General features: G+C 46.0%; 3 protein-coding genes and 2 long non-coding RNA genes across 33 annotated transcripts in view; 2 read left to right on the top strand and 3 right to left on the bottom strand.

The window, feature by feature from the left end:
• CACNA1B (calcium voltage-gated channel subunit alpha1 B) overlaps positions 1 to 20432 on the bottom strand; it is a 388158-nt gene extending 367726 nt beyond the window's left edge. For 5 of the 10 annotated variants that reach the window (XM_077306487.1, XM_077306486.1, XM_077306491.1 and 2 more), the window contains exons 1-3: positions 19544 to 20428; positions 12730 to 12836; positions 1557 to 1696 (exon numbers count right to left, since the gene is read on the bottom strand). In XM_077306487.1, the coding sequence (XP_077162602.1) occupies positions 1557 to 1696; positions 12730 to 12836; positions 19544 to 19847 (551 nt within the window). In that variant the 5' untranslated portion in view covers positions 19848 to 20428. Of the gene's footprint in view, positions 1 to 1556; positions 1697 to 12729; positions 12837 to 19543 lie in introns of all 10 variants that reach the window. The other 5 variants (XM_077306492.1, XM_077306494.1, XR_013225991.1 and 2 more) reach the window with 4 other exon arrangements.
• A 25-nt stretch (positions 20433 to 20457) lies between these two features.
• On the top strand, positions 20458 to 29571 carry LOC143821955 (uncharacterized). Its single transcript, XR_013225992.1, has 4 exons — positions 20458 to 20780; positions 22394 to 22615; positions 23127 to 23235; positions 27161 to 29571. It is a non-coding gene; the product is annotated as an uncharacterized LOC143821955 (long non-coding RNA).
• A 27452-nt stretch (positions 29572 to 57023) lies between these two features.
• Positions 57024 to 203960, bottom strand: EHMT1 (euchromatic histone lysine methyltransferase 1). 18 transcript variants are annotated; one of them, XM_077306598.1, is made up of 30 exons: positions 203859 to 203875; positions 191794 to 191879; positions 189859 to 189932; positions 130292 to 130379; positions 126273 to 126832; positions 118728 to 118887; positions 116118 to 116254; positions 113989 to 114171; positions 108578 to 108658; positions 106654 to 106734; positions 103568 to 103688; positions 102157 to 102288; positions 99333 to 99478; positions 96128 to 96271; positions 91700 to 91926; positions 90709 to 90876; positions 89168 to 89250; positions 85930 to 86036; positions 85014 to 85136; positions 82438 to 82539; positions 81798 to 81926; positions 78501 to 78655; positions 77471 to 77638; positions 76011 to 76155; positions 75248 to 75325; positions 73982 to 74097; positions 72385 to 72471; positions 69201 to 69279; positions 67072 to 67247; positions 57024 to 58779 (listed from the first exon to the last, which is right to left on the bottom strand). In XM_077306598.1, exons 3-30 carry the CDS (start codon positions 189883 to 189885, stop codon positions 58572 to 58574), a joined length of 4011 nt encoding a protein of 1336 aa, XP_077162713.1. In that variant the 5' UTR covers positions 189886 to 189932; positions 191794 to 191879; positions 203859 to 203875; the 3' UTR covers positions 57024 to 58571. The 18 variants fall into 18 exon arrangements, with proteins under 18 accessions (XP_077162713.1, XP_077162720.1, XP_077162722.1 ...); XM_077306605.1 differs by lacking the exons at positions 189859 to 189932; positions 191794 to 191879 and adding an exon at positions 154069 to 154205 and having other exon boundaries at positions 203859 to 203960; XM_077306607.1 differs by lacking the exons at positions 189859 to 189932; positions 203859 to 203875 and adding an exon at positions 154069 to 154205 and having other exon boundaries at positions 191794 to 191811.
• Positions 203560 to 204999, top strand: LOC143822017 (uncharacterized). The gene is made up of 2 exons (XR_013226015.1): positions 203560 to 203743; positions 204525 to 204999. It is a non-coding gene; the product is annotated as an uncharacterized LOC143822017 (long non-coding RNA).
• A 10953-nt stretch (positions 205000 to 215952) lies between these two features.
• ARRDC1 (arrestin domain containing 1) lies at positions 215953 to 273959 on the bottom strand. Of its 3 annotated transcripts, XM_077305672.1 has the most exons (9): positions 273563 to 273959; positions 245982 to 246092; positions 224565 to 224615; positions 223452 to 223606; positions 220932 to 221114; positions 219497 to 219673; positions 218716 to 219127; positions 218405 to 218622; positions 215953 to 217789 (listed from the first exon to the last, which is right to left on the bottom strand). In XM_077305672.1, the coding sequence occupies exons 1-8, from the start codon at positions 273678 to 273680 to the stop codon at positions 218408 to 218410; spliced, it is 1422 nt and encodes a 473-aa protein (XP_077161787.1). In that variant the 5' UTR covers positions 273681 to 273959; the 3' UTR covers positions 215953 to 217789; positions 218405 to 218407. The 3 variants fall into 3 exon arrangements, with proteins under 3 accessions (XP_077161787.1, XP_077161786.1, XP_077161788.1); XM_077305671.1 differs by having other exon boundaries at positions 215953 to 218622; XM_077305673.1 differs by lacking the exon at positions 218405 to 218622 and having other exon boundaries at positions 273563 to 273954.
• Between the last annotated feature and the right edge of the window lie 14399 nt (positions 273960 to 288358).

The raw sequence follows: 288358 nt of genomic DNA, 5'->3' as shown, positions 1-288358 counted from the left end.
ATATGTGCAACTTCCTCCCTGTGGAGGGCCTCTGCAATGAAATGTCACTCTCTGAGTTTATACAAAGTCCTCCCCCTGCTGCTTGCCTCGCAGGAAGTCCATGTACAAGACAATTTCAATACATCCCAGCTAGAATCATCAGTGGAAGCCAGAAGCCCTGACATTAACAGCCTTGTACTTCAAAAGAATGCTTGTGTTTGATGACAGCAACAAGGCTCCTTATTACAGCTGTCTAATCAAATGGCTATTGTGCAATTATATTCAGAGATCAAACAGCACTTCCAGGACATGCAAAAAAACAGCATAGCAATAAAGGGTCCATATTTTACCTGCAGTATAATAATACATCTTCATTTATGACCCCACAGCCAAGACAATATTAATAAATATCAATGCTTCATCTCTGACTAACCAACAAATCGCTTATACACAAAACTAGACAACTCAATGCCTATAAGGAATGGGCGAAAATAACCCTGAAGATGCTATTTCTCCCCCCCCCCCTTTTAAGTGCTTTATCCAAAATAAGGTGTGAAGATCATAGCATTCAGAATTCAGTCACCATTGAGATGACTGGACTATTTCCCCAATAGAGCCAATTCAACCAAGATTATCTGCTAGTTAGGAGCTTTAAGCTATAATTCATCTGTGCCCAGAAATCTTGATTATGAGCTCATGAGCGTAAGTAGTTAATCAGCTTCTATAAATTCAGAGGTGACCCTAGTAACCGGCACCTGCCTCAGGTGGCAGATTTGAGGCATCATCAAAATGAGGCAGATAAGATTATCTGATCACCAGGCAACAAATCACCATGAAATTCTCCAATATAAGCTCTACTGGAATGAATTAGAAAGTGAATGGGATGTGCCATTTAGATATTCCTCCTGAAGCACCAAAATTGTTTGGGATACACTTGCTTTTATTTTTTATTAAGAGGTCCAATCATAGTAAAAACAAACCATGGCCAAAACTCCCCCAAAAGCAAGAGCAAAAAATTAAAAAAAAGAATAGCCTAGGTATTTTAGAACAAATGGAAACAAAGCATAATTTTCCCCTTCCACCGAACCAGACATTGTTACTAACATTGCTGTTCATTGTCTTGTGCAGGATTCTCCATTGTTCAACTGCTTTCAAGTTCCCTTTGCCTAATCCACAGGCCAAGTCCCCCCTTCTCTTCCCTACAGTTACATGCCCCCCCTGAAAAACAAACCCTGATCTTATTTTTTTCATATAGCTGAACTCAATTGTTTTTTAAAATGCTTCCAGCCTTTAAAATCATCCCATTGTTTTCAAAAGACATCCTTGCAAAGCCTTTACAGAGCTCCAATGACAGTTCATAAAAGTATACTCAAACTCTTGAAAAACAAAGCAAGCCGTAGTCACTATCACAACAGCTCTTGTTTAAAAGTAAGCAGAGGTCTTTAAATATGGATTTGCTATAAACCTTAATAGCATCTTGTTCCTCTCCTTCACCTCTCCGACAATAAGCATCAAAGCAACGGATCTCACCAAATAGGCAAGAGCTACAGAGACAAAAAGAAAAGAAAATCACTCACCCAGTGAGGACGACGACAAAATCCATCACATTCCAGCCATTTCGAAGATAAGAGCCTTTGTGAAAAACAAACCCCAGCGCGATGATTTTTATGCCAGCTTCAAAGCAAAATATTCCAATAAAGTATGGCTCGGTATCATCCTAAAAGAAGGGGAAACAGGGTAGAATCAAAGATGTCAGGCAGCGAGCTACCAGATGTGCTGGAATTCAACACACACATTCAACACACCTAATACAGTGTTCTGGCAAAAAGCTTAAAGAACGAATCAGGAAACCTCTAGTTCGAATCTTAAATCCACCACAAACTCACTAGGCAGGCAAGCCACATTCTCCAGCCAAAACCCAAATAACAACAGTGGTATGCCTTAGAGCAGGGGTAGTCAACCTGTGGTCCTCCAGATGTCCATGGACTACAATTCCCATGAGCTCCTGCCAGTGTTTGCTGGGAATTGTAGTCCATGAACATCTGGAGGACCACAGGTTGACTACCCCTGCTTTAGAGTAAGTGGTCTGCCTTATTGTAAGATATACAAACTCAATAATGGGGGGGGGGGATGATAAATAGCTGTACTGGCCAATGGGGGTGGGGATCCAAACACTACAATAGTAGTGTTTTTATAACAACCAACAACCAGAATCCCAACATTTTGAGTGCAAGCTTTCAAGTTCTACAGAATTCTTCATCAAGTTGGATGTTAAGTACAAAAAGGACCAAGCATAAAACAAGAGTAAAAGATCACCCCGCAGCCTTTCATAAAAGGGCTAACTCATTTAGCTTTAAGATATATGTTTGTATTAAGTCCAGTTTTAATTTTAAGTCAGGTAATTTTTTAATGAAACAAAGCTGAAACTTTTTAAAAAATGGAATCCAATTTGAGTTGGATTCCATCTCGCTGGTGTTCTCCACAAGTTTCTTTGTTGGCGTTTTTGTGGTTCTCTGCTTTATCAGATTTCAGTAATGTAGCACACAGGCTAAGTATTTTTAGGTGGCTAGCCAGGTTGGTCTGAAGCAGTAGAACAAAGCTTGACTCCAGGAGCAACTTGAAAGTTTTATTCGAGGTGTAAGCTTTTATGTGCATGCACACTTCCTCAGACACATGCTTCCTCAGTTCCATGCAAACACATGGAAGCTTACGCCTTGTATAAAACTTGGTTGGTCTTCAAGGTACAACTGGAGTCAAGCTCAATATCTGTGTTTGTTCATATTTGTCACCACTTATAAACATGCATGTGTGCATTCATAAATCCACACCCCTCAAATGAACAGTATACTGCTATGAGGAATTTAACATCAGAGCCGACAGCCTGCACAATATCTAGCCTTCCCTTCTGTGGAAAGAAAACTCAGTTCGGCTTCTCTCTGGCCCTTGATAAGGAGCTGCAATCTTGCACACATTTGTAGCTTTAATGTTAGTCCAATGAGCAGACTGCTCATATGAGCAGGTTTTCCTTACTGAAGTCAGCCACCGGTACATTGTTGCTCAGAATTCAGGGACTGCTGCAAGCCTGAAATCCGCAGGTTGGATTCAATGTTGATACACTACAATTGTCACTTTCTGAGCATTTGTACTGGCTTGCCAAAAGCTGAAACCTGTGCAGAGTGCCTACTCTCCAACTGTCTCTATTTATCAGTGACTATTTCCTGGTCTCTTGTTTTTTGCCTTTTAGGATGTCGTCATCTTCTTCTTCTTCCCTGAGAGTTGGTCGAGTTGTGATTCTTTAGTGTTCAGCTTCTTCCACAGAATCTCAAGAAGTAAAATCTCTGAGTGGGGTGGATGGGTGGGTGGATGTATCTTGTTAAGAGCATCAAGCACGCAGCCTGCAATTTTGCATACTGCAGCATTCAAATGTTTCGAACTATTAGGACAATTAGGTTTTTCTAGCGTATCTTGAACCAAAAGAACAACGCCCTCTTGGCTATTAAATCAATGCAAGAAAACTCATTGAAACTAGTAAATGAACACACAACAGGCACAGAACTCTCAGCAATATGCATGTGTGTATGTGATGGGGCTTCTCGGGCATTTCTTCTAACTATGAATGCAAGATCCGTGTCCCTATATTTGCTTCTGAAACCGTACATTTCCCTACCGTTATGGCCTCAGTGGTTTGGAGAATCGGGCCAGACTCTGTTGTCCAAAAGACAGGTATCTACAGAGCACTTGATGATTGACTTTGAAGGAGTACACAAGAGTCCCTTGTGCTTTCAATGCATTTTTTCCAAGTTGGGCAGGTATTGTTTTCAGAATCACCGCGTGAAAGTAATGCTTTATGAGTCATCAAAAAATAGACCTCTGCACCCTGTGGGATCAATATCAGGAGTGCAGTTACATTATTTACTTCAAGGCATAGTTCTCATTGGGACAGAAGCAAGCTTACATGTGGGTTGCACTATCCCAGAAGGCAAATGGGAACCCCATGATTCCATATATCCTTATCTATGGTTCCTCCTCCTTATATTTGTGAAACTGGCCTTGGGGAGGAGCGAGTCCAGCTGTCCGAGTTGGAATAGGGCCCCTGTGGTTCCCACCCTCCCTCACCGAGCACTCACCCCTCGCATCACAGACGTGCCTGGCTGCTAGAACTTATGAACGGGCTTTTGTGAGTAGAATGGCAATCACACATTTGCAGCAGTTTTGGGCATTACCCAATTATAACTTGAACCATATTTGAAAGCCACCACATAGCATTTTATCCTTCCTATAATCTGCATTTGTTTTGAACAATTTTATTGTTATCTGATCTTGCGATGGCCTATGGCCTAGTGCAATAAAGTTTGACTTTGGACTTTATATCCTTCCTAACGTAGAAAACAACACAAAATTAAGCTACACTCGTCATGGTTTTAAACTTCAAAAAAGGAAATCTTGACCACACTCCTAAAGGAAGAGAATCCTAAAGTCAGAGAACCACTCTAGGGAAGAGAAATCCATAAAGATAATGCTATGACCATTAAGAGCATTCTTCCAGCAACTCATGAATGATACCACTTATATATTTTATATTTTATGAAGGAGACAGGTGAAAAGGAAGGGGATAGATACTCATCTACCATCCAAAGAATTATTCTTTTAAAACTGGGCTGCTATCTGCAGGGGCAAACCTTTAACTTACTAGAAAAGCTCCCACAAGCCTGCTACCCAGGTGGGCCTATAGCTGCCAGCCTCCAGGTGGGACCTGGGGATCCCTTGGAATTACATCTCATCTCCAGACTATAGATATCAGTTCCTCTGGGGATAATGCATGCTTTGGGAGGTAGAGTCTATGGCACTGTATCCCACTGAGGTCCCTGTCCTTTCTAGGGTCTATCCCCAAATCTTCCAGCTCAGCCTGGTTCTAGTGATGTTCCCCGCTCATCCCCTGACAGTGGTCAGGGGGGGATTTGGCAATCTTAGGTGGGCCACTGGCAACTAGGAGGGGGCTGAGCCAAGTGCTCTGGGAGATACCTGCTGTCATCCACAGGCCTGAACTGACTGGTCTTTGCAGCACTTGGCTTAGTTGGCTCCAGTGGCTCCATTCTGCCCCCTGCCAATCATAGAATCATAGAGTTGGAAGGGACTTCATGGGTCATCTAGTCCAACCCCCTACATTATGCAGGCAATCACAACCCTATTGCTCATCCACTGTAACCTGCCATCCCCTTGAACCTTCACAGAATCAGCCTCTCCGTCAGATGGCTATCCAGCCTCTGTTTAAAAATTTCCAAAGTTGGAGAACCCACCACCTCCTGAGGAAGCCTGTTCCACTGAGAAACCACTCTGTCAGAAACTTCTTCTGGATGTTTAGACAGAATTTATTTTGCATTAATTTCATCCCATTGGTTCTGCTCCGTCCCTCTTGGGCAACTCTGCTCCATCCTCTATATGGCAGCATTTTAAATACTTGAAGAGTATTTAAAATCTACCCCAACTTTGAAACACCTGACTTATATCTTGTAGTTTTCAAAAACTAATTGTTGAGAACCCTGACTTTGGCAGGCTGCTGGTAGTACATAATATGTTGGAAGAGTTGAGGGAGAAGCATCACAAATGCCTCCTGTCATGTTTCATTTGCAGGAAGAGCTCATGCATTTCATCACAGTGTAAGTCTGCTTCCCTTATTATTCTCATTCCTTCACTCATCCAGTGCACAGACCAGCTCTTGGAGAGGTCCAGGCAGAAAGGGACTGATTTAACTTTGTGCATGGCATACAAGCAAGCCCTTCGAGAGGCCTTCTGCCTTTGTAGAATTACTTCTTTCTTCTATCCAGTCTTCTCAAAATCCACTTTTCCACACAAGTTCTTTGTTTCCTAGCCTTCTTTCCCAGATGGTACACAAAGCAGCAACTTCTGCTGATTTTCATACCTTGTTTCCTTATATTCTCCCACCCTTCCGTTTTATTTATTTATTTTATTTATTTTATTTATATTTATATACCGCCCTCCCCAGAAGGCTCAGGGCGGTTTACAGGGAACAGGAAACAGGTACAGATAACATAAGGAAACACATGTGACAACAGCAATAACAATACAGCAATAATATTATCTGCATTTGAATACAAGCTGCTGGAAGCAGTGGCCACTCTCATGCCATTACTTGAGCAGTAATGGCACCGCCTGACTGACAATTCATAATGTGTTATAAATCCTGCCTGTTGTCAACCCCCTGGCTTAAATCAAGAAAGGGGATTTTCATTTACAGGGTGCAATAATGTAGTTGGTGATGCTTGCTATGCTTATTGCAGTAGTTATTTCTTTATTTTGCCTTTTGGTTTTGTTATATTGGTTCGTATTGTGAGTACCCTGGATTTTCTTCTAAGAAGGCAGGATATAGATATATTACGGAATAAAAATAATAAATTAGTAGCATATAATATAGACCCTCTTCTATTAGGCAGAAATATGGGATCCTTGAAGCTTGTTCGTTTTTTTTTTTCAACTTGTTACATAGAAGTGTTTTGTTGAACTTTGTGAAAACAGAAAGCTATCTGATATCAAAGCAGGGCACTGGTCTATCTAGATCATCACCGTCTTCGTCTAGCAGTGGCTTCCCAGAGTCAGGCAAAGAACACCTGAACCAGGTGCACCAGGGACATTCAGCATGGAAAGACATGCTCTACCTCTGAGCTACAGCTCTAGAAGGCCATCTTTTTAGGCTTAGGTATGCCGTGAACAGAAAAATCTTCCTTTTTAACAGAGGTTAATATGAGCAGCTCATGCACTGCTGCTTTGAGTGCCTGTGGTTAGACTAAAGAATAAGATCCATTAGCTGAGTGAAAGAGCTGTCATGTTAAATAAGGGAGAGACCAGCTATGCCCTGCCGCCATGTCAGAATCATCTGCAAAAGCCAGGCAAATAGAGTCTTTGCATGACAAGCAGCACATCCCTGTAAACGAGCCGGCTGTTGCAGGGATTTTTTCCCCCCCCAGCAAGGCCCATGTGCTCTACTTCCTCCTCGGAGAAGGGCAGGTTGATGGATGATGCACAGAGGCTGGTGAGGTATCCTGGCAAAATGGAAGCAATTCTAGGAGATACAGTCATACGGCTAAAGAACAGTGCCAATGTTTAAGTGTCAGAGTGGGAAGGAGATATTGTATCTGGCACCTGCTGCCCCTCCATATGGCAAGAACAAAGTCAGTCCCTCCATGCTTCAGAGGCCATCTAATTATTTCTCAACAGCAGCAACATTTCTAGCTAAGTCACTGGTTCTAAATATAATTTAAAACGGCCTGGGTATGCATGCCAAAGGCACAAATCCCTTCACGTGGGGGAAGGAGCTCTTTTATATATGCCTCCCTTTAGCCTATTATTGGCCAAGTGGGTTTACGCTGGTTGGGGGTGGTTTTCTCCTTATTTGGGCAGGTCAACCTGCCCCCTGGATTTTATCACAGCAGTGGGTGGAGCAGGCCGCTGGGCAGCTTCTCTACCTGAAAGGGCGAATTAACATTATTTGCTGGAAGCTCAAGACCAGACTACCAAGAGTCACCTGGAGTCTCCAGACAAGGATGCCTTCTGCTCTTCCTTTACAGCAGTGGTCCCCAACCTTTTTATCACTGGGGACCGGTCAACGCTTGACAATTTTACTGAGGTCCAGGGGAGGGGGGGTAGTCTTTTGCCAAGGGATGCCACCACCTGAGCCCCTGCTTGACTTGCTTTCCCACCGGCACCCCTGACTTCCTGCTGCCCACTGGGGGGTGCTGCCAGCAGCAGGTGCGCAGTGCCACGCTGAGGAGGAACCCCAGCTATGGTGGCCACTGGAGAGCACCAAAGGTGAGCCAGCAGCAGAGTGGCAGGGGGGCCCACGAGGCAGCAGCCAGAGAGGACGACGAGGAGGAGCCACAGCCCGGTACCGACTGAACCACGGAACGGTACCAATCCGCAGACTGGGGGTTGGGGACCACTGCTTTACAGCACGCAGACCCAGATTAATAACCATATGAAATCAAAGCAATATTATTACTTGTTCAGTTCCATGGGCTTCCTGAGTGACCAGAAACCACACGGTTTTGTCTCCACCATACAAATGGTAGCAGCTCTACATTTAAGAGCAGAGCTTCAGCACTATGCATAACTTCTTCTTCTCCCTAATTATAATTTGTAATTATACAAAACATGAACCTATGCAATCCACAGTAATTTGTATTGTTTGTTCAGGGGCCAAAATTTGGCTCTTCTGGCCAGAGAAGTTGGTGCTTAATAATAATTGTTTAAAAAACACCTATAGGATTAAATATAAATAGTTCCAATGTTAGTTAAAACCAGCGCTGGCAAAAAAAAAAACCCTTTTCTTTCCCACAACCATTGTCTTCCTCTCTGGGAAAGGCTTTTAATATGTAGTGGCTCTGAAGTTTAAATCACATTTCAGCAATCATACTGGAATCGTAGCTTTTAACTCAGTTATGCTATTTCTGAAAAATCCATTCATTCAGGGAACTCATGATACAGCCCCTACTGGAATGTCAATAGGATAAATTTTCCTTCCCTGCCTGTGGAAAGTTAGTATTTCATGGAGAAAGGATATGAATTAGCTCCCCTCCCCATAATTTTTATCTTGATGCCAAGATAATTTTTTTTAATATGTAGGATCATTCAATCTTGTAATTTTTCTCTTCCATGTGGTACAGTCCCAAGAGAGCTAATTTTCCCAAACAGCTGGATATTGTAACTAACTTCTAGTGCTTTAAAAATATATACATATAGATTCTCAGTATAGAACTAGAATAATATAAACAAATTAAAATATACTAAAGAATTATATTGAATTATATTGAAAAGTTATCTTTAAAGACTCAGATATTCAGGATTAATACTATATTAGTATAATGTTGCAAATAATCTGTTTCTCTGAGATTCCCAACTAGGGGTCTGTAGGAACTTTGGAGCAGGTCCAGGACTTAAAAATATATATATATTTATTACATTTTTATGCCACCCTTCCTTGTGGCTAAGGGCAACTTACAGTGAGGGTGCAATTATCATTATTCATCATCATTATCATTGTATGGTGTTTTCCCTTCCTGCCTTAATGGACTTGGCCAGAAGCTATGGAACCAGCCACTTCCATTGCTCCCCCTCTCCCAAACATGAGTGAGTTCTCTCATGGTTTCTGCTCCTGGGAGGGGGCGGAGCCTGCATATCTACTCCCATCTTAAACAGCCTCCTGTCTCTCCCCTTCCCAGTCCTCCTGGAGCCTGCCTGATAACATGAGTGGTGATGTCACTTCCGGTGACATGTCACTTCCGGGGGTGTGGAAGGGAGGTGTGGCCAGCTGACATCCGTTCTGGAGTTCCTCAAAGCCTGAAAAATTATTTCAGGGGCTCCTCCATGGTCAAAAGGTTGAAAAAGGCTGCTCTAATATAGTGCAAAACTATTATTTGTTCATGGTAAAATCTATATTATCATACCAATAGTGGGGGGAGGCGCTGAACGAATGTAGTTTTCCCAGGATCATCTAATTAATTCACAGGGGAGATTCAACCCAGGAATTCCAGACTTAGTTCAGGATCTTGGTCACTATGTGGCTTTGTCTGCTCTTTACATTTTTGGTCGCTTTTGATAGGGAGCACTGACATTGCACACAAACATTCAGTGCATGTATAAGATAAGATGGCTCGGAAGCATAAAGCCAGGTGTCACCAGAATGATAATACCTCAATGGCTGGTCATCAATAAGGATCAGAAACAATACAGTTAGACAGGTCTGAAAGGATGACAGTTGGCCCAACTGTTGACAAGGAAGACCAGATATTGCTATAAGAAATAGAATCCAACTTCCTTTGTTCTAAATTCTTAAATGTCACAGTTTATGTGAGGAAGATGAGGAAGTAGGCTATGAACAACACATTACATTAGGAATAACATGGCTAGTATACTCAGCAGTTCATGAGTTTAACTAACAAATCAGCAAAAAGTTATTCTTACGTATGCCTTTCTCTTTATGTTTCAAAAAATTTAAACAGTGAGAAGGGACAACAAGGTTGTACAAACAAATGGAGGGCCACAGACGTTTCACATATACAAAATGAGCATGAAACCTTCCCATCTAATTTTTGAAACAATTAGCATAGCTTATTAGATTTCAGCTGTGAACTTTGGGTCACCAAAGTTGGGGTGGGAGAGAGGTGGGAAATTATGCAAAGGTCTCTTTGCATTGCAAGGAAACGCTCAACCAGTAAAGCAAGGTATTATTTTTTTTCATATTGCAGTATATGTGAGCTGCACTTTGCTATACCTGTGCTGTATCTCATGGCCCCAGCTAGCAGGCCAGCTTTTGCAGTCTCAGGACATGGTCCGTAGGTGCATGATGCAGCAACCTTACTGAAGTTATATAGTCATATACTCTTATTTAAGAGACCAGTGCCTTCTGCCATGATGGAAGAAAAGAAGGATATAAGTATAAATGAAGAAACCCAGCTATATGGGGAGTGATACCTGGGCCTACTCTGCACACAATAGATAATGCACTTTCAATGCACTTTAGAAGTAGATTTTCCTGTCCTGCACAGGAAAATCATGCTGCCAAAGCACATTGAAAGTGCATTATCCTATGTGTACAGACTAGGCCCTGCAGTCCCCTCTTTCTGATTTAACAGCTGAGGCAGCATGCACCCATTAAAAGTTAAACACCCAAATAATCAGCAGTTTGGATGGAAAAGCACGGAGTGCATCCAGCAGACTCCATGTTCTTCTTTTCCCTCTAAGTAGTAGTAGGTATGCAGGATTTAAGCCTTTATGAAGCATTCTTCTTATTCAGGCCCATTTGTGAAGCAGCCCCCCAAAGCCAGGCTGGTTTAGGCTCTTCATTGCAGTTCGTGTCTGAAGAACATGCAACAGAATGCTGCCTACGTCTCCCAACTTCGGCATTCATCACCAAGTCCTACTAAGTTTTATAAGATCTGCAGCACCATCCTATGCATGGTTATTCTAGTCTTAGCTCTTTAAAATCAATGGGCTTAAATGGACATAACTCTGTGCAGGACAGTGCTGTTAGATATGCAAAGGAAAACAAGCCATCAGGTTTCTTTTTCCTTCCGTAAAAAAAATACCTGCTCCAATTTGCCTAGGAAGTGTTCTAAAAGCAAGGAAAAATGCATCCATGTTGCTTATTTTTCCTTAGGCTGACAGGGAATGGAGAGATCATCCCAAAAATTATTCTGTTTTGCATTGAAATATTATAATTGCCTCATTACCATAAAGCCTGCTGGTAAATTATTTTCTTTGCGAGTTGATTTCTCTCTTTTTTGAAGGGAATATGGTAAGCCCAAGGAGTTTAGCCTTTAGAAGTGCATTCCTCCCTCCCTCACATGTTGCTTTTATGAACAACATACTGAAGGTATATCAAATACCCAGATATTTTTGAGAAGGCAGAGTGGTACAGCTAGCAGACTGCACAGTAAATTATGTCCAACTTGAAGCACAGTGGTACCACTACCAAGAATGCACCCAGGCACCAGATAATAAAACAACCACTTATGTAAACATACTAAGAAATAAAAAGAAAGACCCTGTGACAACACTACCTATTGATCAGTGGATTCAGTTGTACAGCACTGCTCAGTTAACACGATAACTACATCTTGGCAAAATGGCATCATGAATGCTGCGCAAAGAGCTTTGAGAATCTGGGAACCAAAAACAAGCATCTCCCCAACCAAAAAAATGGGATTTTATTTATTTGTTTTTCCATTTATACCCCACCCCTTGCAGCATATTAGCTGTCGTATGAGATTACCCGTAAAACATTCAAAGCACTGAAGGTGATCTGTCTCTAATGGTTTGTTCATACATGCCGAGGACCTCACCCCAAAAAGAGGACACCCCAAAAAGAGGACAGGACCCCAAAAAGAGTCCCTTGTGTCCCACATGTGTCTACTTTGGACCTGTCAAACAGACATGATCTAGGAGTACCATGCTAGAAACTTAATTCCAAGGTGTATGTGCACCCAATTCAGATGGCACACAGGGAGACGAGGATTAAGCCATCATTCCCCTGCATAATCTTCCAGAACTTAAATGGCCACAGGGAGCTATTTTCCACATTGAGGAAATGTATGTATGCTGATAGATTACATATATGTTTCCCCAGTGATACAAATACCAGCCCTGCAGGGCTGTTGTGGTTCAGGAGAATCATATAGATAGGATGACCTAAGCCTTCTCTCTGTGCACCATCGTGCCAATCTAAATATAGATCACACATGCCTGGGAATTAAGTTCCAAGTATGAAGTTCACACAGTATTCCGAATGACATGAGGTGGGTAGACACACAGGGAACACAAAGACTTAGTTGGATCTTGAGTGATCCAGTTATCTTCAAAGCATAAGCATCCAGTACAAACTGACCCACCCTACTTCCTCCAGTAGGACTGTGGGGTGAGAGATGAAGAGCTCATCCCACAGGGGAAAACTTAGCAGGATGGACTTTGCCTACCTTTAGCACCTGCCTTGCTTCAGAACAATGAAGGAGAAAGAATGTGAGTTGAACTAGAATCATAGAGTTGGAAGGGGCCATACAGGCCATCTAGTCCAACCCCCTGCTCAATGCAGGATTAGCCCAAAGCATCCTAAAGCATCCTAAACTACTGTGATTCCAGTAAACTCCTAACTTCCACAAGAAGATGGGAACTATCTGAGCAGCAGTTTGCAACCCATATGAAATCCCGCGATTCCCAAACAACCTAATAAAGGATACTCACCAGCCTCTCAGACATGGGTGTCTTGTCTCCATCTGGTAAGTGTTGCTCCAGAGCCAGGACAATACAATTAGCTATAATTGTAGCCAAAATCATATATTCAAACGGAGTGCAGGCAATAGTTAAGGAAAGAACTCAACGACATAACTGATTCACATGACTGAATTGATAAAAAACTAATATATAAATGACATTTGCCAAACTTCCTACAAGAGTGTCTATCAACGTTGTCACATACAGAATTTGTTATTACAGAACACTCTGGTAATCTCGTTTGCTGTCCAAATCATATCTGTGCTTTTAAATTATATTTTGTTACAATTTTAGAAGCCCAAGAATATTTAGGCAAAACTATGAATATTTCCCCCCTTCAAGGATCGCTGCCTTGTTGTGGCAAGGGGGCTTGCGTAGTTCAGTGAAGCTATGAGCTATGCCGTGCAGGGCCACCCAAGACGGACAGGTCATAGCTGAGAGCTCTGACAAAAGGTGATCCACTGGAGAAGGCAATGGCAAACCACTCCAGTATCTTTGCCATGAAAACTCTATGGACAGTTCCAATAGGCATAACGATATGACGCTGGAAGATGAGCCCCTCAGGTCGGAAGGTGTCCAATATGCTACTGGGGATGAGCAGACGGCTAGTACGAGTAGCGCCAGAATGAATGAAGCGGCTGGGCCAAAGCCGAAAGGACGCTCAGTTGTGGAAGTAACTGGTGGCGAAAAGACAGTCCGATGCTGTAAAGATTTTTATTCCATAGGAACCTGGAACGTCAGATCCATGAATCAAGGCAAGCTGGACGTGGTCAAACAAGAAATGACAAGACTGAACATCGACATTTTAGGAATCAGTGAACTAAAATGGACAGGAATGGGTGAATTTAATTCAGATGACCATCAGGTATACTACTGTGGACAAGAATCTCGCAGAAGAAATGGAGTAGCCTTCATAATCAATAAGAGAGCAGGAAACGCAGTCTTGGGATACAATCCCCAAAATGACAGAATGATCTCAGTTCGAATCCAAGGCAAACCATTCAACATCACAGTGATCCAGGTCTATGCCCCAACCACTGCTGCTGAAGAGGATGAAGTTGATCAGTTCTATGAAGCCCTACAACACCTTCTAGAAGCAACGCCAAAAAATGATGTGCTTATCATCATGGGAGATTGGAATGCTAAAGTAGGAAGCCAAAAGATAACCGGGATAACAGGCAAGTTTGGCCTTGGAGTACAAAATGAAGCAGGGCACAGGCTGGTAGAATTTTGTCAAGAGAATACAATGGTCATAGCAAACACTCTTTTCCAACAACCCAAGAGACGACTCTACACATGGACATCACCAGACGGTCAACACAGAAATCAGATTGACTATGTGCTCTGCAGCCAAAGATGGAAAAGTTCTATCCAGTCAATAAAAACAAGACCAGGAGCTGATTGTGGTTCAGATCATGAGCTTCTTGTTGCAAAATTTAGGCTTAAATTGAAGAAAATAGGGAAAAGCACTAGGCCACTCAGGTATGAACTAAATCATATCCCCGACGAATACACAGTAGAGGTGACAAATAGATTTAAGGAATTAGATCTGATAGACAGAGTGCCTGAAGAACTGTGGACGGAGGTTCGCAACATTGTACAAGAGGTAGCAACTAAGACCATCCCAAAGAAAAAGAAATGCAAGAAATCAAAATGGCTGTCTGAGGAAGCTTTACAAATAGCTAAGGAGAGAAGGGAAGTGAAAGGCAAGGGAGAAAGAGAAAGATACACCCAATTGAATGCAGAATTCCAGAGAAAAGCTAGAAGAGATAAGAATGCCTTCTTAAATGAACAGTGCAAACAAATAGAAGAAAACAATAGAATGGGGAGGACCAGAGATCTTTTCAAGAAAATTGGAGATATGAAGAGAACGTTTCATGCAAAGTTGGGTATGATAAGGGACCAAAATGGTAGGGACCTCACAGAAGCAGAAGAGATTAAACAAAGGTGGCAAAATTATACAGAACAACTATACAAGAGCGAACTTAACATCACTGATGACCACAGTGGGGTAGTTACTGACCTGGAGCCAGACATCCTGGAATGTGAAGTCAAGTGGGCCTTAGGAAGTCTGAGCAACAATAAAGCTAGTGGTGGTGACAGCATTCCAGTTGAACTATTCAAAATCTTAAAGGACGATGCAGTAAAAGTGCTACACTCAATATGCCAGCAAATTTGGAAAACTCAACAATGGCCACAGGATTGGAAAAGGTCAGTTTACATTCCAATCCCAAAGAAGGGCAATGCCAAAGAATGTTCAAACTACCGCACCATTGCACTAATTTCTCATGCTAGCAAAGTTATGCTCAAAATCCTACAAACTAGGCTCCAGCAATATGTGGACCGAGAACTTCCAGAAGTACAGGCAGGATTTCGAAGAGGCAGAGGAACTAGAGATCAAATTGCCAACATACGCTGGATCATGGAGAAAGCTAGGGAGTACCAGAAGAACGTCTACTTCTGCTTCATTGACTATGCTAAAGCCTTTGATTGTGTGGAGCACAACAAATTGTGGCAAGTTCTTAAAGAGATGGGAATACCAGAGCATCTTATTTGTCTCTTGAGAAATTTATATGCAGGTCAAGAAGCAACAGTGAGAACTGAACATGGAATCACTGACTGGTTCAAAATTGAGAAAGGAGTTCGGCAAGGCTGTATACTGTCGCCTTGCCTATTTAACTTGTATGCAGAGCACATCATGAGAAATGCGGGATTAGAGGAGTCACAAATTGGGATCAAGATTGCAGGGAGAAATATCAACAACCTCAGATATGCAGATGATACCACTCTAATGGCAGAAAGTGAAGAGGAACTAAAGAGCCTGTTGATGCGGGTAAAGGAGGAGAGTGCAAAGGTTGGCTTGAAACTCAACATCAAGAAAACAAAGATCATGGCATCCGGCCCTCTCAATTCCTGGCATATAGATGGGGAAGAAATGGAGATAGTGACAGATTTTATTTTCCTGGGCTCTAAGATCACTGCAGATGGGGACTGCAGCAAAGAAATTAAAAGACGCTTGCTCCTGGGGAGGAAAGCTATGGCAAATCTAGACAGCATCCTAAAAAGCAGAGACATCACCCTGCCAACAAAAGTGCGTTTAGTCAAGGCTATGGTCTTCCCAGTTGCAATGTATGGCTGCGAAAGTTGGACCATAAGGAAGGCCGAGCGTCAAAGAATTGAGGCTTTTGAACTCTGGTGCTGGAGAAGACTCTTGCGAGTCCCTTGGACTGCAAGGCGAACAAACCGGTCAGTCCTAGAGGAGATCAACCCTGACTGCTCTTTAGAAGGCCAGATCCTGAAGATGAAACTCAAATACTTTGGCCACCTCATGAGAAGGAAGGACTCCCTGGAGAAGAGCCTAATGCTGGGAGCGATCGAGGGCAAAAGAAGAAGGGGACGACAGAGAATGAGATGGCTGGATGGAGTCACTGAAGCAGTAGGTGCAAACTTAAATGGACTCCGGGGAATGGTAGAGGACAGGAAGGCCTGGAGGATCATTGTCCATGGGGTCGCGATGGGTCGGACACGACTTCGCACATAACAACAACAACAACAAATGAATATTTCAACAAATTCGATGAATTGGAGGGAAATGTTATGCTTCAGAGAACCATGTTTGGTAACTCTGTTTAGTGCCTGCCCTTTAAGTAATGATTCAGTTAAATATACACTGTCATGTTCAATTGTTGCTGATTGTGTGTAATTTCCCAATTTACTCTCTTGGCCTGAATTCCCCTACCTGTGAAATTGTGATAAACAGCCAACCTCATAGGATGGTTGTTATAAGGAACAAGAAACTGATCAGTTAACAGCTTGTTAAACGCACACAAAAGCTGAAAATCCAGACGAACCCAAATTCCAATTCAAGCAATCATTAGAATGCCCAACAATACTTAGTATTTATCTAAAGTTTTCTCCAAAGGCTCAGAATATCACCATTTGTAGATACACTATGACGTATTGATGGAGCATACAGCTTAAGTAGATGAGAAGCAGCGTAGTGTAGTGCTTAAAGAGCAGTAAACTCTAATCTGGAGAACCGAGTTTGATTCCCCAGTCCTCCACATGCTGCCAGCTGGGTCATCTTGGGCCAGTCACAATTCTCTTAGAACCGTTCTCGTACAGCTCTCTCTGCTCTAGCTACCTCATAGGATATTTGTTATGGGAAGATGAAGGGAAAGATGTTTATATGGTACTTTGGGACTCATTTGGGTAGTGAAAAGCAGGGTATAAAAATCTCTCTCTCTCTCAGTGGCTTGCTGAGAAGGCAACACAATGGAATCCTCTGATATAAAATGGGCATTTCCCAGTTTATTGCTCATGCTCTTTGCCACTATGCTAAGCCAGTGCACTAAGCCACCATGTGCAGTGAAATCACCAGAGCTTCCTAGCTTTGCTTTCCACGGGGAAAAGATGTAATTTCATGTAACGTGGCCTTTATCTTTCATTTTCTGCAGCATGTACGTTCCTGGATCCCTGCCTAACTCCAAGGCTGAGGCCCAGATGGCAGCGAAGTGTTTCAGAACCATGGAGAGCTCCCCTGGGCACCAGGCAGCGTTTGATTTAAATATTGCACCAGCAACCCCCACAGGCACATGGACTTGCTAGCGCACACAGAGATCTCTACCCAGGAACTTCCCCTCACTTACCCCAAACGGAGCACGTCTTTCAAAGAGAGCACGACTGAACAGATTCTGAACTTTGCGATCAGAGCTTTGCCCACCGACACAGCAAAAAGGTTTGCTCTCCTAAGGGCAACGCTTTAATTGCCACAAGGTCTTTGCTCCCTGGCTTATCTGCGGCAGTCTTTAAACACCCAGATACAGATGGCTTCTCCTTCCTATGCACTTGATCATGCTAATGCAGCTCTCAATTGATTCTGTTTGCCCTATCACTGCATTCCCCGCACAACCCTCAAACACACATCATCAGCTGAGGAGGATGGAAGGGGAGTTGCTTGCAGTGTTGCTAAGAGCAGGGCTGGTTGCTGTTCTGTGAGGATTATTAACTCTGTGGCTTCAGATAAAAAGAAAACAGAGCTCCCCTACCCCCACCCCCGGGGATGCTCTGTGCAGCGTATTCCTGGCACTGGTACAGATCATCAGCTACTATACAGTTATTCTTACAGACCCAGAGAATGAGAGACTCCTTAGCAACCTAACCCTAAGCACATTGGGTCTTCATTTGCTCCTTCTGTTCAAAGGATGCTGCACTCAACAGTACATGGGAGGAAGTCTTCCAGAGAGTAGTTAACCATGTGCCCCCTGCTCCTTTACTGAAACAAAGATTTTGATAAGTCCATGTCTACACTGCTACAACACCTAGTAGTTATGACACTGGTTTCTGATATAGCCAGTCCATACCAGAAGCATGAAGCCTCTTCGGGTACAAGCACAATTGTGGGATACACCCTCTCCTGTACTGATGAAGCTCTCTCTTTCCCACCCCACAGACTGATGCTGCTAGGCAAAAGAGAGCCAAGAGACTCTGTCATGACAGCAAACGCTTAGAACTGACCTTAACCAGTTCAAATAGACACGGACAACACCCACATATAAGACGCTGGGAGAGGATTACACCTTCTCTATATATTTTGATCATGTTCTGAAAGGCATACACAGCTATATAACTCTTCCTACACTTCACACTTGATTTTGGAAGAGCACAGCCCCCACTCCTGTCAGCCTTGGTGGCATCTACAGAAATGTGCAATATTGTCAAAAAAGAAAGATGTTGAAGCCGAATAGTTGCTGGAAAGGGGCCAAAACCCAGCATCCATTGACGGGCATCCACCAGCCCAAGCCAAAATATCTCACAACCTGTCTAAACTATCAGAACTAAGGGCTACGCCAACTCTGCATAGGGTGTCCTGATGTTACAGAGGCCTGATGAATGGAATGAACAAGCAGAAATGAATGAGAACATGCAGGAACCCACAGCATGGCTGTACTGCCATATAAAACCCTCGCCAAAAGTGCAGAAGGAAATCCAAATTTCACTGAACCAAACTGGTTGGCACCCTACTGCTATACAAGAGCAACGCAAGACTCTTGCCATTATACTGTCCCCAATGGAGATGGAGTTTCTTTGAGAGAAGATTTCAGGGGAAACTGCCACAAACAGGCAAAATCCTGAGTTGCTAATGGGGGAGGACAACTTGAGGCTCTAGTGCAGAAAGGCAAGTGGCACCAGCATGAGGGGGGAAGAATCCACTGTACAAAGAGCTCCGCAGGGAAGCCAGCCCCGGGATTTCTCTCTCACACGCACTGCTTTGGAAAGGGCAAGGATGAGCCACACACCTTGTGTTCCAAGGGAAGGAGACAGTTCCCTCGCTGCTCCTCCCGAGGGAGGGAAATACTCCAGAGAAGACGGGAGAATCCCTCCTATCAGAGCCACGGCTCCTATCAGAGCCAGGGCACCTCTCCGGGCTCCCCTGGCCCCTGGACGACAGTCCGCCGCCCTCCACACCCCAGGGAAGGAGATCCCAAGAAAAACAAGCAGGACGTGGCAGAAGCAGCGCTTTTCAAACTGCCCTCTCCTCCCGCGCGCTCAGGAGCCTCGGCCTGCAACAGCTCGGAGGCGAGGTGAGGCGACGCGTCGCCGGCCGGCCCTGGCCCCAGCGCCGGTCACACCCAGTTCCGACGCCCAAGGCGCCCGCCGCCGCCCGGAGCCCCCCACGAGCCCTACGCTGGCTCGCCCGCTCGCGCCCCCGAGCCCGCTGCACCATTCCGACGAGCCGCCCTCCCCCGGGGCGCCGGTGCCCTCCCCAGCCCGCAAGGATATGGCCACTCCGTGATCCGCTTGGCGTATTTGCGTATCACGTTGTCCTCGCTGAAGATGAAGAGGGAGCGGTTGACGGTGAGGCAGTTCTGCTTGACCGGGATGGGGTTGTAAAGGGCCATGGTCCTGGCCCGCTGGGCCATCGACTGCTTGTACACGGGCGCTCTCGGGCCGGGCGGCCCCGGCGGCCCTTGGCGGCTGCCGCCGCGGCCCCCGGCGCCGCTACCTCCGCCGCCGCCGCCGCCGCCGCCGCCCGCCGGCCCTCCACCTCCATAGCGGCTGGGCAGGTCGTCTCCGAAGCGAGCCATGGTGCTCCAAGCGCGGCGTCGCACTCCAAGCTGGCAGCCGAGCCGAGGAGAGGAAGACGCATCCCAGCACCAGGGAGGGAGGGAAGCTGGGCGGCTGCTGCTGCTGCTGCTCTCTGCTCTCGCTGCCGCTGCTGCCGCTGCTGCTGCGATTCTGGCGAGGGCTGGCTGCGGCTCTGGCGGCGCCTGGACCTTCAAGGCAGGAGGGCGACAGGAGGAGGAGGAGGGGGAGAAAACGAAGGAGCCGCCGCCACGCAAGGGCGAGGCTCGGCGGCGACCTGTCAAGCGAGCGCGGCGAGGCTCAGCGGGGCAAGAGCTGGCTCAACTTCCCACGAAGGTCCCTTCTTTCCAGCGCCTCGCCATGGTCCAGCCACAGCCCGGCCGGCCCCTGAAACCAGCCCGGGCGCGGAAGGGGAGAAGAGCCAGGCAGGCAGGCAGTTCCTGGGGGGGCTTCTTGCGAGACGAGACGAGACGGGGCGGGGCGAGGACGAGAGGGGCCGCCGATGCCCCCTGCCTCCTGCCTCCTCGGGCCGCTCCTTCTCGCTGCCGCTCCTCCCCGAAGCCCTGCCTGGGAGAAAGCGAAATGGAAGCGTGAAGAGCAACCGGTTTGTGAACCTCGCCCCTTCCAAAAAGAGCAGGACCAGCTGACGTTGGCGCAGCCAATCGCCGCCGCCTGCTCCACCCAGCCCCGCAAGGTTCCTCAACCCAGCCCCACGTCTATAACGGAGGGGGAAAGACCCGCCCCTTCGCGAACGGAGCAGAGAGAGAGAGGGGCGGCTCCGGGCGTGAGAAGCGAGGCCTCGACGACGCCTGGCAGGTGACGCGCGGAGCTGGCTGCTAGGCATCTGGAGCCCGGGGAGGACAGAAAGGCTGGCCCCGGAGAAGGTGATCACAGACGTGGCGCGGGGAGGGCTGGCTCCTCCCCCCCCCCGACAGGTGACATTAAAGTTCGCGGGGAAAGGGGACTCTGAGGGGGGAGGGTGTTGCGCTCAAGGCGGTGCTCTTTAGCTCGTGTTGCCCGAAGTATAAGAAGGGCACTTGGCTGACTCAAAGGGCACAAGATTCCGTTGTGCGCTTTAAGGTGACCCCAGCCAGCAACCTGTTGAAGGGTCACAACCGCGTTGGGCCAGTTACTTGAGGCTGGAAGGAGACACACCCTTTCCCAAGAGTATGATGCATTGGGCACCTCTTTCTAGCAAGTGGTATAAGGTCATTTCTTTCCAAGAAACCTTGGGAAGACAAAGGTCTAGAGCAGTGGTTCTCAACCTGGGGGTCAGGACCCCTTTGGGGGTCGAAAGACCCTTTCACAGGGGTCGCATCAGGTCAGCAGCTTGGTCTGGGTGGATCAAGATAGAGCGTTCGTCTGTCTGGAGCAGCGGAAAAGAGTGAGATTGGCATGGTGGGACAAGAGGCAGAACTGAACTGAGAAACCCCGGGGGAAAAAACAATTTATATACAATCATGAACAATGGATCTTCACGCCATTGGTCAGTTTTGGTTTAATTTCTGTGAAAGAACCCTTGCATAATTTGATGGTTGGGAGTCACCACAACATGAGGAACTGTTAAAGGGTCACAGCATTAGGAAGGTTGAGAACCACTGGTCTAGGACTGCAATACTGCAACTAAAATCAACATCTATTGTCTTCTATCCATAGTTGCCAAGGCAGAAGTTATGCCAGCTGTGCTATTCGGACAAGAACAGAGGATGGGGAGAAGTGTTAGGAGGGGGTCCCTAGACAGCTGCTCATGCCACCTTCAAGATTTTGAAAAGCAGAATGCTTCCAATGCTGGACTCGCTTTCCTTGTTTATCATTTGAAAGTCTTTTAACTTGAAGTATCCATCATACACTCCTTTGAGAGTCTAGCTAGAGAGTCCTGCTGGATCAAACCAGGCTTCATCCTGTTTCTCAGGGCAGCCAACAAGGCAATAGTCTTCTCATAATATTGATTCCATCCCAACAACTGTTACTGAAGGCCCACAGCCTCTGAACACTAAGCTACCATTTAACTCCTGCTGGAACCTGTTAAAGGTATCCATTGAACAGGAAAGTTCCGGCTGTTTCACATAGTCCTGTTTCACATATGGCAATGACACTGAATCATTCAGCAGGGATGGATTAACAAATACCTTTTAAGAGAGCCAGCTTAGTGTAGTAGTTAGGAGCATGGTAGGTTTGATTCCCTGCTCCCCCACATGCAACCAGCAGGGTGGCCTTGGGCTTGCCATAGCACTGATAAAGCTATTCTGACCGAGCAGTAATCTCAGGGCTCTCTCAGCCTCACCCGCCTCACAGGTTGTCTGTTGTGGGGAGAAGAAAGGGAAGGTGATTGTAAGCCGCTTTGAGACTCCTTCGGGTAGAGGAAAGTAGCATATAAGAATCAACTCGTCTTCTTCAGTAATATCAGGGCTCTCTCAGCCTCCCCTACCTCACAGGGTGTCTGTTGTGGGGAGAGGAAAGGGAAGGCAACTGTAAGCCACTTTGAGACTCCTTCAGGTAGAGAAAAGCAGTATATATGAACCAACTCTTCTTCTTCTTAAATCACAAGGGAAATAAAGAGCCTCTAGTTGCCTCTTCATTTGGGAAATCTCCTCAGCCTAAGCCAGCCAATTGAGCAACAGCCAGCCTCCAAAGACAATTGACCCAGCCCAAGAGTATTCTAGGCCAACCTCTCATACAGTGGCCACACTTGAGGGAGCTCACAAGTAAAGCATGCAAGCAGATTGCCCTCTGTCCATCTGTGGAATGGGTCTGAGAGCTGGCTATAAAGGTAGGACATTTTTATTCTTGGATGTGGAACATACAGCTTAATAATTAAGCAAGTAAGCCTTTATGCAAACAACAGTGTAAATATTAATAAAGTCACTTGTTGTCAAGCTAATCCTATGACACGACTTTTAACTCCTTATTTAGCAACATCTTCTCCCAGCTGTGGCTATACATGTCTCTTTATAAATATAAAAGCCAATGTAATGGGAAAAAAGCACTTCTGAGCAGAAACAGAATCCATTGTGATATCGCAGTTTCCCCCATATGGTTAGAAGGAAGGAGAAAAACTAGCTTCCTTCTCTCTATAATAGGCTCCTATGGAGACCTGAACCACAAAACACCTATATGCCTAGAAAGAAGTTTGTGAGTTAATTAATTGATTGTCTGCATTTTAAGAACACAGACAAAACAGGTTCTTTAATTTTTAAAGCTTATGCTGGTGCTTCCTAAACCTATAGATGGAATTCACCACAATAACTCCATATTTATCTTAAATTCCTCTGTTCCATCAGTAATAGTAGGGTGCTAAGAAGCTTTCCAGATTCTATTGCTACAAATGAGAGAAGGCGGAAATCGTTCTGTTCTCTCCTTCGGAAAAGGGACGTTTTCATCTGATACATGGTAATTACGTTTTTACAGGTTTAAATGATTTTAAGTCTACAACATGAAGATTGGCTTGTTCTGAGGTTATTGTTATTTGCTTCTGGTTCATGTTTTAAGATTAGTCATTAACCTCCGTACAGAGATTATTGTTTTTCAGCATACAGCGTATTGTCTTTTGGGCACATCTACATTTTTAAATTATTTTCGCCTACCATTCAATGGCTAATTGCCAGCACTCTAAACAAATTCATTAAACAAGCATCTAACCTTAGGGCAGACATTCTTCACCTGCCAAGCAGCTTGGAACATGCTTGAACAGCACTGAATTAAATCTCTTAACTTTCAGAGCTCGACAGAAGCAGTGGCAACACAGCTGCCACCTCCTCCATTCTGTGGAGAACAAAAGGTGCCACTCGGATCCCTTCTAATCCTTTGGCTCCTGGCTCCACTGGTTCTCACTTCTCCCTGCCAAACTGAAAGTTAAGCCACTCATTAGTTTATGGTGATACCCTAGAGCAGGGGTAGTCAACCTGTGGTCCTCCAGATGTTCATGGACTACAATCCCCATGAGCCCCTGACTATTTGCTGGCAGGGGCTCATGGGAATTGTAGTCCATGAACATCTGGAGGACCACAGGTTGGCTACCCCTGCCCTAAAAAGCAACCTGTTTAAAGAGCTACAATCCCAAAGTTACTTGGGGAGACACATACTTTTCCAAGTGTATGATGCATTTGGCTCCCTCTTTCTAGCAGTGGTGTGAGGTCACTTTTTGCCAACCCTTTAAGAAACTTTCAGAAGGTAGAAAGGTCCTGAAATCCATAATCAATTAAATTGCCAACTTCAGTTTGTTGGATAATCCTTAGGAGTTATATCTCACTCATCATCTGATAAAAAATAAACCGTAAACCAATGCCTACTATTACATAGTCTTGAAAGTTAGTCTATCCAACCCTAGTTTAATTTAATTTCCATTCTTATTACTAATTACCAGCACTCCATATATTTTGGGTATTTTCTTCTATTTAAAAAAAATACCTTGGCAACTCTGAGGTTTGTTAGACTGAGAGAGAGATTTAGTCAAGGCCAGGTAGCAAGTTACATATCTAAGCAGAAATCTGAACTCTGATCATGCTAGCCCAAATTTAGCATGATATTTAGCAATGGTGGCCATCCAGAATAGTTTTGATCCTAATTATGATAATACAGTATCCATCAATCATTTTAAATAGAGCATTTTGTGCAATGGGTATTTGACCTGGGTCACAATTAGCAAACTGTGCCCCAGGTCAAATACCCATTGCACGACAGAGATTGCCCCTCTCTAACATTGTTCTCTACAAGTGTATGGGAATAAAGCAAATGAGACAGCAATCCTGTGGGCTCTTACTAGGGAGCAGGACTTATTTTTGTGTGTGCATGTTGAGAATCATCATAATATAAATAAATCTAGGATGACAGTTTAATAACTTTAAGACATGGTGGGGGAAAATATATTCAACACTGGGATAAAAACCAAAACTGGAGTATGAGTGGTAAGGAAATAAAAGAGCAGAATTAAATAAAAATTGTAATAACTAAGGGACTAAAGAGAATACAGTCTTCTTTTCAACTCTGGACTGTAGCTATGACAGTAGCATTAGCAGGGAAGAGTATGAGGCTGAACAACTACAATCCAACAGAGTGATAGATCTGCAATAGAGCAAATTTGAGCCCTGTGGCAGAATCTAATTCACATTATTTGTAGAAAGAACGTAGACAACACTATGCTTAGGCTATTACTCTGCATGTAACCACTGTCAAGTTGAAGGTGCCATTGAAATATTGTGCTTCTGGAAGTGCCAGTCACAAATTTTACCTTGGAACAGGCACTTCCTTACCTACATGTGGGAGCAATGAGCTGGCTGTGGTTATCCAGAGCCTTTCTAGATGGTCAGTTTATTGATCAACAGATGCACTGTTGCCACAAATACAGACATCTTCCTTCAAAGAAGCAGTTGATCCCGACCCAGGCAATTCATATAACAATTCAGGCACTTACATATTGAGGATGAAAAAGTAGGATGCCTAAAGTACCATGAGACTGATGCCCAAGCACTGATCTTGGGCATATCTGCCTATAATGTGAACCCTATGCAAATGAAATATCCAGCTGAAAATCTGTTAAATCCATCTTGAACAGCAGCAAATTTGGTGCTTCTTTTACTGAAAAGAGCAGGCAGAGGACAAATGTATAAAGAATTTGTCATAAGCACAATTCTCAATGGCATGCATGCATGTAAATAGCCAGACTCCCCTCTCCCCCCCCCCCGCCCACCTCTCCATAAACTATCAGAAGGATCAGGGCACAGCCACCTGCATAGTTATTGCAAAAAGAGACAGCAGACATGTAAATATGCACAGTTGGTACTGCTGCAAATAATATTTTTTGCACCAGAGTTCAAAACATGAAGCGGAAGTATCTTTGTACTGCTCACGTTTGTGCGTGCAGGGCTGACCGTCTCTTTTGACATTTCCGTTAGCAGCAAAAAACAGCTAAGGGGGTGAAGGAAAAAGCAGTGAAGATTATTCAGGGTTGCGGCACTGCAGGAGGAGAGGTGCTTTAACTCTCCATCTGCCCTGGAAGTGCTGGAAATTACTGCATGGAGTGTTCCCATAGATAGCTGGAAGGCACATGATATAGCAACCTTCCTGATGCTAAGCAAATGTGTATACAGACAGTATGGGAATCTCATATATGCCGCATATCCCATATATGCCATATATGGAAGAAATGGGGGACACAGCAAAGATAACAAACTGGCCACGGAATGGCTAGAAAGAGATGTATTATGCTAGTCTTGCCCCCCTCTTGCATCAGACAGTAATAGCTCTGGGGATAACTACTACTGGAGGAGGAAGAGAATTGGTTTTTATAAGGCACTTTTCAGTACCTGAAGGAGTCTCAAAGCAGCATACAATCCCCTTCCCTTTGTCTCCCCAAGACCGTTTATGCACTGGAGGTTTCATGCCAGGCTGCAGGCTCAAGTTTTAGTCGTGGCAGGTTGCCCCACCTCTTCCTGCACCCACATGGGGGAGCATTTGGCCCAGTGCACCTCATCCACCCCCAATTTGTGTTCCTGCATGGAAGCTGGGGCAGTGAAGTTCCCAGTGCATAAACGGTCCACAAGAGGCAACCTGTGAGGTAGGTGGGACTGAGAGAATTCTAACAGAACTGCTCTGTGAGCTCAGACAGGACTTTGACAAGCCCAAGGTCACCCAGCTGGCTGCACATAGAGGAGGAGTGAGGAATCAAACCTGGCTTTCTATATTAGAGACCCCCACTCTTAATAACTATACCAAGTGGAAGGGTTAAAGAGACCCCCCCTCCTCCATGATTGCCTTTAGTATAAAAGAAACGAGGAGACTGGGTAAGACATGCATAATGTAGCTCCAAGAGCCTTCCTTGCTTTGATTATGTTCCCAAGAACAAAGTATTAAGGAATATGGAATGATTTGCACATCTCATTGAGGGATGCCGATAACTAACTTGCAAAAGCCATAATTTCATACAAGTCACTTAGAAGAGCGCTTTGCTGTGCTGAGGCAAAAGTGACTTAGATCAACAAGCATGAGTTCTCAAACCAATGAAAGCAAATGCTGAGTTATAACCTTACAGTGACAAACAGGCTTAAAAAGGGACATTAATCTTGCTCAGGAAACTATAAAGAATGAAACCCAGTAATCACATTTCCAAAGCTTCTAATGAAGACTGACTGTGAAATGCCGCCAGCTTTTAACTTTATGCTACTTGACTTTATTGACTCTTTGTGGTTAATGGAGTATAACCATTGTTGCCTAATGCCTAGTGGTTACGGTTAGATTCAGCAAACAAATACAAATAATGTTTTGATACAAATAGTTTGATTCTTACCTCCTTTATTTGCTTCATGTTCTGTTTTCACAGCTATACTTGAAGGAAGCTATTGACTGATGGGAAATGAGTCAGAGGAGGGTGATGAAGGCCTGGAAAATGATGAAGGCTTTGATCTAGGAGATGGGATTCAAGACCGACACATTGATTGATTGATTGATTGATTGATTGACAGACACATTGACAACTAAGGATCATGAGTCCACAGAGTTAATGGTTAATTTTATAATTAAAAAACAGAAGACAAAGATACCAAGAGTCAGTGTGGTTTAGCGTCAGACTACAATCTGGATGACCCAAACTGAAATCCCAACTCCAATATGGAAGCTTGCTGGTCAGCCTTGGTCACATACACTCAGCCTCCCTCCCTCCCTCCACAGGGTTGTTGTGAGGATAGAACAGAGGAGAGAATTTGGGGTCCCCACTGGGGATAAAGATGAAATAAATAAACATATCACATTGTAATTTCATTCTTCCTCTGAAGGGCTCAAGCAATGGGGGAGTAGCAAAGAGATTAATTACTCTTTGAGATAATTAGGTTGGGAAACCATGACCTTCACAGTGCAATCCTACTCAGTCTGTTTGATGATTCATAAATTATGCAAAACAGATCCACCATTGGAAGACTGAAGCAACTGGAAATCCAGTTGAATAGATCCTTCTTTAGAGACCATTCTCCCTTTTGGATCACCTGAAGGCTAAGCAAATCTGCCAGCACATTCACTGTTCCTTGTATATCTTCCACCCAGATAGAGAGTAGGTTCTCCTCTGCCCACAGCAGAAGTCTGTTTTTTTAATCTGTGAAATGCTGTTGGCTTGGAACCTCCTTGCTTTTTTATATACGGTTTGTCTGTTATACTGAACATATCAGGACATGGTCATGGGTTATCTGATCATTGAAGAAAAGGCTAAGTGAAAAGCTCCAACAGACCGACTGGTAGTGATAGTACTATGAGATTCCACAGACCCTGGGCTAGAGATCCCACCCTGTGTGGCACCTAAACCACAAAGGCACACATCTGAGAAAATCTCTTTCACATTTGTGATCCAATAAGCTTTGCCCTGTTTGATATTGTATATCTTTGTCCACCACACCAATCTGCATTTCTCCTACAGTGGTATGCAGATATAAATATCTTGTTTCCTTGCAATCCAATTTTGGAAGGGTCTGAGTAATTGCTGCAGAAGACCAGACTGGAATCTACCCCATTGTACTGCACCTATGTTTGAGATGTTCCTATGTTCCCCCCCACTGGCAGTCTTCAAGCAAAGGTTGGATACACACTTTTCTTGGATGCTTTAGGATGCTTTGAGCTGATCCTGCGTTGAGCAGGGGGTGGACTAGATGGCCTTTATGGCCCCTTCCAACTCTATGATTCTATGAGATCAGGAGTCCTATGAGACAGGTAAGGGTCATTAAAGGTGAGGATCTACTCTTTATTATAAATGCTGCTAATTCCTTCATCTTTCTTGCTTTTTTGACTGTGAGAAATAGGCATTTTGTTATAGTATCTATTCATATTCCCAGATGTTCCAGCTTCTGAATTGGTTCCGGCTAACTCTTTGTAGATTCACCAGGAACCCATAACTTCTTTGGCATTGTATGGTTTCTTCAGAGGGCCATCCAGATTTGTATGTAGAACCGGCCTGATTATCAAGTTGTTTAAATAGTGGTGAACATGCACATTTTGCTATCTTAATTTCACTACCGAGTTATTCAAGAGTATTAATTCTGGCATGCTTCTGCTTTGTACATCTGTTGGTTTATTTCAGATTGAGTATTGATCTCCAGTCCCGCTTCTCTCTTGGGGTTGCATGAAAAAAGAGTATACCCCACGTCCCTTTTCCGCAGGAGGTACATAGTCAATGACTTGAATTTTTAGAAGATGTCTGTCTCATGGTTGTTAAATGCTTCTGAGAGTTTTGATGAATGGGGGAGGTTATGAATTGTTATAGTGAATAGTGGAAGAACACTATGTTGTAGCCCAGGGGTAGTCAAACTGTGCCCCCCAGATGTCCATGGACTACAATTCCCATGAGTCCCTGTCAGCATTTGCTGGCAGGGGCTCATGGGAATTGTAGTCCATGGACATCTGGAGGGTTGCAGTTTGACTACCCCTGATGTAGCCATTTGAAGCAGTGCTGGTTGTCCAACTGTCTATCTGAAGGTTTTGGACCAAGCATCTTTGAAAGGTTGTCCTTCCACTGGAGAAACAGTTGAGTCCTGCCTTAACAGGCTTTACCCTGTCTGCTCTGTTGTTCTGTTTATTGAATCTAGAATTGAACTGCATGGTTGTCTCAGCTGATTCCAGCTGTTCCTTCTGTTCTCTTGGCTAGAGAGCATGTGTTAGGCAATAAAGGAATGATTTCCAAAGTGCCTTCCATTGTTATGTCTCCATTTAACAATAAAAAGAACACATAGGTGAGAACAGCACCCTTTCATCCCTGCAACCTGTCTGCACCTGCATATGAAAACCCATACATTTTGCAGCCCAGCAAAACTCAACTACTCAACCATCCAGAACCTCTGAAGGAGGTATGTGAAATAGGAAGTGGAGGCAGAGCAGCTTTCTGCATGCCGCAACCATGTACCCCTTTTCATTGCTGAAATCTGACCCCCTCTCCCTCCCACACATCTACCCAATTGAACAGAGATCTTTCTCAAGCACTAAAGCCTTATGAAAAAGGCCAACGTTTTGGGGGCAAGGATCAGGTGCCCAATTATCAAATCAGCCATGGCCTTCCTCTGCTTCAAGTGAGGGTCTGTATAAAAATGCCGAAGAAGAGTTTTGGTGTGAGAGCTGTAGTGCGGTGCATGGCAAGCAGCCCTTCGGTACAGCTGCTGCCTTTTCATTGTACTCTAGTGCCCTCTGTTTCAGCACTGAAAATATTGGCGTACTCTACATCCTTCTTCGAACACTCGCTCATAAAGTAGGCAGCTGTTTCTTCTCTACGTTCCCTCTGAAGAGCTGTCATGAAGCAGGAGGATGATGACTTTTGATGGCTTAATAAGAAGTAAAGAGTCCCAGTCTTAGACTCTGGCTCATGCTCAAGGCACCATTGTGGGCTAGCTGTAGAAATAAAAGCAGGATTGACGAGTTTCTTCTTACAATGCCCAAGAAGTGTCATGGTTACATACCTGTATGTCACTTGCACATTTATGGAAGAACAAGCTTTCTGGGGTGCCAAGAGTCCTTTTCGTACCAGACACAACCCCATGCCAGGGAAAGTATTAGTCAATATCTGGAGAAATTAAAGGAGGATGACCACAGTTGGAGAACAGAAAGGGTTCTGGGAATACTATTCAGTAATCATGGGGGCCAAACATTTATTTTGTCACACAGACAGGCGATAAAGTTGGAATTATCTTGCAATTAGGTCTTCACATATATAGTGTGCAGGTGGTCGGACCATAGTTAAAATATCAGCAGGACCCTTTGGCTAGCACACTTAATGGTGAGTGTAAAGAAACTGGCCTTTTTCTATATATTTCTCATTAGTGCAAAAGTTGCTTGATTATGAGTATGTACTAGCTACAGGAATGTGTGGTCCTGTGTCTTAACAACACCCCTGACTGGCCAGCCAGAATCATGCCAGTTGCTGGCAGTTTGTCATAAAGCAAGATCCTTCATTCTGGTTTGTAACCTTTTTGACCAGCTTGTTTAGACACCTGTTCTTTCCATCATCCTTCTATTTGGGTTGGGCCTTGCATATGGGAATGATGATGAATTAGGAAAATGCAGTTCTGTTCATCATTTGTGGCATGCCCTCTTTGGGAACCACAAATTGTCACAAGTATACAGAATGGATCCTGCAAGCTAGAGTCATCAGGACAACTATACCTGGCTCTCCTCTACCTGTCCTCCAAGTCTGGTGAGGCTTGGATTTACAGGGTCTGAGTTATGACACACACCCCTCAAAGAAGGTGCCCCATCCTCCATTGTTTCCAATGGTGGGGGGAAACAGCAAAAAAAAAAAATCTACAAGGGCAACAAAAGCCTAGTGGAACAGAATCAAAGTCCCTGCAGTAGAAACTCAAGGTGTGTGTGGGGGGCATTTTTGCAAGCCCAGCAGAACAAGTGCGAAATATTAGGGCCCAGTGCAGGGTATGCATTTTGCAAATAAATAAAAGTAAACTTACGATAGAGGTGAGGAAAGGGTTTGAAAAACTTTGCCCATCAGTTTGGTGAGTACTAGAGAGAGACTCCACGGAACGGTAATTGATTCCCCTAGAGAGAAAAGGTTAAGGAAAACTTTTAGAAAATGCCTAGTTTGGCTTAGTAAAAAGTGGACTTCCCTAAACAGTGTTATAAAAATATGAGATAGCAGCCAAGTGTGCTTGTATTGAAGTAAAAACCAGAATTCTTCAGAATCATCAAATAGTCAAAAAAGTGAGAAAAGGAGTTAAGAACTAATGTTCTATGCTGCTAGTACAGTGATGCAAGGTCATGAGAGTATCAGGTCATTCCATGTAGATAGCTGAATGTATTATCTTTCAGCCATAGTCATAAAAGCTGGAAAGCACTCCTGTTTGGGTCAGGAATAAGGTTGCCATCTCTGGATTGTGAAATACCTAGAGATTTTGGGGGTGGAGCCTGGGAGGGGAGGAATTTGTATAGGGGAGGAACCTCAGCAGGGTGACAATCCTAGTCAGAAAGGAGCAAGCAGAATGTGATGCTCCTTTGTAAAACCCAACCAATTAAGGAGACTGGAGGAAAAGTACAGAGCAAGGTACCACTGAATGGGATTTGAAATGCACCTCTTAAGGAGAGGGGATCTCTTGTGCCTAAGAAGCAAAAGAAGCAGCACTTTGGACTGAATAAAATAACAACTAATGCGAAGCCAAATATTCTGCAGAAGGAAATTTAACACCAAAAACTCTTATGAACATAGGAGTGAAACAAGATTGTATCCTTGCGCCACACTTATTTTAACCTCTTTTAAAATGATTTATTCTATTTTGATAAAGTAAATGGTCATGTCCCTTCAGTTGATAAAAGACTGACTCCGCTTCTTTTATATGCGGATGATACAATAATCCTGTCTAGACTTGAGTGGGTTTAACCCAACACCTTCAATCATTTACAGATTACTGTAGAGACAACCAACTAAAAACAAATTGTGATAAAACCAAGATCATGGTATTTCCACCACTACAAATTTCAGTGGAAAATAAATGGCAACTATATAGAACAGGTAAATCATTTCAAGTACCTTGGCATAAATTTCAGTTAAAATCATAGAGAGAAATCATAGCGAGAAAACCATCAACGCTATAAAAGGCCAACTATCTCTTTTAGCTTTTTTACCACCAAAAAGGCAACAAAAATCTTCCAACAGCCCTCAAAATTTGCAGTGCTAAAATAATTCCTCAGATCTTGTACAGAATCCCAATCTGGATGGAAGCATTTAACAGCTGACGAAGAGTGCTTGCACTCGAAAGCTCACACCTTGAATAAATCTTTGTTGGTCTTAAAGGTGCTACTGGACTCTGATTTTATTGTGCTACTTCAGGCCAACACAGCTACTCATTTGAATCTAGCAAATAAGAAAACATCCAACGGTCCTTTTTTTAGAAACCTACTAGTTCTATAAAGGTAACGGTAAAGGTATCCCCTGTGCAAGCACCGGGTCATGTCTGACCCTTGGGGTGACGCCCTCCAGCGTTTTCATGGCAGACTCAATACGGGGTGGTTTGCCATTCCCTTCCCCAGTCATTACTGTTTACCCCCCAGCAAGCTGGGTACTCATTTTACCGACCTCAGAAGGATGGAAGGCTGAGTCAACCTTGAGCCGGCTGCTGGGATCGAACTCCCAGCCTCATGGGCAGAACTTTCAGACTGCATGTCTGCTGCCTTACCACTCTGCACCACAAGAGGTTAAATACTAGTTCTATACTGTGTAGCAAATCACACACTTGTTGCAGAACTTGGCCAACAAAGTTCAAAGCCAGAACTTGGCTTCAGTCCTTCAAATATTGGTTAAAAAAATCATTTCCATGCTCATCCAAGTAGTTTATTGACTAACCTTCTGAGCGATCCTTATTAACTGGTTAAGTAAAATGTCACAGAAACTTCAAACTATGGATTTGGACATCTTAACTCTCAGTATACAAGAAGAAGGGGTTATATTAAAATCAGTTTCACAGAGATTAGAAGACCAGGATGCCCAGTCATTCCTAATAGCATGTGCTCTCCCTGATTCTGGGATATCCCTGTAATATACAAAACTATCTCCAAATTCTGGAGACATATCTGTTAAAAAGAGCATTTCTATTAGCTCACCTAAACAACTTTCCCTCAAATTTGACCCGAGGTAGATTTTTGTAGATTCCCTCTCAGAAGAGAGATTCCTTGCATGGGTGTAATGTCCCTGACATGTTGTACCACATACTTTTGGAATGTCCTAAGTTCTCACTACATCATTGCCCTTTAGCTGAATATTTGAAGAAACTGAGATTTATCTGGGTTGATGAAAAATAGTGGATTAAAACTATACTGTGAAGGACTCAGCAATAATTGTAAGCTTAGTCTTTGTTGAAAATCTTAAATGAAAATCTCTCCACTGTGGATTCTGTAACTAGAATGGTAAAATTTTAGTTTTATGCTTTGCTATTTATGTACTCTGACATCAGAGTGGTTGTTTTATTTAAAATGTTTAAATTGTTGTAAAACGTTTTCTGTAGAAAGGCAAGTGTATACACACTGTGTCTAAGTAAATCCCCTCACAGTACGCGAAAAAAATCAAACAGCCCTTTTCAGAGTCAAATTAAAAATCAGTTAAGAATTTTAAAGGGGTAGAAAATATCCCTTTCCCTCATAGCCAGCCTGAATGGAGTTGAAAATTTAAGTTTAAACAGGACGTGGCAAAAATGAAAGATTAAGAAAAGGTGGGAAGAACTCCCCTCACAGCCCTCTCAGGCTTGAGGTAGTGAAACACATAAAGATGGGAAACTGGTTATTCCCCTCAGAGCTGGGCAGGCTGTAGCTAAAAAGCAAAAACTACAAGGCATTTTTAGACATGCTAAATATATTTTAGAGCTTTTGTGGCATTTACGGGAAGGAGATAGCATAAGTGTGGGGGACGGAGTGAATTCAAGTTCTTCTCATAGGATGACCCCTTGAAAATCAAGGGCAAGGCCTCAGGCCCACTTCCCTCCCCCTTGATGAGGCAGCCTTTGCAGTTGCTGACAGGAAAACCCTGTCACAGATCACATACAGTTCCCAACCTCCAGGTTGGGGCTGGAGTTCTCCCAGAATTACAACTCCAGGCTATAAAGAGCATTTGCCCTGGAGAAAATGGCAGCTCTATAGCAGGGTTAGAGCCTCTTGTGGTGCAGAGTGGTAAGGCAGCAGACATTCTGTCTGAAGCTCTGCCCATGAGGCTGGGAGTTCGATCCCAGCAGCCGGCTCAAGGTTGACTCAGCCTTCCATCCTTCTGAGGTCGGTAAAATGAGTACCCAGCTTGCTGGGGATTAAACGGTAATGACTGGGGAAGGCACTGGCAAACCACCCAGTATTGAGTCTGCCATGAAAATGCTGGAGGGCGTCACCCCAAGGGTCAGACATGACCCGGTGCTTGCACAGGGGATACCTTTACCTTTACCTTTACCTTATAGCAGGGTTAACCAAACTGTCTTTCCAGATGTCCATGGACTACAATTACTGGGAGCCCCACTAGCAGGAATTCATGGTAATTTTAGTCCATGAACATCTGGAGAGCTACTGTTCGGCCACCCCTGCTCTATGGTATCATACCACTGCTATTATTATTGCTAACAACAAGTGTATGTCTTCCTGACATAAAAGGCACATGAAGGGGAATTTCAGGGCAGGGATGCATCTGTTGAGTGCAGAGTTCAGATACTGAGGGAAATCACATTCCATTTAGGAAATAGAATTTTCTTTAAAAAGAGGTTTCTCAGGAAACTAACCTTTCCGTGTAAAGTGCCTCAAGACACCACAGTGAGGGGCAGTATATAAATCAAATGAAGAAATAAATACAACCTGTTTTTGCCATCTTAACATTGTACGTGTCAATTATTATAATTGTCTCTCTTTGATTGTTTTTGTTCACTATTCATATTTTTTCTGGGTGTCTGTTGTGGGGAGAGGAAAGGGAACACGAACGTAAGCCGCTTTGAGACTCTTTCAGGTGGAAGCTGCTGCTTCTTCGCAATTTCATCACCAATTTGGGCTGGATCTTTCACTCTTTTGGCTGAGTCTGCTTTAAGAGGCATTTGCCATTCTCATATGCATTTGTATAAGAGGCATTTGCCATGGAGCTTCCTCTACACTTTCCTTCCCTCAGCCTTCTCCCATAGGTGTCATTTCCCCATATGGCATAGGACTGTTTTATTTTTTTTAAGGAAATTAACACATTGCTAAAAGGCAATTTTGTTGTAATTTTTAAAATCTAAACTCAAAGTCACTAACACCACTTAACAAACATACATACCCTTAGGGGGAAATAAATATGAATACTCTTTAAACAGGTAAAAGGTAAAGGTAAAGGTATCCCCTGTGCAAGCACCGAGTCATGTCTGACCCTTGGGGTGACGCCCTCTAGCGTTTTCATGGCAGACGCAATACGGGGTGGTTTGCCAGTGCCTTCCCCAGTCATTACCGTTTACCCCCCAGCAAGCTGGGTACTCATTTTACCGACCTCGGAAGGATGGAAGGCTGAGTCAACCTTGAGCCAGCTGCTGGGATTGAACTCCCAACCTCATGGGCAAAGTTTTCAGGCGGCTGCCTTACCACTCTGCACCACAAGAGGCTCTTCCTTTAAACAGGTACAATCTACCAAATATCAAAATGCCAAAGCTGTTTAGATGTGCCAGCAAACAACTATACGTAAGCTGAGATACGGTTAATTATGCCAGACCATGCCTCCCCCAGCTGTTGCAGATATTTTCTGCAGCAACCTTATTTTAACTAGAGAAAAAGTGCCCTTTACTTTGTCATGCCACCCTGGAAGTGTGGGACAGTTTTTCATTTCCATTGTCCCACAAAGACTAGCCTGGTTGCAATGACCGTGTGCAATGGAATAACTCAAAACTTACATGGATATCTGTAAACACAGTTTAAAAGAAATAACTCCAAATAACCACCAAGTGAGATAATGCAACCCATACAGCAGGTCAGCTATCTTGACTCAATGCCCCCTTGCACAGTTGAGGGATAATCACATGGGGATCAAGTCTGCAGAGACTTGAGAACAATCCATATATTTTTGCTATTTGCTTGTGAATCCTCTTTCCTACATTTTGTTTTCATTATCAAACTTAATAGTAAAAGAATGGCCTCTAGAGCAGGGGTAGTCAACCTGTGGTCCTCCAGATGTCCATGGACTACAATTCCCATGAGCTCCTGCCAGCAAATGCCAGCCAGAAGATGTCCCCTAGGTGTGGGCATGGTGGTCGCTGTTACTACAGGGTATGGAGGAGTGGGAGGGCAGAGGTCTACAGGTTGGTTTTTGCTGCTAGTATAGTTTTATGGTATTGTTATGTATTTTATGTGGGTGTTAAATTTTATTGTAAACCGTCAGGAGCAGACAGGGACAGGGAGTGGCGAGAGAGAGAGAGAGAGAGAGCTGTTGCTAGTTGCAGTAAGCAAAAATGAGCTGGATATTAGCTCAGTGAGCCAATTTAGGCAGCTTCAGTTACTGTTTTCTCCACAAGGTACAGGTGTCACTTTAGCAATCCTACCACATATAGTACAACTTTAGGTAATATGCATGTTAGCACATCTATTTAAGAAGAAGAAGAGTTGGTTCTTAAATGCTGAAGGAGGCTCAAAGCGGCTTACAGTAGCCTTCCCTTCCCTCTCCCCACAACAGACACCCTGTGAGGTGGGTGAGGCTGAGAGAGCCCTAATATCACTGCTTGATCAGAACAGCTTTATCAGTGCTGTGGTGAGCCCAAGGTCACCCAGCTGGCTGCATGTGGGGGAGTGCAGAATCGAACCTGGCATGCCAGATTATAATTCCCCACTCCTAACCACTACACCAAAAACAACCCACGCAGATCTTTTGGGAGACCGATTTGAGAAGCCACAGAAGGTTCAATTCATACATTTAGAACACCAGTGTAGTCAGCCTCCAAAAGCGCTGGGAGTTCCTTGAGGCTTCTGTAAAACCTATCTAAGGGGTCTGTCGAATTGATTGTGTAGAAAGTTTCACCATTTCCTTGTGCTGCTGTGCCTGGCAGACTTAGGGCTTGCCATCTGGGTTAAGGCCAAGTTACAGCAGTCACATAAAGTCCACTCCCATGAGAGTGCATTTTGCTGGCGACCACCCAGTACCATACAGAATGCCCCTAAATTGAATTCTTTTCATTAGGCAGCATGCACCATTGCTCCACTGAAACATATCCATCAGTTCTAGCTCATCACAACTGGGAAAGGCACCAACGGATGGAGTCATTCTTAATGAGCCTACCTTCCTTTTCCCAGAGCAGGGCTGCAAACTAACCCATCTGTCTGCGCGATAAGACAATTTCATTTCTCTGGGCTGCATTCATGGTCCAGAGACAGACAATGAGATCACACAGACACCGAACGCTACAATTCATGGGGGAGAAGAGCTACAGGAAGAAGGAACTCCCCTTTGGGCCCCAAATTCATCTCAGCTCCTTGTTGACTGCTTCAAATGTTCCCCAGCCAGGAGAAAAACATGAAACTGAAGCTTCAGGAAAATTGGGGGGAAACTGAACAATATAGCAATGCTTCTCCTATTGAACACCTGTTATAAATACAGCAACCATCAGTAGTAATGATCTGAGACTACCCATGTTAAACAATTAATTAAAGATAAAGGTAAAGGTATCCCCTGTGCAAGCACCGGATCATGTCTGACCCTTGGGGTGACGCCCTCTAGCGTTTTCATGGCAGACTCAATACGGGGTAGTTTGCCAGTGCCTTCCCCAGTCATTACTGGGGTACTCATTTTACTGACCTCGGAAGGATGGAAGGCTGCTTCAACCTTGAGCCGGCTGCTGGGATTGAACTCCCAGCCTCATGGACAGAGCTTCAGACACCATGTCTGCTGCCTTACCACTCTGCACCACAAGAGGCTCTTAATTACAGGTTTTTAAAGCAAATGTCATTGGTTCACAATAACAGTTTACTCTTTTTTGTCATTAGTGTAACTTTCAAATCTACTGATGTTTGTTGTTCCAGGGGGAGAAAAAAACATTTTGAAACATTAGCCAGCTTAGTGTAGTGGTTAAGAGTGGTGGCTTCTAAGCTGGGGAACTGGGTTTGGTTTCCTACTCCTCCATGTGCTGTCAGCTGTGTGACCTTGGGCTAGTCACAGTTCTCAGAGATCTCTCAGCCCCACCTACTTCACAGGGTGTCTGTTGTGGGGAGAGGAAAGGGAAGGTGATTGTAAGCCGCTTTGAGACTCCTTCAATTAGTGAAAAGCAGGGGATCTTCACTCAGGACTCTTCACTCAGTGGGTATGAACTTGTTGGAAGTCCCTGGCTTGAAGGAGGCTCGCCTGACCTTGACCAGGGCCAGGGCCTTTTTGGTCCTGGTCCCGACCTGGTGGAATGTGCTCTCACAGTTCTGCAGGGCCTGCAAGACGGAGCTCTTCCACCAGCAGGTCTTTGGTTGAGGCCATGGTGGGTTAGACCTGGGCCCCTGACTGGCTACAGGTCATCAGGCACCCCTGGAATTGCTCCTAAGGCACTGTGCCATCATAGGTTCTGTTATATCGGGGGGGGGGGATCTTTCACTGCCTGGTGGGTGGATTTTCATAGGGATTTTATTATTGTTTGGGGGGAATTTTAGTGTATATTTATTATTACAACCCACCACGAGCCCATTATGGGAGTGGCGAGATATAAATAAAATAATAAATAAATAAACTCTTCTTCATTAACCTAACAATAACATTTAACTGGTCAACAGTCCGATTTGTTGCTAATATGCATAGTTGCCTTATACCAAATGAGGTTGTTGATCCTTCTCGTCTCTGAGAGTCTCTGGAGAATGGCAGCTCCTTAGGGTCTCAGGCAGAGAAAAGCCTTATTTAATTTCTGTGATCCAATATCTGCTATCCCTGAACTGGAAATGCCAAGCACTGAACATTTGACTTCTGTACCATTATACCACAGTACTTCCTTGTGCAGAAGATTTATTTATTCCACTTTTGCCTGGAGGTTTTGTCGTCTTTTTGTTTCAGGTGCTTGAGACCAGAGCTGAACACAGGTATCAAGTATAGTCTGGGGCCAGGCAACTCAGGCTCAGCAATTGTGCTATGAATTATGTAGAAAACGCACACGGTGTTTACACGGTATATTGATCTGACTGCCAGTTCCTTGGGTGTATATTTGAATCTCCACCTCCCCTTTTCTTGCTCAGTCATTCGTATAATATGTGAGGGTTTGGAAATGGTGACCAAGTGGTACCCCATGCTGCAAATTATGGTGTGACATTTAGAAAACACACCTGTAAGAATGCGCAGGAAACCACCACAGACTGTAGAAAATAGGCCATTATTGCTCTGCAATAAGATGACTAAACAGTGCTTGCACAGCCACATAATTTGCATCCAAATTTAAAACCAACAATGTTTTATTCAAGGTGTGAGCTTTCGTGTGCACGCACACTTCCTCAGACAATGGAACAAGAATAATAAGAGTGGTGGAGGTTGTGGGAAAGCTAGAACATTTTGGGTTAAAGTACATGCTGTATCAGAAGAAATGTTTAATATTAAGTTTCCTTTGAGGACTGAATGTATGTTATTAAGCTTCTGTCCCGATATACGACCACACCAAGCAAAAAGCTTTTTTTTTTTATGCTACCATGGCAGAGAGATTGCTAACTACCTTGTGCTGGTTGGTCAAAGTAGATGATTTATCAGAAATGGCAAAACTCACGGGCATAGTTAACAGGAAACCGATGACAGGATTTCAAGAACAATGGCGTTTTTGTTTGTGGCTTATCTTGCCAAATGAAAGCATCCAGGAGATACGCAGGATTCCAGGAGGATGGGGAATGGGAATAGAATGTAGCTTGATTGTGGTGACCAAAGCCTGGTTGCAGACCATTAAGTCCTGGCTAAAATTCACTTCACAGCTTCTCCTGGAAGCCTACTTACAGATATGCTTAATGAGCCATTCATATCCTGTTGGTAAATTCAAATTCTTTTCAATATTAAAACAATCCAAGAGGAAAAATATACATTTAAAATGATTGCTCAAAGATGTGAAGCTCCAGAACACCAACTTTTAAACTCAGTTCCCTATAGCCCTTGCTCCCCCAGTTTTTGGGGCATCCTGATTTCCTACAAAACTTTGCACGACTCCTAGCAAGACTAAATGCCTTCCTCTCAACAGTAACCCATGGCAGGTTTTGCCATATCCCTGATTCTGAGAATCTTTGCCCCCATGGTTGTGGTATCCCCAACACCCTCCCCTACATTATCTTGGTTAGTCCAGCTCTTTGCAGCCAACACATCCTGATTCAAGACTATATAACTAAACTGGGACTGAATTGCAGGAATGAACGGCAAATTCTTAAAGCTCTGCTTAACAAGAAGAATCATGTTCTATTTGCTAAAACTGCAAATGTACTTTATTCTATATTAAAAGTCAATCTTTTGTATTTGCACCAATGCTAGCCTGCACATCAGGTTTAAGTGTGTATCATATATGTCCATCTGTGTGGTGGTTATCTGTATTTATTTGAATATCTATATCTAAGGTAAATTTATCATGCCAATAAACTGCATGAGCAAGTATACTAAGGCACCACACAGATGCTGTCTGACATTCACACCCTCTAGCAGATGAGTCGTGTTTTGAACTATTGATAGCATATCATCATAGGACAAGTATATTTTTGGTATAACTTTACCAAAAATACTATCAACCTCTTAGCTTTTTAATTCAATGGAGCAGAGGAATATCACAGAATCTTGCAGCCAACAGGCTATGATATGGAGGAATCAAGGTTTACAAAGTGATCTTTAATACTAGAATAGGAAAGTTTAAAGAACATCCTTGGTTTTATCTGTAAATTGTTGGTTAGTGTGTCCTTGGAGGCATATCTGATTTAATTAGTTCATAATCATGCCTTATGTCTTAAGATATAACCCATCCTTCTACTCGAAACGCACACACTCACACATATACCAGGCACACATAATTGCAATTCAAACACAAATGATCAAAACAGTAGTAGGGGTATAAGAAAAACTCAAGCATTATGTGCATTCCATGGGAGTCAGCCCCACTGAACACAGGAAGACTACCCCCACAATAAACATGCATAGGATCTGGCTGCATAATTGCTGCATGATGCTAAAAGAGAGGAAAGGGAAGGTGACTGTAAGGCGCTTTGAGACACCTTTGGGTAGAGAAAAGGGCATATAAGAACCAACTTTTCTCCCTCTCCCTCTCCCTCTCCCTCTCCCTCTCCCTCTCCCTCTCCCTCTCCCTCTCCCTCTCCCTCTCCCTCTCCCTCTCCCTCTCCCTCTCCATAACCGCCCTTTTTTACTGCTCAACCACTTCATAGCTTCTCTTCTACAATGATTTAGCAATATGTATGTGTTGATCAAGCTTAAATCCTGCTTTTCCATTGGCATTCTCAAGATGGCCAAGAAAATCAAATTGCATAAAGCAATGACAGCAGAATCGATACTAAAATGGCTATAACATAAACCTTAATATTATTCATACCTCTTTTTCCACTTAAAAAAACTCTGCAAGCCAGCTTAATGACCAGACAGAAAATGGAAGGTAGCCCTTCACCATGCCAGTCAATAGTAGCTAAAGCCTGTTGCAGAGACTAAGAGGTAGTCGAACTGCAGCCCTCCAGATATCCATGGACTACAATTGTAGTCCATGAATATCTGGAGGGCCACAGTTTGATTGCCCCTGGAAACCCTTACAGGTCTTTGACTGACAGTTTTAACTTAAAAGTTGCTGAAATCACTGCAAACTGATAACCCTACCAAGGTCTGCAAGCTATTCTAGCTTGGAGAATAAAAAATGCTTTACTGCATTGAGTAGATCTGGAGAGGCAGAAAACACATGTTCTAAGAAATATGTAATAAATAAATGGCTTCCATGGAAAATGAGCCTCCAATAAGTCCAATGAACTATTCTACACACAGATCAGGGCTTCAGAAGAAGACTGGAGTTACTCAGGCAGGTTCATATGGGAGCAAGCGGTTCTTTAAGTAACCTGCTTCCAGGTGTTAAGGGCTTTAAAAATAATAATCCGCACTTCCAATAGTGCAACTAGGCAGCTGGCGCAGTTCTTTTAAGACTGGGAGTTGAATCCCTATAGTTAATGTCTATCAACAATCTTCTTGTGACATTTCATACCAGTTGAGCAGTCTTCAAAGGCAGCCCCATGTAAAATGCATAGCAATAGCCTAGATCAGATCAGAGTATGAATGCACACAGGCAAACGTTGCTTATCCTATAAAGGCTGTAACTGGCACACCAATCAGAGATGAAACAAAGGTTGCTGTGTGTCATAGAAAAGAAGAAGAATTGGCTTTTATAGCTCACTTTTCACTATCAAAAGAGTCTCATATGACCGTTTACGCACTGGAGGTTTAATGCCAGGCTGCAGGCTGGATTTTTAGTTGTGGCAGGTTGCCCCACCTCTTCCTGCACCCACATGGGGGAGCATTTGGCCTGGTGCACATCATCCGCCCCCCAATTTGTGCTCCTGCACAGGAGCTGGGACAGTGAAGTTCCCAGTGCATAAACGGTCATAGTGGCTTCCTTTCCTCTCCCTACAACAAATACCTGGCGAGGTAGGTGGGGCTGAGAGAAGTGCTCTGTGAGAACAGAGAAGACCTAGACCTGTGTGTGAAATATGTAATCCATCATGAGTTTCCAAAGTCAGGGCAGAATATAAATCCAATAAGAAATAAAAGAGCATCAAGCAGCAATTCTTTCTTTTCAGGGCAAGGACAACACTATGTAGCCCAACCCAGTTTCTCAGTCTCTGGGTATGAGAATTATTAGCCAAGGAAATATATATTATGCATGCTTTTTAACAAGACCCCAGGTTGTCAGGACTCTGGTGGACGGTCTTGAGTAGGAGTCTTGCTTAATTATCAAACACTCAGCATGTACATTTTGCCCCAAGGATTGTGTTGTGATTTCATAGCCCCCAAAGCTGGACACAAGGAGAGCAACTGATGGTCCCATAGCAGGACTTTCACTTCCTAAGGACAGATAACAATCCCTGGATTATATGCACACAGCACAGACAATACCCATGCAGAGCCAACAGAGGAAATTAAAAAGATGACAGTCTCCTCTTTTTGCAGGGAGGGAGGAGATGGAATATCAGAGAAATGAACTAATATTTCTTTCAGAGGCCAGTGAAGCCTGTGGGGTGAGGAAATGGCTCTCATCAGTATACACAGCCTGGACGGCTCTCACCTGACTCTTGCGCAGGCAGCTTGGCTATCACCACCTTCCAATCAACTTCTCATAATGCACCAGGCGCAGAGATAAGGATCCCTCAGCAGCAACTTCTCTTTGCACCCGCTTCAGAGTTCGGCATAACTCAGAAGGAGACCTGGGCTTGAACGCCGTGCAAAACATCACTGTATGAAGCACCGGGATACTCTATGAAAACATTCACACTTCAAATCCTTTGGGATCTCCAGGTCTCCCCAGATATTTCACTTTGTGGATGAGGAAAAGAGGCCAAGAGCTATTTGTTTGGGGCACTAATGCTCAGGACTAAAGCATCACTTAGGCCAGTGGTCCGCAATCCCCGATCCAGAGACCGATACCGGTCCGTGGATCAGTCGGTACTGGGCCATGGCTTCTCCTCATCCTCCTCACCTTTGGTGCTCTCCGGAGACTGCCATGGCTGGGGCTCCCCCTCGGTGTGGCACTGCGCAGCTGCTGCTGGCATCGCCCCCCAGCGGGCAGCAGGAAGTCAGGGGTACCGGTGGGAAGGCAAGTGGAGCAGGGGCTCAGGCAGCAGCGATGTCCCTTGTCAAAATACACCCCCCCCCCCAGGCCTCAGCAAAATTGTCAAGTGATAAAAACGTTGGGGACCACTGCCTTAGGCAATCCCAATATCAATGTGTAGCACTAACCCATCCCATACATGCAATCTCATTATTAATGAAAGAAAAAGATATATGCCCGTTATTTAACAAACAGTTGACATAACAATGGACTTACAGCTCAGACACAGCCCCTCCATATCCCCCAGAGTCAGGTAAAGTATATCCACCCTGTCTCTCATACCTGAGCATTACATTGCTGTCTGTCTTATTAAGACTGGGCATGAGGGTCAACAGTCTGATCCTCCTAATGGTACTTAAACAAGAAGATCAACAGAGTAAGCCAGCAGCAGAGTACAGAAGGGGCAATACCAGCATTGTGTTGGAATATACAAGATCTGCATTGTGCATGATCAAGCAGAATATAAAGAGTGTCCTGCAGGGGGCATTGGAGGAGATGTGCATTTAGCATACATCAGGAACTTCCTGATATTTTTCAAATCATCTCACCAAGTGTCCTGATTGGCTCACCAGGAGACTTCCTTCTCCCTGCTTGCCTCCAGATCAGCAGCTGAACAGACAGCAGAACTGTAGACAACGGTTAGAACAGTTAGTTCAATCTCTTCTCTCCTCTTTCTATACATAGTTGTTTCTCTTCATAATTAGGTAAAGGTAAAGGTATCCCCTGTGCAAGCACCGGGTCCTGTCTGACCCTTGGGGTGACGCCCTCTAGCGTTTTCATGGCAGACTCAATACGGGGTGGTTTGCCAGTGCCTTCCCCAGTCATTACCATTTACCCCCCAGCAAGCTGGGTACTCATTTTACCGACCTCAGAAGAATGGAAGGCTGAGTCAACTTTGAGCCAGCTGCTGGGATTGAACTCCCAGCCTCATGGGCAGAGCTTTCAGACTGCATGACTGCTGCCTTACCACTCTGTGCCACAAGAGGCTCTTCATAATTAAATTGTTTTATTCTTTAATCAGCTTGATGCTTTGCTCCTTTGGATATTCAAACCCTGCAAACACACTGAAAGGCTCCACCACCTCTGTATGAATTACAGATATGCCACTGCCTTGGGTTGCATATATGCTGCACTTAAAATAAGAATTCTGCATCAAGGTAATCTTGAGTGCATCAAGAAATTGTAGTTCTGAAATCTGTAAACATTATACGAATTACACTGTTCACGTTTGGGGGGGGTCATGATTGATCCAACTAGTCATCAGTAGGCATCGATCCTCCAAATAATTGGAAATACAATTCACCCTGGCTTCTGAAGCTTGAGTGGGCATTACTGCAAGCATAAGGGCTACAACCAGAGGTGGGGGGAATGTTTAAGGAAAGTTGTGACTTCCATAGTTATGCACAGTTCTTGCATTGGCTTCTGCATTTTACCACATTGCTGAACAGCAGGAGGAAGAGGCAGGTTTGATTCTCTGCACCTTCACATGCAGCCATCTTGAGCTAGTCCCAGTCCTGTTAGAACTGTTGTCACAGAGCAGTTCTGTCAGAGCTCTCTCAGTCTCACCTATCTCACAAGGTATCTGTTGTGAGGAAGGAAGACAATTGTAAGCGAGTTTGAGACGCCTTCTCTCAGGGAGGGCATTGCTTCAGATTCTCTTGTGAACTGTAATTTTTAAACAGCCCGAGTAGGATTTAGAACTACAACATTGTGATATGTGATGATTTCACTAGTTAGAACAACCAATAATGATCATGGAGAGCTGGGTTCAAATCCAAACATAGCCATGAAGCTCATAGGGAGTTGTTGGACCAGTCACTCTGTCTTAGTTTATCGTGTTTTGTAGGGGTTTCATTGACTCATTTAGAATCTGCCTTTCTGGCTAAGATTCAAGGAGGATTACAAAATATTTTTTGAGGTTGCTTTAAGGATAAAAGTGGACAGCGAAGAAGAAGAAGAAGAAGAAGAAGAAGAAGAAGAAGAAGAAGAAGAAGAAGAACAAGAACAAGAACAAGAACAAGAACAAGAACAAGAACAAGAACAAGAACAAGAACAAGAACAAGAAGAAGAACAAGAAGAAGAACAAGAAGAAGAACAAGAAGAACAAGAAGAGTTGGTTCTTATATGCCGCTTTTCCCTACCCGAAGGAGGCTCAAAGTGGCTTACAGTCATCTTCCCTTTCCCTTCCCCACAACAGACACCCTGTGGGGTGGGTGAGGCTGAGAGAGCGCTGATATTCCTGCTCGGTCAGAGCAGTTTTATCAGCACCATGGTGAGCCCAAGGTCACCCAGCTGGTTGCATGTGGGGGAGTGCAGAATCGAACCCAGCATGCCAGATTAGAAGTCCGCACTCCTAACCACTACACCAGACTGGCTCTTAGGAGTGCGCCCTTTGCTGTGGAGCTGCCTGGTGGGAATCAAAAGAGAGGAAGTGAAATGTCAATCGAGGAGGACTTTGAGGCCGCACATAAGAAACGCTTTTGCTACTGATCTCGAACTATTAAAAATAAAACTTACTTTGTTGATTGCCTCTCCCTCATCCTAGGTCTCTGCATTACAAGCTGTGGCCTAGATCCTACTTTGATCAACCACAAGCAGAAGATCCATGGGGAAACTCCCTTGTCATTACATCTCCATCTAGGAGAAAGATGAACTGCCTGCCTTTCTCTTTCTTACATAACAGATGAATGTGCGTGAGGCCAGCCAGGTGGGAGAAAAACAATCGTACCAGGAGGGAAAGGAGCTGGTGGATTTATCCCTTAGTACAAAGAAAAATGCCCTGTCCTTTTAACAGAAGCTTAATGGGATATTATTTACGAAGGGATGTTATTTACCTCTGTGCTTTCTCTGCCCATTTCCACATATTACGCTAGGCTTTCTCAGCCAGGGTTTCATGAAACCCCGGGGTTTCTTGACGGCTCTGGAAGGGTCTATATTTTTAAAAATTGTTAAACATTTATCAGGTGACATGACCATATGATGGGCCTGGGGTGGGTGGGAAGGGGAGGAGCCCTGAGTAGGCGTATCCACAGCTCTGCTTCCCAAGCATATTCTGCATGATCGTGCCACTTCTGGGGGTCTCAAAGCCTGAAGAATGTCTCAGGGGTTTCTCAATGGTAAAGATGTTGAGAAAGGCTGGGTTACGCCTTTGTTAAAGGGACAGGAAATTCCCCCCCTGGCCTATCAGCAAAAGCGGCATCCCTTTCCCAGACTTCAGATATTCATATAGCAAAAGCATGAACTGAGTTTCTGAAGACAGGGAAGAATATGAATAGGTAAAGGTAAAGGTATCCCCTGTGCAAGCACCGAGTCATGTCTGACGCTTGGGGTGACGCCCTCTAGCGTTTTCTTGGCAGACTCAATGTGGGGTGGTTTGCCATTCCCTTCCCCAGTCATGACCGTTTACCCCCCAGCAAGCTGGGTACTCATTTCACCGATCTCAGAAGGATGGAAGGCTGAGTCAACCTTGAGCCGGCTGCTGGGATCGAACTGCCAGCCCCATGGGCAAAGCTTTCAGACGGCTGCCTTACCACTCTGCGCCACAAGAGGCTCTTAGAATATGAATACCAAAATAATAAATAAAATTGGATTCCTTACATACAGAGACACTGCCCATGTAAACAAGGCTTTATAGAGACCATACAGCATGTTTTTTTTTTTTTTACTGCCCCATATACGATACTATTCGGGCTAAAGCTCAAGATTTACTCTTAGTTAAATGTATTGGCTACTCTGATAAATGCAAGGTACAGTTCCTTCTCTCCAATCAGGATCCCGATACAATTGATAAAGTGGCTAAATTCTTACAAATGGCAATTACGCTGTGTGAACTTAAGAACTAATTGATTGTATTCTGATTTGTCTTATTTTTTATGCCAATGAAGGTTGTTGTTGTTGAATACCAATATAATAAATAATAAATAAATAAGCTTGGAAAAAAGGTCACGGGGCATTTCCAATGCCTCTGAGCAACAGAGACAACCAGCCTTCACCTACTCCAGAGCACCAGCAAGGGTGGTAATGACTATTCTCCCTTGGTTGTTAAATATAAATAAATAAAAACACAACCGGGTCTTCCTCAATAAAGGGCTGATTTTGTAGATTCACCGCAGCCGTCAAGAAAGAGCTGCATGCACAGAATTCACCAAGCCTGCTCTGCTAGCTCCCCAAAGTGCTGGGGAAAAAAGCGATAATTAAGTAGACAAAGGACATAGAGCCTTAATCCAAACCAGGCTATTAGGAAATCAATTAACAAGACACCGATTCAAAAGCTCACGACCAAGCAAGGCTCCAGCCCTCCCAAGGGGACGTGCAAGGCTTGCAGTGTGATCAGCAATTATCAGCTCACACAGGGCTGGGGGGCAGGGAGAAAGCCCCCCTCCTGCCGCATTCGCTTAGCCAGCAACATTGCCTTATCCGGAACAGCCAGTTATTTTTGTGGCGTTCTACCAGCGATCCAGGGTGGTGTAGTGTAGTGGTCCCCAACCCCCGGTCTGGAGACCGGTACTGGTCCGTGGATTAGTTGGTATTGGGCCGCAGCTCCTCCTCTTCCTCCTCCCCAGCTGCTGCCTCGGGGACTGCCCTGCCACTCTGCCGCCGGCTCACTTTTGGTGCTTTCCAGTGGCTCTCCAGTGGCTGCCCCTTGGCGTGGCACTGCGCAACTACTGCTGGCAGCGCCCCCCAGCAGGCAGTGGGAAGTCAGGGGCGCCGGCAGGAAAGCAAGTGAAGCAGGGGCTCAGGCGGCAATGTCCTTCGGCAAAAGACTACACGCCCCCCCCCCCGGGCCTCAGTAAAATTGTCAAGCATTGACCGGTCCCTGGTGATAAAAAGGTTGGGGACCACTGGTGTAGTTGTTAAGAGTGGCAGACTCTAATCTAGATTTGATTTCCTCCTCCTCCTCCACATGGAGCCAGCTGGATGACCTTGGGCCAGACGCAGTTCTCTTAGAACTCTCGCATCCTGACCCACCTCGCAAGGTGTCAGTTGTGGGGAGACTGGAAGCTGCTTTGGGACTCCTTCAGGTAGTGGAAAGCAGGGTATATATATATATTTAAAAAAACATTCTTCTCCTCCTGCACTCCTAAAACAGCAGGGGAAACACCTTTACCAAGGCTAATTATAATAATTAGCATGAAGAGCAAAATCAATCTACAAGAGTGGTTCTCAACCTTCCTAATGCTGGAACCCTTTAATACAGTTCCTCATGTTGTGGTGACCCCCAACCATACAATTATGCAAGTGTTCTTTCACAGAAATTAAACCGAAACTGAGCAATGGCATGAAGATCCATTGTTCAGGATTGTGTATGAATTGGTTCTCCCCCCCCCCGGGGGGGGGGTTCTCAGTTAAGTTCTGCCTCTTGTCTTGCCGAGCTGCACCACCACCTGGAGTGCCTGGCAGGAGACTGCCAAGCTTGGGCACCTGGCAGCGCCCCCCACCCCCAGCCAAGCTTCTTGCCCTGCCGCAACCGCTGTAAAAGGGTCATTCAACCCCCAAAGGGGTCCTGACCCCCAGGTTGAGAACCACTGATCTACAGCCTTGTTCTAGAAGGATGTGATGTTAGGACACGTCCGCAAACCACCAGCTCCCTCACACTGTTATCTAGAAGGGAATGTCTCTGCCAATAGAGAATGTACTCTATCAATACAATAACAAGCCTGCAGGATGAGGTTAGGCAGGGGCTGGCTTTCTAATGGCCAGAAAGCAGGCTCAGATCTAGCTCGCCAAGATCTAGACCCCATGTTGGAAAAAAATATGAAGGGACATTCCTAGCTGAGCAAACACTGTGTTGACAACTGTCATAAAACGCACATTACTCTGTCCTTGTGCCTGCTAGTTCTCAAAAACATTTTGCAACTTGTTTTGTGTGCATAGATGATGACACTGTCATTCTGAGTCAAGTCTCTCTCTTTCCAATCCAGAATTTACCCTGAAATATTTCAAAGGGGTGTGTGTGTGTAAGCAGCAGAATAGAAAACTGTTGCTAAACTATCTGGAATGCAAACAAAATGGCCTGTAAGGGCAGGAAGACACAGAGAGGAGCTCTGTAGGGTTGCTGGGTGACTCCTGGCCATCAGTGCTGGGCAGGGGAAAGGGTTACCAGTTCCACATTAGGAAACTCCTGGAGATTTGGGGATGGAGTCTGGAAAGGACAGGGACCTCTGTGGAGTACCAAGCCACAGAGTCCACCCTGCAAAGCTTCCATGTTCTCCAGGGAAACTAATCTCTGCAGTCTGGAGATGAGCTGTAATTCTGGAGGCCCCACCTGGTGGCTGGCATCCCTAGCCTGTAAGAGGAAAGTGATGTTTCCTGGTTGTCTCATCACATAGTCAAGATCTTGACAAGGGGAGTCGCACCTGAGACCCCCTATGACTTGCAAACACATTAATTCCATTGTAGGAAAGGGCCTTTGGAACTCAGCTATGGAAAGTGCTAAACATGCAAAGTAATTTACACACTGTTCGACCGTCAACGCTCAACTACACCCAGAGCTATGTATATTCTGTACTCACACCCCCAGACGTACTTTTCTTTTACATATGCGTCAAAGAAATTTCTATACCAGGGAAGCTAAATCTTGCGCCCATATTAAGTGACACAAATGTACTCGTGAGTCATATTTGCTTATTGATGTGGAAACATCTTATGCGGCACCCCTATGGGCATCCAGAGCGTCAAGGCTGTCAGGGTGTGCTGTGATAAAATGCGGGTTTGCTGCGTAAGATGTTTTCACATCTTATGCAACAATCTGATTCTCACAATTTAATTTTTTTTCTTCCAGAGGGAACAGCAATGCCCACGGGTTTGGTTACCCAGCACCCAATTGCCTCTTTCTGAAGAGAATCCTTTCCTGGCCTCCTTTTCAGATTCAAGGTTGCACCGGTGACTGCCCCAACATTTTCTCAATGTTCCAGGGGTATTTTATGCGAGATACTAAATTCCATGCTTGTATGGTTCAGTCCCAGACATGAAAAATATACTAATCCTGATTGGGTTGAATGAGAAGCACTGCTGAAGACCCAGGAAGCCAATGACTGATGTTTGTCTCTTGGAAGTGGTCCAGAAGATTGCAAGAAAAGACCATTCAAGGATTCTCAACCCTTCTGCCATGGATACCATGGGTTTGGGACAGGACCCTGAGTGATTATCTTTGCCAGGACTGTGACTGGGGATTGCATTCCTGTTGACCCTCCTGGACCTCTCATCAGCTGATGACACCATTCCATTCATAGATCAAGCTCCCTCATACTGAATCAAACCATCGGTCCCATCAAGGTCAGCATTGTTTACTCAGACTGGTAGCAGCTCTCCAGGATCTCAGCCAGTTCAGTAGAGACACCAAGGATTGAACTTGGGACCTATGGAATGCAAAGCAGAGGCTTTTCCACTGAGCCACAGCCCCATCTCTTGATCTTGGGTGAGATGGCAAGCTTGGGAATGGTGTGGTGGTCCAGTGCAAAAGTGGTTCCATTGTTACATGCTTGGCTGATTCCAGAAGGTACTACTGAGGAAGTGCAGCTTGGCCCCTCAGCATTTCTGCTGTGTGGTGTCCCACAAGGTCCCATTTTGTCCCCCATGCTGTTTAACATCTACAGGAAACCATTGGGAAAGGTCATCTGGGGAATTTGGAGTGGGGTACCATCAATATGAAGATGGCACCCAACTCTACTGCTCCTGAACAGCTGAACCAGGTCCAGAGAAGTCCTGAAGTAGCAATGGGACAAATGAGGACTTGATATATATTGAAACTCAATCTAGTTAAGACTGAAGTGTAGTTGATAAGAAGAGAAAGTGCCCAAAGAGTCAGTCAGTTCTGGAGGAAGTTGCGCCCTTGATAGAGGGTGCTGCTGAATCCTGGTCTACAGTTGAAGGTACAGGACTCTTCCATATCATGTGGCACTTTTAATCAAAATTCAGCCCATACACCAGCTACGGCTGTCCTTTGAGAAGCATGATCAGGCCACAGTGTCCCATTCTCTGATCACATGCAGGTTTTATTACTGTAATGCACTTGCCCCAAAGACTTTTGATGATATTGTTACTAGTGAGCTACCTTGAGTTTGTCACCGGACCATTTTAGATCTCACTGTCCCCTGTTGGATCTGTTATGAACCCAAGGTGATGAGAGGGAGTGTATACATTCCCTTAATCAATACATACTAGACTGAGGTTTATTTTTGTTGCAGTAGATTAACAGGGCTGCATTGAATTATCTGCCAAAGGAGCCATCTTTTCCTCATATTGATTCTACCCCTTCCCTTCATCTTCATAACAACCCTGTGAGGTAGTTTGCCTGGGAGTCAAGGGCAGGGGTAGTCAAACTGCGGCCCTCCAGATGTCCATGAACTACAATTCCCAGAAGCCCCTGCCAGCATTCACTGGCAGGGGCTTCTGGAAATTGTAGTCCATGGACATCTGGAGGGCCGCAGTTTGACTACCCCTGGTCAAGGGCATCCAGTAAACCTCACAGCAGACCCAGGGCCAAAGAGGAACACAATGTTGAATCACCACCAGCTATCCAAGGGGACCTCAAGGCGAGAGGCAAGCAAAAGGTGGTTTGCCATTGTCTTCTTCCATGTGTCCCCTCCAAGTGATCTACTTTCTCCCTAAGGGATCTACTTAGATTGGCAAAGCGAGTTCTCAGGCAAAAAAACAGAAGGTACAAGAAGACAAATGGACACAGCAAGCACTCCAGCCTTTCTCTCATCACTTGTTTTGAGATATACATTAAAACCAGCTGTCTCTCGCTCATCAATTCACAGAAGAGCTTTTATATTCTCGAGATGCTCAGTGGCACTTCCGGAAGGCAGAGACAAATGAATTCCAATGCCAGAGAGACTGTGCATTAAGGGAGGTAGAAATGATTGAGCAGACCTTTTTTTGGTTGCCCTCTCTGTATACTGCTGCTTGCAGCCAGCTAATCTGCCCCCTGTTGGTTAGGAAGCCACACCAAACAGAAGAAGACGAAGACGAATTCATTCTTATATGCCGCTTTTCTCTACCCGAAGGAGGCTCAAAGCAGCTTACAGTCGCCTTCCCTTTCCTCTCCCCACAACAGACACCCTGTGAGGTGGGTGAGGCTGAGAGAGCCCTGATATCACTGCTCGGTCAGAACAGCTTTATCAGGGATGTGGCGAGCCCAAGGTCACCCAGCTGGCTGCATGTTGGGGAGTGCAGAATCAAACCTGGCTCGCCAGATTAGAAGTCCGCACTTCTAACCACGACACCAAACGGACCAAAGAACTGCTTGTTGATGAAAAACCTCAAGGCTCATTACAATTAGCCAAATTTTGCACCCACGTGATTCAAGCCTGCCTACAGGATTTAGAATATTTTGTAACCATTTTAACCTCATGTTGTTTTATTTACCTATACCAAAAAATCTATTTATGCTGAGAAATTTTACTTACTATAATGTTTTACTACGTCTAATTCTGTATCCTGGTCCATGACGGCAATAAACTAAACTCACTGGTCCTCCATCCAAGTACTAATTGTGGCCAACCCTGCTTAGCTTCCAAGCTCTGGCATACTCTAATAAAGGAGGGCTGGCTGTTTAATTTTCTGAGTAAATTCATGGTGAACACCTGGAAAGCCAAAGAGAGACCTGGCAGCAGTGCAAAGAACTGATAACAGGAAAGCCTTGTCCATACCTGTGGCTGCAAGGTTCCAGGTGAGCCATCCCAGCACGGTTGTCAGTGCCCATGAGACTGCAGAGCTTGACTTGTCACTGGGAGCCAGCTTGTAGTAGTGGTTAAGAGCAACAACATCTAATCTGGCAAGCCAGGTTTGATTCCCTGCTCCCTCCCATGCAACCAGCTGGTTGACCTTAGGCTCGTCACAGCTCTGATAAAGCTGTTCTGACTGAGCAGTGTTATCAGGGGTCTCTCTGTCCCACCGCCTTCACAGGGTGTTTGTTGTGGGGAGAGGAAAGGAAAGTGTTTGTAAGCCGCTTTGAGACCCATTCCAGTAGCGAAAGGTGGGGGTATAAAAACGAACTCCTCTTCTTAAATCTCAACCAAAGACCCACCTGCATTCAGTCTCCTGATTTCTACTTTCACAGCGGCTTACACATTCAACAGAGTCATCAAGCATTGGGCCAGGCAGCGGAGAAATCAGAAATGAACCACTCGGAAGGACATTAGGTTTGTACTTCCCCCACCTACAAGCAAAGGTTGGCAATGAAGCTGATTTAAAACAAACAAAAACCTGTCATTTAGCTCACTGATTTCATTGTCTTTCCTTTCCACTCCTTTTCCATAATGGGGGAAACCAATTATAATTGTCAGGAGTCAACAGCTCTAATTGGGACGACGGGGGTGGGGGCAAAAGACTTCACACACCTGCCTCTGAACTGGCTACAATCCATCCACCCAGCTGGGAGCACTGCTTTGCCCCAACAAATTAAAATTTCCCAGTAACTTTAAGCATGCTTTCATCCTGCAGTTATTGATTAGAATATTTTTTTTAAAAAAGAGACTGTTGATATCTCCAAAGAGTTAACATCTAACCAGGCAAAGAAGAAGGGGGAGAAAGCTGAGCGTTTTGGCTGTACCACCCTGTTCCATATACATTTCAGGGTACCAGCTGAATACCACTTTGTGGTGTCGTCTTTCTTCTTTCGCTTTGTTCAGCACAGGAATTGGAAGGAAGAAAGAGCACAAAAGGAAAGATGGTCCTCTGGCTCCTCCAAAAGGCAGCTCTCTTGACCCATCATGTTTTATTAAGTTGCATTCAAGGCCCCAGGAACATGAACTGGCTGGACAACAGAGACAGAGGCCCTGCAATGTAAGGATTCCGATGCAGCAGAGATAAAGCTCAAGCACTTCCGACTGGTGGTTTCATACCGGGGTGAGTCCTGCCTGCTCATGTACGTCCTCTTTGGGTACATCAGCAGCTCAGGCCTCTGCAGAGGCAGACCTTGAGAATGCAAGATGAGCCCTGCTGATTTAGACCGCCTAGTTCAGCATCCTGTTTCCAACTGTAGCCATCAAGTGCCTTCAGGAGACTGTAAGTACCTCATGAGAGCCAAAGAATTCTTTCCTCCCAATTTGGTGAAGTGGTTACAAGCGGTGGCCCTTGAGCGGTGGTCCTTAATATGGAGAATCGGATTCGATTCTCCAACTCCTCCAAGTGCAGCCAGTTGGGTGACCTTGGACTACAGTTCTCTTAAGAGCTGTTCTCACAGAGCAGTTCCCTCAGAGCTCTCAGCCCCACCTACCTCACAGGATGTCTGATTTAGGGAGAGGAAAGGAAGGCGATTGTATGCTGCTTTGAGACTCCTTCAAGAAGTGAAAGTGGAGCATAAAAACTAACTCTTCTTCTTCTATGGCCTCTGAATACAGACCCATCCTCCATAAACAGCCACTTCATCCAAGGCATTTAGGGTAACATACGTGGTTCACACCTCTATTTTATCCTCACTATAACCCCAGTCAGTTGTTGAGAGTGGCAGATCCAAGTTCACCCTGCAGTAAGCTTGATGGGGTGGGGGGCATACCTGAAACAAGCTATCTTGTCAAAGTCCAGTACTTTGACAACTGAGCTATTGAGTACTCTAACTTGAGTCAATTCAGCCCCTGCCATACATTTATATGTTAGGCTGACTAAAAAATCCTGCCAGCTGCACAGCTCTAGGGATGTTCCACCAAAATTCCATCTTCTGACCATGACTGTCGGTGTGTATCTGGAGAAAGAGGCCATAGCTCTTATTGGGGAATTGAAGGACACCACTCAGAGACCTCTGGATTACACCTCTTCTGAATAATTATCAGCTGTCTGTCAAATCTTACATGATCTCTATTTGGTGGCAGGCACCAGTCTAGAAATAAATGCATTCTCTGTTGCCAAATTCTCAGCACTTGTGGTTTCTTTAAGCCGTTACAGAGAAGGGTTTTAATTTACCACGCTGTATTTAAGTGTTTATTGCTCCGTATTTTATTTTGCATCCATATTGACTTTCCTTGAGACTTTCAGTCAGAGAACCATAATAATAAAGGGGGGGGAATTCTATTCAATGGGGGTTACTCCCAGGAAAATCTGAATTGCTACATCACATGGGCTTTCAAAAGCTACCGGGTGCCATTACATTCTCTGGCAGTGAATTCTGCACATTAATTATGCGTTATTGATCAAAATAGGCACAGGGAAGGTTTCCCATTGGCTCCAGCTGTAAAATGTGGCAAACCATGATTGAGTTAGCTTTGTTGAATGCAAAGGAGGACAAGGGACCTGCACCAGTTCTCTCATCTCGCACCTGCTAATAACTCCCTCATAATTGGTTTTATGAATTCTACCCAGGAGGCCAAAAGTGGCTTACATATTAAATATTTATGCTGGAGCTCCTGCTGTCCCCCTCTAACACAGAGAATTGCAGTGGGGTGACTCTCCCAGTCCTGCCCCACTCAGTCCTCATTAAGGCTTGGGAGACATTCCATCCGCCCGCCCCCCCCTTCCCTGAGCACCGCCCGCCCCCCCCTTCCCTGAGCACCGTCAGCCGGCTGCTTAATTGCCTTAGCAGCTACAGCACTCCGCATGCCCAGTTCGCCCCAGATCCTTTAACTCTCCCATGCTTCTAAAGTAATTAGTTAGCATCAAACTGGTATTAGGGAGGAAGGTTCACCTCTTTGGTTTAAGATGCTGTGTTCAAATTACACGTAGACATGGGTTCAAATCCTGACTCAAAGCAATCGTCAGGGGAAGGGACAAAGTTTAATAGCAGAGCACGTGCTTTGCATGCAGAAGGCCCTCCGTTCAGTTCCAGCAAGTCTGTTTAAAGAATCTCAGGTAGCAGGTGTCAGAAACATACCTTTTCCTGCCAGAATAGACAATAGCAATCTCAATGAACAAGAAATCCATCCAGCTGTTAGAAGGCTGCTTCCTATACTTGCGTTCGATTTTCACCACTTTCTTTACTGCTGGAGCAACAGGAAAGGTTAAGAAAACAGATCCACTTTTTTTTTAAAGCACTTTTTATTGATCTCATTGAAAACAGAACAAGGAAATGATGGGAGCCCAAAGAAGCTCCTTTAAAATGGTCAAAAACATTAACAGAAAGGGAGGGGGACCGAAAAAACGAAACCAAAAAACCCCCCAGCAATATGTAGGGTTTAGAAGAGATGCACAAAAGGAAAACAAAAACTTGGTACTGCACTAATTACAGTATTTAAAGATATATGGAAAAAAAATTAAAATGACCTGCTTTGCCACCACACAAAAGGTGATGACAAATGAATTCACACTACAATACTAACAATTTAAAAAAAGATTTGTGGGTCTTTTTTTTTCCTGGATTTTATACTAAAATCACTTTGTTCTTTTTTTTTCCTTTTCTTTATACAATTGATAAATTTATATTCACGTAGTGAGTAAAAATCGCACTAGAATCAGCACCGTTTTAGTTACTCGGGTGAGGGACCGTGGTGGGTTCCGTTTTTGGGTTTTGATGTTCAGTCCTCAAATGGTAAAAAATAAATCGGTTCATTCCAACGTCATTATGTGTAGCTTTAAAACGAACATGGAGGGAGGGGCCGGGGTCGGAAAGAGGGAATGGCACGGGCCATCTTCTTGCAGTGCCACGTCCTCGGAGGGCACCCAGTTTGAGCACCCGCTTGAAAAATGCCCTGAAAAGGGACGCTGTAAATGCCAGTTTCCTTTTGATGTTTTTAATTTTTAAAAGGTTCCTTTCGTTTGAGAAGTTAGTGTCATGTAGAAGTATTTCCCTGTATGCTTCTTCAGCATAATGGAAGAGGGAAAACACACCCAACTGGTGGTGGTGGGGGGGAAACACTGAGAAAAGCAACATGCCCCAAGAGCCAGTCTGTAACGGAGAAGCCCTGGTAGGACTCACGAGAAACTTCTGCCAGGCCTGGAGAAATCAAAGGTGGATTCATGAGAGGAGAGTGCAAACCTGTAATGCACTGGATTGAGTCACTGGCAGGCACCTGTTCAAAAGAGATGATTTCAAATCCCAGGACAATGAGCAAGGGGGAAAGGAAGGAAGGTTCAGTTGCTAGCAAAGCCCACTCCCCCCCCCCCACCCCCAAGCTGTGCCGAAAGAGTAGGCCTTGGCTTTGAGAAAGGATTCCATCAAGTATGCAGAGTTTATTACAAGCAAACTGGAGATACTTGGCATGAGCAGTTCATTCAATTTTCATCATTCCAAGAGGGAGGCAAAGGTGGTGGTGGGGAGGGGGGAGGAAGAGGAGACTCTCTCTTGGCTTGGAGAACACACGTCGTGTTAAAAGAGGCCGTGTGGGTCATTCAGCATGGAACAAACGGGAGCAGCCGCCCCTGGGCGCACACTGTCAAGCCAGCCGCTTCCTGGCACCTCGTCGGCGTGTCAGGCTTTTGTGCGTTCCTCCAGTAACAACCGCGGCAGTGTCAGAATCCAGAGTGTAACGAACTCGTAAGCTTCCTTTCCCCATGTCGCCCTTTCATGATGGAGAAATTCATACAATTTGTGGATCTGGGAAAGGCTCAAAGAGGCCTTCAAAATGGGGCGGCCGCCATGGCAGCTGTGGAGCTGGTGTCAGGGAGTCCGTTCTCTGGCGCCTCCTGGGAGGACGACAACGAGGAAGATGACATGCTTGCTTGCCGGTGAGCCAGGGCGGCGCTGGAGTGCCTGCATTTGGGGGAACCGCACTGACAACTGAAATATTTGCCCTTGATGTCCCAGAATCTCTCCCCATAGTCAAATCTAAAAGGGAAGAAAGGAGAGAGAGACTAAGGTGAGGGGAGGTGCCACAGTCGCACGTTTGCCCTGCTCGAGGGCAGGAACACTATAAAACCAAAGAGATCAAATGGACGTGTGAAAGTGCCTTATGCCAAATCCAAACATCCTACGGCACCGTTCTTTACCATATCTGGCAGCTGCTCTCCAAGGTCTCAGGCAGCAAAGGTCCTTCCCAGGGTGTAAACTGCACGGAGCTTTTATTCCAATCCCAGGTCGATTCAGTCCCTGCCCTCTACACAGAATGCGATTTCCGTTTTGATTTTGGACGATTTCAAATTTTCCTTCTGCAGCAAGAAGGATTGATCTGGAGTGAACCTACCTTTATCGAGTGATATCTTAAGAGTGCTTTTAATGCTCAATATTTTTTAAAAATCGAATTGAGAAAGCAGGCTGTTTTGAATCTGGGCTTTGCTCCGTCGTAGAGAACCCAATTGGCCAAAGCTCCTCATGTGACAAGTTTGCTTTGAAGGAGAAGCCCCTAATTTCTCTCAGCTTTTGTTGGTCTTGGATTTTTTTCTCCCTCCTCTACCTTCTTCAATCCTCTCTCCCCCTCTCCCCTCACACCCTAAGCCAGGAATTTGGGGGTGACCATCGACGCCTCCCTGACTATGGTCAAGAGAGTAGTGGGCCAGGCATTCTTCCACCTTCGGAAGACCCGGCTACTAGCGCCCTACCTGTCCCCTGACCCCCTGGCCACAGTGATCCATGCAACGGTCACCTCCAGATTATATTTCTGTAACTCGCTCTATGCAGGCCTGCCCTTGTCCTTGATCCGGAAACTTCAGCTAGTGCAAAATGCAGCTGCTAGGGTCCTCACTGCCACACCTTGGAGGGCCCACATCCAGCCAGTGCTGAGGCAGCTGCACTGGTTGCCAATTGCTGTCTGGATCCGGTTCAAGGTTTTGGTTTTAACCTTTAAGGCTTTACACGGGTTGGGACCCACATACCTAAGGGACCGCCTGCAGGGTTCTACGCTCTGCGGGAGAAAACCTACTGATTGTTCCCGGCCCCAGAGAAGCGCACCTAGCCTCAACCAGGGCCAGGGCTTTCTCTGTCCTGCCCCTCACCTGGTGGAATGAGCTCCCGGGTGAGCTGCGGGCCCTGCAGGAGCTGTCAGCGTTCCGCAGGGCCTGTAAAATGGAGCTCTTCTGCCAGGTCTATAGTTGAGGCTGGGATTGGCAAGGAAGAACATTGCCCCCCTGGGGGGTTTGAAGTAGTCATCATCACCCTCCATCCCCCAATGCCCTTGTTCGGGTAGGGGAGAGGGGTATTTTCCGCTGTGTTGGGTATTTTTATAGTCTTTTAACGGGGGGTTTAATGGGGGATTTTAAGACTATTGTTACCCGCCACGAGCCTGTACGGAGTGGTGGGAAATAAATTGTACAATAATAATAAAAGAAAGAGGCTCCCTGTTTGGCTCCTCTTCCCCCCCCCCCCCCCCTTCAAGAAAAGAAAGAGGCTTGGCTCCCCCCCCCCCTTCTGAACTACCCTAACCACGTGCAGAACACTTTCCTGTTTTAATGGGGAGGGGGGGAAGAGGAAGACCCGAGTTCAAATCGATCTGAATTCAACAGGATTGACAATGGAATAAACAAAGTAAGTGCAGACTCTGCCCAGGACTTGCTTTCTGATATCCTTTCACCAAACCACTGTTGTATCTGCAGGACTGTCTCTTTCAGTATGTCCCCCCAAAGAGTGCTGAGATCAAGTGACCAGCGTCTGCTTGGGGTCCTTGGCCCTGAAGAGGTAAAACTGGCCTCAACCCTGACCTGGAGGAATGCTTTGCTTAATGCGATCAGGGCCCTGCGGGACCTTCAACCATTCCCTAAGGCTGAGCTTATGGCTGCGGCCAGGAACGTACTGGCCCCCCATCCGATAAGGCCTCTAGCATTGTATATGACTTCCCCCTCAGCTCAGGTCAACTCAGCCAATTCTAACCCTGTGAGAAGGAGGCGGCCTGTAGGTTTTTAAATATTAAGTTTAAGGTTTAATATTATAACGTTGATTTGTAGTTCTTCGATCATTTGTATTGTATTGGATCATTTGTATTTTAATATATGGTCTTAGACCGGAATACAAAAGAACAAAATGCTTGTGGTATGCAAGCATTTGAAACAGTTTATGGCTGTATTAAAATTAAACCAATAGATATCATTATGAAAAATTAGTAGGGAGAAAAAATTAAAAGTTTAAGACATTGGAAAAGAAGACTTGGTTCCTATATGCCACTTTTCTCTACCCGAAGGAGGCTCAAAGCGGCTTACAGTCACCTTCCCTTTCCCCACAACAGACACCCTGTGAGGTGGGTGAGGCTGAGAGAGCCCTGATATTACTGCTCGGTCAGAACAGCTTTATCAGTGCCGTGGCGAGCCCAAGGTCACCCAGCTGGCTGCATGTGGGGAGTGCATAATCGAACCTGGCATGCCAGATTAGAAGTCCGCACTCCTAACCACTACACCCAACTACACCAAAGTTCACAATTTTAGATCTTTCCATATATTTCTTGTCCTTCTGGTGAGTTTGAATCACAAACACACAGAATTTCGCCGTCTGCAGAGAGATCTGAGGCTTTTCATTGAGAAGAAGTTCTGTCATCCGCTCTGCGTGGGTTTGATGTCTATTGGTGGGCGAATAAGTTTGGAGGTTTTTTCCAATATATTGTATTTCTGATGTAAGGGAAAGGCAGAATATAAATATAATAAAATAAAATTTCAGCATGCAAGCAAGTGCTCTCCACCCTAAGCCACCCTCTCTCTCTTAATAGCTTGGTCATTCTTATATAGCCCAGTGTCGTCTATTGGGTTACACAGAAGTGGGTCTTGGGTAAAGAAAGGGCCTTCTCAACCCTTGCTACCTGAGATCCTTCACCTGGAGATGAACTCGGGTATGCCAAGCAGATACTGTACCACTGAGCCACCATCTCTCCTAAGGCCAGTTCATGATAAGGAGAGGGAGAGAAAGGGATGAATGAATGTCACCAAGACATGCTAATGAGGCTGTGTCCCATCCCAGCCCTCTTCGGCTATCTGCCGTCTACTGAAAACAGCCATTCTACATCTCCTAACTCAAAAGTAAGCCCTGCTGAACTCTATGTGGGCTGCTTCTGATATGCACAGGGTCACGCTGCGTATTTATATTTCTGAGCTAGAGCAATATCTGGAGAAGAGCTTCAGCTTCCTCCTCCGTTCCCTTTCTCTCTTCCTCAGATTGTCCTAGATTTCCAAATTCATTCTGGATTCAGGGACTCCCAGAGGTATGAGATGGGACAACAGACCTGATGACAGTCTACTGTGGTGTCATAGCTGTCATAGCTGAAATACTGGCCTAGGGAGATCCCAACTCATTCACACCAGCTTCCTGGGTGGGCCTTGGGCCAGCCACATACACTGCTCTGCCTAACCTCAGGGATTTTGGGAGCAGAAGAAGAAGAGTTGGTTCTTATATGCTGCTTTTCCCTACCCGAAGGAGGTTCAAAGCAGCTTACAGTCGCCTTCCCTTTCCTCTCTCCACAACAGACACCCTGTGGGGTGGGTGAGGCTGAGAGAGCCCTGATATCACTGCTCAGTAAGAACAGCTTTATCAGTATTGTGGTGAGCCCAAGGTCACCCAACTGGTTGCATGTGGGGGAGCGCAGAATCGAACCCGGCATGCCAGATTAGAAGTCCACACTCCTAACCACTACACCAAACTGGCTCTCAAACTGGCATAAGCGAAAGAGGAGACAACCAGATAGCCATCCTGGGATCCTAGGGCAAAAGCAAGTGGGGGAGTGTAATCTGTGAATGCAACATATTTTTTTTCTTGCACAAATTTAGAGCCTGGTTATCAAGCCTTAGAGAGTCCAGGAAGCAGCCTGGGGGCAAATTTCACACTGCTGAACTAGTTACCCGGCGAAGAATCTCACAGCACTGACTGATGTGTGTGTCCTCTGATGGCCAGCCTGCTTGCTTCCCTGGGGACACTGCAGCCATGAGAGCTGCTGTGGCTTGACCCTGTCATTGGTGACTTGCCAAGCCGACCACAGGTCATTAAACAGTTTCTGAGGCCTGCCAGGGGCTTGACAGACCTTGGGCTCCCTGAGCCTGCAAACTCCGAGGGCTTTTCAAGCATTCTTCGTATCACTAAACGTGTTCACTGTTTTCCATTGAGCTTGGTGGTTGCAAAGGCCAAGGGTAAGTTGCAGAGCTACATCAGCCTAGAAACACAGCTGAAGATCGCAAACAGTTCTGTGGTTCTCCCCTGCCAACACCCTCTTTGTCCAGAAACCCAGAGCTCAAAGAGACAGATCGCACAGGAATGCCTTTCCTAAAAACTCTGAGAGGCAGCTGCCCTAGCATTTCACAGAGTAAGCTCTGGGCCAGTTGCACAGCTGACAAATTGAAAGCAGAGGTTTCAGACTTAGGCATGGTGAAACAAGAGGCCTTTTCATTCAATAAGCTCCCAGGCCTTGCAAAGTGGTAGCACAGATAAGGGTGTAGAGTGGGGTAGGAAATGGACAGAGAAGCTCCAAAGAGTGTATTTTGTTGAGTCTCCTTTCCCAACAGCCAGCTTGGTGTAGCAGGTAACAGTGGCAGCTTCTAATCTGACAAGCCAGATTTGATTCCCCACTCCTCCTCCACATGCAGTCAGCTGGGTGTCTTTGGGCTTGTCACAATACTGATAGTGCTGTTCTCTCAGAGTTCTCTCAGCCCCATCTACCACATAGGTGGAGAAGAAGAGAAGGCAATTGTAAGCCGCTTTGAGACTCCTTTGGGAAGTGATAAAGGTAAAGGTATCCCCTGTGCAAGCACCGGGTCATGTCTGACCCTTGGGGTGATGCCCTCTAGCGTTTTCTTGGCAGACTCAATACGGGGTGGTTTGCCAGTGCCTTCTCCAGTCATTACCGTTTACCCCCCAGTAAGCTGGGTACTCATTTTACCGACCTCGGAAGGATGGAAGACTGAGTCAACCTTGAGCCGGCTGCTGGGATTGAACTCCCAGCCTCATGGGCAAAGCTTTCAGACAGCTGCCTTACCACTCTGTGCCACAAGAGGCTCATTGGGAAGTGATAGTGGGATATAAAAACCAACTCTTCTTCTTATCTGGCCTTCCCCAAGAGAGGAGCTCAGCAGAACTGCTGAAACTATAATAAACGCAGGCATTAACAACTTAAAAAAATTATTTATGTCCAAGAAGATGGCAAAATGAGTTAGAAACCTAAATTGTGAAAACAAAAAGATGGCTGTGAAAATTGGGCAAGTTACATACTGAATAGGACTAGGTGGGTTGCTGTGAAGGACCTGCCTCAGTATGAGGCAAGGCTTTTCTTGTTCCTTTAAATTATGTTCCTCTCGAGAGCTAATCCAGATTTTATCTTTCCCTCTTGGCTTGTGCAAATAACCATGCACGCAGCTTTCTGCTAGCACGAAAAACACAACACTGAAAGGTCCCTGCAGGAGAATGGAACGAGCGGGTCTGCGAACATTAACTGACAAAGAATGGCAGTGGCTTCTGCTCTCTTGCATCAAAACCTTGGGCAATGCTGCACGGCTCTCACAAGCAGACCCTTGGTAGTCAAACTGCGGCCCTCCAGATGTCCATGGACTACCATTGCCATGAGCCCCTGCCAGCTGGCAGGGGCTCATGGCAATGGTAGTCCATGGACATCTGGAGGGCCGCAGTTTGACTACTCCTGGTATTGACAGTTATTTAGAGTTATACCATACAAGCTGACTCAAAGCTTCTAGGTGAGCAAGCCATGCTGGAATAGCCTCTCCCTTGCGCTCTTGTTTAGTGAAGCGTGTCCAGTGAGAACAGCTCAAAGACAACCCAACAAGCCACCAATGTTCCTTTGCTTGTTGTTGTTGTTATGTGCGAAGTCGTGTCCGACCCATCGCGACCCCATGGACAATGATCCTCCAGGCCTTCCTGTCCTCTACCATTCCCTGGAGTCCATTTAAGTTTGCACCTACTGCTTCAGTGACTCCATCCAGCCACCTCATTCTCTGTCGTCCCCTTCTTCTTTTGCCCTCGATCGCTCCCAGCATTAGGCTCTTCTCCAGGGAGTCCTTCCTTCTCATGAGGTGGCCAAAATATTTGAGTTTCATCTTCAGGATCTGGCCTTCTAAAGAGCAGTCAGGGCTGATCTCCTCTAGGACTGACCGGTTTGTTCGCCTTGCAGTCCAAGGGACTCGCAAGAGTCTTCTCCAGCACCAGAGTTCAAAAGCCTCAATTCTTTGACGCTCGGCCTTCCTTATGGTCCAACTTTCGCAGCCATACATTGCAACTGGGAAGACCATAGCCTTGACTAAACGCACTTTTGTTGGCAGGGTGATGTCTCTGCTTTTTAGGATGCTGTCTAGATTTGCCATAGCTTTCCTCCCCAGGAGCAAGCGTCTTTTAATTTCTTTGCTGCAGTCCCCATCTGCAGTGATCTTGGAGCCCAGGAAAATAAAATCTGTCACTATCTCCATTTCTTCCCCATCTATTTGCCAGGAATTGAGCGGGCTGGATGCCATGATCTTTGTTTTCTTGATGTTGAGTTTCAAGCCAACTTTTGCACTCTCCTCCTTCACCCGCATCAACAGGCTCTTTAGTTCCTCTTCACTTTCTGCCATTAGAGTGGTATCATCTGCATATCTGAGGTTGTTGATATTTCTCCCTGCAATCTTGATCCCAATTTGTGACTCCTCTAATCCCGCATTTCTCATGATGTGCTCTGCATACAAGTTAAATAGGCAAGGCGACAGTATACAGCCTTGCCGAACTCCTTTCTCAATTTTGAACCAGTCAGTGATTCCATGTTCAGTTCTCACTGTTGCTTCTTGACCTGAATATAAATTTCTCAAGAGACAAATAAGATGCTCTGGTATTCCCATCTCTTTAAGAACTTGCCACAATTTGTTGTGTTCCACACAATCAAAGGCTTTAGCATAGTCAATGAAGCAGAAGTAGACGTTCTTCTGGTACTCCCTAGCTTTCTCCATGATCCAGCGTATGTTGGCAATTTGATCTCTAGTTCCTCTGCCTCTTCGAAATCCTGCCTGTACTTCTGGAAGTTCTCGGTCCACATACTGCTGGAGCCTAGCTTGTAGGATTTTGAGCATAACTTTGCTAGCATGAGAAATTAGTGCAATGGTGCGGTAGTTTGAACATTCTTTGGCATTGCCCTTCTTTGGGATTGGAATGTAAACTGACCTTTTCCAATCCTGTGGCCATTGTTGAGTTTTCCAAATTTGCTGGCATATTGAGTGTAGCACTTTTACTGCATCGTCCTTTAAGATTTTGAATAGTTCAACTGGAATGCTGTCACCACCACTAGCTTTATTGTTACTCAGACTTCCTAAGGCCCATTTGACTTCACATTCCAGGATATCTGGCTCCAGGTCAGTAACTACCCCATTGTGGTCATCAGGGATGTTAAGCTCGCTCTTGTATAGTTCTTCTGTATAATTGTTCCTTTGCTACAAGAGAGCATATATTGTTCTACTGCCCTGCTTATGTAGACATTCGTGGCAACTTGATTGAACCACTCCTTAACAAGTTGCCAGAACATCATGATGTAGATCGAGCAAAGAGGCTGCTAAGTGAGGAGTTCCCCCAGGTGACAACTCTATTGGCTAAGTTTTGTGCCGCCGCCATAAACATCTGATGCTCTAAAGGTAAAGGTATCCCCTGTGCAAGCACCGGATCATGTCTGACCCTTGGGGTGACGCCCTCTAGCGTTTTCATGGCAGACTCAATACAGGGTGGTTTGCCAGTGCCTTCCCCAGTCATTACCGTTTGCTCTAAAGTAGTATAATTTTAAGTTCTATTTTATGATCTGTTTTAAATTGTATTATATTAAATGACCAGAGCCTCTTGTGGCGCAGGATGGTAAGGCAGCAGAAATGCTGTCTGAAACCGTCTGCCCATGAGGCTGGGAGTTCAATCCCAGCAGCCGGCTCAAGGTCAACTCAGCCTTCCATCCTTCCGAGATCGGTAAAATGAGTACCCAGCTTGCTGGGGGGTAAACGGTAATGACTGGGGAAGGCACTGGCAAACCACCCCGTATTGAGTCTGCCATGAAAACGCTAGAGGGTGTCACCCCAAGGGTCAGACATGACCCAGTGCTTGCACAGGGGAGACCTTTACCTTTATCTAAATGACCATATTCTTTTGGTCTTTTATGCATTAACTTCATATAACTTGGTCTGAACGACTGTAATAAAGTTTGAATCTGAATATGACCCCTTGTTCCAACGCTACTCCCTCCTGTTTTCCCAAGCAGGGACATACCCGATCTCTTCTCCCGCCTGGATGTGTCTGCTGCTGAAGAAGGCGATCCGGGGGAACCGCAGGTCCTGGTGGGACATGAACACTCGCACGGGGATGAGGTTTGGCTCGCAGAGATGGTTTATGAAGCGGCTGATGTTGCCGTAGAAGCGGGCGTCTATGCAGTACACTTCTCCATCCTGGCAAAGGAGCGGAGAGAGGATATGATTAAGACAGGCTTCAAGATCTGCATTCTGGCGGTGCCCCTAAGTCAGGTCAGTAATCATAAGGTTGTGTCACAGTTTTCATGCAAAAGGACTAGGGAGACTGGGAATCATGACCAAAATTTTATATGGGAATGCTGGTCAGGTATGTAGGAAGGTGACGCCTCCTCACGCAGCTTTTGCCCCTGGAGTCAGACAAAAATGTCCCTGGGAGCAAAAGCAGACATGCCCTACGTATGCAGAACGATGGCCTTCCTGTTCCTTTTATTTGGGAGAAGGATCACGTTCAGCTTCTTCTTAAACTGAATCAGACAGCGCAATAAGACCGCCCCAGGGGCAGCACAGTACCTGGAACCAGAAGACCCTAGTACAAAAGGGAGACAGATGTCTCCAGCAGCATCCACAGCGATTCTGGGCCTTCCTTGAACTGCCAGAGTCTCTCAAGGCATTTGTCAAAATTATTGTGGCACAAAACAGTGAGAAGCAGTCCTTAATCACAGAGTCGAAGAGAGATCCCTCCAGAGCATGGGGCACCCTTTGGTTCTCAGGGATCTCCCTCTCAGCGTCTTACAAGGGTGCAACTTGCAGACTTTCCTCTCCTCCTCTCGGTTTGCATCAACAGGCTTGACGAGCTCTGCCTCCCACTCCAAACTACAGATCATCTTTCTTTTGCGGATGAGCCACTGGAATAGGTCCTGCACCCAATAGCCCTCTTGCATCGCTGTGAAATGCACAGCCGGTCCAACCCACAGGGACTGTACATCTCATGATGCCACACAAGGATATATAGGTCAGATTTCTAGCCCTCGAAGTTAGGATGACGGATTTGAAAAAGCACAGGCCATTCGCAAAAGCTGGTGTGTTTCCTGTATAGAAAGGCTAGCTAATCCACACAGGGGGAAAAGCGTACGTGTGTACACATACCCCTCTACTGAACGCACAACAATCTAACATTATTACTACCCACCGATCTAACATTTTCCCTGGACTATGCTTTACCCGAGTGGCCTGCCTCCCATGCAAATGTCAAAACAGGAAAACTCTTGCTTATTACAGGAAGGGAAAAAACCTACTCCCTGAACTCCTGCCCTTCAGCAAAACAGGGCAACCCATTCAGAAGCCATGGAAACCTTCCTGACTTGTTTAGAATTCTTAGCAGAGCACAAAACAACTGGATGGGAGGGGGCTGGGTGTGTGTGCATCATGTAGCATCTATTGTAAATGCAAAGATGGGGATCACCTTCAGTCCTAGCCCCCAAATCAAGCCTGGCAATAAGGAATCTCTCTAAAAACCAGAACATTGAGCCACTCTGATCACATCTACCCCCTGAGGCATGGGTTGGGAGGGGAGGGGTGGGCAGGGTACGCATTTTCGCCACCAGGGAGGGACGATATGTTAAGATTGTTTTCTTACGGGGTTTTATTGTGGGGGGTTTAATCTGCAACCCACCATGAGCCAACTAGTCTGGGAGAGGTAGGTAATAAATCTGTAATAATACTGATGATAATAATAATGGGGGGAGACAGGGAGGGGACATGACTGCAGAGCCATTTGTGTAGCATTAATAAAACTAATGGCTAATTTTGCTCTCCTGTTAACTGTGGCTAAGAGCCATGTGCAGCAGCCATCAAACCAGGCAATTTCTGAACTAGTGACATGATAAAAAACACACACAAACACTTCTACCCCTTGCCTCCTCCTCCTCCTCCCCCCCCCTCGTTATCAAGTCCCTTGAGCTCCTCAGCCCACATCCTATGCTCTTGGGATTGCATTTTTCAAAAGGCGCAAAGAGCTTCCCGTCACACCAACGGGCAGATTGCTCTGCCCAGTGAAATGGGAGAGAAAATTCATTTTAAGACCTGCTTTTGTCCCGGGGGGCCTCTTGCAGCCCTCACACACACCCCTTAACCCCCCCCCCCATACACTACCTTGTTATCAAGGTCAAAAAGATAAGAGTCTTCTTCACGTACATCCGCCTCTGCATCAGAAATTAGTTCTCCGACATACCTGCAGAAGAATGGAAGAGCAAGGGGACTGAAAAACTTAAGAGACCCATGATGGGATCGGACCAAATTTCCCTGCAGTTCAGGAGTGCGTTTTTCAGTGGCCAGCTAGAAGCCTCTAGAAAGCCCTCAAAACCCAATGTGGAGTCAATATGCACACTTCTTTGGGCTGATCACCTCAGCAATCAATAGAAATATTGGATGAATACAGGCCAGAGACCTGTGGGGAGGGATGGGGAAGTGTTCTCCCCCCTCCTTATACTGATTCAGATGACGGATCCATCTGGATCATTAATGCCCGCCCTTTAGCACCTCAACAAGGCCTGAGATCCTCTTAAACTGGAGATACTGGGGTTTCAATCTGGCACCTTCGGAATGTGAAGAATAAGCTTTCCAATTGAATAACAGCCCCGCCTCAACTTTATCTCTTTGTTTACATGAAAGCAACACAGCCACAGCTCACAGACTCTTAGTGTCATTTGCAGAAAACAGCCAAACTCGCTCTGTGCTCGCTACGCAGCCACCGGGGCTTGGCTTTGCTGTAGGCACACAAGAGGTTAAGCCAGCTAGGGCACATGTGTATGCACATGGACCTACAGAGGCTGCACAAATCAGTCCTTAGGGTGTGACCTGCATGCTCCTCACTAGACAACTGCAACGTGACAGGCACATGTGAAGCAGATCAAGACCCCAGAGTTTTCCTATCACGTGTTACCACCTGAAAGACTCTCCTTTTTAGCCGAGGTTGAGCTGCTTGCATAGAATGTAGCCACCAAACGGGTAGATAAGACTTCAGCTCCAAGTATAAAACCAGCCATGAGTCTCCTCGTAGATATTTTGAAGGAGGAGGTTCTTCTATGCCACTTTTCTCCACCAGAAGAAATCTCAAAGCGGCTTACAATCACCTTCCTTTTCCTCTCCCCACAACAGACACCCTGTGTAGGTGAGGCCAGGAGAGCCCTGATATTACTGCTCAGTCATAAAAGCTCTTATCAGTGCTGTGGCGAGGCCAAGGTCAACCAGCTGGCTGAATGTGGAGGAAAGGGAATTAAACCCAGCTTGCCAGATTAGAAGTCCGCGCTTCTAACCACTACATCAAGCTGGCTCTTGACATCTTTGCATTATATCCTTCTCGTCTGCAGGCAAGGTTAACCGGGCACTGACGGGTGCAGGGAGAGTCTTTTGCAAAACTCTGAAGAATGCCAGAATGGAGCCCTGCTCTGGATGCCATCAATGGATACTAAGCTATCCTCAATACAAAAGAAGGGCTTTCTCAGTGATGGCCTCAGCTCTTTTAATATCCTTCTCATTGGAGACTGGCAGGCACAGCCTCTCTTCTCTCGTATGACCCCAAAAAACCCATTCTACAAATAAATTTGCATTTGGGAAAATCAATATATTGATAGATCACTCAACAGACAGACAGCCTTAATAATGTTATCATAAACAGGGTTCCACCTTTCTATGCCCAGTGAAAATGAAGGGTGTGACTCTGCTTAGAAGAGCAGTGTAAAGTACTAAAAGTTCTTCACTCTTGCCTGGTTCTCAGAATATATATGTGTGTGCCTATGTATACAGAATCCATCCCTGAGAAACAAGTTGCCTGTAATCTGTAGAACCGGGTTCAATTCTCCACTTCTACACATGCAGCCAGCTGGGTGACTTTAGACCAGTCACAGTTCTCTCAGAGCTCTCTCAGCCTCACATGTTGTCTGTTGTGGGGACGGGAAGGGTAGGTGATCGTAAGCTGCTTTGAGACTACTTTGGGTAATAAAAAAGCGAGGCACAAAACCCCCAACTCTTCTCCTGTTCCTACAAAACATGCCACTATTCCAGAGTCATAGCCTTTCCCGTACAGAAACTGTAATTAACCCTTTTTGCACAATCCTCAATTAAGCTGCTCAATCACTTTCCAATGGACCATGTGGCACAGCTGGCGACCGCCAGGGCTGAGGCCCATCTGTGGACCCCGCAGGCTCCAGCTCTGCCGTCTGCAGTGAAGTTTCCGAAGACATTTCAGAAAGACCGGCTTGACACTGCAGAAGGTGGATTTGCTGCCCCCTCCCCTAACCGGTCGGCCTCCCCAGTCGGCCTCCCCTATAAGCGCTCTTCCAGATTGACTAAGAGAGTGGTTAACGGGCTAATCTTCCCTCGCTCTCATTAATGGGTGAAATGGGGCTTCTACTCAATGCCAATTATTGTGAATATATGGAAACAAGGGGAAGTCATTACTCCAGACTAATTAACAAGCAGAGGAAATTGACACCAAGTTGCTCATCGAGCGCCTGCTGAGAGGATAGAGGCCAGGCTGCGTCCACGGTGTGCCGTCTCCGGAGCTGAGCCTCTGACTCTGCATCACAGAGCGCATTTCCACAACACTGCAGAAAGAGTAGAATCCACCTGGGCTGCTAAGGAGGAGTCACAGCCAGCCAGCCACTGCTTCCAGCCAGAAGCAGAGAAGAGCAGACAGATGGTGTCATGCTTGTCCTGAATGGGTAGTTAGCGTCATTACATGGTAGCTAATAAGTGGAGTGCACTCATCACATGGTAGCTAGGAAGCAGGATGCGTCTATCACTGGCTTGCCTAGGACCAGCTGCAGAATGGCAGTGGTACCCTATTAAACTGGCTTACACATGGGTCAGTGTTAGGGGATCAGGTCATCTGGCTCAGACCCATCTTGTCTGACTGGAAGCACCTCTCTCTGGCAGAGGGAAGCCTTGTCCAACGCCTGCTATCTAAGGTTTGGTTTTTGCCAGTAGAGATTATGGGGACTGAACATGGGACCTTCTACATGCTAAGCATGTGTTCAGCCAGTGAGCCACGCCTCTCCGTAACACTGAAGACCACAAGCAGTACAGACAATGATGCCCCAGCACCCACAGTCTGTTTCCTCTTGGCTCTGATCCTGCCCAAACCTTGATCGCTCACATATGACAGCCAACAACCTGTTCTAGGGACAAGGCGAACCAGGCCTGCATATTTCAGCACTTTGTCTGCCCTTTGTTAAGCAATGGTGGCTTCTCTGCAAAGTCCTGTGAGAGATTTCTCGTCCCTCTCCACGCTGTGCTCCCGCTAGCTGCCCAGCTTTTCAAACCACATGGCACTCACTCGCACACGAAGGTCCCCAATGGAATGTCTTGCATCGTTCGCACGCCCCAGCCCATCTTCTTTGTCCGATAAAGCTGTAAGCGAGCCCTGGAAGACAGGAAAAGACAGAAGCTATGAGCATATGCCCTGTACGCTGTGCCTGCTGGGTCACAGAAGTAGCAAGTGTGAAGTGGTGATTCTGGCTGAAGGGAAATGCAACACTTTTTATGTGCAAGGCCGCACCTTCTAGGACCCACCTGGAATCTGGCAATACTCTCAGCCTGCACCTTGCAATTGAATCCGGCCTCTGATACAAATTCAGATTTGAGTAAATCGTTTAGTCCCTTCTAAGAAACGGCTCACTGATGTTCCCTCTCACATGTCCCCCCCCCCCCCGAACTGCACCTACAGCTTTCCCCCCTCCCTTGAAACGTCAAACACACGCAGACCACAGCAAGATCTGCTTTATGGCTTCACTAGCATGGTGATGTTCAGAATCTACTTCTGTGGAGTCCCCAAGGGCAACTTTTGGGTCTAACGGCAAATGATCACCAAACTGGAACACCCAAATTGGTAGGAGAAGGGGAAGGGCATGCTTGAGAACAACAAGAGAAAGGCCATCCCATTTAAGTCCATTTTGATGACTACAAGTGAGGGCTGCAACGTATAATTGATTACAAGCAACATTTAAAAAATGTGTTTCTCTCTGCAGGAGAACTAGGGCAATGCCTCCGAGATGTCACTGGAAGAGGATTTCCCTTCTGTGGCAGGGTGGTAGTGGGAGGGAATGCCTCTTCTAAGACGGCCCCTGGCACAGCCCAGACACATCTTCTTAAAACAAAGTATGCTTTTCTCTTAACCATCGTTGTCATCTCATATGCAAATCTACTGAGATTTAATCAACCATCTGAAACTCATGTAATTAAATCAACAAAATTTGCCTTGACTGGTGACAGTTTTAGAAGAAAACCAAGAAGGAACAAAAGGAGACGCATCGGACAGCAGTTGAATCACCGGCTCAGCATCTGATTGAATGGTTTCAGATTTATGCTTTAATAAATGCAATGTTGCCACTCCAGAGAAAAAGCGCGGGGATGAAAGAGAAGCTTTGATCAATAAGAATGTTTCTGCCAGAGCTGGAAAATCCTATAGAGCCATGGAAATCCCCTGCAACTTTTCTGAATCCTAACAGGATCTACCCCACCCCCGATTTAAAAAACACACAGTCATGCCAACCCAAAATCTAGTCCAAACATATTTACTCCGATGGGGAATGACTCTCCGGGGTCTCTTTCCCAGTATCTCCTACCACTGGAGAGAGCAAGGATTGAACCTGGGACTTCTGGAAGGCAAATCCAGTACTCTGAGCCACGGCCACATCCCTGGAAATCATTATGCCTCCCACGGCAGAGAAGAGGAACGCGTGAACATAGCGTATTGTACTAATTTGAGTGGCAATCATTTGACATCTTATAAAGTGATTGGTTAGTCCTCTTAATCAAACAATTAGTTTCACATGTTCAATGAAGATCCTAGGCATAGTATTCAAGTCCTTGTTTTTGGAAACCCTCCGTGGGTTTTATGGGCAGGCAAACACTCATTATACAAACAGACTCACCTGAGCCCATTCTGCACAACACGATTCCGACAAGTCCTCCAACACGAGCAGGCGTGGTTACACTCGAAAATCAAAGGTGGCTCGGCCATGTTGAATTCAGGCAGGAGGCGACCATCCTGTAGAAAGGCCAAGCACCAGAAGGATGAATTCACTGAATAGGCATGTGCTCACATGCAGGAAACAAATCAAGGGAGAATCCTTTCCTCAAAAGGATTCATGGATAGTGCCCCACACTTGAGGAAGCTCCCTCCTGGCACCAGTTCACCTAACCTACTTCTTCTCAAAGGGAGCAGCCTCGGGTAGGGATGCTGGTGTGTGGTTTCAGAGATGGGCCTATGCTTATTCAGTGGCTTATGGCTGCCAGATAATCTCTACGTTGATTTAACGAGAGAGAAAACAAGAATCTGTGCCATTTCCCACATTCAAACTAAAGGGTCTAGAGCAGGCGTTGAAATGCCTTGAACATGTCCCAGTAGGCAGCACCTACATTTTATTCTTGAGAAGGCAAAGGATGGCTCTGAAAGATAATAGAGTACTTGTGCTTTCCTCTTTGCACATGAGAAGAAGAGTTGGTTTTTATATGCCACTTTTCTCTACCAGGCAGCTTACAATCACCTTCCCTCTCCTCTCCCCACAACAGACACCCTGTGAGGTAGGTGAGGCTGAGAGATCTCAGAGAGAACTGCTCAGTTAGAACAGCTCTATCAATGCTATGATGAGCCCAAGGTCACCCAGCTGGCTGCATGTGGGGGAGCGAGGAATCAAATCTGGATCGCCAGATTAGAAGCTGCCGCTCTTAACCACTACACCAAGCTGGCTCTCTACTTAACATTCTTTATCCTGCCCTTCCTCCAAGGATATCAGGGCAGTGTGCTTGTTTTTCCCCTTCCTGTTTTTCCACACAGCAGTTCCGCTAGGCTGATCCGAGGTCACCCAGTGCCTTTCATGGCAGATTTCAACTCAGGCCTCCCTGGCTCCAGTCTGACACTCTTAACCAGGGGTAGTCAAACTGCGTTCGCTGGCAGGGGCTCCTGGGAATTGCAGTCCATGGACATCTGGAGGGCCGCAGTTTGACTATCCCTGCTCTTAACTATTATCCCACATTGGCTTCACAGGCTGAAGACAATACAGACGAGTGTTCTCAGCGTAACAAATTCCTGTTATTTAGGGTGGATTTTCTTTAGCCTGCCTCAAGTGGTCAGTCATAGTAGCAGTCACAGATCCAACCCTTCCTGAAGCCACATAACAGAGAGAGAAAGCACTCACCCGGTCGTACCAGCAGCGCATGCTCAACTGGCCGCACATGCATTTGCTGGAGGAGCAGTCGTCTATGCACACACAGTACTGAGAGGGAGAAAACAGCAACAAGTCAGAGTTGTCCATCTGCATGCAGCCAAAGACCAAGCCGGATGCAGTTGTGTAGGCGCTTGAGCTACCACAGTCAGCTGCTCTAGAGAGCCATCGTACATGTAAGACTACACATTGGGGTGGGGGAGTGCTGGAAAGGGGAGAGATTTCCTCATCCCTTGGGCCAAGAAGGAGTTCCAAACCTGGCTGCTTAAGGCAGGCTAGAGGGCTGAAGCCAAAGAAGTTACTGGACTTCCAATCTAAGGCCCTTTGCTGTGGAACTGCCAAGTGAGGCTTCCAGGTAAGGAGATCTATGCAGCGAGAATCACGAGAAAGAGAAGGGACGCTTTTCAACGATCCACCTGAAACAAGTGCCAGGATGGTGGCATGGCCCTGCCACAGACTCCCTTGGTTCCATTTTTCATACAGCCTCCGTATCAAGGAGAATAGGATGGAGGAAAGAAATTCCTCTCTGGTTACATCAGGGCAGAGAAGGGCTGCAGGGAGGAAAGGGAGGGGGAAGGACACTGGCCGATGACCAACCTCCTGGGCTGTGCTCCCTCTTGTCACTTTTGTCCACCCACATGCAGGCAGGTGCCGGGCAGAGAGCCTCCTCTTCCTCCACAGGGAAGGAGAATGGGAAGAAAGACGCAGCCAAGAAGCTGCAAGCAGCCTGCCTCACCTGCAAATGAGTGATGTTTCTGTCAATGTTCATGGGGGAAGTCACGCAGTTCTGAGAAACGTATTTGTAGTTGCTAGGACATGGTTCGCTGTCCACAGAATTGACGCATGGAATTGGGATCCGCTCATATCCCCGGGAGATGTCTCTGTCACAGAGGGGAGGAGAAAATAACCACTTTAAGCCACAGGAACAGACAGGCACCCTGGAGAAATACAGACACTGCCCTCCATCCGGCAAAACAGACCGTTTATAAAATAGCCCACCACCTAAATGTGAAGCAGGCCCATTCTCCCTTTCATCCTAGCATTTCCAGGGCTGAAGCCATTAGACAGACCCTTTTGCTTTCTCTGATTGGTAACTTATTATTTGCTGTTGCAGATTCTCCTTATGAACAGCAGCCTGACACTGCAGCGTCAATGGGACATTCCTTATCCAGAGTGGCAACTTGTGAGACACAGGCTACATTCAGACCTGACAAGAAACTGCTTAGAATCACAGAACCATAGAGTTGGAAGGGGCCATACAGGCCATCTAATCTAACCCCCTGCTCAACGCAGGATCAGCCCTAAGCATCCTAAGGCACCCAAGAAAAGTGTGTATCCAACCTTTGCTTGAAGACTGCCAGTGAGGAGGCGCTCACTACCTCCTTAGGCAGCCTATTCCACTGCTTCGTACAACAGCTTTACTAAGTCTACCCGATGAAAATGAAACAAATCCTGGGGCTGAATTTCTTGCACCCTCTATGCCAGAGTTTCCCCAATCAGTGTACCTGGTTATTGAAAGCCGCTCAGATATGCCATGGTAGGGGGGGATTCCAAGATGGCAACCACAGAGCCAGCAGCCACTGCTGCAAGCAATGCTGCTTCTTCCCCTGCGGCTGCAGTAAGTTGCCCCTGTGTCTTCAGTTGAGCATCAGGGGTGACTTGAATGGGGGGAGGCATGTTTATATTATATTTTATGTGCATGTGGGGCATTGCAGGCAAAGTGCGGTGGGGTGAGGAGATGGGGGGCTGGTTTTTATGTTTCCCTGCATATTTTTATTTGCATATCTTTAATTTTTATTTGTGCATGGGGGCGTAGCAGAGGCATGACTGGCACTATTGTGGTACCCTGAAGCCTGAAAGATATTTCAGTTCTACCTCCACGGATGAAAGGCTGCTCTCTGCCTACCAGAGTGGTCGTCTCTGGAGCCATGGAGCTGTGAGGGACAGTTGTGCATTTAGATGCTAACAGAAAGTACAATTAGTACAAACTGCATTAACGACCCAGCTGCGAGCCTTGATCTGAAATCCCAGTTTGAGATCCTCTGACAAAATCGGGCGTGTTTGACAATCGACATTCAGACATCAAGCCCGCTGGGGGTTGGATCAAGCCATGGATGACAGGTGATGTCTGAACACAGCCACCCAAGTGGCTCTGGCTGCAGCGTATTGAGGAGGGCAAAGCTCTCATGCTCCCACCTGCTCAGTATCTTTTCCATCTGGACAGGCTTCTCCGGAGTGGACTCTTTGAGGGTCTTGTTCATTTGCAGAGCTACCCAAACCTGAGAGTTGAGACTTGAGCACTGCAGGGGAGTCTCGCCCTCCTTGTTCTTCAGAGCGACGTCGGAGCCGCGGGACAGGAAGAGGCTGCGCGACAAGAGACACACAAGTAAAGCGACTGCAGCTCACGCCGCCCAGTCAGTTCTAATTCTGGGAACAGCTCCACGTAATCCGGAGAATCGGGGGCTAAGCACAGACACCAGCACCAGGGTCGCTTCCAACCTCCCTTTCAAAAATGGGTGGCTGAATGATACTGGTGAGCTAACCTATTTCCAATTGAGTGGAGAATCGCCCATCTCTAGTGCAAGGGACCTTTCACATGCGCATCAGTGTTCTTCCTTCAAATTTGCAAAAGACAGAACTTTTATTCAATGATAAAGAACTGACACATCAGTGCTTGCTGAAACCGAACAAGAGTTCACGGACAAATGTGCCTCAGTTGACTTTCTGGATAAGATTATGTACTTTTGTTTTGGACTGGTGCCCCCAGCTAACCCTTGGCAGTGTATCCTATCTGGATGCCACTAACGAGATCTGACAGTTCCATACAAGCAGGTGTCACTCACAGGGAGAGGTGCTCGTCCAGAGACAAAGCCCTAGGTGGGAGCTCCACCTGCATCTGCACAAGAGCACCTGGAAGGGCTTTTAGAGGCGCAGTGAACAGCCACGTGGTGCTCATGTTTCACTGCCTTCCACTGCCAGAAGAGCAGCACAAGAGAGGAAAAAAAGGGGTGTATACAGGTAGTGACCCATTTTTCACTCGGCCATGAAGCTCCACTGGGGTGACCCTGGGCCTTGTAATTCTCTCTACAGCCACAGAGCAAGTGGAGCTAAGAGACTTGGGCTCACCCTTCAGTGGTAAGATGGCTGAGATGTAAGATGTGAAGGAGCCTGAAAATTGCAAACGACAAAGATGAAAAGCCGATGAATTGCTGGTGCCAGAACTTACACGACACACTCGTAGCGGTTCTCTCGGGCCGCAATGTGCAAGGGGGAATCTCCGTGGATGTTCACCGCGTGCAAGTCGCATTTTGCAGCCAGCAAGATCTCTGCTATGTCCACGCATCCCGAAAAAGCAGCCCAGTGTAAACAAATGTTCTCCTCCTGGAAAGGGGAGGGGAAGGAGAGAGAGTGTGAGAGAGAGAGAGAGAAACTGACTGTATTTATTGTGCTTCAGACCTGCTGCTTGGGGACTCCCCTGTCCCTCCTGCTCTCTGTTCCTGCTGCTTCTACGACGTGGGCTCCCTTCTCAGCCTCATTTTTGAGACAGGCATGCAGACAGGGAAGCTCCCAGTAACAGCCACCCCCAGGCTCACTAAACAGGCAGAGGCTGCAAGGAAGGGCTGCCCACCTCGCCTTATAAGGACAGATGAGTCATTTGTTTGCAAGCCACAAAATCATCAGGATCAATCCACAGAGAGAAGCTGCAGGCAAAAGAAGGAGCAGGAGCTGCTGCAGAGCTGTCTGGCCTCGCCTCGTGGGAAGCCACTGGATGTCTTGGCCCAAGGAGCTGAATTCACAGTAGGCGAATTTGGAAGTGGAGGAAGGAAGCAAAGCCTGCCCCCCAGTCCCAAAAGAGGCTGTTATCAGCTGCTGGTGAATGCTGCAGTGCCTCCCTCCAAGGCCAAAAGGATCTGAACTTTAGAAATCTAACAACTCATAGTCCCCATGCCCCTACCCTCCCCAACATCATCCCCGAGCCTGTCAAACCAAATACAGTCTGGGAGTTTCATGCTCAGAACCTGGTTTCCAAGTCTGGATGAGAGGGAGCATGAGTGTGCTTATGTGTACACACACACGCACCATTTTCCTGATCTGATTCAGCCCTACGGAGTCACGATTTGCTGCACTGGGATAATATTTGTGAAGCCAATCGCATGGAACTTCCCCTGCTGGGGGCAAACAGAATCTCCCCGGGGCTGTTTTCGGTCATGTAAAAGGTACAGGGGGAGGGATGTTTAAGACCCATTTCTCCATGTGTCCTAATTGGAATCGGTCCCCCTCGCACCTGGGAATTAAATTCTGAATACAGACCTCCGAGCCCAGGCTGGACCAAGGGGAAGTGTCACAAGGACAATGTATCAAACTGTTAGACCCTGATATTCTTGTTAGAGAGATCCATGCATCTCTCTTCTTCTATTCTACAGGACTGAAAGAAGGGATGTTAGGCCTGGGGATGTGAAGGCCCAAGAAGATTTGGCAAAAAACAGTTTTCTTCCATACAACTCTTTCCCCAAGGACATTTTTACTAATGAAAAATTTTGAAATTGGGAGGGGAGCCCTTAAAAAAACCACTATTAAATAATCGTATTTTAGAAAGAATGAAATATTTTAAGGCAAGATTTTACTCACAGTTTTATGCTATGATCTTACTCTAATGAACAGTTCAGAATTATTAATTGTAACTGGGTTGCTTAATCTTGTGACGGAACAAAACTGCCTTCTGTCCAAACAATATGCATTCTTCTCTTCCCTACACTACGAAATTTGTTTTCAGTATTTTCAGATTTAATTTTCCCTGCCTTACAGATAGCCCCAAAATAGGCTACGTGGGATAAAACAGCACAGAGTGATATGCAGCTGCTCAGTCCTTTCTCTCTTGAGTTGGCATTTGGAAGTTTGTGTATTATTATTATTATTATTTTATTTTTATTTTTTTATTCGATTTATTCCCCGCTACTCCCTTGCGGCTCATGGCGGGTTACAACATCTTAAAACCCCATTAAAAGTCCATTAAAACAATAATTACAATTTTAACATTACTAACTAACTAACTAACATGGCAAGGGTATGGAAAACGGAGGCATTTATGCTTTTACATTTCATAAGTATGCTAGAAAGTACAATTATACATGCTAAGTTACAAATGATACATTTCATTTTAGAAGTAAAATAAGTCCAAAATTTCCGGACATATTTTGTTTTCTCGTTAGGATGACGATGCTTTCTGGGAAGGAAGACCGTCGTTCCCTTTGCTGCGAGGCAGATCAAAAGCTGTCAACAGCTGCCCCTGGAGCAAGCAGGCCATTTCCTTGAGGTTGTACTCCTCCATCTGAATCTTAATACAGCCTGGCAGAAGGGACTTGTTCTGCATTAATGTGTTATGGCCACAGATGCGTTCACAGTCAGGCCCAAACTCCCTTCGATTCTGTCGTGCCCTGGATGGGGATCTGGTAGGGACCAATAGGATTTCTCAAGTAAAGGCATCAGTTTCTGGGCAGTTTTACTGAAAAGTAGCAGCAGCTGGGGGAGAGGAGGGGATGGCCTGTATTAGAATCATAGAGTTGGAAGGGGCCATACAAGCCATCTAGTCCAACCCCCTGCTCAATGCAGGATCAGCCCTAAGCATCCTAAAGCACCCAAGAAAAGTGTGTATCCAACCTTTGCTTGAAGACTGCCAGTGAGGGGGAGCTCACCACCTCCTTAGGCAGCCTATTCCACTGCTGAACTACTCTTGACTGTGAAATTTTTTTTCCTGATATCTAGCCTATATCGTTGTACTTGTAGTTTAAACCCATTACTGCGTGTCCTTTCCTCTGCAGCCAAGGGAAACAGCATCCTGCCATCCTCCAAGTGACAACCTTTCAAATACTTAAAGAGGGCTATCATGTCCCCTCTCAACCTCCTTTTCTCCAGGCTGAACATTCTCAAGTCCCTCAATCTGTCTTCATAGGGCTTGGTCCCTTGCATGCTACTCCGAGTAGACCCAGAAATGTCTTTTGCCCCACAATCAATTTCGCCGGCAGCATGTTTGGATTTTGTAAAGTGAGGTTTGGAATATTTCTGTTTCACCCACAGAATTTTCTTTATGCTAACGATGCCTAACACCCAGCTGCCTACTCACTGACAGCATCTTCCCAATCTCTCCAGGCTCAGCTTTCACTGGGGATCAAACATCAGTCTGAAAATTCAGGTCTTCTACATGCTGACCCCTCCAGCACTTTGCTGGAGTCCTTCCCGTTAGGAAGCTGCCTTTTCCTCAATCCTACTTCCAGTCCACACAGCTCACTGTCTTCCATTCTCTATGACAGAAGGTCTCCACGGGAGTGGCGGGGTGGCACTCAGGCAGAGAAAGGTTGTTCCCAACACTCGCTGCCTGTGATTCCCTAATTCAGGATGCTGGAAATTATCCATGCCTGCATGGAAATTACAAGATCTCCACTACCTTCCTGATACGACAGACCAAGAGTTCGTGTGCAGCAACGCGGCCCACAATATAATACAGCAGAGTGAACCAACAGCTTACGTTATCACGGATGTTGATATCTGATCCTTTGGCAAGCAGCAGCTTCACCAGCTCGACGTGTTTGTACTCTGTTGCCCAGATCATTGGCGTCCAGCCTCCGTCATCCTGGGAACACAAGACAGAGCCCTGCTGGATCAGACCAAAGGTCTGTCCTGCTTAGTATGTGTGTATAACAACATGGTTTTCAATAATGCTTTCCAGCAATCACGAAACACAGGCGTTAAGTCAATAGGTCTGCATTCTCCTACCCTCTGAGTCCCCCCCACCCCGGCCTTTTAAAGACTGATGCTACGTTAGCTACCCAACCTTTTCTTACCCGGGGTCTGTTTACCGGATTTTTAGGCTACGCTTGCTCCCAGGTGTTCCTAAATCCTTATTGCCCTTTTGTCTTTGTAATCACTCAGCAAGTTGTGTCCGTTCAAGAGACGGCAACCTGTCTAGAGTGGAAACCTGAGCCTCCGGTCTCCTCAGCTCAACCCCGGCAGCAATCTAGCCCCTGCAGCCCATTTCCACGGCTGTCTTGCGGATGAGTAACGGATGTCTCCTTCGCTCTGCCACACACCACACTATTCATCAACCAGTCCCCAGGAATCAATCCCAAATGGGTTATGCCCTCGGCCCAAGAATCCAAGTGGCTTACCTGGCAGTTGACATCCATCTGCCCGTTGGACAGGAGATACTGCACCACGTCATAATGCCCCTTCTTGGCTGCCAGATGGAGACACGTAGAGCCTTCGGCATCCTGGAGAAAGCACATACACGGGAGATCAGTTGTGCTGCGTTAAGCCCACGATGAAAATGTCTGCGATGCTGGAAAACAGCCAGCACACCGTAGACCCCACCTATGAATACAATCCTTTAGGATAAATGCAACCCGTAACCTGTGAACTATGGTTGGCTGTATGTTTGACAGGCTGGTTTTTGTGGTCCCTGAAGAAAACAGGAAGAGAAAGAGAGACGACTGGAAGGGCAGCCTTAGGCTTCCATGCAAATCCCCCGTTCTTTTGGCAAGTTAAAACCCAGGAGTTGACATCGATGGGTTGCTTGCTGCTCCCATTGGCAACTGGGCATTTCCAGACTCCCACTCTCTCCACCCTTGTCTTTAACTTTAGATTTGTTAACTAATCAAGACATTCGGGTCCACCTTCTTTGGATTTTTATTACCAGCCTGCTGCTACCCTTCAACAATGATTTAGATTCTACAGAAAAAAGTAATTACGGCAAATGAATCAGCCTACATCTCAGGGTTTTATTATGCAGCAATAATAATCTGATAGGCTGAATATTTGGCCGTAGTCTCCGTTAACGAAACGGAAACAAACAAATGATCAATCAGGCAAAACTCCCTGACCTTTTCCACCCAAACGCAAACAACCGTTCTGTGCGAGGGCCCTCAGTATTCCCAAGTAGGCCACTTCAGCATTATGCCAAAACTCCTTTGCTTCCCCAAGGGGGCTCTTTCCACCCCTATAGACTCTTGGGGTCTACCCAAAGTCCTCTGGCAGACTGGCTGCTAGTGGTTGCTGGCAGGGTAGCTTTTCAGCCACAGCTATTCACTTGTAGATCTGCTGCTCTGCAAGGCAAACAAAGCAAATGGAATGCCTGCACTTTGCACACCTTCCGATTTATCCTACTAATGAGGAATCAATGTACGTCCTGCTGCAGCCCGTGACACCCAGTCCCTGCTACCGAACCTGTCCTAGTCAGCTGGAAAATCATCTCTGTGCTTCTGCATTTGAAGGCCACCTCTGAGCACTGCCTGGTGGGGGTGGGGGCATCAAACATCCATCACTCTCCATCTGATTGTCAGCTGGCAGGCGCCAGACTGAAAGGTAATCTCTGACACGATCAGATTCTGACGTTGCAAATCTGGGAACTACTCTTGGAACAGGCAGGCCTCTGCCATGAGCATGCAACATAGCCTCAGGATGCACTAATGTACACAATCCCGAGACAAGACAGGACCTGTATGCATGGGCACCCTGTGTGGAAGCAGAATACTGCCCCTGCCCAACCACACTGTTGCATTACTACGCTTCCTGTTCCTACATGTATTAGGAAAGGGCCGTGGATCAAAAGAGCAGCACATGTCTTGCACACAGAACATCTTAAGTTCTATCTGTGCCGTCTCCAGGGGCAAATGCAAGGAAAGGCCTTTCTCTGCCTCAGATCCTAAAGAGCTACTGAGCTAAAATCATAGACTCAGAGAGTTGGAAGGCCATCTAGTCCAACCTCCTGCTCAATGCAGGATCAGCCTAAAGCACCCAGAATAAGGATCTGTCCAGCTTCGATGACTGCCAGTAGAATCACCTTAAAAGAGCTGGTGCAGTGTGGTGGTCAGAGTGGGCTACTGGAATTTAGGAAACCTAATATTCCCTCTGCCATGTGGCACACAGGGTGACTTTGGGCCACTCAGCTGTGTGTTCCTAGGAGGAAGGGTGGGACAGATACTAGATCAGGGGTCCTCAGCATTGTTTCTATGGGTGCCATGAGACCACACAACTGTTTTTAGGAAGTGAGTGGGGTCAGGGAGGGCTTTCTTCCAGCAGGGTTTCTGATTGGCTGTGCAGATTTTTAAAAACATGGCTCTGGTAGGGGCCACCACCATAGCAGAAAGATCTACAATTTGTTACTGAAGTGAAGCTGTGGCAATCATTTTATGGCTTTCCAAATTTCCCTGCAGCCTCATAATAGTTGGAGACCCCTGTACTAGATAAATGGCACATTCATATGTTCAGAACTGCACTGAAGAAGGGGTGCAGAAGAGCACTTCCTTAGCATTAAGAAGGTCCCAGGTTCGACCCTTGCCACCTCTAGTTCAGGAATGTCTGGTAGAAGGAGTCTGAGAAGACCTTTCTCTGCCTGACATGCCAAAGAGCTGCTGTCACAGACAGAAAAAGGCAACTCTGGCCTAGATGGACTGCTGAGCTGATTCTGCAAAGGGCAACTTCCATGTACATTATGCTAAGCAAAGGGAGAGAAACTAGCACACAGCCCGAGCTAGGAGGGGCACCAGGTTCAGTAGCATATACCCGAGTGGCTTCCGATCGCTGGATCCTCAAAAGGAAAGTACTGCTTAAAAACAAAGAAAACAAAAACACCCTCAAGCTGCTCTTTCGTGATGAAATCTCCTTAGGAATCTCGTTGCGTTGTCAACTGGCAGCCTACTGGAAACCAAGTCAATCAAAAGACACGGGATCAAAAAGCCATCCGTACCTTAGGGTCTACAAGCGCACCAGCCTTGATGAGGTATTTCACAGCCTCTAGGTGATTGTTCTCCGATGCTTCCATGAGTGGGGTTCTCTGGTCCTCAGAGCAGTTGTCTATATTAGCGCCAGCCTGTGACAAGACCAACACAAAGCAAAATGACAACAGCTGCTGCCTGTTTACTGCAGAGACACATCCTGATGGGCTTTATGACTTGTGTACTTGCTATGAGCAGTGAAGAAATTTGCAGCATCCTATTCGCACCAGCACAGGGACCATGGGAATCTACAGATGAATAGGAAAGCTCAACAGAGGACTTCCCAGCAATGAAATGCTTGCCGGTACTGAAAGAACTTTATTAACTGGTAATTCACGTCCAGCAGAATTTAAAGATTTATTTCTTATCTTTATCTCCTAAGTAGTGTGGGATCAGGGTATTTAAGCGATATTTCCTCCCATACCAACCTCCCTGGTAGCTGACTCTGATTCTGTGCACCCCTACCTTCAGAGGTAATGTGAGTGGTTACCAAAGGCAAATTTCTTTCCTTTAGAGTTTTGCCTCTGAAATTCCTCCCCAGGATTCATTTATCTGCTGTTTTTGAGTGTTAGGTGACAAGTAAAGACTTATTTACCCACACCTTTAGCAGTAAGCTGCTTTTAGTTTTATTTTAGGGTGTTTCTGTTGTGATCTTCTGGTCACCGGTTGCAGTATTGTAAAGGTAAGAGTTGAACTCGGTACCTTTCAAATCCCAACTCTTAGCAACTATGATCTTAGCATGAAGATTTTAATGAAAGAAACAACAACTATTTCTGGTTGGCTGGACAGAGTAGAGAGTCTTAAGATGTTGTTGGCAGAAAGTGCCAAGATACAACCGCCTCCCCGCCCCCCCCCCCCCAATTCTGAACAAAAACAACTGAGACAAACCTGGATCAGCATGTGGCAAATGTCCACGTGCCCAGACTCTGCTGCTGCATGAAGAGGAGTTCTCTTATTTTGGTGCTCCATTTTGAAGTTAGGGTCAATCCCATCCACTGAAAAACACATAGGGAGTAAAAATACAGAGCAAATTCAATAAGTCAAGAAGAACTGATAACACAGGAGACCACTGCATGCACACACAATGTGACATTGGGAAGGAGAGACCTAAAGATTGGATCTACCACCTTGACATGAGTTAGCTCAATAAGAACAAAATAATGTGTGTTGAGATGCAGATTCCATTTTATAACAGGAGAGCAAACAGCCTCACACAAGCTGAGAGAATGCGTGGAATTGCAGGGTGTATTGGTGCAAATGGAAAATCCCTCCCCAATCCCTCCTCCTCCTCCTCCTCCAAGGCACTATAAACTGCTAAGGGCTTGAAAAGGTTAATTTCTCTGTCTGTGTTCTTGTCTTTAACTGAAGGACAGCTCCTCTCAGTTCTCCCATGTCAATCAACATGTTCAGTTTTTCAGTCGAAGGGTGTGTGTGTTTGTGTGTGTGTGGGGGTGTCTTTTTCAAAAACAAGCTACAGACTCATCTTTTTCTTCATACTAATGGCGTTTCCAAAGCACAATGAAACCTGGCCTGTGGGTGGGTCCCTTTCACTGCCTTCATGATTGGAACATTATTATGAAGTCTGCTATTACAGTCAACAAAGCTGGAAGACTACGAGGAATTGCAAAGGGAGGGTAGCCTAAATATTTGTGTCTGTACCCAAATCTCCCTCTCTAGAATTCTGGAGGCCCTCCTGGGCTTGAGCAGGTCATTATCACCGCCCCCCTCCTTGTTATTTTTCTCTTTAATCAGCTCAACTCTTCTCAACATTCTCTGCCTCCAGAACTATGCTCAGTCTGCATAAGATATTGTTTTTTCTATCCCATTCACTTAAATGATAAAAAGTCGTATTTTTCTCTATATCTGTGGAAGAAGAGTTGGTTCTTATATGCCATTTTTCTCTACTTGAAGGAGTCTCAAAGAGGCTTACATTCACCTTCCCTTTCCTCTCCCCACATCAGACATCCTGTGAAGTAGGTGAGGCTGAGAGAGCCCTCATATTACTGCTTGGTCAAAACATCTTTATCAGGACTGTGGTGAGTCCAAGGTTACCCAGTTGACTGCATGTGGGGCAGCGGGGAATCAAACTTGGTTCGCCACATTAGAAGCCACTGCTCCTAATCACTACACCAAGCTGGCTCTCTCCAAGTATGTAGAAGCATGTCTCTTCTCTCTGGGTGGCCTGCGTTTGCTGTTTTTATGATCGGAATAGGCCACTCACTTTATTATTCAATACTATAAGATTATTTCTTTCTAGAAAGACAGTCAGAGGACATCACCTGCCCCCCAAACAAATCACAGCCAGGTCTTTCCTCAGTCATACACTGAGAGGAAGATGCTACACAAGACACAGGCAAGATGGTTGAGGCCAGTTTCAGATAAGGGAATATACCAACTTATGGGCCTCCCTAAGCAGTAACTCTCTCCCCACCTGCCCCCAAAAGGAAAATTGGTAATGATGTCATCAACTATTTGGTTGTTTTAATATTTAACTGTCAAGATATTTAATTGCTTTTATTGATTGTTGTGACCCACCCTAAGATGGCAGGGCTGATAGGGATGGGTTATAGATTGATTGATTGACTAATTGACTAACTGACAGACCGATTTCTATAATGCAACATGGGAAAAGCAGAGAGCCAGCACTTTGCAATCAATCTGCTGTCAGATATGTCCTGATGTGCTGTACAGGTGAGAGAACCTGCCACTATCCATGTGCTCTCTCCCTCCCCCCCCCCTCTCAAACACACACACAAGCCCTTACTAAAGTTACTTGGACTCTTCTGACTGGTACCAGTTTGAGGCCTGAGCCATGAGTTTCACAGAGGGTAAGTGCTAGGAAGGACCAGAAATACTGCCACAAGAGATCAGCTGAAAATTACTCAGAGGCCTAGGGGAGAGAACATTATCTGCTAACAATAGATCTTTTACAAACACGGGGCTTGTCCACAATTCTTTTGTTTTATAACCATCCCGAGATGGCTGAGCTGAGAGAAGTGGTCTTATAAATCTAAATTAAAAAAATAAAGAAATAGGACCTCTCATACTTCTCCCTCTGCCTTCCATATTAAATCACTGTGGACTCAGCTGAGAAAACAAACAAGTTAACAAGAACTAATTCAGAGTGGTAGTAAGTAGGACTATTATTATTATTATTATTATTATTATTTCTATTTATTACTCGCCATTCTCGGCAAGCTGACTCATGATGGGTTACACGACAACCCAGATACAATAAAACCCTGATTAAAACCCATTAAAATTATCCCATACAATTTTACAGAAAAATACAGCAAGTGGTAAAAACATATAAGCCCTCCCTATAACGATGAGGGAGTATAACAACTGGTCATGCCAATGATAGTACAAGCATAGTGGCATGTCTTCCTATGTAAAGTATTTATTTATAACCTGCCTCTCCACTTGAATTGTCCGAGGCAATGTATAACAATTCACACACACACACACACACACACACACACACACACAAATCAAGAGGGTTTCAAACAAACTTCGAAAGAAAGTTAGCACTAAAGAATAAACTAAAAGCATAAAAACATTTAACAGAATCAGAAATCCCTAAGAGCAACAAAAATACCAGCAGGTAAGAAAGAACTCTAAAACCAAGAACGACATCCCAAATTCTCACCAGAACTTAGAAGGGGACAGATCAACAAAATAATTTCACGAAAAACATCCCCACATTCCCAGCCCTGGGAGGAAGTCACAAGCTTGGTCCTTTCCAGCCTGTTGTTAATTCGTGCACTTCTTTGAATTCTGGGGAATTTCAATTAAGGTTGAGCTTGATCAACACTCATTTCTCTGAGCCGTCTTGGTTCAGCCACTCTGTTGAGCACATGTTCATTTCCCATCCTAATGCTTGGGGTAGTCAACCTGTGGTGCTCCAGATTTCATGGATTACAGTTCCCATGAGCCCCTGCCAGCATTTGCTGGCAGGGGCTCATCGGAATTGTAGTCCATGAAATCTGGAGCACCACAGGTTGACTACCCCTTCTTTAATGCCAAGCGCTATAATCAAGGCTAAATCCTAGTACTGAAAAGACCCAGCCCCATCCTCTGTGTGGCGGAGACCTCTCCTCTGACATAAGACAAGGAAGCCGCTTACCCAACATAAGGAGGACCTTCTGCAGCTCCCCTTGCCGTGCCGAGAAATACAACTGCTTTGGGTGAAACCGCAATTTCTTGGGCCTGTCGAGGAGCAGAGAGGCTATTAGCAAACCAAAGGGGTAGGAGAGTCCTTGATGTCTCGCCCTCCCTTCATTATTAGTTGCACATCAAGACACACTCCTTTATTTGCATGCCTGACTTGCTTGTTTCCCTTGAATCACTATCTTTGCCAAAACCCCAGAACCACAAGCAAAAAAAAGAAAAGAAAAAAAGACGTAGAACATCACAGTGAATGGTGCCATAACCTGATTTGGGCAGAGAGCACTGATATGCACAAGAGACTTCAATAAACTATTGGACTTATGAAAATAATACAATTTGCAACGCTGCCTCTCTGTCTTTACAAAACCTCTTCTACAACAGGGGGACATATGGTCACAGTTCCTCCTACCGAAATGAGTAGGGAGTCACCAGCAGTCTTCAAGCATAGGTTGGATGCACACTTTTCTTGGATGCTTTAGGATGTTTAGGGCTGATCCTGCGTTGAGCAGGGGGTTGGACTAGATGGCCTGTATGGCCCCTTCCAACTCTATGATTCTATGAGTGAGGGAGGTTCAGTTCCTCTGTGGGTGGAGAACAAGTGCCACGTGGTGAAAGTCTGAGATTCAGCCTCCAGGACAACCACTTAAAGAATGTCAGGCAGCAGGTGATGGAAAAAGGCTTTCTTCTGTTTGAGACTCAGGTGGGCCACTCAGTTAAGTAGACTATGCTGAGACAGATAAGACTAATGGTCTGAGTCCATGTAGGCCCTTTCTTCTCAATGGAGGATGACCCATCTCTCAATGATAGACCACCTGCTCAGCATGGAAAGTGCTCAGCTGCTACCATTTCCAGGTAAAGTATCCCGGAGAGTAAGCTTTGGGTAGGAAATGGCTGTCTCAGGTAGAGAAAGCCCCTGCCAGTTAGTAAGCAGCAATGAGGCTTGAGGGTTTGACTCAGAATAAGGCAGCTGACATGACAGTACCAGTATGTCATGATCCATCCTGTGCAGTGGTCAGGGATGGACTAAAACTGGGTAGCCTTGGGCCTGTCACTTTCCCTCAGCCTTACCCAACTCAGAAGACCACCGTGAGGAGAAAATGGAAGGGCAGGGGAAGAAGAATAGCCTCCACTGCTCAGTTATTCTTGGAGGAAGGATGGGAGAAAGGAGAACTTAGTTAATGGACACACTGATGGCATTTCACTCGAGTCGGAGACAGTGCGGTTATCAGTTCAGTGGAGTTAGTGTGGGTTTCTCAACAGTTGTGTCTAGTCTAGAGTTCTGAATACTTCATCAGAACATTGCGCTTACGACACCTTGAGACTGCAGCCTAGTTGAACAACAAAAGCGCTAAGGAAGGGCTGGTTGGTAAAAATTAGTAAAATGAATCCAAATGTGCTCCACTGAGTCGAAACTGGAATGATAGCCCAAGATCACACAGCGAGAGGGGAGGCTCCACAGACAATTCAATACAGTCCAGCAACCAGCCCCATTCTTACTTCTCTGAATCCAGGGCAATCAAGGCGCTTTCAAGGGTTTCTTTAACGGGTCCCTGGGGCATTCCAGGTGGGGCTGGCTTGGGAAAGGCAGAGGTTCCAGCCAAATCAAACCCCTCAGCAGGCAAACTCTCCGGCCGGCCTTCCTCGATGGATTGAATGCCGCTATAGCTAAACAGGAAAAGGGGGCGGGGGAGGAAAAGAACACAGCGACCATGAACAGTCAATGCCACACACATATTTTGCATCCAGGGAAGAAAAGAGGCAGCTTCTAAAATGATACTGGACTGGTATTACACTTCAGCAACGTCAAGGACAATGTTGTCAACTTCCATCCCAAGCTTTATGACTTGCACACATGGGTTGTCCTCAAAGCCAATGGAAACGTGTAATGCGATCCTCTCTGGAGTATGTCACTTCAGTCTGCAGATGGGAAACAACTGGATGCTCCCCCTAACCTGAGTTTCATCACCTTCCTGAATGTGTAAAGTTAGGATCCCAGGGAGAAGTGTTCAAGGACAGCCTTCTCCCTGACCTGCTAGATATTGCCTGCAGGGTTCTTCAAAAAAGTAAGGGACATATTCAAGCATCTACTCCCCTTACACTGCAGCTTGTAGTTGTGCAGTCCAGGGAAAAATAGAACTAGCTGCCTAGTTCTCCCAACCACAGAATACAGAAGTTCCTACCAACCCCTCAGTTTGATCCTGTGAAATCTGGCCAGATTTTGCAATCTCTTTTTCCATAGCCAGGAAAAAGCTATGAGCAATAAGCAAGTCTGACCAAATGGTGCAACATGGACTATCTCCAGAAAGGACTGAAATTCCTGTTAACCATCTTTGACAAGACTTCCAGTTGGAAAGGAAGAGCATCCCCCCGGAATCTCGCTTCATCTCTTTGATTCCTCTCAACAGAAAGACGATTCGCCCACTGCAATCCCCCAAATGCATAAACCAAAGCAAATTTCCATTCGTGGTAGCGCCAAAGAGGGACCCACCTCCCGGTTGTTGTGTCTGCCCTTCCCTCCGAAGTCCCTGGTTTCTTCTGCTCATAGGTCAGTGAGAGTGTGGAGGTAGTGTCGGCCTTGGCGACTGTCACTTCTTTGGCCTTGGAGGCCTCCTCCCCACAGTGTGGACAGTAGCTCATGCCTTTGACCTGGGAGGCACAATTCTTGTGGAACCGGTGGGAGATGCTGCTCTCTGGCTGACACTCCATGAAAGTGCCCTGGGAACAGAGGTGCCAAGAAGGAACAGCCAGGCATTATTGATTAACTGATGTCATTTCTAGACCGCCTTTCTTGCTGGGTCTCATGGCGAATTACACAGAATAAGTCAACGCAATCAACAGGACAGGACATCCAACAAACAAACAACGCAATGAGAACTGGATCGTAAAAATGAGTGTTGGTGTTCTGTAGCGCTTAGCATGTTAGATTCGGTTTGGGGACCCAGGAGTTCAAATCTCCAGTCCCACAAAGCCCACGTGGGTGCTGGTTGCTATCTCTCCACCTTATCTATACCACAAGGGGAGCTGATTCTTCAGTTTGTTCTTGATATTTTAACTGGTTTTACTGTTCTATACTTAGTGCATTTATTTGTCTTCGTATCGTAACTCTATTGATTGCATTTTTAAATGTTGTCTCTCACCCCATGGAGAGAGGGCGGGAGGGGTATTGCCGTTTCCCCAGAATTTGATACAGATGTGCAGTGTAGTAAGTAGAGTGACAAACCTACCTCACAGGGCTGCTATGAAGATAAAATGGGGAAGAGTGAATGATGTATACTACCCAGAGTTCTCTGTAGGTGGGGTGGGTGGAGTGAAAGTGGGGTCAAAAAAACCCTGCTCCTTGGCTTGGGAATACAGCCGGCACAAGAAAAAGCCTTTTCTTTTAAGGAGAGATGTCAGAAATCGAACCTGGGCCCTCCAGCACTCTGAAGCACGCTCTCACTCACTCAACTGCTGAGCTATAGGCCTTCCTCATTTCAGACTAGGAAGCGAACAACTCAGCCAAACTCACCAACTATGGAAAGATCCGAAGGAATACACCACACACATGAACTCTTACTGACCAAATTTCTCTCTTGTGTCACTGTAAACACAGGATGTGCTCAACCACCCCCAGCAGTAAATTTATATCCTCCCTTGCTGAACTCGAAAACATTTGCTCCGTCTTTCTGACCGAGGCTGGTCCCCAACTGTTAAACAGGCTACAAAAAGTGTAAGACTGGAACACTGGATACATTTAATGCCCACATTGCAAAATGGGTATCCTGTGAAACAGGGGTAGTCAACCTGTGGTCCTCCAGATGTCCATGGACTACAATTCCCAATGAGCCCCTGCCAGCAAATGCTGGCAGGGGCTCATGGGAATTGTAGTCCATGGACATCTGGAGGACCACAGGTTGACTACCCCTGCTGTAAAACTATGTGCAGTAACACACATTACTGTTGCTTAGGAGAAGGGCTTCAACTCAGTGACAGAAGGCCTGCTCTGCATGCCGAAGGTCCCAGGTTAAATCTCTAGCATTCCCAGTTGAAGTAAACAAACAAAAAAAACCCTCAAGTAGCAGGTGCTCAGCAATCTCTCCCTCTTCCTGAGGTCCTGAAAAACTGCTACCAGCAAGGGAAGAAAATACTGAGCTCGAAGGACCAACACCTTATACCAAGGACCAACTTCATATGTTCACGGCGTAGCTTGAGTTCCAAGCGCACATAAGTATCAGCAGCCTCATTACCCAACTAACGACATGGCGCAGAACCCTTTGGACACCTCCACCACCTTTTAACATTAGCTTCTGCTGACCAAAATGTGCTCCAGATGCAACCTTGAAGGTCACAGTGGGAAGAATCGCCTCCTTTCACGCAGACTTTCCAATATATATATTAAAATACACTGCGCCTTCAATCTTTTGAAGGAAGGCCGATGAACGTCTGAGGCTGGGCCTTCTTTGCTGTGGCACCTTAACTGGGGAACTGCCTCCCCAGAGCAACTAAGGTTGGTCTGATTGTTTGAAGGGGAGGGGGCATGGCTGAGATTCTCTGTCCCCTTCTCTCGTCTGTCCTCTTTAAGTCTGTTTAAAGAGCCTACTCCCAGGGAGTCTGTGCATGTTTAAGTTAAGCGCCTGTTCTATTGGATCTTGGTTCTACTGCAGATATCTGGAATATTAAATGTCATTTTGGCTGTTCCATCTATTTCTTTTTTTAAAAACGCCATTAATTAAAAGAGGCTTCAACTGCTCAGCTCTCAGGAATGTGGGGTGTCAATGGCTTAAATAAATAAAGCTGGGTGTCAAAGCTCCTCGAAGACCATAAGGCACAATGCAGCGAGCAACACAAGGCTGCTTGGAACCAAGACTGAGCGATACGGGGACTGTGGACAGTGTATCCGAAAGTAGCATCTGTGAAGCTGGTAATGCCAGCCACAGAGTAAAACATGTGTAGCTCATTACAGCTCGTTCGCTCCCTCTCCCGCATTTGCTCTTTCTTCTTTGGCTGAAGGCACGTTCCTGCCCTTAATGAGCCAAAACCATCTCTGGTTCTCTCCTAGTTCCACGATCTGTCCACAGAGATTCCTAAGTACCTAGAGGTTTGCGACTTGGCAACTTAGTGTAGCGACTGTGACAATTTGTGTTTGCGGTGGTCGTCCACCCCAAGACGTGGGGGAAATGCTTTAAATGCACAGCAGCCCCCCCCCCTTTTAATACTCCTGGCAGGGAGTAAAATCTCATCCCAGACTTTCCAGGGTGCCAAGAGGCTTGATCAAAGTATTCTCAGACATGACATTTAGGAAGCCTTTGAACCTCTCCGTGAGCTATTCATGTGCGCGAACAAATGTCGTTAATGCCAATTGACAGAAAACAGAAGAAGAGCCCCCTTGCTGAAAACCAAGTGTGATTTCTAGCCAACAGGTTTCAGTCAAACGCAAAACACATCTTAGCCACAGGTGTGAAAACAGACTGGGAGGGACTAAGAAGCTGAGTTTCTCTGTCTTGAGAACCAAAAAGGGACCCGAGTGGCTGCTTGAGCTCTGCCCTGCCATGGGAGGCAAGCAAGAGGAGCCTGAGTGCCTTCAATGACGATTAAGAGGGCTCTACAAAAGCAGGAGGATGAAGAAGCATAAAGCAAGTGAAGAGAGAAACTAAACTTTTAGCTATGGAGAGCACAAGGTGCCGTGCAAATCTGTTTTTGTATTGGCTGCGTTTGTAGCCCATCATTCCTGCACCCAAGAACTCAAGGCAGGATTCTCAAGAGGTTTGTCCTCCAGGCACTGACCAGAGCCAGACTTAGTTGCAGCAAGGATACCCTCCAGAGTCATCCAGTACCACATTTGTAAATAACTTTCGAGACTCAAGGCTTCAAAACCAAGCCCCAAATCAGAGAAGACTAGAATGGCAGCAGCAGAAAAGTTGGGTTTTTGTTCTCCACTTTTCACTACTCAAAGGCATCTCAAAGAGGCTTACAATTGCCTTCCCTTCCTCTCCCCACAACAGAGAGCCTGTGTAGGTGGGGCTGAGAGCTCTGAGAGAACTGTGACGGTCCCCAGGTCACCCAGCTGACTGCATATGGAAGAGTAAGTAGGGAATCAAGCCCAGTTCTCCAGATTAGAGGTTGCCACTCTTAACCTCTACAGCAGGGGTAGTCAACCTGGGGTCCTCCAGATGTTACTGGACTACAATTCCCATGAGCCCCTGCCAGCGTTTGCAGGCAGGGGATCATGGGAACTGTAGTCCATGAACATCTGGAGGACCCCAGGAACTGTAGTCCATGAACATCTGGAGGACCCCAGGTTGACTACCCCTGCTGTACATCAAGCTGGCTCTCTGTGAAGGAAGTTAAAGATTACTGTAATTTGCTCCCAGAGTAAGTTACTTTACTTTAGATTATCTCCAGAGCACCAGTTCTCATAAATACGATGTTGGCCTCCTTTGAGGAAAGGCAAAGGGTTGACAGGAGAGGCTAAAGGTTTCTTTCAAGCCCTCTTCTACAAATATATTTATTGGGCCAGGCAACAGTATGGCAACACAGAGCTACCCTCCCCACCCCCTGACAGCTAATCAGAGCAGGAGAAAGGACCAGGCACCCCCCCCCCCCATTCTGTGGGTTGATTTATCAGTTCGTCTACTCTTCATCCTCTGCAATTTTCCGGAAATCACTCGCCTGTCATTCTGCCCACCTCTCCAGCTAAACCCCCACATCTCAACCTCTGACTACCAGGGCTAGGAATTAGTATCAGGGCCCCGACTGTCACTCCTCCAGGGCAGCTGGCTGGGCCCTCCATGAAACAGGATGTGGACTGGATGGACCACCGGCCTCATCCATCAGGGCACTCTGTGCATTCCCGGCAAGCTCCAGTCCCAAATAGCAGCCTTCACTCTTTTCCTGGCCGTGCCTGGAGGCCTGCCCCACCATTCAGCAGGAGACTTACCGCTGCACAGAAGAAGCCGCATCCCGGGCAGCACTGGTGTTTCACCATTCTCCCTCTGTGGTCCTCACAGAGCACTAAGAGCTGGACTTTGTTAGATGGGCGCATCAGCTCGTATTTCAGCACGCGATTTGTGCATCGGCTCAGCTGGAAGAGGGGGAGAGCCACGCTTGAGAAGCCCATTAGACACACAGAAAGCCCCCGTCTCGACCACACTTCGCACACCGAGAGACATTTCGCACATGGCATTAGGTGAACTGTGGCCTCTTTGCGGCAATTCATATGCACGCCAAGCAGCTTCGGCTACGCTCAACAGCAAAGGGACGCATCGTTTCCTTCTTAAACACAGGTCTCCACCAAAAGCGCAAACACACACCTCATAGACCGTTTATGCACTGGGAACTTCACTGCCCCAGCTCCCGTGCAGGAGCACAAATCGGGGGCAGATGAGGCACACCGGGCCAAACGCTCCCCCGTGTGGGTGCAGGAAGAGGTGGGGCAACCTGCCACGACTAAAACTCCAGCCTGCAGCCTGGCATGAAACCTCCAGTGCATACATGGTCATAGTCACACATAGAAACAGTGGGAGTTGCGTCCTGCACTCTTGGCTGGTGACTTGAAATAAGGGTGGCCTGATGCACCACACCTGGGTCCATTGCAATGATAAATACCTGGATGATACATAGTTTGGACCAAGATGGGGAATGGCTGCTTATTCTTAATAAGAATTGCTACCTAAACAGACCAGGGCTGCAAAGAGTTTCCCCAAATAAAGGCCCAACGTTGTGTGCAATCTCCTAGCCCTCTGACAGCAGCACGAAATCTGTCTTGAGAGAAACTGCTGTCCTCGCTGATCTCACATTCAGATCTCCTTTGACTTTCTTTACAATCCAGTCCCTGAAAGTCCACCAAAGCCATCTGCTTTGCCAAGCCCAGAAAACCAGAGATTAATCCAGGCACATTCCTTCATTTCTTTATATCTGGGGTAGTCCGGCACTACTGGAAAAGGGGCTCTGCTGGGGGGGGGGGCAGTCTTATCTCTGGTACTCCAGGCCAGTCACTCAGGCAAGTCACCCACTTGACGGGGCCATCATCGAGTGATCAATGTGCAGGCACAAGCCATTCCCTGGCATAGCTCCTCGATACAAACTCCAACCCAGCTCCTCGATCCAAACTCCAATACACTATTAGCAACAAAAATTGTAATGGCCTATGGCTGGAAACAATAAAGTCTTATGTATGTATATATATTAGCAACAGTGCCAGACTGTGCTTGCATTGGGGGTTCCAAAACCAGGGAGGGTTTCTCCTCCCAGCCTCAACTTTGCTCAAGCAAGGCACTCTCAAACAGATTCTCCTTTAAAAATCAGAGACGAGGAACAAAATAAGCAAAAAGAAGAAAAGAAAGAAAGCCTTAATTCAGCCTTCTTCAAAAATGCTAGATGTTTTTTTTTTTTCGGTTTTGGCCGACTTATCTTACCGGAATTGAGACACTACCTAGGTTTTGTTTTTTAAAAAATTGGAGCACTTCCTTTTCAAAATGCACATGAAGAACCAAAAAGCCCCCGGCCTGACTTTTTGACCCTATTTATCAACTGGGTGGGGGGAGACACCATCCAAACCCCTGCAGGAAAAGAATCTGCCAGTTATCTCCTGACCACAGGCAGTCATTAGAGCTTGGCTATCCCAGCAGCGGCTAATTGAAAAACTACAGGGGTGGTGGCGGCAGCTGGCTGGCAGAATCCGCAGCAGCAGCAGCAGCAGAGAGCTTCTGGGCTCCAGCGCAGCCTGTGGCGCTGACCTGATGGAGGGCAATCAGCAGAGCCGTCCAGGGAAGGATGAGTGTGGGAGGTGCTGGAGGGGTCAGGGTCCACGTGGAGCACAGGGACTTGCTCCTCTTTATTCAAGGCTGGGGATTTACACACCTCCTTGGGCAATAACATCTTTAGCAGAAGGAACGGCTATGCCTACTTTCCTGACCACCTGGCCGCATGCTACCAATTTAATTTGTTGTGATCTATTTGCTTACTTGTGCGTGCACAAAGGTGGTTGTTTGCCCCCCAAGATGACACGGCGGCAGCATTCAGGAAGGTGGCTTTGAGGGTTGTCCTGGCGAGCGCATCCGCTGCTCTGTGTTGCCACCAGCTCATCCACCTGAAGCCAACTTTGAAAGCTCCTTCCTGTTCCCGCCTCTGTGCAACTTGTGCAGTCTCTCTTCACTGGTCACCTCGCCTGCCCATCCCATCCCATTCCACCCCCGCCCCCAATCCTATTCTTCCTCCAAGGAGGTCAGCATAGCATGGGGGTTAGGCCAAGAGCAGGAGTAACTGGCTCAAAACCATCCGGTGACTTTCATGAAGCCAGGTCTCCCGGTCCTGATCTGAGACGCCAACCAACACATCCCTGCTTTGCTGTAAGGGCTCGCTACCTCCCACCCTTCCTGCTGGAATAAAACTGGCACTCCCTCTGTGCCTGGAGCCTCCATTCTTTGCAGTCGAGCTCCCTGTGTCAAAATTCAAGGGAGGGAAATCACCCCATGGCTACATCTGAGAGCCAAGCTGGATGCGGCACTTGACTCGTGGCCGTCAGAGAGCGGCTGCCAGTTCCCCCGTGGGAACTCCTGCCCACGGTGCCCGGATTCAGTCAGGACTGTGGCATGGGGGAAAAGGGGCTTCAGCCTCCCCCAGGTTGGGAAAAACAGGCTCAAGCTCTTCTTCCCTCCATGCGCTGCAGGCCCCCCCTCCAAATCAGGCCCCTGCTGTGTTGGAGAAGTGAGTCCCCACAGGGAACTCGCAGTTACTGTCTGGCTGTCAGTTCCCATGGCGGCCACACAGTAAACGCAGTGTCTAGTTCAGCTCTGAGGCGTCCCAATTGCCACAGCTATTACGAAGCAGAAAGGAGCAAAGGCAGAAGCAGCTTGTCAAATCCGTCCCTTGCCATTCAAGTGGCAGAAAATCCAAACAGAGCATCCAATTGACGTCAATGCCCTTCTGCTGAGAACCAGGCAGGGCCCAGGGTCTGCAATATTAAGCAGCACTGTCATCCGCTGGCTGCACGAATGACTTCCGGCCACCGTAGCCCCATGTTGGGCATGGAAGCCTGCGGCATGCCAGCCTGCCTTCTCAATGTTCTCTCCCGAAGCAGAGAAGGCACACGGCCAAAGGCGCCAACTCCTACTTGCAGAAAGCCGCAGCAAAAGCTCAACTACCTCCTTGTCCACGCACTCCGTTGCCATGCACTGGTTGTTGGCTAGCGTGGTGATCTCTCGACTTTTGGGGGTTTCCATTCGGCAGCTACAGAGAGGCACTTCCTGAAGACTGTCTGCTTCCATTGCTTCAGGGCCATTCGAAAGACCTTCAAGACACACAGAATAGCCGGTCAATCAGCACAAAGCACCACATATCCCTAACAGGGTGAACTCCGATGGCGGCCCAGGACGGCCTGCTTAAAGTTGGCTGGTAAACAGCCCCTTGCCTGTGGCTATGATGAGCCACATTTTGGTCACTCAGGCAGGGAAACTTTACAAAGCAGGTTTCTTTGTTACACACAAATGACCAATGTATTATCCATAAATGCACACTTATTTGTGTTGCTGTGTTAGAAGGCCTGACAGCATCATCCAAAGTGCTTTGTGAAACATTTGCTCTGCTGTTTAGCATCGGCAGGAGAATGTCCCTTCCCTGGCTTTATAGGAGGGAGAGGATATAAGGATGAAGTAAAGGGTTTTTTAAAGATGTATAAGTGGAAAAGCCAGGTGCATCCACAGGAAACCCATGCAAATCTAAACATTGTGCAACTCTGATTCTCAATAAAACAGAAAATAAAGACTACTTGCAGATCAAAATGAGACTTTGTAAAGCATTTTCAGGGATCAAAGCACTTCACCTACATACACTGTTTCAGAAGTTTCTACAACCACCCTGTGGGGCAGGCCAGTATGACTCACACACTGCAAATACAGGCAGAATGCATTTAATCAAAACAATTTAGTGAATCCATGGCAGAGATGAGATCTAAATCAGCAACCTACCAGACTGTGGATCACGGTTCCTGACAAGAACTACAATCGGTTCAACCTAATACTAGCTCACCTTTTAAGAATGAACTGAATCTGGTCCTGAAACTAGCTCACCTTTTAATAATGAACTGAATGAAGGAACGGGAGGAATCCTTACATATTAGCCGATGACGCAGCTAACGCCTTAGGGCAGTGATCTTCCCCCTTTGGGGGGAAGCATGGTATAGTCATTAAAGAATGGCAGACTCTAAGATGGAGAGCGAGGTTAGATTCCCCACATGCAGCTAGCTGGATGCCCTGTTCTCACAGAGCTGTTTTTTCAGAGCTCTCTCAGCCCCACCTACTTCACAGGGTGCCTGTTGTGGGATGGGAAGGGAAGGCAATTGTGAGCCTCTTTGAGACACATAGACCTGCTGGATGACCTTGGGCCAGTCATTTCTCTCAGAGCTCTCTCAGCCCACCAGAAAGCCAGCTTGGTGTAGTGGTTAGGAGTGTGGACTTCTAATCTGGCATGCCGGGTTTGTCCACTCCCCCACATGCAGCCAGCAGGGTGACCTTGGGCTTGCCACGGCACTGATAAAGCTGTTCTGACTGAGCAGGAATATCAAGGTTCTCTCAGTCTCACCCACCTCACAGGGTGTCTGCTGTGGGGAGAGGAAAGGGAAGGCAACTGTAAACCGCTTTGAGCCTCCTTCGGGTGGAGAAAAGCAGCATATAAGAACCAACTTTTCTTCTCCTACCTACCTCACAAGGTGTTTGTTGTTGTTGTTGGGGGGGGAGATGGAAAGGCAATCGTAAGCCTCTTTGAGAATCCTTTAGGTAGTAAAAAACAGGGTACAAACCCCCATCCCCCGTTTCTTCTTTTAATTACTTCATTTATGTTTTAAACCAAGTTCAGGCAGGAACTGCGCTCTCGTCTAGATTCAACCTTTGAACTCTTGTGGTCGCCCTTGCAATGATCCAGACCCCACTTTAAAAGGGTTACGCTGATCTAGCGCTTCCTGGAGCAGATGCCTAGGGGCTGCCCCTTGAAGTCAATGTCAGTGCCAAAGTATTCCTTGAAATCAATGCTCTTTGTCTCACTGGGCTTCCCTCCAGAGGTGAAAGCTGTGTGTGGGGGTGGGTGGCGGGGATGGGACTGGGAGGAGTGAGAGACGATCCTGTGAATCACTTCCAATCAGTGCTGAAGCAGCCACAGACCATGCATCATTAAACAAAGAGTTTGCTCAGCCTACTGCAGCCTGGCTGAACGGATTACTGGAGAGCGCCAACACCAATGAGGAGGAGGTGGGGAGTTCTCCAGGTGAAGGGCCATGTGCTGATCATGTGCATCAGTCCCTGAGTACTTAGCGGGAGGCCAAGGCCAAGCGGTGGGGAAAGGCTTCCAGCCCACTTTAGGATTAGTGGCTGGATGGCACACGGCCTCCAGCAGCGGGCCCGTTCCCGTTCAAAGCAGAAGGCGCTCCTACCAAGCAAAGCTGCCAGAAATCCCCGTCTGCTCCACAGAATAGCCTTCCTATCAAGGGCACACGCATGCTTTGCGGCTACCCTCTCCTCTTATGGAATTAGATCACGTGCCTCAGGCCTGGGAAATGGCACATGACACCACTAGGGGACGGACTGCAAAGTGGGGAACCTCTGTAGATGAGGCTTAGAAAATGATGACCACTATAGGGAGATGCATCAGGCCAGGGTCTCACGCTCAGAAACTCTCCAAGCCACCAGGGATATTCCCACAGGGATAATATAAGGAAAGTTACATTCCTTGCATCACCTTCCCCACTCCCATCCACCCAACTGCTCGTGTTGCTGGGCCAAATGAGCCATTAGTCCCCTCCCACCCCCCCACCCTTTCTGTTGGTTGCTATTTGATCCATTCGTGGTTTATTTAGTGATGCTGGCCTCTTCTCCTATTAGCAGCCACCAGGGGGCATCATCTTAATACAGAGAAATGAAGCTAAGGAAACAAAGAACCAACATGGTACATGGCCATATTTAGAAAGCTGACACTCACCTTCTGATTGCGAAGATAGAATTCCCTTTACCCGGAGATCCAAGGAATCCAGAGACACCTCCATGTATTCCATATTATTCTCCTGCCCAGCTCCTTCTGCACTCCCCAAAGGTGGCTTATACATTTCGGAACCTGGGTTAAAATATAGACATATTTATATAGCAAGAAAAAGAACTATGCATGTTATGTCTCTCCAAAGGCCACATTCATCTCCCACAGACAGCATTGCTGGCTACACGCTGAAGGATCTGCAAATACAGATGCAGATAGAATAATTAAAATGCAACAGCTGGGCCAATTGATCTTTTATCCCTACTTCGTTCTCTGCCCGATCCAGGCAGATTTCCTCCCTTACAGTTTTAAGGAAAGGGGAGGGTGGGGGAGAAAGGTGCTAAGAGACCACGAACATAAGCAAAAGAAGTCTTCCTTTTTCAGACACATCTGTCTGCTGCTGAACTGCAGTAACAGCAGAAGCATACATGGTGAAAGGGAGGAAAGAAGACCTGGCTCGCCTTGGGTTTAAGCCTACTCAGGTACAACAGAAATCCAGATCCGAGCAAATGCTAAAAAAGACCAGTGATGCAGAATGAGATGAAGGGGGGCAGGAAGACACCTGGACTCATCCAAAGGGGAACACAAGCAAGCATTAACAGCAGGCTCTCAAACAGCAAGGCAGGATCTGCTGAAGAAAAGTAGGGAACCTCTAACGGTGATTAGTCTTTGCCTCCCCCTCCATGGCTCCACTCTGGTTCTCCCTTCCTGAATCTGCCTTGCGATGCCAGCAAGGTGGCCTGCCTAAGCCTAGAGCTGGTAATTCACCCTGCAATCCCCCTCAGCCACTCCCTTCTGTAAAATTAAGCCACCCTCAGCCAATCAGAGAGAAGGAATGTTCTGAATGACTTCCAGTCAAACCAGTCAAGAGTCACAATGAGCCCCACCCATGGGCCAAAATGCATTTCTTGAGCTCTAGAGCAGCTAAGAGGAGACTAACCAAGACTACCTTGATAAGGACAAGGAGATAAAGGTTTTTACTACACTTTACCCCAAGATCTGTCACCTCTGAAGGCAACCTTGCTCTTTGAACCATAAAGGTAGCACAACTCAGTCTGCTGAACTGAGAGATGAGCAGTCCTGCCCAGCTTTCAGGGAGGTCAAGCCTGTTTGTCCAGAGCACTGCTAACCCTGGCTCAGCAGCTCGCTTTACTGAACAACCACAACGAAGGAGGGATTGAGTGCGGCCATGCCACGCTTTACTTCCTTTCTTCCCAGACTGGACCCGTTAACTGTCATTCTGTCTTCTATATATTGCACTTGTTTGTGGAGCTGGAAACCCGAGAGCTATTCAACATCTCTGCAGGGAGCAGAGACGTTGTGGTCTCTCCTGAAACAAAGGCAAGGCTGAGCAGGTTACCTAAAATGCTGCTTTGTTTCTTTTTACTCCTTCGCCTCCTCTTCCGGGTGGGTTTCAACCATGGGCTGTCCATCTTCCCTTTCCTCTTCATCAGTTTCTTCTTGAGGCTGGACTCTGAGCTCTGTAAAAACCAGAGGAGCCATCTGCTTCAGGAAAGAGCGACCTGATCCTCAGGCATATCTAGGTGGGAATGGCTGTGACCCTTCCTCGGGATAGCCACAGTTGGTGGCACGCCCCTGCATTTTGTCAAACGGCAGTTCTACAGAACACCACAAAGCCTACCCTGCAGTCTGAGGCTTTAAGATCAAGAAGGTCTGTAGCTTGGAAAGAAAGAGAAAAAACCCTTCACATCATATTAACAGTATTTCCCCTCCAGAAGCAGAGAATTGGGGATGGTAGTAGGGGAAAGAACAAGAATAAAAATTCCTGCACCCAGCTGATCCACGGTCTGAGCCAAGACAGGCCCAGTTCTGCCCATATTGTGTGAAATAAGCAATTCAGCAAAGATTTTACCTACTTTGCATCTTACTTTATACGATTTTTACAATTAAGTACAGGGACTTAGTGCAAAAAATATTTCGCTACTAGTCGCCAGCTGCACAAGCAGCTGCTAGCTGGAAGTGAAATAGTTTGACCCCACCTGGTGCTACGCTTCTCACACATTCATTCTAGTCTGTCACACAAGAAGAAGGGCAGGGAGCTGTAAGGGGTGGGGGGAACAGAGCCTCAGAGGTGGATCTACCCGGGGGGGGGGGGGCTTAACAAGGTGAGCCCCTTCTCTGCCTAGAACAGGATTTGCCTAGAGCAGGGTTTTTTGACCTTCCGGTACGAGTCAAAAATATTTTTTGGTATGGATTTGAATTGGTTTCTAGGCTCTTTAGGGTGACTTCCTCCCCCACCCTCCCCCTTTTACGCCTGCCATGGCCAATCTATTTTGTGGGTTCCTCCCACGACCCTGTGCTGGGTTTTGACTGCTGACTGGCCTGGAGGAATCAGGCTTCAGCACAGACTGTATGGCTGGTTTAATGCCTTAGGTATGAAACACATGTACTATTGGCAGTCCTGTTAGTTCATTCCCTCTCCCTCTAGTTTTACTGATTGCCTGAGGAGCATGTGCAGTAAATGTGTGGACATAAACATTTGAAATAAATAAATGGGCAGCTGTAGGCCCAACCACTGGAAATTTAATTTGGCATCACCACCACCTTCTAAGGTTCCAGCAAACGGAGGACAGATGTATTTAAGCAAATCCCCACCACCATGAAGACTAGAAACTTGCTTTTTTCAAAAATGATTCTCGAGCTTAACATTTCTAGCCGTGATACTACATTCTGTTCTTTGTCTGCATTCACAGAGGATATCTGGGTATTAAAACCTTGAGCTACAATGAGCACAGGCTAGGGATTTTTTGTTTTGTTTTCTTCCTCTCTTGCCCCAGAGGGACAGACCAGAACGAATGGGATGAAATTAATTCAACAGAAATTCCATCTAAACATCCGGAAGAAGTTTCTGATAGTTAGAGCGGTTTCTCAGTGGAACAGGCTTCCTCGGGAGGTGGTGGGTTCTCCATCTTGGGAAATTTTTAAACAGAGGCTAGATAGCCATCTGACGGAGAGGCTGATTCTGTGAATGCTTAAGGGGGTGGCAGGTTGCAGTAGATGAGTGATTGGGATGTGGGTGTCCTGCATAGTGCAGGGGATTGGACGATGACCCATGAGGTCCCTTCCAACTCTATTATTCTATGATTCTATGGTGGCTGTCAGACCATCAACAAAGCAGGGATCCAAAACCTTGATGGACAAACTCAACGTGCCGTAAGGTGAAATTCGTTCTCTCCAGAGATCCAAGCTATCAAGGATACTCAGGGACGCAAAGTTTCTTCTTGACCACCACAGAGAGAGACATGGGCCCTTCCAAAAGCCTTAGTCCTTTTTTTCTTTATTATCAAATTCAATCAGTTACAATCAAACTAAAATGGCACAACTGCAGATCTTAAACTACACAGATAATCACAACTGATAGGTGATTGCTAGGGATTAAAACGAAAAGGAAAAAATAAAAGTTAAGCCAGAATCTGGGAATGAGAAAGGTGGGATCTCATCTGCAGGCGTGACCAATTCAGTCCCGTTCAAATCAACGGCATTTAAGACGCTCGGTTCTGTATTGTGCTTCCCCCAACCCCTCAAAACACTTTAAAAAAAATGGCAGACTTCTTTTTAAACTTTCAGGCATGATAACAAAAGTAATATGAACACAAACACCCCAGGGCAAAAATATTTGCCTTTTGGAACTGCCCCAATGTAACAGTTTAGGATACCGAGGGTCGGTCTCCACGTGGCCCGTGCAGGTTCAAAATCAACGCTCAGCCATGAAGTTTACTTTGAAGCCATAGGCTGGCTTAATAGAAAGAGACTGTGTAAGCTAACCTGTGATACCCAACTGGCAATCAACAACCAGAAGAAAAAGCCGGACAGACAACTGCAAGGAACGCTTTAGGTCAGATGGGCACAGCTTCTAACTCCCAATGCCAATGGAGCTGGGCGCAAAGCTTGTACGGTGGCCTGCCAGGGACCTGATAAACCTCCTGTTTGAGTTGCCAGCCTGGAGGCCATAGAGTGCATGTTTTGCAGCATGTTTTTTCAGCCTCTGCTATCCCCATTTAAAAGGCTCTTAAGTAGCCAAGTGCTGAGAAAGGCTTCCCGTGGCCACTGAGACCCTGAAGAGCAGTTGCCAGTCATGGCACTGAATCAGGCTGATTCAACATAGCATAAGATCACAGGAGACTCCATGTTGGGCATCCACTGGATAGGGAGGGAAAAGTGTGCTGAGTGACCCAACAGAAGAGATGATGGGAGTCACGCTGTCTGTGTTTGAGCAAAGACCCTTTTCCTCCCATCTTCCCCTCCACCCACCCCCAAGTCACAATTTCTCCTCTGTGGCCATCCATCATTTCAGCCAAGGTAGAAAGCAGCACTTAGGACAGAGAAGAGGAAAAGTTGCATAGGCCACTGGCAGAAAGACAAGCCACATGCCCTCAGCCTTGAGCAGAGCCACCTGGGCTGCCATCCCCTCCAATCAAACCTTGCCTGAATTGCACCCATAAGTGCAGTAGGGTTCCTCGGTTTACAGCCAGTCTCGGTGACCGTCAGCTCCGTTTTCCCTCCTTCCTGCTCGGGCAGAAGAGGAACGATGTCCCGTTTACTATTTATTCATTCATTCATTCACATCTGCTTCCCACCATGTCCCCAAGAATTCAGACATCTTTCTCTATCACTTGATGTTGCTGGGACAGCAAACTGTGCAGAGGTTAAATCAGTAACATGAAAGGCTATGAATAATCAGTAGAATCAGAGTCCAGTAGCACCTTTAAGAGCAGCACTCGAAAGCTCACGCCCTGAATAAATCTTTGTTGGTCTTAAAGGTGTTACTGGACTCTGATTCTATTGTGCTACTTCAGACCAACGCAGCTACCCATTTGAATCTATGAAATCAGTGTAACTAATGTTTTAATAACAGATTAAAATCTGCCTCCCTTTGCTGAGACTGACAAATAAAAACTGGTGGGCCACTTCAAGAAACTGCTGCTATTTAAGCAAAACAGCCTTTCTCAACTGAAACCCCTGAAACATTCTTCAGGATTTGAGGAACCCCAGAAGTGGCATGATGGTGCAGAATATGGTTGGGAAGCCTAGTTGTGTACATGTTGACTTGGGGCCCTTCCCCTTCCCACCCCCTCCAGGCCCATCTTTGGACATTTTGCAAGGGGGTGGGTGGGTCCACATGACAATATTTCGCCCAATGAATGTTTAACAAATATAAATATATAAAAATTAACTAACTCCTACCCATTCAGGAAACCCTTCTAGGGTCGTCAAGAAACCCCAGGGTTTCACAAAACCCTGGTTGAGAAAGCCTGATCTAAAATGTTAAAAGTGTACTTTTAGACTTGGTATCAAAATGTTAGTTTGAGGATAGGGCAACATTATAGGTCAGGCTTATATACAAACCAAAGACTGATTATAAATGAAAGGGCATTTATAGCAAAAATTACTTCTAAGTTTCTAGATGGTAGCCAAGACTAGGAATAACAAACAGAAGAAATTCTTTTTTTTTTAATGGAAAACCCAACATATTTTGAAGAGGGGATCAAGGGCACCTTACAGACTAACGGGATTTATTCCCGCATAAACTTTCAGAAGTCCGTGCATGAAGTTAGTTTGAAGGGAGCTCTGACTCTTGAAAACGAACGTGGGAATGAATTTTGATAGTCTTTAAGGTGCCACAGGATTCTTGTTTTATTTTTCTATGTATCTACCCACCTGACATCTTCCTTTTCAAGGAAAGTGTTGATTTCAGAGACTACACATTCAATACACACTTACTTAGATGTAATTCTCATTATGCTGGAAGGGACTCACTTCCAAGTTGACCTGCATAGGGATGGACTGGCCAGCTCTTATTAAGGAGTCTCTTGTTCAGGTTATGTGTGTGCACTTGCATGCCATTTTTTGGGTAACAAATTTACTTACGCACCTCCCTATCAATTATTCCCTCCCTATCAATTATTATATAATCAATTATCAATTTGCTACTCGCAAAGCGAGCTAATGAGCTTCATGGCAGAGCACAGATTTCAACCTGGGTTTCCTGCATCCAAACCCATCTATGGCTGTGGGCTCTGAAACTCAAAAAAAATCAGCAAAAGAAGAAGAAAAGAAAGAGGTCGTGAATGCTGGAGGAATGACAAGGCCAAAGGCCAAGGCACAAGTTTGCAACTGCAATAAAATTCCTGGAAATATTTAAAAAAAACACTAAGATAAGAGATTCAAGGCAGTGGGTTGGAAACAAGTATACAAATAAGTAATTAGCTTTTAAAAAATCAGCAAAACACGGCAGTTCTGCCTGAGGTTTACTCAAGACAGGCATGGAGATGTGGTGGTTTGCACTGTCCTGCCTGCTGTGTGTGCAGATTGGGTCTCTTTTATCTGTCTTCCCTAAGAAACAACTCACCAAGTCAGACTCATCGCCATCTTCCTCATCTTCTCCTGATTCTCCAGAATCTTGATCCTCTTCAGACTCCCCATCGATCATCTGCAATACCGAAAAGAATCATAGAGTCATAGAATTGGAAGGGACCTCCAGGGTCATCTAGTCCAACCCCTCTGCAGAATGCAGGACATTTGCAACTACCTGCCCACCCACAGTGACCCCAGTTCCATGCCCGGATGATGCACCCACTCCCCCCAAAAAACACACCAGAATCCTTGGCCAGACTGGCTTGGAAGGAATTTGCCTTCTGATCCCAAAGTGGCGATTAGCATTTCGCTGGGCATGCAAGAAAGGACCACCAGAGCCAAGCTCAGACACAATCCCTTCTGCCCACCCACTTACAATCTGCCTAAATTCACAGAATCAGAAACCTTCTGGCAGCTGAAAATGCACATGTGCATGAATACGTATACCACCAGATTCCCCACTCCCCTCCCATCATGCATCAGGCCCCTTTGCAGCAAAGTTTCAGAGCTCTTTAACCCCACCCCACCTATGAATTCACTACTTGGTTTCATACTGCTGCTACAGCCTCAGCCCACTTCTCACTTCCTGGCAAAACAGGAACAATGACACTGGCCTAACTTAAAGGAATGCAAGAGGTTTACTTATGCTGGAGATGTCATTCAAGTTGGGCAAATTTGTTACATGCTCTCTGGAGTTGTTCCAAAAACCGTCTGGGCAAAAGATCTTTTTGTGTATTTTAGAACCAACAAGCTACGATTTGCCATTTGAGCCTACAGTTGGTTCATTATGTTACATTGCAGGTTGGGTACCTGCTGCAGACAATGAGCTTGTAATGGACCTGTTAACTAGGGCAAGATGTGTAATGTTCCATTGGGAAGCCTCAATATTGGCCCCTCAGTGTTAACAACTGGATTTTGATATGGAAAACTGCCTTCCTGTCTAAATGGACACATCTAAATAGAACTATAAGTCAGAAAGATTAACTTTGTTTATAACGTCATGGAATTATAACCATATTTTTTTCTCTCCTTTATGTTTTTGAAACTTGGTAATGGGTGGTCTTTTTGTATTCTTTTTTACATTTTCTCCCCTTTTCTAAAAAAAAAGGAAAAGTTTATTAAGGTCATATAAGCAAAGTGCTTAGTGGCTGCTCAGGATATGAAGTTGTCATATTCAGAGTGACACCACATTTGGCCATCTAATCCATAGCTGTCTACTCCGGTGGCAACTCTCCAGGTTTTCAGATGAAGGAGGGGGGAAGGGGAGCTTCCCAACTTTGCTACCAGAGTTTCTTTAACTGGGGATGGAACCTGGGATCCTCTGCATAGGAAACATGTGACCTCTAACCCCAAGTACAGCCTCCTTATCCTTCCTGGCAGAAACTGTCCAGGAACAGAACCCAAAACAACAATCATTCCTAGGAACCTACAAGCGAGATGCTGTTGCTTAGACCAGGGGTAGTCAACCTGTGGTCCTCCAGATGTTCATGGACTACAGTTCCCATGAGCCCCTGCCAGCATTTGCTGGCAGGGGCTCATGGGAATTGTAGTTCATGCACATCGGGAGGACCACAGGTTGACTACCCCTGGCTTAGACCAATATCAATTATCTTGCTTTTGAGCGGGGCAACAGATTAAGATTGTTTCTCTCACTTTTGTTGTTAATGTTGTGCATGCACATCTAAGAAGACACAGCAAGAGCACACAGTGAGTATGCAGAGCTGAGAACAGGCACGGGCTTCTGGTCCCAGCTGTGTATTATTGTATTTCTTTTCTTTTTGCACTGGCAAGAATTTATAACCTAGCACATGGTTTTTTAAAAAGCCCTCCGGGTGGTATCCATGTGGTGCTAAATGTGTATTTGCCACTGTGCAGTGTGTGAATCACCCCAAAGGGAATTTCTTTCCTCTCCCACTCGGTAATTCACATGGCAAGTCTAACTGCAGGGAGAGACCTACAAGGCAAAATTCCATTCCTGGGAAGAAGATTTGCAATCCTAGAAGGAAGTGCCAAGCCTCAAGGCTACCTCACGCTGGCGGTTTGGGTCTAAGCAAAAGATTGGTAATTGATGGTAATTGATCTCTAGCAATTTGCATTCTGGTTAATAGGTGCAAATGAGCCTTGCTGTGCTTTACAAAGAATTGGATGCTTGCAGTCCCTTTCCAGGTTCTCTAGAAGGGAGGCTAAAAGGGCTGTTTCTGATGTGTCATGAAACACATTTTCTACATAGCTGGAAAGTAGAAGCGTGAAGCTCTGTTCAGAAAAGATAGGGAGTGTGCATCTTGCAATGGAAGACAGGTAAAAACAAAATAACCTGGCAGCAAGACTAGTTCTGGCCAAGAAATGGAAAACGCAAGAACTACCTTCGATAGACTGGTTGAACAAACTAGCGGCCTTGCTGGATCACATCAAGGCTGCATATCTTGCAATAAACCACAGTTTATAAACCACTGCTTGATCACTTACATAAGCTGTAACATAAAAATGGAGACAGGCCAGCCAGCTGGGGGTTGTTGAATGGCACCAAGCTGACAGGATGGATCCAGACTAAATTTTCCACTGCCAGTTCCTCTTTCCTGCAGTAGACCTCTGGACTTATCTCTCATTCTGTTCCTGAGGGTCACCTGTTCTGCACAAACTGTATTTTGGGGAGATCAACAGGCTACATTGGGAGGGGGGAGGCAGAAAAGTTTGGTTCTGCTCTATTGGACGTTCCTTCCAATAGAGGAACATTTAGTCTGGATCCAAAGCGATATTGCACACCAGCAGCTTGTTTGTTACAGTATACACTAACTTGGGTTTGTGAATTGAGGCATCAGTTTGTTGAGCAGCACGACACCTCACCTGGCCGAAGAGAGTATAGGGAAGAAAGAGAGCTGCGAAGGAGGCAAGAAGCACACAAATGCACTTTGTCCACTAACAGGTGATCTGTTATTTGCACTGGGAAGATTAACTAAAGTTTGGCCCTTCTGGTACCCTTTATGTCAGCATGGTCACAGCTAGGACACAGGTTTTTCTTGTGGTGACCTCTGGAATGGCATCCCACAGTGCCTGCAAAGAGTCATTTCACCAGCTGCATTTAGGAAGGGATATCAAATTGTTTTAATTTAGAAGAGTTCGTTTTTATACCCCACTTTTCACTGCCCAACGGAGTCTCAAAGCAGCTTACAATCGCTTTCCCTTTCTCTGCCCACAACAGATGCACTGTGAGATAGGGAAGCTGAAAAAGCTATGAGAGAAACTGCCGTGAGAACAGCTCTAACAGGACTGTGACTAGCCCAAAGTTACCCAGCTGGCTACATGTGGAGGAGTGGCGGATGAAACCCAACTCTCCAGATTAGAAGCTGTCACTCTTAACCACAACACCATGCTGGCATTAATCTCAATGCAAGCCCAAAGATGTCCTTTTTCTCCTGTTTCCATCAGCAGCCAATCAGGTTCTTCCCCACTGTTTGCTCCCTAGCAACTGGTACTCAGACATATACTACCTTTGAAATGAAGGTTGTATACATTAAAGTCCCAGAACAGGTAGCCAAGGCAGCTATATTAAGTTATTTAATGGACATCTTCCCACAACAATCTAACTGGATATGAATACAGAGATATGAATTAACTCAATAAGAACTATGAAATAGAATAATCATTTTATCATAAGTGGTGGACTTGTAAGAGAGTTTGGAAAAACTGGATGATTTTTCATGATGAAATGTGACAGTTACTGAAAAATAGATTTGCAGTGGATCGAAAATGTATGTTACTAAATATAGTACCCAGCAATATCAAAATGTAGAACGAACATTGAAAATATATGGTTAAGGATCTTATGTATATCAAGGCAACATGTAAAAAGGAATCCTTACCAGATCTTGCAGAGTGGTTAAATAAATTGATGGAATATGTTTCAATGGCAAAACTTACATATTTGATACAAAACAGATTTATATCAGATTTTAATAGAAAGTGGAGTCCAATATTAGACTATAAAAAGGTAAAGGTATCCCCTGTGCAAGCACCGAGTCATGTTTGACCCTTGGGGTGATGCCCTCCAGCGTTTTCATGGCAGACTCAATATGGGGTGGTTTGCCACTGCCTTCCCCAGTCATTACCGTTTACCCCCCAGCAAGCTGGGTACTCATTTTACCGACCTCGGAAGGATGGAAGGCTGAGTCAACCTTGAGCCGGCTGCTGGGTTTGAACTCCCAGCCTCACGGGCAGAGCTTTCAGACTGCATGACTGCTGCCTTACCACTCTGCGCCACAAGAGGCTCATAATATTAGACTATATTGACCGATATAATGAGATGGAAAAATTGGTTTATATGAGGTGTATGTAAATGATGGAAATATGAACTCAGGTACAATGGAAAAATTTATATAAGACACATCGTGATATATCAGCTTAATATTCATAGTTCACAATATTCATAATATTTTAAAAGTCCCTATGGTAACTGTTAGGGGGAGGGGACATAAGCTTCTCTGTTGAGCGGTCAATGTTGCACTGAGATGAAAACTCTGGCGGCTGGGCCAGAAGCAAGGCCAGCTCACCAACCTGACCAAAAGTGGATCAGGACAAACAAGAAGTGACATCAGTGAACATATGACAAGCTAACATTGGCCTTCCTTGAAGTCCCACTGGCTCAGGTGGGACAAAAACTGGAAATGCGAAGACACTCATGCTGGTTGGGGAAGCGGGTTCAATGCAAAAAAGCTGCACTGTTGATTTCCTATTGTTACAGATAATCCAAAAATGAAAGCAGAAGGCCAAGATAATGAATCTCTCATCCACTCTTATTAGGTATATTAATCATTCAACTTCTTGGCAATCAGAATGGGGTCCTAGGGTAGGGAGGAAGTGGGAGCATGCTCTATTGCCACGCAGAACGAACTCCTTCCCTCTGGACAGGGGAAACGGTGGAATTGTCCTCTCAGTGGACTGTCTCCTTCCTTCTGCCTGGCCTAGGATCTGCTGAGCACTGAGACCTTATCACAATCTTCCCCCTTTGTGAAGGGAACAAACACACCAGGTGAATGTGAAAACAGTAAAGATATCCCAAGCATGCCCTGAGACAGAAGAGAAGGCAGTGGGCTTCCAACTGGCCTGAAGGAAGGCCAAGTATGGAAGTGACTCCTTCCTCCTCTGGGGAAAGCCTAGGTGCCCAAGCAGGCTTCAGTTCAGGGTTGGAGCAATACTCTCCGAGGTTCCTCAAGTAGGTGGGGCCTCCACCTCTGGCAGTTACTTTGCCAAAAGCAGCTCCATCCTCCAAAGATCTGATTTTGACGACTCTGAGCCACATCATCTGTCTTGGAAAAGATTTTGTTCCACACCATCAACTCTTGCCTATCTCTTCACTATTCATTTTCATGGATCAAAACTAAAACTTGCCCCAGTAGCAATTTCAATCACCTTTCTGACTTTGCTGGCATCCGCAGCTCCTTCCTTAGCAGTATGGTTGTCCTCTGCAGGAAAGGCAGATGGATGTTCTGTCCCACGCTCGTCTTCCTCCTCTAGCTCGTCCGAATCGTCCTCTTCGGAATCCACCTCTAAGCTTTCCCCGTTCACGTGAGGGCTAGCATCACCCTTTTCACCCTGAATGTGCCCGGACAGACAAATTACAAGGCGACAAAATCAACCCTGGTGCGCATTTATGTGCACACACTCAAGCCACCAATGCACAATCTGGAAAAGATCTACTGTTAGAGATCATACGAGGAAGAATGATGACAACTGAGGCCTGGTTTAATGTTTTTAATTTGTCATTAATTCTAACCTAAAATTGTACTGTCTTAGGATGTACGCTGCCCTGAGCCAGCTTGCCAGGAGGGAGATATAGTAATTGAAATAATAAATAGAAATATACTATTTGCCACATACTTCTTGGGACAGAAATCTGTTGCCATTGAGAACCTACCATAATCAAGTTGTGCAAACCCACCCCTCCATAATTTCTTCTTTATCATGAGCACCACTTTGCATGTTTTACAACAGAATAGCAGAATGATATTTTATTTATAAATGAATGCAAAGAAATATGGTATACACGGGAGCATCCTGGGGAAAAGGAAATTGGTTTTACTTCTGATTTGTGGTGCCTCTAAATGTGCTTTATATTACATTTTGTGTGTGACCCAAGGTATGTATGGAGGGCAAAGAATGCAACTACACTGCTGAAATTAAGGGCAGGGACAGGGCGGCACAGAAATGTAAAAATAAATAAATAAATAAGCAGGTCAGGATCTGAAGGTGAAAGGGAGCCTTATGGACTTTTGCCTTGAATTCCTTGAAGGAAAAAAGGTTACAAAAGTAGTACAATGAAAGGACATAAATGAAATTCTATGTACCGGAAGTTGCTTTGAATATCAGCTATGAACGAAATTAATCACATTTGAACAATGAGCAATATCTCTGTGTGTGCTTGCCGTATACACAGCAGTTATCATTGTCAAATGCTGTCTTGTGCAAAAATCTTCATGGGACACACGGAGCAAGCTAGCAAGCATCTCTCTTAAAAAGCATATCAATTACTCCAAAACAACAACAATCACCAGAAAAACAAACAAACCAACCCAAAGAGGTTTGTTTTTTCAACAGCTTTCCATCAGGGAAAAACATTCTTCTCCCAAAATCCCCAGTTTTATCCCCTCTGGCTTTCACATCCCAAGTTACCATTTATACACAAGACTGCTGTGCTGTGAAACAATTCAATCATAGTGGAATTCAGGGGCTTTGGTAGCTGCCAGGTTGCTGCAAAGGTTGAACTTTAGAGGAAATGAGATGAGCACACAAACACGTTAAGAGTGTTTGTGTGTGACCCAATGAGCTTCATGAGGACTAGACAATTTACAATCTGACACAAGTGTTAAGGGACTCTTTGTTAACCGTAAGGTTGAAAGGAAAGTATCTCTAAGAAAAGGTCTAAGATGGGTGGGGCCAAACTGTGGCTCTCCAGATGCTCATGGACTACAATTATCATAATCAGGCAAGCAGGGGCTCATGGTAATTGTAGTCCATGGACACCTGGAGAGCCACAGTTTGGCTACCAGTCTAAGACTAAGCTACCTGAAATGGCTAATGTTTGAAGGCAGAACATGGATCTCCACAAAGGTCAGCTGGGAAAAGGGAATCAGGGCTACAAAGGAGTTATCCCATTTTGTGACAAAGGGCGTACTTCTCGGAAAGCAGAAACTACACTTTGGAAGCTACTGTTACATCATGTAGAGACTGATTTAGCCATGTAGTGCAAGCTACAGGCCTTGCACTTCCAGGGGCCCCATGTGGTGCCTTCTCCTCCGTGGATCAGGGCTGTGGCCTCTCTCCTCCCCCCTTTTCTCACTTTAATATTCAGAGTAACACCCCGTGGGGGGTCCCTCTGCCCCTATTCTGACTGTTCCTGCCGCAACTGTACTCTGCTAGGTGCCCCGCAAATCCTTAAACTGGCTCAGGTGCTACAGGCCCCGCAAATCCTTAACCCACTCCTGGGTACAGTGCTATATCACAGCCTTCCTCCACCGCCAAAGCCCATCTCTGGCCCTCACCTTGCCACCTGCAGAAGCATGGGTTATGCTCTTAAACATCTCAATCACAGTCCGCTGTTTTAAAACTTTGGTCTTTTTCTTGGGAACCAGGCTGTACGTTCCCATTCTTCGTTTTTTCTTCCGAGACACTGAAGCAGCTGGATGGGAGGACAGAGAGAAGAACATCAGGGGAGAGGGGGGGGGCATCCTATGCAAAAATATGCAGGTGTCCCATGTCCACCTCCTGGAGTGGAACCAGATGCATCCACCAGTTAATGAATAAATCATACAGCAATGCCACCCAAACTGAATACTGGATCTTGCTCTCATTCCTCCGGGAGGCTGCTTTAGATGCAGAAGTGATAAAGGTGCTAACAAGGGACAATAGTCAGGAATCACTGTCCTGAGCAATGGAGAGGTCTGCTCAGCAAATATGGTCTTCTTTCCCAGGCCCAGCTTGTCATCCTTCCCAACTTGTCATCCACTACAGCCAGTTTGGTGTAGTGGTTAGGAGTGCAGACTTCTAATCTGGCATGCCAGGTTCAATTCTGCGCTCTCCCATATGCAGCCAGCTGGGTGACCTTGGGCTCACCACGGCACTGATAAAACTGTTCTGACTGAGCAGTAATACCAGGGCTCTCTCAGCCTCACCCACCCCACAGGTTGTCTGTTGTGGGGAGAGGAAAGGGAAGGCAACTGTAAGCCGCTTTGATCCTTCTTCAAGTACGGAAAAGCAGCATATAAGAACCAACTCTTCTTCTTCTTCCTTCCCTCCTGTTGCACCTGAGATCACAGTTCAGTGCCTGAGAAAACAAGCCAACCGTCCAGGTATTACAGGATATCTGTCAGACTAACACAGGGTAGAATCCAACTGGGGAGTCTCCATTAGCACCCTTTAATTTCAGAATGTTTCTGCACTGGAGACAGAGACTGCCTTTGACAGCAGTCTTGGTTTCCAGCTACAGAAGGCAGGAATAAAAGGAGAAACAGCTACAATGGGCTGTGAGGTTTTAACTGTTATGTTATTTACTTTTACTTATTGTAAAGACTTCCACTTTAGTTCACTGTGGATTTTTTTTTTCTTTCTTGGTTTTCTGGGAACACGCTGCCATTTTCTAAACGCCAGCTAAGCCCAATTCCGACATCATGAATAGGGAGATGGAAAAGGAGAGATACTCTGCTAGAAGTCTTAACAGGATTAAGCTGTAGTTAAGAATTGTTTTGATCAGAAAAGAAGCTAATCTCAATTTGTTGAAGACACCCATGTTCAAATGTCAGAACAAATGGGTTAGCTAAATACTTCCATTTCCCATCTTCGTCAGCCATGTGATAAGAAGTAGAGGAGTAGCGTGCAAGCCCAGCAATATCTGAACTGCATGTAAGAGATCTCTGGAGAGCTCTTTCAGAACATCTGTGGAGAATGGCCACATTCAATAGCCACACACTGTACATGTTACAACAATATTGCTTTAGGATGCTCTGGGCTGATCTTGCATTGAGCAGGGGGTTGGACTAGATGGCCTGTATGGCCCCTTCCAACTCTATGATTCTATGATTCTAATATGCCAGCGAACCAAGCAGGTTTCAGGGATGTTTGCTTTATATTCACCTCTGTAAGAGCAAGGAGACAGTGAACCTGCCTCATCAATTGAAAATCTTGTACCTTGAACTGGCTAAAATCCTAAGAATCCAGTCCTACACATGTTGACTCAAAGGTAAGTCCCACTAAACTTAATGAAGTTACTCCCAAGGAAAGACATAAGCAGATGTTGCAGGGAAGGCAGGTCCCAGCTAACATCTAATGAAGGAAACACACATAATCTAACGTATTTTCAATTTCATTTTTATTCTGCTCTTTCTCCAATGAACTCAAGCACATGTTTCTCCCTCCTTTGCCATTTCATCCAGCAATCCTATACAGTAGGTCAGGCTGAGAAAGAGAAAGTGGTTGACCAAAGATCAACACAGAAATCTGACTGTGGTTCCCCTCAGCCTAGACCCAATTTGCCAGGTGTCCATGGACTACAATTACGATGAAACCCTGGCAGCATGGCATGGCTCATGGTAACTGTGGTCCATGGATATCTGGAGAGCCACAGTTTGGCCAACCTAGAATACTAGACAGGCTCTCAAATGACACCGAGTAATTCTGGATGTCCCTGCCTCCTGAAAGCAGCAACCGAGCAAACTGGGTAAGGAAGAAGAGCTGTGTCCCTCTGAAGGGTCCCAAGCATGCATAGCAATGCAGTCTTCGTGTCAGGATTTTATACATGGAGATTTTCACCATGTTGGCTACCACTGGGCCTTGACTTAAATGGGCAAGAACATACTGGTGTGACATTACTCATGCCTAGAATTTTGTTTAAACTGGACTCTGCACCAAGACTTGCACAATGTTTATATTCACCTCTGTTATAAGAGCAGAGACACTAACGGTGCAGAAAGAGCAGGATCACACATGCAGAGGACCAGTTTGAATGAGATGTCAGGAGTGCCTGACATGACACAGAGAAATCCTTCTTGACCACCAGTGTCACACTGAGATTGGAGCCAGGTGTATACATTGGGGGGGAGATTTCTACTGCTCTTTTGCCCCACTAGTGTTGGGACCCATCCAACCCAACTTTTTACCTGTCTGTGATTTTGAGGCGGCCACATAGCTCTGGTTCTGAGGTAGAGATGAATGAAGGCCAAGGACAGAGGGCAAAGGTGGGGGCTTCCCAAATTCCAAAACATGTTTGTTACCATCTTCCTTAGGTGCTTTTGCTTCTTTGGGGTCTTTACTTGCATTCTGAGAAACAGAAATTAAAAGACCCTTTTATATTCTTGTATAAAGCTACTGCTATACTACTGAAGGATAACACACACACACACAAGCAAGCAAGCAAGCAGACACTGAAGCCCTTCCCCAAACACACAATCCATATATTCTCCTTGCCACTCCCAGTTCCCAGTCTCTTTGCTCTCTCGTCCACAGATTAGGACAGAAGCGCTCAATCCAAGCCAAGTATTCTGTCTGGTCCATTTGGCTAATCTGGAGCCCAGCCCTCCTCTTCCAGCCACTTATGACCTTGCACGGCCAGTGTCAAGAAATCAGAAAAGAGCAAGCCACCATGATCCACAGTCTGGTCGAAAGCTGTTTCTGACCAGGCACTACAGAGATTGCTTCTGAAGCTTCTGCAATATCATAGGGATCTCTAGGATAATATCCCAGTTTACAGTGGGAGAGGCACTTGGAAGGAGCCAAGTGCAGCTTTGTGTCACTTCCTGGAGCCTTGTTGGTGCCAGAAAGGCTTCTGCCACCTTCAGGTGTGTGCACATGTATGCACACACACAACATGGGATACCATGCTTACTGCACCAGAGGGGTCCACTGGGACTTCTCAGATTCTGCATGAATGTGTCCAGCATCCGCACATGAATCAGTCCCTGCCTTTCCTTCTTATAAATGAAGCCTGAAAGCCCTAGAGTAAGAAGCAAAGAGATCTACGCATCTTCTTCTGTAAATAATAAAATAGAACTATGCAAAATTTTCACCAGCAGGGCCAAGGCATCCAAAATGCCTGGCTCAAGGAAATGCAGACACATGATGAGGGAACAAAAACAATATGGACAACTCTGCTTCCAACAATGCTTGAGTTGATTGATTTCAGGAATTAGTCTCAGAATAATCTTTCCCCATGGACCAAAAGGAGCTCAAACAACATTCAATGAGCCCTTAATTATCAACTGAAACTCAAGCCATATATGCCATTTCCCATCCAGGTCTCACTGTCTCAGTTACACTCTCACTTACAAATGGCAAGCTGGCTAGCAAATGGCAGACGCAGGAAGCCAACACTGCATATTCATTCTGTGCTTCTTATAGCTTCTTGCAACCATTTTGTTGTGTGATCTAAACAGATGTACAGAATTGTTTCATAAATCATAAGACAAGTTTCATTGCTTGGTCCTCAAGGAGAGACTGTGGCTCAGTGGAAGGACACATGCTTAACATGCAGAAGATTTCTGGTTCGATCCCTGGTGACTTCAGTTAAAGACAGCAGGTGTGGTCTGCAAGACGGTCAAAATAGATACTACTGACTCAGAATGTGGTAGTGGCATCACATTTTCATGTATGTTTGTGTGTTTACATTTCAATTTCTATACCGCCACTCCCAATGGCTCATGGCAGTTTACAAAAGATCTCCCTAACATAAATTTCCATAAAACAGTAATTAAAACCCCAATTACAGTCATTAAACCCCCCAAGTTAAACCAACTCTCTCCCCCTTCCCAGCCTCAACAGACTACTGATACCAATACCAATGCCTCAGGGGGACCATCTCAGGAGCAGCCTGATCTTCTAAGAGGGGCCAAGATCTTTCATGCCCTGGCCTTAACTAAAAACCTGGTGGAAGAGCTCAGTTTTCCAGGCTCTGTGAAAACTGAGAAGGTTCTGACAGGGCCCGCAGCTATCCTGGGAGCTCATTCCACCAGGTGGGGGCCAGGACCAAAAAGGCCCGGGCCCTGGTCGAGGCCAGGAGAATCTCCCTCGAGCCAAGAACCTCCAAAAGATTCACACCCATAGAGTGCAAAGTCCTGCGGGGGGGCATAAGGAGACAGGTGGTCCTGCAGATGTGTTGAAATAGGCAAGGCTGGTGGTACATAACAGTTCAAATATGGAATGATTAAATAAATTTGTGGTGCCCTCTCCAGCATTATCAAGAGAGTGAGAAAGCAGATTCTACTTAGGCTCTGAATTGCCATGGCAAGAAGCACACACCTGTCGATTGCCACATTTGTTACCAACAAGGTTCTCTAAAGGTGGGTTGTAGGGTAGGGGAATCTCTCACTCTGTTTAAAAAACAAATCATGTAATACATTTGATTACGAACAGTCCAAAGTTCATAAAATAGAAAGCTTCTCAGTACCCCTTAACTCTTCACCAGGCTGGACAGGCATGTCAAAAAACAAGAAAAAAGGGCAGGCAGGGGTGAAAATACAGAAGGAAGAGAAAATGCATTACCAAAGGAGGGCCTAAGAAATAAGAGAGACTGCTGCTGATTTTAATTTTTTTTCCCTATAATCTTTGCTCCTCACTCAATGATAGTGTGACTGCAAAATGCAAACTTTTTCTCGCTCAGTGGCTGTTCTGAAGCCAGAAAGCGCAACGTTTTACTAATATGGGACCATCTTTCCCAAAATCGTGCTTTCTTTTAAGAATCAAAAAACAGCCCAGATGGGTCACCATCCTGAGCATTAGACCCTAATGATAAGACTGGCCAAAATGTCTACTTGGAGACGAGTGAGCTGAAGCCACATCCTTCCACTACAAGCCACAGAAAAACAGTGGAATTCCCAGCAGGGCACTATCCTTAAAAGCCTTCTGTCATACTTAATAGTTCGACTCTGACAAGGAAATGGGAATACATCTGAGCCTTGCATCCATTCCCTTCCAGCTGCAGAAAGGCAAAGAAAAATAGTGCAAAAAATTGTTCTGCAAGATCAGCCCAAATAGTAGCAGTACTACTGGTAGCAGTGTAGTACTAATAATAGACATTGCAATGCTCAAAGCACTTCAGACATTACCTTCATGTTATCTTTGTAAGCTAGATAAGTATTAGACCTCAGTGCACCAACACCAATACATAACTCTTCAACACAAGGACACATGTTATGCATTCTAGACATGCTTTTTTTCACTGCCAGACTCATTCCCCTCCCCCAACTCTTATGCACTGCAGCAGGCTCTCGCAGGATTGTCATGTTCCGAATTATTTTCCTCCGCCCATCCTACAATATTGTAACATTTCATGGTGAGCATCATCCGCTTCAGTGTGCAAAATGGCAGGCCGCATACTGCCTTGCTCTTTAGCATCCAGAACATGTATTGCAGGGGTAGTCAACCTGTGGTCCTCCAGATGTTCATGGACTACAATTCCCAGCAAATGCTGGCAGGGGCTCATGGGAATTGTAGTTCATGTACATCTGGAGGACCACAGGTTAACTACCCCTGATGTATTGTATTGGGTCAAGGTTCTTTCAGCCCCACTAAAGTGATTTAACTTCTTGAGACCTGCGGGAGGTGACTGAACTATGACGAATGACCACTCTGGCCCATGCTGGGGTGACCAAGCACAGAAATATTCAAAATCTTCCTAGAAGCCAAGTAAAAGACAAACTAGGGGCCGTCATTTACCAGAGACAGGTGCCCAAAAGCAGGGACTGTCCCTGGTTGGTGATGTAAGTTTTCCAGGAAAATTCAAACTTGAACATTTTCCAATAAATAACTTAAATACTTAAATAACGTTAGTGACAGAAAGTCAGGTGTGCCATAAACATGCCTAAACCAAGTTACAAACACTGGGGTTTGTCTATATTTTACATTTAGACCATCTAACATGACAGATTTGCAGCACAACAGCCCTGGTAACTGTAGACATTTGCATATGTTGGATGGAGAACTTTCCATGGAAAAATAAAGCCACAGGAAAATTCCTGGGAATTTCCTGCCCCCTATCACTGACTTTGATAAAAACAGAGCAGGTACATGCTTATGTGCCAATGCAAATGCCACCATATGTGCACAACAAAAAGATTATAAATATCCCTGCCTTCCTTCCAAGTCTGCTTCTTGCATACAGGCCCTTTGTGAACACGAGAGGGCCCTTTAAATACCTCAATTCTAACCGAAGCAAAACCAAGTTTGACTTTGTTTTCCGCCTTGAGGACCAGTCTTAGTCCCTGTGCACAAATGACTTCTGCTCCTGGCCTTCTAGGGACCAGAATAACTGGATTTTGAAGGTTTGAGGGGGGATTTACTGTCAATGCCCAGAAGCTTGATAACACATAGGGAAGCCAGGCAGCATCAAACTGCAATGAAAACTCATATTGGAATTAAAACTGACTAGATCAAATGCACTGCTCACATATCTTAATGGAAGGTCTTCCTGTTCACACAAAGTCTGGGAGTGGTGGGCTTTAAATAAAATAATAATAATAATGTTTCCACACAACACATATGATATTTAATTAAAAAAATAACAAAAGGATGCTCTGGTCCATTTAAGACCAATCCTGCAGCAGCTACATTGGCTCCCAGTTGAGTTCCGGGTTTGGTTCAAGGTTCTAGTGTTAACTGTTAAGGCCATCTGTGGTCTGGGACCTGCATATCTAAGGGACTGCTTGTCTGAATGTGTCCCCCAGAGAACATTATGGTCGGCTACAGCTAACTGACTGGTAGTCCCCGGCCCCCAAGAAGTGCAACTGGCCTCAACTAGGACCGGGGCCTTTTCATCCCTGGCCCCCACCTGGTGGAACGGGCTCCCAGAGAACATCAGGGCCCTGATGGAGCTAACACAGTTCCTCAAGGCCTACAAAATGGAGCTCTTCTGCCAGACATATGGTTGTGGCCAGTACACCCAGATGAACTAGAACATGATGGGCCTATCCTACTGGCTTGGGGTTCTCCTCCTACATCTCCTCTCCTATGGAGGATTATCAGACAAGGACTCTGTTCAGGATATCATACTGTTAGCTTTTTAGTAGTTTTAACTTTATTATATGTTCTATGGTTTTATTGTATAAATTATTATATGCCACCTCGAGTTGACTGGCTCAAGAGGAACGTTTTATAAATGTAGATATAAATAAATAAATCCTTACCCTGTCTTTTCTCCAAGAATACAACGTTTTCTCCTCCCCCATTTTATCTGTACAAGAAAACTGTAGGGCAACACAAAGAGGAAGCCAGGTGATACTACCTGTATGCAGTATTATGTATGGGAAAACAGGTCTATCAGCGGCTAGTTGCCATGGAGATTAAAGGGAAGCTTCCACATTCACAGGCCATATGTTTCTAAATACTGGTTGCTAGGAGGCAACATCAGGAAGTCCTTGGCCACTACGTCCTGTTGCTGGACCTTCGGATTAACCAGTTGGCCACTGTGTAACATGGGATGCCGGGTTAGATGGACTACTGGAAAGATCCAGCAGGGAGCTTATCTTCTAAAAAAATCAAGAAATTTAAAAGTAAACTGAGTAATAAATTCTTTTAAAGTGCTTTTCCTTATACTTTCTGCTTCCAAATTTATTCCATACAGGAAAGTTAGGGCTGAATTCTCACTAGCATGTCCCAACATCCCCGAATACTTCTCCACTCAACACCCTTGACAGAAGATGTGTACTGCCTTCTGATGAAACACGCAATGCTTGAGATGGCATGAGAGCAATGCAATAGCCCTGTTCTTGGGGTCCAAATCCCTGCTTTGGCATGCATATGCCACCCCTTGATGCTACAGTAGCTGAATGAAGATATTGTGTGTATAAACACAGCCCTAGAAGCCTGCCCTTTTGAACTTGTCCATTTGGCTTGCAGTAGGTGCAAATTTAAATGGACTCCGGGAAATGGTAGAGGACAGGAAGGCCTAGAGGATCATTGTCCATGGGGTCGTGATGGGTCGGACACGACTTCACACCTAACAACAACAAGAAGCCTGCCCACTTGAACATAAGAAGCTGTGTGACCAAGTCACAACCCTGGTCCAGCTTGTTCAGTACTGCCTGAAGCAGCAGCAGCTCCCCAGCGTCGCAGGGAAAGGACAGTCCTTTCCAGCAGGATACCAAGGCTTGATGAAGGCATGCAGCACATATCCTCTTTGCCCCCGGATTTTGTTTCTCTTGAAAATCAATCTACTTATAAAGAGAGGGAGGATGGGTCTAAGTTGTCCAGGAGGCCAGAAAGCAGTTCCCTACAAGGTTCTGGTTCAAAAACTTGTCCCTAAATCTCACACGCAGCTGTCAAAACTATACATCAGAGAAACAAATTCATTTTTTTTTAAAGGTGAAAGCTTTTTCTGCGCTTCTGCAGAAGCCCTGCACATAACTGAGCTGGGGAAGAGCGGGCTTTCAGATTCCCTAATTGTCAGAAATCCTTGATAATGCCTAGAATTCAAAGCCTCTTTTCATCCAGAACCTGGCTCAATATTTGTATGCTGCTCTGCCCACCACAGAACCTGCCAGGGAACCTAAGCAGTTTCGACATCCTCTGGCCTGAATAGCTATTAAGCCATTTGCATTAATAGAGAACCTAAAACATTCGGAGTGCCATCCAGAGCACATCTGCCAAGTTGTCAGCACGGAGGAGGTAGCCTTTGGAAATGTATTTCTAGCGGTCATTGGCAGGGCCTGTTAACACGCAAGTCAAAGCAATTTAAAAATATTTCCAAGTGGGACATCGTTAAGGCTGCTCACACAATAAACACAGGCATGTGAACTGGACGACTGGACTTCCCTGCACATGCTGCTTCGTATCTACAAGCATAAACCCCCTCTGGAGAAAATGTGGAACAAATCCTGATGAACAAGCAACAAGCACAAAGAAAAGCCAGCAGCTGAAATGACCCCAAAGTGTGATGCCAGAATCACATTAAGCTGCGTTGTACAAAAGTGCAAGCTATCTGTAGCTTTGCGGGAGGCTGTGGCTTGGAGCTGCTTGGCTTGCAGAAGGATCCAGGCTCAATTCCCTGAACTTCCAGTTAAAGAGTTCTCAAGGCAGCACACTATGGAAAAGACCTTTAGCTTGCCTAAGGTCTTGGAGAGGAGGCAAAGCAATTTAGCATAGCACAGCTATCGTGTATTCAGATGAAAGCTCACCCATAGGATGCTCCGGAAATTCTGCAAAGATGTAGAAAATGAGGGACAATTGGGATTTCTAGGAAACAAGATGGCTTTTTCATGGAAAATAAAACCCAGCTCAGTTGGGGTTGGGAACAAAGAATCCAGCAAGCAGACCTTAAGCCCAGCTGAATCCCTGTGTATTTTCTGCAGGAAATGCACTAAGATTATTCCCCTCTCTGGCAGATGGAAGTAAGGCAAGAGGTGCAGGTTTTATTTTATGATGTACCAGCTAGATGGTTTATGAATGGACTGCATGCAAATCTATACCAAACACATTTCTCCACCGCTACAAGATTACACAGTTTAATGTTACAGGAGATATTCAGAAGCAAGGTAATTCTTACCAAGATGATAGTACAACGTGAATTCAGGGCAGAGCTACATGACTTGGACAAGCACCTGAGAGAGGCTGAGAGACACTGGGAATCACACAGCACGCTTCAGCTCACACTTAACACCTCACACACCAAAACAGAACCCCTGGGGACTCTCAGCAAGCATTTCGGTATACTTTACCAGGCTAGAAGTGGGCTTGGGCATTGTCTTCCGGGCTCTGTGGATCTTGATGTTGGCATTTGCTCCTGTGGTTCTTTTTGCCTCCATGTCCTTCCCGCCCTCCCTGAACTTGGCAGGCGAGGCAGCCTGTGTCTGAGAAAGGGAGCCGAGAGTTCTGCCCTTGCTTGCTCCTGCAGGGAGAGTTTTTGCGGCATGGCCAGTGAGGGCAGCAAAAGCACCGCTGGTAGTCCTTACGGGTGGCTCCTGAGCCATCTGCTTTGGCAAAATGTACCCATTGCTCCCTGTGATGGAAGTCTGCGTGAAGTCATTTGCTTTTATGTGGTTCTGCTTCCCTGTGTCGCTGTCTCTCTCAGAAATGCCATTCTCGGCGATCCTGCTCAGCTTTGCTGTGGAGTCCCCTAGGCTCGCTTTGAGATTGCCCTGAGGGTTTTTAGCTGCGTTGGGGTGGCCCTTGGTTTCGTTGCGTTCACAGGACCCGTTGGTTTCGCCGTCTGGGGCCATCTTTGGTTCCCCGGCTTGTTTTTCTATGGCACTCTCATCTGCTGCCATAGCATTAAATCCTGGGGACAGGTAAGAAATGAGAAGAGTTATAATTAAGCAGGAAGAGGAAAGGGATCACAAATACGGGGCAGAAAATAAAAGGAAAAGAATATAAACAGCTAAATTCCAGCTTCAATTCAGGAAGTTTGGATATCCTTATCCTTATCCATTGTTGTTCCTCTATATATTTATGAAACAGCCTGGGGGGGTGGGACGTGTCTGGCTATCCAAGTTGGGATAGGGCCAATCAGGGTGCAGCCAGCTTTCCCCTGATTGGCCCTGCCCCTGCAGCAGGTAAGGGGAGAGGGCCATGGGCAAAGGGTCATGGTGGAGGGCTTGATAACGGGGGCCCCTTGGCCTGCTAAGCAGGGCCTGCTGACGTGGGCCTCCCAGCCTGCTGGCTGCCTTTTAAGGAGCTCTATCCCAGCCCTGCTAACGAGCTGCCCAGCCCCTGCCCGCCCCACTTGATCTGGCTATGAGCTGCCGCCCAAAGAAACCCCAGTTTTCTCAGATTCATGATTGTGCAGAATACGGTTGTGAAGCATAGCTTTGTACACCCATCTGGAGTCCCTTCCCTTCCCACCCCCGCCAGACCTATTATTGGCCATTTTGGGAGAGGGAGCAGGTCAACATGGCCATATCACCCAATAAATGTTCAACAAATTTTTAAAATATACTGAAAATTAATTAACTCCCATCCATCCAGGGAACCCTGCTTGAGAAAGCCTTCTCCATCTACTAACCCTCTATAATTCTATAGGGACTCAGTTATCCCACTCCCAAATCCATGGTGTTTTCATTCTTATGGTAAGGGGCATTTCTAAAGAACCCTATCAGTACTGTCTATTGTATTTGTCCTTTCTTCTTGCACAGAACTCAAGGTTGCATAAAAAAAGCTTTCTGAGCTATCTTCTATCCAAGCACCAACCAGATCACAAAGACAGCACAGTGTCATGATAAGAGAATTTGATTAGGCTTGGAGAGACCCAGGTTCACATTCCTCCTCAGTCATGCAGCTCATGAAGTGACTTGGGCCAGACACATTCTGTCCACTTACACCTACCTCAGAGGATTATGGTCAACATAAAATGTAGGAGAGGAGAAACCAATACACTGCCTTGGTGGGGCAGAACAGAAATATGCTAGACACACCCAGGCCTCCTTCGCTTAAGCTAGGCTGCTGTAAAGGTAAAGGTATCCCCTGTGCAAGCACTAGGCCATGTCTGACCCTTGGGGTGACGCCCTCTAGCGTTTTCATGGCAGACTCAATACGGGGTGGTTTGCCAGTGCCTTCCCCAGTCATTACCGTTTTACCCCCCAGCAAGCTGGGTCCTCATTTTACCGACCTCAGAAGGATGGAAGGCTGAGTCAACCTTGAGCCGGCTGCTGGGATTGAACTCCCAGCCTCATGGTCAGAGCTTTCAAACTGCTGCCTTACCACTCTGCGCCACAAGAGGCTCTTTGGGCTGCTGTACTTGCCTGCCAATCATAACCTGTGACCTAACATTCGTCTCAGGAATGTTATAAACCCACCCGCCCCTCATTCCTTCTTCAGGACAGTAATGTGGATGAAACTAATGCTCCTGTATGCACCCATCTACCCAAAGCAACCTTAATTGGAGGCTGTTTTCTGGGTTCTCTCTTCCATCCTCAGAAGTAAGGTACATGATGATGGGCACTACAGAACATCTGGCAAGTGCCATTTAATTTCATCAAGCACTTGGTCCAACTGCCTTGGTGTTTGCATTTCATTCTGTTCTTTTACATTCCCCCCTTATTGATTAGCTTGATGAAATTTTTATGACATTTTAATTTATGGCTGACTGTTTTCTCGATATGCTCTCAAACCGCAGCTGCTTTGAGAAAATTCTTAGGTGAAAAAAAACAGAGAAATTAAAATTTAATTTTATAAAAGGAGCACCCCCCCCCCAAATTTTAATCAAGATACAATTAAATTGTTCTCCCATAGCTTCACTTACAGGGCTGTGAAAAATGTTCTTAATTTTTTCATCTTTCCTCTAGTTTTCCTCTGCAGTCTGTAAATGTACAGATCTGTACAGAATGTTGCACTCTGTAACTGAGAATCTGTTCAGTGCTAGGCGGCAGTTAACGTAATGCGCCTGACCATAAGTAGGTCAGTTTTTGTAGCACAATGCACTTCTAGTCTGCAGAACATAATGCCTCACCAAGAACACAAAAGTTGGCCATCTTTGCTCTGTTTCTGTACAGGGGCTAATTCTAGATTCTCATCTGAGGAAAATGTTAAAATGAACAGACATGAACATGATTCCAAGCAGAGCATCTTTGTTTTAGCCTTGCAACTTCAGATACTTCTATGGAAAGCTCCCTTCAATAAAAGGTCAAATTTCAGATAAAAGGCACACACTGTCCATTTCCTACGTCAATTTCTTCAACTAATCAACGCTGCAGTAGAAACAAAAGTCAGTATATGTTCCAAAGACACTTTGAAACTCCAAACGTCCAAGTCCAGAACAGACACCGATGGTGGGTAGTTTAGGGATCGTATAGAATAGTGGCTTTCCTAAAATCATATGTAGCTTGTAAAAACAGAAAGGCTGCTCATTGATCATCGATCACTTTAAAACTCTGGAACAACTGTATTTAGAATGGCTTTATTTTCATACAATATAAAACGAAGACTTGTGCACTTATTTCTATTAAAGCAGCACATGTGAATTCAGCTTAGCAGCCAAGCACTCTTCCTTCCACTTAAAAACTTTTCTTGCAGCAACCACTGGATACTAGTAAATTCACATCTTTTAAAAGAGAATTAGGTCTGCATGATGTAACTGAGACAGGTAAACTGAAAGATTTGGCAAAGTGATGGAAAACAGAGCTGCGCTTACCTGTAACTGTTGTTCATCAACCTCTTCTATACAGATAGCATATGGCACAATGGATAATACTAATATTTACATAATCCTACTGCAATTATAAAATTCCTTTATAAAACTTTTATCCACCATTACATCACTTACATTTTACTGCTGAATCCACTATCAGAATGTAAAACGGAAAGCTTTTTTAAGATTTACAGATCATAAAGAGACAATAAAAGAGCATGAACATAAAAGCAGGGAGACATTTTGGGTATTTTGTTCGCCACAGAACTTTCTGGAAGATGATGTTGACATTATGGGAACAATACTTAACCTTCTTTGAACACTCTGGACCAAGACCTGAGCACAAGCATAACATATTCTCATTTGGATTTGTCTGAAACATCAGAATTTCACAAGAGGGAAACCAGAAGAGCACATGAGCGCCTTGCCAAACATCCACAGCACATCAACACAGCAAAATATTTCAAGATATTCTGAAGAACAATGAGGAGACCTATGTTTACACTTTTCAAATCTTCATTGCTCTCAAGGATCTTCACTGAAATCCTTATAGCCTTGTCAGAAACACTCTTGTTGGCTGCGCAGCAATTCCACAGGCTGGGAAAATGTACTCACCTTCCTCCTTATTGTTGGTGATATCTTTCAGCAGCTCAGTCTTCATGCAGTTCTCTCTTCTGGTCTCTCCTTTACCCAGCAGAGCTCGCTAAATGGGACATAAACAATCATCATAACCAAAGAGTCTTTCATATACAGTTTTATTAACTTGTTTAAAACTTTTCATATGGCTTTTCCAAAGCCAAAATGACAACCCCCAGAGCCAAAAACAGAAAAGTAAATGAATAAACATTTAGGAAAAAGTACAAAAGTCATTTGATTGATTTACCGACTTTTGCACCTTTTCCTAAGTCTTAGGAGGAAGGTAACTTGTCAAATCTCCTCTAGAAGAATATTCCAAAGCTTAGAAGCCATCACCAAATGAGTCTTGCCTAGAGTTATTACCGTCCTCATCAGAGAAAATGATGGTGCACAGTAAGTAGCACAAAGAAAAGAGCCCTGCTGGACCTGGCTAGCGGTCCATCTAGTCCAACATACTGTTTCACATGTGATTGACCAATGACCATCAAGGACAACAAGCAGCACTCAAGGGCCAAGGCCAGCCTCCGGGTTCTCTTACTGATCCATGGCCATTGATGAACCTCTCCTCCATAAATCTGTCTGATCCCCTTTTAAAGCTATTTCCACCCATGGCCATTACAGCCTACAGACAGCAAATGTTTAATTACATGTTGAGGAGAGAAGCATTTCCTTTGGTCTGCCATGTACCTCTTGCCCCAAGTATAATTGGTATTGGGGTTCATGGGAAGTGAGGCATATATAAAAGTTAAATGAGCAAGACATACTACTGAATAGACTTGTGCTTAAATCCTCATACCAGAGCCAAGACTCTTGGGCATGCGACAGGCTGCAGATAGGGGTACTGACCTTGGGGTGTGGAACTAGAGATGTGAAGTATCAGTGTGTGTGTGTGTGGGGGGGAATTGGGGGCTCCTTTTTCCCCTAAAACCTTTTTGTCCATCTTTCCAATGGAAGTTTTGTTGGAATACTGGCTGGGGTGGGGTGAACTCCTGTGAAATGTTTTCTCTTTTATAGAATAAATAATAAAATGCTGCATAAGACAGGCTTGTTCACATCAGATTGCATAGCATGAAAATGTCTACTATCCAATGGAAAAAAATGGGAAATTTTGCAGGGAGAGTGCGACCCCATCTAGAACAGGAGAGGTCCTAATTCCTCTGTCAACACTTCCCCCGCGCCCCCCCTCTCTCACACACACACACACATCAGGGGAACTTCTGTTTTGTTAAGATTAAATTCCAGCTCCTTAGCTTCAATCCAGTCCCTAAGTGCCCTCAGGCATTGGTTCCCAGTTTCCCCAACCTCCCAGGATATCTGCTGCAACTACTGCAGGCTAGTATGATAATCCTTGGGTACCATAGGATTGTAACATCCTAGATCTAAATGCACTGTGCAATTTTAACAGCACAGAAAAAGTCATAGACACACCACATGCTTTGCACAATGGAAGGGCCAGGTTCATGCTGCGGCAGGTCTAATTAAAGGTGGGAAGTCTTTGGGAAAACCTGTCTCTGCCTGAGACCTCGGAGAGCTGCTACCAGTAAGAGTGGTCAGTGATTTGACTTGGTGCAAGAAAAGGATCCATAACTCTGTGCAAGCATAATGTTCTTAGGCAGCAGAGCTAGCAACATGTATCTCAGCTAGATGTCCTGACGGACTGATGGCTTACACAGGCTGACAACCTTGCACATCGAGTACATATTGATTTCAATCCCTTTGATCTTTAACTAGCAAAAAGGATCAATAAGCATTTTCCACATTGGAATTTAATTCTCTGGTCTGAGGAGAAGAGTCATAATAATGCATGGCTAGTCAGTTTTGGGGATGCCTCCATGCTTGGGGGAGGGAGGGAGAGAGAGGCAGCCTAGGGACAAGGTTTCAGTTAACTACTCTTGGGCCATTCCACAATTGGGGATGCATCTGTGTCATGCGCACGTACCTTGCACCTCTGGACCCATTGCCAGTGGGCACCCCAGAGGGCACGACCGGGTCAGACCTGGAACCTGGCCCCAAACATGTCATCTTCAGTGTCGGCACCCACCATTGAGAACCAAGTTGAGGATTGGGACCAGCCCGACTACCCAGATGAGGAAAAACCTGGGCCCAGACAGGCTCCTATCCAGCCCTACCTGCCCATGCCCACTAAATCCAGGGGGAGGACTCCATTCAGTCCAAAGGATTTTCTGGAGCAGTGGCAGAGGTGCTGCCACATGAATTTGACAGCTGTCAGAAGATTGGCCTGGCTGTCAGCATGCTGTCAGTCCACATGGGGCCTAGCTGAGGCTCCTTCCTCAGATGACAACTAGGTCCAACTGTAAGTCCTTCGGTAACTAGCTTCCCCACCCAGTCAAAGTGTACTTATACTTCCCCACCTATACATACGACCTACCCCGGATGGACAAAATTAGGGAACATCTGCTTATCTGGCTGGAACAATCTTTGAGGTAATGATTACGGTCATGTTCTTCTTCTTGGGATTATTTTTAGTTACATAATTGGGGTTTTATGGGGGTTCAATGTTGTATTTTACTGGTTTTACGTGTAAACTGCTCTGAGACAACTTCTCATGAGGGGGGGGTACAGAAGTTTATAAATAAATACTTAAAGCAAGGCTTGGAGCAAGACTTTCTGTGGGTGCAACGCATGCGTTCCCTGCCCATCTGCCTAGACATCTGGTGTTTCCTGGTTGCAAACCTCTGCCCTTTTGATCCTGGTTCCTGATTTTGGCTTGATTCCTGACTTCGTTGCTGGTTCCAGACTTTGGCTTGACTCTTAACTGTGTCCATGGTTCCTGACATTGGTTTGACTCAGCTCTTGTCTCTGTTCCTGGTTCCTTATTCCGGCTTGACTACTCGACCACAGTATGGTTTTGGAACTCCCTTCGGTACTGATCATGGCCCGGCTTTTGACTCCGCACCTCTGCCCATCCTCCTTGGCGAATTGACTCTCTCGGCTTTTGATCCTTTAGAATGGGCTTTGAAAACTTGCCTGATGATTTGGCCTCCGCTTCCCGCAGGCTGCACAATCTGTTCATTAGTCTCTAATCCTGACATATTTATTTGCTTCATGATATTTGTCATCCAAAATTGAACCCAATGATAACCTTATAAACTTAGCTTGTTATTCCTGCAAGGATGTTGAATTTGTTAAATATTTTCATTAAGCTGTGTACTAATTTATGGCTCACCCTCAGCCTATATATATAGACTTGTGATTTCCATTTCATTGTACCTGAGAAAGTGTATTGTACACATGAAATTTTACAATTTGAATAAAATTTTGTTGGTCTTAAAAGCACCACTCGACTCAACTTTGTTCATTTTCCAGTGTTCTATTATTCCATGGACATTTTTTTCTTTTTCTAAATATTAATAGTTTCATACAATTAAGAATGAATGGAGGCCATTGCCAATGTAATATGAAGCAAGTTTGAGAGTTTCATAGTTGTAATTAATGTTTTCCAGGTGACAATCCCTAGGAATTATGCTAGGGAGAAATACAAGGTTCTTTTTTTTGATGCATCAATAGAGCACAGGAAAGTAAAACTACAAATATACATTAAGTTATAAATTACAAATGCAAATATAAGTCACAAATACCAATTAAGTTATAAGTTAACCCAATCAAAACCAGTGATAAAATTTGTATTTATATATGTCACTGCCACATGGTGAAAGGATATTGTGACCACCAAATACCTAATCATATTTGGAACTAATGTGAATGATCTGCTACTACAGAGACTGACAGTGAATTAGGTAATCCCACAGGAATTCATGGACACAAGTTAAATGTTGGAATAAATGAGCGGACAACCATATCTAAGGCAAATCATATTCAAGTCTTTGAGTGTGCTAAGATTAGGCGGGAAATAGCTATTAACAAACTAAGGGAAGTGATGCTATTTCTGAAGACCTCTTTACTAACATTATTCCAATACAAATAATTTCCTGATAAAGTTTGAAATATGTCCCATTAGCTTCCCAGTGGTGTTCTGGAAGCTGGCTTTCCCACATCACAATTCCCAAGAAAACTGAGCAGTCACATACTATACTATACAATACAATACAATACAATACTATACTATTTGCAACACCCTACACAACAAGCGTACGTTATCAAACCATTCATATTGGGAGGTACATTCTTCTCTAAGAACTTCCCTGATATTCTTGGATGTGTTTCAGGCTTCCCAAGCTGTCATATCTAACCAACAACCCAGAAACACCTGACTGTGAAAGGAGATAGAATCCCTGGAGCTGGGCTTTGGGCAAGCCTATACAAAGTGTGTCCATCAGGTGAAGGTCAAAACAACTGAGACTCCCAACAGATAAGATTCTCCAACTGCCTAAAACACTTACATGGGACTAGGATAGTCATGTCACCCATGGGAGTTGGCTACCTCACACCAGAGTTGCTATTAAAATTTGATTTAAAGTAAAAATTGAACCCAATCCCAAGGGTGGGACGGGGTGTTCTTCAAGTGGAAAATCTGAAGCTGAATGTATTTCAGTGAGTGAAGCAAAATCTAAACATATTTCATGTATCTAACCCAGCTTTCCTCAACTTTATCATTGAGAAACACCTAAAACGTTCTTTAGGTTTCAAGAAACCCCAGAAGTGGTGTGATCATGCAAAATATGGTTGGGAAGCATAGTTGCCCACCCAAGGCCCTTCTCTTCCCACTCCCTCCAGGCCCATAATTAGTTAGGGGGGGGCGGTTGACATGATCATATATGGTCATATCACCTGATTAATTTTTTAATATGTTAAAAATTAATTGAATCCCACCCATTCAGAAAACCCTTTCAGGGGTATCAAGAAACCCCAGGGTTCCATAAAACCTTGGTTGATAAAGCCTGATATAACCTTACATCTCTGCAATTGTCCATATTACGTACCCAAGAGTCAGCAAAAAACCAACACATCATGGTAAAAGGCTGGTGCCAATGGTACCAGCAGAATTTAAATATTAAAGAAAGCAGCATATCAAATCAAGAGGTAAAGGCAGAAAACAACTGCTCTGCAAGTACCTTCATGATCAACAGGGGTGGGGAAAAAACATAATCAGTGATAGTCTGCAGAACTTATTTGTTTGGATCCTGTTCTAAGACACTAGTCTTCAAGTACTGTGTTGGGACACTCAAATGTGTCATATACCCTGATCTATGGAGACTCACGCCAGTATTACTGCGATTGCTTCTGGCTGTTTAGGTTTCTTTTCATTTTTCAGTGACAAAGTTAGGGAGAAATTTGATGCAGACAGAATTCCTTTTACATTCAAATAGCTTTATGTAAGAGGAACTGGTGGCAGCTGCAGATTGTTACATAGAGATCAGGAAAGCCACACCTGCCAAAATTCTCTTTTCTATAAGAATATTTGCATCTGGCTGCTATATATAAAGAATAAGATGGAAACAAACATTTGAGAAATGCAAAGCAAGTCCGATGTTAGGGGTGGGGCCATGGTTCTATACTACAGCTCATCTTTTGCATACATAAGGTCCTAAGTTCAATCCTTGACATCTCCAGTTAAAGGATCTGGGGTACTTGGTACTGGGGAAAAACTCTGCCCTAACTGAAACCTTGGATGATTTATGTCAGCCAATACTATGCTAAAGGGACCAGCTTTCTGATAGCTGCAGGTTTAATTTATGAAGGAGATACTAGAGACCACCTTTCTATTTATACCCCCCAAAGAGTACTCTGCTCTGCAAATGCCAACCAGGTGGTAGTCCCTGGCCCCAAGGAAATACGTCTGGCCTCTACCAAGGCCAGGACATTCTCTGTCCTGCCCCCTACCTGGCAGAATGAGCTCCCAGGGCAGAGCCGGGCCCTGATGGCGCAAAGCGCCTCTCGCCGCATCAGGCCGCGGCCCAACGAGCCCCCGCCAGCCGCCCTGTGCCCGGCTGCCGGGGGCTCCCTTGCCTAGCGCCCGCTGTATTCAAAATATAGCGGGCTTGAATACTAGTAACAGCATAACAGGTATAGTTAAATTGAGCAGGTACATCTGAAAGGAGTTTGGGGTAACAGGAATGGGGAAGAGGATTAGCTTCATGCCCTGTCAACCAGTTAAGAAAGCAACCAGGATAAACCAAACTGTTTGGCCAAAAGAGAGCAGATTTCCTTCTAGTGGTCAAGCAGATCCAAAAGACTTAAGGAGGGGTAATCAAACTGTGGCCCTCCAGATGTCCATGGACTACAATTCCCATGAGCTACAATTCATGAGCTACCCCTGCTTAAAGCATATTTAGTGATTACAAAAGGAATCCCAAAGTCTGCCCATCACCCATGGAACTACTAAAGATCTAGGGATGTACACAGGAACAAATGCATCTCTCTCTCTCTCACTGTGGCTGCCACACAAGCAAGGTCTTGTCCTGGCTGGCCTGACCCCTTTTCTGTCGGCTGCTTCTTCCAGTAAGTGTGACTGACTACTTCCTTACCAACCACTACACAGCTCCGGTTCCAAGAAAATTCAGCCTTGTTGCCAAGAGGTCCTCCCCCACCCCTTTATCACTCTTGAAAAAATAAAATTGTCTACCAGCTTGTTCAGCATATGCCTAGGACAAACCGCACAGCAACAAAACAGAAGAAGAGCAAACAATGATTCCTGGAGATCAAGGAGAAGGAAACATCTTTAAAATCAACGAGCAATTTGAGCAATACTTCATTACCGTCTTTCATGCATGCTGACTTCACTGAATTTCAGTAAATAGTCACAGGTGCACACTGAAGCAATTTGCCTTCTAGGGTGACAAAAAGTTTGGTTCACCCATAAATCTGCCCAGCTTCACTCCTTCACACGATGCACATGGAATCACACACAAATAGGTAACATGTGAAATTGCAGTTCTTTGGATACTGCACAGATACAGTCAGCAGCAACATCTGTGGTTATAGAAGCTCCAGGATTGCAGCTGTCAAGAAATATCAGCATGCTGAGGGTTTGCACAATACCTTTCCCCTTTCAATAACACCCTTTGGGAGAACCAGGATTGATCATGTGTAGGAGAAGTTCTTGTGGACTCTTGACCATGAGTCAACAGATCAACATTTTTAAAAGCCAATGGATATTTACTGTAAACGTAGACACACAAGGTTCAACTGGGAGAAAAAATAATCATCTTCCCTTTCCCAGAATTAAACAAGTACCTAGAACACAAACTAATGTTCTTTCAATACAGTCAAAAGTGCTTTTTTTTTGGGGGGGGGGGGCAACCACACAGAAGGCCCACATGACTCCTGCTACCAACTAGTACAAATAAATAAAAGATTAGCACTCAACATGAGCATACGGAGAAAGACAAGCAAACCTCCTCTTCCAAGTTGATGCCCATGGAGAATGTATTTCCTCAGTATCACTGGCCATTCTATATAAGAGAGGACCCCCATTTCGTTTGGAAGAGGTATTATTATTATTATTATTATTATTATTATTATTATTATTATTATTATTATTATTATTATTATTCAATTTATTTCCCGCCACTCCCTACAGGCTCGTGGTGGGTAACAATAGTCTTAAAATCCCCCATTAAAACCCCTGTTCAAAGACTATGAAAATACCCAACACGGTGGAAAATACCACTCTCCCCTATCCAAACAAGGGCATTGGGATGATGATGATTATGTCACATGCTTTCTAAATAAAACCTTAACACCAGACTCAGTGAAAGGACTCCATCCGTGTCTCTCTGACTGCTGCTGCTGCTCAGAATCTTGGGAATTTGACAAACTCACTAAATCAAGTTTTATCTAAGCCTGGGAAGTATAATTCAAAATTCAGTTGCCTGCAAATCCAAGGGCCTGGGTCTGTCTTGGCTGTGGTCTCTTGCTGGGACATGCTTGCAGCTACCAAGCAGGCCTGGAAGGCAAGGCAAACTATAACTAGCCTTTCATTTTCAGAATTCTCATTCCAGATTCCAGATGCTTTCAAAGAGAATTCACAGGGTGAGCAAAGCTTCTGACTCACGCTGGCTCCCACCAGCACCACACAAAAGGCTGTCCTATCCCTCGCAGGACTTTTCGCCAGCCATGCATGCACTGGGAGCATCATTTACTGCCATTCATCCAAAAGGTCCTTTTTTACAGTCCCCCCTTTCCCCCTCCAACATTTTCTTTCTACTATCAGACAAGAGCCAAACCCCAACAGCAGTGTTACCATTCCTCTTTGTCCTGTAGGGAGAAAGAGGGAGGGGAGGAGAAAACCAAACCAAACCCAAGGCAAGTTTTGGAAGATCCAGGAGGCGACAAGTCTCAGGATTGCTCCTCTGCACCCACAGTCTGACCTCCATGAACTGCCAAAGATTCAGCTTCCCTTCTTGATCAGGAATACCAACTGCATCCATGTTTTCAGCCTGAAGGTTATATGCAGGGAGGAAAGGGGAGGGGGGGTGAAAGAGCCATGAAGAACCCTACACTCTACCCCACAAAGGACACACACACTTCCACAATCCCTCACAAATCAGTAACATTCTCCACTTCCTTCCAACACCCCTCCCCAAGCCCACCCAAACATGTTCCCAGCAACTCTGTTGCAAGTGTCAGTACCTCCATGTTTCCCCCTTAAATGCAAGGGAAACTTCCCTTTTGCTCACACTCCACCATGCCCCAATCTGTCGGCTCCTGATTGGCAGAGAAATCTTATACCCAACCCTCCCAAGCAGAGAAATGTCTGCTTTAACAGCACTCCCAACAAAAGCCAACTGCCAAGCAAGGATTGCTTCAGAATAAAAGTCTCTCGCTCGCTCCCCCCCCCCTTCCTGCAGCCGTCTGTCTCCATTCTCCTGCCTACAACAGAGTGATTATTAATCTTCAGGCATTGGAGAGTCTTCACAAAGGTCAGGCACCAGGACCAACACAGCATTACACACACACACACACACACATGTTTTCGAAAGAGGAGCAATCATTGCATCTCAAAGAACAAAACAAAAAAAACCCAGTGCTGATGAGGCCCATTTGAAAGGGCTTTTTCCAGAAGAAGGGGAAGAGAAGGTGACAATCCAAAGGCTAGAAACAAACAAACATAGGAGCAAATTCCCTTCCCACCTCTGAGTTCCAGCCACCACTGCGACTTGAGAACTAGGAAGAATGCTCTAGATCCCCAAAAGCCAAAGGCATGGTTTGAAGGCAACCAGATGCTGGGCTGGATCCTTAAGTGCAAGCACTTGGGGGGGGGGGAGGAATCAGTACAGGAACAACCAGCTCCATCAGGTTCTAATGAGGACACAGAAAGGCAGCGGCGGCGGCAGCAGCACGTGCGTTTTGCTATCCTGGCACATCTTCCCTTGGCCTCCTCTCCTCTCCTCCTCCCTCCCCCCACTCCCAGAGGACCAGGCAGTTGCATCAGAACCAGGTTGCCTGTATGTAGGCAAGAAGAGGCTTAATGCCCTAGCATGGCAGCCATCTGTCTTGGTTTTTAGAATTTTACTGTATGGAAGAAAGGGTGAAGCCGAAGGAGCGCTGCTTCTCTTTTAGCCGAAATAGATCAACCCACAGGAAGGACATAAATCAGGGGAAGGTTTAACTTCCAGCTGTGCAGGGCATTGTAGAAAATTCTATTCTGTACCCTGGCAGAGCAGTATCCGCAGCACTGATCTGTATTCACAAGGAGGACAAAAGCAGCAGGAGAAGGGTTCCAAATGGCCTAGAAAACACCCACGGCTGCAAGCTTCAGAACTCCTGGGCTACCCATTCCATCCTCTTGCCTGCAATACACTCCTCGCCTCAACGCTTCTCCTGGGTCTGATGCCTTACCCAGGCTCAATGCCACACTTCCCAGCCCAAAGCCCACCTTAAACGTGCACAAGCCCTCCAAAGATTTGCTTCATCGTCAAAGCAATTGTGCACTTACCGTATAAAGACAGCCAAAGCTTGTGATATGTACCGGAGCCAAGACTGGTAGGCAAGCTCTTAACAATATGATGCAACTTCAGCAGCTGAACAGTTGAACAAAACGGCACCCTCTATGCCCTGATTGGAAAATTTAAAATATAACTGCCCTAAACATTGGCATGGAAGGGAAATGAAAGAGGTAAACCAAGGGAGCAGAGTGTTTCTACCACCACTGTTAGCAAAATAATTAATAAAAACCAGTTTCAGAGAGGAGGTTTGGACAGGCATTTGGAAAGCTGAACCCCAAACAGCATTCCACACTAAAGGTGCCCGGAATAATCTTGCAAAAGGAGGCTACCACTTTCCCAGGCTGTTCACAGGGAATTTCCTTACAGGCCTGTAGTAACTGAGCAAACTATGCCCCAAAAGTTCCCTTTTCTTGTGCTCAGGTGAGTAGGGGTTTTTTGTGTGTTCAAAGTTGAGCAAGCATTTTAGGAAGATGTCCTTTCTTTCTGTCTGTCTTGCCTCTTGCGATCCTCCCGAATAAAGAAGGAACAAATTATCAATACACAATAACAGCTAGAAGCCCATCAACACGGTTCTTGAAAACAGCTATTACAACTAATGCAAAATTCCACACCCAAATCTCAAAATCAGAAGATCACCTTTCATAGGTGCATTATTTAGAACTACCATCTTTTGTTTTGACTACCCTGGGGGACAAGGGGGGAAAGGTATCCAAACTCTAAGGCTGCTATCCTAAGTACACTTACCTGAAAGCAAGTCTCACTGAAATAAATGGGACATACTTATGTGTAAACATGCTTAGGATCAAAATGCCTGCCTGGCAAACTAGTATCATGCGTAGCATAGGCTGCACTCTTCTGACTGTCCATTTTGGAAACATCACATCCCTAGAAGACCCACAAGAATAACATGTTAGGAAGAACTGAGATCAAGCAAATCACCCACATGTAGTCTTCCGCCTCAGAGGGAGGACAGCTAATTCAACTCAAAGAAGCTCCAAAATATATTCATCTTTTGTCTCAGCTTTTCCAGCCTGCCCTGACATCAATCAGAAAAACCTCTTCGCCCTCAAATAATCAGAACCATTCTCCACAAGCCGAGCTTCAGATCAGGACTGAGATGGTGAAAAAGACAAGACAGACAGAAAATGGCCCTCATCCATGCCCCCGCCCTCACCCCCCCACCCAAAAGATGTGTTTCTGATGGTGGTGCACAAAAGGTTCCGTCCAAATATCAGACTTTCTTCCCATTCAAAATGAAACACAACCAGTGAATTAAAGAAAAGAAAAAAGGCCACAAAGGGGGAGTCAGTAGCATGAGGACGAGAAATAGACAGAGGAAGAAACAGCTCTTAAGGGCCTACCCATTGCCAAGAAACAATAAAGCTTTCCTCCTTTTTTTGGAAAAGCTTAAAAAATAAAGAATGAAAAAGCCAACACAGTCAGCAGGCAGCCCAGATCCTAGGAGGGCAGCAGGTCTTCTAAAGCTCTCACACAAAAGCCTACAAGGCCTTGTCCCAGAAGTCTGGTTTCTGCTCTGTCATGGGGATGGAGCCTGGCCTTCCCCCTTCCATCCCCAAAACTGCTCTGAATCCGATCATCTCGCTCGGATCACCTCCCCCTACAGGCTGCTGCTGAGCATGCTCGGCTGAGCTGTGCACTGCCATTTCATAACTGCATTGTTTACAGACACACAACCGACCTGCCATTTTTTGACAGTAAAATAGAGGCTGGTATTTGCAACATGACGAGCCTTCCTGTTCATTTCACAGCCAGGCCACAGCTCTTTCCGTGCAGTCGGGAAAAGAGAATTCAAGTCCTGGTTTGGAAAGGGGGCGGGGAGGCTTAGGTGGGGGTTTGGGGAGGGCTTTCCAAAAAAGAAAATTAAGGAAGACAAAAGCAGCAAGGATTTCATTTTAGGTGCAGACCTACTTTCTTTTTAAAAAAAAAAATCCGGTCCATTCAGAAGCATGAGCTACAGTCCTTCTCTTGACAGAAGTTAAGATATCCAGGTGGCATTTCCTTTTGTGGCTGCTGCTCATAATGCCACCCCTCTGATACCTTCCACTGGGGAGGGGGGAAAGGGGGCAGCCGACAAGATGCTGTTTCCCTTCAATAAATGGATTTGTTTCATACCAGCACAAAGGCTTGCTTCTTCAAATGCAAACCACAACACTTCTGCAAAGAGACAGAGGGCATTTCCAGTCTGGCACATGAATCCCACAGCAAGCCCTACAAGGCAGCCAGAGGGGTCCACTCTGGACATGGCCAGGCTCTCCTGCCAGATCTAACGCCTCATGGTGAAACCGACAGAAAAGCCCAAAAATTGTGGCCTTTGGGAGAAGATGATCTCGTAAGCAGCGTTTTAGGGAATGGGTTCCCTATGAACTTACTATCCTACTTCGTATTGCAAATTAATTTAGAGATGAAAAGAATGGCTTGCAGCAGGAAGAAGTGGGAAATGCTACAGCAGTTTCCTGAAACATGTAGGGTAGAATAACTGTAAAAGCACATGTACACAACTGTGCTGGTTTACTGAGCACCACTCATTTATCAATTGCTGAAGCGGCCTATACCAAGTCAGACCATTGGCGCGCCTGGCTCAGCCCTGTGTACCTCGAAAGTCAGTGGCACTTCTGGGTCTCAGGTGAAAGGAAGATTCAACTCCTGTCTGCCCTTTAATTGGAGAGGCCATGGGTTGAACCTAGAACCTTCTAGTCTAGATACAAAATACCACTGATCCTCAACCCATCCCTCCATTTAGGTTGGCTAAGTCTATTGACCAGCCTTAGTGACACCTAACTTGGAGCCCTTCCACATGAGCATTTCATCAAGGCAACACAGCTGTCAGAGGCAACCCATCTGGCATCACACAAGCCACTCACAGCCAGAAGAACAAGCAAAGCTCACACCTCGAGCCCAAAGAGAGACAAATTCCTTACAAAACACAGATAAAACAGAGGTCAAAGAGGTCAAAATTTCAAGGCAATCCACTTAAACAGTAGCCATCAGCCCACAGAAGCTAACCTTTATCACAAAATTCCACTTGTGGGGCTGCGAGTCCTTGTAGAGCTCAAAGGACATTCCTGCTAGAGAGCAAGAATGCTCCTACAAGTCTTTGCACACATGTAAAGTAGGATAGCAAGACACAGTTACTCAGAGGTGAGAATAATTCCTTTTTAGTCTAGGCCGATTTAGAAGCTCTGGTTCCTTCCTGCCATATGATTCAATGTCATGGGACTGCCTCCTGCCTGCTTGCAGCTCCGTGAATCCCCACAGCTGCCTGGGGTTAAAGACGAGTCTCAGGTCTGGAAAAGCTGAAGACTTAAATTCAAAAGGGAGAGAAGAATCCAGTTGCAAAATTCCTTTAACAGTACACCTTTGAAGAATCTAGAATAATCTTTCAGACTCCCTCCAGATGTGCTTGCAGCAATTCCCAAATCTGTGGGTGAATCTTTGGAATCATGCAAACATAATGGAATTCGCTGTCATATGATGTGGTGATGTCCAAATGTCTTTAAGACGGGAGCTGACAGCTTGATGGATGATAGGCTTGTCAATAGTTATTGGTTGTGATAGTTCGAAAACATTCCAAAGACCGAATGCCCCTGAACACCATTTAATGGGGGAGCATGGGAGGGTCAATAGGAGAAAGGCCGTGAGCTTCCTGCCCTGCCCACTGGTTTCCCATAACCAAATTGTTGGCTACTGCAGGAAACTGGACATTGGACTAGGTTAGATTGGTATGATCTGGCAGGGGTCTTCTTACGCAAGAAACAGAATGTAAAGTGGCATTTAAGAAATGACACTAAGAAGAAAAAACACCCTGACACTAAGTATTAACACAAACCTGTAGTTTGCAGCAATCCTTCCAGCAATGTTCATCTGGAAGCTTCTCAGGCCAAGAAACTAATGGGTGTTATTTCTTTAAACAGCAGCCGCCTGACACACTGGAAGTCATGCCTATGGAGAGGCCCTGGTTCATTTTGGCATAAGAAAGGAGAAGAGCTTTAAATTGGTGTGAAACTTAAGGACCGCACCTTTGAACTTAGTAAATTCTGGAATCCTCATCATAGAAGATCCCTCATTTATACCACACGTCCAAAGGGACATAAAAAGGCAGTAGGTGAACACAAGATTCTTGTCTGGAGGGCTTAATTTGCAGGGAAGGGATGGAGGGGGTTCATTACAGCTGGGATGACACTATAGCTGCCAATACTCTACTACTGTACAGTCTAGGTACCATTAACAAATGGGAGGAGGGAATACTTTGACAGGTACCATTTTCCCTCACACTTGTACCTGGACCAGTTATTTTAAAAGATACTTTTGGGGAAATGGATAAGAGCAATAGCTTGTTCCTCGTTTGCCAGCCCTTTAACTTCTCTCCAACCAGTTGTTTTTCAAGTTCTGGAACAAAAAAACATCATTTTGCCACAAAAACATCATTTTGGAACCATACAGGACAAGGAAAATGTTTAAATTGCTCGCACTGGATGGGTTTACAGTTATTGGTACCACAGTGCAAAAAATAGAGAGGGTCAATCCAAAGCTATTATGGCCATCAAGTAAGAGATCTAATCTGATGCCTCTGAACTGTACTGAAAAACTGCAAGCTCAAGAGGCCCACTACACCCTGCCTTAAAAACAGACTGAATTAATACAAGTGTACACATAAGCCAGCCTCCCAATCTCCCAAATACATTTACAGGTAAACAGAACTATCTGTCATGTGATGATAGCAGGAATAAGAATATAAAGATGGCACTGCACATTTAGGCTTCAGTTAACCCAGCTGAGTTGAACATTCTTGAAAATCGAAGGGACATAAAGATAATCAATAGTATGCTAATCACATCCATTCTAAAGCTCTGTGGTTAGATAAAATTTAAGATAATACTTTTAATGGAATCATTGGCCCATAGATTAGTAATTTAGCAGAGCCACCCTAAACGGAGTTATTGTCTGGAGCCCATTCACTTCAATGGGGTTCAAAGACTGTAACTCTGCTTAAGTGGGCTCATGTTTTAAACAGGAACTGGGAGTTTTGAATCCTGTTTTTAATTATTCAAGGGAGTCTCAAAGAGGCTTACAATCGTCTTCCTCTCCCCACAACAGATATTTTATGAGGTAGGTGAGGCTGAGAGAACCCTGAGAACTGTGACTGGCCCAAGGTCACCGAACTGGTAGGGAATCAAACCCAGTTCCCCAGATTAGAGGCCATGGCTCTTAATCACCACACCAAGCTGGCTCACTTAGCAGATCATGTAGTAAACCAAATTAATGGATTACAAAAGTCCTTTTTGTTTGGAATTTATTAAGGTTTATTTATGACGTTTCTGTATTTCGCTGACAAGGATATTATTATCAACTTACTTGGGATTACTTCTTTCCATTTTCTTTTTCGTTAAAACTTTTAGAATTGTTACAGGAGTCATCTTTTTCATAAAGTATTACTCAGAGGATAATGGTTAGTGTTTCTCTTAGCATTCATTATTATTATACTTACTGCTATTATTTCTGTTGGGTCGACTTTTGCATTGATCTGTTGTTTTAACAACCATAATAAAGCACGGAAGAAGACAGAAAAGAGAAAGAGGTTAGCCTTCTACGATTTCAGCAAGGAGAACCAAAGCATTTACAGCAGTGTAACTATCTGCAGAATACTGTGTTTTTTCAAGCGCCTTTTAAACTTCCTACGGCTCTTTGTGAGGTAACAAAATACATGCAGCAAGGCAGATAAGCTGTTATATCACCAAAGTTGAGGATAAGTGTCGGCAGTGTACCACGTCTATGGATAAACTCCCCCCTATCAAACCAAATCAGGAAAACTGAAGCGATCCTATGTGTTTTATACAACGGGAGCCTGACCAACATTTGGAACATGGGATGAATCTGGCCATGTTATCTGGCCCATGGTAGCCTCCCCACATGCACACATTTTAAATATTCTGAGGTGTCCCCAAATGCCATGTGGAAAAATTATTTTCAAGTTTTAAGAGATTCTCTATAGCGTAGACTAAGATTGGGGGGAAAACAGTGCAAACCTTTTCTTCTTCCAAATATGTATGCCTCGTACTATTGGGAAATAAATTTTCTATATTGCTTGTTTTTCCGGTTCTCTAAGACTTCAGCTTTGCTTTTTCTTCAGAAAATATATACAGCTGCCTTAACTCTAGAGTGACTCTAGATCATCACCACAAAAGGATTAATTTTTCAATACCTCTTTGTAATTGAGAGGAATGGCTAGGAAATGTCTTTTTTCATTGTGACACAATGATAAATACATGGTATATGTAAACTATGGTTTAGGCACTAACTCTGGATAACTGACAAGGTGTATGGAACAAATTGCAATTGGTTTCTTGATTCCTCTACTTCTCAGGACGATTAGCATCATCCTGGTGCTGCCTTTTCACAAGCCAGGTGGCCATGTCAGGCAGTGATATTCAGCAAACTGTAGTTTGCGTCACAACAAACCGCAGTAAATACAATCCATGATTGAGATACAAGCTTCAAATATGAGTCTGAAATCCTGGTTTGATACCAACCAACGCAGTCCAATGGCAAGCATTCAGAAGTCACAACTGGAATTTAAGAAAACCAGAGTTTATGATGACTGTTAAAACACAGCCCATGCCTAGAGGCCTACAATAAGCCCCCCAGCCCCATTAAATGTATTATCTACAACGTCCTAGTTGAAGCCTCATGCTTTCAATGATAATGCACTGCCATATAGCTTTGAAGGAAGTTCAATTTTAAATGAGCTCTTTGGTGTCTAATGCATCCAGATGCCAACCTCACAGTCTCCTCAATATACAGCAGTATACATGCTTCACATAATCCAAGGTTTTTCAGAACACTTTCATTTAGGCAAAGATTAACCATTCCTATGGCCCTCTCTCTTTTCTCCCCCCCCCCCATTTCAGCCACCCAGGATCCTCTCTCCATTACACAATACAGAAAACAGGAGATTCTTCTGAAGGCAAATAGGAAATGACACATTAGAAACAACAGTTTAACCCTCTTCCCCCTTGTTCTCAAAATCACACGTTCAAATAAAAGCAGGTGAACTTGAAATTGCTGACATCTGCAGAATTTCAGCTTGCTAAAACTGGAAACTTCGCTCTGCTGAAGCCTTAGAGCTGTGAATAACATACTACTGAACTAAACCGTCTCAGAAGGGGGAAGAACTCAAGGGAGTAAAGAAGGCTAGAGCGAGCAGCTGACTATGTAAATCCTCCAACCTCCCTCCAAAATGAGCCCCAGACACCATGAAATGTTCTGTATCAATATTCAAGGCGACTCTTTCTGCCAGAATGCTTGTTTCTTGCGCAGGGCAACGAGAAAAATACACAGGCCCAGCCATAATGATCTTTAACTGCCTTTCCAAGGCTTCTTCCTTTACCACCTGAAAACATGTCCTCAGTCTTAATAAGGAAGGAATCTGCAACTTATGACACAAGGGAAGATGGGAGTTAGGAGCTACTCTACCTGCCACAGCAGCAATTGACTTCTCTTTGAGGCTCAAAGAGTTCCAGGTCCCAGATCGTCATGAGCAAGTGATACAGTTTCTGCTCATGTGATGAAAAAGCTCCCTCTACAGAATGAGCATGCTCAGTGGGAACCATTTCGGTGTGCAAACTGCAGCCATTTCAGAGAGAACCTGCAAGCTCCAGGGCTTTCCTGTCATTGGAGAGCCTGTTATTTCAGGCAGCACAAGCACCGACACTGCCTCTCTCTGGTTACAATATGTGGTTAATCAAGATAATCAGTCCACGTTCTGACATGATGCCAAGCCTCAGACAGATCCCTTGCCTGAAAGGAAAGCAAAGGCATTGGGAAGCACACTAGACTTTCTGTCCATGGCCTTCAAGTCCTTGCAAAGACAAAATGGTGCATCTTGGAATTAAAGATTCTAAGAGCACAGCAAACAGGGCAAAATTTTTATAAAATCCATCTGAAGGTTTTTAGATATGTCAAGCTGAACTGGAAACTTGCACTTTACCTAATTTGAAAGAATTCTCCTTTTCGTTTGTTTGTTTCTTCAATAGCAAGGTTTGAACAAAACTATACAATGACAACATTTTGGAATAGGGGTGGGTGGGGCACACTAGTGGGGCTAAAATTACTGGCAATTTGCCTCTCTCTCCATTTAGCCAAGAACCCCGTAAGAAAACATGGCCAATTTAAAATAAGCATGGCAAGATAGCATGGCCAATTTAAAATAAGACCAGGCACATATCTATATATTGAAGCATTCCCCCAAATAACGGGGGAAGGTTGGAAAAGGGGGAGCTGGGATGAGCAAGTTTTGTGCAGAAGGAATCTACTACATTCTTTATATAGCAAGCACATGGTCTGAAAACTGAATGCAAGTAATTGTAAACCAAAGGATTGGTTCACATAGAAAAGACTTCTGCATAGAGAGGGATTAAAAATCTACAAAGATGTAGGAACTTGCATTTATCTTGATCACAACATCCCAACCCCTAGTTTAGGGACCTTCTTTTAGTTCCTACTAAGGTCTTGGAGTGTGCCATCCTTCGTGATTTTTGCTTGTTTTTAGCCATCGCATGCATGGGAAAAGAGAATAGTTAAAAACCAAGTAGGCCCCTGGTAGAACAAATGCCACAGGTTTCAAATAGTTTTGCAATGTCATATAAAATGAATATAACAAAGAAATGCCAACCCAGAGGCACAAAGCCAGGATCTCTAACCCCAGTTTCTAAGTCACAAAAGGTTTAAACAAAAATCCCCAACCATGCAAAAAGTATTAATTTCTGCAACAGAACGCCTAAGATGATGAACCACCCAAAAAGTACTTCATATTCAGCTGAAAAACCTGCTTTAGACAAGTTTTGGTATCAATGATAGCTCAGGTATTTAAAGCTGACTCCCAAGCAGACCAAAATGCAACTTAAAAGATTTTGATATTTTGAGAAGGAACAAAGATTACCCACCTTTCAATCTAACCTTACCCAGAATGCTAAGAACGGCAGATTCAGGCCTTATGAACACAGGCAGGTGAATGAGGTGACAGAATGAACTGCACTGGATTTCAGTCAGCAAGAGGTAGCTTCTGGGTGTCCTTGAACATTAAAAACAAACTAACACCCAAACCAAACAACTCCATACAAACAGGAAACTGGCACACTTGGAAGAAAGACTCTTCTCTTTTCTCCCTCCTTGCTTACTGCTTTTGTTTTCTAGCAGTAGGTAGGAGAGCTATCAAATGATTGTATTCAACCCTCCTCTGCCTATAGCCACGAGTGGTACAGTCTGCTCTACCACCGGGTCCCTGCCATCTCAACCTTCCTGAATGTATGAAAAAGGCTTTAGTTTGATCATGCTTTCCGCAACTCTTCTGGAAAGTCCAACCGCCTGCTCTGGAGAAGCCCTGGAAATATTATGACATGGCTTCAGCTCTCTGGGCTTGCCATGCAACAGCTAGCATCTTAAAACACCGAAGAGAAACATTTTCCTCCTTCAGTGCAAGCTGGCAGAAAAGAATCTGTTACAGTACCTAGAAGTTGAAGCTTCTTTGCCCCTTCTTTGCCCCTTAAGCCCTTGAGTTTAACTGTGTCCCGATACCAGCAAGTGCTTTCCCATTACTATTCAACCAGGACAAAGGCTGTTTATAGCACAGGAGATTGTTTCCTTCTTGGTCTACACAGGAACAACAGTCCTGTCAGAGCAGGGCTCCCTCTACAGGCCCTCGAGTGACAGTGAGCCTCCTCAGAAAGGACACCATTTCCTTCCAACCTCTCTGCTCCTTGTAGAAACGGCAGCCATTTCATGGGCACAGGCTCTTTCCTGAGCACAGCCTGCAAGACATTATAACAAGCATCTCACATGCACAACCCAGTGTGTGTGAAGAAGGGAGGGGGAAAGATCCTGACGTTTTGAGAAGAGAAAAGTGGTTTAATAAGTTTCAACTTTTGTGAAAGGAGGATCTATTCTCATCTTTCCACAAGGGAAGGGGGAAAATAAGAGCCTTCTCCAAGGGTGGCCAAGATGAGGCTTTCTAGTTCTGGCATTAATTTAATTAAATTTTAAAAAATGTAACCTCGACTAGTCCGTAACTTTGAGAATTGCATCTTGGCTTCTCTGATCTTGCATTAATCCAGTTGTCTCTTAATCTTCCACACGCAGCTCCCACCAAGTGAATGATTTTCTTCAAGGAAAGCATTTTTTTTTTTGCTGCCATTCACAACATTGTTCTGCAAAGAAGCCAAGGCAGGCATCAAGATCCCTCTGAATTCCTGGCTCCTTCTAACATGGCGCTTGAAATTCTTTTAAGACCTCACATTTTTTGAAAGAATAAAAACATTCCTTTCAAGAAACCTAAGGGGTTATTGCTCAATTACACGATAATAGACATCATGTTCACAGCTTATTTCATTGTGGTTATAAAAGGAAAAGGGAAGGTGCTGTGTAAAAACACACCCATTCACCATAGCAAATTTGGCCATTTCACATCTGCAGACCTTATTTCTTCCTTAGACATGAAGCTGCTTTTAAGTTTGTACAGAAATTATATTAAGCACAGCATAAAGAGACAGAAAGGAATGGAGCAACTTCCAAGAGGAAAAGCATTGATCTCACTCATCGTTACTTTTACATTATTAAAAGCAACTCGGCCAGACTGCAAGAACCTTTCTTGCCTTTCTCAGTGCTGAATGGGGGGGGGGGGGATGGATAGCCACCCTGCAGAAATACGTAGGGTGATCCACCTCCTGCCACCTACTTGACAAGAAGAGGCCTGGAAGCCTTACAAGTTAAAGACCATATTTGAAAATATTCTGAAAGGGATTTGGTGAACGGTAATATTGGAAATACCAATATACTAGCTATTTTCAAGGTTTGCTGCTGTTTTCAGCCAGTCAGAAATGTAAACATTCTGATGGAGACGGGCATAATTAAAGGCACAGTTAAAGCATGCTTGTTCCCCACTCTTAAATAGCTTCTGGATTTTTCTTTTAAGAAAACTCTCATATTAATCTCTCCTCTACAGTAGGGAATCCCTGGGAAGAAAAATCCATGTTAATTGCTCAGCTGCTATATACCAATTCTCTACACCCCTAAACATTCTGATTTACAAACACAGAGTTGCTTGATGTATCATCAACAGTTCTGAAAACACGAAAAATGTACTATGCTCACTGAAGCTTCATTGCACTTTGTGCTTCAGTTGTACAAATAAATCTTTGTCTGACAAGTGGAGAAGATATATTCAGCAAATCATGTATATTCGTAACTTCATGCATATGTTTCAAAGGCATGGCTTTAAATCTATGAAGCTGGTTTGTTCAGTTCTCTGGGAGGAGGAGACACATGGAAATAACTAGAGGCAGCATGCTGCAAGATAAGTGCACAGCCATATTGGTTGTGTTCTTCACTGTGCCAAGGAAGGAGGCAGTCAAAATGGCTGCTCCCATGCACTTGTATTTCTGTTGTCTCTCTGCAAAAGCATAGATCACTTTAGAAGCAATTCTGCTTCCAACTCTCTTGTACTCCAGCTGCTTCTCTCCCATTTGCCTTTCCGTCTTATTTTAAATCCTTTGTTCTCTCTGCACAAAAAAACCCCAAAAGATTTTGGTTCTGAAGAGTCATCCATTCAAACTGCTTTTATTTGTAACACCCGATCGTCAACCAACACTTGCAGTGGAAGCTGTAGATTTAATAGGCGATTCTGTAGTCTCTGCATGGCTATTATTACCATCTGCCAGGCAAAGAAATGACAGGTGAAGTCACAAAAGCAGACACCCTATGTCCATATAAATATCCTATGGAACAAGAAATCACTAGGAGTGTGCTCAGCAACTTTTCTTTCTAAAGCAGAAAAGCGTTTCTCAGTGTGCCAGGAGGTGGCAGTGGGCCTGTAAAATCCACCTTACTTTTCAAGGAAAAAAACGGCAAAATGGTTTTCAAGAGAGTTTAGCATCAAACATGGCGAGTGGAGACTTCTCTTCACTAAGGCAGAATCACAGAAGAAAATGTAAGAACGTATTTTGCAGAGAAAATTATCTTTTAAGGGGTAACACCAGTAAAGAACTGTTTTTAACACAAACTAGATCAGATCTTCAGCATTAATTCCAGGTCCAGTTTCTGAATACAGACTTCCTGACATCTGGCCTGATTCTCCTAATGCCAAATGAGTATCAAATGACAATTGCAACTGCTCAGCAATAAATGGTGATGGATATATAAGGGGATGGCTTCAGAGTTTAAATCCTTTATGCTAAAACTACTACTGCCACCACCACCACCTCGTCCTGGTAGAATAACCAGGGAAAGAGAATGTTTCGCCCATTCTGAAGATCAGAATTACCGCACAAGGCAAGTTAGGTCAGAATGGACAATGAATCCAAAACCTGCTTATGTTAAGGTGACCGGATTTTAACATTGGTAAAGCGGGACACCATTGACCGTGGGGGGGGGGCTTCTTGATTAAAAATTTGGTCTATATGGAGCAACAAAACGTTTCATAGAATGCATAGAACGCAAAAATAGTATTGTAATATATATTTTTAAAATTTCAACATAAGTACAATTTGCCAGGTACCCCCAGATGTCCCTCCAAAAGTGGGACAATCTGGTCATCTTTTCCCTGTGGTGACTCCTGTAATTTAATAGGAAGCAAAAATTTGGAAAGTAAAATACCACCACCACTATCCCTCATTATTGCATTTCCATGCCAAAACATGGTTCTGGTCATGAATTCTGGCTATGAAAAATGCAGGGGGCCCTGCCAGAAATAAAGCTGGCAGCTCTACAAATACCAGTGTATGTCCAAAAGATCCTCTTCTAAATGGTGATGTAAAACTTAACTCGGAGATTACAGAGTCAGAGATTTACACATTCAGTCATAGCAAAATGTCATGTGCTGGCAAGCAGCTTGGAAAACTGAAAACCAAGTTAAGCCGGTCCCTACACAAAGAACTGGCAGGTAGAAACCAAAAACACAAAGCATAAAACAAACTAAGCATAAATAAAGTCACTTTGGGGTTAAAAGGCCCACTGGCAAAAGGCCCTTAAATCAAGAATACCAACTCAGGAATGGTGCTGATTCCACATAATCCAATTGCCAAAATGAAGATTGCCAGAATCGTGACTACCTGGCCTTGCCAAAAACAAACAAACAAAAAAAGCAACAACCTTGCACAAGTGTATACCTGTTTGTGACACCTTTACCCTGTTAGCACAACACAAATGCAACCATGATAAAACCAGGGCCTTCCATGCCACTGCTGACTGTCCCAATAAACCTACTGTGTCAATCAGAACAATACTTTACATTAACCAAATGCCATCCCTCTCTCACATACATGTGCATATGCACATTTGCATCCAGCCACAGATATGTCCCATATCTTGCATTGCCACAATGGCTTCTCATTCTATACCACACCGTTTTAAATATGATATCTTTGTCGTTATTATACAGCAAGAAACTTGGAGAACAAAAGAATGTCATTAGGAATGCATTCCTCATTTGTATGGCCGCAATCAGGCTTGGTGTGGAACGAAGTTATGACTTTGGACAGCTGTGATACTGCCTATAAGAAGGAAGGCCCAAGCAAACACAACACGAGCCAACACTGACTGCTCTTCCTCTCACTTCAGTCTTCCCCTCTTCTGGTTTCTAGACAAAACAACTTCAGACAGATTATTGCTCTATAGTGATTTACAGGTCATCTTTGTTTTCTGGCCCTTCATGCATATCAGCAGGAAACAAGCCATCTCGTGTCAACTGTTTGCTTTGCAGCTTTCAGAAATTGATTTCAGCACTTCAAGAAGCATTTAGTCCTATGGCCAACCCCCACCCCCCAACAAAAATCCCTGATATCCCCTTGGCAAGAAAATGAAAGTGCCAGATTGCCCTACCTCTGGTTCTGTCTGGAGAGAGCTGCAATCGCCTTCGAGGCCTCTAACTCCTTCATTCACAATTCCATCTCCCTCTATGGGTGCAGTTTCCACATAGGAGCATGCTCAGTAGGAGCTTATCTTCAGCCATTTCAGAGCTTTAATGAAACGTAAGCATAAGGAAGTGCCATTAGCTCAAAGAGCAGTCCTTGCAGTGATGTAGCCAACCTGGCCTGTTTTCATCCACAGCCTCATCAACAAGGTGGATCTTTCAGGCATGCAGGATTCAACTATGTTCTTGCAAAGGAAAGAAAGCAAAGCCATGTGTGTGTTTCTGGTGAAAGGAGTGCAAAAAGTTATACGTCAGCAGACAAACATTTTCACGGTATGCCAGTCTTAAAGAGTCAAATTTCATAAAATGTCACTGAAGAACGCACATGCAAGGAAGATTCCAACAGGCAGAAAGGTATTACATCTTCCCATATTACACTTAAAAACATGGAACCATTCAGGTTGCTTGGAAATTCACTCGAAATCAATTTGTTGGTGGAACACACACACACACGTCATTACAATATACCATAAAAGGAGGGAAAGAACAAAAGGGTTTAAGAAAACCCAGCCCCACAGAACATATATTTGGCTTACAAATCTATTCATTATAAAGGGGGGGGGGTGCTGATACAGTATTGCTTCATTTCTAATTTGTATTCATTTCTAATTTGTATTCCTCGCACTTCTCAGAATGCTCAAAGCAATCAAGACATTGCCACTGTCAAAAAAAATAATGCATGCACACAGAAAACTACTTACAATAAAAACCTAGCACTTAGAAGCCTTTACAATGTATGCAGCTCTCTAGGTTGAATAGAACTACTCCCAACTGTAAGATCCAACCATGGAAAAGAGTAACAAATAGGGCTGCTAGCCATCAAAAGCTTTTAATTTTGCTCCATTCTCTGTTTCTTAATTCAAGTTCCCTGGCCTTGACATATTTTCCTCTACTTCTGTACTGTTAACCTATAGGGTTTTCTACTAAGCATCAAAACATTTCAGTAAAAAAGAAATTAGAAAGAGATTTTGAGGATACAATCCGAAGAAACCTTGGACGAGATAGTAGATTATGAAGAACAAATCATCTTCTCATTCATATGCAATCTAAACTATAAAACTGATGCACGTGTGTTCAAACTGGGCCATTTTCATATGCCAGCAGCATTTTCTAGTACCATCTCTAAAACATTTTCCTCTCTTCCCTACCATCCCCTGGGCAGTAGCTACTTTATCCATTTCCACTTAGTTTTCTGAAGCCAAATCAAGGGGTAGGGGGAATCAGTTCAATAAGGGGCCGCTGTTTTGTTTTTCCTCGCAGGTATCCTAAAGTTTGTTCATCCCTCTGAAAATGGGTCTGCTTCATTGCTGCCTCCTGAGAAAGTCTGCAGTCCGATGGGCACAAGCTCTCCTGAGCTCTGGATTGCATTGTGACAAATCTTGCCAAGCACTGTTTTAAACAGGCAAAGCATCCGGCTGAGATGGACACATCTCACTATTTAGGAGATGTGTTGTTTTATCCTACTCACAAATTCAATGCCCCCAAAGCAGTCACTGTGACACCTTTTTGTGACTCCTTTACACCTAGGATGTTAAGTGGACACATCTGCTTTGGAATACAGGGCTGGGCACACACAGTCCCTTGCAGCTCGCAGATATAGTGTGCCACTCTGGATTTTCACTAAGCAGTAAGATTCCTGCAAACAAAGACCACCAGCTCTCCCCTTTGCTTTCTGCTGCTAAACCCATTAAATACAATATTGGGGCCATATAAGCATGTGGCATGTTGTCGGAGCATATCTGCATCTAGCTCAAGCAATTTCAAGCTTGTTTCCTTGGAAACAAAGGGAGGGAAAAATCCTTACCAACTTTTAAGCAGGGGGTTGTTGTTGTTTTTTTTAAAGGGTTATATAATGGAAATCTACACCTGACTATTGTCAGTATGAAGCCATAAAGCCTTCATGGAAGCAATCTTTTCTAATAGAATTACTATTAAGATACACAGATCCCAAAGCAAGCCTATTCAGGCCTGTCACTTGGAGAAGGTAACATTTCCCTGGCAAACTGGGACTGTTTTTGAAGATGTGTCAGCCAAGGCACAGTTTTGTAGCTTATGCTAGATCTGGAACTGCTTCCAGGAGACGAATGGGTTAAGCAGAAAAAGCACGTAAAGGCTCTCAACATCCAAGCTTATGTAGCATCATTGTTTGAAAAATACTTGTTGGAACCAAAGAGTGAAAGATGGATATGTCCAAAGGAAAAGCAGCATCTTTCTCCAGTAGGTTTGGCTTTGTAACAGGCATGCACTGAAGGGCATCCTGTCCTTAAAGGAACTTATAATTATTCTGCCCTAAGCCATTTGTTGGTCTAGAACAATATTTTCCCTGGTTATGATCGGAACGCATGTGAGACAGTAGCCTTGGTCAGTGTACACATCATGGAGTACTACGATGGAAGAAAACCAGGAAATAAGGTTCAAAGCAGAGATAGGCCTTTCCCTGCTACCTGATGTCCTCCAACTGGTAATGCCAATGACAGAAACGGGGACATTCTGCATGCATTTCACCCAAGAGCCATAGTTAGCATCCTATGGCATGCTCTTGGAACAGCAATGAAATGAAGCTTCTGTCATGAACACCATTTGTATCGGTCGATGTTGAGAGTCTGTCATAACAGTAATGGCTATTGCTCAGGTGATCTGCCTCTTAATAACAAAAGAAATTTTAGGAACACAATGTATCATTGAACCAGCATTTTACCAAACAACAATAAAATGTTCAAAATCTGGTATTGGCCTCAGAGACTCCTGGGAAAATGGTTGATCGACCCCCCCAAAGGGTTGAGAATCGCTAGTCTAGAGCCACTGGTGAAATTTAGTCTAGATCTAAATTTAGTCTTGATTGGGGTGTAAAATGGCCACCAGGCTCCCTGTCTTTCCCACAGGGGAAGAAGACAGTTGAAGGTAGGAGCAGTTGAAAAAGCTGGGGGGGGGGGAGGACGGGAAAAGGCAGATGGAGGATTTAGAAGAGAATTTAGACAGAAATAGTGAAGTAAAAGTAGGTAGGAGTAAGGTTTGAAATAGAAAAGCCTGCTTTGCTGGCGTGGTGTAATGGTTGAGAACATTGGTTTCTAATCTGGCGAGCGGGGTTTGATTCCCCGCTCTCCCACATGCATCCAACTGGATGACCTTGTGCCTGTCACAGCCCTGATAGTGCTATTCTGACCAAGTAGTCCTCTCAGCCTCACCTACCTCACAGGGTGTCTGTTGTGGGGAGAGGAAGAGAAGGCAATTGTAAGCTGCTCTGAGACTCCTTCAGGAAGTGAAAAGCAGGATATAAAAACCAACTTTTTCATTAGATAGTTAGGACAGCAAGCAGGCTTCTTCTTCAGATGAGGATCCAGAAATTTTCTTCTCAGACCCAAATGAGATACACAGAAAAAGAAGAGATGCTCAGTAGTTTCTACAGAAGACCTATCTTAGAAACAAACTCTAGATGCCCCTTCTTGGTCTGTAAATCGTCCATGTAAGACATCAAGTGGAAGTTAATTCATTCTTGCAAGTTAAAAAAACCTCCAACAGCATGGCACCCTATTATTATATTATAGAAATAATATGATAACTGGTATTGATTAAAGTGTTAATATTCAAAGTACATGAGTGAACATATGCGCCCACTTCCCTTCCTAAAAACAACACCAGTCTTCACCACAAGGTGGCTACTAACCAAACGATAATCACCAATTTTTCCTAAAGCCGGAAGAGAGTCGCAATCCAATTTAAGTAAGTTTAGCTTATCTATGAGCAGGTGAACCCATCCAAGTTTTTAAAAAAAATCTAATACTGATTCTGAAAATGACAATGTCAGCCAGTCACGTCTGACTCTTGGCAATCCTATGGCACAGCTGTCGTCACATCTTTCAATCTTGTACTGCTTCTGATGCTCTGACCAGTGCTCACTTTGATCGTGTCTAACCATCGTTTTCTTTGTCAGCTTGGTTTCCTTTTATCACTGACCAATCCTAGCACAAATGCTCTCCCCATTGAGTTGGACTGCATGATATGGCCAAAGTAAGTGAGCTGGGGTTTTGTGATTTTGCCTCCCAGTGATATATCAGGCTTCTATGTCCTACTATTTCCTTGTTCATGTTTTCTGCTGTCTACAGAATCTGCAGAAGCCTTCTCCGACACCAGAATTCAAATGGATCAATTCTCTCTTTTACAGCCATAAATGACTATTGGAAATATGAGAAGGCGGACAAATCTATATTTGGTACCCTGGTTTATGTCCTTGCTTTTCCATGCTTGGTTCACGTTTGTCATTGCTGAGCGACCTAGAACAATTTGACGTTTTATTTCCATACAACAATCATCACTCTTATCAATTTGTGATCCAAGAAAAAGGAAATCTTGAACGCATTCCATCTCTTAGTGAAAATACTGATAGGGAAAATAGTTATTCCTTATTCTCTAGATTAATTGCAAACCAAGTAGGTGCAGGCAAGTGGGATTTTGTCCAGCAAGGCTTCTGTATGGCTGGGCAGATTTTTAAAAGCATTGCTTTGGCAGCAGCTGCCATCAAAGCACAAGAACCTTCCCTGTGTGCCTGAAGGTAAGCTGCAGTAGCCATTTTGTGGCTGGCTCTGCTTCCTATGGCAGCCGTTCACCCACAAGACTGTGTCAGAATCTCAAAGGTGCCCACAGGCTCAAAAGTTGAGGGCCACTAATATAGCTCAGTATTATTTATTCTATAAGTGGTCTAAGACAGTGGTCCCCAACCTTTTTTAGGCTGGGGACCGGCAGGGCAACTGCCCCGCCCGCGCATCACGCATGCGCGGCCGCCCATGGCGCAGATGCGCCATGTGCGGCCGAAATCGCGCATGCGTGATGCGCGAAAGTGCCGCGCATGCACGATTTCATCCGTGCATGGTGCATGCGTGGGCGCGGCCCTGATTCCCTCCCCCCCCGCAGTAAGAAGCTTCCCGGGCCGCAAGCTTGCAGCCTGGGAAGGTTTTTACTGCAGTGGGGGCGGAGAGAGGGAACCGCGGCCTGGCGCCATGGCCTTCGCGGTCCGGCAGCAGGCCACGGCCCGCAGGTTGGGGACCACTGGTCTAAGACACTTCTGTCTCAGATTACAAAAGTCTTCCCAACTTTGGCTGCTTAAAGGCCTTTATGCAACCTTCTGCTTCGTATGAAATCCAGGTATGATTCAGACTTATACTGAGATGGAATATTAAAATCACCCTACAGCCAAATACCAGTAGAACAAGCTGAAAAATATGGATCCAGATCAACCCAAATCTCCATCAGCAGAATCGTTTAAATAACATCTTCCATCCGACGCACTTTATTCAGCCTCTGAGAGCTAAAACTATGAACATTTTAGAATCTTTCCTGGTATGCAAAGAGTCCCTCACAGAACAAAAGTGACCAATAAACACGAGGTTAAAATGCATCCACATGACAGACATCTTTATAGAAGACTAGTTTTCAGCTTTTCTTTATTTGGAGGGAAAAGTGGGGCACAGAGGCTGAATTTTGACAACTTTAGTTACTTCTTCATAACGGGGGAAAGGTTTTAACATTCCTTCAAGTGTCTGTTTATTTATTACATATATATAGTCCGCCTTCCTAATTGGTGGGACTCAAGGTGGATTACATAAAAACCCATAAAACCTCCAGATGGTAGAAAGAAAAACCTTCCACCCCCTCCACAACCTTCCACAAAGGGTTCAATCGATGGCAAAGCCTAGGGTGGGTATGTGTAAAGCCAGCAAGAAGAAATCTTTTCAGATCAATAAACCAAATGTATCTTCAACTTTTTTTTTATTCCCGTGGCATGAACATTATAAAATGCTGATTTTAGGAGAAACTACAAGGCCTATAGTTTGAGGTGAGGTTTTAGTGCTTTCTTCCTACATTTCAATAATAAACTGGATTTCTTCTTTGGAAGTGCTACATTGTTATGTATGTTATATCTGTTAGTCTGCCATGAAAACGCTGGAGGGCGTCACCCCAAGGGTCAGACATGACCCAGTACTTGCACAGGGGATACCTTTACCTTTACCTACCACACCCAGAACAGGATTTGGGAATGCACACTTTGCAAGTACGAAACCCAAATGTTGGCAATTCTTGCAGTAAAGAGAACTTAATTGCAAAATATCTGAAATACGGATAATAACTTATTTTTGTGCTTAATTTTGCACACCCAAGTCTATTTAGAAAAATGGGTAGATACAGATTTAATCAGTGAGCCAAATCAATGAATTGTCCTTCATTTCTAGTACGTCTACATCCTGATTAAAGCCACTTCCTTTCTTGCGATCTGTGCGAAACCTGGGGGAAAGTCAGATTCTTCATGACCAATAAAACAGATGCTATCACTTGTAGAGCAGGGGGCAATAGGCAATCTGGGTACACCCGTCTTGATGCCATTTTATGGATTTTGAGGTTAAGTATCAACACTCCATGCCAGGTCCTCCATTCAGTTCTCCAGATCTTTCTGAAAGATGAAAGCACGCTTGTCATCCTCCAACAATTGCGTCACAAGCTCTTCTGTACCATTCGTGAATCCAGTTCTTCCACTGCTTAATGGCACAATAGTGGTATTAATGGAAATCTGGGCACCCGGTGAGCCACAGCAAAAGCTGATTGTGATGCTCTCCTAATTAGCACGGAACAATCCAAGTTCTGGATGTAGTTCCAAGCCACACAAAGCCTGAGGTACAGAACTCCTGGTTCATTTGTAAAGAGACTAGGAAGTAGAGCCTCCTTTTATTATCTTCCTGTGTGTTTTTGGCTGAGGATCTCAAATACCAGCACAATATTCAGAACTGCTGTTGAGAACATCCAGTAACCTTAGCTTTTTGGAAAAGTTGGATGTTTTTCTAACATTCAGTTTCATTCATTCATTTGGTCAGTTGCTTTGTGGCCCAGTAGCTGTCCAGTTATTTATATGCATTATGGATTTTCAAGTTCTACTTTGCTCTCCCAACCACCCAGTTTCTGCATTTTGCTGTATTCAGGTGGTTTTAATTAACCTTCCTTCTAAGCCCCTGAGCTTTCACAGTGCATACTGTTACTAGAAATGCAAATGCCTGGAAGAATCCCTTTGCATTTTTTTCTTTTCACTCTTCTTCCATTTCTGAGTGTCCTCTTTGATTTGTGACTATTCCCTCCAGCATATGTTACCTTCAAAGGACCCTGTCCCTTTCTTTTACATTTGCTTAAAAAAAGGAGAGGTGATAAGAAATATGCAAACTACCAGTAGGAATTATTCAAAAGAAAGATGTTTTAAGGAGCTGTTCATACAACCTTCTTGAAAGCCAATCTAAAATCTGTGCCAATGGTGCTACTGAAGGGATTATTATTATTATTGTTATTATTATTATTTATTATATTTATATACCGCCCTCCCCGGAGGCTCAGGGATGCAAGAGCCTGTGCTACTGGCACCTTTATGTACACAGGACTATTACTTGTATATCACCATTGGTTTGGGTTCACTGAGACAAGAAAAGTGCAGGATGACCAAGAAGGGAACGTCACAACTGGACAACATGTGAAGGACTTTAACCCCAATTGACTAAACGGTTTACATAAGGTATGATGCTCAATTGTTTGCAAGATGTGTTTTTGTTCTTTTGCCTTCTACAATCATATAGTCTGACTCGTTTATTTGAATCATTTGCTCTGTAAACAGGTGATCTGGTATGTTCTGTTTTGCCCTGTGGCTTGGATTATATGGGTTTATTGTACTTTGACAAATATAGGAGAAAGATCCAGCATGCAATGAGCTTTATTATAAGGCTTCACTTTAACACAGAGCTTAATACAGAGCTTAACATACATAACTTCTGTAGTCAGGTTGGATATTATAACTTTATTGTAGATAGACAGTTAAAACCTAAGGCTACCTACTGATCCCAGAGCAGAGGCAATGTTAGACTTAGGGACTTTCTGGGTCATGGCCAGTAGAATCTCCTTGGCCAAAATAGGCAAACACACACACACAAAGATCAGTTCCTGGCTTCAGTGATATAAATTTTACATGAGAGAGTAGGAGTAGTCTGTATCCACTATCCACTGCTGATTAGGGTAAGAGTGCAATAAGCAGCTGTCTTTGTGATTCTTTGTACAATATTTCTTCCCAAACACCACCATATTCGCTGCACAAAGCATAGTGCACAGGTTTCACGCAATGTGGAGGGTGGGCAAGCAAGTAACGAACCTGGATACCCATATGCAACCTGGTCTTCAAGGAGACCCCATTCAAGCACTTTTAAGAATTCCTTATAGAAGATATGGGATACGTATTTCAGAGTTTACTGACCTGATATATAAAGCTAATTACATCGCTGACAGCAATAGAAGCCACAAGGAATTTTTTTTTTAATGTAGCCTCACTCTTTACCATTATGGCTTCCAGGCTGCAGCTTGGATCTGTTAGCAACTCACAAACCAGATCACCAATAGAGGCTTTTTTAAATGAATTGCTTTGAATTTCACAAGTTATACTAAGCCATAACAGAAGGGAAATTACCCAAAGCGTTCTGAGAAGCATGGGGGGGGGGGGGAATGTTAGTGTCATCTGGTCCTACCAGCCTAAAACAGCATCCATTTTAAGTGTAAGCAAAACACCATCAACTGTTAACTATGTAAGGCAAAGATTTAGGATCAATGTTAAGTGAGCTCTAAAAAAGACTCCTCTCAACTCTAGGGCCAACCATACTCAGGCTCTTTTGCTAAACGGAACAGATTTTGAACATCAAGGGTACCACGTCCCTCTACAAGAAATCAAAGGCAATTCAAGACCCAATAAAAGGCATTCGACAAACACCCTCATCACATGATTGGCCTCATTTTGCTTTAAGGATAAAGAACTCTCCAGAGGCTTGTAGCATGTACAGTGACGTTGCTCCCCGAGCCCACAATGCCACCTACATTTCTCCAGCCCTAGGTCCCCTCCCCCTTCCTCTTTAGCCATCTTGCATTCCAGGGACATTCACAGTCTGCAATGATACTTCAAGACTCTCCAAATCATTTTCGATCCCTTTAAAATTAAGGTGAGGAGAAACTTACCAAATACCATTTCAAATCTCGGTTGGGAAGAGACAGACAGAGAGACAACAGAAATCATCACTCAAACATGGCCTTACCTATTCTGAAGTGAGCGGCATATAATGGACACATTTCCAAGAACAGCTTGCTTGCAAGAAAAAAAGCACACATCACTCCTGACATTGAACTTTTACTCACTGGAAATTGACAGTTTCCAGCCTACAAAAATCCCCAAACTCTGGCCTTCAGGAGGATAGAGAAAAGGATCTGATAGAGAAACAGTGTTTACTTCTATATGCTGCTGAAGCTATTTCAGTTCACAGAAGCATTTCCTTTAAAAAAGCCTCTAGAAAAACCTCAAGAGACACACAAATCAGTAGCAGAAATCCCTTAAATAAAACCTGGAAGGGTTCATACCTCGGTCTGTCCCTGCTTGCCTTCGGGATTCTCATCTAGGATTTCAAAGGCCTAGTCTAGTTTCTCCATGAGTTCCAAGCCCACGGTAGGTTCTGGGGAGCATGCTCAGTGCAGCTCTCTCACAATGCCTCCACAGGCCCTGCAATTGCACGAGCTAGATAAAGAGGAAGTCGATGGGAGGAAGGTGCAGGAGATAGTTTTCCTCATTAGGTGTTGCAAATGAAAACAGAGAAAGCAGTTTTCTCTGCTCCAGGATTTTGGTTCACCCCAAGAGGAAGGCCTTAAGAGGCATTCCAGCTACTACAGGGCTTTCTGTATTCCAAACCACACCCAAGTCATGGCTTAATTTTACAATAGATGGGTCTCGAGAGAACAAAGACGTAGCCATTGTTCAACTAAACAAATACATAAAAACTATACATGCCACGAAAGAAAGAAAGAAAGAAAGAAAGAAAGAAAGAAAGAAAGAAAGAAAGAAAGAAAGAAAGAAAGAAAGAAACCCAAATATGTTCCTTTTCAAAACAAATTAGAGCATTTGAGCTGTTCAAATGTAAACGAAAACACTCAAGCCTTTCGGAATTGTGACAAAGGCCAGCGGTAACTGGAAAAATATATTTGACATTTTAAAAAACAGATAAACAATAGAAACCACCTTTCTCACAGGTATAACTATGATGCCCATATTTTTTTAAGTGGAGGGAGAAAGCTATAATTGGATGCTTCAATGAGCTTCTGCTGTTTCTATGCCAACATTGTTCAAATTTCATAATTATTGCTATTATTATTTCCATACATCTCAGTCACTTTAAGAACATAAGACAAGCCATGCTGGCTCAGGCAAAAGGCCCCTGAAGTCCGTGTCATACAATAGCAAAAACTCAAATGCCATCAGGAGGTCCACCAGCAGGTCCAGAACTCCAGACGCCCTCCCACGGTTGCCCCCTTCCCAAGCACCCAAAATACAGAGCCCCATTGCTTCAATCAGAGTGCTCCATCTGTCTGGCTAATAGCCACTGATGGATCTCTGTCCCATATATTTATCCAATTCCCTCTTGAAGCTGCCTATGCTTACAGCTGCAATCACTTCCTGCAGCAGTGAATTCCACATATTAATTACTCTTTGGGTGAAGAAGAACTTTCTTGTATCTGTTCTAAGCCTACTGCTCATGAATTTCACTGAGTGCCCATGAGTTCTTGTATTGTGAGAAAGGGAGAAGAATACTTCTTTCTCTACCTTCTCTGTCTCATGCAGAATGTTGTAAACCTCTCTATCATGTCATCTCTCAGTCGTTGTTTCCTCAAACTGAAGAGCCCTAACGTCTTTAACCTTTCTTCACAATGATCCACATGATCATTTTCTGTACTTTATCCCATGTTATGTCTTTTTTGAGTTGGGAGTGACCAGAACTGTACACAGTATTCCAAACGAGGCGAATCTATAAATGCATACAGGGGCATTATGATTCTGGATGATTGGTTTTCAGTCCTCTTTCCAATAATCCCCAGTATCACATTTGCCTTTTTTACTGTAGTCACACGAGGGAGATACCTACCATGACTTCAAGCTCTCTCTCCTGGTCAGTTCAAGCCCCATCAACATATATTGATAGTCAGGATTTTTGGCTACAAAGTACATTACTTTGCACTTGCCCATGCTGAACCTCATGTGTCACCCAGCCTCAGCAGATCCCTCTGGAGCACCTCAGGCTTCCCTGGTTCTTACTGCCCTGAACTTGGTGTCATCCACTTCACTGGCCACTTCACTGCTTACTCCAAGCTCCAAATGATTAATGAATGAGTTAAAAAGCACTAGACCTAGTACCAAGCTCTGCAGTACCCCACTGATTACCACCATTCACTGTGAAAAATGGCCAGTTATTCTCACTTTGTTTCATGTTAATTAATCCACAAGAAGACAGGTCCTCTTATCCCATGACTGCTGGATTTACTTAGGAGCCTTTAATAAGAAACATTATCAAAAGCTTTCTGAAAGTCTACATAAGTAATATCTCCTTGGGCACCCTGGTCCACATTTGCTCACTCCCTCAAAGAACTATAAGCAGTTAAGTGAGACATCTTCCCTTACAGAATCCATGCATACTAATTTTATCTTTAATAACCGATTGCTCCAACTTATCCCGTACCGGTTAGACCAGTAGTTCTCAACCTTCCTAATGCCATGACCTTTTAATACAGTTCCTTATGTTGTGGTGACCCTCAACCATAAAATTATGCAAGCGTTCTTTCACATAAATTAAACTGAAATTGACCAATGGCATGAAGATCTATTGCCTACAGGAGGAGCAGCAACAGTGGCAGCGCCCTCCCGCCCAAGCTGCTTGCCCTGCCGCGACCCCTGTGAAAGAGTTGTTCGACCACCAAAGGGGTCCCAACCCCCACTGGGTTAGACTGACCATCCTACAATTTCCTGGGTCTCCTCTGGAACCTTTTTTAAAGATGGGAATGTCAAAACCAGGTATCCCTGCTATTGCCATTTGATTTTGTTTTCTATCCTGTATAATTCATTACCCTACGTGTGAATTGTAAATGATTTACAGTAGTCTGCCAAGTTTTCTCGTTGTGTTGTTTTGATGTATGGGGAAGTGTTATCTCTCTCCCCAGCCTTGGAACAGCAGGCATCCGTTATGTCTAGTCAGTCTGGCAGAGGGGTGGCATCTGGAGAGTTTTGCACTCAAACGGGCAGGCGGGGACAGCTAGGGGGTTGGAGGTTAAAAGAGATTCTGGGTAGTTAGTCTTCACAGATGTTTTGAGATGTAAGCATTGCTGCATCTTCAATAAAGTGATTTTCTTCAACAAAGACAGCAGTCTTTGGGAGCAATCATCTGGACTTTCACAGGGGGTTATATTAGCTAACTACCTACTGAAATCACATGTTTGCCAAACTTGCCTGTCTATTCCGCTGTTCCAAACACTTTGGCGCTGGAGATGCCCAGCAAAACGGTGTTCCAGTGCAAGGTTACTTATTTGGAATGATTTCCCGTTTCTGGGTCTGCTAACTCCGGGAGACTTTGCAAATAGTTTCAGAGGGTAGCCATTTTGGTCTGCAAGATACAAGTTAGTAGCATATTAGAAGAAGAGTTGGTTCTCATATGCCGCCTTTCTCTAGCCGAAGGAGCCTCAAAGAGGCTTACCTTCGCCTTCCCTTTCCTCTCCCCACAAGACACCCTGTGAGGTAGGTGAGGCTGAGAGAGCCCTGATATTACAAGGCTTTCAAGATATGAGGTATATGAGAGTCAAAACTCACTTAATCAGATACAAGTGGGAATGGGAATCTGAATCTGTATATTCTAGTCAGAAGGTAGGAGAGGTGTTATAAAAAAGAAACTCAGGGTGTACAATGCAATCAGCTTGATTAGAGCTCAGGGGGAATTCTTGGGGAAGCAAAATTATTACCAGTAGTGAGATAAGGATCATGTGTCCCTATTCAACCCTGGAGAGTCGATTGTTCTGAATTTACGAATAAATTTTGTAACCTCCTTTTGAACTTTCTCTGTTTGAGGACTACCACTCTTAGGTGAGCAATGGAATGACCTAGAAGATTTAAATGTTATCCCATTGTTTTCCAAGTGTTGTGGTTTTTAACGTCAGATTTATGTCCATTTATTCTTTTGCAAAGAGACTGACCTGATTGTCCAGTTCAGAGAGTGGAAGGGCACTTTTGACATTTGATGGCATGTATAATAATGATAATAACTTTTAATAAACAGTTGGTAACGGTCTACAACAGTTAAATTAAACTAATTACTGGAAGACGAACAACTTGATGATCCTGAGATGGTATACCTGGTGTTGTTAGGTCCAGTGACTCTGTTGTCCGACAGAAAATGAGGACTTGGTTTGTTGCTACTAGACTTGTTGCTAAGGTGCTACTGGAATTGCATCTAACTTTGCAAATGTTATGTTATCATCCGTTCAGTTGTGTACTACTATTTATTTTTATTTTATTTATTTTTTATGTATTTTTAGATTTCTCTACCGCCATTCCCCAATGGTCACGCAGCGGTTTCCATCATCAGTAAGTATAATAAAACCCATAAAACATCCCATTAAAACAACTACAAATTATCACAATTAGACAGATGGCAAATCAATCTTATAGGCGCCCTAACCCTCGCCACCCCTATTCAGCTCAAGGGTCAGTTCTCTTATAGTAGGAGCAAGGACCAGGCTCTAATCAACATGGGGAGGGGGATCCTCCGATGAAAACACCCAGGTGACACCCTGGCCTCAACCATAAATCATAAACCTAATTCCATAATTATGGAATGTGTTTTCAAAGAGCATGCAGGATTTATATTTAAAATCCATTGCCTTAAATATAATTTAAGAGCCCTCCAATAGGAAAGGCAAAACTGTAGGATGGCAAGCTTTGAGGGAGCACCAGACTTTGGGCTGACACTCAAATACTCCCCTCTCTTCCTCCCACAGTCAACAATTCTTAGTTCCTCTTTAGTGCAAACCACAGTTCGCCATTACATCCGAGCCACAGAGTGACCTTCCAGACTAGGATTGAAATCCAGTTTGCAATCCTGAATAGGAAGACAAGCACAGACCAGTTCAAATGTTACACCTGAGTTTACACTAAAACAGAAGAAACCAATTGAATTGTACATTATGAAGTGAAGAAAGCATGAAAACCACGGTTTGCGATAATGCAGCAGGACAATAACTCAGTAGTAATTCAGTAACCTGGTGGAATGAGCTCTGGGAAGAGCTGCAGGCCCTGTAGGAGCTTTCAGTGCTCTGCAGGGCCTGTAAGACCTCTTCCAGGTTTATGGATGAAGAGAGTGCAGTGAGAAGATCTGATGCCTGCCCCCCCTGCCCCACCCCCACAAAGAAGATACGCCATTGAATTCTGGAACATAATTGGCAGTGGCCAGTTGATGCAGTCCCTTTAACACCACTTCCGGTAGTCGTACCATTGTGGGAGTGGGCTCTTATATACTGCCATGTTGTGCTGTGTGAATATTAATTCTATTGGGTTTTTAATGGGGTTTTATTGTATGTGGGGGTTTTACTGTGTAACCCGCCATGAGCCAGCTTGCCGAGAGTGGTGGATAATAAATCTAATTAATTAATAGAACAGAAGTTCCCTTGCTTCAAATACAGGATGGAAAGCTATGACAATTCTAGCAATAGTAATCCTAAAGTGGTGGCTTGTTAGTTCCCAGCAGAAATCAACAGATCCTTTTTTCATGTGCATTTTTTACTCTTTTGACTAGATTGGATTTCATTGGTACTTTGCATAAAAGCTGCAGGCGGTCTTCTTTGCGAGGTGGGGCTGGCAAATTTCCAAAAAGCGCTTCAAGGAAATCTATTAACTGAATACCAAAATGTTTTAAGTTGAAAAACTCGTATTTAAAAATGGTCCTTGCTTTAGATGGATAATAGATTCCTTAAGATAACCCTTTAAGTAAGCTCAGTATTTAAGAAGAGATTTTTGTCAGGATCGCTTAATGAATGAGAACGATGACATTGAAAAATCTACCCTGATCCAAGACAAACCTTAGATAGGCAGATCAGGGCAGGTCTAATGAGCGTATCTGGTGGAGCTACTGATTTATTTTGAAAACTAGACATCTTCCAATTCTGAAGGCATCCTCATTCCTCAAATGGAAACTTTCATGTTCAAAAGTAAAAGCCTATTTAGAAAAAAGCCTAGCAAGGCAAATAGCTAACATAGGTGCACTAACCAGCTCTACATTGCATATTCATATGTATCCTTTGCATTCCTGGGTCTTCTGTCCTCACTATTTTTTATTTTAATTTTACACATTCTTTATAGTCCAACTTGGACTCAAGGCAGATTGCAACAGAGTGGGTCAGTACAATCAAAAGGAAAGGACAATCAATGAATAATGCAACAGGAATTAGCGATGTCAAACCAACAAGAAGTCTGAACACACAACTGAATCAAAGCGCAAGTATTAACATACATTAAATTATACAAAAATTACATAGTAAGGTATTTCCTGCCCTCCTTCTACCAGTACCTATACAATATAAGTATCAGCCATTTGATATAGTACTTGATAAAGTGAGCTCTAGCAAAGTACACACGCAAACATCATCTGATGCAACAGTAACTATTTAGCCTTCAGAGTACCATCATATACTGGTTTGCTGCAATATTAAATTGTCTTCCTGTAGTGCAACAAATATGCCATTATAGAGAGGCACCTCTGAACACTTAGGGAGGCTAAGGTTCTTCTCCCCACTCCAACCTGCAAGGTATTAGGGCCACTTTGAAGACATAACTAGAATTAATCCCTTGAGGGGCGATCAAACATCGATGAGTAGGCCTAATGCTGACATCTGGATTGCTAGAAACACAAGGCAAATATCCTGTTAACGACGGAATGGCAGAAGCCCAAGCTCTCTGCATTTATACCAAGCCTGGACAATCCAGAGACATTATACTGCCTGCCAGTAAAAGGGGCTGATATTGAAAACCCGTTTCCCTTGCTGCTTAAATAAGGCTCCACAAACTTATAATACATAGTCTACAGTAGCGATCCCCAACCTGTGGGCCGCGGACCACATGTGGTCCTTTGACTAATTGGAGGTGGGCCCCGAAGGACGCCTTCTCCCCCCCCCTCCGGCCCTTTACTTCATCCCCCCCCCCTCAGCCCTTTACAACACACTTCATTGTTGTGGCGTGTCTGTATCTTATTTTGAAGGGATGTTTAAACATTACCATAGCGATCAGAGAGCGTTAGGGCAGTGGTTGAGAGTAGAGGAGTAAACTACCCCCCCACACTGGGCCTCAGTAAAAGGCATTGAGTGGTCCCTGGTGAGTGGTCCCCGGCGTTGAGTGGTCCCCGGTGATAAAAAGGTTGGGGACCACTGGTCTACAGTACTTTACTAGACTGCATCCTAACCCACAGACCCTTAATTTGATGAGAACTGAGGATCCCTGAAACTAGCCAGTCAATAAACAGGTCAATGTATGTGTATGTTTTAAACCAGTATTTAGCACTATATGATTTGAGGATTCCATTTTACCGAGGCCCTGCTTCTTGCAAAATCCTGTTTAAGCCTCATGTCTATCACAACAGATTCAATCCATTCTTTCTTCATGTGTAGATAGAGGGGAGAGACCAGTTGTTCCCCTCCCCATCCCCTCACAGCTTAAACTATTGAAATCTGAATACCCTCCTCGAGGAAGAGAATGTTTTCCACATTCAGCCACCACCTTTTCAACACAAGGATGTTAATGTTTCCAACTGAAACTGAAGGGCAAACAGTTTCAGAAAACAAGCAAACAAATAACTTTCTTTTATGCTGGAAGAGAGGATTATAGGAGTAAACAAATTAATCAGCTTAGATGAGTTCACAAACCAGGGAACATTTCACAGAAGGATTTCTAGGCCATGGTAGCCAAGGCAATGCTTTAGGACTGAACTCTGGTCCCGCCTGTTATTTATGTTATAAATAAATATAAATATGTTCATCAGATAGTCCTTGTTCTATTCATCGTCAAAATAAAAGCAAAATGAGAATATAATGACACGGAGGGAGATTTCAATGGCAAATTTTTGCAGCAAGCACAAAATAACAACTCAAAAGTTCTTACCTACTCCATTTTGTGATGAACAGAGTCACCTGAAAACACTGTTTAAACATCTAGGTAAAATATTTTCTCCCCCAGCAGCCTTATACCTGCATAGACTTATTATTAGGCTGGCCTAACTCTGCACAGGACCCATCTGTTAATGGGCAAGCTGATTTCTCAAGCATTCATACCTATTCCAGGGAAACTGGCGCTTGGAGTGACAGGGATACAAGCACTGGAAACAAAAACCTCAGATTCTAACGCTTTCAGATAAACACTAAAAACAGTTAAGGCATGGAAAAAAGAATATGAATTACTCGTGCATGTCAGTAGCCTCCTTGTAGGTGGTAAGAGACAGCTTTTCTGCCACAGAAGTAAAAAAAGACTCTCATGTGCTCACAGTAGTAGTAAAACAGAGACAAGCAGCTATGCTGACTGTTATGGCCAGGGGTAGTCAAACTGCGGCCCTCCAGATGTCCATGGACTCCAATTCCCAGGAGCCCCTGCCAGCGAATGCTGGCAGGGGCTCCTGGGAATTGTAGTCCATGGACATCTGGAGGGCCGCAGTTTGACTACCCCTGGTTATGGCAATACAGATCATTATTCCTTAGTAAGTCTGAGTATGGCTTTCAGATTACATATGATGAGGATAGATTGCTATTCCTCTTCAAACATATCGATAACAGCATGTGCCTACTTAGCAATTTCAGCATTTGCTTAAATTAAAAGAAGGGTGGTAGCTGCATCACCCAAAAAAGAACCCTACTTGCTTCCAGAGAACTTCCCTCCAAGTTCCAAGAATCCAGCTCAGCTGTTTTTAAACCATCGTACTGGAACACCCTACGCAGCCTCAGGAATGGCAAAGCCTGGAAGAAGGAGGAAATATGGCACCCCAGGAATAGAAGAGAAAGACAAAAAGATTCCTAGTTCCCCCCACCGTCCCAAAAAATGTTTCATGATAGCAGTGACAGAATGAAGAGGAAACAGAGGCCATGACTAAGGAGGAGCTTGGGAAAGCAGTGGAAACACTGAGTTTCTTCCTGAAACAAGATGCAAAAAGGAAAGATGGCCAACAAAGAATGTATATCTGTTTTTGAGACAGTGGTTTAAAAGGAAAAAAAACCCTCTCACATGTACTCCCAGCATAAAGAGGAGTCATCGTAGTGTCTAATTACAACCCTTAAAGCTGTAATGTAAGTACTGAAGGTTATCATCAACTGGATAATAAGTAGCTAAAAGAGTTAAGGGACTGAAGAAAAGGCCAATGGGCCTTCAATAGTCCTTATTAGACAACAGCTGTAAGGCAATGTACTGCATACTTTACCTGCTGTATTCCTTTCCCCTTGGTTGTTTAGGCTGCCCTGTTACCTTTGCTTTGCTCAGACAAGTGACTAGTTTGAAAGGATCAGACGACATCATTGTGGCTTCACAAAATGTTGTTTCCAACAAATTAACATGTTATTTGCCCTTCTACACTACAGTGAAGCACAGATTTAAGACTCGCTGTTCAGACCCATATTATCATCTGCATTCTTCATACTGGCACAAGTGACTTCATTCATTCATCCATCCATCCATCATATTTATACATGCACACATTTTTTTCCTGCCCTGATAGGTCTCAAAGGACACTTTGCTATGAAATTTATTTATTTACTCCATTTATGCCTTGCTTTTCTCTCCCCACTTCACGACCTTTGCCAGCAGCCTAACAGACTGTCTAAAGCAGTGGTTCTCAACCTTGGGGTCCCGAACCCAAGTGGGGTCACCTGGGCCCTTCCGTGGGGTCACCAGGACAGGTTGGCGGTTGCAGGTGGCAGCAGTGGAGCCATGGCACTGGCTGCCTCCAGATCATTGTGCACGTACATATGCAGGTTATGTGTTATGGCGGTTGAGAACCGCTAGTCTAAAGAAAGACTGACCAAACAGTATCCAGTGGAACCAGCCCCAACAGACTGCCTTCATCACCCTTCGTATGGGCCTGCACTAAGGTCCAGACCACCCATTCCTGCTCCAGACCGATGCATCTGGGATGGGGTTAGGTGTAGTTCTATCTCAGAGTTGATGGTCAAGAGCAGCCCACCCTTTTCATTAGCTGCAAGTTGCAGCTGGAAGAACAGAAATATGTTAATGTGGAGAAGGAAGCCCTGGCCATCAAGTGAGCTGTTGGGACCCTTATTTGGCAAACAGCCCTTTCAAGCTGGTGGCAGATCATGAGCCATTGGTTTGGATGGCCCAAATGAAGGATCATAACCCTCAGATGTTAAGTGATCTCTACTTCCATATAGTTTCACAACCAAGCATTAACCAGGCCAAGCACACAGCAACATCAATGATCTGTCATGAAGCTCTGAAGAAAGTCTGCAGGATGACAGACAAGGAGGAAGGTGTCTGGGCTCAGCATCAACCAACCCCCTGACCCACAAGAAACAGCCGGCATAGTCCTAACATCCCAATCATGCTCCACAGAAAACAGGACCCCAATACCTGGAATGCTTATCTGGCTGGGGCCCAGGAGTAAAGAGGAGCATGACAAGACCAGCAGTCCCAACCCAGGGGAAGCTGTTAGCAGCAGCTGACTCAGGACAAGTGCAGAGGTGGTCTCCCAGCAGAGCTGTCCATGGCCCAGTTGCTTCTTGGGGTGGGGGCAGAGCTCCTGTAGGGCCAGATGAAAGGACCACGGTACAACGGTGACCAATAGCCAGCACAGTGCATGTCAGGGAGGGCAGGCCATGAGAGGTCATGCTGCTCACTTCTTGCTCCACCCCCATCCCAGGACACTGGATGCAGGCACATACACCATAGGGAAGTGACAGGAGCAGGGATGGAAGGAGGAGGGTAGCCCCAGCTCACAACAATGAGAGACTGTCTGCTACTTACAGATAGGGTCAAACAACTAGGAGGGAGGAAGGGAGACAGGGCATAGAAGGAAATAGGGAGCAAGTACACAGGTGGAGGAGGAAGCAAGCTGGGCTCCAGAGGCTGCACTGATGAGGACCCCAGTGAGGAGAAGAAGAACAGCAGTGACTTCACCCCCTTCCCTCCAGTTTTGAGACTTCTGCTGGCCCCAAGGCCTGGGAAGGCAACAGCAGAAGGCAGCAAATCCCTGGAGGAGCAGGTGGGGCATGATACATGTACATATGGAGGGTGTGGGGTGTACAAAATGTTCCCTGGTGTGAGAACAGGGCTGTTGCAAGCATGTCCCTTTTTCAGGTGTGTAATGTTCAAAGGTGTACTACAGGCATAATTCCCTTTGTGCTGACTGTACCTTTAGAGCATGAAGCTAATCCTACATGCCAATAGCATGGGCAAAATACCTTGCCCCAGATCTGCTCAAACTTCTGTGCTGTAAGCAAGTAGTCGCCTTCTTCTGATTCTTATCTTGTTTTGTATTTTGTCCCAAAATAACTGCAGCCACCATCTGCTTGGCTTTTTACATACAGTATCAGGTCTTCTCTTCCTGCCCTTGAAACCTGAGGGTCTAAACACAGATTACACAGTTTGTGGATTTGCCTTGGGTTCTCCAAACCAGAGTTCTATGTTTGGAGCTCCCAGAGATTTCTTAAAACCTACTTCTCAGGTGCATGTGGGCCTGATTTGAATGGGCTTTGTGTAAATTTTCCCAGTGGGGTGAAGAGCAGTTCCTTGGAGCTTTCAGGTCAGAAAAATGGCACAAGAGCAAGAAGGCTAAAACCCTGTCACTTTGCATGACAAGGTCCAATCTGAATTACACAACTGAGAATTAAGGTTCAAAAATCCCAGAATATGCATGGTTTGACAGGATCTGAAGATGACACAGAAACAGTGTGTGGTGTGTGGTCTGGCCCTTAAGACAAGCTTCTGAACTTTTACAGTTTGAACCACTTGAAGGTACACAATGGGAAATGCACACCTTTGTTGTATTCCAATAGTATCTGAGCTCTTGGAAGAGGAAACAAAATGAGTCTTTTCTAACAACAAATAAGCTATATAATCATTCATTTATCCCCACAGATAGAATCACAGAATAACAGAGTTGGAAGGGACCTCATGGGTCATCTAGTCCAACCCCCTGCACTATACAGGACACTAACAAACTTATCGCTCATCCACTGTACCCTGCCACCCCTTGAACCTTTACAGAATCAGCCTCTCCATCAGATGGCTATCCAGCCTCTGTTTAAAAATTTCCAAAGATGGGGAACCCACCACCTCCCGAGGAGGCCTGTTCCACTGAGAAACTGCTCTAACTGTCAGGAACTTCTTCCTGATGTTTAGATGGAATTTCTTTTGAATTAATTTCATCCCATTAGTTCTGGTCCATCCCTCTGGGGCAAGAGAGAACAACTCTGCTCCATCCTCCATATGGCACCTTTTTAAATACTTGAAGATGGTTATCAGATTCCCTCTCAGTCGTCGCCTCTCTAGGCTAAACAGACCAAGCTCCTCCAATCTTTCTTCATATGTCTTGGTCTCCAAACCCCTCACCATCTTTGTTGCCCTCTTTTGGACATGCTCCAGTTTGTCTACATCCCTCTTCAACTGGGGTGCCCAAAACTGAACACAGTACTCCAAGTGAAGCCAAACCAGAGCAGAGTAAAGCAGTACCATCACCTCCTGTGATCTGGACACGATACTCCGTTTGAGACAGCCCAAAATCCCATTTGCCTTCTTCGCCACTGAGTCACACTACTGACTCATGTCCTAGATCATGTCCTAGATCCTTTTCACACATACTACTGCCAAGACAAGTCTCCCGCATCCTATATTGGTGTAAATCGTTTTTCCTACCTAAATGCAGAACTTTACATTTGTCCCTATTGAATTTCATTTTATTCCGTTTAGATCGGACCTCAAGCCTATCAAGATCATCCTGTATTATGATTTGGTCATTTATTATGTTTACTACTCCTCCCAGTTTAGTCAAAATGGAATAGGAAGCAGCAAGGAGAAACTCTATAATGCTATTTTGACTTCTGTTGAACTTGCTGATTCACATTTATTAGTGAGTTGGATTGGATGATGTGTTTAAATAAGTGTATGTTTGGAAATTAGTATGTTTTGAAAAATTTCACCAGATACAGATAACTTGTGCTGATCACAGCTTTTGAAGAGGATCTGAGTTAGGCAAAATCCAAACTGAGAGACCCAGCCAGTTTATACTAGGTCTCGGAGCTTTCAAATGTTATTAGTTACATCAGGATACATACCTTGCATTTCATGGGACTTGGATGATTCTTCAGAGTTACCTAATGTATTATTTGTTAAATCCATTTGAATGTTTAATTCTCCTCCAAGGTTTGTACTGTTTTTCTTTTATTGTTCCCTTTTGTGGAACTTTTAAAGGATCTGGGTAGAAGATATATTCACTCCAATCTTAACTGCTTCTTTTAAAATGAAAATATGTTAATTTCTATACACACACATTTAAACACATCAACCAATTCATTAAATATGAATTAGCAAACTCAACACAAAAGAAGTCAGCTGAAATTCTGCTGACACCATTAAACAATAGGCAGATATTATAGGATACAACAATATAGATCTTGGCAAATTGCTATTATGTGTGCTACATAACCAAAAAAGAGAGATTTCTCTGCATGCATTTTTCACATCCATCTGTTTTGTGGGCTGGAAGTCCAAATCCAATAAATTAGGCCAGAGCCTCTTAAGACAGTACCAGTTCAACACAAGCAAAAAGAACAGTGCTTTTGTTCACATCGATTAAGTACACACGTTGTTAACAGGAAAAGGAAAGAAGCATTTTCCTCCATTTTGCTGAAATGATGCAGCAATTAATGGAACAAACGAGTCCAGCAAGCAAACTCGGGTTACTCAAACTAAATACATAATTCCTCAGTGACCTCTTCCCCAGCCAGATCCCTCAGCATATTTGACAATCAACTAGCTTCAGTTTCATCATCTCCTTGGAGAATTTGCTAGCAGTTTCAAATGGCAAAGTTCCTTACTGTGGATTACCCCAATGAGCTCCCCCTTTGCTCTCGAAAGTAAGACTGAAGAAAACAGCCAAGAGGAACCTTAAACTTAGGGCACACTGGATTTTGTTGACGCACAAGGAACATGCCGTTTCTCTTGACAATGTTAATGCAGTTCCATTCTTCAGCAATCACAAAAACATCTGCTGAAGAATAACATGTCCACTTTTCTTTACTTTCATGCAGAGGAAAACTACATTAATTCCCACCTTATCCGGGAAGAGGCAGGCTCCCTCTTGGCATGCACAGGAGAGTTGCATATCCCTAGGCTTTTCCTAACCAAGTTTTAATTTCACTGAACGTGAACAAAAATGTGATGCTTGTACCAATACTTGTTCATTCCTTTACATAGCAATTAGATGAGCCAGATCTTAGAGCAGGGAAACTCCACGTGCCATCCACACCCCCAACACAGATCATTCTCTCAAACAACTTGGCTAGAACCACCCTTTCTTTTACAACAGTACTGCACTTCCTCCTGTTTCTAGAAAGCGCCTGTGCCTCGTAATGGCCGTGTCCTGAAATAGGATTAGATTGGCCTAGAAACACAGATGCCAAACGGTGAAGGTCACCCAGCACTGCTCTTTTACAAGCTGCCCTTAAAAAAAAAACAACTGAAAAGATTTTGAAGTCCTCTGTCGCAGCAGAAATGCACAGATATGCATAGTGCATGTCATATGTACCTTCATCCTATCCCCCCACATGTCTTTTGAGCCGTTGTTTATTGCAACCAACTGCAGAGAAACACAGCAGCTTAACTCTCCAACTCCCTCTGAAGGATTAATCCTCCATTGAGCATGCCCACAAGATTTTCTTCCTTTCTTTTTGCCCTTGCATCCATTTCATTCATTTATTTAACTTCTACCATCCTCACAGTGAGCCAGCCCAGGGCAGGGTACAACGTAAACAGGGTAAAACAATAATTAAAATTAGATAACAATATAAGATTAACATTAATTTAAGGTAATTAAATGACAGTTCAGGTTCAGGTTAAAGTCGGCGGCAGCAACCCATTTCTAGAGTGTCTGTTAGGCACACACAGATACAGATTTCCCAGGCGTCCTGCCCTTAACGACAAATGCAAACGTCCCAACTTTTAAAAAGCAGACATAAGGAAATGCCATTTCAAGGCTGATGTTCATGATAAAATTGAACTATCCCATACAAACCATTGCCAGTCCCACCTTGATATCCAAGCACGAATACGTGGTGTATTTCTCAATGCTTCAAGACTAGGGGTAGGCAAGAAAAAAAATCTCTGCAGTAGACAGTGAAGTGTGTGTGTAGAGGAGGATTTCTGCAAGGCCATCAGTAGAACTAGTGCAAAGGTGGCAGTGCCAAAACCCAAGGACAAATCTGAGAAATCTGTAGAAACTGGGGGGGGGGGGATTCTGCGAGGACAGCAGAACCAGGGCAATGTACTAGTGACCAGTAGCAGGACCCAATGCCAAACTATGAGTGCCCGGCAGCAGAACCCCATGCGAACTTACTAGTGCCAGCAACCGAACCCAGTGCAATTGTGGCAAATGCCAACTCAACAGGATTGATGTCAAGCACAGAATAAAACCAAAGGGACCTAAATAAAGAAAAGGCCTGGCACCCTCCACACACACCACCTACCACCCATCAAGCCCAAGGAACAACTAACCATAAAAGAAGAAAACTTTCTTTAAGACGTTGCTCTGCCAAACCAGTCACTGTCTTCACTCTTCTCCAAGCAGGCAGGCAGGATCTGATCTGAAGTCCACAGCAGAGAAACTCTCAGGCAGTAAGAGTTAGGCTCAGAGCAGCAACTGAAGCCTAAGCCAATGCACACTCTCCAAATCTCTCTCAGAAATGGAGTCTAGCTCAGGCTGACCCTTGCTTTTATGCTCTTTGCTCTTGACAAGAAGAATTTTTAAAAAGAACGAACTTATGAGATTGGCTAAACAACAACTTTCCCCCGAACCTGAAATCCCATTTGCCAGATTGCCAATGCTCCTTCCCCCTTCTCCTTCTGTTCCCTGGGAAATGGGTAGAGAGCAAGAGAGTTACTTAGTTGGACTTCACATTTGAAGCCAACAATCTTACAAGTTGCAAACCTGCCATTTGCAAAGGCATTACAATTATTGGCTCTAGCTCCCTCTAAGGTGTTTTTGCTATTAGGTTGTAAAAGCCTCTTCCCACTCCCTCCTGTTGCTCTGGAAGCAAGAGCAAAAGGCAGGAAAGAGCCCCAGAGGAGATAGAACCAAAGGTCTCTCTGCAGCCATTTAAAGCTTTCTATCACCAGCTATTCAGTACAGCAGAATATACCTGAAATACTAAAGATCAACTATACCGGTTGCTGATCAGATTCTCTAATCTGCATTTGGCTTTAAATTTTGGGGTATTTTTTCAACTCAGATACACCCGAATGCACAACCTTATTCAAGACCCCTTTGACATCAGCTTTCAGACTTTAAACATAAATTAGTATTTTTTCTTCCCCCTAAGAGATAAGATTTTTTAATCTGTCCTTGACTTTGTCCATGTACACTGAAACTTTGGATTAAAACAGGCTTCTGCTACCTGGGCAGCAGAATATTTCCTTTTATTTCTTGTATATTGGCCTATGTTAAAAGAGCCCGATGGCATTTTTAAATAGTTTCTTTTAAACAAAATTAAAAATACACTGAAACTTCACCCTTCAGCACTGCAATGAAAACAAATTCTGGAAAATATTCAATATTCTGAATTCAGATACTATAATTTATGGATAATCAATTAACTGTACCTGTTCTCAGTGGATCAGACCCTGTCACATGCTTCCTTCCAATCCACTATATTAACAATATCTGGTGTAGAAAATTCTCACACTGGCAGGAGGCTCATTCCTGCTAGCATAAGTATCGTATGGAAGCAAAATGTCGCCATTCTCAGTATGGATCTGCAGGATTCACGCCATAGATAAGCTTTTTCAACATAAAAAATCAAATGTGCAGCCCTCATGAAAGATCAAATGTGTAAGCCTGAGGGCCCAGCATACCTGAGGGACTGCTTGTCGGAATAAGACCATCAAATAAAAACTTAGCAATCCCTGGCCCCAAAAAAGTACATCTGGCCCCAACTAGGGCCAGGGCCTTTTCTTTCCTGGCCTTGACCTGGTGGAATGAGCTTCCAGAAGAGCTGAGGGCCCTGATGGAACTGATTCAGTTCCACAGGGCCTGTAAAATGGAGTTCTTCTGCCAGGCATGTGGTTGGGGCTCATGAACATCTAGACGACTTGACTCAACACCATTGGGCGCCCTATAATATGGCCCCCCCGAAAAACCAAAAATCAAGACGTTCTTTGTTTTAATCTGCCCTTACAGCTGATTGATTGTTTTCAGATGATTTTAAATGTTATAGCTGTTTATGAAAAAAATATTTTATATGTTTTTGTGATCATGTGATAAGCCACCCCGAGTGTGTGGCTGCCACAACCAGGGACAGAGCTTTCTCTGTCCTGGACCCCACCTGGTGGAACGAGCCCCCCGAGGAGATCAGAACTAAAACAATTCCACAGGGCCTGCAAATGGAAGGTCCTCCACCAGGCATTTGGTTGAGATTGACTAGAACCAACAACACTGCTGGGCCCCTGAACCTTCGTCCTATAAATCTATGCAACTGAACCGACCACCCATGGGTCTGTTTGATTGTTACTCTGTTAAAATGTTACTCTCTTTGTTAACATTATTATCATTGTTACTATTTCTATCCAACATTACTGAGTTTGATTGATGTATTGTTCCTCTACAATTTATGTGAACCACCCTGAGCCTCATGGGAGGGCAGTATATAAGAAATATAATAAAATAAAAAATAACTGGAGTTACATTATTCTAGGTCCACTGACTTCAAATGAGTCTACATAGGGCCACACTTTACCTTCATAAAGCAACCACAAATATAAGCCCCGAGCCAGAGATTTATGAAAATGCAATTGATACGCCCAAAGTATCTTGTTTTCAGTTAGCTTCCCTTTGTAATTATCAAACATTCCTTCCTCCACCTCAATCTCCAATTATTTTATCATCTTCCTCTGCTACTAGACTCTAAACGTACAATCAATACTTCTGGCTAGAATACTTGGGAGCCCCATTATTCTGTTATAAATCTGAATCTATCCTTACATGTTCTCAAAGCTTTTGATAGCAATGGCTAAAACAACTTATTGTGAATCCCTTTTCAGTTTAGTGCGGTTTATATTTTATTCTAAATTCTAAATTGTTATAAGACATCTCATAGCAAAAATACAGCTGTTATATACCAAGAAAGAGTAACTTTTAACAGCAACTGGTCAGTCAGTAGAAACACCAAAAGCCTGCTCAGAAACTACAGAATATTATATTAGGGCAGAGTTTCCTTAACTCAAATGATCGTGCTACCATGATCGACAATTGATAATATAAAGGTAAAGGTATCCCCTGTGCAAGCACCGAGTCATGTCTGACCCTTGGGGTGATGCCCTCCAGCGTTTTCATGGCAGACTCAATACGGGGTGGTTTGCCAGTGCCTTCCCCAGTCATTACCGTTTACCCCCCAGCAAGCTGGGTACTCATTTTACCGACCTCGGAAGGATGGAAGGATGAGTCAACCTTGAGCCGGCTGCTGGGATTGAACTCCCAGCCTCATGAGCAAAGCTTTCAGACAGCTGCCTTACCACTCTGCGCCACAAGAGGCTCTTTTGATAATATAGCATTATTTAAAATTTTGTGAGCAGTTACTACAAAAATGCTCTAAAAGTAATGCATTTGATGACAAATCTTCCCAAGGACTATAAACAACATATGAATGTTTAAAATTTTGGGGGGAAATCTTATTCCAGGTGCATTATGGTGGTGGAAAATGCTGTCATCACAGCTGACTTATGATGAACCTGTAGGGTTTTCAAGGCAAGAGGCAGTCAGAGGTGATCTGCCATTACCTGCCTCTGCATAGCAGCCCTGGTATTCCTTGGCAGATTCCCATCCAAAAACTAGCCAGGGCTGATTCTGCTTAGCTTCCAAGATCTGAAGAGACTGAGCCATCCTGGGCTATGCAGGTCAGGGCAGGTATATTATACAGGGAATAATATAGAATATGTTGTATTATCTTAAATTGATCGATTGGGAAATACCCTCATGATAGGACCACAGAATATGATTTGCATGTAGGGTCAAGTTCTGGTTGAAACTCTCACAAAGTCTCACAAAGTCTCGAACTAAATTTCTAACCCATATTACAAAAATGTAAAACATATTAAGTATGCTTTAGTTGGCTTCATTTTCCAATTAACATTATTTGGAATAACTGTATTCTCAAACTGCATTTTATGACCATTGTCTAAATAAACACCAGGAAGAGATTGAAGCCAAGAAAAAAAAAACCCTGTTAATTGACATTTTAAAATATCTTCTGCTTTATTTATGACGTGTCCATACTGACTGAGTTTGATGTTTCATGATTCAGTCAAATGAGCCCTTCGCCATTTTGGAATGTATTGCCCCAGAGCAAAGTCTTGTAGAAAGATGAAAGTCAAATGCCACCCGGAGTATAGGACACTCACAAACTTGCAAGTGCAGCTCAGAATCTGATGGGGAAGAAAACAAAACAACCAGACTCCAAAGTAGGCCACTGGAGAATGAATAAGCACACTGTACAACTTCATCCTTTTATTTGTGTACCACTGTAGAATTCTAACCCAAGTGGGAAATTACACCCATCAGATATGGAGCTGACCCATCAATCCCAATTTGGAAACAAGTCACCCTACTCAAAAGCTTATCCTCAGAAGATTGATTGCCATTGATTCTTTTTCAAACAGGGTGGCCTGGGGGGGAAGGGGAGGAATGGGTCAATAATAAACAATTATGTGACAGCAGCTGTCTCTGGGTACTGGCCTGGACAACTCAGCTCAATGAATCGATACATTAAATCCCATCTCCATTTTAAAAACCATCAGGAAACAAATTCTTTCATACCTATAATCTGGCTAGAAAATGCAACAAAGGCAGTGAAATCCCAGCAAAAAGAGCTGATCGTGTAGATTGACTGAAGGACTGCAGTCAAATTGACCGGTAGTGGTGACATCAGCTCATTCCTTGTATTCTGCACTACTCTGCAAGGAAAGGAAGGGAATGGCTGGGCTTGTTAAATAAAGACCAGTACCATCTAGCTGAATAAATATCACCAATTGATTTGCATAGGCATCATATGAAAAGTTTCTACATTCCCATCCTACCAAACATTCCCATCCTACCAGGGTGGAGTGCTTCTCAATTCTTTCACTTCATGTTTATGAGTGACATGAGGATTGAGGAGTATGTATGGTATGTGCATTTGTCTCAGTTAATTAATTCAATACACATAATGATGATTATATTAGATTTATTACCCACCACTCCCAGACTAGCTGGCTCATGGCGGGTTACAAATTAACCCCCTCCACACACAAGCACTGGGTCATGTCTGATCCTTGGGGTGACGCCCTCCAGCTTTTTCATGGCAGACTCAATTCAGGGTGGCCTTGCCATTCCCTTCCCCATTTATTATCGTTTTACCCCCCAGCAGCAAGCTGGGTACTCATTTTACCAACCTCGGAAGGATGGAAGGCTGAGTCAACCTTGAGCCGGCTGCTGGGATCGAACTTCCAACCTCATGGACAGACTGCTTCAGACAGCATTTATGCCGCTTACCAGTCTGCACCACAAGAGGCTCTCTACCACACACAATATTACCCCGTAAAAACAATTATCTTAACATATTGTCCCTCCCTGGTGGTGAAAATACATACCAATCCCACCCCTTCCCTTCCTCTCATCATACCCAAACCTGTGCCTCAGGGGGAGAAGTAATGAGAGTAGCATGATGTTCTGGCTGTTCAGAACAGAGGCCCACTCATCTTAACTCAACCAAATAGCTGGCGGAAGAGCTCCATGTTGCAGGCCCTGCGGAACTGTGGAAACTCTGGGAGGGCTCCCAGTTCTTCTGTGAGCTCATTTCACCAGGACCGGGCCAGGACCAAAAAGACGCTAGCCCTGGTTGAGGCCAAAGACCACTAACAAGTTTGCACCTGCAAAACAGAGAGCCAGTACAGGGCATGAGGCAATAGGCAATCCCTCTGGTATGTGAGGCCCATACCGCTGATGGCCTTGAAGTTTAGTACCAAAACCTTGAAATTGATCTGGGTCTCAACTGGCAGCCAGTGCAGCAGCCTCAGCACTGCCTGGATATGGGTTCTCCAAGATGTTACTGCGAGGACCCCACCCGGTGCATTCTATACCAGCTACAACTTCCAGGTCAAGAATAAGGGAAGGCCCACATAGAGTGAGTTACAGAAGTCAAGTCTAGAGGTGACCGTCACATGGACCACTAAAGTTAGTTGCTCTAGTGACAGGAAGGTAGCTTCTAGCCTCACCTGATGTAGATTTTATGTTATTTACTATAAATTAATTATAACTTACTTTATTAGATCAGGGGTCCCAAACTTGAGTCCCACGGGCCGCATGCAGCCCCAGACCTCTTTCTGTGCAGCCCTCCAACCTGTTTGTCTGCTGCTATCAACCTCAGGCTATTTTCCATAATGTTCTTCCTGCCTCAAGAGGCACCATCTACTGCTGTTCATCCTGTCCCTTTCTTGAAAAAAAGAAAAACAACATGGTTTGTTTGGGGCTCCATGGTTCCTTCTGTCAGCCACTACACCAAACTGGGAAAGGGAGGAGCTAGGCCCCTAAAATTATACTATATATATTTTATGTATTCAAGGATAACATTGAAATTCTGCAATTGCTGCTCTGCTAAAAATCCTGTAAAATGTCTGCAAAAGGAAATTGTTTCAAAGAAACAAATAATTGTAGATAAGCATCATTTGAACTGGCTTTCACTCATGTGTATGGAAAATGACATCCTGAAGACCATTGACTTCCAGCCAATAATACATTAATTCTCTGAAAATAAATCCCGCAAATGCTTGTTGTAAGAAGAAGTTTGTGGTAATTTCATACTGTGCCATCTGATCTGTGTGGTTTACTGAGTATTATTGTGTTTTTCAAGCCTTGTGTATTGTTCAAAAGTTTATCATGTTGATTAATTGCTGCTGTACAGCATGTTTTAATGTTTTAACACCAGTTTTGTTGAATTGCCAATAAAATAAACATATGCTTAATGTTATCGAGCATTTACTTTTTATTCCTGTGAGTGTTTGTCATAGGAGCCCTAGCACAGGGTAGTCAACCTGTGGTCCTCCTGATGTTCATGGACTACAATTCCCATGATCCCCTGCCAGTAAACACTGTCAGGGGCTCATGGGAATTGTAGTCCATGAACATCTGGAGGACCACAGGTTGATTACCCCTGCCCTAGCACACTGCTTTGCTCAGGGGCCCATAATGCTGTTAAGATGGCCCTGCGGTAGGGGAACCAGGACCATTGTTCCCAGGGATGTAAGCCATTATTGCACCAATGTAAAAAGGCAGGTGAACAGGCTAGAAAATGGCTGTCATGGCAGCACTACTGAGATGTGCGCTGCCTATGAGCCACGGAACGCTCTGGTGCTCCTGGAGGGATACCAACTTCCAAAGGGGGGAAGGAGTGAAACAAGGGAGGGAAAAGGTACAAAGGAGGCAAGGAATGGAGGAAAAGTTTAGAGATATCTCAGAAAAAATATTCACAGTAGAGCTCACGCTATGCTGTCTCCTTGTCTGAGGAAGGAGAAAGACTGGCAAGAGAGATGCGGCATGTATGACAGGAAGAAGGAGGGCATTTCTTTCAGCTTCTGACTCCCTGAGAAGCTGATGAGAAAACCTGCTCCTCGGATGTCCTCTGCTCCAGAGGGAGAATGGGATTTTCCCTTCTATATGAGTACTTGCAAATCCCCATTTGTTCAGTACTCTTACCTTTGAAAACTGGTTCTTAGATTGTAGCCACAACTGGAATGCTGACTGTGAGAGTTACTGGGGGGGGGGGGGCGGAGAGAGGGAGCTGTGGCCTGGTGCCAGGGCCCGGCGGTTGGGGACCACCGTTTTAGGCTATTAATGATAATATTGTGGAATGTATTTAAACTGATGTTTTATGTGATGTTCTCCCAGCTTGCTGGGAGAAGTGGAATATAAATCTAAGTAATAAAAAATAAATAACATATTGTTACAGTATGATAATATAACCATCATCCATCTGGTTCTTTACGTTCCCAACTTTCATTTAAAATCTCTACCCTTCCATTGTGGAGATTTGCTTCCCAAGGGTTCAATGGTAAGCAAGGGCCAGCAAGGCGTTGAGATTCTAGGGAGACTGTGTTGCTCCTCACAGAATGCCAAGAATTACATGCTCCACAGGGACTTCATGCAGAGTAACCTGTTTGTTTATTTAGAAAATATATTTAGATATATTTAGAAAATATATATTGTGCCTTTCTAGTATGGACAATATTCAAGGCAGCATGGACACAGGAACATATGAGGCTGTCTTATACTGAATCAAATCTTCAGTCCATTGAGGTATTGTCTACATAGATTGGTAGTGGCTCTCCGGGGCCTCTGCAGAAGTCTTTCATTTCACCTCCTACCTGATCCCTTTAACTGGAGATACGGGGGACCGAACCTAGATCCTTCTGCATGTAAAATATATATTGGGTCACAGCACCTTCCTGCCATCTCTCTTGTACCATCAAGAAGCTTTGTCTGTTTTTTGTTTTTAAATCAGTAATTGACCTCTTGTTATAATGCCTATCAGGTCCTCTGAATCCCCAGCTTTAATTTTTAAGAAATCTCTAGCACCTATTGTTGTGGTAGGGTTGCCAGGTCCCCCCTGGCCACTGGCGGCAGATGTAGGGGGTAGGGTTGCCAGATCTGGGTTGGGAAACTCTTGGAGATTTGGAAATGGAGCCTGCGGAGGATAGGGACCTCACTGGGGTACAATGCCATAGGATGCATCCAATTTCTTCAAAGGATGTTTGAAGATGAGCTGTAATTCTGGGGAGTTCCCAGGTTCCACCTGGAGGCTGGCATCTGTATACTGTGGAAATTTGGGATTTTACCCATCATTCCATGGATTCTCTGACCTCAACCACCCAACTGCCATGTGAAGTCTGCCACCTGAACCTCTATCTTCAGGGGATGGGAAGATGGGGAAATCAGAAAAGTTACGCACCCTTCATGACACTGCTCCCCACCCCCAGCTTGGCTTTCACATTTTGAGAGAGTAGACAGATGTAAGAAGAAAACAGTTCAACTATTTTTAAGAGATCAAAACATGAGAGAATGAGAAATCCCCTCATAGCAGGCCAGACTGAAATAAAATTAATAAAATATAAGTAGAATTAAATATTCCCTTCACAGACAGCCAGGTTCAGCTTAATACATATGACAACAATATGAACACATCTCACAGCTGGCCAAACTAGACCTAAAATAGAAAAAACAGAAGCTTGGTAACAGCCAGCGGGTTTAGAAAAGGTAGGAAATCTGTAAGATGCCTCAGGGCCAGCGTTGCCTTACTGGAATTCAAACAATAAAAGGCAAAGATTCAACTCAGTCAGTGTGCCAGATGTTCTTAGTGACTTGCTGCCAAACCAGAATCAGAGGCCATGGTTTTAAATGAGTCTGCCAAGGACAGCTCTGCATGGTGTCCAAACTGACCAGCCATAGCTATAGACAGGACTCTGCTGAAAGACAAGAAATAAACTAAAAATAAAAAAGCAGCAGCTCTAAATCATATCCCACCCCCTAGAAAAGGTTTCAAAATGAAAATGACAAAACGCAATTAGGACAACAGAACTTGTAACAACAGCATGGGGAAAAAATAAACAACTCTTTTGAAAAATACCCTAGAACTGACAGCAGAAATTTCAGCTAATGGAAGACAAGGACCATATTAATCTGTTATATTCTCTCACGGCAGACCACCAACTCCCCCCTCATGCTGTTCCAGGTGGTTTCCGGTCTCTGATGACCTGCATTTCTTGGGCCATTTTGGGCTGCAGTCAGAGGAGAGGCAAGTGAGTCCTGCTCCATGGACAGCAATTTCACAACAGATTCAAGCCATTGTATTAAAGGAATTAATTTAAACAGCAGTAGCAGAACGATCCAACTCAATATGATAAGAGACACTTCATGTGTTTTGGTTCCTAAATGATCATTAACACAAACCATTGTTGATGTGACATCTGAAGTGAGTCTAAGAAACGGTAAAATTCTCTTTTTTTGTTGTTTTGTTTTGTTTCGTCTAACAGAGAAAAGAGGGTTGGCCTAAAGCTAGTTCCTGTATTTCTGGCAGGTACCAAAATTAACACAAGGATTTTTCCAGTTCATAGGTCAATCTCTTAGTCACTTTGTTATACCAGCTCATTTCTTTGCTAAACTCCCATGTATCTGCCTGCCTATACGCAAGTAATGAAAGAACCAAACGTCCAGTGGCTCTTTAAAGACCAACTCATTTACGGCTTCTATTTCATCAGGTGCATGGTTACCTGTCAGTTAAGAGTTACCTTTGGTGCTAATAAAATGGGTTTTGGCCCCAAAATGTTTATACCACAGTAAATGCATTTCTAAGTGCCACAAGACTTGGTTTTGTTGCAAAAGAAACACAGCTGCTCCTCTGGAATTTATCATTATACAGAGACACACATTTTTGGGACATAAAGGTGATACTCCTCTTCTACATGAGACCCGTATGGCACCATGTCAAGAGTAACCTCCCTCCCACCCTAAGCTGAATATCTCTTTCCACAGAAAATCCCTATCCACAGAGCTCAGTCAAATAAATCATGCTGTCCTAGGAATGGAGTAGAAAGTCTTTGTCTCCCTACTCTCTGGGGAGGCTACGTTGCCACTGAAGCAGCCAATGACATTAATGACTTCTCTAACATCTCTCCCCAGCATCCCTCAAAAGAGAGACCACTGAAAACAGTCATTCAGACAAAGCCAGCCATATGATAAAGCAAGTGGTAAAACTGATTCTTGCAGTAAGTGAGCAAGTAAATAAGCAAGTGAAGAATTATAAGTTTTACTCCACAAACCATCACCTGGAATTTCAAGAAAAACAATTCCATGACAGGCTGTTAACAGTCATCATTCCAGCAAGAAATATAACTGCAGAATATCTGTACATATACATATCCCAAATAACCACATTCACTTGATGTCCCAAAGGACTTACTTACCAGTATCCTAGATTTTCTTGAATAGTTTGAGGAAGAAGAAGAAAAAGAAGAAGATTACAGTCGCCTTCCCTTTCCTCTGCCCACAACAGACACCCTGTGAGGTGGGTAAGGGTTGAGAGAACCCTGATATCACTGCCTGGTCAGAACAGTTTTTATCAGACCTGTGGCAAGCCCAAGGTCACCCAGGTGGCTGCATGTGGGGGAGTGCAGAATCGAACCCGGCATGCCAGATTAGAAGTCCTCACTCCTAACCACTACACCAAGGAAGGACCACAAATGAACCCAAAACCCCATTATAAAGGAAAAACAAGACTAAAAATGGGTACACACCATTCACCATGCTATGTTTAAAAATGGATAACATAGCAAACCAAGAAATTTATTTAGCGATATTTCTCAGAGTAATAGAAATGATCAAACCACTGAGGGTACTAATATCACCCCCCCAGGTAAAAAGCTACAACTCTGGAAATATTGCACAGACTTTAATAGCACTAGTCTAGGATAAGTAAGTTGTAGAGGAACAGCAGGAAAACTTTACTTTCCTTCTCTCTGACACACACACACATATACACAATTGACTGTTACTTACAAGCATGTGATTTAAAGCTCCTAGCATCTTGTTCACTTGGCTTTGGTGCCTTCTGCGAAGTGTTCTGGATTAATCTATCAAATATCAGCAATGCCCCTCAATTAATACATGCTTCACTGATTTACTCATTGTTGACATGTTAAAAGTAAGAAATAGTAGGCATTTCAAACCAACCCAAAGTGTTGTGGGTGTCTTGAGTGAACTATCTGATATACTGAAGAGCTCTTATGTGGAAAATGTTTCCTGTACCTTTTAGGTATAGAGACAATTATAATCAGAGACAAACTGGAGCAGTGCATTAAAAACCACAGAGCAGTAAATTTCATGATGGCCACTCAGCTCATTGCCCAGCAGCAGAGTTTTCAGTTCTCTCTTTGGTATTGATTTAATGCAAGTTCTTTGATTTTATTAGCTACCTTCAGCAAATAAAATGAAAACCAAGCTATACATTCCATTAAATAATTGCAATTTATTTATGGCAGCTACATTTATCCTTTGGTAATTTATCCACGTGTCAAAATGTTTTGGATTTGTGCAATACAGCATGATATACACTGATATTTTAAAGTTTTATAGGTGCACATGTATTATAATATATATTTTTTCATTTTAACTTTTTTAATACTTATACCTATAATGCTGCTCAACCTTTTAGGTTCCTAACTTGTGCACACAGATTGGGTTACTCTGTTCCCTCTTTTGTTGTTTCATTACACTTATACTTCATGTTTTCTCCCAAACGGAACCTATAGTGATCTCCTGGTCAGGTTGACCAGCCTTATCTTTTCACTTTATCATTGTAAAAATAAGTTACCTGTATTGTTTCTGTTTTATGTGAAGTGCCCTGGCCTTCCTAAACATTTTTGGCACAAATCAAATCCAAATTTTAAGGTGCTGTCAATGAAGTACACATATCCTCCATCTTGGGCCTAGATACGATTTTGCCTTTGATTAATTGAGTACCTATGCTACAAGTTGCTCATATCTGTTCTCAAACAGAAGATAAACTGAAATGTGAGTTTCAAATCCCAGAACTGGGGGCCGAACTGTGGCTCTCCAGGTGCTCATGGATATGTAGGCTGACAGAGGCTCGTGGCAATTGCAGACTATGGAAATTTGGAGAGCCACAGTTTGCCCACCCCTGTCCTAGACCCATGCAGCTACCAGCTTGGTATGAATTCTGCTCTCGAGGTAAAGACTGCACCATGCAAGTTTGAAAGCACAAAGCAAGCTTCTCAGCCTCCAGCACGACCAGCTGAGTACAACTCTCTTCCTCCCCTTTAGTTGCCGTTGGTTTTCTCTCCCCCTGCCCTTTTTTTTGGCACTTGCGTCAAAAAGGCTGCCTACCCCCGTGGGAAGCTATCTCGAGCTCTATAGATGAAGAGTGCAGAAAAAGTATAATACATATTTAAATAACAAATGAAAGATTGGGTGAGAGGCACAAGAGAAGATATACATTTAGCTAAAGGCTGGGAGAAACTGTCCTCAAGAAGAATCTGTCCAGTTGGGAGCTTCAGCTATGATGCTAGCTACAGGTTGAGACTAGTTATAGATATTAAGGGAGGAGGTTATGAACAGCCTGTTCAAAGTCTACTTGTCCAGCTAGAACACAGACTTTGCTTTAAAAAAAAACGGGAATGACTACAGAAGAGAACAAGTCTACAGTTTGGACTGACTTAAAATACAATCTACACTACTGGCCAAGAATCCAAATCGTATCAGAAATATGCAACAACCATGCTTACTGCATCTTTCAAATTGATACAGAGATGCCCTTATTTCAGTTCTGCCCATTTGTCTGGTCCTGGCTTGCCATTCAATTGCTTAACATACTTGAGTCTCCAAACCCCACTTCTGCACCACACTTGATAACCGAGAATCCAGTTTGACAGTTTTGTCCATGTTAATCGACATGGAGTAGAATATGCCACTTACCTGACTATAATCCTAGTCTAGCCAAGCCACTCTGAGTCTGGTAGGCTTTTTCCTCTGCATTTGCTTCAGCCCCATCAATGTGCCACCTACAAAATTTCATCCCTTTACTGCATGTTGACTAATATGCTTAACAAAATCAGACTTTAAATGCCCTGCATTAATACATCAACCTTTTCCTCCATCACAACGTAAATTATGACTGGCTAAAAAAATATAAGAGTCAGAATAAAAATGTTTAAAGGGATTACTTCACATTTGCTTGGTCGCCAAATGATTTGGTTGGTTCATTTGGCTCACTACCTCCCTACACTCTCTAGCCATTTTGCCCGACAGATGAGAGACCACCTACCAATTTTTTCTAAACAGGATATAACAAGTGCAATATATTGAACTGTGATCAAGAACAGAATCAGTCCGATCCATGAATGGAAAAAGGCCACTTACATGATACAATTTAAAGGGCCAACTCTTGTTTATATTAACATAGTCTGGTCACTGCTGGTGAAATAATAATAATATGAAATAAAATTGTAGGTGTGAAAACATTGCACACCTCTGCTGTAAATAACCGAGGCTCCAAAAAATTGAATCTGGGCACATAAACTTAGTTTTAACATTATCCCCACTATGATATATAACACCCAATGTGGCAAAAGTGCTAAGTACATGCACTATGATCCAGGAAACCATTGTTTCATCTCACCTTAGCCACAAACGCACGGTGGCCTCAGTCAAGCCACTGATATTCCAACCCCATCGACACAACATGGGCTTCACAATACTGGCATATTTTATCAAGCTACTGAAAGGCTTACTGAACTAATTCAAGTAAATGCAAGTAAATCCCAAAGAAGCTCACAGATACCCTGCTCAGGCAAAAGGCAGCATAAAAAATTGTAAAATAAATAAAACATGGTGGAACAGGGGAATGAAATCTGCACTCTTACATTTTGTATGTCTTGATCTACTAAGGCGATTCTTACTTCAGACGGAGGCCTGAATTTGAACCCTGAATAAGTCCATGCCTGGGGGTATAGGAACAGAGACTTATTCCTCACAAAAGGGACCACTGTAAGGGTTAGCAGATGTCTTCTTTTTAGAGGACATGACCTCTTTTGAGAGGTGTCCATCTTCTTTTGGCTGTTTTTTTTTTTTTACTGATGAAAATGTTCTCTCTTTGAGTTGGAAGGTTAGGAATATTCCTAGTTAATAGCAATTATCACAGCTTAAATAGTTGGGGTATTTAAAATGATATTTGTATTTATTTATTGATTTAATCTGATTTATACACCGCCCTATCCAGCAAACCAGCTCAGTACATTGTATAATGTGTTAGCTGTGTTAATTGTATAAGGATATTGGGTTTTTAACGCTTTTATGTAAACCACCACAAGCCAGCCAGGCTGAGAGTGGTGGTCTATATATAGTTAATAAAATAAATATATAAAACAATACTGAAAGGTAAAATGGTTCATTAAAATTAATTTAAATTCTAGAAACTAAGTTTGAAATTTAAAATGGCATCAATATTCAAGACAGGGTAGCAGCATCTAGGGTTGGACGCTCTGGCGTCCGAAGCGGCTGTTCGCGCCCGATGCAGCTAGGTACAACTTTTAGTTGAAAGAAAGATCTGTGGAAGCACAGCTAAAAAAATCTTTGATCTGGCGTTCTGAAAAACTGTTGCCAATCAGAAGGCAATCCTGGCCTAGATGAACCAATAGTGTGACTCGATAGATAGCAGCTGCCAGGAAGAGTGGCAAAGAATTATTTGAAAAACAAATATTGGATCTTACCAATTTGATACCACCTAGAAATTTAAAAAAAATTCTAGCCCTGCAAGGCTAGACGAACAAATATACAAACTGTTAACTATTCTCTGACTCTAGCATTATTGTCATCTCTGCACGTCCATGAACATAAAAGACCTTTGTGTTGTCACAAAGTCAATGTTCATTGACATAAACTGCAGGTAGTCCCATGCAGTAGATCAGAGGTAGTCAAACTGCGGCCCTCCAGATGTCCATGGACTACAATTCCCATGAGCCCCTGCCAGCAAACACGCAGGGGCTCATGGGAATTGTAGTCCATGGACATCTGGAGGGCCGCAGTTTGACTACCCCTGTAGCAGATGTTCACTGTGGGGGGTCCATGCTCATGACACACACTGAGAGGGGTCCATGCAAATGCTGGGGGGGTCCATGCAAATGAAGGCTCAAGACACACACAAGCCAAGCAAATCTTCTACTTTAAGAACAGCTGCAATGAAAATTGATCGCATTGGACACAATCTGACCAAAGTCAAAGGCTTTTTAAGTCTCACTTAATTTAATAGGAGGGTTAAGCATCTGCTTGAATTTTCTTCCACTGAGATCAAAGAGACTTTTAAAAGGTTTAACTTTGGCTCATGCTTTGTAGGAATGACATGCCACTTTCACCTCTGCAGAACCTTCTGGGAAGCACTACTTGAACCTCATATTGGAGGGAGAAAGCTGCCAAAAAGACAACCTTCTTGTGTACAAAACTTCCTTGTCCCTCGTGGTTTATTTAGAGCTGTGCTTTTTAATCTCTGGAGACACCTCGAATTATGAATATCATGGCTAATTGCAACTGTGCATTTAAGAAGTTGGCAGACACAGTTCTCTCAAAAGATTTGATATCTTCTCCAACATTCCTCAGTGCTCTATAAATGGGAATGTTGAAGGGATTCCTCACAGCAGCAATCAGTATCCATTGGGAAAAGAATGCGCCGTTGCCCAGAGCTAGGGTTGGGCACTTCGGAACCCAAAGTGGCTGTTCGCGCCCAAAGCAGCCAGCATTGCGGCACTGGGGGGGGGGAGGCACGGGCCGCAGCATGGCGGCCCGTGCTCCCCTCCCCTGCAGCACTGGCAGCTTCCAGCGTGAACGGCCATTTTGGACGCTGAAGCACCCAACCCTACTCAGAGCCTGCTGATTTACCCTCTAGTTCAGCCTTCTCAACTTTTTACCGCTGAGAAACCCCTGAAACATTCTTCAGGCTTCGAGAAGCCTTATCCAGGGCCCTTTCCACCCCCTCCAGGCCCATCACTGGCCACTTTGGGAGTGGGGGGCAGGTTGACATGACCATATATCACCTAACAAATGTTTAACGAATTTAAAAAATGTAGAAAAACAACCCAAGCTGTGAAAAAATAAAAAAACTTCTGCTCATCTAAAAGCAGCAATTAAACTACAGACCTATTTGCCTCACTAGAACCTTCAACAATAGCTAACTGGCTGTTGTTTTGTGACTCCTGCTGTTCTTCCTGGTACACACATGCAGGAAAATGTGGGGACAAAATGGACTGTGCCACTTCAGTCTGCACATAGAGGATGCTGAAAAACCACCCCTGAAACAGAAAAACACCACAGCCAACCATTCGATTGTTTCTCTGTGCAGCATTAATCTTCCATCTGCAGCCAATTTATGCAAAGAAACATTTAAGGCTAGAATCCGTAGGTGCACATCCAGATTGTTTTTGAAAGATTTGTAAAACATTCTATGAGCAAAAAGAAAATTTTAAAACCCTGTCTATAAATCAGAAGTAAGTTATTTGGACACATATTTATATTAGCTTGCAGTGAAAGCAATATCTCACATAACCAGGTACCAGGCCAATTATGGTAATTCTTCCTGTGACACCTCCAAGTAGAATTCCCAGTTATCTGGACCTGGTCAGGAATTCCGTCCCTAATCTCCCACCTTCAAGAAACAGAAAAGCAGAAGAAATAATGGCTACTACACTACTGATCTAGACATTTGCCCTAGTTTCTATGGGCTTTGCCATTCCTTGAGGGTCATCCAGGTCCCTTCCCCCAAATCTCCCAGCATTTGTTAAGCAATGGAGGCTTGTGCACTTTGGCCGCTTCAGCAGCTGTTCAAGACCGAAGTAGCCAGCACTGTGGCGCAGGGGAGAGGGGCAGCGCCGGTAGTGGCGCGTAACCCGGTGCTCGCACGCAGGTGCAGAGTGTTGCGCCTGTGTGTATGTGCCGACTGGTGTACCAGCGCCGCACGTCCCCCTTGTGCCGTGGCATTGGCTGCTTTTGGCTTGAACAGCCACCGAAGCGGCCGAAACGCACAAGCTTAGTTGGGAGCCCTATCTGAGAGAAAGAGAGAACAGCATTGGTGGACAATCTGTCTTTCTCTTTTAATATTTGTGTGCATGCGTGCTTATCCTTCCAAAAAAATAAACATAGAGAGCTATAATTCCACCTGATAATTCCACCAGATAAGATTATCACTGTTGGTTTGCAGCAAACAATAATTTGAGTATCTGACTACGAACAACAGATGGCATAACATAAGAACTAGATAACTACTGAGGGAGGGGCAGCGATATTAATTAATTAATTGATTAATTAATTAATTTATACCACCTTCCCATACAGCTTTGGGCGGTTTACATAGAACGTCACAGTAATTACATACTGTGTAACAATATAACAAATATAACAATCATAATGTAACATGTCAACCAGAACAATATTTTAATAGGAACAGTAACATTGGTAAGACCTTGGGTAGATCACATTGTTCAGTCATTGAGGGGACCAGAGGATGTTTTGGGGTCGGTCGACCTCATGCAAATGCCTGGTGGAGGAGCTCCCTTTTGCAGACCCTGTGAAATTGTGAGAATTCGGGCAGGGCCCTGATTTCTTCAGGGAGCTCGTTCTACCAGGTGGGGACCAGGACTGAGAAGGCTCTGGCCCTTGTTGAGATCTGACACGCCTCTCTGGGGCCAGGGATCCATAGCCAGTGGGAGGTGGCAGAGCGTAAGGCTCTTTTGGGGGTATAGGCAGAGAGGTGGCCTCTCAGATACACTGGGCCCAGACCACGTATGACCTTGAAGGTGATTACCAAAACCTTAAGCTTAATCTGGAATTCAACTGGGAGCCAGCCGAGCTGTTGAAGTACAGGCTGGATGTGGGATCTCTATGATGTATTTGTGAGAATCCTGGCTGCGGCGTTCTGCACCAGTTGCAGTTTCGAGATCAAGGATAAGGGTAGGCCTGAGTAGAGCAAGTTACAGAAGTCCAGTCTAGAAGTTACTGTCGCACGGATCACTATGCCTAGGTGTTCCGGGGCCAAGTAGGGCACTAGTAGCTTGGCTTGGTGGAGGTGGCAAAATGCCAGCCACGCTACCTTTGTGACTTGGCTTCCATTGTAAGGGAAGCATCCAGGATCATGCCAAGGTTCCTGGCGGAGTGAGCCACTGATAGATGCACTCCATCCAGGGTGGGCAAATGAGCTTCCTCACATGGTCCATTCCTGCCCAGCCACAGGACCTCTGTCTTAGCAGGGTTGAGCTTCAGACGACTCTGCTTGAGCCACTTCATCACTGCTTTCAGGCAGTTGGCTAATGCTTCTGGGGAAGAGTCACAGCAGTCATCAATCAGGAGGAAGAGCTGGATGTCATCTGCATATTGATGGCAACCCAGCCCAAACCTCCACACCAGCTGAGCAAGAGGGCACATGAAGATATTAAATAGGATAGGAGAGAAGACTGCTCCTTGTGGGACTCCACATGTGAACTGATGGTGATTAGATACTCTCTCTCCTATTTCTACTCTCTGTCTGTGACCCTGGAGGAAGGAAACCAGCCATTTGAGGGCTGTCCCTCGTATCCTGATGTTGACAAGGCAGTGAGCTAAGAGCTCATCATCGACTGTCTAATAGTAACAGCATCGCTAACCTGCCTCGATCGAGCTGGTGACAGAGATCATCCATCAGGGCTACTAGTGCTTTCTCTACCCTATGGCCAGGCCGGAGACCCAACTGAAATGGATCAAGGTCTGAAGTTTCCTCCAGGAATTCTGATATTTGGCTCACAGCTGCCCTTTCAACCAACTTCCCCAGAAACACTAGATGTGAGAGGAGGTGGTAGGTGTCAGGCTCCTGTGGAGCCAAGGATTTTTTTTTTTTTTTTTAGCAATGGGCGCACCACTGCCTCTCTTAATCCCTCCGGGAATTCTCCCTTTGAGAGGGAGAGGTTGATTATCTCCTGGAGGGGAGCTCCTATTCTTATGTCTGTTGTTTTTAGGAGCCACGATGGCCATGGATCTAGTGGGCAAGTGGTCGGCCTCATCACTGCTAGCATCCCGTCCATTTCATTTAGTGAGAGTTGTCTGAAGTGACTCAGTTCTCCCTCCAAAGATAAGAGGTTGGAGCAGATAAACCTTTTTTCTAATCCAGCACAAGAGTAGATGAGTCTCAGTCCTGAGAATGGTTTAGTTCACCAAAGCACCGTGGTGCTTGATTGTGTATAACATGCTGACAGATGCTAGCAGCACAGTGAAACATCTGGATATATCCCACATGAGTTAGCTGCCTTATACTGACTCATACCCGCAGTCTGCCAAACTTTGAAGTCACTACTCTGACTGGCAGAAGTTATTTTGCTAGAAGCAGAAATCCAACATATCTTGAAACTGTGAAATTATGATTAGGAGGGTTGCTCCTCTGGAGTTTTTCTTTGGGGGAAGAAATTTGGGGGGAAATGGAAGTATTAGCAGATAATTATAGGCAGCCACAGAAAATGGTTACAACATCAGTATAAGAAAAAACACTGTGGCATAGCCAGCAAAACCAACCAAAAAAATCAAAGATGCATATAAAAGTTGTCTTTTTTATTCCAGTTGCCTATATTACGCTGCAATAATATTCAACAATACCTTTATTATCACAGCTATACTGTTTTAATGTTAGCATATAAAAGTATACTATTTGGCATATTTATTAAAATTAGAAAGACTTGCAAATCGCCACACCCAGTGCTACTCTAACAACACATAGCTTAGTTTTTCTCATCTAAGAGGTATAAAATATGTGTATTATTTGGACGGAACCTGTCCCATTTGATCATAATACAGGTGTCTAGATGTAAAGTTATACTTTATAACATTCTATAGTGTTATCATATATATTGTAGCATACGAACTGACTTCAGAACAAAATTACTTTAATTTATACAATAAATATATGTTTGAAAATATGTTGCACATGTTTACAATATGTGCAGGCATCATTCTCAAATACTTAAACCATAGACTGGAGTCATGAACAGAGGAGACAGAATTTTCTACAAACTAGAGGGGAAAAAACAGGTTTGCCAAAAAATGGGGAGATAAAGTCCTCCCCCTCCATAGTAGAAACAGCATCTGGTACCTTTAAGAAACAACTTCTGTTGTGATAGGTAGGCAACCATTATCGTTCACATCTTGGTTTAGTCAGTAAAAGGCAAGGAGAGGGGACAGGGCCATTTTGGCCTTTGACTCATGAGTCATCCAGGCTTGGCTGGTGGCTATACCTCAGGCACCCCATGACAGCCAATGTTATGTAGTGGTTAGAATTTCAGATAAGGTTCAAAATCTGAATCCCCATTCTACTACAGAATCTGATTGGTTAACCTTAGGACAGTCACTCCCTTTCAGCCTAACCTATAGCCCTGTTGTGCAAATAACAAAAGACAATAATGTAAGCTGCTTTGGGTCCTCATTGTAGAGAAAGGCATGATATACTAAATGGATAATCAATATAGCTGAAGATGGGAGCAGATAAGACGTGAGTTGATCGGTGGGTGGGATGGAAAGAAGGAAGAGGAATGAAAGGGGAAATAGTTATAGGGAGGGGGATCCAGGTAAAAGTGAAATTCTCCCCTTCAAGTAATTAGAACTTTCCTGTTATGATAATGGGCCTGGCCCAGCAGCTATCACCATGCAATTCAGTCCAACTTTTCCAAGGAAAAGGCTGCCTGAAATAGGGAAGGAGGCACAGCTGAAGATTACAGTGAGGGATAGTTAGTCTGGCTGGTGGGTGGAAGGTAAGAGAGAAGTAGGAATAGGGAAAAGGTAAATTTTAGGTAAGGAAAAAGGAAACAGGAGTAGAAAAGAAAATGATACACCCCTTGGTAATTCCTTGTGGATCCCCTGCTTGTATTGCAGATTTTACATACATATATACATAGATACATGCATACATTACATGAACATATTACTACTATACATTCTAAATAAGTTTTTTGAAAGTCGTTATTTTCATGTCATTAATTTAAAAGGGGGGGAAAGTAAATTTTAGTGCTCTCCAAAATTTCCAGCAGAAAATGGAAGGTTCCCAGGGAGGGGGGGGATTAGTCTTAAGGATACCACACATCTAGAAATAAGTATTTTATTTCATCTGCATTTAATTTGTAAACTGTCCTCTTTTCTAGACACTGTTGATCTATCCATGGCTCCATAACTACTGCAAAGTGCTCTCTGTGGGATTGCCCCTGAAAACTTCAGTTAGTATAGGCTCTTATAATAAAAAGCCTGTGAATTGGATTTCCTACGTGGGAGATTCCACAGAGCAGGGATTCACAACCAGGGGTCCATGGACTCCCAGGGATACACAGGAGCTTCAGAGGGGGCCTGTAGCTTTCGCCTTCCTTCCTTAATAGTCTTGGCCACAAGCTAGGGAACCAACCACTTCCACTGCTCCTCCTCTCCCCCTTCTAAATATGAACAAGTTCTCTTGTAGTTTCTGCACCTGGGAGGGGGCAGAGCCTGCACACCTACTCCAACTTTAAACCGCCTCCTGTCACTCACCCCCTCAACTCCTCCTCAAACCTGTCTGTTAATGCAGGCCTTGATGTCACTTACAGTGACAAGTCACTTCTGTGAGTGTGGCGAGGAGGTGTAGCCATGACATTGCTCCTGGTGCTCCTCAAGGGCTGGAAAATTATTTCAGGGGCTCATCCATAGTCAAAAGGTTGAAAAAGACTGCTGTAGAGTATGTTCTCTCTCATATTTAGGTTTTCCCCTGTCAAACTCCTTGCCATTATATTTTGAATTTTTGACAGTACTCTGATATAAAAGTCTATTATATTTATGTTGGCTTGGCTGAATGCTGTCCCTTTGGAAGAAATGACAGGCCATCAGGGAAGGATTCCCTTTGCAGACAGAATTCGTATGTGGAACAGGAAAGACGGGCACTCTAGAGCAGGGGTAGTCAACCTGTGGTCCTCCAGATGTTCATCTGTGTGGCTTCCCTAACTTGCCCATTGCCTTTTCCACAGGTAAGTCCCGTGTTATCCCTTAGGCCAAGGGTAGTCAACCTGTGGTCCTCCAGATGTCCATGGACTACAATTCCCATGAGCCCCTGCCAGCATTTGCTGGTGGGGGCTCATGGCAATTGTAGTCCATGGGCATCTGGAGGACTACAGGTTGACTACCCCTGCTCTAGAACATTGTTTATTTGAACATGGCCAGTTTATTGCAAACACACAGCTCTGGATCTCCTCTTTTATACATGATATATATATGGCAATGTTATCTCAAACGAGTGCTATATTATTGGCCAGAACTGACATTAAAACTACCTTGGCAATAGTAAAGGTTCCCCCCCCCCATATTGTTATTAAACATTAAAAAATAGGAGGATTGATATTTAGTTGATTTTAACATTTCTGGCCTATTATTGTCAGCTGTTCAAAGCCATTTGGCTACAAGAACAGTTTCATTAAAGCAAAAGAAAACATGTATATCTCATCTCGCCTCACTGCTCAAGGTTGCTTACAAACCACAATTTTAAACATGCAGAATAAAACAACAAATAATCTCCCTCTTCAGTCCAGAAGATACCTCCAGTCTCTAAAAACCCTGGAAAATGCAATGGCCTGACAGGACTTCCTAAAACTTTCTAGATAAGAGACCCCCCCCTAACTTGAGGCCAATCACTGTACAAGGGTGCTTTGATGCTCTGCATGTTACACCAATTGGAAATGACTTGTTAGCTTCCACTTGAACTTGAAAGTGCTGGCTTTGACCTTAAAAGCCCTTCCCACTGTGGACCTACATATATCTGTAGGATTGTCTCTCCTTGTTAATTGCAGTCCTTGCAGTTACAGTCTCTTCTCTGGCACAGACTGTCTATTACCAGTTTGTGTTAAAAAATGCTGTCCTAGCACAGTGATAGGGAAAGATCTTCTGGCAATGGTATGTAATTATGGACTTTCATAAAACCAGCCACGCTGTCCTTTTTCAAAGGATCTTTTTTATGATGGAACAATATCCCCAAAAGAGCCTCTTGTGGCGCAGAGTGGTAAGGCAGCCGTCTGAAAGCTTTGCCCATAAGGCTGGGAGTTCAATCCCAGCAGCCGGCTCAAGGTTGACTCAGCCTTCCATCCTTCCGAGGTTGGTAAAATGAGTACCCAGCTTGCTGGGGGGTAAACGGTCATGACTGGGGAAGGCACTAGCAAACCACCCCGTATTGAGTCTGCCATGAAAACGCTAGAGGGCGTCACCCCAAGGGTCAGACATGACTCGGTGCTTGCACAGGGGATACCTTTAATATCCCAAGTCAACCCAAAACTATATTTTCCAGGTAATGGTTAACAATAAGCTTAAGATTTCTAAATTCAACTAGAAAGCTGTCTTAAATTTTTTGAAGTAAAATTCAGAGCAATGTCACTTAAAGAACCTTGTCTTTTATTGGAGAAGATGTGCATCAGAGTTGACTCATCTGATCACAAAAAGGGACTCTGAAGATCTTGGATCACTAAGGATATCAATTTAAATTAAGGCATTGACCACACTGAATGTCAATGCATAGAAAGACTTACAGTCTTACGCAAGTATTGCTTGCACTGATGAAGATCTTATGATTAAAACATATGCACAAAGTTCTTCAAGCCACTGTGTTCTGAGTTTTATTTCAGGAAATTTATTACTGTTTTCTAGTTTAATTTCCAATATTTAAGCTTACAGTTGATCATTACACAGGAACTTCTTGCTGTTCCTTACACCTAGAACCATGTACCCTCTTAATTTTACAGAACTGTATTTTGGCAGGCACTGTTGAAAGGAGAAAAACTAGTTTCTTCATTCCATTTTACCTGGAAGTGAGCTTTGACAGGAATAAAGCCTGTTAGTCTTTAAAGCGCGACTCAACCCCTGTGGAATGATGTTTTTAACTTTGTCCCTTGATCCGTGTTTATGATTGTAAACCACTTTGGACAAACAGGAAACAGAATCTCTAAAAGATTTTAAATGCACAACACTTCTGTAACAGTTTCATTATTTGGTAGCCGGCAATTTTGACCTTGCCTGTAAACTGGAAGCTACTTTACAAGTCAACCTGACTGACAACCCCTCATATGCACAGGCAGGAGTTAGGAAGAGCAGGATCCCTCTTAGTGGCCTGTTTCCATGGTCAAGTAATTATGAGTCACTTTCCATTTATATTTTGGAAAAGAAAAAAACATATATCCCTCTAATTTATTAGTAACAGCCATCCCCACAATGATTATTAAAATCAATTAATAAGAGTTTTGGTGATACTAAAATAGGAGAGTACTATCATTAACCATGGCTAATAAGGCGTATATAATAATAAAGCAGACGAATAACAATAATAAATAGGCCTCCGATCAGAAATACAGTGGGAGAAGAGTCTGCACGGAGCCCACCTCCTGGCCGATGTTAAAAAACACGACTCCTCCAGCTTCCATTAACTACATACTGAGGCCCCGCACCCAGGACAGCTCATATCTGCCACTCAGCCCCGTGCCCTGAATAAAGCATAAATACAGCTGCATAGATTTCGTTGCTTTGATTTGCCCCGCCTTCCCCCTACGCCCCGGACCGAGCATGGCTAAGCGCCAACTGGGCCTGGAAACGAGCCACGTCGTACCCGGGACTCTGCATAACCCCCACGTCTTCTGCCACCCTAAAACCTGCATGATCATCTTATCCTACAGCCCTTCCCAGTGTCAAGAGCGCTCGTTATGCAGGGTTCCGGGTTTCCTCCTGTCCTCGGCTTCCACCGCCTCCCCCAACCCCCGTGCGCACACAATGGCAATGGCCCACGCAGGTTGGGCCTCAGAGGAACCGGGCTGAACCATAACACGGCGTGGGGAGGAGAGCGAGAAAGCAGAAGCGAGTCGTGTGCAAAGCTTCGGTTAGAACGCGTTTGGTTTTGGGAGATACCATTCGAGGCCCAAGCCCGCCCTTCCCCTCATTTCTCTCCCGCCCCGCCTGGGTTGGGGGTGGACGCCGCCGGCGCTCATACTCACCTCAGCATCCACTGTGGCCATGGCCGGAGCAGCCCCGGAGCGTAGCCCCGCCCCTTTCGGAGACTTCCCTCACTCCCTGCGCGCGCGCCCCTCCCCCACCCACTTCATTCATTCGCGAGGGAGGGAGGGAGACACCCGCCTCCTCCCGAGAGTAACTGCGCATGCGCTGCCCGTAACCCGCGGTCATGGCGTCCCCCGCCGCTGCTGTCATGGCGGCGTCCATGAGGCTCTCTTGCCGTACAGTGATATTTTGCGCGTGCCGCTGGGAAACCACATGGCCCCTGGGAGGGAAGGGAACTGGCCGCAGCTGGTGAGGGGAGGGGAGATGGGCAGGCGCCCTGGTCCGTTGCATGCATCCTGCAAAAGGCCTGCAAAAATTTTGTTACTATCAGAGCGAACGACCAGTCCCGGTGTCTGCCCTCTGCAGTACTGTCTTGTTTCCATCAGATCTGTAGATTATAATTTCTGCGAGATTTCTCCTAGGGCCATTGGAGTCTATAGTGTGGAGCACGGAAATGATGCACAAAAAGAGAAGCACTGATGAAGCGGGCATGAGGCCTCTGCAGTCTGCACTTTAGGGATTTCCATAGGTTTCCATGGGCTGCCATCCTCTTGCTCAGATGCATGCTGCTGTCAGCCTCAATCATCGCATTTTTGTTCCCATAGCAGCTTGCAGGATCTGAATCCAAGGCAAAGAACTGCAAAAGCGCAGCGCCAAGTGTTCCAGAGAGTTGGGCATCTCAGCAGATCCAGGTGCCTGGCTGCTTCTTGCCTTTGATCTGATGCCACTGGGTGGCAGCTGGAACAATATCTGTGAAAAACAAATGCTGGCACAACAGGAGGCGTGGTTCTGAACAAAGCCAGGCCAGGAGGCTAACCAAACCAGGGATGATGTGGCACATGACTAGGAGACCCAGTGAAAGCATCCAATCAGAATGGGCGTGACCCACAATCAACTGCTGGAGATGAACTGGCAGAGACCAGATATGTATTGTATACCAACTCTTCTATCTGATGAAGTGAGTTTTGGCTCTCAGAAACTTACGCTGCAGTAAACTTAATTCCTCTTTAAGGTGCTGCTGGATTGTTTCCTTTGACATAATTCCTTTGTTTCCTTTGACATAATAAATGCACAAAATGAGCAGTTTTACAGAGTGAGTCACTTCTGGTCTGATAGGGTCAAACTTGCCAATAAATTCCCAGCACAGCAGCTTCATGTCTGAATATCCTTTGCCAAACAGGCAGTTTTTATGCCCCGTTTTGGACTACCTGAATTAATCTCAAAGCGTCTTACAATCGCCTTCCTCTTCTCACAACAGACACCCCGTGAGGTAGGTGGGGCTGAGAACTCTGCCAAAACTGCTCGATGAGAACAGCTCTGTCAGGATTGTGACTAGCACAAGGTTATCCAGTTGACTGCATGTGGAGGAGCAGGGAATCAAACCCAGCTCTCCAGATTAGCAGCTGCTACTCTTAACCACATCATTAAACTGCCTGAACAAGATTTCACTAATCCAATCCCGGTCTTAAACACCCAAACCATTATTATTTCTTGGCACTGTTATTCTGTATTTTTTTAAATGCTTTAAACTCCTGGTTTCTCTTCTGTAGATTTCAGACTTAGTTTGAATGCCCATTTTGCCCAATGAACAGGTGCATAAAACTTCAATAAATGGGACCCCTTTCAGCTGGATGGTTAAAAAGAAGAAGGTACCATCTGGCTGCTTTTACTGCAATTCTTACATCACTTTTTCTGCCTATGGCGTGGGAGGGAGGCTGAAAGAAGACCGCGTCTTCCCCAAGGACACTTGGTGATCTTGTTGGGCCTGGATTGTGTCCTGTTTTTCTCATGTCAAATCCTGCACTCTAGCTAGTATCACAGCCACCCTGGAACTAATACTGCTTTTTTTTTTTACTGCTTCTTTTAAGTCACTAGTGAGAATTAAGTATATAGATTTACAGAAGAGCAAATGAAGGAAATTCTACCAGCTGGCAAGCAGGTTATATCTCAGGTCTCTTCTTGTCACAGATCTCTCTGAAATGCCGTATGCATTCCTAGCACTGATTGCTTGATATTAATGGTATTAAATATAAAAACCAAGAAAAATATCCACTCTTTTCAATTAGGGTCAAAGTGCATGTTTAACTGACAATCTATGACTGGATCACTAAAGAACAAACTTTGAGTCCAGTGGCACCTTTAAGACCAACAAAGTTTAATCTATCTTAAACCAGCCTTTCTCGGCCTCCATTGAGAAACCCCTGAAACATTCTTCAGGCTTCGAGAAACTCCAGAAGTGGCAGGATCGTGCAGAATATGGTTGGGAAGCAGAGCTGAAGAAGTGTAGGTTCTTCCATGCTGCTTTTCTCTCCCTGAAGGAGTCTCAAAGTGGCTTACAGTCACCTTCCCTTTCTTCTCCCCACAACAGACACCCTGTGAGGTAGGTGGGGCTGAGAGAGCCCTGATATCACTGCTCAGTCAGAACAGTTTTATCGGTGTTGTGGCGAGCCCAAGGTAACCCAGCTGGCTGCATGTGGGGGTGCACGGAATCAAATCCAGCATGCTAGATTAGAAGTCAGCACTAACTACTACACCAAGCTGTGTACACACCCACCCGGGGCACCTCCCCTTCCCATCCCTCCAGACCCATTGGCCATTTTGAGACTCAACATTTCAAAAACCTTTAATGGCACAGTAACAGTAATCCAAGTAACATAGGAATAATGGCTAAAGAAATATGGGTCTTTTTGGTTGGGGAGAGGCAGCTAAAATTTTATAAAATCACGCATGATATTAAAAACTGCACACAATCAGTTCTGCCTCTCCCATAGTGTAGAGCATATGGGGGGGATGTTACCCAATAAAATTACGAGGCAGTAGATTCAGGATGGAGTGGGGGAAACCTTTCCTTCTTACTATAATTAGCTTTTAAAATTCACTTCCCCATGATGGCCAGTGGCTTAGATAGCATTCAAAGGGAACTAGAAACAGGTACAGAAGATTTGTGGCTATAAACTGGGAAGGCTAAAACCAACCATCATGGTTAGGGGCAAGCAGTCCTTGGAATGGTAGTTATGGAGTGACACACGACAGCAGTTACCGTAACTTGCTCTACATAGGGCTGCCGTTGAGACTGATCCAGACACTTTAACTCATTCAGGATGTGGGGACATGGGTCCTTACTGGGACCCATTAGAGAGCCCATATACAACCTGTCCTCATCCAGTTGCACTGGCTCCAGATCGAAGACCAGACCAGGTCTCGGTTCTCACTTTTAAAACCCTAAACAAGGGCTAGTCAAACTTCGGCTCTCCAGATGGACATCTGGAGGGCCGCAGTTTGACTACCCCTGCGGTCTGGGACTATCCTATCTAGGGCATTGACTTTCCCATTATGTCCCCACTAAGTTCTTGGCAGCAGAATCTGCTTATGATCCCTGGCCCCAAAGTGATCACACTGGCCTCAACCAGGGTCAGGTCCCTTTTAGCCTTGGCCCCAGCCTGGTGGGTCAACTGAGATGAGAACCCTGTGCGATCTCAGACTCGTAAGGCAGAACTTTTCCGCCAGGCCTATAGGCGAGACCTTAAAACACCTGATCTATCAGCCTCCCTGTCAGAACCCCCCGACCAATTTAGCAGACCATCTTATGAGCCCCCCCCTCCCCCATGATAGGGGAGAGGGCAATTCTTTCCATCTAGTTTTAATATTATAATTTAATGTATTTATTCAAATCTCTATTTTTGCCCTAATTTTATGTTTTACCTCTTTTGTAAACCACCCTGAGTCTCATGAGATGGAGCGGTTAATAAATACAACAACAACAACAACAATATAATCCAGTTACAAACCAGATGCTGGTTTAGATGGACCTCTGATCTGATCTGGCAGGACATCCTTATAGCCCTTTAAGTGAAGCCCAATCCAAATTGTTTGGCGACAGTTCAGGTACAAAATCGATCACAGAGGGAAAGACCATAGACCAGCATCCCCAGCATTCATTTCTCACATAAATCTCCCAGATTAATGAAAGGTTCCAGAATAGCAGCTAATTTGCACAGGACTAGCTTTTAATGCCTCGCCAGAAACCCTAGAGCCAAAACAAACCTTTGCAAATGTTGAAAGCAAGTTTATGTGCTGCAAATCCCCTCCTGTCTCCCCTATGCTCCCCCCCCCCCCGCCGCCCTTCTCCATAGCCGAGCGATATGAATTATCTTAATAGCGGGATTTTTTCAAGGGGGAGGGAATGACATTCAGCTGTCAGCCACTCTGGGAAACACCAGAAAGCCCCACTTGAGCTGGAGCAACAATTAACTCTCTTGGCAGTTCTCAAAGACAAAGGAGAGGGTGTCGATTCTCCAGGAGGGATGCAGGCTTGAAAAGCTTTCGGCGTTGGTTGGTTATGCTCATCACGCTTTTGACAATCAAGAGAAGATGCACTTTAGGTGAAAGTGGGGAGGAGCAGGCCTCCCCTGGCAGAAGAGAAATTACAATCAGTCCCGGTACAATCAGCATTCAGTGGGGGACCTCATCTCTTCCGGCGTTCCCCGCCCCAATCACACACAGAGAACACTTTAGGGATCACATGGATGAGTTGGGCTTCTTCAGATGATTTCCTCCTGGCTTGGGGTGAAGTAAAGTTTGAGTCCCACGGCACCTTTAAGACCAATCAAGTTTTATTCAAGGTATAAGCTTCCTTGTGCACGTCGCGCTGTACCCAACGAAGTGTGCGTGCACACAAAAGCTTATACCTTGAGTGAGACTTTCCTGGTCTGCTGATACCAACCCACACAGCTACTCACCTGGATCTGGGACAAAATTAATGTGTGTAGCAGGCATACTGCTGAACTGAGCACGTACAGATTATTTTGGGGTAGTCAAACTGTGGCCCTCCACATGTCCATGGACTACAATTTCCATGAGCCCCTGCCAAGCAGAATTGTAGTCCATGGACATCTGGAGGGCCGCAGAGAGAGAGCTACATCATTCTGTGGTTCAGGACGGGTCTAAACTCAAATTGCCTGGGAGCCGAACAGGAAAAATGGTTGAGGCCAAGGCTGACAATATAGACCTATGCCCCCCCCCCCTGGGATTTGGGATTAGGACCTGAAGTAAACACCATCAGGACCTCCTCTCCACCCGCCAGTAGTGGGAGGGGGGGAAGTTGAGTTGCCGATCTTGTCATGTTGGTAATGCTGGGAATATTATTGTTTTAATGGGGTTTTAACGGGGATTTTAGGATGTTGTAACCCGCCATGAGCCGCAAGGGAGTGGCAGGGAATAAATATAATAATAATAATAATAATGCCCCGCTGGATCAGATCAAGGGCTGTAGGAACAGATGAAACTGCTTGGCACCGAATCCGAATAACAGCTCCCTCTAGAAAGGCTGTATGAGTCTAGCATTGGCCAATCCACATCGGTATCCTCTCCAGGGTATCAAGCCACACCTGCTACTTGACAGCCCGAGCGCTTTTCCGATTTGCAACGAAAGCCGGCCAGAATGCTTGGCAAAAAACCAACAGTCTTCCTTTGCTGTTTCCCCTCCCCAACACCTGGTATACTGCTAGTGTACATGGAGGTTCCTTCTTAGCTATCATGGTGAGCAGATTTATCTGTGCCTATCAAGTCCCTTTTTAAAAACCCATCCCAAACATACCATGAGCCCCAGTCAGCAGGACTATTTCTGACACTTTAGAACAGGGATGGAAAAGCTGTGGCTTTCCAAGGGACTATGGACTACAAGTATCATCAGCCTCTGCCAGCATAGCTATTCCTGGCTGCAGAAGAAGAGATGTTGGATCAGGCCGAAGGCTCATCAAGTCCAGCATTTTGTGTCCACAAGAAGTCCCTAGAATAGGGTTGCCAGCCTACAGGTAGTGCCTGGAGATCTCCCACTATTACAATGGACCTGCAGCTGACCAAATTCCAGTCCCTGGGGGGAAACAGCTGCTTTTGGGTCTGAACCCACTGAGGTCCCTGTCCTCCCCACTCTTCCTAGCCTCCACCCCCAAAATCCCCAGGCTTCCCAATCCAAAACTGGCAAGTAGCAACCCTGTTAGAGGCGAGGGACACATCTGAACCCAGATCTCTACAATAATTTGGTCACCACGCATGCACATTATGCCAAGCTTCAACCAGACAGACCATGCAACAAACAACGAAACGCTCCATCTCAAATACTCATGACCTGGGTCCACAATACAGCCAGCGGTTCCCCACCTAGCCAAGTCTGTTTAATAGCTACGGTTGTCTTCAGGAACTGTGGATCATATTGCATAATCCTTCCCAAAACCAGTCTAATTCGGGGGGACGGCATGGCGGGAGATTCTTCCACTTTTCCCACATTTTGCAAATATAATTCTTATCCTAACTAACCTACAAAGAGAAAAAAGAAAAAGAAAAAAAGAAGAAGCAGCCCTCTACAGATCTCCAGCAGAGCCCTCGCGCCAGAAATCTAGGGCGATGCCACGAGGCGATTTTGCAAACCAACCCCTCTTCTCCACCATCCCCAAATCCCATCGCCTTAGCCCATCTCCCCCCTCCGCCCCTGTGGCTGCCATCAATGCACGCCTGCAGTCCTGGCGCCGGGTTGCCGCCCACCTGCCGGGGCTCAGGGACCGGCGGGAGTTGGCAAGCCAGAAGGCGACCCCAGCCCCGGGTCCCCGGGCTGCCCACGAGCGGAGGGGAGAAGAGGGGAAGGGAGCGGCGCGCGGCACAAAAGGCAGCAGGCCCCGGCTTCGCAGGCCGACCCAGCCCTTTGCGGAAAGGCGAGGCGCGGCACAAGTGGGGGACGGGCGCCACCCGATGGCCGTTCCGCAGAAGACACGGGCCGGGAGCAGCCGCCAAAATAAAAGTCTCCCCTCCCGTCACTCAGCCCCATGGCAGCCATGGAGGGGGGGAGGTCTCCACGTTGGCAGCAGCGATAGAACCTGCGACACGACTGCGGGGCCATTGCAACACGCGAGTCTGGCAGCCTGGGGAAGGGGAAGGGGCTGCTAGAATGGCAGGAGGCGTGGAGAAAGGGTGAGGGTCATGCACTCTCTGTCTTGCTCTCTGGCTCTCTCCTCTCCACTGAACTGGGTCGGAAACAGGCCAAGCCAGCGTTCCTTTACCCGATGCATAAGGGACGGGCCTTGCAGACCCAAGATGCGGTGCTGGCCACAGGCACGGATGGCACGCGAAGAAGAGCATGGCAAATCCCAGGAGGCAAACAAAGCTTGAGTCCAATGGCCCTGTTAAGACCAGTAAAATATCAGCCATGGCCTTGGGACTCAACATTTGTCCCGCTTCTTCAGGCAGACCTGGCTACCTACTTGAATCCAGGGGGAGAAGTCTATTAGGAGCGTTGACACCTAATAGCTGAATGAACCTCCATGTTCCAAGAGAGTATACCTCCAAATAGGAGTTGCAGGGGGAAATAGATAGTAAAGTGGGGCACCAGCCTTTCCCTAATAGGTTGCCGCTTGCCAGTTTTGGATTGGGAAATACCTCCAAAGCAGCTGTTTTCTCCTGGGGAATGTATCGTGAATAGCTGCAGGTCAATTGTAATAGTGGGAGATCTCCAGGCGCTCCCTGGAGCCTGGCAACCCTATTCTAGGTACTTCTGGTGGAAAGAATGCTGGACTACAGGAAACTTCAGCCTGATCCAACATGGCTTCTTTTGTGGCCAGGAATAATTTGCCAAGGATGTGATAAGCCTGAGAGTCTTGTCTGATTCTTGTTTGGTTTTATTGGTTCTGCTGAATGTTACACCCAGAACCCAGGTGCATCGGATGTGTCCCGACCAGCAAGGTTGTCGAAATACTGTCTCTGTACACGGCAGCGCACAGATTTACTACCTCTATATGTCGCAGTTCCATTTGGGTACGACGGCTAATGGCCACCATCATTGTTCTCTGCCTTCACACTTAAGAAAAACCCACATCTAAATCAAGGGGCCTGTATCACACCCAGTGGCTGGGAGTTGAATATACTGATCGCAGGTTGTCTAATGAAGCATAGCCTATTGGCTAATGCTATTTGCTTCATGGGATGCCCCAGTGTCTGGGCCCACTGATGGCCAAGGTGGGAGTTCCAGCCACAAGGAGCGAAGGAGAAAACACGCATTTCCCCACCCTGAATTCCATAAATCTCTGTCGTGCCTTCTTCTCCCTAAACTTGTTTTTAAAAGGGCATTTCTCATTGGGACGTTTCAGAGGAAGGGAGGAATAGAACGCCCTCTTCATTTTACTCACAAATCAGGGTAAATATGGTGGTGCTTATGGCCAGGAACTGTGTTACTGTCTTTATGTCGATCAAAGCCTTTATGTTAAACAAAGTTTGAGTCCAGGGGCACCTGTAAAAAGGTAAAGGTATCCCCTGTGCAAGCACCGGGTCATGTCTGACCCTTGGGGTGACGCCCTCTAGCGTTTTCATGGCAGACTCAATACGGGGTGGTTTGCCAGTGCCTTCCCCAGTCATTACCGTTTACCCCCCAGCAATCTGGGTACTCATTTTACCGACCTCGGAAGGATGGAAGGCTGAGTCAACCTTGAGCCGGCTGCTGGGATTGAACTCCCAGCGTCATGGGCAGACAGCTTCAGACAGCATGTTGCTGCCTTACCACTCTGCGCCACAAGAGGCTCTAGGGGCACCTGTAAGATCAACAATTGTTTTTTTCAAGCTGTGCACACAAAAGGTTATACCTTGGAAGACAGAAAGCAAAAGGGAAATGTGGTCCATTGACAGGCAAAACCAGAGATCCCTTTCAGGCAATGTGCTTGGGGGAGAGTCAATCAAAGCCAGATTGGGAAGCATTATCTACTGGTGGAAGGATGTGGAATAACTCATGATTGTAAGGACCAACCAAGATATCTAGTCTTGCATGGAATCAGAGTTTCAGATACTGACGTCTTTGCCTTAAGGCAGAGGTTGGCAAAACGGTGCTCTGGAGAACGCCACAGTTCCTTGGGAGTCCTTTGCCTTGCTCACGACGGTTCATCTTCCCCTGCAGTTTGTAGGTTGCAAAAAAGTTGCGGGAACACTGTAGGTTGAAAAGGGAAGGCCCAGAAGACATAGCCAGTACTACCCGTGAGCTGCTTGTACCCCCTGCAGCCAATGAGTCAATGCAGGAAGGTTTCCCTGCAGGTGGACACCCCATGGCTAGGAATACACACATACACACGTATGCCAGCAAGACATAAAGCCCCACGTTTACCAAGCAAACGGGCTGTCCTTGGGATGCAGGGAGGGTAAATTGTGGGTTTGATGTTCCCGTTACACAACTGCTGCCCTGAACATCCTTACAGGGCAATGTCTGTGCTCAGTCCTCGAAACTTCACTGGGCCTCCTGTTTTTTTTTTCCCTTTTCTTTACCAAGCAGTCCTGCAGAGTCAGTGTTTGCTGCAAGCCTAGGGAGTCACCCATGTCTGTAGAGACTTATGCCTCGCCTGCTGGGTGGCCGCTATACCCCTTTATGATTCCAGAAAGAGAAGGGATTAGAGCACATGGTTCCAGATTCGAAGAGAGGGATCTGTTTAGTCCATGCAACATTGTCCCACTGGATTGTCCTTTGTTTCTTGTCCAGCGAAGGCACGTTATACCTCTTATACCCAAATGGAGAAACCATTCAAAAGACCTGATCTGCCAATTTTTGTTGAGCGACAAGGATGCCCATGTCGCCTTTATTACGGCTGAATTTTTGTCTTCAGTTTTTAAACTCAGACTGATTGATGTATCCTGGCTATCTCTGTTCATTTTGCTAATCTGCTTTATGCCAATAAAGGTTTTGTGTGTGTGTGTATTTAGTCAAAGGAGGCAAGGCCCCTGATCTGGAGAGCCCAGGTAAGCCCGACCCCATCAGATCTCAGAAGCTAAGCAGGGCTGACTCTGGTTAGTATTTGGATGGGAGCCCTCCAAGGATTTGGATGGAGTTCCTCCAAAGAACACGAGGTGTCATGATGCACGTGACACAGAGGAAGGCAAAGGCAGACCACTTTCAAACATCCCTTGCCTGGCCGTCTCCTGGCTACACTACACACACGCCATGCGATAGATAAATCATAATGCCCAGAAGGCAGCCAAGCTGTGGTTCCCACATAACATGTAATGTGAACCCAGAGAGACAAAATGTGCCATGGTTGGAAGGTCACTGAATGCCTGAATCAATGGGAGAGAAATGTCTGGAACTGTGCCCACTCCAGCCTCCTTGAACTGCTCCCTCCAGAATAAGGAACCCACTTCTGCCACCACTGGAACTGGCTCTGGATTAGACAAAGAGCTCGTTTTTTTTATACCCCACTTTTCACTAGCTGAAGGCGTACCAAAGCGACATACAAACTTTCCCTTCCTCTGCCCACAACAAACACCTTGTGGGGTGGGTAGGGCTGAGGGAGCTCTGAGAGAACTGTGACCCCCAAAGTCAGCTGTCCTGCAGTCTAAAGGCTACCAACTGCATCAGCAATCATTACAGTTGCCAGCTTCTAGGTGGTGGCTGGAGATAGTTACCTGGAGAAAATGTCCTCTTTGGAAGGTGGGCCCTATGGCATCATATCGCCACTGAAGTCCCTTTCCTCCCTTCTCTGACGCCACCCCCAAAATCTCCAGGTATTTCCTATCCTGGAGCTGGCAACCCGAGCATCCATCAGCATAGATGTGCAGCTGCTTAAATGGTTGGCCCCAGACAGGAAAGCAAGGAGCAACTGAACAAGCCAGCCTGGAAGTAAACAGTCTCCAAACTGGTTGGTTCTTATATGCCGCTTTTCCCTCCCCAAAGGAGTCTCAAAGTGGCTTACAATCGCCTTCCTCTCCCTCTCCCCACAACAAACACCTAGTGAGGGAGGTGAGGCTGAGAGAGCCCTGATACTACTGCTCAATGAGAACAGCTTTATCAGTGCTGTGATGAGCCCAAGGTCACCCAGCTGGCTGCATGTGGGGGAAGCAGGGAATCAAACCTGGCTCACCAGATTAGAGGTTCGTGCCCCTAACCACTACACCAAGAGATGCATAGTCTGCACAATTTGGAAGAGCATGACAGGACCCCTCCAACTCTGTGGTGGGCAGGGAAGGGCAGGGCAAGGCACCTACTGCTTTCCAAGATTTTGGTTACAGGCACAGATCTCAACCTTTCCTTATGATCAGAGGCAGCCTTGAAAGAAACGCCAACTCCGGGTGGTGGCTGGAGATCTCCTGCTATTATAGCTGATCTCCGCGTGACAGAGAACAGTTCTCCTGGAGAAGATGGCCACTCTGGAAGGACTCTACGGTATTGTAGCCCATTGAGGTCCCTCCCCAAACCCCACCCTTCTCAGGCTCTACCCCCAAAAATCTCCACATATTTCCCAACTTGGAGCTGGCAACCTTACTTACGAGTTTAACAGTTGCCTCATGAAGGTTTCTGCCACAGGCAGAGATCACATTGTGAAATGCAGAACCAACTCACGCACAATTCTTTTTAATATGGCATCAGATATTTCACTAGGAACGTTTGTGCACAAACTGGATTTTTAATTTTTGTTCCTGTTGCAAAAGCCTCAAATGCAAATCTATCTAAGTGGATTGGATTATTCGCATTCCCAATCTTTCCTATCGAAATATAATCGGCCCCGTCTATTTATAGGTTGCCTTTCAACAGAAAGACTGCTCCTGGTCAAGATCAAGGCACAGAGAGCTTCTTTGGTGGGTCACCTCAAAATACACCGGGAGTTAAGTTGCCTGTGAAAATGGAAATTGGAAGAGCTGCGATGTCTCAGCAGGAACAAACTGAACCACACGTGGCCTCTCTCTCAAAGTCAAATGGCCAACAATGCAATCTTAGCCATGCTTTTTGAAGATATTCCATAGAATCGCTGCCTGGAAACCAGATGTCCATGGGCTACAATTCCCATGAGGCCCTACTGCCAGGGGCTCGTGGGATTTATAGTCTATGAACACCTGGAGAGCCACAGTTTGGCCACTCCTGCACTACCCTATTGCTACCGATTGATTGAGTGACAAGAAACCATTTTAGTGAGATAAAATTAATGTGACCGTCACTCTAGAAGGCTCTGGAGGGGTCAGATTTAAGCAGAGAAGTAAAGAGAACAAGGGAGGAAAAAAAATTCCCAAACATTCCAATTTTCTCAGAATAATTTATTAAATACATTAAAATTTGTGTTTTGAAATTTCAACATTAAAACAAGTTGATCAGAAAAAGACACACAGACCAAAAATAAAGAAAAGAGAGAATCAGTCATCTTTATAAATGGTGCAGAAAAAGTTTCGGAATCGGTGTCCAGGTTGGCAAAGTGGAAGAGATCCAAAAGACGAAAGAAGGCTTGCATTCTCAGGCTCAAACTGCACCCTAATGGGGCCCCACAAGGAGAAATCCCAGGGTCGCCTTTCCCTTCGAAAGCTGTCCCATTGAGGCAGTCAGCAAAACTGAATACGTGTGAGGAGGACAAAGCGTTAACCCACTTGTCCAGCGCCATGGCTCCAATCCAGTTTTACCCCCACACGTATGCCCCAGCTGTTCGCTGAAGGCCGAACGCCATGCCTGGAGTTCCAATTACAAAATCAGGCTGACAGCATCGCTCAGAGAACTTCTAACGGGAGCCAGTAGTGCTTGGGCTCACCAGCCAAGATTAGAAGCAAGCCTTGAAATCAACTTGCGGCCCCAGGAACACGGCAGCTCACTTTGGAAGGCGTTCTGAGAAGCGGCCAGGGCAGCAGGCCCTTGGAAAAGGAACAGTCTCTGCCCATTTCAACCAGAAATCCCCAGGGATGGAAACGGCAGGAGCGTCCGGCACAGAGGGGACCCTGCACGCAACATGGAGGGCATCGGGAGCACGGGCATCTCGGTGCAAGAAAAAAACAACAATGCCTGATTTACAAAAGGATGCTTTCCCCTCTATTCTAAAAGGAAGTCTCTCTTCCCACTCATTGTCCCTGTTTATTCCTCAGGGAGAGAAGTCAGAGGTAGTATTAGGACAGGACCTTGATTGTCAGCAGTTCCCAACCTGTTCGAAGCTGCAGTGATCTCAGTGGGAGAGGCAGTAAAGCGCACCTGCTCCGGGCACTTAGAAGGGATGCCCTGGTAGGGTGCCTGCAGGTGACCACCTGGGCCACCCACCACGAGCAGCCTTGGGCATGGAGAAAGAGGCCACGCCATCTGAACCGTCTGCCTGCCCCGAGGGGAAAATACACCTCCACACACACAAACCTCTTGGATCTTTCAGAGAAGGAGCGCTCTGCTGCGAACTCTGTAGCAGGCCATTGTGCAGCTTAAAGACCATTCAGACAACGCCCTTGTCGATTCAATATTTTTCACCTCCCTGCAGGAGAAATCCCACACTCGGCCCGTGCCGTGGGGAACTGAGCCCGCAGTACCCTTGCTCAACTGCTGCTGCTGCTGTTTCTGATAGAACGACCTGCCATTGCAGGGCAAACGCGGCTGTTTTGAGGGGCATACCGAGGAAAGGGGAGATTGACAAAAGAATTCTGTGTCCACTTTTAAAAGTTTTTTTTTTAATTCAGATTGACACAAAAAATTCCGTGTCCGCTTTTTAAAGGGTTTTTTAAAAAAAATTCAGGTCCTGCCATATGCATTCCCAGTTTGCACACAACAGATCAGGAGTGGCACTCAAAAATGTACACCCACCCACACACACACACACGTATACATCCACATACAATCCACACGGCATTCGTACAAGACAACTTGGTAGCGTTTCAGGTAAGGCATCACAGGTGCTCAGAGAGTAAAGCAGCAAGGAAGATGGTGAACTGTACAGAGCGAAGGCAGAGGCAACAGCTGCCTGGAGGCTTGGCAGGGAGCACCCTGCCGGGCACGGCTTGCGTGTCACCCTCTCCCCCCACAGTAGCATACCGGACGGGTACTAAGCCAGAGTCTAATTGCCGTTGCTCAGACTGGAGTTAGCACTACTGCAGCTTTGTTCGTAGGATGGGGGAGCCTCTGTGGGGGGAAAGAGAAAGAGAAATGTGAGAGAGAGAAAGGAAGAGCCAAGAGAGCTAGTTTCTCCCTCCTCTACCACCAACCCAGGGGTGGCCAAACTACAGCTCTCCAAAGGTCCATGGACTATTATTTCCATGAGCCCCTGCTGGATGGCAGGGGCTCATGGGAATCGTCGTCCATGGACCTCTGGAGAGCCTCATCTTGGCCACCCCTGGTTTTATACACTACGTTCTAATCTAGGAGGTTTCGGCTGCGATTAGCTCCCTCTCACAGCAGCCCCTCAACCATATTGCCCCTGACACAAAGTGACCAAAGGTATGAAGTTGCCTTAAATACCTCAGACCGCCTGTACAGCCAGGTCATTGTCATGCCCTTTGATTAGCGGTGGCTCCCCGGGGTCTTTTCCAGACCTGGCACCAGACACTGAGCCTGGGCTGCATTGCACCCTCTCCTTCCACGCCCAGTCCCCAGGTCCCTGGAGATGCACAGGGCCAGATCCGTGGCACGCTGCGAACACGTGGCGCATCCTAATAACCGAGCCAGACGGTTGCCCTCCTGACCCCATCCTGGCTGGCTAGCAGCGGCTCTCCCTGGCTCTCGAGCCTTTTCCCAAACCTGCTAATTTGTTATGCGGACACGCCAAAGATTGGGTCTGGAGCCTTCTTCATACAAGGGAGACGTCCTGCATCCTTGTCTTCTGAGGGCACACTCACAAACACTGGCAAAAGAATGCGGGGTAGCGGTGGGGGTGGAATTAGAGGAATTCTGTTGGCAGCTGTGTTGCGGGCAAGATTGGGGACAGCGATAGAAACATCTGGAAGCTTCAGGGGCACCTAAAGAGACGGAGGGGGGTGAGCTCCATTTGCCAAGGTGCAAGCCCGAGAAAGCTTTCCCCTGAGATCGGGGACCCTCCCCTCCCTACTTACCGTACGGGTACCCCCAGGTGCTGTACTCCGGAGGCAAGATGAGGGTGCTGGCTGTGGGGACCGGGACAACGGTCCCTTCGGCAAAATAAGGGACGGTCGCCCCCGTTGACAAGCAAAGCATGGGATGGTTGGGGGAGCCCGTCTGCTCAGAGGCCTGTCTTCCTTCCTGGAAGCTTAAACCCGGGGCGTAGCTGAAGGGCTGCTGTTGAGAATGGCTCTTGGTGGGGATCGAGACACTGTCCATGGAGTGGAAGCCGCTGGCCGCCTCTTCGTCTTCTGGGGGGGCGCTCGGAACCACCGGCGAGGCGACGTGGGGGGCCGACTGGGACGGGCTTAAGGGGATTCTGTTCACGGGAATGTTGCCGATGTAAATGGGGAGGGTGACAGAAACCTCCGGAGACTTCAGGGAAACCTAAAGAAACGGAGGAGTGAGGGGAGGAGACGGAGAAAAGATAAATCAGGGTTTGTTTATCTCTGACAGATAAACACTGGGTCGCTGCTTCATCCGGAATGGTGCAGAGAGCTCTGAATGCCGTGACCGGCTTCGAACGCTGCACCTGCTTGGCTTAGGGTGGATGAGGCTTGACGAGGCAGCACAGGATGCTGCCTGCATGGTCCATGAGAGCTCCCTTGCTGGGGCTCCTGCCAGAAGGGCTTGGACAAGCGGACCTTGATGGCCTTGGAGCACCCATGAATCCTTTGGGAAGCCTTGGGTGGAGCCGCCACAGGCCTGAGGTCGAGCAGCTAAACCGGACAACTCTAGGCAAGGCAGAGGCCTAACCTGGATGTAGTAATCGATGTGAATGAGACTACAGCCTTGGAGAATGGACTGTGGCAGGGCTGGGACGAGGATCTGCTCCTTCCACTCGGCATGTTTCCAGGCCTTTACGGCTGAGCCTTCCACCTCTGCAATGGTCCTCAGGTCATAGATCCACCGCTTGGATTTATAGGCAACTTTCTACAAAGGGGGGGGGGGGAGAAAGAGAACAAAACATGTAATAACTTCATGCTGGTCACATAATTCACCCGTTCCTGGTCCTATAGCCACCCCTGAAGCGATAAGGCTGTGAAGCACACAGTCGACAGGTGATTTTGGTAACACAAGTTGGACAGAAACTGGTAAGGGGAGAAACCCTCACCAAAACTACTCCCCCCCCCCACACACACACATTGCCTGGAATGTATTCCCGACCTCTTTGCTGAATGTGAACTAGCCACTAAAAACCAGTTTTGTCTGACAATCAGGAATGTGGAACAGAACAGGAATTACACAAAAAAGAACAACTTCTTTTGCATCAACCAGCCTCCATTTCAGAAAAGAAACAGTAGGAGCCCTTCCACTTCTTCTCCTCTGTGAATTTTGCCTTAGAGGGGCGAAGAGTTGGTGTTTATAACCTGCTTTTCACTACCCGAAGCAGTCTCAAAGCGGCTAACAATCTCCTTCTCTTCCTCTCTCCACAACGGACACCCTGTGAGGAAAGTGGGGCTGACAGAGCTCTGCAAGGACGGCTCTGCGAGAACAGTGCTGAAAGAGCTGTGACTAGCCCAGGGTCACCCAGATGGCTGCATGTGGAGGGGGAGTGGGGAATCCGGTTCTCCAGGTTAGAAGCTCTTAACCACTACCTCATGCTGGCTACTAGGGCTCATTAGGAACAGTAACCAGATGGAACCTCCATATTCAGGGCCAGGATTAGAGAACCAAATCCTGAGAAAACAAGGCAGGGCTGGACACCCCCCTCTGTGAGAGAATTTCCAGATACAGCTGGCTGCTGTTGGGAAGAGACTACAGAACCGGAAGGGACAATCAGCCCAGAAAAGTATTTCTCAACCACCAGCTCCCGCTCAGTAGCTTAAGGCAGGGGTAGTCAACCTGTGGTCCTCCAGATGTCCATGGATTACAATTCCCATGAGCCCCTGCCAGCAAACGCTGGCAGGGGCTCATGGGAATTGTAGTCCATGGACATCTGGAGGACCACAGGTTGACTACCCCTGGCCTAAGGGATAACATGGGACTTACCTGTGGGAAAGGCAGTGGGCAAGTTAGGGAAGCCACACAGATGAAGCTCTGGAATAGTTCCAGGTCGCAATAGAGAGCAAGATGCGGTTGGCTACATGGAGCTGGTGCACAAACTGAGCTAAACTTGTAAGCGATGAATAAAGACGTTCTGGATGCAAACGTCATGCAGGCAAAAGGTCCCAGGTCCAGCCCCTCCTACCTGGATCAGGCTGGCCACAACGATGCCAGTGTCGCGGCCGGATTTATTCTCGACCTCCGTCCGCAGGTGGATGATCTGCCCTACCACGTAGCCCTTGAGGTCTGCCGTTGCCGTGACAATCACGTTGCCGCTTTTCACCAGCTTGTAGCTGAACTTCTTGGTGACCGACGCGAGGTTCGGCTGCTGCAGAGGAGGCACACAGAACAAGAGCAGTCAGAGATCCAAGAGGCAAGTGTGTGGTCTGCCAGGAGGTTAGCCCCAAGATTTCGGGTCTCTGAACCCCCTCGGCTCCTTCTAGCACAATGGATGCAAAGATGCGCTGCACCAGCCAGAGCAAGCAGGGCAGGAATGGCATCTGCATGCACCCATCGCGTATGCTGCCCAACCTCCTTCACTTTTCCCCCCCACCATGTCTGCATAAAAGGCATAGCAATTTTCAGCACACCCACACAGCCTGCAAACCCCATTTCCCTCCCCTCTTCCTTTCTCTGCCGAAGCCTGCAGAGAGGTTACAGTGCAGCTCAGTTGGGAAAGGGGAAAATAAACCTTCTAAAAGGGGGGAAGAGATGTCAAGCTTAGCTCTGCCCTCCCCAGTGGCGCTGGGTGGACGCTCCGCCCGCAGCCTCCCTGCCGTCTCCCCTCTGAGCTGGATTAAAGCGGATTTGTTCTTAATCTGGCTCAAAAGGGGGGAAAGAACACAGGAGGCAAATTGGGCACAATGTCGTCTAGATGCTTCCAAGTACTGCGGGGAGGAGGAGATTCCCCATGGCGTGGGAAGGGAAAATCCCTGACTGGAGCAGCCTTTATTTACCTTCACTTACTAGAGGTTTCCTAGAGCTCTTTGTTGCTGGTAAAAACCAGATATCTGTACACCGCCCGTGGCGCCGCGGGCGCCACGGACTAAATAAAACAGTAAGGGGTTCTGGGGCGGGATGTGTCCGGGATGAGGAAGGGTCCGGATTGGACCCTTCCTCATGACAGACAACCGGAGGGACCAAACGGCAGGCGCGAAGCGCCTGCCGATTGGTCCCTCCGATTCCCAGCCCCAGCAACTGCGAGCCGCGCTCAGCGCGGCTCGCAGTTGCTCCCGGCCTGACGTGGTGAGAGGCGCGAAGCGTCTCTCACCGCGTCAGGCCGGCCCCAAGGAAGCCCCCGCCGCAAACACAACACAAGACTCCAGCCGCCGAGAAGCTGCAGAAAAAAAAGAAACACCCCCGGAGGAGCCTTTCGCCGCTAGCGCGACGAGAGGCAGCAGAAAAAAAAACCCCTGTAGGAGCTCCAAGCCGCCGCGCCGACGAGAGGCAGCAGAAAAAAATTAACCCTGTAGGAGCCTTTCGCAGCTCCACGCAGCAGAAAACAAAACCCTGAAGGAGCCTTTCCCAGCTCCAAGCAGCAGAAAAAAAAACCCCTGTAGGAGCTCCAAGCCGGCACGCCCACGAGAGGCAGCAGAAAAAAAAAACCCTGCAGGAGCCTTTCACAGCTCCAAGCAGCAGAAAAAAAAACCCTGTAGGAGCCTTTCGCAGATCCAAGCAGCAGAAAACAAAACCCTGAAGGAGCCTTTCCCAGCTCCAAGCAGCAGGAAAAAAAACCCCTGTAGGAGCTCCAAGCCGGCACGCCCACGAGAGCTAGCAGAAAAAAAAAACCCTGCAGGAGCCTTTCACAGCTCCAAGCAGCAGAAAAAAAAACCCTGTAGGAGCCTTTCGCAGATCCAAGCAGCAGAAAACAAAACCCTGTAGGAGCCTTTCCCAGCTCCAAGCAGCAGAAAAAAAAAAACCCTGTAGGAGCCTTTCACAGCTCCACGCAGCAGGAAAAAAAAGCACCTCCTGGTGTCCCCTGGGTCCTAGCGCCCATTGCATTCCTGGTTGCAATGGGCTTTCTTGCTAGTGCATTTATATTAGGGCAGAAATACACATTATTATAATACTACTAATATTCATTTCCTGCCCCATCTCAAGTGACTCAGGGCAGATTCCATCAATCAACCCACAACCACCCATGGAGGCATAGATCGTGAGTGTAGCGCGGCTGGCATTCGTCCATCTTCGCCAGCCCAAACTACTAGTGCTCTATCTGGCTCCAGATCACCTTGCCACGGTGAGCCAAGTGAAGGTCACCTCTAGACTGAACTTTTGTGACTTGCCCTATGCCGGCCTTCCCTTATCCCTGGCCCGGAAACTGCAGCTGGTACTAGGGTTGGGCACTTTGGTCACCGAAGTGGCCGTTCCAGCCTGAAGCCCGAGGTGGCTGAGCCAAGCCGAAGCACACGTCCCTAATAGCAACTCTGGAATTCTAGACGGGGGAGAGGGTTTCCCATTCAAATCCTGACTCTGCTTAGCTTCTAAGAGCTGACGAGATCTGACTAGCATGAGCTAGCCAGGCCAGAGTCCTGTACTGTTACTCAGATCAAAACTGCTTCCTCCCCCCCTGCTGCAGAATTGTTTTTTGCTCTGTGAAGGAGGGGGGGACATAGGCAGGAAGAAGTTGTAAGCAAAGCTTTCCCCCACCTCTGCCAGTCCTTACCTCAATTTCAGGGATATCATTCAGATTCAGCGGGCAAAGGATGTAGAAAATCTTGTTGCACTTGTGGTCCTTGGAGAACCTCGGGGTCTCGATCACAGCTTTGACCTGGTGTATGACCTTCCCAAAGGGCCCTTCGAAGGACGTGGGAGCTGAGGCTGGTTTCAAAGGAAAGAAAGCGGAGATGTGAAGAAAGCCAAGAAACAAAGCACAAAAGTACCAGAAGAGTTCTGTAGATGTCCTCAGTACTAGAAGAGTTCTGTGCTGGAATTTCACCTCTCAGGATCAACAAGAAATTCATTTGCGGGATCTGTGCTATTTATTTGTATTTGATTAATTTTTTAAAATCCAGTTATTTCGCCAAATAGCTCAGAGTAGCATGTGTGGTTCTCTCCCACACAACAACACTGTGAGGGAGGTTAAAAGGCAACAGCCTGAGGACAACCACTAAACATGGGGTGAATGGGGATTTGAACCTAGGCCTGCCTAACTTCAGCCCAGCCCTTTAACAGGTACACCACAATAGCTCTCACTCCGCCTTCTGCCCTTTATCCAAGAAGTCCCAGGCAGGATCCTTGAGCATTATCCTACCATGAGGAACGTAAGTTGGAAAGAATGCCCAATTAGTGCTGCTGTTAATGGACCTGTTAGGAGTGTCCTGCATAGTGTAGGGCAGGGCTAGTCAAACTGCGGCCCTCCAGATGTCCATGGACTACAATTCCCAGGAGCCCCTGCCAGCATTCGCTGGCAGGGGCTCCTGGGAATTGTAGACCATGGACATCTGGAGGGCCGCAGTTTGACTAGCCCTGGTGTAGGGGGTTGGACTAGATGACCCATGAGGTCCCTTCAAATTCTATGATTCTTTGATTTTTTTATTGCAACATCACTGGCTTAAAAATCCAAATTGTATCAGCTTGAGAGGGTTTTTTTGGGGGGGGGCACAGACTATATAACAGTGTTTGAAATACTTTTAAAAATGTGATTGGACTGCAAGAATATGCATTTGTCACCCTTGTATACCCAGCTGGGAGGGAGCGGGCCTTAGATCAGTGGGGCGTTGGACATCACGGTCCCATTACCAGCCTCATCTGGGAAGCAGAAGAAACTCCTCCATACCTGGCAGCAGAAACCGGAAGGGGAAGGTGTGTTCGCCGGCAGTCAGGAACCCTGTGAAAGGAGAGACATGAATGGAGGTGAACTGGGCAGATTGCCAAGCTGGAGCACTCTGCTCATTTCAGGCAGACAAAAGGAAACGACTGGGCTGGATTCTGCCCCTCCACAGGCACAGTCTTCGCAGCAACGGGAACCGTCACGAACGCATGCTCCCTGGGATAGGAAACAAACGTGTACCCAGAAGTGCATACACTACAAGTTGAGCCAAAGCGTTCCAGCCGACACTTTGAAACACTAAGGTGGATGTTCTGTACATCGGAAGGAAGGCTTGTGTGTTTAAACAGTGTAGGCTAGGCTTGTGCAGTTCGGCCGCCGTTCGGCCGAAGTGCACAAGCCTAGCGCAGGCCATGTAGAGTAACAGTGCTGGATGCACATGGAAGGCGAGCATAAATATACCCAGAGACACTAATATAGTGTTTCTCAACCAGGGGTTCATGATCCTGGGGTTTCGTAATGGCCCTGGAAGGGTTTCCCAAATTGGTGGGAGTTAGTTAATATTTATATATTTTTTAAATATGTTAATCATTTATCCGGCGATAGGACCATACATGGTGATACAACCATACATATCCCCTCCCTCCCAAATGGCCAATGATGAGCCTGGAGGGGGTGGGAAGGGGAGGGGCCCCAGGTGGGCGTGTACCCAGCTATGCTTCCCAACTATATTCTGCAGAATCACGCCACATCTGGAGTTTCTTGAAGCCTGAAGTCTATTTCAGGGGGTTCTCCATGGTAAAAGAGAAAGGCTGGACGACTGTAATATTACGTGCCAGCAGGGCCCATTCTAGGTTTTGGTCAGATCAAATGCATGGGGCCCAAGACCTCTCAGTGGCATGCAACCACAGTAGGATTAGGGGGGTTTCTAGAGTACTTTGCACAAGCATCAAGCAAGGCCTGTGGGAAGAGAGGGGGCCCAGAATCTTCCAGAATGTGCCATAAAGTTGCCAACCTCCAGACTGGAGATCTCCAAGCGATGGAGATGAGTTCCCCTGGAGAAAATGGATCCTAGGGCATTTAACCTCCATGGAAGCCCCTTCCTTCCCTGAATCCCATTCTCTTCAAGCTCCACCCCAGAGCTGGCGACCTTAATGTCCTGGTGTTCCTTGGCAGCATATAACACTGATGTAGGAAAGGTTTCTTCAAGAAGGAAGGTGAGGAGCCCCACTTTGATTCAGGGCCAATGTTTCCTGCCAGGCCACCAGATGGTCTCTCCACAGTAAGGAGGAAGCAACAATGGCTCAATAGCCTAGCACACGTTTTGCAGAAGGCCACTCTGCCCCCCCCCCAGTTCAGTCCACATGACCGCAAGAAGCAGGAAAGGCCTTTCTCCACCTGAGAGCCCAAAGATTCACTGCCAGTCAAAGCAGACCACACTAGGCAAGGGGGAATAATGGGAAGGCAGCCTTCATGTGCCTTCAGGGGGGAGGAATTGCAATATGCTAAATCAGCACCTTTGCTATGGAATGGTGAGACTTGCAGGAGGCCAATCAAGGAATCCTGCTTCCGCTAAAGCCACAAAGAGAAGCCCAAGCGAGCCCACGGAGAGAAGAACGAAGAACAGGGCTGATAGAGAGGCTGTGCAAAGTCTCAAATCCAAAGTCTCTTTCTTCGTTCGTGAAAGAGACTTTGGATTTCGGTTCTTTTCTCCACAAAAGCCACGGCAGTCAACGAAATGCAAAGTGGATGCTCAAACAAAAGAAAGTGCTCTGCACAGACGCCACACGCTTGGGCACTCAGGCCTCACTAAACGTTGACGCAGGTATGTTGAAACCCTCCACACGCACGTCCAATTCCCAGTCTAAAGAAAGAGGCATCCCTGTTCAATAAAGGTATCCCCTGTGCAAGCATCGAGTCATGTCTGACCCTTGGGGTGACGCCCTCTAGCGTTTTCATGGCAGACTCAATACGGGGTGGTTTGCCAGTGCCTACCCCAGTCATTACCGTTTACCCCCCAGCAAGCTGGGTACTCATTTTACCGACCTCAGAAGGATGGAAGGCTGAGTCAACCTTGAGTCGGCTGCTGGGATCGAACTCCCAGCCTCATGGGCAGAGCTTTCAGACTGCTGCCTTACCACTCTGCGCCACAAGAGGCTCTTTCCTGTTCGATATTACACTGCAATTTGTCATTGTGTCCCAATGGATGGCTAATTATCCAATATTCCAGCCCATTATCTAAAGCAGGGGTAGTCAAACTGCGGCCCTCCAGATGTCCACGGACTACAATTCCCAGGAGCCCCTGCCAGCATTGTAGTCCATGGACATCTGGAGGGCCGCAGTTTGACTACCCCTGATCTAAAGGTTTTGATACGGAGGCATCGCATTTAAAGATAGCAGTGAAAATGGAACCCCGATGGATGAATTCGCTTCCCAGTCCTACACTGGAGAGTGCATTAAGCTAGAATAAAGTCTGAGACCAGCGGTACTAACTGAAATTCAGTTTGTCTTAAAGTTTTATTCAAGGTGTCAGCTTTTTCACACTTCCGTCCGACGATGAAATGGGAGGTACAAGACCACATAGAGAAGGGGCCACGGATTAGTACACAGCACGATAAAGAAGATTACCAGATAGTTTATCAGATCACTATTCATTTGGGTTTAACTCTGGGGGAAAAACCTAGTAAATGAAATAATAAAGATTAAAGAATAATGAACAGATGCATTCCTAATAGATTGGATTGTGCCATCAATACTGTTGTAATTTTATGTGTTTTATGGATTCTTTTTACTGTAAACTGCCACGAGCCGGCAGGGTCCAGGAGCAGCGGTCAATAAAAGCAAATATAAATTCAATCAAATTTTGGAATCTTAAAGCAATTAAAAGAGAAGTGACAGTTTCTCTTTTAATTACTCCCAGGTTCCGCCATTGGGAATGTATCTGTCCTTTAATCTTGGCAATTTTATTTCCTCTACTATGTTTCCCCCCTAGAGTTGAACCCAAGCGATCTGATCACCTTAGCTTGTTATTTCTGTTAAACCCTTGTATCTGGCATACATCAGCATGGCCCACTCTCTACTTATATACGTGGTCTCGTAACTCTGACTGCATTGCCTGACGAAACCTGCTATGCGCACAAAAACTCACACCTTCGATAAAACTCAGTTGGTCTTAAAGGTGCCCCGGTACTTACACTTTGTTCTGCCACTTCAGCCCAACACGGTGAAAGCTGTCTGCCAAATACCGCCGTTTGGCCACTAGGTGGTAATCAGTGGCAGCTTTTCAATAGCCTGTGTCTTCAGAAGGAAGGACTTGCTGGTCCCAAAGCAATTCAAGATCTCGGCACAAGCTATCTGGGGGCGCTCTTAAAAATGAGTCCGTATGGGATTGTGTACCTGTGGATGAGCTGGTCCATGACTGGGCTGCATGAACCTCACTATTACGCCACATGGGTGCAATTTAGTGAAGGATTTTGTCCTTGATGCATCAGTTGCTCTTTTCTGAACTGTTTTTTTTATCACATCTCTCACTTTGTTGCTGGATTATGCCATTTTGCTGTGCCATCCTGTGGATTTTATAGTCGTGATTTCTGTTTAGCTTCTGATCTTTTACTGTCAGACTCTTGAAGTCTTTTGGAGGCAGTAGCTAATAAACCCCGTCAATCATTAAATGGGGCCCTTTAAAGCTTTAATCGCCCTCTTTCTCCATGCCTTCGGGGAAAGCAAGCTTTAAAAGTTCTGAGAGCTGCATATTCAACAAGGGAGTTAACCCACAGAGGGGAGGCTGGACATAGCCAGCCAAGCAAGGTGTGTGGTGCTGTGTAGTGGTTAGAGTGCTGGATTACCAAATTTGAATCTTCACTATGCCAGGGACGTTTCCTGGTGACCTTGGGCTTAGCCTGACCAACAACCACTGGGTTGTTCTGAGGGGGAAATGGAGGAGAGGAAATTGAAATGAGCATCTCTGGATCCCCATTAAGGGGAAAGGTAGAATATGAATGTAAGAACGTAAGATAAACTCGCTTCACTAGATTTGTTCTAACATTCTTCAGCACTAAGATGAGGGAGTGAAATTTTAGTTCAGAAAAAGTAGTTTAAAGCAATTTATAACATCATGTACAGGAGGGAGAAAGCCAAAACCTGAGCTTTTTCGCTCCAGTACTGGAATACTGAAGTTATCCAAATGCAAGTGACAGGCAACAGAATCAGGACAGAGAAAACTATTAATTGTATGAAGAATTACCTTGCGGAACTCACTGCCACAGGACATGTCTCCGGCCACTGTGATAGATGGCCTTAAAGGGGATGGGACTAATGCATGGAGAAAGAAGTGGTCCTTCACTAGCAACTGTATGAAGACTTTTAAAAGGTGCTTCCTGCAAGTTTGACATCCTAGGGAGAAGTCCTGTTGGCAGGTCTAGCTACTTGCACAGTTCCTTGGCCAGGAGGAAGAGAAGTCAAGATTTTGCACTAGGACACTCTTTCTCAACCAGGGTTCTGTGAAACCCTGGGGTTTCTTGATGGACCTGGAAGAGTTTCCTGAATGGGTGGGAGTTAACCATTTTTTTACGTTTTTTTAAAAAAAATTGTTAAACATTTATCATGTAGTATGGCCATATATTGTCATGTCAACAATATGGGCTTGGAGGGGGTGGGACAGGGAAGGGCCCCAGGTGGGCGTGTCCACAGCTCTGCTTCCCAACCATATTCTGCACGATCCTGCCACTTCTGGGGTTTCTTGAAGCCTGAAGAATGTTTCAGGGGTTTCTCAATGGTAAAGAAGTTAAGAAAGGCTGCAGCAGGAACATATTTTCTATCTCACGGGCAAACTGTTCATCAGAGAAGAAGAAAAGAAGAAGCGTAACTGGAGGGCAGGAAAATGAGTGACTTCAAACCACACCGGAGTCTACAACAAGGGGTGTATTCCAGTTGGCTGCTTGTCAAGGCTCCCCTAATCTTGATGTTGGGAAGCAATGTTTACTTTAGCCAAGGACACTGTTTGCTTGAAGAGGGATCCTTCCAACACAAGCTACTGCTGTGAAGAAGCTAAGGAAGTTTCCTTGGGTCTTGCACGGATCAAAGGTACGTTTACAGAGGAGGAGACTGGGCTCTTCGGCTAATTCAAAAGAGCTGACAACTTTATGCTGCTTGGGAGTTAAAAGCTGGCCACAGCAGGCTCTCTTCCATACAGGCCTCTGGTTTGGGCTGGCCTGTCTCCACCAGACCCTAAACAGCCTCAGGACATCCGACCTGCCTGCCTGCTTCCATCTGCACGGTCCTATTATTTTAGATCATTATCTGTGCTCCTCCCCAGGGCTGGCTCAAGATTTTCTTTAGGGGGTGTGGGCTAAGCAAGATATGCCATTGCCCCAGTACGCCACCTTCTGACACGCAAGCATCTCTCCATGAAGCAGAAGGCAAGTCTGCTCCTCCTCCTGCTTAAGAGCGGCAGCATCTAACCTGCAGAACCAGGCTTGATTCCCCACTCCTCCTCCACGTGCAGCCAGCTGGGCGACTTTGGGCCAATCACTGTTTCTCAGAGCTGTTCTCGCAGAACTCTCTCAGCCCCACCTACCTCAGAGGGTGTCTGTTGTGGGGAGAGGAAAGGAAAGATGTTTGTAAGCTGCTTTGAGCCTCCTTCGGGTTGTAAAAAGCAGGGTAAAAATAAAAAGCTCTTCTTCTAATGGGGCCTCCAGTGTAATCCCCCATTTTTGGTGGGAGCAGACGGGCCAAGAATCTCTGCCAGGTGACGAATTGCAGCAAATGCCACTTCAAGCTACCCCCCAATGTCAGGTCTGCCCTGCCATGTAAGGTTAGGTAGGCAGGTTTATTTTTAACAATTTGTACTTCATCTATCCCCAGATGGCTCAAGACTGCACTCACTCCTAGTCCAAACAATTGCACAAAGAACTAGTCCAAACAGCTCAGCTATTCTGAAAAGAACCCACACACCAAGAGACAAAATATTTACAAACACAAACATGTTACTACCAGCATCACTGAACAGCCAAACAAAATTCATTGCCCCTAATATTCTTAGGAGCTTTATTGTGGTTTTATGGATTTTAGACTTCTAAACCGCCACGAGACGGCTATTGTTGAGAGCGCGGTCTAGAAATTGAAATATAAATAAATAAAGCCCTTTGCAAAAGAAATGTTTCAGAAGCAGAGAACTGTCACCACGCAGAGAAAGACCCCGCTTTGGAAGGGGTCAGGCAGATAAAAGAAAGGCAGTTCGGAACCCAGGAATTAAGAACCCCCAGATCTAGAACCAAGTCCAAATTTGCTCAAGAAATCAAAGGCAGAGATCGAAGCCAAGACAGGAAGCTTTCTGGCCCTACATCCCCGGAAAGAGGGACGAGTTTTGAAATCAGAGAAATGAAGCAGTTTGTGGTTAAACTGGACAGAGCACAAGAAGTTAGTTCCTCCTGCCTGTAAATGTGAGAAATTCTCCATTTAGATCAACCAGGCCAATAAGTAACTGCTGTCTAAGCAGCGTACGCAAAATAAACAACAAGAAATGTGCTAACAAATCCCAGTACAACTAGCAAGGATGACAAAACCAGATCAAAACCTTGACTTAACCATTTGCAGCCATCTGTTTGAAGATGATGTTGCTCCGCCTGTTGGGCCTGATCCAGAAAGCATACTGGGAATGTTGCGTCAGAAACCAACCAGGATTTCCTTTAGGTGCCTGCCCAGAACCGCGTCTCCGCCAATCAGAATCCAGCACTCCCTCAAAATACACCATCCCCAAGAATCAGGTGCTCTCCCGAGACGATTCGGTCTGTGCTCTCCAACACACCAGGAGCAAAGGGGAATCCATCTGCTTGCCTGCCCTGAGATGACCCAAGCTAACGGTGCCATCTACCCCTGAAGCAAATGGCGAGCCATTCATTCATTACACGATTTGGTTTTACTTGATGTTCGACTGAACAAACAGTGGCGTTGCAGCTCCTAAACTGGTTTGACTTGTCACGCTAACCACTTGGGTGCACCATTGAGCTTGGTCCCACTAGAATGAGGGGAAAGAACCCGAGAAACTGTGAACTAATCAGAGGAACAGGACACAGTAGATCCCAGAGCAGGAGCCAAGAGAGAAGAACTGAGAGGTTTTTGGGTAAGCACTGAGGTTTTGGGCTCTGGGATTGTGATGCTGCACCGCCAGGACACTCATCCCTGCAAAGCATCTGTCCCATCTTTCTTCACTAAAGGCGTCGAGGTGGAAGGTGACCGCTTCTTTCATTCTGCAAGACATTTGCCCGATCTGCCTTGGTTCACTGTTGCTCTTTTACATGCGGGATTTTTCTCCTCCCTTTTTTGTCAGCTAGTTTTGGATTTGAACAGAGATAAGCATAAAAGGCCAAATGCAGTTTGCACGTATCATCACAGTGATCCTTGCAAGCAGTCTCATAAAGCAAGCCGGTATTGTTGTTCTCTCCATATTACCGGACGGGGGTGGGATGAGGAGGAGAGGTTTGCCGAAGCCCCTCAAGCTGACGGCTCCTTCTCTTTCCCACCGGCTCCCATGTTCATTTGAAGCATTAAATTGGTAGCCAATCAATCTGGGAAGGTGGGATGGAGACATTTAAGAAGCAAAACAAGTCAGCTAAGCTGTCCTCTGCAGGGGTGATTTCCAAATCACATTGGTGACCTTGCAACATGAAACGGGCAATTCAGGAATGCCAAAACCAGCCCGCGGAAGCCGGTGCCAGAGACACTGAGAACTCCCAATCGTCCTTCTCCCTTTCAAGATGCTTTGTTCAAAGCTGCCCACGATTTTTGCTGGACTACCGAGAATTTCTTTTCTCATTTCGCTTTGTCTGGACATGTGTCCTCCTTCACAAGGGACCCCAGTGGCTCCATGTTCCCAGTGGGCTGGGCCTGGAGCCAGTCTGGGAGAGCTGCTGAAGGCCATGCTTAAGTCCCCCTCGCTAACATTTTGGAACTGCCCAAGGTAAAATATGCTCTCCCTTGCCAGATGGACGCAACAGGTTTGTAGGGAGGACTGCTGAACTCTCCACCCCAAGGGTGCTGTAGGGAGGGAATGCACTATTGTGATGGGAAAGCGGGCACAGCTCAGTCCTCAAGCAGCTGTTCAAGCATCCAGCCAGTCACGATTCTGGCTTGAGATTCTCTCAGAGCTCTCTCAGCCATATATAAGGCCTGCTGTGTGACCTTGGGACACCCCAGTTCTCTCAGAGCTCTCTCAGCCCCACCTACCTCGCGGGTGTCTGCTGTGGGGAGAGGAAAGACAGGCAGTTGTAAGTCACTTTGAGACATAAGAGGCCTGCTGCATGACCTTGGGCCAGTCCCAGTTCTCTCAAAGCTCTCTCAGCCCCACCTACCTCACAGGGGGTCTGCTGTGGGGAATGGAAGGGCAGGTAATTGTAAGTCGCTTTCCAACACATGAGGCCTGCTGAGAGACCTTGGGCCGGTCACAGTTCTCTCAGACTCACCTATATCACCAGGGTGTCTGCTGTGGGGAGGAAGGAAAGGAGACTGTAAGCTGCTTTTAGCCACATGAACCCTGTTGGGTGACCTTGGGCCAGTCCCAGTTCTCTCAGAGTTCTCTCAGCCCCTACCACCTCCCAGGGCATCTGTTGTGGGGAGTGGAAGGCACAATGATTGTCCGCCTTGAGACTCCTTTGGGTAGTAAAAACCAGGGTACCTAAAAAACCCTCTTTGTCATCATCATCATCTTTGGCTGCAAGTGTGAAAGCAGAGCTTTCTGCGCCTGATTTCCCAAGCAGCCACTGCCAGGCAAAGCAGAGAGCAAGGTATCCCTACAGACCAAAGATGAGACTCCCTAAACAGCTTCTGAAAGACAAGAGAAGAGAGGAGACAAGAGCCCCTTTCTCATCCTGCTGTGCTCAAGATTCCTCAGTGCCGCACAAAACACCTTGCCGGCTCCCCTGGCCGCCCCATTCTTTTCTTCTTCTTTTGCCTTCCCGGGCTTCATCATGCCAAAGGAGGGAGAAAAAGAGAAGCCCCCCTGTCAGCTGCCCTGGCAACTTCCCTCAAAAGGGTTCTGTGTGGCAGGTAGGCTCTGGGAGCCTGCACAGCCTCTTGACTTGTTCCCAGAAGCCTGAACAAAGAAGCCAGTGTGTCTGTACACAAAAGCTTTTCCTGAAAATTTGCTTGCAGCTAAAAATACCTCCGAGATTGGGGGGGGGGGAGGGGAGGTCATTATGCACGGAGAGGCGGCTGGATTGGATTCCACCTGTAGCTGGTCTCTCGCCATGTCCTCTCCTGTACGCTTGCGCATTCATGCGCACACGTCCTCGGAGCAGGAAACCAGAGCCGCGGCAGATCTAAGCAAGCCTGAAGACTCTTATTTCCGCAAAGGCCTGTACAGAAGAAAGAGTGTACTTATGAGTCGCTGGGAATGGTGCATGGCATTCTGGGACTAAGCAGAAGTCCATAATTCGGGCTCTGGAGATGGAAGACCGTAAAAGAATTCATGCTGTCCAATGCTAACAGCTTCAACTGATGGGTGACAGAATTAATGCTCCAAGAGAGACGTCAACGGCTAAGGGAACTCAGCAGAGTTGGGTGGGAGACAAGAGGTTTTATAAGTATAGGCAGAGGGAGGTAGCACTGTCAAAATTACCGTTACCCATGGAGGCAGCCAAACTAGTTTGACAGACCGGTATCCCCATGCCTATGTGAGCCTGTGGCCAGTATTATACTATTAATATATATAAGGACTTGTCACTGATGAAAGAATCTCACGGAAAATGGAGATTACCTGGATTCCGTTTTGACAGAAGTCCTACAGAATAAGAGCCTCTTGTGGCGCAGAGTGGTAAGGCAGCCGTCTGAAAGCTTTGCCCATAAGGCTGGGAGTTCAATCCCAGCAGCCGGCTCAAGGTTGACTCAGCCTTCCATCCTTCCGAGGTCGGTAAAATGAGTACCCAGCTTGCTGGGGGGTAAACGGTCATGACTGGGGAAGGCACTGGCAAACCACCCCGTATTGAGTCTGCCATGAAAACGCTAGAGGGCGTCACCCCAAGGGTCAGACATGACTCGGTGCTTGCACAGGGGATACCTTTACCTTTACCTACAGAATAAAGAAACAACGAAAACTACAAAAAAAGGACGTTTTTCTTTCTTTTATGAATATATTTATTATATTGCCAGGGGATAGGTCTGTTTCTCTCTGTTTGGTAATATTATTAGTAGCAACAGGTCAGTGAAGCTTGTTCCATACCGTACCTGGCTAAGAACGCTGCCTGTTAAAATGCTTCCCTGTTACGAGTGGAGAGGGGGACATGCAATTTAGTACGAAATTATAAAATAGTTTGATGATGAAACGACTAGGACAGAAGTGCTAATTTTCTACTTGCAGGAATGTTTTCTGAAAAGTGCAGAGTATAACGAGCAAACTTTTCACAGGTGAAGCTGCTGCCTTACGCTGAATCTGACCACCGGTCTATCTAAGTCGGTACTGACTGCTCATTACAAAACTACTGCTGTTTAAAAAGTACATTCCAAAAATCACTGCCCTAAGCACACGTCCCGCCTGCCTGTGCATATAACTTATGACTCCTCTTCACTTTCTGCATGTTTTATTCACTCTGCAACTGCCCATCAAGCCGAGTGAATGCTATGCAAATACAAACACCGTTACCTAATCACAATGTTTTATTATCGCTGACGTTATTTACATGTATCCTCAGCACTTCCGCATACCTGCCACAGTGCGTGGATGGGCACACTGGACTGCACATGGTTTCTTAGGGTCTAACCAGATGAGACACCATGACCTTGAACATTTTTTTATGAATCAGGGGCTGTTCCAAGCACACTCTCCCCCTCCACACCACCACATAACATAGCCTATGCTTCAAGGCTGCAGCATGGGAAAGAGGGCTTTTGAGGTGTCCCCATTTAGCACTCTCCAGAGTCTGCTTTTTGCCCCTCTTGAGGACGGGGGGGGGGGGGAGCCACGGAAGGACTGAATTGCGATTCTTCTCTACTGCAACCCTGACAGGCATTCAGAATGCATCATGGTCATTTACCAGGATCAAGACACTCAGAACATCCAGCCACTGTCCTCCAGGTGAGATCAACTCTAAGCTCTCATTCACAAGTGTGTGTAAATGCATGCTCATTAGCAACAAGGTGCCATCCACTCATCACCACTCAGAAATTAGGCTTCTGATGGGGGTGGGGATGCATTTCTGACCAATGGCGTCCAAGCAACGTTCCGTGATCTGTTTAAGGTGCCAGGATGTCCTCCAAAAGCCAGAGCAGCGATAGAGATTTATCAAATAAGGATCAACCCTGGTAAAGAGGAGCCATCGACATGTGTATGCAAACATATGTTACCCAACCATGAACATACCCAACCATGAACTACACCAGGGGTAGTCAAACTGCGGCCCTCCAGATGTCCTTGGACTACAATTCCCAAAGGCCCCTGCCAGCTAATGCTGGCAGGGGCTGATAGGAATTCTAGTCCATGGACATCTGGAGGGCTGCAGCTTGACTACCCCTGAAGTACATGAAAGCAGCTTTATACTGAATCAGACCATTGGTCCATTATGATCAGTACTGTCTACTGCAGCCTTTTTCACCCCTCTGACCATGGAGGAGCCCCTGAATTAACTTTTCAAGCTTCTGGGATCCCCAGAAGTGATGTCAGCTGGCCACACCTCCTTGCCACACCCTCAGAAGTGGCATGTCACTGGAAGTGACATCACCAGCCACGTTAACAGGCAGGATTCAGGAGGACTGAGGATGGGGAGAGAAAGAAGGCAGTTTAAGGTGGGAATAAGTGTGCAGGCTCCATCCCCTTCCAGACACGGAAAGCAGGAGAGAACTCACTCATGCTCAAGAGGGGGCAGGGGGAGGGGGAGGAATACAAGTGGCCGGTTCCCTAGTTTGTGGCTGAGGCCATTAAGGCAGAAGGGGAAAGGCTGTGGATTCCCCTCCAGATCTTCTACGGACCCCCAGGAGTCTGCGCATCCCTGGTTGGGAATCCCTGGTTTACTCAAACTGGCAACGGTTCTCCAGGGGCTGGCACTTTATAAATTGGCGATGCTGGGGATTGAATCTGGGACCTTCTGAATATCACACAGATGCTGTACTGTGGAGCCAGAACCCTTTCTGTAAAGTTCACCCCACTCCCACTTCAGGAAGAGCTTTTCCACTGCCGTCTACAGCAAAGGCTTTTCCAGGCGGCAACAAGCGCCGTTTCTCCCGACACAAAATTCAAGGACCCCTTTCTTGGAGATTCAGTCCAACGTGGCCTTCAAAGCAACACATTTCAGTTTGAAAAGTAGGAATTAACATTCCTGGCTAAACTCCACTTGCAAGGCACAGACTGCAAACACCCAAGCGCCCGTCTGCAATCTCCCTGGGAGCCTGGCCCTGCAGTAAGCTACAATTAGCCAGCACCGTCCCGTCAAAGGGTCATTAGAGACGAGAGGAGTCGGGGTCCTGCTGGCCCTCCCGCTACAGCAGTGCTGCCACGCTTGACAGTCGAGGATGTGGCAGCGGGAGGGAGGGAGACTCAGTTTCCAGGGAAGACCAGAGAATCCACAACGCCTCGCAGATGCCCCAATTTTTTTGTGCTATCTGATCCTTCAAAAGCCTTCATTTTTTGAAAGCCAGCTTGGTGTAGTAGCTAAGGAGCGATTAAAGAGCAGCGGATTCTAATTTAGAGCACTGGGTTGAAATAGTTTATTTATACTGTCTTGAACCAGATTACTGGAATTTAAAAACAAAAATAAAACTGATAAAACATAGGGGGAACTGGGTTTGAGTCCCCACTCCTCCGCATGCAGCCAGCTGGGTGACCTTGCCAGTCCCAGCTCTCTCAGCCTCACCTACCTCACAGGGCATCTGTTGCGGGAAGAGGAAGAGAAGGCGATTGTAAGCTGTTTTGAGACCCCTCTGGCTATTAAAAAGCAGGGTACAAAAAAAATCTCTTTTTTCTGCGCTTTCCTGAATTTTCAACGTGGATTAGAACTCAAGGCTATATGGGAGAGGTTCATACAAAGCTATCATTGCTTTATGTAGCTCATCATTGCCTGATTTGATTGGCAGAGGCTCTCCAAGAGAATGAAGGCAGGCTGACGTTAACACTTAGCATTCTGCGGCACTCCCCCCACTGGCTCCTCCCATTCCCTCCTCTCAGAATTTCTTCTCAGAGCCCCACTGGTAGAAAGTGGCTGGAGGAAAGCTGTTGCAAGCAAAAGGATTCAGAAAGTCAAGCAGAGTCAGGGCCTCTGGCCTCATCGTGCAAATCTGCACTTGAACGCTACTTGGCTTAACAAAACAGACTTCTCGGTACTTCCAGTCCCCTTTTCCTCTACTGTGTACCAAGCTCTGCAGAGACGGTGGGACAAAGGCCAGGTTTCCATGGACTTCAATGCAGACACATCATCTCCTTCCCAGCCCCATTCAGGTGGCTGCTACCTGAAGCGGGCAGTTCTCCCGCTGATTCACTTTGCTAGGATTGTTTGAGAACAATGCAGAGGGTGAAGGGTGGATTCTTTGATGCGGTCAGGTTGCAGAGGAAGAAAGGAAGAGAACATCCATCCTGCTTTGTGGAACTCATCAAGAGCACAGGCAGCAGCTGGGCACCCCGGTCAAAGGGGCAGTGCAGAACTCGGGCCAGGGAGGCCTCTGTGCAAGCAACACAAGAGCTGCAGGACTCAATCGCCTTTGGCTCCCTGTGAGCTGGACAAGGGCAGCAGGCCACCGAGCGAAGCTTAAGGTGCTTTGGAACAGGGGGAGTCAAACTGTGGCCCTCCAGATGTCCATGGACTACAATTCCCATGAGCCCCTGCCAGCATTCGCTGGCAGGGGCTCATGGGAATTGTAGTCCATGGACATCTGGAGGGCCGCAGTTTGCCTACCCCTGCTTTGGAAACAAAGCAGATGCCTGAGAAGAGTTGCACCTGGAGGGAAGGCGCTTTCAAAAGCACAAGACGAAAGCCATTGGGTAGAAAGGCACTCAGCCACACCGTCTGGGGCCACCTTACACCAAGGCGGCCTACCAAAGCAAGAGACAGCTGCAGGGGTTAGAGAATAAACAGGGACATTTACATAAGTTTGCCTAGCCTCTTCATTTGAGATCCTGAAAGTGATGCAGGGGAAAAACCTGTTCCAGCAAAAGGGCACCGCCCACTCTTGGTGAAAAGGAAATGCATTTTTTGTTGTTGTTGTGCCGGGAACACAACCTGAACGGCAAGGCAGCCTGCCTCTGCCCCTCTAACATTCCGCTTCATTAAATGCATAGTTCTGTTTTGTTCAGAGGGAAACACCCACATTTACATGCTTATTGGACATACAATTGGTGAGTCTCACTGCATCAGGGGTCCCAAGCATACCTCCTTTTCATCTGGGAAATTTTGGATGGTGCAGAAGCCATGGCAGTGTATCCAAGCCAGCTCCTTCATCCAGTGTCCGCTCCCCTCCCGGCCAGTAAATCAGCTTTCCGTGGAATGCCAGGAAAAGTTAAACTCTGACATAAGACTCCAAGCAGACAGCCAGGACAATCTGTGCCAAGGCTCCTCGAGCCCTTGGGAGACCTTTTGCCTCTTCGGACAGCCTGTTAACTGCACACTTATATGGCGATAATCTCTTCCCAAGGGGGTATTCCTGGTGGCATGTTTCCATTAATATTATCTACAGTTTAAGAGACATCAGAAGCCTGGAATCAACACACAAACGACCACTCAGGTATCAGAAAGTCTTCAGGTCTGGTGTTGTGAAGGGCCGCAACTAGTATGATGGAGACAGTAAGCAGAGTGCCTCACACCCTTGCAATCTTTATTTCGCACACCAAGCCAGTCCCCCCCACCCTCCACTCATGCTCCCAGGGCAAAGAGAAGTCTACAGCAACGTTGCTCTGTCCCCAGAGAATCTCAGCTCACTGCATTTTGGTTCAGGTGGAAGAAGGGGGGGGGAGTTGTACCCACCTTTTTACTACCTGAAGGAGTCTCAAAGCGGCTTACAATCGTCTGCCTTTCCTCGCCCCATAACAAATCCCCTGTGAGGGTGATGAGGCTTAGAACAGGGGTAGTCAACCTGTGGTCCTCCAGATGTCCATGGACTACAATTCCCATGAGCCCCTGCCAGCATTTGCTGGCAGGGGCTCGTGGGAATTGTAGTCCATGGGCATCTGGAGGACCACAGGTTGACTACCTCTGGCTTAGAGAACAGTGAATGGCCCAAGGCTACCCAGCTGGCTTCATGTGGAGGAGCGAGGAATCAATCTCGGTTCTCCAGCTTAGAGGCTGCCGCTCTTAACCAGGACACCAAGCTGGCTCTGGTGTTGATGCCTCTCTTTGAAATCTTTGGCACACACATTCTCAGAGGGCCTTTCTCACCCAGCCTGAACCCATTTAGCATGACAGGGACTCCACAAAGCTTCCTCACTCTGCAAGATATGGGTCTGTGACAGCTCATGGTGTTGAGGGTTAATGTCGCTGTGCTCTGGAACAGCCTCCTGGAAGGGAAGGAGCAGGCAACCTACCCTTGGGGTCTTCCAGGGTATGTGTAGAACAGAGGTATTTACAGAGAACCTCGAGGCAGGCTAGAAGGCTACAGGTGTGGTCTCTATCTTATATGTATAATGATCTGTCCTAATTACCCTAATGGTGTGGGAATATGCAAGATCTGTAGCATGCATGATTCAACAGAACATTAAAAAATATCCTACAGGGGACATCAGGAGAGATATGTACTTAGCATTAGTACCTCCTGGTATTTTTCAAATGATTTGCTTCTGAGTCCGGATTGACTCAATTGGAGATATCCTGCTCAAAGAGCCAGTTTGGTGAAGTGGTTAAGAATGACAGCCTCTAATCTGGAAAACTGGGTTTGATTCCCCCTACTTACATGTAGCCAGCTGGATGACCCTGGGCCAATCGCAGCTCTTTCAGAGCTCTCTCAGCCTTGCCTACCTCACAGGGTGCCTGTTGTGGGGAGAGAAAGAGAAGGCAATCGTAAGCCATGAGATTCCTTCGGGTAGTGAAAGGCAAGGTACAAGAAAACCCAGCTCTTCTGCCTTTGAACACACTTCCTCCTTGTTTGCCACCTGAAGAAAACAGTTAGTCCAACTGTTAGAACTCTTTCTCTCCTCTCTGTCTTTACAAAGTGGTTTCTGTTCTCAATAAAGCTGTCTACTCTTTAAGTAGCCAGTGGCCAGCACCTTTGCAAATTTAAACTCTGCCAGCAAATAGATTACTTTTGTAAAGCATTTGTAATCCTTACCTGCCTCAGGTCCTGACGATGCCTGGGCACTTAAACACCGTCAAGCAAACATATATATGTTTAACCGGCAAGGGCCAAGGATCAGATTTGGACCTTTGCCTTTTTGTGGCCAGCCAACATCTGAAGGCAGTTTTGGGGGACCAAGCCCTTGCTGCTGTGACACTGGCCTTCATTCTTCTTTCAGTAGGGAGCAAAGAACGGACAGTATCATAATGCGTGCCAATTCAGGCAGGAGCAGAGAGTACGCAGAGACAAAGCGGATTCACCTGCCAGGGCCACTTTCCAAAAAAACCTGGAAACGGCATTTTGGAGAAGGGGCAACCAACACCCAGGACTTCTGGGAAAACAGCACTGACAACGACGGAGCCAAGCTGTCTCCCAACACTCATTTCATCCATCTCTGATGCCTGGCATTCAGCCAAACGCATGAAACGTCAACACCAGCATGATGCTGCTCTTCTCCTGAGGGCCCCAACTCCCATTCTTCCACTGACATCATCCCCGTTTCCAGGTCAGGTGAAGTGACTCATGCACCACACCTTGTTTGTAACTGGTAGCTTCTCTGCCAAGAACTTCATAGCCTCGCTGAATCACACCAAGAGATTGATTTAGCCCAATGGCTGTTTAGGAAACAGCTTTAGAGATGGAGGAAGCTCTGTGTAATCAAACTGCTTATGGTGCTTGGGCTAATTCTTGAAAAGTTCTGGGCTGATTAGCAAAACAGGCATATTGTGAAGGATGTTTGGGAGATGGGGGTGTGTGCAAAGGCAGAACGAGACCATGCTGTGTGCCCATAGCTAAAATTTTCTTCCATCTTGAGCTCGGTGAAACATTGTGCAGAAGTGGGCCCAATGGACCCATCCCTTGGAAGATGAACCACAAGGAAGTCAGGGGACAGGCAGAAAAAAATCTCGCAACACCTACTCCCTTCCCAGTTGACCACTTGGGCCAACATGGAAGGAAGCAACAAGGAGTGCTTAAGGATGAACTTGAGCTGGAGGTGGGTGCAAACCTTGCCCCTGTTCTTAAAACAGGAAACAGGATGTGTCCTTTCCCAACCAGGCTTGCTAACTGAAGCTTTCTCCCACAAACGTTAATGGGAATTGGCTCAGCGTCAAGACCTATTCCAGGCAACGCTGACACTCCTCTTCACGCTTTGCCCCGATTTTTCCTTGCATTCCGCCATTGTTTTCATGTAAACAAATAAAAAAAAATCAGATGCCCTCAGGTACATTCAAGATGACCAACTACATAATAAGATTTGAATCGCAGTGCAGATCGGATGCCCCAATGCAACCATTTAGCATTTCATGTTCCTAATTTCCCCCAAGCTTCAAAATACAGCTGTTTGCAGTTTCTCTTTGCTTGCAAAAGCACAGAAGGAGCGTACTGGTTTATGTATACATAAACCCACAGCTGTTCTCGCTGCAACAGACTAAACAGGAGTCTTATGACATCTGAACGATGAACAAGTGTTTATTCTACCACAAGCTTTCCAGGACTCATCATGTTCATTTTTAAAGCGCTGCCAAGATCTCTGCTGATTTCTGCTGCCCACCTACTCCAATAGCTACCCTCCTTAAAACATTTTTTACCAAGTAATTCAAAAATGAAGGGTGGGGTAGACAGTTCTGGTGCGATCCACATGGGACTTTTATTTTAAGGTGCTAATCAAAAATTCCTTTTGAAGGAATAAGAAACCCAGAAGTTACGCAAGAAGCACCAGACAGGTGACTGCCCGCCTAGAGGTTTCAGGGAAGTCCTACTCAAGAGTCCACCACACCCAGAGAAAGAGAGAGACATGGCATCACCTTGTGTGGCTTGAGATGCCTATCGGCGACTTGGTGCTACCTGACAGACTGTTGGTAGTTAAGCCCTGTGCGATGCCTCTTGTCTCAACTTGCTACGGTAACTCTCTTTACCATAGAGTTAGTGAGATAGATAGGAACACTGATCACTCACCTGTCTAATCTCACTGACCGGCCCCTAGAGGGGTGGTTCTCAACCTGGGGGTCAGGAGACCATTGGGGGTCAAATGACCCTTTCACAGGGGTAGCGGCAGGGCAAGCAGCTTGGCTGGGGGAGGGGTGCCACCTACACAACAGCCTTGCAGGGTAGATCAAGATAGAGCGTTCATCTGTCTGGAGCAGCGGAAAAGAGCGAGATCAGTATGGCGGGAGAAGAGGCAGAATTGAACTGAGAAACCCCAGAAAAAAACAAAACCATTTATATAAAATCACGAACCATAGACCTTCACGCCATTGGTGAGTTTTGGTTTAATTTCTGTGAAAGAACACTTGCATCATTTTATGGTTGGGGGTCACCACAACAGGAGGAACTGTATTAAAGGGTTGCGGCATTAGGAAGTTTGAGAACCACTGTCTGAAAGGGTTAATTTCCTGTTTCCTGCTTCTCTCTCTCTCCCTCCCTCCTCTGTCCTTCATGCTTGCAACATGATGGGTAACTGAGATGCTTCCAGCATCTCTCCCCATCCAGCTACTTAGAATGGGATAGAAACCATCCGTTTATCTTTTTACGCGCAGAATGAAGTTTCCTTATAAACACCAGTTCTATTAGTTAAATAGAACAACCGGAGTAGGTGCATTTATTTATTGTCTGTTGCTTTCACACGACACGCATTTTGGGTCCAGATTTGGTTTTCATGTTCCCTGTGAACTGTCCTGAGCCGGGAGGGAGGGAGGTGCATGTGTCTGTGTGTAAATAAATAAGCAAGCAAGCATGCTGCACTTACCTGCCTAACCAGGCACTCTGCTAATTTTCTGGATATTAAGACTTCACCACAAGTCTGTCACTCAGTATCTTTCATAGACAGAAGGGCACAGAGGAGGCAGAAAGAGGCATCGCAAAGAACAGCATGTCAGATCACCATCTCTTACTTAGGGATTCTAGTCCCCTGGTGGGACCTGGGATCCCTGGAATTAAAGCTCATCTCCAGGTGACAGAGATCAGTTGCCCTGGAGAAAACATCTGCTTTGCAGGGTAGACTACTGAAGTCTGTCCCTTCCCCAAGCCCTGTCCTCTTCAGTTCCATCCTCCTGCTCCCCAGATGTCCAGGTTCTTCCTGTCCTGAAGCTGGCAACCCAATGGGTATTGCTGAAGGCAAAACAAGTGCTCCATCCCCTCCCCAAAACACTTTGTCTCAGCCTCTCAGCAGCTCCCTTCACTGCCAAAAGGCAGCATTCCAGATTCAGTTTGAGGTGTGTTTACTGCAGCGTTTTCCAAAACCTCTGGGGGAACGGGAGAAGCTGTGTTTGCAGTAGGCTGTGACAGGGGGTGGGAAGATTTCCTACCAGGGCTGCTAGAAAAGAGGGGTGTGTCTCTGTCAGCACACACAAGATCCCGGGACCGCCACAGTCCTGAAACATAAGCCAGCCCCTCAACCCCCACCTAGTCTTGTTTGCAGACTGATAATGACAACAGCCTTTCAGATTGGCCATGTACTAAAACCTCCTTGCTCTCCCCGCCCCCAAAGGCCTGTGCTTCAGAAGAAGCAGCCAGGGCTGTTTCCCAATTTTCAATGAGTCACCTGAAATCCCCTGCCCCCTCCCCGACCAGCACACATTTACTACAAAGCCCCACTGTTTTCCTCGGCTGGTTTCAAATCAACGCCTCGTGAATTATTTGCGCCGAGTGTTGTTGCCGTTTTTTTCAGCACCGTTCGCCAAGCCAGTGGAAGGCAACATTCATTCAAAGCCAGAGCGTCTGGAGAGAAGCCAGATCCTTCTGCCCTCCAGCACAGAGGAGTGCCAAGTACGATCTCAACAGGCCGCTCCGTTTCCATCGAACAAGGCCGGCCCGCAACAGAAGTGGTTCCAGCAGCCATCCCACCGCTTGCCCCTAGGGCTATATTATTTACTAGTAATACTTTATAAGCATAATGGGAAAAGGAAAGTGATGCAAAGGGAGGGGGGAATGGGGGAGAGACTGCCATGGGTTTCTTGCGCGTGTGCACACACACACACGTGCACACACACACACACACATGTATGTGAGGGATCCCAGCCAGTGGAGGCAAGAGAGGAACCAAGTGTTGCCTGCACAAGTATTTTCATGCTGCTACCAGAGATGGGATTTCCAAACTGTCGCCTTCTCCCCCAGTTCCTTACGCCCTTCCAAATTGTGCATGCATACTGTGTGCACGATGCTTCGTTTATTTCTGTTGTTTAAAGGTTGCCCTTCCAACCCAAAGGATATGCGGGGCATCAACACTGTATATATTAATTCACAGCACAAACAGCAAACAAACAAAGCGGTTTGACAAAAGCTTTCCAGGAAAATGTCTCAAACGTCCACTGTACTTTCAAGGTCTAGGGGTGGCCAAACTCTGGCCTGTTAGGAAATATCTCTGAGAGGTCCCAACTCTTAAGATTCCCAGGCCTGCTGGTCCAGGTGGGGGTGCCGTGCTTTCCAGACATGCCCCCCCCCCCAACTCCCTTGAACCTGAAAGAACATCACAGCATGCTGGTTTCAGCTGGAAGCGACATGGGCATGCCGGGATCATCAAGGGGTCATGAGGGGAAGACGACACTCTGGTTTTGGGGCAAAACTCCAGGGTTGAAAGCAAATTCTACAGAGTACTGCCCAATGGAGTATTGCCCCAAAGCCAGTATGTTGCCCCCTGACAATGGCACTTCTGGGTGGTATCAGCACGTTGCAGCACTCATCTTGGAACGTTCCGGCCCATCCCACGCCAGCAGCATCCGAGGGACCCGGACACCTTACCACCTCTTAAACCCCCCTGCCAGCATCCAACCTTCCTCAGAATCCAGCATGGTTTTTCCTGCACAGTAGCCACTGTGGGTGTCCACCCACCCTAATTCTGACAGGAGAGATTCACTGTTTGCTTATATGAGCCTATACCCATCACTTGCAAAGAAGGGCACCATAAAAGAGACAAACAAGCAAGCCCCATGTTCCCCCTGCTCACTGCAGAGATTCATTTTTGGGGTGGGGGCATTTGAGGTAGAGTCATTCTGAGTGTGGGGTATTTAAGGTAGTGAAAATAGCCCTCCCCCCGAGCTGTGCTTCTGACCTGAACTGGGATAACCCTGCGGCTGCTAAGTTAGCAAGAGCAACACTTGGGAGACCCGACTGCGATCTTCTTTGACTCCAGATCGCAACAGATGCTAAAGATAAACCTCAACATCCATAGATCCCCTCCCTCCACCGTACCTTTATCTGCCAGGGACAGGGTGCTGTTGAAGTACTGCTCCTCCACCGTCCATGCTGTGTCGTTGATCTTGCTTGACACCCCACAGGAGCCCACGCAGACCACTTTGATGGCTAGAAGAAAGGGAAATTGACAGTCACATTTCTAGGTCCAGCAGAACAACTGTGCAGGCTCCTTTGTAGTCATACAGAACATTTGAGATCTCCTGGTCTTCACTCATCTCAGCAGTGCTCACAATTGCCCTGTATGACAAAGCAAAAAAATCCCGAACAGTTAACAGGTTAGTAGCAGCCAAGTGAAGCAACTGTTCCCCTCCTACTCTCCTGCTTGCACTGAGACCATCTGGATTAGCCTCTTCAACAGGCAGGACACAACACAGAGACATGGAAAAAGAGGCTTGTGCAGTTCCCCCCACCCTAGCTTCAGCTCCCCCCAGGTTCTCTCACACTAGAGCTGGGGCCTGGAGATTCCCCAGAATTACTGGCCTTCCAAAATTCAGATGGAAAACTCTTAATGGCAAATAAAAGGTAGAGTCTATAAATAAAGAAATGAGTAATAACAATTATACAGACTAAGAGTAAAAATTTAAATAATAGAAACAGATAACAAAAGAATTAAATAACAACCAATTGTACACATTCTTCCATAATATGCTTGGCAAAGATATGTTTATAGCAATTATAAATTCGAATGACCTAGAATTATTTCTTGGATATCAAATTTCCCTTTTGTAACAACAGTAGCCAGAAATGCATGTTCTGTCATTTCCAGGGATTTAATCAGTCCAGGCCCCAAACCTGGTGGAAAGAGTTCCCAGAAGAGCTGAGGGCCTTGATGGAGCTGCCTAAGTTCTGCAGGGCATGTAAAATGGAGCTCTTCCACCAGGTCTTTGGTTGAGGCCGGGTTTCAGGGACAACTGAGGCCCCTCCTCCAGCCGACATGGTACCATCATACGAACCCGCACCCTGTGGTTATTGGCTGAAGATCGGGAACTACGCCGCTGTCTTGTGCTTATGCTTTTAAGGGGTCGATTGGCTTTATTGGGGGTTTTTACTTTTCTATATGTATGCTGCCACGAGTCTACAGGAAGTGGTGGGATAGAAATCGAAGCAATAAATAAATAAACGAGATTCAAGCAAACCTGCCCATTGGCTGTTCCTTTCCTCTTTCAGCACACATAGAAATTGACATTCTAGAGCAGGGGTAGTCAAACTGCGGCCCTCCAGATGTCCATGGACTACAATTCCCAGGAGCCCCTGCCAGCATTCGCTGGCAGGGGCTCGTGGGAATTGTAGTCCATGGACATCTGGAGGACCGCAGTTTGACTACCCCTGTTCTAGAGAAACCAGAAAAACCACAGCGATAGCCATACACCCATCTGTCTAGTGGAGAGCTAAAAAATTCTGAATGCATACACAGCTTCCCGAATGAAAGTCCTCCAGCAAAATTGCAGCTTCACAGATAAGGGAAGCGAGTAAAGCTCTTCTCTGTCCCCAGAAGGATGAAGTGTAACATCCCAAGGGCACTGATGCTGCCCATCAAAGCCCCTAGATAGATTTCTCTCCAAAGGGAATAGTCTCATGTTGCAAATGCATCTTTAAAATGCAAATTGCTTGTTGCAGACCGCTGTGGCATTCAAACCACCCTGTAGTAGCGTGCCTGCTAACCCACTGGGGGAAGAAGACATACAGACTACAATGCGGAAGTGCACTCCGGACTAGAGGCAAGCTCGTTCTAGCCTCGGGGCCTTGGGTAAACAGCTTTCCACTGTTTTCAACCACACACGCCCTAGACTTTGCACTTCTATTACCTCCCTCCCCCAAAGGAACGTGATTGCATTAAAAAAACAATTAAACTAGGGAAACAGCAGTGCCAGAGCTAGTTTTCTTCCACCAACGGATTTCCATTGCGTAGTTCTTGTGATCTGATCTTTCTGCTTCCATAAAAAAAGAAAACTAAGCAGTCGTGTCCCTGGGAGACAAGAGGAACCTTGGCTCATACCTGTTTAGCTCCTTGCAGAACCAAGCATAGGCAAATGGCAATTTAAGCCTTTCCCAGAGCCACATTCCATCAAGAAGACCAGTAGCTACCCTCTGGCAAAGTCCGATGCAGCACAAGGTGGAAATCTATGGACTTCACAGGAGACTAGGAGAGCTGCCTTCTGACTGGCTTCTGACCAGCCCAGCTGGTTCTGCCTCCCTCCGAAGACTCTGGCTTATTTTGCATTACCCTGCTCCCGGAACTTTCATTAAAAACACAGGGAAATCCTGCATCCAAATTCCTTCCCAAGAAAAGCTAGATTTTGGGGGCAGAAGAATCAAGCAAATTAGCATGTTGTTTCATAGGTTGGGTGCAGTTCGCTAGGCGACTGGCTACTTCTTTGCTTTGCTGTCAAGTCACAGCCGACCCTGTAGGGCAGGGGTGAACAAACTACAATTTGCCATTGTGTCCCAATGGATGGCTAATTATCCAACATTCCAGCCCATTATCTAAAGCAGGGGTAGTCAAACTGCGGCCCTCCAGAGGTCCATGGACTACAATTCCCAGGAGCCCCCTGCCAGCATTCGCTGGCAGGGGCTCCTGGGAATTGTAGTCCATGGACATCTGGAGGGCCACCGTTTGCTCACCCCTGCTGTAGGGTTTTCAAGGCAAGGGACATTCAAAGCCGGCTTCACCATGGCTTGCCTTTGTTGCATCATGAACCTGGACTTCCTCGTGGTGGATTCTCCTTCACCAGAAGTTTTTAGGAGGAGTTTGGATGAGCACCTGTTGGGAGGGTGTGATTTTTCATTCCCCGAAATGGGGAGGGGAATGGACTGTGGTCTCTTCCAGCTCTGTGGGATTCTGAAGGAACATGGCACTAACTCCCCGCAACCCTTCCCATTGCTAGTCTTATACAGCACCCCCGTGCTAACTTTTAAGACATCTCACCCAAGGCTGAGTCACCCACCACACGAGTTCTGCGAGATCACACAGAACATCTGTGCAATTCAGCATCCGTTTTCAAACTGTTGTTTGTGCCTAGCCAAGAAGCCAAACACATGGCAGCCAGGGCTTCCACTAATTATTTATTAAAACATTTACATCTCACCTCTCTGCGTGGTTCAGGCAGACGTGGGCTCTGGCCCATGCCAGACAGGCCCTCGGGAATGGTGTAATTGGTGTAAATGGTGTAAATGGTGACACCACACAGAGAGCTGTGGCATAGAATCATAGAGTTGGAAGGGGCCATACAGGCCATCTAGTCCAACCCCCTGCTCAACACAGGATCAGCCCTAAGCATCCTAAAGCATCCAAGAAAAGTGTGTATCCAACCTTTGCTTGAAGACTGCCAGTGAGGGGGAGCTCACCACCTCCTTAGGCAGCCTATTCCACTGCTGAACTACTCTGACTGTAAATTTTTTTTCCTGATATCTAGCCTATATCATTGTACTTGTAGTTTAAACCCATTACTGCGTGTCCTCTCCTCTGCAGCCAACAGAAACAGCATCCTGCCCTCCTCCAAATGACAACCTTTCAAATACTTAAAGAGGGCTATCATGTCCCCTCTCAACCTCCTTTTCTCCAGGCTGAACATTCCCAAGTCCCTCAACCTATCTTCATAGGGCTTGGTCCCTTGGCCCCAGATCATCTTCGTCGCTCTCCTCTGTACCCTTTCAATTTTATCTACGTCCTTCTTGAAGTGAGGCCTCCACAAGGCATGTTCCATGGAGCCTGAAAGAACTCTTCTCCAACATCTATTTTGGGCTCACTGCCCACTAGAGGTTGCCCCTCTAAAAGAGTAATTCCATTTGCCTCCTCTATCCCTATTTTCCAGTCCCACCATAAATGCCTTCAAATGCCAGACATCCAGCATGCTTAAGAGCAGCAGACTCAAATCTGGGGAACCGGGTTTGAGTTCCCACTCCTCCTCCACGTGCAGCCGGCTGGGTGACCTTGGGCCAGTCTCAGTTCTCTCAGAGCTCTCTCAGCCCCACCTACATAACGGGGTGTCTCCTGAAATGTTGAGAGAAGGGGCGGGTTGCAATTCACACTGTGGATCTTAATCGCTTGACTTGCTGCTAAATGGGTGAACAGCTCCTTTAAGCCTAATATTCTTAGAGTGGCTTTCAAAGGAAGGCGAAACAAGATTCCCACCTATATCATCTCCTAGTTCTGCAGTGCTGTTTTATTTGCTTCGCAGTATCACATCTGCTGCTTCCCTTTCCGACCCCCCCCCCCGACCCATCTTTTTCTTTTTCTGCCTTTGAAAAATGCAAGCCTGCAGGCAGTAACTGTGCAATGAGATTAAATAAGCTAAATGCTATATAATTTGTAATTGTCATGCTACCAATAGTTGCGACATTTAAATCAAGTAATTAAGCTTCTGGACCATTTTTTAAAAGTGACCTTAATTAACAAAGCAGCCATTTGAAAATAAAGAGAAAAAAACTGCAGAAACCACAGGAACCATCCTTGAAGAGGCATTCTCCCCTCCACACATAGAGAATGCCTCTTTTGACACGGTGTCTGCCACTGCAGCGCACTTGCACAAAAAATGAGGTGCCTTTGACCTTCAAAAGGTTAATTGAATGTATGCTTTAAAACTAAGCCCTGCACACACATACTTCAAAGCAAGTCCAACTGACCTCAGTAGAACTCCAGAAAAACAGGCTCCAAGACTGCTGGAATTGGGGGAATAACAGAACCATAGAGTTGGAGGGGCCCATGCAGGTCATCTAGTCCCACCCCCTGCTCAATGCAGGAACAGCCTAAAGTAGCGGTTCTCAACCACAACTTCAACTGCAGCGGCAGCAGGGGCATGCGCGCTCAACAATCTGGAGGTGGCATGGAGGTGGACAGTGTCATGGCTCTGCCACTGGCCATTGCCGCCACCATCCGCTGCCATGGTGGCAACCTGTCCTGGCGACCCCACTTGGGGTTGGGACACTAAGATTGAGAACCACTGGCCTAAAGCATCCAGGATAAGTATCTGTCCAGCCGCTGCTTGAAGACTGCCAGTGAGGGGGAGCTCACCACCTCCTTAGGCAGCCTATTCCACTGCTGAACTGTGATTCCCTCCACCCCCAATATATAGACAATACCAAATCTAAATAAATAAAAAAATTCTATACATACTTGAAACCCATTATGCCTACGTCCTAGTCTTTGCTGTCAACGGGAATCTTTTCCTGATCCCCTCTAATGCAGCGGTAGTCAACCTGTAGTCCTCCAGATGTCCATGGACTACAATTCCCATGAGCCCCTGCCAGCGTTTGCTGGCAGGGGCTCATGGGAATTGCAGTCCATGGACATCTGGAGGACCACAGGTTGACTACCCCTGCTCTAAGGGACAATCTTTCAAATACTTCAAGAGAGCCATCATGTCCACTCTCAACCTCCCCTCCTCCGAGCTGAACATTCCCAGGTCTCTCAGCCTTTCCTCCTAGGGCTTGGTCCCCAGGCCCCAAATCATTCTCACCGCTCTCCTCAGCACCCTCTCCATTTTGTCCACATCTTTTTTGAAGTGAGGACTCCAGAACTGCGCACGACACTCCAGATATGCCGAATGCCGAAATCCTGAGAGAGCCATCACAAGAACTATTCCCCAAGACACTCAAAATAGTTACGTGGAAGAGGGGTTCGGCTCTTCCGCATCAGAAAGGCGAATGCTGGGACCAGTGGGTGAATTCAGCTTCCCTCCAGGTGCCATTAGAAGCCACACAAAAATGGGCTTGACCCTCTAGGCCAGTGGGTCTCAACCTGGGGGTTGGGATGCCTTTGGGCAGGGGTAGTCAAACTGCGGCCCTCCAGATGCCCATGGACTACATTTCCCAGGAGCCCCTGCCAGCAAATGCTGGCAGGGGCTCCTGGGAATTGTAGTCCATGGACATCTGGAGGGCCGCAGTTTGACTACCCCTGCCTTTGGGGGTCAAACAATTAAAGAGTCGTGGCATCAGGAAGGTTGAGAACCACTGCCCTAGGCTGTCGCGTAACATTTTTGTAAAAATGGACATCTGCTGAAGAGACATCACTGCCTACACGAAACTGCATCCATGGCTGAAAATCAACCCCCCGAACTTGGCAGTACAGTGCATGTGTGAACCCACCTATATTTTTAGCCTGCTGGAGCGCTAATCAGCATTCTGCCGAGCCAGGAGGGGGGTGGGGAGATAAGGCCACCTGGGAAAGTGGAATGCCACCCAACCCTGCTCAGGAATGTTTGCAAAGCCTGACTGCTGAGAGAGAGAGAGAGAGAGAGAGAGAGAACATACCTACGTATGTACATGCATGCAAACGCGCAAAAGGAACGGAAACAGCTAAAGCATTGTATCTGTTCAGGGGAGGGGGGATTTGCAAAATACAGGGAAGAATCATTCCCTTCTTGCCAGACTAGCCTCATCTTTGTTGGAAAAACTGCCACAGGCACAGTTTCTTAGCAACAGGCACAGAAAACGCTTCAAGTTTGCGATGTCCCAGTAGCTTGGCTCCTGTCTACACCGCACAGCAACCTGCTGCTTGCGCAACCTAAGGATGCACCAACAGGACCATTCAGTGTCTCAAAACACCTGGGAAGTTTGCCTGCAGAGGTCCAGAAGCCAAAGTCCCTTTCCTTCTCATCTGACCCCCAACATCCAAGGATTAAAGGTACACTGCATTTTGGTACACCGTTTTGCTGTCCTGGCTAAAAGCGAGAGCAGCCTTTGTCAACATTCTGATCGTGGAAGAGCCCCTGAAATAATCTTTCAGGCTTGAGGTGCCCCAGAAGTGATGTCAGCTAGCCATTCCTCCCTGCCACAGTCTCCCATGCCCCCAAAAGTGACATTACCACCCACATTAAGAGACAGGCTTGAGGGATGGGATGAAATTAATTCAAAAGAAATTCCCTCTCCACATCTAGAAGAAGTTCCTGACAGTCAGAGTAGTTTCTCAGTGGAACAGGCTCCCTCGGGAGGTGGTGGGTTCTCCATCTTTGGAAATTTTTAAGCAGAGGCTTGATAGCCAGCTGACAGAGAGGCTGATTCTGTGAAGGCTCAAGGGGGTGGCAGGTTACAGTGGATGAGCGATAGGGATGTGAGTGTCCTGCCTAGTACAGAAGGTTGGACTAGATGACCCATGAGGTCCCTTCCAACTCTATGATTCTAGGAGTACTTGAGGGGGTGAGAGACAGGAGGTCGTTTAAGGTAGGAGTAGGTATGCAGCTCTGCCCCTCCCAGATGCAGAAACCACAAGTTAACTTCTTCATATTCAGAAGGGGAGAAGAGGAGCAGTGGGTGTGGCCAGTTCCCTATCTTGAGGCCGACTCTATTAAGGAAGGAAGGGAAAGGCAATAGACAATCCCTGGAGCTCCCATGGAACCTTGATTGGGAATCCCTAACACAGAAAGGCCTGTCCTTGGTTTATTTGCTCCATCCCTCTTTCAGGACCACCTAAGGCAGTGGCTGCAAATTTCACCATTCTATCCACTGTGTGAAGATATATTCTCTTTCATGCGTTCTGAACCTACTGCTGAATCAATTCAGTTCAGGCTCTATTAGGGAGAAACAAAGATTTCCCCATTTCCATTCAGAGCATGGGCCCATCTCTGAAGAACTGGAAATGAATATCGCAGAAGGTTAGCATCGCGGACAGCAGCTGGGTAAAAACACTCATCGCCACAGCAGCAGAGAAAGATAAAAGAACGCAGGCGCTGGGGAGCAGGGACGGGGCAGGACTTCAGCACAGCAGAAGGAATGGGTCTCTGGTGTCAGGAAAACCGCCTGCAGCTTGCTTCATATGCATACTGCGCATGCAAAGCCCCATAAAATATTATACAAATCTATTGTGCAGGTTTCTTACACATAAATAATAATACCAATATATTTGTGTGCACAATAGGTACTTAAATGGCAATACATCTCATTCTCCAAGTGGCCTCATCTGTGTACACTTAAATCCAGAGATGGGAATCACAAACAGACAATATGTATCAAAAACGGAGTTTGGTTAAAACACCCCAAATTAAAGAAGCTGTATCTGCACCTTTAATAAACACATGGCCCCTGCAGCAGCCAGTGTGGAAATTGCTAGGCAACCACAATATTGCCTGTCTTCTTGTGAGAGTCCACCCAATTGTTCCCAACAAGTGGACTTTGTTGAAGAAAAATCTCTTTATTGAAGAAACAACAATGTGAGCATCTCCAAGTTCTTGCTAAAGCTGGTCTTTTGGTCCACATCAAATGACCAGAGGGCTGGAATCCAAGAGGCACTAAACTAGCTACTGTCACACCTACAACCATGAATAACAAGAGATCAAAAAGGGCTTTAGGCAGATGTAAAAGTGATAGGTGAAAGCTGGGTATAATAAAGAAAACAGCTAAAATGGGGGGAGGCAGGACCCTTTTTCCTGGCCTGTTTTGGCCTTCCGGAAAGGACTTATGGGACCAAGCTTGGGATTTGCTGGCAGGGGCTCATGGGAATTGAAGTCCATGAACATCTGAAGGACCACAGGCCATGAACACAGGCCATCTGGAGGGAATTGTGGTCCATGAACACCTGGAGGACCACATCTGGAGGACCATCTGGAGTACCTGCTCCAAAGCATCTCTTTTTTCCAGGGGAACTGATCTCTGTTCTGATCCGGAGATGTAAAACCAGAGAATCCCCAGGTCCTACCTGGGCACTGGCATCCCTCAGTACAGTCCAGGAAGAGTTTTATCGTTTAATACTAACAAGCAGCTCTTCTTGAATCCTGTGATGGAGCATTGGCAATTTAAAAAAAAATCCCTTTGGCCATTTTGCCCAGTCACCATTTTCTAATTCAGATCAGTCCCATTCAAAAGCTTCCAGCCCCCCTGGAATTACTTGAAATGCAGAAGGCAGGCCTCTCCCCAAAAGGGCTTACAGAATGAGCTCTCCAACAATGAGGTGTCCTATTGTCCTACATTCAGAGTGGGGGGGAGAGCGAGCTTTGACCCAAGCATTTAATTGCAAAACATGCCGTTGTGTGCCAACGACCCACTTGGGCAAAACAATAAAGCGAATCTGACATAGCTTTCCTGTTCCCTTGCAAAAGCTTCCCTGCCAATTTAATCACAGGGGCTTCAAAAAGCTCAAGATTAAGAGGTTAGCAAATTCAGCCTGTGCAGAGACACCAGTGGGCTCAGCTGGCCTCGCTCTCAGCCGACCTCTGCGATGAAGCAAACCCATCTAGGGGAGGCACCGGGCTCTCTGGCTCATGGGGAGGTCCCTTCATCGATGGGGAGAAGCAATGTTTCACAACCTTCTTCCAAGGAAATGGATGCCTCATTTGGCAAATCCTTCTAGAAGAGGCAACAGTGTGGATGAGGCGTGTCACAGTTCAGATTTCTCCTGCCTCTGAAGTGCTCTTATCCATCCGGACACCCCTAGTGAGTCTGGCTGTCTTTACGGAGGGAGAAGCCTCACGCCTCCATACCCACAAAAGGCAGACAAACTGCTGGTGATAAAACAACCATCAGTCAGTGCTGAGGTTTGAGGGGACTTGTCAGAAGCAAATGCACACACAGGATAAGGAAAAGAAATCTGAGTCACCCCACGGTGCTTTGTCCAGGTGAATAATGCATTGCACACGTGTTATCAGTCCAGGATGCGCCACCCCTGCATGTACCAATGCAAGACCAGGCCTAACAGGATTGCTTCTTGCAAAACTTTGAAGAGAAATCTCCCTCGATTGTAAGACTCTGGCCCAAGGCCAGCTTAGTCTAGCTGCCGGGTGTCCCTCCCCCTCAAGCAATACAGCAGGAAAATGGTTTGCAGCTGTCACAGAGAGCAAGGTGCAACGGAAGAGGCTCAAGGTCAAGCAAGACCTAAACTAACTGTTAGAGAAGAGAATTTCAGGTTTCTGTCTGTCACCTGTCTCTCACCCCCTAAGACAGGCAGCCAGTATCAGGGTTATTATCAGTGGCTTTTTAAAACACTGCCCCAAATCAAAGCCAGGACAGGCTAAGTCATTCCCTTTGGCACATTTCTGTTAAAGTTTCTTTTTCCTTTCGGCACATTTAAACCAGTATCTAGGTCTGATTAATTTATCTCAGCTTGCAATAAAAGAATCCTGGAAACTGCTGTAGTATGAAAAAGGTCCAGGACCACCTGGAAAACCTTCCAAGCTGTGACATAGCTGCAGTTTCCACAGGGTTTACTACAGTAAAGTCCTAAAAATCCATTTCAAGCCATTTCTGAAAATATCTGTAGTCTAGAAATACCCTTTGCCTACCGCGAACTGATACAGAGTTAGAAAGCACACCTGCTCATTCATTCGTAGTTCAGAAACCTCCTAATCATCCATTTGGCTTCACAAAATTATGGACAGCCTTAAAATCAAGCGGCTTCTACCTCCTCCAAAAAGCAACACCAATATATCACAAAGTGCTAGCTCCCCCAAATCTTTCTGGACTTAAAAAAAAATGATGTCTTAAGCAGACAACTGAAAGTCACAATCCAACCTGCTTTCCCAGGGAACAGAGTTCAATTAAATGTCCATCATCCCAACAGAAAATCTTGTATCTTTGCTCCTAGCCCCAACCACCAGCAATCACAACCAAAGCCTTGACCATGGGAGATCTTGAAGGCACAAGAGAATCCTCTACAGCAAGGGCTCATGGGAATTGTAGTCCATGGACATCTGGAGAGCCACAGTTCGGCCACCCCTGCTCTAGAGAGACAGAGAGAAGAAGAGATCAGGCACAGCCTGCAAAGAGGAAAATTATTCTGCAAAAATATTGAGCTTGCCCATCATGGAAACAAAGGGGACATTAATTTTAGAAGAAACTGTGTCACCTCCCTGAAAAGAAAATGCTTGCTAGAAAAAGAACTGGCCAAACCCTGTATAAGACCTTGCTGTGCGCTACTTTCCCCTTCCCCAAAACTAGAACCCCACAACCTGCATAGTCAGTTCACATGCAAGGTGACCCAACTTGGAAAGGCCAAGCAAGGCTGCCCCTGACAGATCTCAGCAGCTAAGTAGGGTCAGCCCTGGCTAGCACTCAGAAGGACAACCTTCAAGAAATACCAGGGTCATGGACAGGGGGAAGGCAATGGCAAACCACCTCTGAACATCTCTTGCCTTGCAGCCAGGCAATCTTCGGATCTCCTGGCTACTTTACACACAATAAATAAATAACGCACTGGCAGTCATTGTTCAGAAGCCGCAGTAGGAAGCAACAGCTTGCATGCTGGCCATCTCAGATCAAATACCCGAGACAGACGTGGACTGGAGAACAAAGGTAGGAACCTGCCCCTCTTTTTGCCTGGATTCAGCTCAGGCAGAGAGTGCCCATCCCTAAGATACCTTTATACTGAATTTTACTGCTATTTGCATATTGTAATGGGTTTCTGCTCCTCAGCTGCTTGGGGAACCAACTTTTGGCTTAAAAGCAGGATTATGATATCAACCAATTGGAAGTCAAAAAGCTGCTCTCCCTAGTTGCTTCTGTGTCCCTTCTCCAGTCATCAAGGCTATAGATAGAGGGATGGACTGAGCCACACTCTGGCTTGGGTAGCCAGCCCTTTGTGACCTGTAGCCACAGAAAGATGCCAACAGGGCTTGCCTTTCACTGGGGTGGTCAGTCTATGCCTAGGCTGTGCACTCAAGGCTACAGGCAGGGACACAAATAGGAATGCTGCTCCAGACACCCTCCCCCAAATTCCCTGCATGTGGAAAGCTAGTACTTCAGAAAGACCAGTTCTAGCCTAGCACTTCCCCTTATGTTAGTTTTCCATCCATATGCAAGGATACTGCAGGGGCACATGTGCGGAACTGGAAGAAATGGTCACAGTGCAGTGGGCCCTTTCTTGCATGCCCAGGGAAATGCTGATTGACACTTTGGGGTTGGGAGGTGAATTTCCTCCAGGCCAGACTGGCCAGGGATTCTGGGGGGGAGGGGTTTTTGGGGGAGCATCATCTAGGCATGGAATTGGGGTCATTGTGGGTAGGCAGGTAGTTGTGAATTTCCTGCATTCTGCAGGAGGTTGGACAAGATGATCCTGAAGGTGCCTTCCAACTCTATGATTCTATGTGCTTGGAAGTCCCAGGTTCAATTCTTGGAATCTCCAGTCAGAAAGTTCACATGGAAGGTGATATGGAAGCCTTTGTCCCAAGGGTGTCTGTCAGTCCAAGCAGACCAGACTGACCTTGACGGAACCAGAGTCTGACTCAAGACAGCAGCTTAATAACCACAGAGTAGCCGGCGCCCACCTGCAGTCTGAAGGGAAGCAGCCCAGATGGTATGTACCGCTTCAGTGAGAAGCAGACCACATATCCTACGAAATGCAGAAATATGGCAGCTGCCCCTCACAAGGCCACCTATGCAACATCACACACAAGGAACAAAGAAGGGGCAGACTGCGAAGCTAGAAAGACCCAGAAGCAAGCCATGCTGAGACATGGCTACATTGCTTCAGGGGCCTTTGAGCTCAGGCCTGACAAGAAAGGCCAAAAATGGGCTTCCTCATGCCAACTGGCAGCCCTGTTTAGGATTGCCATTTCCACTGGTCTCGGTGGGGAGGGGGCTCCCCCATTTTCTAGACATGTCTTGCATCCCCACAAAAAAACTTGCCACAAACTGGAAGAATGCCATGTTTTAACTCAATGTGCTGACATCACCCAGAAGTGACGTTGGCATGTTAGGTGGGTTGACACTCTGGTTTTGGGGATAAACTCTATGGTTAGAAGCAAATTCTACCACAGAGCTTTGGCCAAAAGCCAGAGTGTCTCCCTCACCCGGCCCCGCTGGGAGGTCTCCAACATGTTGACATCACTTCTCCTGGAAGTCAGATGGCTAGACTTCCCTTGACCAAAGCTCAAAACAGAAAGGCCATGCAGTTCTTTCCGTGTACTCAAAGGGCTTCAGGAAAAACTTTTAATAGCTTTCTCTCTCACAGTCTCCACAAACTTGGCCTACCTTTGGCAGTATTTCTACCACACTCACTGCTGCCTTGGGCTGCTCACTGACAAGGCTCAGGGGTGAGCAATTAGGCTGCTCTTCGTCCAAAGCCACCTTGCAACATGCCTGGAGCCATATGCGCCTGGAGGAGGACATGCAAATGGAAAATGTGTGGAAGACGAAGAAAAGGTCTGATCACTCCGTTTGGAAACTGCAAGCCAAGCGTGGCCGCCTGCCCTGCGTGCTTTGACTGCTGTTCAACGTGTACATTGGTAAACAGATGAAGCCAAAGGCATTCTCAGACTCCAGAGCTTTCCTTTGAAAGAAGCTCACCACCCGGAGGCTGGTTCAGTTGTACTCCCTTCCTTCAGCTACGCACCCACAGCAGCCATTTTGAAGGTATCGGTCTCGCCATGTTGCTTCGTCGCAAGGAAATATCTCCTCTTCAGATGAATGTAGGCCATCCTGTCCTTACAGTGCTGGCAGGTTCATCCTTGTGTCTATCGTCAGTTGTTCTGAACAGGTCCTCAGCCGAAGGCGAAGCCTCAAATGCCACACAAGGGCCACAGGGGGGTTTAACTAGCACATTACCAGCGCTTGGCCACAAGCAAAGCAATGCTTACGAAACCCCGGAAGACATGAGTCACAGGCACCGATGCCAGAAACTAAACGGATCGTTTCTGTTTTGGAGCAGGTGGTTAGTGGTTACGGATGCAGCCACCACAACAGAAGCCTGGGCCAATTAGCAGAGTTTAGCACTCAAAGCTGAGTGAGTTCACAATCAAAACCTTGGATCAACCAAAGATTATTTCATTCATTAAAAGAGTGATCCATGAAATGGGCAGGTAAGTGATTCTTCACCGAATGTGATCACCTCAGGGCACTATCCACAGCAGATGTAAATAATTGGCCATGAACCAACTTGGCCTGGCTAACAGGAAGCCATTGTGAGACAAAGCACCCCTGAATCTTCCCCTCAAGGGGGAATGCTTGTAGTAACTTAACTGGTTCCTCCTTACATGCATTACTAATTGGGCTCAGCAGCCTACAGGCTTCTTATCTTCAAGGCCAAAGCATGGACTAATTGGTTCTAAGTGAGAAATCGTGAGCCATGATGAGAAGGGGAAAGAAGAGTGGTGAGGTGACCTTCAGGATTCTAGCCAGAATGTATTCTGATTGGTTCAATATTAGCAACAAGGATGATCCAGGGCCTGGGGACCAAGCGGAAAGGCTGAGGGACTTGGGGATGTTCAAGCTGGAAAAGAGGAGTTGGAGAGGGGACATAATTACTCTCTTTAAATATCTCAAAGGTTGTCACGTGGCAGAAGTTAGAGAGCAGAGAGCAGATCCTGTTGGCAGAATAAAATAGAACCAGCAGTAATGCTTTAAAGCAGGGGTAGTCAACCTGTGGTCCTACAGATGTTCGTGGACTACAATTCCCATGAGCATTGCTGGCAGGGGCTCATGGGAATTGTAGTCCACAAACATCTGGAGGACCACAGGTTGACTACCCCTGCTTTAAACTATGTGTAGAAAGATATTGGCTCGATATCAGGGGGGAAATCTTTACGTTCAGAGTCGTTCAGCGGTGGAATTGGCTGCCTAAGGAGATGGTGAGCCCACCCTCACTGGCTGTCTTTAAGCAGCAGCTAGACTGACATATATCATGGCTGCTTTAGACTGATCCTGCATTGAGCAGCAGGTTGGACTAGATGGTCTCTATGGCCCCTTCCAACTCTTATGTTTCTATGATCCCAGGTGGGCCAAGAACTGTAACTGGCCCATGAATTTTGAGTCAAAGTAACTCAGATTGTGATAGGACAAAACCTCAGCTATGATATGCCCGTTTGCAAACAGACAATATTGTAGGGAATGCTAAAGTTAAGGCCTGAGTGACTGTAAAGAGTGCCATCTAATGCAGCCTTTCATTATGTTCGATAGTTAAGCTAGCATTTATTTTCGAAACCTGCTTGTTTTTGCCTATTACAAATTGATATCCTATAACTGGTTCCAATAAACATTACTTTCTTTTTTTTCAGAAGTCTGTTCTTTATGCACACTTGTCCTGAGAACCCATGAGGTCCATGCTGGGACTCCTTGACATCGATATTGACCTCCAGTTGAACCAAAAATGTCGCTAGCCTTATTATGTGATGAGACTTGACTGTGACCAGGGAAATCACAGGGCCTCTCTTCACTCAGCTGTGACATTCATTAGGAGGCCTTAAGCCAACAGGCCATGCTCTCTCATTCAATAACGACTCACACAGGAACACGTTAGCACATGAACGCACATCATGAACACACATCACTCTGCCTGATCCAGAATGAGACCACTGGCCCATCACTGTCAGCATTGTCTACTCATACTGGCTGTGACTCTCCAGGGTTATACATCACCGACTGCCAGAAACTGAAACTGAACCTGAGGCCTTCTGCATGTCAAGTGGACAGAGTTCTTCCCTTGCCCGTTCTGTCTTCAAAACAAGCCTGTACTGTAGGTCAGGCTGACTAGCCCAACGCCATTCACCAAGTTTCCACAGCAGAGTGGGAATTTGAATCCAGACCACTGTAGTCCTAAAATGAAGAGGCACAGAACTTTTTCTTTTAAAGCAGAGGTAGAAAAACAGATTGCTGTATGTAATTTACAATAGATTCCACAGAGAACTTTGGGGATTTTTTAAAAATATCAAATGCTCTATGGAATAAACTAGTATTCACAGGTTTTGGACTGCCTTCTCTTCTCGGGTCTTAGAAGGATCTTCTGGAACATGAAATTCCACAAGGAAAAAAGCCCCCATTTCTGGAGAGGGCCCAGGAGCGTTTTTCCGGGCTCTGCACAAATGTCTACCACAGGCCTCGCTACAACCATGCTCTTCCCCCGTTCCTGCAATCTCATGGTTTTGTGAAAGAAAAACAATTCTATTTCTGAAGTTACGTCAAGCTTAGAAGATTCACTCGGCAATCCCAGAAGACAGCCTTTTGAAAAGGGACAAACCCATTCCTGGACCATCCGCAAAGCCTGGACTACTCTGCCCGGTCAGCCATTAAGATTTGCCTCCCAGGCATGAGATCTCAACAATGGGGAATCAAAGCAGAGCGTGTAATCGCACACCGCAATCTGCTGACCACTTCCCACTTTTGTCCCTCTCTCCTAAGCTCTTTACTCCCTGTATGGAAGACCAGCAAACCCACTGGGAGAGATCAGAGTCAGATACAATAAGGGCATCCCTGGGAGGGACACTGAAACTCCTCAGCATGCAGTGCAGATTTGCAGGGTTAAAACATTTTTAAAAACTGATTAATCCGATGGGACATTAAAAGCCACAAAAGGCTGACTATCAGCCATGGATTTCCTGCTCCTGCCCACCACTTAAGGAAGTGGATTCCCTTGGTCACCAGCATTCTCTCATTAGCTTATTGGTGATGCTGTCTAGAGCGAATCTGTGGCTCTCCAGATAACCATGAACTACAGTTACCATGAGCCCCAGCCTGTATGGTCAGGGGCTCAGGGTACTGTAGTCTATAGGTATCTGGAGAGCCACAGTTTGGCTGCCCCTGCTCTACGGCATCGGTGAGATAATGACCCTTCCCCACCTCCCACACCTGGAGAAAGCAGAGATGGAGCCTGGGCATCTTGCATGCAAAAGGCCCGCTCAATCTTTGAGTCACAGCCTGTTCCCGAGGTCAAGGCAAGGTAAGCCTCAGATTCCATCTCATCACCTGTCTGCTATGGACTCAGAGCTGATTCATATATGCACATTCCCTGTTCATTGACTATCACACCAAGCAGCATCAAACATGTGTGAATGATTCACCATCGTACATTAAGTGCCACTGACAAAGTCATGCAAAACCAACAGTATCTCATGAGTAATCAAGCAATGGGCATTTCTACATATGTACATATTCAGAAAAAGCACCTAGATACAACACCCCGGTCCTTCCTTCAAGAATAGATAATTGAGGAGGCAGGTGGGGGAGCCGGCTTGAATTGTTTTTTTATGAAAAATCCTCCACTCACAGAAAACTAGCATTTCAAAAGGCAGGCTTTCAGATCCCATCGACTTCCCTGTCATGCTAGATTTCTACATGAAGAGGGGAGTACACTCCAACCTGCTGCTTCTCCCCACAGCTCTATTCCAAGTGTTATTCTGAACACACAGGTATAGAAGCTTCTTAAACAGTTTTGGACATGTCACTATCATATTTTCCATTCCCTGCCTGTAATGGGAATATTAATCTACTGCACAGTAGTGTTGGGAAAAGAAACTATAAAGCCTGTTTTAAAAACCCTTTGTTGTTTTAAGAGTGTGAAATTTCAGGGAGAAGTTAAAAGGCAGTAAAGATGAGTCAGAAATCCCACATCAACACCTCAAATTTTAGTACTGAAAAGATGCTTTAACAATCTGTTTTCTCCCATGAAATATGTTGATTTCTGCATTTATTTTTTAGCCCGGCCCTCCTCCAAGAAATTCACATCAGAGTATATGGTTTACCTCCCATATTTACAGTCAAAGCTACCACGTGAGACAGGTTAGGCAGGTACAGAGAGAGAAAAGACTTGTTTTTATACCCTGCTTTTCACATATCCAAAGGAGTCTCAAAGTAGCTTACAATCACCTTCCCTTCCCCTCTCCTCAACAGACACCCTGTGAGGTGGGTGAGGCTGAGAGAACCGCTTTAACAGGACTGTGACTAGCCTAAGGTCACCCAGCAGACTGCATGTGGAGGAGTGGGGAATCAAGACCAACTCTCCAGATTAGAAGCTGCCACTCTTAACCATGACACCGAGAAAGAGAAATCAGGCTGAATCCAAGTGAGTTTCACAACTGAGCAGAGATCTGAATCCCAGTCTCCCTGGTTTTAGGATCACACCCGACCCACCATGCACAGTGCCTCTCTCCTGAGAACTCCGGTGCTCTAACACAGGGGTAGTCAACCTGTGGTCCTCCAGATGTTCGTGGACTACAATTCCCATGAGCAAACGCTGGCAGGGGCTCATGGGAATTGTAGTCCATGAACATCCATGAACATCTGGAGGGCCACAGGTTGACTACCCCTGCTCTAACCCCTTCTTTTGGGGAGAATGGGAGAAGACCTCTCTCATGGAAATAAAGCATCAGGTACAATAAATCACCTACTGACAGCTTCTCCATAGCTTTTACACAAGACACACACCGGCATTAGGTGAAGGTTTTTCAGAGACCAGCACCAGTTCGGACACACAGCACAAGAAGTCATTCTGGAGCTCCTCTCCAAAACACCACCATCTAATCAACTCCATCAAGGACAGACCCCTGCAAGTTGACCTGGCGTCACGGCACTGAAGAAGAAGAATTGGTTCTTATATGACGCTTTTCTCCACCTGAAGGAGTCTCAAGGCAGCTTACAATCTCCTTCCCTTTCCTCTCCCTGCAACAGACACCCTGTGAGGTGGGTGAGGCTGAGAGAGCGCTGATATCACTGCTCAGTCAGAACAGTTTTATCAGTGCCGTGGCGAGCCCAAGGTCACCCAGCTGGCTGCATGTGGGGGAGCAGGGAATCAAACCCGGCTCGCCAGATTAGAAGTCCGCACTCCTAACCACTACACCAAGCTGGCTCCCTTAACTTTTGGCAAATCACTCACAGCCTGGTCTACCTCACAGGGTTCTGGCAAGGCTGGAATGCCAGGCTGAGATCCTTGGAAGGAGGCTAATAAGGGCACCTCGCCACTAGAGAGGCCTCCCTTTTGCCTGCCGTAGGGATTCACGGCCCTGTCTTTCTCACAGCTCTATTTACTATTCACGGCTTCAACGCTAAAGAAAGAGAACAGCGAGCAGGTTTAGAAAACACACATCCGCAAGCTCCGGCTGCTGCACACAGCGTGGGTCTCCCACCGGAGGAAAGACCAGGCAGTTCCAAGAGCTGCTGACTTGATAAGGGTCCCTCCCTGGTGCCCAGTTGCTGCCCAAGGCCATCCTTTGCCTGGGAGAGGACGAGGAGGAGGGCTTGTGTGGGTGGGTGTGTGGGGGAGGGCTGTGTCTTGGCTCCCAGCCTCAGCCAGCATCAAACTTTATTAAGCGTCAATAGTTCCTCTTACTGCCTATTACAGGGGTAGTCAAACTGCGGCCCTCCAGATGTCCATGGACTACAATTCCCAGAAGCCCCTGCCAGCGACATCTGGAGGGCCGCAGTTTGACTACCCCTGGCCTATTACTTGGGGAACCTCATCCGTTCCAAACACACCCAGGTGGAGCTTCGAAGACACCCATATGCAACTATCAGAGCAGCAGACTGGTACATTAGAGCAGTGGTCCCCAACCTTTTTATCACCGGGGACCACTCAACGCTGGGGACCACTCACTGGGGACCACTCAGCGCCTTTTACTGAGGCCCGGTGGGGGGGGGTAGTTTACTCCTCTACTCTCAACCACTGCCCTAGCGCTCTCTGATCGCTATGGTAATGTTTAAACATCCCTTCAAAATAAGATACAGACACGGCACAACAATGAAGTGTGTTGTAAAGGGCTGGGGGGGATGAAGTAAAGGGCTGGGGGGGGGGAGAAGGCGTCCTTCGGGGCCCACCTCCAATTAGTCAAAGGACCACATGTGGTCCACGGCCCACAGGTTGGGGATCACTACATTAGAGTGCTGTTTCTCCCCAGCCTTTTTCCTTTTAACATCAGATTCATGCTCCATCCCCTCCAATCCCTCCTGTGCCAGTGCGACGGAGTTGTTCAGAGCAGTAGCCTGCGGAGAACAGGGTTTGAGTCCCCACTCACTCCTCCATGGGCAGCCAGCTCAGTGACTAGTCACAGTTCTCACAAGAGCTCTCAGTCCCACCGAACACCCAGGGTGTCTGTTGTGGGGCAAGGAAGGGAAGGCGAGTGTAAGCCACTTTACACTCCTTCGGGGACTAAAAAGTGGGACACAAAAACCCAGCTCTTCTTGTGTACAGCAGAACTCTGGAAAAGGGGGAGGAGTGTATCAGGTACTAGGAAGCTTACACACATGCAATCCCAGCTGACTGCTGGAACAGAAAGCCTAAGGCCCTTCTCCTCATACTTAAACCAGTTTGGACCTGGAGCTTCTAGGCAGGGATCCCTGGGGATTACACTTTGTGAAAGGGAGTCTCCATCACAGAACTACTGGAAAGGCACGGCAGCTAACACTGGATCAAGACAGAAATCCACGTGGTTTGTGTTTCCAGTCTGCACTACACACCAATACTGGGCTTAGGGTCAGTTTTTTGCAGCTTTTTTCCTGTAAAGTCTGAGGAATGGTACCTCAGTGGGAGTACACATAACCCAGAGAGATCCATTTTAGACGCCATGCCTTCTAACTTGCAACGTACCATTTCAGCCAGCGTCCCTCTCTGGCAGCACCAAACACATGCCTGGACTAATGCAGGAGGCCAAGTCACCAGTACTGCAGGGGCCCCCAACCAAACGGCCACTTTTGCCATGGTCCTAATTATTTGGGATTTCCCCCTGCACAGCATTTGTCTGACTCTGAATTTCCTGTCCACTGTCCTGTCCACTGTCCTGAAGCCACTGTCCCAGTTATCATGAAGCAACAGCGGCCTCCCCCCCCTCCCACACACACACGTTTTTGAAGTCGATAATCCAAGCAACAAGAGGATCTGATTGCTTCTGGAGCTGTAGAACACAGATGCTCCAAGGAAGGGCTCTTAGGTGCACCACAAGCCAGGTAAGAAGAACAAGGCCTACCTGGAGGAAGTGCCCTTCCTTGATCAATACTGCAGTCCAAAAAGCCGCAGGGGGGAGATTGCCTATTCAGAAAGCAAGAGGGGAAGGAACTGCCAAGGCTCTGGGGACAGTCTTCTTGCTTGTCTGGCAAAGGCGGGGGCTGCCTGATATTTCTTCAGCCTGGTAATTGTGGGGAGGTGGAATAACATCGCAGACAAGAGCTTGGCCAGGGAGGACTTGTCCTCTTAACTCATTGGCATTTTACAGCACTGTTGGAGCTCAGTTTTAAAGAACAGCCAAATCAGAGAAGCTCAAAGCAAGAGGGTGAGTGTCAAGATTAGGGGAAGTGGTTTAGAGGCTGAAGAGGACTCCTAACAGCAAACCCCTCCCAGCACTTGCAAATCAGCTCCGAACCAATAAGCCCTGCAGCCTAACCCATCCGCCCCTCCCACAAAGAGCCCTCCACCCAAACAAACCCAGAACTGCCAAATCAGCAGATCCAGGAGCAAAAAACGACGACAAAGCATCTGCTACTATCATATTATTTATGGCCCTTCTGTCAACCAAGGAGGAGAAGGGAGGGACGGATCTCTCGAAATGCAGGATCCTTCTGCCTGAGCTCATCCTCTCACAGCACTCCCCCCCCCCCAATGCCACATGCGCTCAACAGTAGCTGGGTAAGAACAGGGTGGGGAGTGAAATACCTTGAGACTGTTCGCAAGACTGTTAATTTTCCCCATTCCTGGGGAAGATACCTTAGGGCTACAGAACATACAACTCTAGAAACTCTGTGCCTGTAGCTCCAAAGGTGGAACAGACGCACCCCACAGCAGCTGAAGAGGCAACCTTGGTTTGGCTAATGCCGAGAAAGGGGGTATTCAGTCTTTTCTCCTCCTGACCATTTTTCCAGATGAATCTCTCACACATTATGGCAGCTTTAAGTCCAACAGAAAAGCCATGCCTTTCCCCGCTTTGGTAGTAGGAGTGGAAAGTGGCAGAGCAATTGTAGACAGCCAGGGTGGTGTAGTGGCTAAGAGCAGTCGCTTCTAATTCGCAAGCCGGGTTTGATTCCCCCCTCCTCCTCCACATGCAGCCAGCTGGGTGACCTTGGGCTCGCCACGGCACTGATAAAACTGTTCTGACCGAGCAGTGATATCAGGGCTCTCCCAGCCTCACCTACCTCACAGAGTGCCTGTTGTGGAGAGAGGAAGGGAAGGCAATTGTAAGCTGCTTTGAGACTCCTTTGGGCAGTGAAAAGCAGGGTATAAAAACCAACTCTTCTTCATCTTCTTGGTAGTCCCTTGTCCATATGCTTAGGGAGTACCCTGCATAGCCTCCGTGAGATTGGGCTAGCCTGGGCCATCCCTCTTACTGGGGCTCAAGGTGTATGCTGTGTGTGTGTGGGGGGGGGAAGGGGTTTTTTGACTGGTAAGGCTGCAGGAGGGAGACAAAAGCAGTCAACTTCCCCTGCCCTCCAAATTAGACCCATATCTGGGGAGTCTTAATCACAGACTCTTAACTTCGTATGTAGCAAAGCCCAATCAGTAACTTCACCCTACACACACAAACAAACACAGGTGCTTCTGACAACTTAGATCACGATTTTTGTGGGTGATACCCAGGCAAAGGTTTGAACTTTTCCGCCAAAGGAATCAGCCTCAAGTGATGAGGAGGGGGAAGGGAACCAGACTCCAAGAGCCCTGGAACCAGAAACACCCCCCCAGTTTTTAGTTCTCCTTCTTGGAGGCAGCTGCTTTGCCAGCAGAAGAAGGCACACGCCAGTTAACAAACACTCAGCAGGGTATTTTAAAACAACCATGTTGCAGGCTGCGCTTACAGGGCTCACAGCCACCCACCTACTTCCAGCTGGCGAGTCCAGAATTAGCGTTGTCGTGTTCAATAGCTCAGCCACATCTCTTCTGCTGGAGGCCATCCACAAGCAAGTCACTGGTTGGAAATTCACCTTTGCCTTCAATTCCCTTGGTGGCTTTAGGCAGGGAAATCTCCCCCACCACCACCACCAAGCACAACCAACCATTAGATTTATTTATTTATTTATTTATTTATTTATTTATTTATTTATTTATTTATTTATTTATTGGATTTATATCCCACCACTTCTGAGGCTCGTAGTGGGTCACAATCAGTAAAATCCTATTAAAAACCCTAATACAATAAAACCCATTTTAAAACCAGCTATTCCCAACCTAGCCCATACCACAGTGGCAACTACCATAAAACTCAAGAGGGAATAACAACCACCAGCAGATGACCTTGGAGGGGGGTCTGATCTATCACCGAGGTGCTGGCCTCAACCATAAACCTGGCTCCGTTTTGCAGGCCCTGTGGAAAGCTGGTAAATCTCGCAGGGCCCGCAGCTCTTCCTGGAGCTCATTCCACCAGGTAGGGGCCAGGACCAAAAAGGCCCTGGCCCTAGTCAAGGGCAGTCACGATTCCCAGGGGCCGGGTACGACCATCAGATTTGTACCCACAGAGCGCAAGGCCCTGCGGGGGGCATAGGGCACCAGGCGGTCCCTCAAGTATGTGGGTCCCAGACCGCGGAGGGCCTTAAAGGTTAAAACCAAAACCTTGAATCTGATCTGGGCAGCAATCAGTAGCCAATGCAGCTGCCTTTGAGATGAACACAGGCCTTCTTTGCACAACTGTTGCTGTAATCTTAAAATGCTTCATGGGCATTCTTGGGAACATCCTTTAATTAGCCAGTTCTGCATCATTCCAAAGAACTGGAGGGACATTCCTTAAGTCTTCCAAGGTTTTGCCCCCAGAGAGGTGTTTCACCAGTAGGGTTGCCAACCTCCAGGTGAAATCTGGAGATCTCCAGGCGATGGAGACCAGTTCGCCTGAAGAAAATGGCTCCTTTGGAAGGTGGTCTTCTGGCATTGCACCCCACCGAAGTGCCTGCCCTCCCCAAACCCCACCCTCAAAATCCCCAGGTATTTATCAAGCAAGGGCTAGCCACTCTTATCCACCAGCCTGTCCCTCCCAACATCTTTATTTATTATATTTATAAACCGCCCTCCCTTCCGTCTCAGGGCGGTTTACATTACAGCTCTCATATGATACAGTACAACAAACATTTAAGGCCAATAAAGGTACTCTGAATCTGAATCTACAATAAACATTTAGTATAGAACTTACACAACAGTAAAAAGCTTTTGTCCAACAGTGTAATAAACAATATTCAATAACAACAGTAACAAACCGTGTGACCCAATAACAAACAGCAGTTTGATCTGTCTGCACTGTGGTCTGTTTTCAGCTAGTGCGGTTCAGGGGGGCTTCTGGTTTGTGGCTAGTGGCTTGTTCATTTGTCCAGGGGTAGTCAAACTGCGGCCCTCCAGATGTCCATGGACTACAATTCCCAGGAGCCCCTGCCAGCGAATGCTGGCAAGGGCTCCTGGGAATTGTAGTCCATGGACATCTGGAGGGCCGCAGTTTGACTACCCCTAGAGCTCCTTTTTGCTGGCCCTGTGGAATTGTTTTAGCTCTGGAGGGCCCTGATGTTCTCTGGGAGCTCATTCCACCAGCTGGGGGCCAAGACTGAGAAAGCCCTGGCTGTAGTCGTTGACAGACGAGCTTCCCCGGGGCCAGGGATCACCAGTTTATTGGTGTTAGAAGAGCATCAAGCTCTTGGGGGGGGGGGGGCATAGGTGGAGAGGCCGAAGCAAGCTCCAACTTCAAGGGCCTAAAATGCTCTCAGAATTTGAAAACAGGGGGAGGGGGCAACTTACTTCTCTCAGCCACACTCACTTCCTTTTGCCCCCCAAATCAATTTCCACATCAGTTTTAACAGATACAAAACATACCCCGGTCAAACACAGTTTGCAGTCCCAGCAAGAAGTTGTGGCTGAGATTGAAACAAGCAACATTTCTCAGAAATGCCAAGGAGCTGGTTTCAGGACATAATGTTTCAGTCTGCTGTTTCACAGCTGACTGATTATTTGTTCAGAAATCCTAGCCGAGCGTAACATCAGACTTCTCTGTTCTGGGGGCAAGTCTGAGCCCAGCTTGGGCCATATTATTCAGTAACAATGGGCCCCAAGCATGGCTTAAATTCCAGAAAGGATTCACAGTCTCTCCCCCCCCCCCCCCATATTCTATCTTCACAAGAAACCTGCAAGGTAGATCAGGCTGAAAGAGCAAAACTGACCTGAGGTTACCCAGTAAGGATTTGAACCCAGGTCTATCCCATCTTAATCCCATCTTAATACACCACTCTGGATTGTTCTATTCATCTATGTTGACAGTCAAATGGAAAAGGATGTAGGATGCTGTTGTGGCAGGGACAACAAGTTGCAATCCAAAAAGGTCATGGGTTCAAATCTTAATCCTACCACCAACTTGCTAGACAGCATTCTGCAGCAAGGTGAAATAATGCTGGTCTCCCTTCTTGCTATGGCAAGAAGGACTAGGATGATGTAAGAGCCCAGGGGCACCTTTAAGACCATCTTCAGATACAGTGAAACAGGATTTCCTCCATCATTACATACTAGAGGGTGGGCAGTCAATTAACATACAGCATAATGAAGATGCTTAGCAGATTTCAGGACTGAACAGAAATAAGCTGAGTTTGTTACGGTTACCATTTGTTTGGGTTAATTAGAGAGGGGGGGACATAACGAAGGAAATAAATATATCAAGTTTGGAGATTAATGGGCAGATGTATTCTTAAAGGTGGAATGCCAAAAGAGATTAATTGAGACCCCCACCATTACACTCCCTCCCTCTCCTCCCAAGCATGGAGGCATCTTTACAGCAAGACAGGCCCCAAGGAGACAACAACAGAACACAACAAGCAGCCACCTACAGCGCTCACTTCAAAAACAGTTCAACTTGCAACCTCTACTGCAGTGGTTCTCAACCTTCCTAATGCTGTGACCCTCATGTTGTGGTGACCCCCAACCATAACATTTTGCAAGGGTTCTTTCACAGAAATTAAACTGAAGCTGACCAATGGCGTGAAGATCCATTGTTCATGATTGTATATAAACTGGGGTTTTTTCCCCCTGGGGTTTCTCAGTTCAGTTCTGCCTCTTGTCCCACCATGCTGATCACGCTCTTTTCTGCTGCTCCAGACAAACGCTCTATCTCGATCTACCCTGCAAGGCTGCTGTGTAGATGGCGCCCCCCCCCCCCGGCCAAGCTGCTCACCCTGCCGCGACCCCTGTGAACGGGTCATTTGACCTCCAAAGGGGTCCCAAACCCCAGGTTGAGAACCACTGCTCTACTGGATAATGACAGTTCTGTTTCACAAGTACTGGGGGGCAAAGCTTTTCTTGCACACACACAGACCCACCATCGTACAACGTCTAGGTACCAGAGCTTACCCAGATGCCAACTTTGCTGCCACGAACATCCGGGCCACACAATCACTGGGCCTGAAAATATCAACTTCACCAGCTCAGTCTTATTCACATGCTCATCTTCTAACACTGTATATGCCATTAAATGCCAACAATACCCTGCCATTCACTACACAGGGCAAACAGGTCAAGAATAAAGGGACACAAATCTGACATGAAGAACCACAAGACAGAAAAACCTGTTGGAAAACACTTCAGCCTTCCAGGACATTCAACGTGTGACCCCAAAGTAGCAAAGGAACTTCAACAGACTGGAAAGGGGAATTGCTAAATTGCAAGTTATGACAATAGCCCAAACAATGGAAGGTCCAGGACCCAAAAGGGATGTTGGTTTCTTATCACACTATATGGGCAAATTTTATTCAGTCTTTACATCTGCATTTCTAACAATCCCCGAGAAGGGCCATATGGCCTCTTTCTTTCTTATTTGGGACAACAGATTTTAATAGATCGAAAGTGGCCAAAGTGTGGCTCTTCAGATGTCCACAGACTATAATTACCACGAGCCCCTGCCAGCCTGGCCGGTTGGAATAAATTGTAACGTAACGCAATAAACAGTAGAGTGTAATGTAATTTGGCATGGGAGATCGGAACGTATTTCTCTAGTCCGAAGACAGGGGATGTAACTCTGTGCTGCTGGTCATCAAGGCTCACACACCAAAGTAGATTCTTGCCTTCCAGAAAGGACACACCATTGCCAAATTCACACAAAATTCCTACAAGGAGGCATGTCAGGGTGCCAACCATACCTTCCCCAAGCACCACATGGTATTCCCAGGTACACAATTGTACAGATATTCAGTAGTTCAGATCAGAAGCTGTCTGCGTAAGCTCAGAGGTGCTCTTCTACTTTGCATGGACCTGGGCCAAAGCTTCAGTACTGAAAGTAGCTTCCAAATGCAAGCCTAGAAGAAAACTATCAGGCGCCCCTTCTTGGGGGAATGCTCAACTCAAAGACAAGTAACAGAGGGCCCCATCCACCGGGATAACCTGGTCCAAAGACTAGTTTAAGCCCTACCCCAGTATGGCCCTGGGAGGCTGCACCTTCCGGATGAAAGACGCTTGTCGGAACAGATAAGTACATGGGATGGAGGCAGGGAAGAGGAAACAATCCTGCCTACAAGCGCAGCCACAGATCAGCAGGCAAAGACCAGTTGGCGGTCCAGGAGAGTGAAGAGAAGAACCTGTCTAACACCCCAGGCCAGAATCTGAACGAGTCTAAGACGACAACACACCTCTGAGCATGGGCCAAGGGTGCTGCCCCTACCTTCACAGAGCCCCAGTCAACCTAGCTCCCTGGAAGCCCTGGAGAGGCAAGCCTCTTCTTGGGCCGTCAAGGGGCTGCGCTGGAAAGAAGGGACTCTGCCTCCTCGCCCAAGCCTTCCTGCTGAAGCCCACGGAGGCGACGGCGCCTCTGAGCACGAGCAAAGGGCACTGCCCCCCTCTCGCCCAACCCGCTTAGCGAAACGAGGAAGGAGCAGACAGAGGGCGTGGTTGCCCGACCGGTGTGACCCCCCCCCTTCCCCAAGCAGCGAGACGGGGAAGACAGGTGGGAAGGGGAAGGAAGGGGAAGGGGAAGGAGGAAGGGGCCCTACCGCCGCCCTGGGGTCGCCTTGCCCGGGCTTACCGCGGTACTGGAGAGATCCACTCAAGCGGATGGTGACAGTGCCCGTCAAGGGCTCCCCGGGACTGTAGACGACGCGGCTGTCGCCCAAGCGGATCTCGAACAGCTGCACCTTCCCCATCGCCTCGCCAGGCCGGGCTGCGAGCGCCGGGAAGGAAGGAAGGAAGGCAGGAGCCGGCGAGGGAGAAGGAGGGAGGCCTCTCGCGGCGCGGCGAGTCTTGCTGCGGGCGCCGCTCTGGACTGCTGATTGGGACGCGCCGGCTGCGCTTTTACGCAGCGCTCCGGCTCTCTCCGCCTTCGCGGGCCAACTGCGGAAGGCGCCGCTCGGCTCCTCGCTCGCTCTCGCTCTCTCTCTCTACCTGCCTGCCTGCTCGGAGGGTGACGGGCTGGCCGGGCAATGTCCGGCCCCTTAAAGGGCCAACCCCCTTTCCTCCGCCCATTAGGCCGTGGCGAGAAGTTCGCGGACCGCCGGGCGAGGAGGGACAGTCACGCGTGGGGAATTGGCAGGAGGCGAGAAAGTCATGTTTCACCCGGCGACGCGGGATTAACGGAGGAGATTCAGAGTCACAAGGGGTGCCGGCGGGCCGTCGCTGGTTTGGAGCGCCCCACAAGGGGATTGCAGGGATATAAATGGAACCTCCAGCTTCCGAGGCGCTGTACCTTAGATTAGAAGATCACTTGCTAAGGCAGGCTTTCTCAACCAAAGTTGAGTGAAGCCCTGCGGTTTCTTGACAGCCCTGGAAGGGTTTCCCGAATGCGTGGGAGTTAATTATTTAAGTCTTTTTATTTAAATTGTTAAACATTTCTTAGATTTCACTCTTTGCGGTGATGTTGACCCACCCATCCCTCCCAGAATGGCCAATGATGGTCCTGGAGGGGGTGGGTAGGGGAGAGGCGCCAGGTGGGCATGCTTCCCAGCCCTATTCTGGGTGACCATGCCCTTTCTGGGCTTTCTTGGAGCCTGAAGAATGTTTCAGGAGTTGTGAAAGGCTGTGCTAAGGTTTAATAGCAGATAAAAGGCAATGGATTTCAGGCTGGCCCTGGATTTCCCAGAAATAACACTCTGGGCTGTAGTTTAGATGTGTTTTAAAGGGCATTGTGTATGTGTGTGCAAGCATAGAGGGTAAATCTAGCAGTAGATCGTTAAATGGGTCCTGGATCTTCCACGTTCAGAGGCAGTATGTCTCTGAAAGCCAGTTGCTGGGTTGGAAAAGGGTACCGAGAGGGAGGAAGGATGTCTTCAGATCCTGTCTGTGGGCTTCTCAGATGCATCTGGTTGATCACAGTTGGAGACAGGATGCTGGTCTAGTTGGAATATAAACCCTTTAATATCCTCGTGTTATAATACCTTGCCACGTGGCGTGTGACGATGGCTGTTTATAAGCATAGGGTAGCTTTTTAAAAAGAACTAGACATTCATGAGACGTAGAGGTCTTGATAGCGAAGAACTGAACTTCCATTTTCAGAGGCAGTCTATCTCTAGGAGTGCCACTTTGGCATTCTTCAAGTGCTCCAAGTCGGGCCACTATTGGGGTAGTCAAACTGCGGCCCTCCAGAGGTCCATGGACTACAATTGCCATGAGCCCCTGCTGGCAGGGGCTCATGGGAATTGTAGTGCATGGATATCTGGAGGGCCGCAGTTTGACTACCCGTTAGATGTATCTGATGAGCAGACAGGGTTCATTGTTATGCAGCAGGCAGAAATTCAACAGATGGGACTTTTTTCCTGGTATGGATATACAGCAACAATGTTTGCTTCTTTTCTAACAGCTCCTCAAATCTAATTCCTCAGATTGCTATTCTGACCCTTCGTACATGGAGTTAACCAGCCACTCACCTGGGCAGGAGGGAGGGGGGTCTACAAATGCTTACACTCATTCATATTCCAGCAACACTTCAGCAGCTGTTGCTTATGTGCTTAGCAAAGGGCGCCACCCAGAGACCATTGCCTAATCCAACGCTTGCAAAATCACACCCACCTACCCCAAATTGCAGCTTTGCCCTGGTACAATGCAAGCATCCACTGCACCCGCAAGCCCTGACCTGGAGAGCCCAAGCTTGCCTAGTTCCATCAGCTCTCAGAAGCTGAACGGGGCCAACCCTGACTAGTATTTGGGTGGGAAACTCCCAAGGATTTGGATGGAGCTTCCTCCAAGGAACAATAGGGGTGATAACACAGAGGCAGCAAGTAGCAAACCACCTCTGACCGTCTCTCGCCCGGCTGCCGGGCAATCCTTGGATCTCCAACTGGCAGAAAGGCTGGCTCTGAATTTAGGCAGGTTGTAAGTGGGTGGGCAGAAGGGATTGTGTTGGTGCATGGCTCTTGTGGCTCTTTTTCGCATGCCCAGGGAAATGCTGATTGCCACTTTGGGATCAAGAGGTGAATTTCCTCCAGGCCAGACTGGCCAGAGATTCCGTGTGGCAGCGGCAGGCTACCAATCAATCAAATAAATTTATACTCAGGAGGCATCATCTGGGCATGGAACTGGAGTTTCCTGCATTCTGCAGGGGGTTAGACTAGATCAGTGGTTCTCAACCTGGGGGTCAGGACCCCTTTGGGGGTCGAATGACCCTTTCACAGGGGTTGCAGCGGGGCAAGCAGCTTGGCCGGGGGGGCCGCCATCCACACAACATCCTTGTGGGGTAGATCGAGATAGAACGTTTGTCTGTCTGGAGCAACGGAAAAGAGTGAGATCAGCATGGTGGGACAAGAGGCAAAACTGAACTGAGGAACCCCAGAAAAAAACCAATTTATATACAATCATGAACAATGGATCTTCACGCCATTGGTCAGTTTTGGTTCAATTTCTGTGAAAGAACCCTTGCATAATTTTACGGTTGGGGGTCACCACCACATGAGGAACTGTATTAAAGGGTCGTGGCATTAGGAAGGTTGGGAACCACTGGACTAGATGATCCTGGAGGTCCCTTCCAAATCTTTGATTCTGTGATCCTGGCTACACTACACATATATATGATAAATAATCTGCTAAGCACCCTTCCTGATTTTTTCCAGACTGCATTGCACTGGTCTTCATCATGCCTGTTCCAGCTTGCCCTTCCCTTTCACAAGTCTCCAAATAGTTTAGTTCCCCCCACCCCCACTCCCAGTCTACCATCCAGGCTCTAATCAAGCCCAGACTTGCTCAGCTTATCTCCTGCTGTATTGCACACCACACACTTGTGGAGTTGTAAGATATGAGATGCGCCAGGGAACATCAGGGAAGGATGTCAATACTGGAAGCTTTAAGTAATCCAGCCTTCAAACGTCAAAAGATCCCTGATGGGTCCAGGATCACGCTTTCCACAGCAGCTACACAACTGCCTACAAGAAATCCACAAGCAAGTTGCGGCAGAGACAGCTGTTCCCTCTTGCTCCCTCCTTGCTGCTGTCTCAGAACACGCTGCCTCTACTCCATGAGCAGGACCTCTCTGCCATGATTCTGTCTGAGTTTTCCCTTTCCACTTTCCCCAGGCTTTCTTTACACGAACAATTGTGCCAACAAAGCAATGGAAGTCACTTGGAGAGGTATCCTGCCGATGAATATGGAGGTTCTCTTTTTGGGAGGGCAGTGTTTAAGTCCAATGGCTCCTAAATCACAGCTATGGACAACTGAGAACAAACTGCAAAGTAGTCCAGTGTTGAAGAGGAATCTTGTGGGTGTTTAAGAGAGCAGCCGTCTCCGTTATTTCCCCCCCTAGACATAATGCCTGTCTGAGCTCAGACCACTGATTCATTTTCCAAGAACTGCCTGAGGGTTACTGGTAACAAAACAGTTTATCTGCATGAACCACAGTCTGTGCATTCTGCTAGCAGTAAGGCCTGAAAGCCGCTCTTTCATCCTTTAATTGCAGGAACAAGACAAAGCTAAAGATCCTGAAAGAACCACCACCAGTCCTCAGTATTAATTATATTTTTTATCGCTTCCTCCGGGAAGCTCAACGTGTTGTGTCTGTTTCCTCCTGTTTCATCATCATCACATCTGAAATACCTGCTCAGGATCACTGAGTGAGTCAAGAGGAGATCTGAACTCAGGTCTGCCCAATCCTAGTGTGGCATATTACCTGATATGGAGGGCTGGGTCTCCAAAGTCGAGCCTCTTGGGCTTGGCTGAAGAAGAAGCAGAAGCAGTGGAAGAGGAGGGGGAGCTTTTATTTATACCCCTCTTTTCACTACCTGAAGGAGTTCCAAAGCTGCTTACAAGCTTTTCCTTCCCCTCCCCACAGCAGACACCCCGTGAGGTAGGTTGGGCTGAGAGAGCTCTGAGAGAACTGTGACTGTCCCAAGGTCACCCAGCTGACTGCATGTGGAGGAGGAGCGGGAAATCAAGCCTGGTGCTCTAGTCTAGATTACAGTCCGCCACTCGTTAAGCACTACACCATGCCTGCTCTTACAAAGAGGGTAGCTCTATCAGTAGCTATTAGCTGGGGTAGCTAAATGGAACGGCTATGTTCAGAAGTTCACAGTGGGTGTGAACTTAAATGGACTCCGGGGAATGGCAGAGGACAGGAAGGCCTGGAGGATCATTGTCCGTGGGGTCGCGATGGGTCGGACACGACTTTGCACCTAACAACAACAACAATGTTCAGAAGGAGCGTACCAGAATGCAACAACAGAGATGGCTTTGGCCTCCATGGTCCACAACTAGCAGGCCACTGGACCAGCTGAGGAAATACTAGACTAGGTAGATTTTGGTCTGATGCAGCAAAGGAGTTCTTAAGTTCTGAAGCCTCACCAGTCAAAAATAAACAGGATTCTTGCTAAAACTGCTTCAAAGGTAACCAAGCTTCAGCAAAGGTAGAAAACAGGCCCTGCTGAGATTCTTTTCACAATTCATCCAGCCACATGACAGTTTGTGCCCATTCCACATCCATTTGAGTGCACTGAAGCTACTGTAAATTTCACCTTTGGAACATTAGTGGAGCACCGTCAAAACCTGGACATTATGTGAGGAACTAGATGTTTATAGACTATTCAAATCAGCACGGTGTAGCAGATAAGAGTGATGGCTTCTAATCTGGCGATCCAGGTTTGATTCCCCGCTCCTCCACATGCAGCCAGCTGGGTGACCTTGGGCTCGTCACAGCCCTGATAGTGCTGTTCTGACCAGGCAGTAATATCAAGACTCTCTCAGCCTCACCCACCTCACAGGGTGTCTGTTGCAGAAAGGGGATGAAAAGGCAATTGTAAACCGCTTTGAGATTCCTTTGAGCAATGAAAAGCAGGGTATAAAAAGCAACTCTTCTTTATATGTCCCGGTAGGGGATCACTGCATCTTCATGCTGGGCAGGGTTTCTCTCTCAGATTTCTGGAATCAAGGGGATCCTGCCAGGAAACTTTAAAAAACAAATAAATTAGCTGCGCCAACAGTGGCTGAGGAAGACTACTCTGAGGATGGGCAGGGCACTGCTCCTTTCTAGCGACCAACCACCATGAGGTTTGCACATTTGGGATTAGCCGTGAGGACTCCCAAGATGAAGGCTGTGACTTTGGCCTGACTGAAAAACACATTCTTGGGGAGGAAAAAAGCGCTGCTCTGTATGACTTTGTACCTGCACAGCTTCTCCTTTAAACTGGGCCACTGCCTAAGCAAAGCAACTAGCTGGGTTGCCAAATGTGTACAAAGCCCCATGGAGGAATGCTTTGGCTTCTGCTGATGTCATATTTACATCAGATCTTTCTGGCCCGGACGCCTGCAGTACCATTTTTATAACTGATTTCCACCCCCTTCCCTCAAGGTTTTACAATTCCAGGACTTACTTGTCATTTACAAAATGTCCTTTCTTAAGCTGGGAAGCTGCTTAAACGCTGGTTGGTTTTATGATTCTAGGAATCCCTTCTCGACAATAGCCCTGAAGCATGACAGGGCAGACTGAGCTATTTGCATGACAAACACAAAAGCAGGTGCATCAAAACTCCCTTGCCATCACTGCTCATCTTCGTGTCCCTAATCTTCTGCCTCCCAGGCTATTTGTCAGCTGCCTATTTACATACCTCTCGCTACATTCATCCCCAACAACACCTCAAGAGCAGAAAGTACAGATACCGTCTGACCACAGGCACAAAGCAAATGCTAACAGAATGCACAAACCTCGGGATCAGACAAAGCTCCTGAACTCATGCCAGTAAGACCGTTTATGCACTGGGAACTTCACTGCCCCACCCCCCTGTCAGGAGGCTGATGTGCACCAGGCCAAATGCTCCCCCATGTGGGTGCAGGAAGAGGTGGGGCAACCTGCTACGACTAAAACTCCAGCCTGCAGCCCAGCATGAAACCTCCAGTGCATAAATGGTCTAACTGATCCGCTGGAAGAGTCACATCATCCAACTGATGTAAGAAACACAAATATTTGCCTGGCTGGTTGAGATCAACTAAAGTGTCTCAAATCAGGAAGAAAGCTTTTTGAGTTTGACAGAACTCTTCTTCAGGCGGATGTTAAGCAAAAGAAACAGCCCTGACCCTGATCCTGTGTTAGGGCTAACGGGTACCAGGGGCCTACTGATGTTTCTTAGTGTTTCTTACACATAATTGTTCCTTACACAAAACATCTCTTTATCAGAGCAAAGAGCCAAAGCTAGCTTCCTCCCATTTCCTTGGAGGAGATTTATTTACTTATCGTATGGTATGTGTGTGTAGTGTAGCCAAGATATCCAAGGACATTTGGCAAGGGAGGTGGTTTGCTGTTGTCTGCCTCTGCAGCACAATCTCTAGCATTCCTTGGAGGAACGACCACCCAAATACTAGCCAAGGTCAGCCCTGCTTAGCTCCAAGATCTGATGGAATAGGGATTGCTGGAGCAATCCAAGTCAGGGTTCCTCGGAGTAGAAACAGCCCAGGAGGCATCATCCTTGTTCCTTTGGGGCGCATGCTCTTGGAAATGGTTGCTTCCCTTATGCTACAATCTTTGGCATCTCCCCTCTTTCATTACGAACAGCTCCATGGCAGCCGCATTGATGTAGCATCCACAGGACTGGCAAAGTTGGGGCCATCTCTATCAGGTCAGCGCTAAGATTCTCCTAGATCAGGGGTAGTCAACCTGTGGTCCTCCAGATGTCCATGGACTACAATTCCCATGAGCCCCTGCCAGCAAATGCTGGCAGGGGCTCATGGGAATTGTAGTCCATGGACATCTGGAGGACCACAGGTTGACTATCCTTGTCCTAGATCACTGTTCTGATACCCACAGTGGCCAACTGGTTGCCTCTCACAGGAAAGGCTACAGGTAGGACGTGGAGGCCAAAGCGTCTCCCTTAGCAATTGACCCCCAGAGGTATACTGCCTTGTAACACAGAGGTTCCATTGAGCCACGTTCTGTTTGTAATTTATTTGGGAAATACAAAACAAAGTTTGAGTCCAGGGGTACCTTTAAAACTAACAAATTTTAAAACAAATATGAATTGTCACTTGGAGGGGAAAAAAGGGAATTATTTTTATTGAGTTTTGTAGAGGAGGATATACCTAGAGATAGGAGAACACTCTTTCTTTGTGCAATATCAGCAGCAAGACTGGTGCATGCAGCTAAATGGAGACGCTCTGAAACCGCTACCACAAAAGACTGGATGAAGAAGATGCGGGGCTTTGCGGATTCAGCCAGACTAATGGAACTATGAAAGGACAAAAACTTGGAGAAATATTATGAACAGAGGACACCTTTCTGGAGCTACAGGAAGATAATTATTCTGGACTCTACAACATTTTGCAAAACATAAAGGAAGTGAAAGATCAGACAATTCTAATTAGTTTTTTCTTAGCAAAGGAGGAGGGTTTATTTGTCCAGTAGGGTGAGCTGGGTGGGAAGTCAAATTTTAAGTTGTGAAGTTATGTTTGTGTTATTTGTGTGTGTGTTTATGTTGTTTTTTTGTTCAGTGGTAATGTTATTTGTAGATGAATAATAAGCATAATAAAATGTTAATAATAATAATAAACTTACAAAGTTTTATTCAAGGTATATTCCGGTGTGCATGCACACAAAAGCTTACACCTCAAATAAAGCTTTGTTGATCCTAATGGTGCCACGGACTCAAACTTTGCTCTGCTGCTTCAGACCAACACAGCGACCCACCTGAATTTATTTGGGCACTGTATATGTTGCCCCTCCAGAAATAGTTACAGAGAAAACTATGGCGTGCCCAACCACTCTTTGGCAGGAACAGGGACAGCACCCTATTTCTTAGCACTGGACTTTGCCCAACTCTTTGTATGCTTCCAATTTACTAGCTTTCCCTTGGTGTCGGCATCCCTGGCTGGTCTTCTCTGGCATTCTTCTGAGAATGAGAGAGGTCCAAGAACGCTTGCTCCACTGGCAAATGACTCTATCCAGACACAGGCAAGGAACTTCATAGCTCCAGTCTATCCCCTGGGAGACTCTCAGATAAAACAGGAATGTGATACTTTTTACACACACACTCCCAGGAAGTAAATAAAATGCTCAGCAATTGTTCCTGGACTCTGTACTTTGTCACAGAGAGATTCCTACCTTGCCAGCTCTGGGATGGCAAATATCTGGAGACTTTTGGGGTAAAGCCAGTCATGGGTGGGATTTGGGGGCAGGGAGGGACTTCAATGGACTATAATGTGATGGAGTCTCCCATCTAGAGCAGTCATTTTCTCCAGGCGAACTGATCTCTGTAGTCCGCAAATGAGCTATAATTCCAGGGGATCCCCTGGTCCCGCCTGGGAACAAGCATCTCTACAACTGCAATTACTGGTGAAACATCAGGGGCTAAAACTACCCCACCACGATTGCACAGCCCAGAAAAACTACAACAGTCAGTTGACTCCGGCTGTGAAAGCCTTCAACCATTCACTAAATAACTGTATCTCTGCATTCAGTTCTGCAGTTCTGGGGCACCTTCTGCCCTCTGATCCTTCTTGCTGGCTAGCTGCAGATCTGGGTCTGTTTTCCTCTGCTCCCAAGCACTTAAGGGCTGAATGTGCCCAGAGAAGGAGAGAACTTGCTAGCTGCAGCTGAATACACTCAGGCTGGGATTATCTGCCTGGCTCATAGGCACTTCGGGCTGTAGCTTTTCGTTTCTTAAACTGGAGGGCCTACCCTTGGGATGGTTGGAAGATGGGGGTGGGCTGCTCTAGACTCTGAAGCCTCTCCTGGTTCTTCTCTTGTTCTTGTTGTGTTTTTTTTGTAAATAAGGTTGCCAGCTCTGGGTTGGGAAATGAGACTTTGGGGGTGGAGCTGGGAGTGGGTGGGATTTAGGGCGGGGAGGGGCTTCAATGGAATATAACGCTATGGGGTCCACCCTCCAAAGCAGCCATTTTCTCTAGGGGAACTGATCTCTGTTGCCTGGAGCTGTGAAACTGGGAGATCCCAGGTCCCACCTGGGGACGGGCATTCTTGTAAGCCACATAGGGTCTCTGTTTGGAGAGGAGGGCAGAATAATTGCACCGTCTCAGAGTCCAGGACCAGCCCTCTACCTAATTGTCTCCCCACAAAATGGCTTTGGGAGAAGGAAAGGCAAAGGGTGCTTGGAAAAAGTGTTTCAGAGGGTGGGCTCTTTAATATATCAGAGTCCAGGATAAATGGGAGTCCTACAGTGACACCTCCAAATCACCAAGCTCTTTCTGAGATGCAGTTGTCATCCCTGGTCTAGCTACAGGAAAATAAGATCTCTGGGAGGATATAAACAAACCTGAGTCAGTAATAATCCGATACGTATTTTCCTTCCCTCTTTAGTAAAACCACATGCATGTACCTGCCTGCTAAGGTAAAGGTAAAGGTATCCCCTATGCAAGCACCGAGTCATGTCTGACCCTTGGGGTGACGCCCTCTAGGGTTTTCATGGCAGACTCAATACGGGGTGGTTTGCCAGTGCCTTCCCCAGTCATTACCGTTTACCCCCCAGCAAGCTGGGTACTCATTTTACCGACCTCGGAAGGATGGAAGGCTGGGTCAACCTTGAGCCGGCTGCTGGGATCGAACTCCCAACCTCATGGCCAGACAGCTTCAGACAGCATTTCTGCCATTTACCACTCTGTGCCACAAGAGGCTCTTGCTCCTGCCTGCTATTAGGGGACAATTTCTATCTGGGGAGGGGAGTGGCACCAGCCAGTTAGAAGTCCACAATCCTCCATTTAAATAATTAAAGCCCTGATTCACTGCAGTCCCCCCCCCCCCAGCCTTCCCAACGCACTTCTGAATGTTAGCTTGTGCCCTGCCATGACTCTTGAGAAAAGAATGTAAGCAAGCTCATTACATCAGCTAAGGACTCCTCATGTGGTCATAAGCAAGTCGCTTTCCCCTGGACGGCTGATGGAGTGCCTTTTTGCAGAGATAAGGCTTCTTCCATGCATGCCTGCTTGCGATAACCTGCCGCCCATGGGAACTGGAGACGGGAAGCAACAACTGTGCTGAAATCGCAACTACTTTTTACATTTTACCAGGCAGTTGGCTTCCATACTGTTTCTACTTTCCAGACTGGCAAGACAGCCCTGTGTCTTTAGAGCAGGGTTTCCCAAACACAGGACTGAGGTACTGTGTGGTACTGAGGTACTGTGGTACTTAGTGGTACCACAGTGTGGGGAGTTTCAAAATGGCGGCTGAAGAGAGCCCTCCCACCCTGTGCCTTCTGTTTCCAGCTCCAGGTAAAGAGGAAAGAAAAAGGGTTTCTAATTTTTTAAAACTTTTCTACCCCTTTTTGGGCAGGGTAACCTGCACCCTCCCAAAGCAGCCAATGAAGGGCCTGTAGGGGGTGGGAAGGGGAAGGGCCTGGTCATTAAAACCTTTTCTGCCTAAGGCCCTTCTGGGGGACGTGGGAGGGAGGCATGACCAACTGACATCACTTCCTGGTACCTCAAAGCCTGAAAACTATTTCAGCGATACCTCCATGGTCAAAAAGTTTTAAAAGGTTGCTTTGGAGTCACATGACAGTGACTACAAATAGATGCCATGTGGTACCTACCTGGTGATATGTGGTAGGTCTTCCATTAGTACAAGAGTTCTATATGACATCACCAAGCCCCATACCATGACATCACTGAACTTAGCCAGGATGTCATCAGACCCCACTCGACAATTAGGGAGAATGAGACAACCTTCTACTTCCTAACCTGTGTGGATTTGCCATTCCTGCTCTAACATAGAAGAAAAAAGTCTCAAGCTGGTGATGGCAAAGTGATTTAATGTTCAAACCAATATCACAATATTCAAAACAATTTCAAAACGGATTCCCAGGTATAGTCCGTTTTCGATTCCTTCATCAGTGAATTCTCAATATTGTAATAACTCAGTCTTCTCTAATGATGTTTTTTGATTGTTGGAAATAACTTAGGCTCTTATAATATCTTGGGTATATAGTTCAATCCCAAACTGGTCACATGAAATCAAATTTGTTAACTAATATTAACGGCTATAAGGGAGAAGAATGCAGTAATTGCTGTATGTGTATCATCATTCCAAGTTTCTGAAAACAGCCAGCTTTTTTGTTTTTCCTTTTTAAGATTCTCCAGAAGGCTGCAAGGCCAGAACCACAACTGTCAGGTGCCTTCCTTTGGAAATATTTGCCCTCTCTTCTGTGAAGAGAATGGTACTTAAGACTCTACTCCTGCTTTGTCAGTACCAAAGCCAGAATGCCCACTTCAATGGCGTACATTATCCTTAAGGTTTTTAATCCCACCTGGAAAATTGTGACAGAACTCACAAAATAAACCCAGGGCATTACATATTAACATCACTGTGTGGAATTCCTCTCTAGCAGTGACCCCCTGCTCCAAGGATAGAAGGAAAATTGCAGGAAATGGCAAGGGAAGTTGGCATCATCCCAGGTGCTGCTGTCTATTCCTGTGCCCCCGGAAATGACATCAGCATGTCTCCAGCATCCCCCGGTGAAATACTGCAGTCTCTTCCAGCTACACAAGGAGAGATATCAGTGCAATGCTGGCAAAAGAAAAAGGAAGGGAGGGAGGTCTGATGTCGTTCTAATCTGAAATTGTCCTGATCTCATCTAGGCTTGTGCCCTTCTGCCGCTTCGGTGGCCATTCAAGCACTGGCTGCCTCAGGCTTGAATGGCTGCTGAAGCGGCCAAAGTGCACAAGACTAGTCTCAACAGCAGGCCTGGTGGAAGAGCGCCGTTTTACGGGCCATGTGGAGTCTTGCCAACTCAGCCAGGTCACAGATCTTCCTGGGCAGTTCAATCTAGGCAGGAGCCACACCCAAAAAGGCCTTGGCCATGGTCAGGCAAATCTTTCTGGGGCTGGGGATTGTCAGCAAACTAGTGTTTCCTGAACACAACGTTCTTTGGGGAACATACTGGGGGAGGCGGCCCCTCAGATACTGTTTTAACGTTGTAAATCACCATGAGACCCACTGGGTGTATCACAACTTTAAAAAAAATCTAATAAGTGATTCCATAAGGAAGTTAGAGAGGAAGGCTGTTTGCTAACTCCAGCCCACCTGCCACCTTCTTGTGCTGTCAGGTCCTTTTGGTCTGTGAGGGCCCAGTGCGGATGCTGCGGCATCACACCTCAGCCTAAAGAGGCCAGAAATCTCAGAATGGGACACTAATGAGAAGCCACCCTGGAGTCAGCGTTTAACCACAGTAATCACAGGACTCAAGAGACAGAGACTGCAGGAGGGACCTATTCAGCTGGAAGAAGGAGCCACAATTATAAAGGACTCTCTGGGCCCATCGTGAACCACACAGGCAGTGACTCACAAGACAGAACTGATTCTGATACATCAACGCTGCCTCTGTGAAGGGGTTTTGTTCGGGAACAGTATCAGTGCCAAGGTCCACACCGGGTACTTGGGTAATATTATCACTCAATTTAACAGTACACTGGCTGGTCCCCGTGTAGCTAATTAAGGCTCCCTCCTATATTTCAATCTACCTGGGAACACCACAGCTCTCCCGAGAAACATGACTCTGACAGTGGGGGAGGGGGGTGGGCGCTTATAAATGAGCCGGGTGAGGAGTGAAAATGCTTCAGCTAGGATAAGCACCCTCCAGCTGGGACTTGGAGATCCCCCCCAGCTGCCTTCCAGACTACAAAAATCAGTTTCTTCTGGAGGAAGTGTCTGCTTTGAAGGGATTTTTCACCTGCTGGTTAGGGCTTGTAGTTCATGGGCTCCTGGAGAGCCACCGTTTGGCCATCCCTGTTCTATGGCATTATATACCGCTGAGGTTCCTCTCCAGGCTCCACTTCCCAAATATGCAGGATTTTTCAGGCACTTGTAATCCTAAAAACAGCAGAGAGGGGCAGAGGAGAGGTCGGTTTGCTCCAAGCTCTCAGAGAATCCTGCTGGAGGAGGGACATTCAAAGGTTTCCAAATTGTCCCCCCCTTCAAGGAGGGGCAGCTTTAGCACATTTTCCCAACCTTCTGTTCCACCTCACCACAACCAAGTAACAGAATCCCAGGTGAGGCTGGGCAAATGAAAGGACCCAGCTATTTGGACAGCGGTGCTCACCATTGAGAGCCAGCTTGGTGTAGTGGTTAGGAGTGGCAGCCTCTAATCTGGAGAGCAGGGTTTGATCCCCTGCTCCTCTACATGCAGCCAGCTGGGTGAACTTGGGCTGATCACAGTTCTCTCGGAGGTGTTCTCACAGAGCAGCTCTGTCAGCACTCTCAGCCCCGCCTACCTCCCAGGGCATCATGTTGTGGGGAGAGAAAGGGAAGCTGCTTTGAGATGCCTTCGGGTAGTGGAAAGCGAGGTATAAAAACCAACTCTTCCTCTTCTTCATTTTGGAAGAAGCAACATTAGGCTGGATGGCAGTGGCATCCTTGAGTGTACGTTGATCACGTTTTTATTTGCCTTTCCAACCAAAAAAGTTGCTGCCAAAGAAGGAACCAGCAGGTAAAGTCAATACAAACTTTCCTTGTGGAGGGGAGTCTCAGTGGCTGCTAGACCCAGCCACAGAAGGGGGGAGCAGGTTGGCCTGACGGCAGCATATATGTGTTTCTGCAGTCTTCAATGGACTCATGTGACTGGTTGCCAGGAGCTGGGGTGGGCAAGGAAGAGCCTCTTTTGCCATCCCTCTCTTGAAGGTATTGTTGGGATTAGCACCCAGACCAATGATTACAAATTATCCTCATTACGACAGCGTGGAGAGTGCCCAGCAATTGGCCACTGAGTAACCACAAGCTTTAAAGCGGGGGTAGTCAACCTGTGGTCCTCCAGATGTTCATGGACTACAATTCCCATGAGCCCCTGCCAGAATTTGCTGGCAGGGGCTCGTGGGAATTGTAGTCCATGAACATCTGGAGGACCACAGGTTGACTGCCCCTGCTTTAAAGAACACACTTTGTGAGTATTAGGGGAGAGAGAACAGTTGTTACAGCTGATGTAAACACAGGTGAAACTGCCTTATAGTGAATCAGACCCTTGAGTATTGCCTACTCAGACTAGCAGTTGATCTTCAGGGTCTCAGGCATCACCAGACCCTTTAAGCTGGCAATTTCAGGGATTGAACCTGGGATGATCTAGCATTGAGCCATGGCCACACTTCTGGCAGAGTTTACAGGTGGGTAATTGAATGTTCTTCTCCCAGACAGAATAAGCAACAGAACAAATTTAGAGTCCAAACCAACCAAGTTTCATTCAAGGTATGAGCTTTCGTGTGCACGCACACTTCCTCAGATACGTCATGGAATAAGCAATGCTCAAGTTTGTCTGTCTGGGGCATCTCAGCACCACACCTGGTGCATTTTTTAAATATGGCTTTTTGAGCCATAAGAACAAAATGTTCCAAACGAGGATGGGCTAGCTCTAGAACAACCAACTCCTTTGGTGGCAAAAGAGAAACTGAGGGTGAAGGTGCTGGCGCACAGGTGTGCATGATTCAAAGG

Source organism: Paroedura picta, chromosome 12 (assembly GCF_049243985.1).
Source record: "Paroedura picta isolate Pp20150507F chromosome 12, Ppicta_v3.0, whole genome shotgun sequence".
In the NCBI taxonomy this organism is placed as follows: Eukaryota; Metazoa; Chordata; class Lepidosauria; order Squamata; family Gekkonidae; genus Paroedura; species Paroedura picta.
The sequence above is the reverse complement of the archived record's forward strand: the minus strand, read 5'-3'. Positions and strand labels throughout refer to the sequence as shown.

Bases quoted from the DNA above. Each gene is read 5' to 3' on its own strand.
- EHMT1 (XM_077306598.1), bottom strand. From the start codon at position 189,885: ATGCTAGGAGCTTTAAATCACATGCTT. The intron at 106,735-108,577 runs GTGAGTTGTTTC...CTGCCCGAGCAG, and splicing joins ATGGCGATGAGTCTGACTTG to GAAGGAGGGAAAACGGAGCT. The intron at 75,326-76,010 runs GTGAGGCAGGCT...TCTCCCTCTCAG, and splicing joins GAAACATCACTCATTTGCAG to TACTGTGTGTGCATAGACGA.
- ARRDC1 (XM_077305671.1), bottom strand. From the start codon at position 273,680: ATGGGGAAGGTGCAGCTGTTCGAGATCCGCTTGGGCGACAGCCGCGTC. The intron at 221,115-223,451 runs GTAAGGACTGGC...CCTCCTCTGCAG, and splicing joins ATGATATCCCTGAAATTGAG to CAGCCGAACCTCGCGTCGGT. The intron at 219,674-220,931 runs GTAGGAGGGGCT...CCCCCTTTGTAG, and splicing joins TTGTGGCCAGCCTGATCCAG to AAAGTTGCCTATAAATCCAA.